This window comes from Pan paniscus, chromosome X (genome assembly GCF_029289425.2).
Source record: "Pan paniscus chromosome X, NHGRI_mPanPan1-v2.0_pri, whole genome shotgun sequence".
NCBI classification, from domain to species: domain Eukaryota; kingdom Metazoa; phylum Chordata; class Mammalia; order Primates; family Hominidae; genus Pan; species Pan paniscus.
The window spans coordinates 51310978-51599335 of NC_073272.2; the positions used below are offsets into that span (position 1 = coordinate 51310978).

Here is a 288358-nt window from a genome sequence, read left to right on the forward strand (position 1 = left end):
CAACTAGCTTATAGGCTTTTTTAGGACAGGAGTTGTGTCTCCTCTTGTACCTTGGGATGCATTCTCATTCCCTTAGCTCGTGTCACATGGTAAGTAGGTATTCAAAACATTTACTGAATGAATGAATGAATGGATGGATGAGTTAATGAACCAATACACCTTCCTTTCATAACCGAGATTTCATTAACACCTAGGGCTCATAATTTTCAAGAGAAAATGTAAAAAGTTGTTATTTTTGGTGTCTTGTAGGATGGGGGAGCTCAAGAGATGGGTGACTTTGGATGGCACTTGGCAACTTCGTGCAGGGTGTCTGACTACCTTTTGGGATGGGTCTGGTATCCCTACCTGGAAGAACACAGCCATGTCCTCATTCTTCATCTCTGCCAGGGGAAGAGTCCAGGCAGGCCTGTGCCACCAGATCCTGACTGCTTGCACAGAAACTGACCTTTAAAAATTTTAAACATTTTTATTTGGAAATCATTTCAAATTTACAGAAAAGTTATAAAAAATAGTATAAAGAGCATCTGTATGCTCTTTACCAGATTTACCTGTTGGGAAATTTTACCTCATTTGTATTATCATTTGCACATGTGCACTCTTTTATAAATGGGGGTGTGTATTTTTGAACGATATGAAGATAAATTAATTACATATATCATGGCCCTCCATGCCTAAATACGTCAGTGTGCATTTCCTAAGAATAGGCATATTCCCCACATCACTACAGTAGAGCTTCAGAAAATTTAACATTGATAGAATACATTAATCTACCATTTGTATTCCAATTTTGTCTGGTGACCCAGTAAGGTCCTTTATAGCATTTTCCCACTCTATTGCAGGATCTGGTTTAGGGTGAAGTATTGCATTTAGTTGTCATCTCTCTTTAGCCTCCTTTAATCTGGAACATTTCCACAACCTTTCTTCATCTTGTATGGCATTCACATTTTTAATAGCACATTCCTCATTTTGGGTTTGTCTGATACAGAAAACCCTTTTAAATACCCTGCACTCAACCATAGTTCTAAGAGGAACTCACTGAGAGCTATGAATGGCAAGAGATGCTGAACCTGACCTCCCTGTCTCGGCTGGTGGAAGGCACAGACCGCCAGGGGGAGCAGCTGTGCTGGGCACTTTCTAATTGAACCTCATGCCTCCTATATCTGGAAAACAGCATTGTCCCTTAGCAACAGGGCAGCCATTCAAGGCCAGTCCTATTCCCCTACAAGTCACTAACCCCCAAATTGAGCAATGGAATGTAACAGCAGCCAGAGCCTGCCTTCAGATCATACCATCGTGGAACCCAAGGCATCATGTATTCAGCAGGTATGTGTTAACCTTGAGCTCAAACTGAGATCCAGGCATGTTTGAGAATGTCTGGCACATGGTCAGGCACCTCCACGATTAGGGCCTTTAGGGGTATCAGGAAGTAGCACCCTTGGCACCTTCACTAACATTCCCACGGTGAGCACAAATACAGCAGTGGCAGGGGTGGGGAGGGAAGGGGTAACTAGTTCTCAAACAGCTTCATGGTCAGAGTACACAAAGATAGGGGCCCAGAATAAGTAAGAAAGAACATGGGAGATGGTGAAAACGGATTGGTTTGTAACCTACTGGGGACTTGCAGACACAATTGGGTTATTTTTCATGTGGGCTGGAGTTCCTAGATGAGCAGATGAGACAAGAACCAGTGAAATTTAAGCTAATTCTTTTTTTTTTTTTTTTTTTTTTGAGACAGAGTCTTGCTCTGTCGCCCAGGCTGGAGTGCAGTGCAATGGCGTGATCTCAGCTCACCGCAACCTCTGCCTCCTAGGTTCAAGCAATTCTCCTGCCTCAGCCTACCGAGTAGCTGGGATTACAGGCACCCACCACCACACCCAGCTAATTTTTTGTATTTTTAGTAGAAACAGGGTTTTGCCATGTTGGCCAGGCTGGTCTCAAACTCCTGACTTCAGGTGATCCACCCGCCTTGGCCTCCCAAAGTGCTGGGATTACAGGTGTGAGCCACTGCGCCCAGCTAAGCTAATTCTTTAGCAGAGACTTCATTTACATCCACATACTGTTAGGACTGGGAGACTTGGTTCATATGTAGGTTTGTGATCTGGACTCAGAGGGGCACAGGTGAAATATGGGTGCTCACAACTGGGGGCATTAACCACCCATAGAGTTCAGAACCATGTACCAAACAATGAGATACTGCCCTGTCACCCATTACACATTTCTTCCCACAATTTCGTGGCATAATTTGATTAGAAATCCAGGACCCTGCCATTTACCATTTCTTGGAGTAGCCAGATGCTAAAACTGACTCTGGCCTGCAGGTCACATTGGTAACTGTCTCACTTATTCACTGTCTACAGGGAATTCTGATCAGGGACGCCATCAACCAAAAGGCCTTTTTCCGATCAAGAAACAGAGTGGCCCCCACGCAACTCTTACTTTCAAATGCAGTAGACCTGGTGCCAGAAACCTGTGTTTCCTCCAAATGTATGTTTCACACCCAGAAACGAAGGCCCAGATCCTCTGAAAGTATGTAGCCCAGCACTCACCACAGTGTGTCATTACACACTTGCTCTGCAGGTGAGACCCAGTGCCATTTTTAAACTCTTATATTGAAGTATATCAAATATACAGGAAAAGTGCACATATCATTTATAACGATGAATTTCTACAAAGTAAACATATCCCTGTAAACAGCATCCAGATCAAGAAACAAAACATTCCCCAGAACTCAAAGACACCTATCTTAACTTCTTTTCACTGTAGATTAGTGTTGTCTGTCTTTAGACCTTCTCTAAATGCAGTTGTTCAGCATGTACTCTTTTATGTCTGGCTTCTTTTGTTCGATAGTCATTTTATGAACTTCAGACCTCGAGTCTTTTTTTTTTAAAGTAATACCCTCTCAGAGAGGAGAGAGTGGGCTGGCCTCTGTGAAATGAGATCAGCCTGAAGTCTTTTTGTCAAGAAAAATTAGGAGGAACTTCATTATTTCTGTCTAATGAACTAAGAGTAGGAATCCCTACTCGTCCCTGTGATTTATTTGTTTGTTTGTTTTATTTATTTATTTTCTTTTGAGATGGGGTCTCACTCTGTCACCCAGGCTGGAGTGCAATGGTGCAATCATGCAGTGTCGACCTCCTGGGCTCAAACAATCCTCCCACCTCAGCCTCCTGATATTGAATCAATTCGGAGGGACTCAGGCCATTGCAAAGTTGTGTCTTTGCCTTGAGAATGTCTATAATCTCACTCAGGTACAAGAAAGTGTCTCAAGAGTGTCTGTAATATCACTCCGGTAAAAGAAAATGGTGGATGGAAAATAACCTTCCAAAGAAGCTTGGGTTAATTTAAGCACCCAAGAAATGTTAATCTTGGGCAACACTTCAGCCTTGTTCCAGTAGCTCCTGAATGCAATATTCTGGTAATTTCTCAAACTTTAATATGCATCAGAGGTCCTCATGTACCAAGAGGGCTCATTAACACACAGATTGCTGGGTCCCACCCCCAGAGTTTCTGGTTCAGTAGATCTGGGATGGGGGCTTGAGAATTTGCATTTCTAACACATCCCCAGGTGATGCCCATACTCCTAGTTCTGGGACCACACTTTGAGAACCACTGATCTATTCGTTATCTCACCTTCCTGGAGTCCAAGGAGTCTATGAAGATGGCCCAGGGAGCACCTTGGAGAGCACTGCAGGGAGCAAGGAAAATAAGTTGGTGAGATCAGAACTCTCAACCCTACTTCAACCAGAGAAGCTCTCCTCTTATTTGTTTGGTATTTGGGGGTTCCAGGTAATACTTGCAGAAAGGATTCTGCTACTAAAATATTTTAAAGTTGAAACTTACTGTGGTAAGAAATTTTAGACCCCAGGGGAATGATATACTTAAACGACATGGTGGTGTGTCTGGAAAGTAATCCAGCCTGCTACAGAGGCCTGGCCTCATGTGCACTCACAATCTAGATGGTCCTGAGGGGAGACTTAATTTCTTTAGAACTTAAAGAAGTGGATATTTATGAGGATGGAAATGATAAGGAAGAATGCTTAATTATAAAAAGGTGCCAAATTGTGTGTATAAAACATGGTTTCTTCTGGCAACACAGCGCACTAAGATGATATAACTAGTGCCTCGTTCCCACTACAAACATAGATTAACACTAGATCAACTAGAACAAAAATTTACACTTCTAGCTGAGCTTTAAAAAATAAAAATCAGAATCTCTAGGGAAACAAAAGGAAAAACAAAAGGCAGTGTAGTAGTTGTAAACAGACACTGCAGTGTCCTGTGTGGTATTGGTTCCAGATATCAGGCCCTGAGGGCTAGGGACTTGGAGCTGGGAGTCCAATACCCATCCAGGTGCTGACAACACAGCTTCAGGTCCACCACAGGCAGAGGAGCTATAGCTGAAACCTCTGGGTAAAGCCTTTAGTAACTTCTCTTGTCCATTAAAAGGGGGTTGAAGAATAAACAATGAAAGGGCTTATGTTGTCTCTGGAACCACAAGGAGAAATAAAAATCCCAGGCCTATGTTCTATGTGGATGTGGGGTCAAAATTTACTGTGTGGTATGGGAATCACATGCTGAAAAATTAAAAGCTGGGACAGAACCATTGAAACCTATAGAATCTCAGCAAAAGCAAATGCAATACATTTTTATGATCCAGGGTAATGGAACCCCACAGAAAAAGAAAGGATCTGCTGAAGATGGGCTCAGAAATAAGCAACAATAAAAATCAAGTCCTTGCATATAAATGATACGCCATGAAGGAGAGTCACCAGTTGCCATAAGGAGAATTAGTACCCCCAAGAAATACTGCTGAGAAGAACTGCTACTCTTTTTTTGAGAGTGAAATGAGGAAATTTTCAGGGAAAAAAACCAAAACTAAACTAAGAAAATTTAGCAATAATAGCCTCTCACAAGAATAACTACCACAAGAGATACTTCACGAAGGAGGAACTTGAAAGTAGAGAGAAGGGGTGAATAGGAGGCAAGGAGCAGTGAACAAAAATTGTAAACGTGGGGAAATCTAAATGAGCATTAATTATATAAGGCAATAATAATGCTAAAGAGTATGGGAGTATAAAAACAAGCTGGCACTAAAAACACAGAAGCACACAAAAACATGTAGGACACACCCCATAAATATGTGCAACTATTATGTATTCATAAAAAGAAAAATAAATAAACATGTAAGACAGCAGGGCACTATTCATATTTAAAGCATTCTAAGGTGGTTGTATTGTTTGGAAAGACAGTAGGGATATTGCCTGAATTTAGACCTTGTTAAGTCAAGTATGAATGTTTAACCATTTAAGAGTATGGACTTCTAGGTTCTGGCAACGGCAGAATTAGTTATTTGATTTGACTTCATTATTGAATTAATGAAGAAATGCTGAATAAAATATTTCAAAACTACTTTAAAAGCACTGAAGAGCTGAGAGGACAAAGGAAAACTTCCAGGCCAACTTTTGGATGACAGCTGCAACCAAACAGGTAAACAGAATATAGAGGCATCAAAGCCAATTTGATTTAAGGGCATTTGCCTACACTGCCCACCTGAGCTTTGATTCAATGGCCACACAGGATTGGGGGAAAGAAGGCAAGGCTCAGGATCAACCCAAGGTAGGAGTTTAATAGGGAACCCTCTCCACATTAACCTGAGACCCCAAGGGACTATCTCTGCAGCCTGAGGGCCATCCAGAACTAAGCCTATTATAGATTTAGTTATAGTAGGAGCTTCTGTTCCCAATACTCCCTGAGAACTATACAGAAGTCTGCCTTGGTGCTAAGTAGAGCTCTCTTGCTAAAAAAGAAAGGGTTAAAAAGAAGGCTACAAAATCTATTCCTGAGAAGATGAGGCCACACTCCAGCCCTCAGACAGATTGACTCCCCTATTATCCATGGCCTGGGTCAGCTACAGAACTTCAAACCATGAACTTAGTTGTGGGTGGCTGCCAGACAGGTAGCACTCCAAGGTGCTCAGTAGAAACAAATACAAAATCTCTGGAGGAGAATAAATCCATCTCAGGCCTCAGGGAACCGCCACAAATAAATTGTCACAGGCAATGATCAGAAAGCAGGCTAAAATAGTCAGTTGCATAATGAAACAAGGTAACTTGACTTAGAACCAGCAGGGAAAGGAAACAATAGAAACAAACTTGCGCAGGCTTCATATCACAGAGTTATTAGACACATTTTAAAATGACCATGTGTTCTATGTTTAAAGAAATAGATTATTAATCTGAAAATATCTGCAGAGAAGAGGAACCCATAAAAAGTGACATGGCATATTGTGGGGAAAAGAGGGGGAAAAACTTCTAAAAGTGAAGAAATGAAAATATGGGATAGAGAGGAGAGATGTGGAGGATGTAATTAGGAAATCTAGCATACATTGATTACAATATGAGAGGAAGATAATATGACTACGAAATACTGTTACTATTCATATACTTAATATTCAATAATTCAAAAGTTGACAATGTTAATATTAAATAATAATAATGGTTGAGAATTTTAATAGACCCAATGAAAGAAATCAATCCACACATTTAAGAAGCCCAACAAATCCCAAGTGGGATAAATAAAAAGAAATCTACACCCAGATACTGCAGAAAAACAAAGAGAAAGAGAAAATGGAGCCAGGGGAAATATGACAGCTCATTTCATGGGAATAGCAATTAGACTGACAGCTGACTTCTCAACAATCAGAAAATAATGAAATGATCTTCAATTTGATTATTGTTAACTTAGCATTCTATACTCGGCAAAAATATTTATAAAGGATGAGAGTAAAATAGAGACATTTTCAGGCAAACATTGAGATAATTCTTCATCAGCAGGTCCTCACTAAGGGAAATTCAGTAAAAAGCAGAAGGAAAATTATCCCAAGTAGAAGGTCTGTGATGGGTGAAAGAATGAAAAGTAAAGATGATAGTAAACATGTGGACAAATGCAAATAAACACTGAAGTATAAAACAATCACAATCATTGCTAGTGGGATTTGAAAAAGCAATGGAGACTTGAAATACAAGACAACATTAGCATATGAGTTTTAAGTTATTGAGTTATCTAAAAGAAGGGTAAAGGAAGTTTTTTTTCAAATTTTAGACTTTTGTAAGTAAATTATGCATATTGTTATTTCTGAAGTAGCCATTAAAAAATAGAAACAGAGGGCACAATGTCCTAACTTACACACTAGCAGAGGGGGGCAACGGAATGATAAAAAGAGATATATAACTTCCAAGCCACCAAAGGATACAATGGGGTTAAACTCCATCAATCAAATTGAAGGCAGGAAAGAAGAGGAAAAATAAAGAAGCATTGAAAAATTGGAGTAACTCAAGGGTTGAAGAAAAGTCATAATGTAAATTAGAAAATACTTAGAACTGAATGATAGTAATATAGCTATAAAAGTTGTGAGATAGAACTAAAGCAGAACTTAAAGGGAGCAGTATGGCCTTGAATTTTTTTTTTATTAAAAAGCAAGTTAAAATTTAATGATTTAAACATCTAATTAAAGAAGTTAGAAAACCAACAACAAATTAAGCCTAATGAAAGTAGGTATAATCTACATAAGATCATAAATTGATAAAATAGAAAACAGAAGGTGAGGCCCAGCACTTTGAGAGGCTGACGCCTCACTCGAGGTCAGGAGTTTGAGACCAGCCTGGCCAACATGGCAAAACCTCATCTCTACTAAAAATACACATACAAAAAAAATTAGCCAGGTATGGTGGTGGGCACCTGTAATCCCAGCTCGGGAGGCTGAGGCAGGAGAATTGCTTGAAACTGGGAGGTGGAGGTAGCAGTGAGCCGAGATCGCACCACTGCACTCCAGCCTGGATGACAGAGGGAGACTCTGTTTAATAATAAAAAAAGAAGGAAAGAAAGAAAAGGAAAGAAAGAAAGAAAGAAAGAAAGAAGGAAAGAAAGAAAGAAAGAAAGAAAAAAACAGAGAATATCAATACAACTAAAACTTGGTTTTTTGAAGACAAAATTCTGTGAGAACTGAAGAAGAAAATTTTTTTAAAAGGCTCAAGTGAATAATATTAAGAATGAATAGAGGGGACCATGCGCAGTGGCTCACACCTGTAATCCCAGCACTTTGGGAGGCCGAGGCGTGCAGATCACTTGATGTCAGGTGTTCAAGACCAGCCTGGCCAACATGTTGAAACCCTGTCTCTACTAAAAATACAAAATTAGCTGGACGTGGTGGTGTGCACCTGTAATCTCAGCTACTCAGGAGGCGGAGGTGGGAGAATTGCTTGAACCTGGAAGGCAGAGGTTGCAGTGAGCTGACATCATGCCATTGCACTCCGGCCTGGGCGACAGAGTAAGACTCCATCTCAAAAAAAAAAAAAAAAAAAAAATATATATATATATATATATATTGCAAAACTTATTTAAGAAAAATTAGAAAGACTGAGAGATGTATATTTTTAAAAATTGAATCAATAGCTAAAAATCTACTCTCCCCCAGAAAAATTTTAAAAAGGTTTCTAAGGTGAGATCTACCAAAGCTACCTGATACAAACTGTTCTAGGAAATGTAAAACAAGGAAATACTTCCACATCATTTTATGCAATTAGTATATAATCTTTACATCAAAACTGGTGAGAATAGTACAAGACAAGAATATTTTCAACCAGTCTCACAAACCTGGATACAAAAACCCTAAAAATACTTGCAAACTGAATTACCAATGTATATGAAAAAGCTATATCATGACCAAATTATATTTATCTCAGGGATACAAGGATGGCTTAATGTTAGAAAGTTTATTAAAACTTTTGGTTAAAGATGGAGGGCTGAATCTCACATTAGCTTTTTCTCTCTCTCAATACCTCACTAATTTGCTAGTAAAGGGACTTTAAAATGGAACAAATCCACAGAGACAGGAAGAATGAGTTCGTATACAGCAACAATAAAATTAGGGGGTCTAGAACCAACTCTGGTTTCAGCTCCAACATGTAAAAAACTTGGAAATCATCATGCCTGTCCTTACAGTAAGAAGGTAGTGTAAACTAAAAATAGATTATTTTTCCTAGACCCATCAGAGAATTGAAGTCACAGGGCAAATTACTACCCTGAAATCTGGAGAGACAGGGAGATCCAAAGAGATTCAGCACTTGAGATGTGCTTACCTAGAATAAAAGCTGGTGACAGCCATAAGTGGTAGGACCACTTACTTGACTAGTGGTTTTGACAAGTTGCTGGAAACTGAGTGAGGACTAGCATGAGACTGAGAAATACCTGAAGGCCACACTTATAGGAGAAGTTCACACTTTTGAGGGCTTTCCCTCCAATAACTTCACCAAGTTCTCATGATAAGGATCTGAGAAAAATCCCCCTGAGGATCTGGCTGATGTAGGGGGAAGTGTAGCTATTGCATAACCCCTAGATACTTCTTCATAACAAAAGTCTATCCTTGGGTTCCGGGATCCTTCATCATAAGGTAGTACTGAAACTTTATCCCACCTGGAGAAGGGATTTCCACTCCGCTCCAGGCTTTCCGTATCACCTAAAGGGAAAAAAACAGTAAATAGGGAACAGGCTTAAGGGAAATAGATTGGAAATGCTGCAATCAGGAAGGGGAGTAGGGAGAGGAGTTAGGCTCCTGAAGGAAGGATGGAACCATTTGTGTAGGCTACAACCCCCGAGACCCAGGCACACTCAAAGACTGTTAATTAATCAGAAGATTATAGACTGATTCCCTTCCCCCACACCCTACCCAATCTCTCATATCCTGGCACTAAGATATTAAGATTGTGGCACCATCTTTGTGGAAGACTGGGTTAGGTCTGAAATACTATTACTGGTGAAATGAATTATTTCACACAGTTTGTGGACAGAGTATTTGATACAAGAAACTTTTTTTTGAGACAGGGTCTCACTTTATTACCCAGGCTGAAGTGCAGTGGTGCCATCACAGCTCACTGCAGCTTCGAACTCCTGGGCTTAAGCGATCCTCCTGCTTCAGCCTCCCAAGTAGCTAGAGCTACAGGCATGCGCCACCATGCTCGGCTGATTTTTGTACTTTTTGTAGAGGTAGGGTTTTGGCATTTTGCCCAGGCTAGTCTCAAACTCCTGGGCTCAAGTGATCTGCCCACCTTGGCCTCCCAAAGTGCTGGGATTATAGGCACAAGCCACTGTGCCCAGCCTTGATATAAGAAACTTATGTTGAGGATGTGGACCAGTTTATAGTATTTTTTTTTATTTATTTTATTATTTTTTTTATTATACTTTAAGTTTTAGGGTACATGTGCACATTGTGCAGGTATGTTTATTGCGGCATTATTCACAATAGCAAAGACTTGGAACCAACCCAAATGTCCAACAATGACAGTTTATAGTATTTTTCAACAGGTAGCCAGCCCATCAAATTATGAGTGGGAATTGGAAAAGGACCAGTTCAATACCTATGCGTAGAAACTGGGAGAAAATGACGAAAAGAGAAAGGAACATAATCAAAGAGCAAATGACAAAGTTTACCCAAGGAAACACTGGAAGTATTATAAATATCATGATGGTGTATAGATATCATACTATCATAATGGGTCAGAGGGCATAATGAAGAAATATAAGAGCTCAAAGAAGACAATTAAGATAATATTTTAACCAAGTTTGTAAATCTCAGAACAAAATAGAAAAGAAAAATAAATTACAAAGCCACATGAGAAGCAAACAAACAAACAAACCTCACAGCTAAAAAAATAGATACACTGTGAAAAAGCTGAAGAAAATCACACCAAACAAAATGGAAGAGAGCAAATAGCACCGTAATTATAGAGAGAACTACAGCCTATAAGGTAGGTAAAGCTGGTGTGAGAAATCCTTCATCTCACCCCAAATAAAGAAATCCTTCATCTCACCCCAAATAGAAACCCTTCATCTCACCCCAAATAAATAAATTCTGTATAAAATGTAACAGAAATAAGATAGGTATAGCAACATTCAGTCAAGAAAGGAGATCATGAGTACCAGGGACAAAAAGGGAAGGCAAATTTAGATCAATGACCCTGAGCTGAAGCTGAACCACCTAAGGAGGGTATGGCACTTCGGTATATACTAGCAGTAATAATGAAAGGGAGGTCTGGGGACCCCGGGGGGGAATCTTTTGGGGGTTCACAAAGTCAAAACTATTTTCACAATAATACCGAGATTTTATTTGAATTTATTGATTTCTTTATTAAGTACATAGTGCAGTTTTCCTGGGGCTATGATATTACAACACGTTGAATATAGAAGGAGATATGAGAATCCAGCCAGATTTGTAAAAATGTAAAACAATGCAATTAAATGTTTTGCATATTTGAATATATACTTATTTTTCACTAAAAGTATGTTATTTTTGTAACATGTAACATGTTTTCAGTATTATTTTAAATGAATTAACAAATTAATATTTAAAAATTTTATCACTTTTAAGTTCTATTATGGCAAATATTGATAGATATAACCCACCTAAACAAAAGTTCTTTAGGATGTTCAAAATAATTTATTTTTATGTTAAAATTAACATATAGTAAAACTGAGTTTGTTGGCATGCAGTTTGAAGAATTTTAGCACTTGCATATGTTCATGTAACCACCACCACAAACAGAATAAAGAACAGTTCTATTACACTCAAAATCCTTTGTGCTGTTCCATTGTCACACCTTACCCCAACCCTAAGCCCTGACAACTGATTTGCTCTCCATCACTATAGTTACAACTTTTTGAGAATGTCATATAAATGGAATTATACAATATGTCACCTTTTGAGACTTTCTTCTTTCCCTTAGCATGATGCCTTTGAGATCCAATCAAGTTGTAGGGTGAATCCATAGTTCCTTTTTATTTCTGAGTGCTACTACAGTTTATTTATCCATTCACCCATTGAAGAATATTTGGGTTATTTCCACTTTGGGGCTATTACAAATAAAACTACTATGAACATTCATGTACAGGTTTCATTTGAACATTTTTCCAAGGTGAATACACAGGAGTGGGATTGCCAGATCATATGGTAAGTGTATGTTTAATTTCCTAAGAAACTCCAAATTTCTTTCCAAAGTGGCTGTGCCATTTTGCATTCTGAAGAGCATTGTAAGAGTTCCAGCTGCTCTGCATCCCTGCTAACAATGGTTTTGTCTTTCTTTCTTTCTTTCTCTTTCTTTCTTTCTTTCCTTCCTTCCTTCTTCTTTCTTTCTTTCTTTCTTTCTTTCTTTCTTTCTTTTTCTTTCTTTCTTTCTTCCTTTCTTTCCTGCTTTCCTGCTTTCCTCCCTTCCTTCCTTCCTTCCTTTTCTTTTCTTTTTTCTTTTCTTTTCTTTTTTTTTTGAGACAGAGTCTTGCTCTGTCACCCAGGCTGGAGTGCAGTGGCATGATCTTGGCTCACTGCAACCTCTGCCTCCTGGGTTCAAGTGATCCTCCTGCCTCAGCCTCCTGAGTAGCTGGGACTAGAGGCGTCTGCCACCACACCTGGCTAATTTTTGTATTTTTGTTTGTTTGTTTGTTTTACAGAGATGGGGTTTCACCGCGTTGGCCAGGCTGATCTCAAACTCCTGGCCTCAAGTGATCCACCCACCTCAGCCTGCCAAAGTGCTGGGATTACAGGCACACCTGGCCTGGTTTTGTCAGTATTTCTAATTTAGGCATTTAAATAGGTGTGTAGTAGTATCTCATCATGGTTTTAATATGTATTTTCTTAATGGCTATTGATATTGATAATCATTTTGTGTGCTTTTCTTTTTTTCTTTTTCTTTTCTTTCTTTCTTTTTTTTTTTTTTTTTGAGACAGGGTCTCAGTCTGTCATTCAAGCTGGAGTGCAGCGGTGCCATCTTGGCTCACTGAAATCTCTGCCTCCTGGGATTTGGTGATTCTCCTGCCTCAGCCTTCTGAGTAGCTGGGACTACAGGCATGTGCCACCATGCCCAGCTAATTTTTGTATATTTTTATTGGAGGGATGATGTTTCATCATGTTGCCCAGACTGGTCTCAAACTCCTGAGTTCAAGCGATCCTCCTGCCTCAGCCTCCCAAAGTGTTGGGATTACAGGCGTGAGCCATTGTGTCCGGCCTCATGTGCTTATTTTCATCCATATACACTCTTTGTTGATGTGATTGTTGAAGTCTTTTGGCCATTTTTAAATGGTGCTTAAATTTTCTAACTGCTGAGTTGTAAGAGTTCTTTATACATGCTGGATAGAAGTCCTCTGTCAGATATGTGATTTGAAAGTATATTCTCCTGATCTGTAGCTTCTCATATCCTTCTCTGAACAGTGTCTTTCACAGAACAAAAGGTTTTGGTTTTGATGAAGTCCAAATTATAAGCTTTTTTCTTTTATAGATCATGCTTTTCGCGTCATGTCAAAAAATTTTACCTAATCCCAGATTATAGAGATATTTCTCCTGTTTTCTGCTAAAAGTTTCACACTATTATATTTTACATTTATATATGTTGTTGATTTTGAATTAATGTTTGCATAAGGTGTAAAGTTAAGGTTGAGGTTCTTTTTTTTGTTTATGAAAGTGCAGTTGTTCCAATACCATTCATTCATTTGTTGAAAATATAATCCTCTCTTCATTGAATTGCCTTTGCACTTTTATCAAAAATCAAATGGCCATACTGGTGTGGGGCTATTTCTGAACTCTCTGTTCTGCATTGATCTACATGTGTGTGCCTTCACTAACACCACACTCTCTGGACTCTATAACTTCATAGTAAGTTACAGTCAGGTAGTCTCATTACTTCAGCTTTATTCTTTTAAAAATTGTTTTAGCTATTCTCATTCTTTTGTCTTTTCATATAAATTTTGGTATCACCTTGTGATATGGTTTGGGTTTGCGTCCCCACCCAAATATCATCTCAAATTTAATTCTCACATGTCAAGGGAGCAACCTGTAATACCCACGTGTCAAGGGAGGGAGGTGACTGGATCATGGGGGCGGTTTCCCCCATGCTGTTCTCATGATAGTGAGTGAGTTCTCACAAGATCTGATGGTTTTACAAGTGTTTGACAGCTCTTCCTTCACACTCTCACACTCTATCCTACCGTCTTGTGAAGAAGGGCTTGCTTCCCCTTCCACCATGATTGTAAGCTTCCTGAGGCTTCCCCAGCTATATGGAACTGTGAGTCAATGAAACCTCTTTCCTTTATAAATTACCCAGTCTAAGGGAAGTTCTTTATAGCAAGGTGAAAACAGACTAATACAGTACATTGATACCACAGAGAGTGGGGTACTGCATAAAGATACTTTAAATTGTGGAAGCAACTTTGGAACTGGGTAACAGGCAGAGGTTGGAACAGTTTGGAGGGCTTAGAAGAGGACAGGAAGATGTGGGAAAATTTGGAGCTTCCTAGAGACTTGTTGAATGGTTTTGACCAAAATGCTGATAGTGATGAAGACAATGACGTCCAGGCTGAGGTGGTCTTAGATGGAAATGGGGAACTTATTGGGAACAGGGGTAAAGGTCACTCATGCTATGCTTTAGCAAAGAGGCTGGCGGCATTTTGCCCCTGCCCTAGAGATCTGTGGAACTTTGAACTTGAGAGAGATTATTTAAGGTATCTGACAGCAGAAATTTCTAAGCAGCAGAGCATTCAAGATGTGACTTGGAGTATTCTGAAAGCATTCAGTCTTATGTGTTCACAAAGAGGTAATTTGAAATTGGAACTTATGTTTAAAAGGGAAGCAGAGTATAAAAGTTTGGAAAACTTGCAGCCCGATGATGTAGTAGAAAAGTGAAACCCATTTTCCGGGAAGAAATTCAAGCCAGCTGCAGAAATTTGCATAAGTAATGAGGAACCAAATGTTAATCACCAAGGCAATGGGGAAAATGTTTCCAGGGCATGTCAGAGACCTTCGTGGCAGCTCCTTCCATCACAGACCCAGAGGCCTGGGAGGGAAAAATGGTTTCCTGGGCAGGGCCCAGGGCCCAGGGCCCCTGCTGCTCTGTGCAGCCTTGGGACTTCGTAGCCTGCATCCCAGATGCTCAGATCTAGCTAAAAGGGGCCAAGGTACAGCTTGAGCCATTGCTTCAGAGGGTGCAAGCCCCAAGACTTGGCACCTTCTGCTCGGATGTCCAGGCAGAAGTCTGCTGCAGGGGTGGAGTGCTCATGGAGAACCTCTGCTAGGGCAGTGTGGAAAGGAAATATGGGGTTGGAGCCCACACACAGAGTCCCCACTGGGGCACTACCTAGTGGAGCTGTGAGAAGAGGGTCACCATCCTCCTGACCCCAGAATGGTAGATCCACCAACAGCTTGTAATGTGTGTCTGGAAAAGACACAGGCACTCAACACCAGCTGGTGAAGGAGCTGCCCAAGGCCATGGGAGCCCCCCCCTTGCACCAGCATGCCCTGGATGTGAGACATGGAGTCAAAGGGGATTATCCTGGAGTTTTAAGATTTAATGACTGCCCACCTGGATTTCAGACTTGCATGGGGCCCCTTTGTTTTGGCCGATTTCTCCCATTTGGAATGGGAGCATTTATCCAATGCCTGTACCCCCATTGTATCTTGGAAGTAACTATTTTGCTTTTGATTTTACAGGATCCTAGGTGGAAGGGGCTTGTCTCAGATGAGACTTTGAACTTGGACTTTTGGGTTAGTGCGGAAATGAGTTAAGACTTTGGAGGACTGTTGGGAAGGCATGATTGGTTTTGAAATGTGAGGACATGAGATTTGGGAGGAGCCAGGGCTGGAATTATATGGTTTGGCTCTGAGTTCCTACCAAAATCTCATCTCAAATTGTAATCCCCATGTGTGGAGGGAAGGACCTGTAATACCCATGCATTGAGGAAGGGAAGTGATTGGATCATGAGGGCGGTTTCCCTCATGCTGTTCTCATGGTAGTGAGTGAGTTCTCACAAGATCTGATGGTTTTATAAGTGTTTGACAGTTACTCCTTCACATGTTCACACTCTCTCCTGCTGCTTTTTGAAGAAGATGCCTACTTCCCCATCTGCCATGATTGTAAGTTTCCTGAGGTGTCCCCAGCCATGCGGACCTGTATGTCACTTAAACCTCTTTTCTTGATAAATTACCCAGTCTCAGGGAAGTTCTTTATAGCAATGTGAAAACAGACTAATATACCTTGTTAATAGTGACCAAAATATTGCTTGGATTTTGACAGGAATTGCATTAAGTATATACATTAACTTGGGGGAGAATTGACATCTTTACTATGTTAAATTTACCAGTTCATGAACCTGATATGTCCCTCCATTTATTTAGGTATTCACTGATTTCTTCCATCAGCATTTTGTAGTTTTTATTATACACTTTTGGATTTGGGACTGCCATGAGTTCAAAAGAACTCATGAAAAAATAAAGTGGTAAACTCACTGATAATTTAGAGTATTATGAAATCTAGTCTTCTCCAAATCCAGTCTTCTCCAAATAAATTAAGTCTTCTTTATTTATTTTCAAAGTACTCAAATAGCTGCTCCATGTGTTCTGTCTATGTTTTATAGCTGTATTTAGTGAGGGAGACACTGTGCAGTTTGCTCACTTCATTTTACCCAGAACAAAACCCAGTAATTTTTAAGTTTGAGAACGATTACATTTTAGGGGCTGAAGTTTTAATATGCTCGCAGAGACAAACAATGAGGCCATAAAGCAGGAACTGAGTTCCATCCATTAAGCCATGAGCCGCCCTTTTATACAAAGAAAACTGGTAAAGTTTCACCCACAGGGCCAGAAATATAGCAAGAAAGCTCACCATTTGTTTAGGACAATAAATGGAAAAATAGTCATGTCTAAAAGAAAGGGCATATAATTAATCATTTCAAAATCATTAGGGAAATAGGCAGGGATTTTGAAAATGTGATTAAACCAAGAGAGTCAAGAAAGGGTGGTGGGAGAATAAAATATGGTTAAAATAAAACACAAGAACATTCTCCTCTGCTCATGATGAAGCAAAAGGAACTGAGTTTATCTTTTTGTCTTAAACAACTAAAAACGATGGATGAAATATATAAAACAATGGTTATCAGGCATTGGACATCAGGCAGCAAAGGACACTGATCCTTGAAAGAATGGAAACAAAGTAAGCCCTATGATCATCTCAGCTCACTTTCAGGTCACAGCACAGGCATGGGGAATCTAACTAGAATCTGGCGGACTCCCTGAGTCAAGGAGACACAAGTGACCAAGTACTGGAGACTTCACGTACAGCATAGTGACAATAGTTAGTAATGTTTACTTGAAATTTACTAAGAGAGTGGATCTTAAGTGTTCTAAACACACACACACACACACACACACACACACACACACACACGGTGAGGTGATGAATATGTTAACCGACTTTATTACAGCAATCATTTTATAACATACACGCATATCAAAACATCATGTTGTTCCCATGGTGTGACCACTCTCCCACTCCCTCCCTGCCCGCAGCGAGGAGGTGCATGGGAGGGGGCAGGGAAAAATTAAAACACAAATTTAAAAAAAGAATAACAACAACAGCAACAAAAACCAAAACATCATGTTGTACATGCTAAATATATACAATTTTTATTTGTCAGTCATATTTCAATAAAGCTGGGGGAAAAGCAAGAAAAAAAGCAAATTCAAGAAAGTGGACAAAGTGATGAGATTCACAGGATAGGATGTGGGTGGTGAAGAGAAAGAAAGGGGGTGAAGGAGAGCACTCTGGAAATATGCACAGAGTCCCCTTGAGTCGTTAGCTGATTGCCAGTCAGCACATGCATGTGGGAAAATTACCCAAGGCCAGGGAACGGATCACAAAAGACGAGCATGGAGGACACGTTTTGGAGCTCAAATAGGGCTGGGGCTTTGGGTTGAGTACTCAAAGAAGTACTGCTTCAGTGGATGGCAATATTAGCCTTAAACTGCTGCTTTAATCTGTTACGGAAAAATTAAAAGTAAAATTTCCTGCCAACCCATGAAATTCTCTCCATGAATGGTAGAAAAGAAAGAAAACAGTTTTGTTATATTGAATGAGCATTAAACCAGACTCTTTTGCATCACAGGCAATCTGCTAATGAGATTGCAAAAACAAAAATAACCCCATTCTTATGTATGCAATGTATCCATTATAAACATGTTCTTAAGATAAATGATAAATTGTTCTTATGTAAGAGAACTTGACAGCACTGTTTGCTATACATTCTTTTATAGTTCATCCTAAGTTCACCTGGTAATTGGAGTAGCCATCTGTGGTAGTTAATTGCCTTTATCTGAAGGAAATATGAAACTTCTCATATCTCTATGACAAGCAGGTGCTTACAGCTTAGAGCAAGGCACCTAGGCTAAACTCCCAGGATGAGAGGGAGATATAGGGCTGCTATCTTCCTTGATGTTTACATTTCAAAGAGATGGCTTCCAGTCCCTTAAGAAAAACATTCCTGAGTTATAAGGCTGGCAAGAGGCTTATTTAGTCTTTAAAGAGATTTACATACATATCAAAGGGACAGAAGAAGGATTCACAAATGAGAAGTTTCTCAAGGAAATATTACCGAAAAGGGAGAGAGAAAAGGTCTCTTTCTCTTTTGGCAACAAGAAAAGTTCAATTTTATTTTTGTTTACTCTTCCAGATTTCATCTTACAAAGATCAAAAGCAAGCTTCAAAAGGATCAAATTCTTTCCAAGTAACTTAACTGCTTCTCAGAAAAAGCTAATAATTATTAAAAGAAATATAAAAAATTTAGTACCAAACAATATAAAATTCACAATATCTACTATCCAACAAAAAATGATCAGGTATGCAAAGACACAGGAAAATGACCCATAATAAGGAAAAAATAATCAATAGCAGCAGACCCCGAAATTGCACAGATGATATAATTCATAGACAAGGACATTAAAACAACTTGTAAATATATTTCAGATATGTAGAGGAAAGCATAAGCATGTTAAGAAGAGAAATGGAAGATATAAAAAAGATCCACATTGAATTTGTAAAGATGAAAATATGTCTATGATATAAAATACACTGGATGGGATTAACAGCAGATTAGACACTGCAATAAAAAAAGATTAGTGAGCTTGAGGACATGGCAATAAAAATCATCCAAAAAAGAACATTAACAGGAAAAAGTCTGAAAATAAATGAACAGGACATTAGTGAGCTGTAAGATGACTGCAAATAGCCTTATATGTGTGTAATTCCCAGGAGAGGAGAAAGAGGAGGGCGAAGAAAAATTACTAGGATAAGTGATGGCCAAAATTTCCCCAAATATGATAAATATATAAACCCACAAATATAAGAAACTCAACAGACTCTGAGCACAAGAAATATAAAGATGTCAAAATCAAGTTGCTCAAAAAATAGTAATAATGAAAAAATCCTAAAAGGCGTCAGAAAAAAATATACATTATGTACAGAGGAACAAAGATAAAAATGATAGTATATTTTTCATCAGAAACCATGTAAGCTAGAAAACAATGAAGTGGTATATTTAAAAGAATGAAAGAAAGTACTGTCCGCCTAGAATTATCTACCTAGCCAAAATACTTTCAAAAAGAAGGAAAAATGGAGACCTTTGCAGGCACACAGAGGCTGAAACAATCATCACCAGTGGACCAGCACAAGAAATGCTAAAGGAAGTCTTTCAGGTAGAAGGAAAATACCAGGTCTACAAAAAAAAAATAGATAAATACCTACTTAAAGCAATGAATCTACCTAAAGAAATAAAGGGACAGAAAAAGGTAATTACTTAGATAAATATATATTTTTTCTTATTTAAAAAATCTTGATTTCTTTTAGAACTCACATTAATTTAGCTTTTTTGTTTTTTTTTTTTTTTTGAGATGAGTCTCGCACTGTCCCCCAGGCTGGAGAGCAATGGCGTGATCTCGGCTCACTGCAACCTTAAGTGATTCTCCTGCCTCAGCCTCCCGAGTAGCTGGGATTACAGGCGCCTGCCACCATGCCCAGCTAATTTTTTGTATTTTTAGTAGAGACGGGGTTTCACTATGTTGGCCAGGCTGGTCTCGAACTCCTGACCTTGTGATCCACCTGCCTCGGCCTCCCAAAGTGCTGGGATTACAGGCGTGAGCCATCGTGCCTGGTCAGCATGTTTATTAAATAATAAAAACGAGGGGGAAAGTCATTAGTCATTTAAACTCATGCAAAATTTAGGAGTGGAGTTTAATATGTAAAGCATAAACACATTTCTATTTTAAAGTTTTAATTCATTAAACATAAATATTTGCCACATGCCATAATCTATGCTAGATACCAAGAGTACAAATATGAAAATATATGAATCTTGATATCTATGAACTTATATTTCAGATACTAATTATCTTCAGTGAAAATAAGATTATTTCATATTTTTCCTTTATATTTCCTGTTGTATCTTAATTAAAAAAATCCTCTTGATTTTAAAATAAAGAAATCATAAAGGAGATTAGAAAGCATTTTGGGCTGAATTATTATACTTTAAGTTCTAGGGTACATGTGCACAACGTGCAGATTTGTTACACAGGTATACATGTGCCATTTTGGTTTGCTACACCAATCAACTGGTCATTTACATTAGGTATATCTCCTAATGCTATTCCTCCCCCAACCCCCCACCCCACGACAAGCCCCAGTGTGTGATGTTCCCTGCCCTGTGTCCAAGTGTTCTCATTGTTCAATTCCCACCTAAGAGTGAGAACATGCGGTGTTTGGTTTTCTGTCCTTGTGATAGTTTGCTGACAATGATGGTTTCCAGCTTCATCCATGTCCCTGCAAAGGACATGAACTCATCCTTTTTTATGGCTGCATAGTATTCCATGGTGTATATGTGCCACATTTTCTTTATCCAGTCTATCACTGATGGACAATTTGGTTGGTTCCAAGTCTTTGCTATTGTGAATAGTGCCACAATAAACATACGTGTGCATGTGTCTTTATAGCAGCATGATTTATAATCCTTTGGGTATATACCCAGTTATGGGATGGCTGGGTCAAATGGTATTTCTAGTTCTAGATCCTTGAGGAATCGCCACACTATCTTCCACAATGGTTGAACTAATTTACACTCCCACCAACAGTGTAAAAGCATTCCTATTTCTTCACATCCCTTAGAGGAAATCTTATAGCATTAAACACTTACATCAGAAAAGAAGAAAGGTCTCAAATAAATGACCTAAGCTTCCATCTTAGGAAACCAGAAAAAAAGAAGCAAGTCAAACATACATTAAACGGAAGGATAGAAACAAACAGTAGGGCAGAAATCACTATAATATGAAATAGAAAAACAACAAGGAAAAAAAATCATTGAAACCCAAAGTAGATTCTTTGAAAAATTCAATACAATTCATATATATCTATTCAGACTAATCAGAAAAAAAGAGTAAAGTGCAATTTACTGGTATTCAGTAATGAAATAGGGGAACATCACTATAGATCCTAGAGATGCTAAAAGGAAAATGAAGGCATATTATGAATAACATGCTGTCAATAAATCCAGCAACATGGATAAAATGAACAAATAATCTGAAAGATCTAAACTACAAAAGCTCACTCTGAGGAAACAGATAATCTGAACAGCCCCAATACTAAAAAAGAAATTGAATTTTTATTTACAAACCTTCTCAAACTCATGTCACAGATGGCTTCACTAATAAATTCTACCAAACATTTATGAAAAAACCCCACAAATTCTACATAAATGCTTCCAGAACATAAAAGAGGATGGAATGAAGTGAGCACTTCCTAACTAATGGTATGTGGCCAGCATTACTCTAATACCCAAATGAGACAAAAAATTTAAAAACAAAAACTATGGATCACTATCCTTCATGAACATAGATGCAAAAATTCTTAACAAAATTTGAGTAAATCATCAAATACATTATGAACAAATGATTTAATCCAAGCATACCAGGAGGGTGTGACATTAAAAAACCAATCAACATAATTCACCATATTAAAAGATTAAAAAAAAACAAGCCATATGGCATTTCAACAGATTCAGGAAAAGCATTTCACGACATCCAACATCCTTCATAATAAAAAACATCTCAGCAAACTAGGAAACAAAAATGAGAACTTCTTCAACCCATTATAGAACATCCAGGAAAAATCTACACGTAGTATCATATTTATGGTGAAAGCATATTTTTGCTCTGCTCCCAAGATCAGGAACAAAGGAAGAATATGGGCTCTCCACTTATATTCATTATTCTACTAGAGGCTCTAGCTAGTGCAATAAAGCAAGACAAAGAATTAAAAGGTATACAGAGTGGAAAGGAAGAAGTAAAACTCTCTTTATAGTCACATGACATGACAGTGTATGTAAAGAATCCTAAGGAATTCACAAAAGAAGCTGCTAGGACTCTTAAAGGAGTTTAGCAATATTGTAGTAAACAAGATCAATACACAAAGATCAATTGCATTTTTATATACTAGTTATGAATTATCAGATTCCATTAAAAAATCTATGCCATTTACTATAGCTTAAAATATATAAAAACCTATAGATAAAAATCTAACAAAATGTGTGTAATATCTATGCACTGAAAACTACAAAACATTGCTGAAAGAAATTACAGAAGACCTAAATAAATTGAGAGGTGTACCATGATCATGGAGCTGAAGACTGAATATTGTTAGCATGTCAATTGTCCCCAGATAGGTCTATAGATTCAATGCAATTCTAACCAAAATCCCATCAAATTTGTTTGTAGAAATTGACAAGCTGATTTTAGAATCCATACACCAATTCCAGGAACTTAGAATAGTCAAATATAATTTTGAAAAAGGAGAATAACACTGGAATACTTCTAATTGACTTCAAGACTTGTTATAAAGCTACAGTGATCAAGACAGTGTGGTACTGGCATGAATATAGGTAAATAGATCAATGGAATAGAATAGAGAGTTCAAATATAGGCCCACAGAATTGATTTTTTACAAGAATGGAAAGGCAATTTATTAGATAAGTGATAATGTTTTCAACAAATGGTGCTCAACTGATTAAATATTCATATGGAAAAAAGTAAATTTTGATGCATGCCTTTTTCCATATTAAAAAATTAACTCAGGCCAGGCATGGTGGCTCATGCCTGTAATACCAGCACTTTGGGAGGCTGAGGCAGGCGGATCACCTGAGGTTGGGAGTTCGAGACCAGCCTGACCAACATGGAGAAACCCTGTCTCTAGTAAAAATACAAAATTAGCTGAGCATGGTGGTGCATGCCTGTAGTCCTAGCTACTGGGCAGGCTGAGGCAGGAGAATCGCTTGAACCTGGGGGGCGGAGGTTGCGGTGAGCCGAGATTGTGCCATTGCACTCCAGCCTGGGCAACAAGAGTGAAATTCTGTCTCAATAAATAAATAAATAAATAAATAAATAACAAAATTAAAAAAATAAAAAAAAAACCTCAAAATGGTCATAGGCTTAAATGAAAAAAACAAAAGCTATAAAACCGCTGGAAGAAAACATAGTAGAAGATTTTTTTTAACTTTGGGTTAGGCACATATTTCTTATATGTAACACCAAAAGCAGAGTCCATAAAAGAATAAACTAATAAATTAGATTAAATCTTCCGTTTTTAGAAAGACACAGTTAAGAGAATGAAAATACAAGCCACTGGCTAGTATAAAATATTTAAAAATCTATACTCAATATAAAGGATTTGTATCCAAACTATATAAAGAACTTTCAAATTTGAATAGACTAGTAACCATTAAATAAGTCAGATTGTTAGAAAATAAAAATCCCCTCGAAGAAGGCCGAAACGACTTCATCATAGTTTTTTGTTTGTTTGTTTTGTTATTTATTTATTTATTTATTTATTTATTTTTAGCAAATCTTCAAAAAATATCTAACCTCAACTTTCTTGGTGAATAGGAAAATGTTACATATTTTTGAGGCTAAAATGATCTTGATGCCCAAACCTGACTGAGACAGCACATGAAAAGTTTATGGGCCAATCTTGATTGTAAGCATAAGTGAAAAATCCTAGCTAAAATACAAGCAGATTTATTCCCTAATGAATGTTTTTTAAAATATATAAGCAAGTAAGGTTTATTTCAAGAGTGGCTTAATTAGAGAATCTGCTAATGTAATTCACCACATTAATAGATAAAAAGGAGAGAAACCATATGATTATGTTAGCTGTAGAAAAGCAACTACAATTCAACATTCATTCATAATTTAAAAACAAACAACAAAACAGACACAAAAGTGAAAAAGGATAGCTACTGCAAACCCACAGCAAACAGTGCCATTATTTTCCAACATGATACTGAAAGTTCTAACGAATGCACTAAAATGACAAAAAGAAAACAAAAAGAAAAAGAATATAAAAATATAATTCACAGATGATATGTTTATGTATAAAATCTATGAGAATCTATAAACAAACTATTAGAATAAGAGAATTCAACAAGGTTGCTAGATACAAGAATTTCATATAGTATCATTAGAATTCCTACATAGTAGCAATTAGCACATAAAATGTAATTGTTAAAGAAGGATCTCATTTGCAGTAGAATAAAACTCTATAAGGTATCTAGGAATAAGTCTAAAAGTAATATTTTACTTAATATATTAAAATGATCTCATCTAAAATGTATTTGATCTATTTAATTATTTATACTTTAATCTCCATTCAATCAAGATTTTGAGTTCACACCAGGTGCCAAGTACTGTTGTTAGGAGATGTAGTGATAAATGAGACAAAGTTCCCACCCTCATGAAACTTATATTCTAGTGAGAGAAGGGGATAAGAAATAAAATGAGAAAAATATACAGCATTGTAGAAAAATAAATCAAGTTTAAAAATGGAGGACAAAGGGGGGTGGTATTTTAGAATAAGTGGTAGAAGGAAAGGAGAAGACATATAATAGAGACCCAAGTGAAGTGGGGGAGCTTGCAAAGGTGGGGGTAAGGGGGGGATAGCTTTTCAGGCAGAGAAAGCAGCAAGGGCAAAGGCCCTGAGGTGGAGAGAGCATGGCAGGTCTAAAAACAGCAACATGAAGTCACTGTGGCTAGAGGAGTGAGTGAGGTGGAGAATGGTGGAAGATGAGGTTACAGAGTTATGCATGGAACAGATTATAGGGCCTTCTTTGTAAGCTATCATAAGGACATAAGGAGTATAGATTTTCATTTGAGTAAGATGGGAATGCCACTGGAGGGTTCTGAACAGAGGAGTAACACAATTTGATTTGTGTTACAAAAGGATCATTTTGACTTTTGTGTTGTGAATAGAATATAGGGTGGTAAGGCTACGTAGACTCAGGGAGGCCAGTTAGGACAATATTGCAGCAACAAAGTGAGAGATCATGGTGTCTGGGAACAGTGTGGCAATGGTAGAGAAGGTGAGAAGTGGTTCAGTTCTGAATATGTTCCGAGGAGAAAGCAAAGGGATTTGCTGATACAGTCGTCCCTCTATATCTGCTATGGGGGATTCGTTCCAGCTCTCCCCTCATCAAAATCTGTGGAAGCTCCAGTCTTAATGGCGTAGTATTTGTATGTAACATACACACGTCCTCCCGTATACTTTAAATCATCTCTAGACTATAATATCTAATACTATGTAAATGCCATGTAATAGTTGTTGTACTGTGTTTTTTATTTTATTTGTATTTTAATTGTTCTTTTCCCCCTTGAATATTTTCAATCTGAGGTTGGTTAATTTGCGGATAAGGGCTGACTGTAGTTTCAAGGTATTCTGGCTTGAGTGATTGCAAGGATAGTTTTCCATCAACTGAGATGGAGCATGCTAGGGGTGGAACAAGTTTTTAAGGAAAAGTTAGGGATTCAGTTTTCAACATGTTAAGTTTGAGGCATCTGTTAGACATCCAAGTTGAGATGTCAAGAAAGCAGTTAGATATATGATCTAGAATTTAGGGGAGAAATTAGGTCTAAACAGGTAAATTTAGAAGCCATCAGCTTCTTGATGGTAATTAAAACCAGGAGACTGGATAAAGTAATCTTAGGAATGAACATAGAAAAGAAAAGACAAATAAGGACTGAGCACCCTGAGTAGTTAGTTAAACAGCATGTGAACCATTTTGTTCTTGATCACTTAGTTTTTTTGGATCTAAGTGATGGATCCTGTTCTTTCTCCTCTTAAGCTTGGTATTTTCTACATTTGCCAATGTCAGTGTGTTTTCCTATAGTTTATGTGGGAAACACCACTAAGTCTCTTGTTTCTGCCATCCTTAGCTTCTCACAACTAGGTCAGTTAATTTCCTCACCTGTAGTCAGTCCAGTCCCAGTTTTTAAAACAATTCATATTGGAAGCATGAAGAATTTCATAAATATCTAGATCTTCTTCAGCAGGGCTTAGGATCACATTGCTGTCTTTATTGGCTAGGAATAGAGCTCCCCTCTCCAGGACTCTGCATTTCCATTAACAGAAGTGAAGAGCAAGCCTTGATCACCCACCCATTTCCTCCCCATCAACAATCACAGAGGTGCCATGACTATCTGCCTTAAGATCACAGAACTAAGTCCTTTATACCTTTCAACTTTGTTTATGTCAGTCATGACAAGAACCCTGGAACTCCTTGGCCACTACCTGTGTGTCTCATGTTCTAATCCTCATACAACTTTGTATATTTTCCTATTATTACCTCTTAGCCCTCTCCAGATCCTGAAATCCTTCTATTGTGTCCTCTAAAACCACAGTCCTGGTTTGCCCAGGACAATTTCAGTTTACACATGATGTACCACTGTCCTGCATCTGTCATTCTCTAGAGTGTCCCAGATTGGATGATAAATTATACAGTCCCCTCATCTAGAACCCAAAGTCATCAGCAAAATCCCCTGTATCCATTCCCTGTTTGCTGAATGCTCCCCTCACCTTCTTGAGTTAACTGAAATCTGGATCCCCCCAAGGACTTTACAGCCCTTTCAAGCAGTGTTTTTTTTTCTCCCATATCCTGAGGCCCCTCATTGCTGCTTCCAGATCATTCTCCCTTTCTCCTCCCTAAAAATCCCCAATCTTTGAATTCCCTGTCACGGAGTATATTACCCACCATCCTACCTTGCTGTTATTTATAGAACATCAGTGCCCCTCCAGTTTCTCAAAAGTTTTGGCTTCTGTCTCACTGTCACTCTCTCCAATTAATCTTGTCTTAATTCTTTATGATCCTAATATCTCAATACCTGATCCTTCCAACATCTCATCCTCTCAATTCCTTGAAACTCCCTGCTTCCAGTTTCATCCTCCACCTAGTCGCAGCTCCTTGCCTCTCTCTTGTCCTTATTAATAACTCCTTCTCCTCTCCTCCAACCCCAGAGCTGAATATGGCTGGGGAAAAACACAAAATGATACTCTCACTTTAAATTCAAGCCCACAAACCTCAAGTGGGCACTTAATGTTGCCAGGAAATCACATAATATTATCCTAGTCCATTTACTCTGCTGGTTTCCTAGACAACTATTTTATACCTGCTCCTCTCCCTTCAAGCCTCTAATGCCTCAGCACACATCCTCATTCTCAGCCCATGACCTTGCTTCTGGTTTCACTGAGAAAACAGAGGCAATCAGAAAACAAAGCCCACAAATTTCTACCACCATATCTTTTCACCTACCTAAATCTGTGTGTGTACTCTACCCTTTCTCCCATTATGATGGATGAACCGTCTCTGCTCCTAGCTAGGTCAACCCCACTACTTGTTCACTAGATCCTATCCCCTTCTGGCAGTCCCCTCCTCTCTTGCCCTTGTAGTATAAATCCCACCCCCACCCCTCCAACCCTGGCCACGAACAGATTTAACCATGCTATTATTGCTCCCATTCAAAAATTTAAAACATCTTTTGAGCTACCATCCCTTGCTCACTATTTAGCCCCTATCTCCGCTCCCCTTTACAGCAAAATTACTCGCTAGAATTTTCTATATTCAATCTCTGCCATTTCTCTTTGCCCATTTTTTGAACGTTTTATTTTGAAATAATTATAAACCACATGAAGTTGCAAAAATAGTACAGAGAGGCCCTTTGTAAACTTTACCCAGATTTCCCCAATAGTCACATCCTACAAACTACAGTATTTCAAATCCAGGAAATTGATATTGGTACAATGTGTGTGAATAATTCTATGCCATTTTATCATATATGTGGGTTTGTGTAACAACCATAGCAATCAAGATACAGAACTGATCCATTACCACAAAGAACTCCTTCCTGCTACCCCTTTATAGCCACACCTACTCCCCTCTCACCCACCTTCCCTATTCCCTGGCAACCACTAATCTGCTCTCCATCTCTGTAATTTTCTCAAATAGAAAATATGATATAAATGGAATCCTATAATATGTGACCTTTCGAGATTGCCTTTTTGCACTCACTGTAATATCCTTGACATCCATTTGTTAATGTATGTGTCTATCATTTGTTTTCTTTCTCCCACTTTCCTTGTGTTTTGTACAATAAGGGGTTGGGAAGCAGTGTACAGGGGCAGCAGCGGCATCCATGGGCTAGAAGAGGCAGTGACACTGTATGCCTCCTACAGTCATTCAGGACAATGTCAGGCGTGGCGTGGATTTTTTCCGTCAGCTAATCACACACACCCCATGGTGCTGAGGCAAAGGCAAAGGTTGAGCAGTTCTTGGTTGAGGACACTCTACTTGGTATTCTCTAGGATGCAATGGTCCATGTGCAGCACCCGAAAGGCATAGGAGGTTGAGGCCCGCAAGGTGGGGCAGCATGGTGGTTGGAGCATTCAGCAGCCCCTGGGAGGTTTTCTTCACCAGCAGCAGACGCCCAATACCACCAACCAGTGTGTTCTCCCCACCCCCGCACCGACTGTTTGCTGGGCCTCTGGGGGACTACCTGGCATAGGGTCCTCCAGAATGTGTACACGCAGGTGGCTACATGGAAGTCTGCCCAGCTTAGCAGTTTCTGATGGGTACATGTACACCATAAGGTTGCGGTCTCTGCTGGACCCCAGGATACTGGCTAGGCACTGCCTGCCATGAAGTCCATGGTGTACACCTCGAGGAACTTGGCGTCCTGGGACATGTGGCTCAGTATCTTGCTCTCCTCTTGGTAGTGACATCTGCAGCCAGATGAAGTTCTTCACGCTACTCATCTGGTGGATGTATAGCTGGTGCCCACCAAGGCCATGCCTGTCGGCTCACTGGCCCTCAGGATCCACAGGAAGCTCTTCCGGCTGATGACTGACACCAGGTGGCCATTGCAGGGCACAGGACAGTCATGGGTCCCCTCAATTTCTTCCCATACAGAATCTGGAACTTGTTCCTGACCATATAGTAAATGTATGTTTAGTTTATTAAGAAACTGCAACACTACTTTCCATAACAGTTCAGTACCAGCCTGGCCAAAAGGTGAAACCCCATCTCTAATAAAAATACAAAACTTAGCCAGGTGTGGTGGCGCATGCCTGTAATCCCAGCTGCTCTGGAGGCTGAGGTAGGAGAATTGCCTGAACCTGGGAGGTGGAGGTTGCAGTGAGCCAAGATTGCAGCACTGTACTCCAGCCTGGGCAACAGAGTGAGACTCCATCATCAAAAAAAAAAAAAAAAAAAAAGAAAAAAGAAAAGTAAATTCATCAGTAAACAAAAAGACAAAAGTTCAGGCCCTCACCAAGCTTACACTAGGGAAGGGTGGAAGTACAGACAGATGAGAAATAAGATAAATAAGAATATTACATGGTATATGTAGGAGGTACATGCTATGAAAAAAATAAGCTGTGAAGATGTATATAAGGAGATCTGGAGAGTTATAAATTAAAATAGTGTATTCAGAGAAGGCCTTGAGGGAAAGTGACACTTGAAAATGTGACCTATGAGAAAGCACTTGCAGGAAGTGAAAGTTCCTGGAGGTACCTGGAGGAAGAGGATTCCAGGTCAAGGGAAAGCAAGTGGGAGAGCTCTTGGATGGAAGCATGCTGGCGTGACTGGAAACAGCTGGTGTGGTGGAAACAGTATGAGCGAGGAAGCTAGCAGTTGATGATGAGGTCAGGGAACTAACAGGGGCCCGATCATGTACAGCCAGTGGAAGGACTTTGACTTTTGCTCCTGCTTGAGCCATGGCTTGAGAGCCATGGGAGGGTTTCATAAAAAGGGTGGTAGAATCTGACTCCTCTTGTAAAAGGATTGCCCAGGTTACTATGTTAAGCAGGAAGGCAAAGATGGAAGGAGAAACAGCAGTTAGGAGGTGATTTCAGCAATGCAGGCAGATGAGAGCATGGTAGCTTGGACCAAGGTGATAACAATGACAGTGATCAGAAGGAGTCATATTGTGCATTTATTTTCAAAGTAGCACATCGGGATTTGCTGATGGATTGGAAAAAGGTGTTAGAAAAGTCAAGAATGACCTCTCTTGTGGCCTTAGAAACTGGGAATAATGAAGGACAAGCGAGTCTGGGGAGGGTAGAGATAAGAAGTGTCATTTTTAACATATTAAAATTTGAAATATGTACTAGGTATACAAGTGTAGAGATATTAAATAGGCAACTAGATGTACAAGTTGTAATTTAGAGAAGAGGTTTGGCCAGAGATATAAATTTGAGAGTTGATAGCAGATGGTGTTTAAAGCCATCAGATCAGATGAAATGACCAAGGGAGAGAGGAGAGAGGAAGACAAGACTGATTCCTCGAGCACTCCCACCTTAGGAGATCAGGAATCCACGGAGGAACTCATAAGAAAACTAAGAAAGTAGCCATGAGATAGGAGAAAATCCAGAACAGTGTCCTGGAAACAAGTGAAGAAAAATGTTTCAAGAAGAAGAGAGAGATCAGCTGAGTTAAATTCTACTGATGGGTTAAATAAAATGAGAACAATATTACATTTGGCAATGTGGAAGTCACTGGTGTCTTTGACGAGATCCATTTTGGTAGAGTCATGGAAGATGAAAGCTTGATAAGAGTGCATTTAAAAGAAAATGGAAAAGAGGGAACTTCTGATTGTGTACAAGATGGAATGAATGCACTCATCCCTATTCCTCCTGCTAAGAAAAACCCTGGAGATTATATGTAAAACAAACAAGATGATTCTGAATGATGAAGAGAAGGCAGACCAACCAGGGACCTTGGAACCTGAGGAATGGCACAGTGCTTGAGTGCTATCAGTGGAGGCCTAATGGAGAGTTTGGATTTTCACCCTTTCCCAATAGGAATGAGGTGCCTCTCCTGTCCCATGGTAAATACATGGTCTTCCATCTCCAAGTGGAAATAACATGATGGTCCCCTTCCTGGCAGGGTATCTGAGAAGGCCAGTTAAAACAGAAGATTTAAATAAGATCCAGAGTCTCATTGCATAACACCTAATATGTCCAGGATACAAACAAAAATCACTTGTCATAACAAGAACCAGAAGAATCTCAAATTTAAAAAAATCAACAGCCATCAAAACCTATGTGACACAGATGTTGGGATTATATTACAAGGATTTTAAAGCATCCAACATAAAAACGCTTCAAAGAGCAATTATGACCAGACTTGAGTGAAAAAATAGAATGATGAGTGAAATAAATAGAAAAATGAGTGAAAAAATAGAAAATTTCAGCAAAGAAGTGATATAAAGGAGAACCAATCGGAAAGTTTATAACCAAAACATGCAATAACTAAACTTTGAAAACTCATTGGATGGGCTCAACAGCAGAATGGAGAATATGGAGGAAACAATGATAGAACTAGATGATAAGACAGTAGAAATGACCTAGTTTGAACAACAGACAGAAATAGACTGGGAAAAAAAAAAAGATGAACAGAGCCTGTGGAACTATAACAACAGATATAGCATTCATGTTACAGGAGACCCAGAAGGAGAGAAGAAAAAAAGTGTGGTGCTGAAAATGTATTTGAAGAAATCATGACAAAAATTTTCCAAAATTTGAGAAAAGACAACTTACAGATTCAATAACTGACCAAACCCCTAGCAGAATAAACCCCAAGAAACCCAGGCCAAGATACAGAGTTTTCTGTACCTGGAACAGTGAATGGCACACAGTAAGTGTTCAGCACATAAATAAATGCATATATCACTTAACTCAGGTTATGGTGTCCCAGTACTATTGGCAGTGGCCACTTAAATCTACATAGGCTTGGAGTCATAAAGATTTATTTTAAATTTTAATTATTTTATCTGCATTATATTTTAGAGTTAACTTATCTACTCTTGTATCTATTGTTAGATTACAGAGGTTGCCAGGATAACAGACCAACAATAACAAAAAATAGAATATATTCTTGTCAAACTTTATCCAGTTTAGTAAATCACTATTCTACATAATCTAAAAGGTATTCAAAGTGACTACAAAATAGATTTAAAAATGAGATAATCTGGTCAAGAAAAAAATAAAATGGAACAGTATGAGCAAGGAAGAGAGTAGTTGGTGATGAGGTCAGAGAACTAACAGGGGGCCCGATCATGCATAGCTGTGTACATGGAAGTCTTAAGGTAAGGACTTTGACTTTTGCTCTTGCTTGAGCCATGGCTTGGGAGCCACGGGAGGGTTTCAGATAGGAAAAATAAAATGAAACTAGAGGTGAGTTTAATATAAAATGCAATCTGTAAAATCCTGTTCACTTGCCGGGGGTGGGGAATACCAAATATTTGGCTCCAAGCTTTCTAGCAGCCAATGCAAAAAAAAGAAATAAAGGGCATGATTCCTACGGAGAGCAAAGCCTCTTCCTAGAGCCATGTTCCCTGCTCTACCAGTAGATGGCGCACATTCCATGTGATGAGGATTAAGGAGCAAACTCTTCAAGGCAGGGCTTCTAAACTGAGCCTAAAATTAATATCAATCATTCTTTCTGAACTACGTGCCTGGCTATTTAATTCACCATATAGTTCTTAGTGCAGCTTTGGGAGAATTTGCTATTATCTCCTTTAAAGATAAGGAGACAGGATTACAGGTAAAACTGGCTCAAGCCCAGATTTGAGTCTCTACTCTTTCTATTGCACCAGGCAGGCAACTTGCTATTATTTGGAAAACCTAAGGCAGGTTTTACTCTAATTGGTGGGACTCTTTGACTGGGAGGCTTTCTTAGTGCCACTGCCACAAGATGCAGTAAGAGTCGGAGGCGAATTTGGGGTTCTGACATAAAGTAGCTGTTTCAGATCAGGGAAATCGTTTAATCCGCGTGACTCAACTTCCTCTTCTGCCAAATGGGAATGACAAAATCTGCTCCACTTAACTCTGGAAGTGGTGTGAGGATAGCAGAGGGAAATAGATGTGAAAACACAAAGTAGAAAACATTCTATAGGAATGCTGTATTAAACCCAAGATTTATCGAATTCCTACAATGAGCTGGGTGCTGAGGTAGTCCTGTCAGGTGGTATTATTCAAAGTGTGGTCCATGGCCCACTGCTGGTCCACAAACTGTTTGTTGTTGGTTTGAATCGAATGGGATAAAATGGAAAGAAAGTGTTCCAAAACCTTAACAATTTGTCAGAGTAATTTTATGTCTGTTGAATATAATCATGAAAGAGTTGCACTTGTATTTTGTGTTTTTGTTTTTATTTCATTTTTCTAGTAATTTATTGGTATTGTATTTTATAAAAGTATTGATACACGATATATTTTAGGGAAAATGAGTTTTTCCTATGAATAGTTTGAAAAGCACTGCTGTAAGGAATATAAAGTAAAATATAGGACATGGGCCTGCCATCAAGGAGCTTGCAGGCTAGTTGGTGAACAGGTAGCAGAGTGGTTCAGAGACGCCACTACCACTATTCCACTGTGCTTTAACTCCTCTATGGAACAGAAGTCTATACAGAGCTGAGGAACTTACAAGTGAAAGATCTTCAAATCCTCAAAAACATTCCCTAAACAAACCCTCATATCTGCTGCCATAGAATAGTAGCAACTCTAGCTAGACTTGGACTTCTCTCACATGGAGGGCAGCCTGACATGGGATTTTTTTTTTTTTTTTTGAGACAGAGTCTCACTCTACTGCCCAGGCTGGAGTGCAGTGGTGTGATCTCGGCTCACTGCAACCTCCGACTCCCGGGTTCAAGCGGTTCTTCTGCCTCAGCCTCCCAAGTAGCTGGGACTACAGGCATGCACCACCATGCCTGGCTAATTTTTTTGTATTTTTAGTAGAGACGGGGGTTTCACCATGTTGGCCTGGCTGGTCTCGAACTCCTGACTTCAAATGATCCACCTGCCTCGGCCTCCCTAAATGCTGGGATTATAGGCATGAGCCATCACACCTGGCCTGACGTGGAATTTTTAAAAAGTAAAATTTCTCATGAAGGTCACTTGTCAAAAATTATCCTTCAATCAAACACTATTCTTGTTTTTCTATATTACTTTTAAAGATATATAATTGAATGGGTAACACACATCCATGGCACAAAATTGAGAAGGTGCATAGCTCTACATCCACATACTGTATTGTAGAGAATTTTGCATATAAGTACATAAAAAAGTTTTCTCATTTTTTTTTTTTGAGATGAGGTCTCACTTTGTTGCTCAGGAAGGAGTGCAGTGGTGCAATCAAGGCTCACTGCAGCTTTGAACTCCCAGATTCAAGTGATCCTCCCATCTCAGCTTCCTGAGTAACTGGGACCACAGGTGTGATGCCACACCTGACTAATGTTTGTATTATTTCTAGAGACAAGTTCTCACTACGTTGCCCAGGCTGGTCTTGAACACCTGGGCTCAAGCGATCCTCCCACCTTGGCCTCCCAAAGTGCTGTGACTATTGGTGTGAGCCACTGCACCCGGCCTTTCATTCTTTTTCTTTTTTTTTTTTCCACTGGAGAGATGCACCATTATTTATTTGATCAGTGCCCTATTGAGGGACATCTGGTTGCTTCCCAGTTTTTATTATTACAAACAATGCTACAGTGAATAACCTCGTTCATATAACATTTTACACCCATGCAAACATAACTGAAGGAGATATTTCTGGAAATTAAATTTTGGGATCAAAGTCTCATATATTCTTAATTTTTATAGTTATTGCAAAATTGCCCTCAATTGACTAATTGCACTCCCACCAACAATTTATGAGAGGACTTACCCTCCCACCCCTGCTTTGTCAACACAGTGTATTATTATTACTACTATCATTATTATTATTATTTGAAGCAGTCTCATTCTGTCGCCCAGGCTGGAGTGCAGTGGTGCGATCTTGGCTCACTGCAACCTCCGCCTCCTGGGTTCAGGTGATTCTCCTGCCTCAGCCACCGGAGTAGCTAGGATTATAGGCATGCACCACCACACCCACCTAATTTTTGTATTTTCAGTAGAGATAGGGTTTCTTCATGTTGGCCAGGCTGGCTTCAAACTCCTGGGCTCAAGTGATCTGCCCACCTTGGCCTCTCAAAGTGCTGGGATTACAGGCATGAGCCACTGTGCCCGGCCAACACAATCTATTATAAATATTTAAAACTTTGCCAGTGGTATCTCATGGTAGCTTTCATTAGCATTTCTCCAGTTATGAGGTTGGCTACCCATTTTTGGTATAGAAGCCATTTGTTAATTTTGATACCCTGCTCTCCAGGCACAGGGCAATTACAAATGACTTCAGATCACTTTATTATCAGGATTTCCTAACCTACTGTTTTGATAGATCCCCTGAGCTAGAGAACTTTGTTCATTTTCTTTTATTCTGCCCCATTTTTTGTTCTAGAACTATCCCAGGCATTTCTTAGGCACTCGGGAAATTTTACTTTAAAATCAGTATTTCTAGCGGCTAGCACAATGGCTAGCATAATAGTAAGGGCTCAAAAAATGTGAAACAAATAAATAAGAACCATACAAGAAACATTCACTTACTACTCTACATGGCTACGTACTCATCTAACTGTCTCTATTTGCAATGCCAATTTAAAAATGAAAGTTAAAGCTGCATTTAGACATGATAGTTTAGATGTCACTGTGGTCTATTGTTCTAAAGCTTTTTCTTTTGCAATATTAAGTCCGAAGTGCTACCTTTTATTATACAGAGAAATTCCCTGTTTTTTTTTAAATAAGCTTTAAGATCACAATGTATTTACTCTTTGCTCTGTAAGACCTGAAATGGCTCTTGACCTGTTAACAGTTTGTTGACCATCATGGGAGGTGGGGTGGGAACATCTTTTCAATTTTGTCCAGGGTAGGGGGAGGAGAGCAGAGGACTCATTATGTTGATCTATCTTCACTCTCTTGGCCAAACCCACTCACGACCATGGGCACAAACACATGGGACACCTGGTTGGATTTCTGTAGAGAGTGGTCTGAGCCATGGGAAAGAAAACAAGTTAACAGTCAGAATCTGTACCTCTTGATTGAACTGTTAATTTTGCCACATTAGCACCACACTCTCACCACTTCGCTTGGGAAGGTATTGTACAGGCATTTATACTCACCACACAAATAGCTTCTGAAAAACTTGGGGATCCGAAGGCTGAAGGAGCCTTGTTCATTATCATCATTATCATTATCAATAGTAATACAAGCTAGCATTTATTGAGTGCTTAATCTGTTCTAATTGTTCTACACCTGTTAATACATTTACTCCTATTATCCCATTTTATAGGTAAGAAACCTGAAACAGTGAAGTTAGATAACTTGAACAAGGTGACACAGCTAGTAAGCGTCTGAGTATGGTTGGCTTTGAGCCCAGGCAGTCTGGCTCTGGAGCTCACTCTGTTTTGTTTTGCAATTCGCAAAAGATAAAATGTTCTTTTTTTGAAATGCACATTTTTTGGGGGGAGGGGGAGATTTCGTCCCCCAACTGGAGCCCTCCAAGCTGTCATCGGTCAGTGGCGACACCAAGTGGTAACCTGGGTGTACTGCAGCCCTTTTATAACTCCCAATTCCCCCCAATTCCTTGCTCCCTCCCACCCCCTCCTACTCGCTCCCCAGCTCTCCCAAATAAACCTGTATGTACTTTAAGTAGAGCCAATATGTTTGCTCTGCAGAGGCAGTTTCGTGACATGTCTCCTTCCAACCAGACTGCCATCCTTCAAACCGTTTTTTCCTGTATCAGAGGAAGAGGTGTCCGAGGTTAGTTTGTGTTTTGAATCTCATTTCTCGCCTCTCAATTATTTTACTCCATTAGTTATCCCCTCCTTTTCTTGACTCTTTTGTGTGTGTATGTGAGACAGAGTTTCGCTCTTGTTTCCCAGGCTGGAGTGCCGTGGTGCGATCTCGGCTCACTGCAAATTCTGCCTCCTGGGTTCAAGTTATTCTCCTGCCTCAGCCTCCTGAGTAGCTGGGATTACAGGCGCCAGCCACCATGCCTAGCCATGTATTTTTAGTAGAGATGGGGTTTCATCATGTTGGCCAGGCTGGTCTCGAACTCCTGACCTCAAGTGATCCACCTGCCTTGGCCTCCCAAAGTGCTGGGATTACAGGCGTGAGCCACTGCACCCGGCCTCTTGCCTCTTTATTATTGATTTCACCAGTAGTTTTTCTGCTCGACCTACATATAAGCTCCAGTTTCTTCTACTTCAATGACAGAAAAAAAATCAAGCAAACAATCAAACCTTTCTTTGAACAATTACTCTAGATTCACCTTTTAAAAGATGAATTCCAAAAGAGGATTGCCTTGCTCAGAAACCTCAATTCTTTCTCAGTCACTTTTTGAATTAGGTATAAGTCTTAGTCCAATATTCAGGATGCTCCAAAATTGGGCCCCAATTTACCTTCTGGGTGTTATCTTCCACAATTCCCCTGTACTTCCTTACCCTAAACTTCAACCACATAGGACTACTCACGGGTCCTCACATATAACTTCCTGCCTGCTCACCTTTGCCAACGGTGTTACCTCCACTTGGATTTACCTTTATTAGAGGCCTGTACCGATATTTTCTAGCTATTTGTGGCTATCCCATACACCATGAGTGCCTGAAGGAAGGGACTGAATGTTACCAGCTCAGAAAGCAAAAAAATTTTGGACTGAAAAAATAAAAATCCGGCCATTCATCAGGCCGGAATAACACACAGATAAAACCAGATGCAAATTTAACAGAGAACAATATTTCTTTGGCGGACATATTGCAGCTGTAAAGTGGTAATGATGTTTTTATTTCAGTGACCACCACTTTTTTATTCACTGAGAGACTTTGTTCTCTAAAATCGTAGATTATCAGAAACTTTTCTGCTTGAAATCATATAAGAATGAAACATCCCACATGCATCTGGAGGACATAAGTTTCTTTGACACAGAGAAGCAGCCTCAATTTCCAACCCAGGTGCAGAGCTTCAGATAAGGGGTATCTGGACACAACATTCCACATCTATCTTTATTTTGTGGTTCCCAAGGAAACACAACTCTGGGTTCACTTTGCAGTTCAGACTTGATGGTGACCCCAAATGACAGTACTGCTTTGCTTTGAGCTTACCAAAAACACTGCTTTGTTTAAAATTCACCTAAACTCCACTCTTCTCTCCAATCCTATAATGACTCCATGTTTTTCTGTTTGATGAAATGCCTACCGTGTGCAGTCTCTCATATTGCAATGGGTCAAAGCCTGACTATGTCGGATTACAAATTTGTCCCTGGTAGCCTTATGCTGATTGGGCTAGGATAGGGGTTTTTAAATCCCTGACCACTTAGCTTGTCCAAAGTAGGCATTCCAAATTGTTCACTGCAGTAGAGTACCCGGGTTCTAGTTAGATTACTTGGATTATATGGATTCCAGTCTCAGGTCTGCCAAGAACTAATTAGCTGGATCATCTTAAGTGAGTCAGTGCACCCCATTTGGCCTAAGTTTTCTCTTCTGCAAAACGGTGTGCTGTTTCTTTCAAACCTAGGGTAAGGGCTTTGGAGTAAGTTAGACCTAGGTTGGATTCCCAGTTCTACCACATACTAGTCCTGTGACTTCAGCTTTTCTGAGCCTCTGTTTTGTAATGATTAATATGGAGATAATACAGTACTAACAACTGCAGTATAGTTTTTGCAGCGTTGCTGGAAACATCAAGTTGGCTGTTAAAAGTATCACTACGTTTGATCACTATTCCTATTCCTACTATTATATGAGTTTAGACAAGTTACTTAACCTTTCTGTGCCTGTGTATTTTATGAGTAAAAATGGAGAAATAACCCTCGGGGTTATTGTGAACACCAAATGAGACGAAAAAAGTAAAGGGGTTAGGAGAGTGCCTGGCACATAAGAAGCAGCTCAAATTATGTGATCTAATGTTATTAGTATTAGATTTCTACTACTAATTACTCTGTGGGCCGAAAGCTCAGGATAGACAGTTTCATTCTAAGGACAAACCTTCTCCGCAGCAAAAAAAGGCACTGCAAGCTGGAAATAGTGAAACACAATGGGGCATTGCGTTTTCAAAGGCAACTGACACGCCCAGCACTGGGATAGGACCCGCCCGCCCAGTCCTCATTAAATATGGCAGCGAGCGGGGCCGACGTACTGCGGCTGCGCAAGTTGAAACTCCTCCTGGCAGCTCCTCCCCGGCGGGCCTCCCCTCACCTCGGCTGGGTAGAGGTGCCGGGTGTGAGCTCGGCGTGGCGCGCACGCGCAGACGCTGGCTGGTCTGAGCCGATACTCGCGAGGCGCCCTGTCACATGAGCCGCGCGCCCGCTTCGCTCCCCCTCCTCCCCGGCTGGGCTGTGTGAATGAAGCTCTGCCGGCTACGTGGGGCGCTCACTCAACTTGGTGCCCTGGACGCCAGAGCCGACCGAGCGCGCTGCCCACCGGCGGCGGACACGGGCTCCGCCGCTCCGGACCTCGGCCACAGGTAAAGGCAAACGGGCTGTCCCTTCCCCAACAGGTCCTTGGCGGGCCGCTGGCCCCCGGCCCACCCCCGGGGCACCCACTAAGCGCAGCGACACAGGGGAAGCGCAATCCCGCTGGCTTGGACCCCCGGAGATGGGGCTTCCCCGCGCCCGGCGGCGGCAGCCCGGCGCTTAGAGGAGGTAGACAGGCTAGTTCCAGCCAGTGCTGAGCGGCGTCTTCCCGGGAGCCCAGCCCTGTTCTCCGAGTTATGGTCCCTGGGCTGCCCGAGCGAAGTTTCCTTGCGGAGCGGCGCCAAGCCCGCCCCGCTTTTGAATCGGAGTGTTTAGCCGCCTGCGTCCCCTTTCCCGGACTGGGGTAGGGTGACTTAGGCTGGCAAAGCTCAGCCAAGGCCCGGCTCTTCTCCCTCCGGCTCTGGACTTGCCGCTGGTTTTGTATGGGTCTTAGCAAAGTGGAGAAACTCTCGGAAAAGTAGTTGCTGCGCTGTTTTCCTTTTGCCACTTAACGCGCGTAGCTGGTTCTCTCCAGACTTTCGAGCCTTGCTCTTGAGCGCCTTGATCCACACGAGAAAAGCTTTGCCTTTACATTGACGCACGTTTCCTTTGATTAACATTTCAGAGCAAATCAGTTGCCTGGAGTTCCCAGTGAAGTTGTACCTGTGCCCGTGCGATAACGTCAGTGGAAGCTGCCCCGAGTAAGTGAGGGAAATCTAGAAGTTTGGAGCATAAAAAACCAGCACGAATCAACTTTACATAAACTTCATACATTTATTAGCAACTGCTCGGGTTTAACTTCAGAGATGTTAAATTTCGCCTAGTCCCACGGGACGATGATCATTACTTCTTAACTGCACGCGAAATAGGAGAAGAAAAAAGGCAAATCAAAACAGACTGTCCCAGGTCTCAGAGAAGTCATCGGAGCGCTTTTTCCTGCTGAATTCACCCTAGGAGTTTGTGAGTTCCTAGTTTTCTTGGACTTCGCGAACTTTTCCTTGTCCAAAGCACTGTCTTTTCTCTGTTGGTGTTTTGGGACTGGTGTACACATTAACCCTTTTGTCATTAAAGAAGGCCAACACGATTCTCAAGTTAGTATTAGCCTTCAGTGTTTGTGCTTTAGCACTTTCACTTAGGAGGTGGAGGTGTTGGTTGTATAAAAGATATGGAAATAACAATCTACTTTGATGTTCACCAGGTCAAAAAGGTGAAGACTTTTAGAAAAAACAGATTGGCTTGTATGCTAAGTAGGGAAGACCAGTTTATTAACTGAGATCTTGTTTAAATGGGCAAGCAGAGTGTTAAGCCTCTAAGTCAAACTAAGTCGTCAGACCTCTCATTTTTTCTTCCATTCCTAGCTCCTATTTTTTTTTTTTTTTTTTTTTTTTTTTTGGTTTGAGCCGGCTCTCGTTCTGTCGCCCAGGCTGGAGTGCAGTGGCACAATCTTGGCTCACTGCAACCTCCGCCTCCCTCCCGGGTTCAAGCGATTCTCCTGCCTCAGCCTCCCGAGTAGCTGGGATTACAGGCGTCACTTGTAATTATAGTGCACCGCCATACCTGGCTAATTTTTGTATTTTTAGTAGAGACGGGGTTTCACCATGTTGGCCAGGCTGGTCTCGAACTCCTGACCTCAGGTGATCCGCCTGCTTCGGCCTCCCAAAGTGCTGGGATTACACCGCACCCGGCCCCTAACTCCTTTAATATCTTTGCAAATATTATTGTCCTAGGACTGGATTTGAAGTTTTAACAACAGGAATTAGCTGAATTAATTTGGTTTTCTTTAAACTGGTATTCCATTTTTACATTTTTCTTCTTCTTTGGTTCATTTTCCCCCTGATTATAAAAGCAATATACGCTCACTATAGGAAATTTGCAAAGGGTGGGAAAGTATAATGACACAAGGAGAGAGAACTACCACTCAAAGGGTATCATCACTCTTCACTTTTTATTCCGCTTCCTTTTTTTTCCCCTATACAAGATCTGTTTCCAAACTTTATTCATAAACTTTCCGCTCCTTCTACTGATTTTTAAATGTAAAGTTGGGTATTTTGGGGGTTGGTTAGGGCACTGGATATTAATGTTGCTCTTCAGTCTCCAAAGCATGAAACTTCAAGGTAGGAAAGGTGCTTAACGGTGATTTCATCCAGCAACTCATCAACTGAGACTCAGACCTCATTTACTGAAGCTCTAATGATTCATGCAGAAATGTATAGCACTGAGTGGCAACATTAACTCACTCCAGATCTCTCTCTCTTCAGAGATACCTTGCTGCTTAGAGGGAAACTTGACACTACCCATGCCTGCATATCTTTGAAAGAGAGGTTCAGAGAGGAGCAGGAGATAATTTTCAAGCATTTGAAGTGTATAGTTTCTTTTAGGTATTCATTTTTCTGTTCACATTTTCAGGTTTGGGGCTTTAGCACCTTGGAGAAAACAGGGCCACATAGCTGCCTTTCTATCAAGTTTCCCTACAAAACTGAGAGGCTCTGGGAAACTCAGCCTGTGACCCCAGCGTGGGTGAAGATAGGATCAAGATGGCCATGTGGCAGGGTAAGAAATTAGCACTTATTCTTCTAACTGGTTTTTCCTCCTACTCTATTCTCTACCCTCACCCAACCGTTCCCCACCCAGCCAATGGCAGGCAGCCAGCTGTTCTTTAATTTAACCCTTTGTCTTTGCAGGGAAAAAACACATTAGTTTAAAAAGAAGCTGCTGCTAGCTGTAAGTTTAAATTATTTAAAAGTGGGGTTGTAGGAGAAGTAGGAAAATGCCATGCCAGCAGCATTTAAAAGAACTCCCTTCATTTAAGTAAGTGATCATTGGGGGTTATATGCCAGGAGACAGGATATTTTTTCCCATTTGTGTTTTTCATTTGTTTCTGGCAAATTTCTATGATAAGATTCCCCACCATAAGGTTGGGGAGACAGATGTCACTGCCTCTCCAGCTTCATCTTCCCAATAAAAACTTTGTGATGTATGCAGTTTGAAAGAGCATATTTAATGTTACAGTGTTTATATTTGATACAATATAAACATTGAGAAGGAAAACGCCTGTTTTAATAATATGAACTACCTGAGAGCAAAGCTCAGTAGTATCTTAGCTGATGTATTACATCTCTCATGAACTTATGAATTCCTACCACATACAAAGTTATGTTTTATTTTGAGCGGAGTTGCGGTTTGTGCCCTTTGGAGGGTTTAGGAATCTCCATGGGTATGTGGGATTTTTATTGTTATCAAAAGTGAGTGTGGGTTTAAGAAATGATAGACAAACACTACCAAAATTGGTCTGTGACCCACAAAAAGTTAAAGACCACTTAAATGGAGTAGAATGAAATGGCTTGAATATCTAGAAATATTCAGCAGGTTGGTTAGTTGGTGGTCTAATGTATCTTTTAAAAATGTTTCATTGTGTTGGTTGTGACTTTATGTAGGCACACAAATGTAACAAGTAGTTTCCATGTATAAAGATTATCAATGAGAAGACATTTATGGAAACGGGATTTGGCCTGTATGCTTCCTTTGACTCACACAATGGGCATTTATCAAGAGCAGTTTGGATATTCTTGCTTAAATCCTGAGACATTATTTCATTCAACAAACGAAATACAGAGATGAATAAGTTGCAGGATGCTAGAAGATTCCTTGTCATCTAAAGACAGACATACAAACAAATAATTTTGCCATGTTGAATAAGTGTTAGAATAGAGAGGTACAAAAAGCAAGGGAAGCCCCGAGAAAAGCTTGATGAAGTCTGAGTTTTGAGCTGGTCTAAAAAAATGAGTAGGAGCAAATGAGAGAATTGCATTCTGGGCAGACAGAGCAGCACTGTTTGGGAAGTTCCAAGTTGCTCTGTTTGCCTCATGTGAGATGTGTAGGGGCGCGACCTCAGACGAAGCAGGGAAGGTAGTTGGAGGCCAGATAATAAAGAGCCTTGTATGTTCTAGGAAGGATTTTACACTTTATCCTGAAGACAAAGATTCTAAACAGGGAAGTAACATAATCAGATTTTGTTTTAGAAAGATTACTTTGGCAGCAGTGCTGAGCTGGAAATGATGAAAACTGGGAGTCAGTCAGGAGGTTTCTGGAATAGTTTAGGGGAGAGATGGTAAGTGTCTGAGCAGAAGCAGGGGCAGTAAGGTTAGAGAGAATGGGATTCTAGAATGTTCTGTGACTGGATGTGGCAAGAAATGGGCCTGGATTAACTACCAGCTTGGGTGCCTGGGGGCCACTGGTGCCATTCTCTGAGATGGGGAGCATGGGAGGCAGCTGATGGGCATGGGGGTGGTGCACTGGATTTGGATGACCTGTTTGGGTTGAGACACCTATGTACTGTCAGGTCAATGTTTCAAAGACAGTTTTGAAAGTACAGAACTGATATTGGCACAGATGGGGATCTAAAGTTTTGTTCCTAATGATGCATAAAGAGCTTGTATTTTTTTCTCTGTAGTTAATGGAAATGTCATTACTAGTTAATGATTTATTTTACAATAAAACATTTTAATGTTTAACAACTCTTAATCAAAATGTCATATTTTCATAGTAAATAATGTATTTTGCAAGCCCAGGCCCTGAAATCAGATGTGCTTAAAATTACATTGAAGTGAAACCTCATTTTTCCAGCATTAGTGAAGAGGGGAGTGTTCTATATAAGTAAGCTCTTTGGATAACTGCAGCTTATCCTTTGTTTTGGCTATCCTCTGAAGTAACCAGCAAAGTACGATGATAGTTTGGAAGCAGTGTGGTATGATAGTTAAATGTGTGGGTCTGAGTTCTACTCCATTGGTTCTGTCACTTGGTAGCTACGAGGCCTTGGGCAAGTCACTTAATCTCTCTGTGTGGAAGTTTTCTCCTTTACAAAATGGAGATAGTAATATAACTCATCCCATTGCTGAGTATATAGCCAAAAGAAAGGAAATCAGTATTGAAGAGAGAGCTGCACTCCCATGTATATTGCAGCACTACTCACAATAGCCAAGATAGGAAATCAACTTAAGTGTCCATCACTGGATGAATGGATAAAAAACATGTGTTACATATATTCAACAAAATATTATTCAGCCATAAAAAGAATGAAATCCTGTCATTTGCAGCAACATGGATGGAACTGGAAGTCATTATGTTAAGTAAAATAAGCCAGGCACAGAAAGATAAATACTGCATATTCTCACTCATATGTGGGAGCTAAAAAATGTGGATCTCATGAAGGTAGAAAGTCGAATGGTGGTTTCCAGAGGCTGGGAAGGGAAGGAGTTTGGGGAATGAAGAGAAGTGGGTTAATGGGTATAAACATACAGCTAGAGAGAAGGAAAAAGTTTTAGTATTCAATAGTACAGTAGGGAGACTACAGTTAATAATTATATATTTCAAAATGGCTTGAAGTAAAAAATTGGAATGTTTCTAACACAAAGAAAAGATAAATGTTATAGGTGATGAATATCCCAGTTACCCTGATTTGATCGTTACACATTGTATACGTGTATCAAAATATCACATATACCCCCCAAATATGTACAGCTATTATATATCAATTTTTGAAAAGGGAGAAAAGTAGAACACCTGATAGGCTTGGTGTGAAGAGAAATTAAGCTAATATATGCAGAGCACTTGGAACATAGTAAATGCCATATAAGTGTGTGCCATTATTATAATAGTAAGACATTTAGAATATTGTGTAGCTTATAATAAGTGCTCAGTAAAATTTAGCAATAGCCGTTATTACTACTATCACTATTATTTTCTTATAACCTGGGGTGGGACTGGGACCTTGTTCTGTGGAGGTAATTTTAGTTTGTCCTTGGAAGCCCTGTCCTGTGGTTGTCTGTTTGGGTCTTTAAGTAGAAGTTTAGACTTGAAAAGATTCTTAGAAAACATCTAGCAGCCGGGCGCGGTGCCTCACGCCTGTAATCCCAGCACTTTGTGAGGCCGAGGCGGGCGGATCACGAGGTCAGGAGATCGAGACCATCCTGGCTAACACGGTGAAACCCCGCCTCTACTAAATATACAAAAAGTTAGCCGGGCATGGTGGCGGGTGCCTGTAGTCCCAGCTACTCGGGAGGCTGAGGCAGGAGAATGGCGTGAACCCAGGAGGCGGAGCTTGCAGTGAGCCGAGATCGTGCCACTGCCCTCCAGCCTGGGCGACAGAGCCAGACTCCATCTCAAAAAACAACAACAAACATCTAGCTCAATTCCTAGAGGTTAAGTGATATGCCCAACGTCAAACAGGTAGTAGTTGATCCTAGAGCTAGTATTAAAATCCAGGTCACCTAATTCCCTATTCCAGTATTCTTTCCGTGGGCTCATGGAAGAGGCAATGTGTGAGTCTGTTCTCAGCTCAAGGAAGCTTCTGAGTCAGTCTCCAGAGCTTGTTGAGGAACCCTAAGGGCTACAGGAGCCCAAATCTCCTTAGGTTCTTGGCTCATTGCTGTCTGGTTCCTCCATGGAGAATTTGATCTGAATTCCCATACCTCTTCAATGGGGCCAACATTATTTTGACTTCACTTAATGGAGCCCTCTAATATATTTTCTGGCCACTTTAAACAGTGTACTGAGCATAATTTAATATTTTTGATAACTCAGGGTTATCATTAATAACCTCCAGCCAGTTTGAGGTTGGAGACTTGTGTTGTCAGGTGTTGTTTATTTATTCCATTAACATTTATTGAACACTACTTGTGCAGCAGGCACTCTGCTGGGCCCTAGAGATGCAATGGTCAGTGGAAACAGGTATGGTCTCTACTGTAATCGAACTTATGAACCAGGATAAAGGTAGCACTTCAAATTAATGAAATGATTTATTTAACACATGTGCTGAAGTAATTTGGAAAAAATGACAGCATAAATTTAGAAGGGTTAATATAATGTTTCTTAATAAAGGAGGGGGCATCAGAATTACCTGTAGTGCTTTAAAAAATATTCCTACTCAGGTCCCCATTCCCCCAAATTGTGATTCAGTCTTAAGACCTGAGCATTACAATCCTGTTTTGGAACTGCTGCAATAAATATAGGTTTTTTTTTTTGTTTGTTTTTTTTTTTTTTTTTAGAGAAGGCAATGATAAAGGAACTCAAAAAATATGGAAGACTATGTATATAATCTTGGGGATAGGGAAGATATTTGTGTGCATAATATCAAAGGTAGAATAATAAGGAAAAAGATTAATATAATCAGTTATATGAAAATTTAAAATTTCTGCACAAACCATAAATAAAGTTAATGAGAAAACTAGAAACAATTGCAGCAAGATTTATTATCTGTAACACAAAGACTTAACAGGGGGATAAGAAAAAAACAAGTATTTTACTAGAAAAATGTACAAAGGACGAGGGAAAATGTGCAAAGGAAAATACATCAAAGAAGAAATGCAAATGGCCAGTAAACATGTATCTCAGTAGTAGTCAAATAAAGGGGAATTAGAATGGCATACCATTTTCTCCAGTATAATTTGCAAAGATTAAAAAGGAATGACAGAACTCACTGTTGGCAAGGACTCAAGGAAGCAGATGTTCTCATACACTTGTGGTGGGAATGTCAGTTTGGCAATATTTATTAAAAGCTTTAAAAAATATGTTTACCTTCTGACCCAGCAATTCATTTTCTTGGAATTTATCCTAAGGAAGTAATTAAGGGTATGCACAAAGATGTATCAATAAGGATATTAATTGCAGCATTTTCTATAATGGGAAAAATTGAAAACACTTGCATTTTGATGCATCCATACAATGGAATATGGTAATTACCAAAAATGATAATGTAGAGTTCTATTTAGTAACATAGAAATAGGTTCATGACATAATGTTAAACCCAGGGGTCAGGGAGTGGGGGAGCAGGGAAAAGCAGATTCCAAACTGTTGATACAGTCATCCCTCCATGTGCTCGGGGGATTTGAAGACCCCAAGTATACTAAAATCCTAGCATACTCAAGTCCTGCAGTTGGCCTTACAGAACCTGCATATAGGAAAATTTGGCCTTCCATATTCATGGGTGTCATATTCTGAGATTACCGTATTTTCCATCTGTGCATTTGGTTGAAAAACATCTGCGTGTAAGTGAACCTGTGCAGTTCAAACCCGTATTGTTCAAGGGTCAACTGTCATTAAAAGTATGGACTCTGGGCTTAAACCTGAATTCAAATCCCAGCTACATCTTTATCAGCTGTGTGCTGTTGGGTATATTACTTGTCTTAGTGTTCCTTGATTTCCCCATCAGTAAAATAGGGATAAAATAGTAGCTAACCTAATAGTTCCTAGCTAGTGTGCCCAAAGATCACCTGGTAATCTTTCCAAACTTCCCAAGCCTAGGCCTCACTCAGCCAATTAAATCTGAATCTCTGGGGACGGGACAGAGAACAGTATTTTTGAAGTTCGCCAGGTGATTCTAATGTGCAAACAAGTTTGAGAAAGCCGAGCAGTTGTTGAGGTGATTGTTGAAGGGATTAAATGAGAAAATCACAGTGCCTGTCATGTGGTAAGTACTCAATACATGGTAAATATTATTATTATTGTTGCTATTTAAAAATTATTAATAGTATGATCCCATTTTAATTTATGTGTTTGTGTCCATGTATGGATAGTATAAAAAAAAGTCTGAGAGGATATATGCAAAAGTATTTTTAAAAAGAAATTATAGTTGACTTTATTTTTGCTTACGTGTATCTTTCCACTTTTCTGTAAATATCATGGATTGTTAATTTTAAAAAGTATAATTTCTGAAGGAAATATCAGATATATGTACCCAGCTTTATATGCTAAGGTATTTATAGTGAAAAAACTGAAGACATAGTTTTCATACTAGGGGAATGTAAGTATATTATGATAGTTCCAAACAGTATAATATCTGGCTATTAAAAATAAAGACTAGCTGGGTGTGGTGGCTTACACCTGTAATCCCAGGACTTTCGGAGGCCAAGGCAGGAGGATTGCTTGAGTTCAGGAGTTCAAGACTAGCCTGGGCAACATAGATTCCATCTCTACTAAAAGAAAAATTTTTTTTTTTTTTGAGACAGAGTTTTGCTAACTAGCCAGGCATGGTGGTGCACACCTGTCGTCCCAGCTACTCGGGTGGCTGACATGGGATCACTGGACCCCAGGAGACTGAGGCTGTAGTGAGCTATGATCTCGCCACTGCACCCCAGCCTGGGCAACAGATTGAGACCCTGTCTCAAAAAAAAAAAAAAAAAGACTGATGCTGTGGGGACTCCCTCTGTCACCCAGCCTGGAGTGCAGTGGTAGGATCTTGGCTCACTGTAACCTCAAACTCCCAGGCTCAAGCAGTCCTCCCACCTCAGCCTCCTGAGTAGTCGGGTCTACAGGCACGCACCACTATACTTGGCTAATTTTTGTAGTGTTTGTAGAGACAGGGTTTTGCCTTGTTGCCCAGGCTGGTCTCGAACTCCTAAGCTCAAGTGATCCACCTGCCTTGGCCTCCCAAAGTGCAGGGATTACAGGCATGAGCCATCATGCCTGGACCCATCTCTCTCTTTTTAACTCAAGTGTGGGTTTATGTATCTCTCTGTGTTTACATGTTACATATACACCTATGAAGTGAAGATAAGTACAGAAAGAAAGGAAATGATCCAAAGTTGTTGCACTGGCTGTCTCCAGATGATAGGATACAGTTACTTTTATCTTCCTTTTTTTATACTTTTATTTACTTTCAACTTTTATGCAATAATGTGTATAACTTTTATAACCAGAAAACAAGTGATTTGAAAATGAGATATACGAGTCAGTAGACTCTCAACAAGTACCTGGCAGCAAGGAGCGCAGCATGTGTGGCCCCCTGGACAACTGCTTAGCCACTCTGTGTCCCCTTCTACGTTCCAGCAAAAGAGCAAAAGAGAAGAAACCAGGCCCCTGAGGGTTTGGTTAGAACAGGTTTTTTGCTATTAATACTTCCTCAAGTACTCTTGTAATTTTTGGCTGTCTCTCCCATTGACTACAAAAAACTCTTGGAAGATGTGCAAAAGATGGCAAATTACACTGTATCTAATGTAGAGGTTGCAGAATAAGGTGAGGTGGCAAAATATACGTCAGGCTAAGTGTGAAAATAAGGCAGAGGAAAATCACAATAAAATAGTTGCAATGAGAAACTGTTCTTCAAATTGAAAGGAAGTATATGTTTTGACTGTGCAGATTTTTTTTTGGCACATTGCAGTGTATTTGTAAACACTCTGGTGATTTAGCCAACACATGGGGGGTGGGGAGCAAGAGGGAGCCTCACAAAGCAGTCGGTGAATTGACGAGAAAGCTTTAGTGTGAAATCTGGGTAGCCATGTGGCTTGCTAATTGGACCACTATCACCTAAGAGAAGCCATCTGGTCCTGCCTGTTGACCGAAACAAAAGTAGGTAACTCTTGAAAGAAAGTCAGATTGTTAGAGCAGGAATAAAGAAGCAGGCAGCCCCTACCCCCAGCCCCTTTTCCTCTATCTGGCACAGTGCCTCACCTACAGCAGGTACTCAAGAAGCGAATTCTTTGTCAATTAAAATAATAAATAAATAAATTTTAAAAATTTAAAAAGAAATGAGTTCCTTGTCTCTCTTCGCCTTTTGCCTTTCCATAACTCTTCAGTGGGGAGAAATTGGTGGGGAATGGATTCTGATGGAAGTCATTGCATAGAGGGTAAACGAAAACAACCTTTCAAAAAATTATTCTCTAAGAGTCAGTTATTCTTTCCCAAGCACACAGTTGTGGAGGGAGCACAGGTCTTGGAGTGCGATAACCTGAATCTGAACCCAGGTCTGCCATTTGGTAGCCAAGGTTATTTAAACTCCAGAAGCCTCTATTGTCACATCCGGGGTCAAGTGTCATGTCTGGAGACAGACTCCCTGGATTTGTATCCTGGCTCTGTCACTATTAGCCATGTGACTTTGGGCAGGTTATTTAATCTCTTTGTGCCTTACCTTCTTCATCTGTAAAATGGGGTTAATACTAATACCTACTCAGGATTCTTGGGAGGATGTAGTGTAGTGAGTGAATACAAATGCAGCAAAGCACTTGCACATGCTGGCCTTTATAATATGTGAAAGGTTATGATAATATTTACTGCACGTGCTTCTAGATGAGAGTCAGTCATCAAAATGCCTGGTCCATTATAGCTGTTCTGATTGGATTATAAGTTTTGGCATGAAAAATAAAATTAGGTATATTATTAAAGAGATTTTTAAACTGGAAGGGGTCTTCAGAGGTGATCTGTTTCAGATGTATAATCTTGCAAAGGAAGAAACTGAGGCCCAGTGAGACTTATTTTAGGCCACACAGCTGTCACATCGTACCCAAAGCCAGGACTAGACCCTGGGGCTCCTGATAATCAGTGCTGCCCAGCCCGCTCTTTCTCTGTCAGTCTGTCTACCTATTTGGTCCTACTGCATTGCACTGCCTTCCCCAGGCTTGGGTATCTTACAGTTTTCTGTTGAATCTTAGTCTTTTCCTACTATGCTTTACTGCTACCGTGAAACGTTTAGTTTTTTTTCTCCCCTCAAAAATAGGTTTTCCATTGAGGCTTCCAGGATGTTTTTTTCCCCCTTCTTCTCACTATGTTAGCTTATGAAATAAACTATAAATTCTTATTATTTAACCAGAATTATGATTCAGCTTCCTGTTTCATGTAATGCTGTTCTGTGTGTCAAGGGTTGGGGGAGGCGGGACTAGAAAGTTTCATTATTGGTGGCTACGAATGCCAGATTCTTCTTCTTCTCCTTCCTACCTTCTGTTAACTACCCAGTATTTATAGACCCATGGTCAGGCCAAAGAAGCTGTTGAGGAGTTAATAGTATGAAGTGTCTCCCTTAGTAATGTCATATTTTGATGATTTTCAACCCAATACCATTCTGGCATTAGGTGGCAATTTATTATATTTATTTAGGATTTCTGCCCTGACTACATCCAGGAGGAACATAGAACAACACAGAAATTAAAACATAGAGCAATTAGAAATAAATGCAGGACAGGGACCATCCAGTGGAAATGAAATCGATATTACTAGGCATGTGAGATACTAGACACTAAGTTTTCTCTTTCTTTTCTTCTGTGTCCCTCCTTCCCAAAGACAAGCACAATAAGTTACATCGTTGACATCTTCTGGCCAAAAAACGTGTTCAGATGCAAAAGAAAACCCTGGCTCTGTCTATGCTAAATCTTCTGGTCCTTCCACTGCCCTCCCTTTGGTCTGGCCTTACCTGTGGCCACCTGTGACTCAGCACTGAATATTCCCAGGTTGAAATCATGATCTTTCCTGTTTAGCTTTGAGAATGGTGAGAGACAGGTAGGCAAGAGAGTTCCTGCCATCCAAATTCTCAACTCTGTCAAGCTATTCTTTTCCTTGGGTCCTGTACCCCAGTAATATACAATAATAACAGAGTTTCCTTATCTTACATTCCTCTGTATTGAATAATTGTACCACCATGGACCCAGATGTCAAAGCCCAAATTCTAAGAGACACCATGCATTTCTTGCTCCCCCTTACCTGCAGTCCACCCCTGCTGGCCTAGATCATTTCAGTTGGTAACATTCCTAGCAACTACCTGCTTATCTTTCAGCCATGAGCTTTTCCTGAAGCCTCCCCGATCCTCTGGTAAAATTGGCTTCTGGCTCTATTGTATGGTCCTTGAGGGCATTGACTGCACTTGTTCAATATTTTTGTTCTCACATCTGCTGTGTGCCAGGCAGGCACTGTGTTGGGTGGATGCTGGGGTTATAGCAGTGAATACAAAAGTCATGATCCCTGCCCTCTTAAGCCTTGCAGTCTCATGGGGGAGTTGGAGTGCAAATAAATACACAGATATTTTCTTATAAAGTGTTGTGAGTACTAGAAAAGTCAAGTCCTATGAAAAAGAATAGTAGAGACTGAATTTATAGAGAGAAGAAGGGAATGGGAGGAAGTGACAAGTTCATCTGAGACCTGAAAGATGAGGAGGAGTTATCCACGCAAAGAGTTGGGGGAACAGCATCCCAGGCAGAGGAGACAAGGTAGAAATCCCTGAGGTGGGAAGAATCCCTGGGTCCTTTCCCAGCATGGTCCATTGCAGCTGGACCATAGTGAATGAGGCATAAAGGGACACATGATAAAATTGGAAAGGTGGGCAGGGGACAGGTCACACAGGGTTTTATAGGCCATGTTACCAAGTACCCTAACTTGGTAACATGAAGGCCTTGGAGATAGATTGGATATGGCAGAGTGACCAGTGAATGAATGGGGAGTGTCTCATTCATCTTCTCATACCAAATACCTGGCAGAGAGTGCCCAGCACATAGTATGTGCTCATTGAATCTTTGTTTAATGAGTAATAACTGCCTTGCCTTCCTATCAGGATTGCCATGGAGATTAAATGAGATAAAGTATGCTAAGGTGCTTTGCAAAATAATTCACTAGATTCTATGTAGTGATGCTTATAGGTCTTCACTGTCACTAGGAACCACATCCCCCCAACCCCATTCTCTGTTAAACTAGCAAAATCTTTCAATTAGTTCATCCCATGCCATGAACATGCTGATGTACTGTGTTCTTACATATTCAATGTGTCTCTTTGATCAATGCCTTTAACTAATTATGGGTGAGTGGAAACTACCTTATATCACACCATTTTGTGGCACTCCTGGTGTTAGAGATAATTATGGGTAGTGGTGCCAGGAGCAGTATAGCTTTCTCTTCTATGCTAAATCTACTTCTAAATCTCTCAACCTATAATAATTCATTATTTAGGAGCTGGGTTAATACTGAGGAATAGCATTCTTTGAATTTGCGTTTGGATAGGGGCAAGGCTAATCATATCAGGATGTGGTTGCTACCAATTATGGCACTTGGTTTTCTAGACTGTTAAAAGACATAACAAAATGATCAGTGTTTTGCTATTTTTATGTTAAATATCTGTTCCCTATTTAAACTGCAAGAACTTCAGATGATTGACTGAAAAGTCCAGCTCCGTGCACTGTTGGTAGGCATATAAGTTGGTAGAATCCATTAGAGCGCACTTTGAAAGACTTTTTCAAAATGTAACTTGTACAACTTTTGTCCCAATGAATCTATTCTCAAAAGGAACTGCATAAAGGTCACTTGTTACAAGGATCTTGGTTGCCTTCTAGTTGCCATCTTTTTACTATCAACAGTCTTATTAATGTACAGCATGAGAGACCAGTCATGTTAATTATGATATTTACATACTATGGAATGCTGTTCATTTCATTTAAAAGAGTAAAGTAGCCTGGACGTGGTGGTTCACGCCTGTAATCCCAGCAATTTAGGAGGCTTAGGTGGAAAGATCACTTGGGATCAGGAGTTTGAGGCTGCAGTGATTGTGCCACTGCACTCCAGCCTGGGTGATAGAGTAAGACAGTAAAGTAGATGTACATATAGTGACAGGGAATGGTGTCCAAGATAAATTTTTAAGTGAAAAAAGGGGTGCAGAATGGTATATATTATAGGATCCCACTTGTTCAACACAAAGAAGGGAGGTATTATTTAAGAATTCGTGTGTATGTGTTCTTGCATATGCTTAGAAAATTTCTAGGATGACGCACAAGAAACAGTTGTCAGTTACCTTGGAGATTAGAGGTGGCAAGGCTAGGGATTTTAGTTTTCACTTGACACCTTTCTGTACACTGCTCGACTTGTTTACAACAACCTGTAAAACCTTTAAATACTAAAATTTAAATAAAAACTTTACCTCACTAGATTATTTCCTCGACAATTTATACTAAGAAATAAAAGGAATATTAGTGGTTGAGGTGAGAGATCAGGTCTGAAGCAAAGGAGGCTGACTCTGATAAAACCAAGGGCCTCTAAAAGCTACCTCTGTGGCCAGAGGGCTTAGGAGAGATGTTGCTTTGTTAAAGCGTAATGCTAAGAAAACAAGTAAGATTAAATTGGGTAAAAATTGCTTTATTAGTTTTTTGATGAACCAGTTGTAATCATATCATTAGTTTTGATCTCTGGGTATATTAATACCTAAACAGCATAGTAATTGTATTCCAGACTACAATTTAAAAATTAAATGTTTCAATGTGTAGAATAATAGCTGTTTTTCTTGTTTGATTTGTTTAAATGTTGCAAGTGAATGCTAAGCTACAATTTCTTGAGCTTTTTACTTAAGGACCTGAGGAAAAATGCAAGTATAATCTTATGCTTGAAGTAGAGAAGATATAAATTACCTAATATTTACCTGATAATGTTTGGATTAAGTTAAATCTTCAAATTCTTAAGGCCCCTTCTAGCTCAGGCTCCCCCAAAAAGAGGGTTTTTGTCTGAGATACAAGAAGTCAAAGGGTTGTCTGTCAGAATGTCCTCTTGGTTTGGCATAATGAAGAGAGTTCCTTCACCCAGTTGTGGATGTTCAGAGACAAGAGTCACTATCCTGTGTTAAGTGACCCTGCTTCTCTAATATTTGGGGTTTTAGCCAGGAGATAGGTGGTAGAACACAAGACAGGTTTTACTTTAAGATATTGATTGAGTATCGTGAAAATGGCCATACTGCCCAAGGTAATTTACAGATTCAATGCCATCCCCATCAAGCTACCAATGACTTTCTTCACAGAATTGGAAAAAACTACTTTAAAGTTCATATGGAACAAAAAAGAGCCCACATTGCCAAGTCATTCCTAAGCCAAAAGAACAAAGCTGGAGACATCACGCTACCTGACTTCAAACTATACTACAAGGCTACAGTAACCAAAACAGCATGGTACTGGTACCAAAACAGAGATATAGATCAATGGAACAGAACAGAGCCCTCAGAAATAATGCCGCATATCTATAACCATCTGATCTTTGACAAACCTGACAAAAACAAGCAATGGGGAAAGGATTCCCTAGTTAATAAATGGTGCTGGGAAAACTGGCTAGCCATATGTAGAAAGCTGAAACTGGATCCCTTCCTTACACCTTATACAAAAATTAATTCAAGATGGATTAAAGACTTACATGTTAGACCTAAAACCATAAAAACCCTAGAAGAAAACCTAGGCAATACCATTCAGGACATAGGCATGGGCAAGGACTTCATGTCTAAAACACCAAAAGCAATGGCAACAAAAGCCAAAATTGACAAATGGGATCTAATTAAACTGAAGAGCTTCTGCACAGCAAAAGAAACCCCCATCAGAGTGAACAGGCAACCTACAGAATGGGAGAAAATTTTTGCAACCTACTCATCTGACAAAGGGCTAATATCCAGAATCTACAATGAACTCAAACAAATTTACAAGAAAACAAGCAACCCCATCAAAAAGTGAGCGAAGGATATGAACAGACACTTCTCAAAAGAAAACATTTATGCAGCCAAGAAACACATGAAAAAATGCTCATCATCACTGGCCATCAGAGAAATGCAAATCAAAACCACAATGAGATACCACCTCACACCAGTTAGAATGGCAATCATTAAAAAGTCAGGAAACAACAGGTGCTGGAAAGGATGTGGAGAAATAGGAACACTTTTACACTGTTGGTGGGACTGTAAACTAGTTCAACCCTTGTGGAAGTCAGTGTGGCGATTCCTCAGGGATCTAGAACTAGAAATACCATTTGACCCAGCCATCCCATTACTGGGTATATACCCAAAGGATTATAAATCATGCTGCTATAAAGACACATGTACACGTATGTTTATTGCGGCACTATTCACAATAGCAAAGACTTGGAACCAACCCAAGTGTCCAACAATGATAGACCGGATTAAGAAAATGTGACACATATACACCATGGGATACTATGCAGCCATAAAAAAGGATGAGTTCATATCCTTTGTAGGGACATGGATGAAGCTGGAAACCATCATTCTCAGCAAACTATCGCAAGGACAAAAAACCAAACACCACAAGTTCTCACTCATAGGTGGGAATTGAACAATGAGAACACTTGGACGCAGGAAGGGGAACATCACACACCGGGGCCTGTCGTGGGGTAGGGGGTAGGGGGGAGGGATAGCATTAGGAGGTATACCTAATGTAAATGATGAGTTAATAGGTGCAGCACACCAACATGGCACATGTATACATATGTAACAAACCTGCACGTTGTGCACATGTACCCTAAAACTTAAATAAAAAAAAAGTTGCCCAGTAGTCTAACTTTGTCATTTATTCCTTTGTGCTTTGTGGTATCTCTTACATTTGTCACTTCCTTTAAATTCCAAAGTTAGCATCTTATATACAGGTACTTAGAATGTTCTACATGAATCTTATTCAGCAGTCTCTTAACTCATCACCCCAATTCCAGTCTCTTTTTTCCATCTGTCCTGCATAGTTCTGACCATGACAGCTCTCTGCCCAAAGCCCTTCAATTGCATCCCACTGTATATGGAATGAAGTATGAATCTTTTAGTTTTGAAGCCAGAATTGGATTCAAATCCTAGCTCCACCAACTCCTAGCTATGTGATGTGAGGCGTCATTTTGTAACGTGTTAAATGGGAATAATAACAACTGCCTCATAGGTCCTGGTTTTCCTGGGCCCCTGTTTATTCCTATTCCATCTGATTCATACTCCACTCTCCAAAGTGTCCTGGTTTTGACAATTAAATCATTTGGTCAATAAAGGGTTGTTACGAAGAGTTAATGAGACAATGTATATAAATATAACAGGCCTAGCATGACACTTTCATGTTCCCTCAAATGTACCTGGTACTTTGCTGACTGAAATCATATCTCTGACATCTCCAGCTGCAGAAGAACCTACCCATACTGCATGGTCTTCCTCAGATGCTACCTCCTCACCTTTGTCTAACTTCTGTGGTAGTCCACAACTCTCTAACCATGTCTCTAACATAAGTTTGGGTTATGGTTATTAGTGCACATGTTTTAACTTCCTCAGAGACTAGCTTTTGGAAGGACGGTATCTGCTTCTGAATCTTCTTAGTCCCACCCATAATACCTAATAGTGTCTTCCACACAGAGGATACAAAATCACTTATTTAAATTTAGAAAGAATACAGCATTTTGGCTACAGGATTGTATTTCACTTACCCAGGGGCTTTATTCAAGCTTCTGCTTTCTCACTCCCTTGAAATGATTTCACTTGCTCGTTAGGGCCACAGCAAGAGTACTCTAATAGGAAATTTCTTTCACAGCTGGCCATTACCTTGATTGATTGGGGGTGGCAGTGAAGAAGGGATTCTGGGAGCTATGGTCCTAGAAATACAGAATAACTAAAAGCACAGGTTCTAGAGCCAGACTGCCTCAGACTCAGGCTCTACCAGTTACAATTTCAGAATACTACCCAACCACTTTATGCCTCAGTTCCTATCTGCTATACCGTTACTGGAAAGATTAAATGAGATAATCCATGTAAAGCACTTTTAAAAGCACATGGTAGGCTGGGTGTGGTGGCTCACACCTGTAATCCCGGCACTTTGGGAGGTCAAGGCGGGTGATCACTTGAGACCAGTTTGAGACCAGCCTGGCCAACATGGTGAAACTCCATCTGTATAAAAATACAAAAACTAGCCAGGCGTGGTGGTGCATGCCTGTAGTCCCAGCTGCTTGGGAAGCTGAGGCGTGAGAATTGCTTGAACCCAGGAGGCAGAAGTTGCAGTAGCCCAGATCATGCCACTGCACTCCAGCCTAGGTGACAGAGCAAGACTCTGTCTCAAAAAAAAGCACATGGTGAGTACTCATAAATGATAGCTATTATTATTGGTTCTTTTCTCTTTCTTGACCTCAGTCAACTCAGAATACTTTATTATGGAATGAGAAATGTAAGCAACATCCTCCATGCCGGGCAGTCAAGTACAGGCTTTGATCACATACAAAGTCCAGCCCAATCAGAGCTCAGCATCTTCTCTGTCTGTCTTTCTAGGATGTCTGGTTTCTTCTCCCAATTCTTCCCTCCTTCATGCCCAGTCCAAGCTGAGGCCAGTTCTAACAGCTTCTGTGATCACCAGCAAAGATAAGAATCTTTCTGCCTCGTTCTCTAGACATAACCTCCAGTTCCAGGTTCAACTGCAAACCAAACTCCAGGCAGCTCCTCATATTCTGGTTCCCACAACCAGAAAAAATATCTCAAAAGTTGCATTATTTATGATTCCAGTCTTTCTACCCGATTCCAGTCTTTCTACAGCCTGAAATTACATAGCCTTTTCCTTTCTCACAATTGTTCCCATTACTCCAGTCTCTACCACCTGCCCTATTATGTCTTTCTCAATCAATATCTTTTTTTTTACCTGCCCGATGATATATCTTTCTCAATCAGTATCTTTTTTTTTTTTTTTTTTTTTTTTTTTGCAGGAGAATGGGGCTGTGTGTTTCCCTGCCCCACCCAATACACACATTCACAACCACTGCCACCTGCACTTCTCTGGGCACTCAAGGTGGCACAGTAGTCAGGGCATTTCTGGAGTCTCTCTGCCTCTGTATCCCCCACCCCAGTTTTGAACTCAATAAATTGAACACCATTTATTCTTTTTTTTTTAATCTTGATTAATGTTTAATTCAACAAGAATGCCACTCGAATTCATTCTAATTTATCTGGAATACTTGTTTGAATTAAAATGTCCTTTCAAATTCATATCTAGTACTCCAGGAAGTAAAGCAAAGAAATTTTGATGGATAATGTAGGGCAATGAGTATAGACTCTTCCCCACATCAATTGATATCCACTTAATACTGTGAACTCTTCCAGCTAATAAAGGCTTGTCCTGACTTTCTGAGTATGTTTTCCTTTGATGGTCTTATCTAGGCAAATTTTTAAAAATTATTATTATACTTTAAGTTTTAGGGTACATGTGCACAACGTGCAGGTTTGTTACATATGTATACATGTGCCATGTTGGTGTGCTGCACCTATTAACTCATCATTTACATTAGGTATACCTCCTAATGCTATCCCTCCCCCCTACCCCCTACCCCACGACAGGCCCCGGTGTGTGATGTTCCCCTTCCTGCGTCCAAGTGTTCTCATTGTTCAATTCCCACCTATGAGTGAGAACTTGTGGTGTTTGGTTTTTTGTCCTTGCGATAGTTTGCTGAGAATGATGGTTTCCAGCTTCATCCATGTCCCTACAAAGGACATGAACTCATCCTTTTTCATGGCTGCATAGTATTCCATGGTGTATATGTGCCACATTTTCTTAATCCGGTCTATCATTGTTGGACACTTGGGTTGGTTCCAAGTCTTTGCTATTGTGAATAGTGCCGCAATAAACATACGTGTACATGTGTCTTTATAGCAGCATGATTTATAATCCTTTGGGTATATACCCAGTAATGGGATGGCTGGGTCAAATGGTATTTCTAGTTCTAGATCCCTGAGGAATCGCCACACTGACTTCCACAAGGGTTGAACTAGTTTACAGTCCCACCAACAGTGTAAAAGTGTTCCTATTTCTCCACATCCTTTCCAGCACCTGTTGTTTCCTGACTTTTTAATGATTGCCATTCTAACTGGTGTGAGGTGGTATCTCATTGTGGTTTTGATTTGCATTTCTCTGATGGCCAGTGATGATGAGCATTTTTTCATGTGTTTCTTGGCTGCATAAATGTTTTCTTTTGAGAAGTGTCTGTTCATATCCTTCGCTCACTTTTTGATGGGGTTGCTTGTTTTCTTGTAAATTTGTTTGAGTTCATTGTAGATTCTGGATATTAGCCCTTTGTCAGATGAGTAGGTTGCAAAAATTTTCTCCCATTCTGTAGGTTGCCTGTTCACTCTGATGGGGGTTTCTTTTGCTGTGCAGAAGCTCTTCAGTTTAATTAGATCCCATTTGTCAATTTTGGCTTTTGTTGCCATTGCTTTTGGTGTTTTAGACATGAAGTCCTTGCCCATGCCTATGTCCTGAATGGTATTGCCTAGGTTTTCTTCTAGGGTTTTTATGGTTTTAGGTCTAACATGTAAGTCTTTAATCCATCTTGAATTAATTTTTGTATAAGGTGTAAGGAAGGGATCCAGTTTCAGCTTTCTACATATGGCTAGCCAGTTTTCCCAGCACCATTTATTAACTAGGGAATCCTTTCCCCATTGCTTGTTTTTGTCAGGTTTGTCAAAGATCAGATAGTTGTAGATATGTGGCATTATTTCTGAGGGCTCTGTTCTGTTCCATTGGTCTATATCTCTGTTTTGGTACCAGTACCATACTGTTTTGGTTACTGTAGCCTTGTAGTATAGTTTGAAGTCAGGTAGCGTGATGTCTCCAGCTTTGTTCTTTTGGCTTAGGATTGACTTGGCAATGTGGGCTCTTTTTTGGTTCCATATGAACTTTAAAGTAGTTTTTTCCAATTCTGTGAAGAAAGTCATTGGTAGCTGGATGGGGATGGCATTGAATCTATAAATTAACCTTGGGCAGTATGGCCATTTTCACATTATTGATTCTTCCTATCCATGAGCATGGAATGTTCTTCCATTTGTTTGTATCCTCTTTTATTTCCTTGAGCATTAGTTTGTAGTTCTCCTTGAAGAGGTCATTCACATCCCTTGTAAGTTGGATTACTAGGTATTTTATTCTCTTTGTAGCAATTGTGAATGGAAATTCACTCATGATTTGGCTCTCTGTTGGTCTGTTATTGGTGTGTAAGAATGCTTGTGATTTTTGCACATTGATTTTGTATCCTGAGACTTTGCTGAAGTTGCCTATCAGCTTAAGGAGATTTTGGGCTGAGATGATGGGGTTTTCTAGATATACAATCATATCATCTGCAAACAGGGACAATATGACTTCCTCTTTTCCTAATTGAATACCCTTTATTTCCTTCTCCTCCCTGATTGCCCTGGCCAGAACTTCCAACACTATGTTGAATAGGAGTGGTGAGAGAGGGCATCCCTGTCTTGTGGCAGTTTTCAAAGGGAATGCTTCCAGTTTTTGCCCATTCAGTATGATATTGGCTGTGGGTTTCTCATAAATAGCTCTTATTATTTTGAGATACGTCCCGTCAATACCGAATTTATTGAGAGTTTTTAGCATGAAGGGTTGTTGAATTTTGTCAAAGGCCTTTTCTGCATCTATTGAGATAATCATGTGGTTTTTGTCTTTGGTTCTGTTTATATGCTGGATTACATTTATTGATTTGCATATGTTGAACCAGCCTTGCATCCCAGGGATGAAGCCAACTTGATCGTGGTGGATAAGCTTTTTGATGTGCTGCTGGATTCAGTTTGCCAGTATTTTATTGAGGAGTTTTGCATCGATGTTCATCAGGGATATTGGTCTAAAATACACCCACTTTTATATCATATTGCAAAGTAGTCATAATATTTATCATGTGATATGTTATCACCCTCTTCTGAACTCCTGCGTCTGTTATTACCTTTAACTAGTTGCTAGATAAATTGTAATGCCAGCTTTACATCTTTTCTGCCATTGTCTTAAACTGTTATTTAACTTCTTTATTATGGTTTAACTTTCTTATATGTTTATGTTAGCTCCCCAGTAGAGTGGAAGATACTTTAGGGATAGGAACATAGTTTATACATCCCTCTATTCCTCCTAATTCCTTAAGTAGAGTCACCCAGGAAGTATTTATTGATCTGATTTAACCAGTTCATGTGGCACAATAAGACTTTTTGTTTTGTACATTATACCCTGTTAATATGGTCGCAAATAGTATTGGGTTTTGGATAATTATTTCTTACTATGAACTCATAATGAGCCCAGAACCCACTTTTTCCTCCAAGTTTCTGTCTGTCCTTTTCTCTTCTAATTTTTTCAAAAATGTGCATGTCATCCCTGTGCAGGGACCATGCTAATCTTCTCTGTATCATTCTAATTTTAGTATATGTGCTGCTGAAATAAGCGCCCTTTCGATTTTTTTTTTTAAGATGGAGTCTTACTCTGTCACCAGGCTGGAGTGCAGTGGCGTGATCTAAGCTTGCTGCAACCTCTGACTCCCTGGTTCAAGCGATTCTCCTGCCTCTCCAGTAGCTGCATTTATGGGCTCGCGCCACCACGCCCAGCTAGTTTTTTTTTTTTTTTTTTTTTGTATTTTTAGTAGAGACGGGGTTTCACCATGTTGGCCAGGATGGTCTCGATCTCCTGACCTCATGATCTGCCCGCCCTGGCCTCCCAAGGTGCTGGCATTACAGGCATGAGCCACCGTGCCCGGCCGCCCTTTCAATTTTTTTTTTTGGAGACAGAGTCTTGCTCTGTCTCCCAGGCTGGAGTGCAGTGGCACGATCTCCACTTACTGCAACCTCCGCCTCCTGGGTTCAAGCAATTCTCCTGCCTCAGCCTCCTGAGTAGCTGGGACTACGGGCACACGCTGCCACGCCTGGCTAATTTTTTGTATTTTAGTAGAGACGGGGTTTCACTGTGTTGCCCAGGCTGGTCTTGAACTCCTGAGCTCAAGCAATCCACCCACCTCGGCCTCCCAAAGTGCTAGGACTACAGGCATGAACCACTGTGCTCAGCCTAGTTTTTTAAACAAGAACCCTTCTATGCCTTTACTTAAATATTAATGTAATTAAATTTTTATTTATTGTTCCTCTTGTTAGTTTTAGCTTTATTATCACATATTTTTCAGAAATATCTTTATCCAAGTAATTAATAAAACATTGTTTGCTATATTTGTTTTCCATTGCTGCATAATGAATTACCACAAACTTAATTGCTCAGAACAACAACCATTTATTATCTTGCAGTTTCCATGGGTCAGGAGATGGTCGTGGTTCAACTTGGTCCTCTGCTCAGGGTCTCACAGGCTGCAATCAAGGTGTTGGCAGAGCCGGTGGTCTCATCTCAGGCTCGGGGTTCTCTTCCAAGCTCATGTGATTGTTGGCAGAATTTAGTTCTTTGTGGTTGTGGGATTGAGGCCCTCAGATCCTAGGGGCTGCCTGCAATTCCCTGTCACATGGTCTTTCCATAGGCAGTTCATATAACAGCACCTTGCTTTTTCAAGGCCAGCGAGGGATAAAGTCTCAGTTTGTCTCTCACAGTGGCGAGAAGGAATCAATAATATACACATATATACCTAGTCATGGGAGTGGCTTCTCATTACCCTTGCCATATTCTATTGGTTAGAACCTACTCACATGTCCCACTCATACTCAGGGAAAGGTGATTAAACAAGGACATGAATACCAGGAGGTGGGCGTCATTGGGGGTCACCTTATGGTCTGTCTGCTATATTTGGCATAGCTCTGAATCAGGCTAATTGAAGACTTTCTTTTTTTCTTTTTCTTTTTTTTATTTTTATTTTTTGAGATGGAGTTTCGCTCTTGTTACCCAGGCTGGAGTGCAATGGCGTGATCTCGGCTCACCACAACCTCCGCTTCCTGGGTTCAAGCGATTCTCCTGCCTCAGCCTCCCGAGTAGCTGGGATTAGAGTCATGTGCCACCATGTGATTTTGTATTTTTAGTAGAGATGGGGTTTCTCTGTGTTGGTCAGGCTGGTCTTGAACTCCTGACCTCAGGTGATCTGCCCGTCTTGGCCTCCCAAAATGCTGGGATTAGAGGCATGAGCCACCGCGCCTGGCCAAGACTTTTTAACTTACTGTTATCCATCAACAAACACTCACTTGGGTAAGGCTGCTCTAGCAGCTGTGACTCTAACTTTACTGTCATCCACCAAATGTTTTTTCATCTACTTACAAAGATAAAATGAGAGATGATGTTCAGTAGTTTGCCTGAAGTCATTCATTGTGTGGGGCCTTCCACTGAGACAGAGTGCTGGAGTGGGAGCAAAGTTGAGATGATTTGAATTTGGGTGCCTATCAGATATCCACCTAGAGATGTTCATTTCCCCATGGCCTGGGGTATAGAGAGGGTCTGGGCTCGAGTAGAGATTTGGGGATCCTTCATGTATAGATGATATATGAAGCCTAGGATATGAGTATACTTTGAGAGGGAAAAGGTGCCAAGGGTAGAATTCTGGGGGAAATCCACGTACTCAGTTTGAGGGATTTCCCTTACCTCCTTATATAGCAACCCAAACAAAAAGGAAACAAGTTATCCAGCCTCAGAGGAAAAGCTGTATTATTTTGTCTACTTCTGCTTCAGTCCCTTCTCTGTTTATTGTAGATACTACTTATTCAATTATACCTCTTTTCTTCTGGTTTCTTCTTCTCTTCCTTTCCACTGGACCCATTCGCTGTCGTCCATAAACATGTTCTGGTCTTCGTTTGCTGTATCTTCTAGCTACCAATACCTATGTAGTCAGCCACTTAATTTTTCTGGGCCTCAATTTCCTCAGAGATTGAGGGACATGATGTAGGGAGGAGGTTATGATTTTTAAGAAGCCTCTTTCTGACCTAAATTCTGTTCTGCCATCTTATTTCTCTACCTTTTCCCGTTTTGGGTTGTGTTGACTGTTCAGTTCCTTTTTGAAACTTCCCTCCCTTGGCCACAGAGTTGTACTCCTCTAGTTCCCTTTCTGCCTGCCTCTGTCACTGCTTCTCCATTACTTTTGTTTCCTCCTGCCTCCTAATTATGTCCATATTCAGGGGTGTAAAGTTCTTTACCTTTTCTCTCTTTATACTCACTGCCTCAGAGATTTCATCTACACTCCTGGCTTTACCTTTTTTTTTTTTTTGGTTTTTAATTATAGAAGTAACACACAATTACATGTTCCTATTAAAAAATAATATAGATGCATCTAGAGTAAAAAGTGAAAATGCCCCTTCAACCTCATCCTCAGACGTAACCACCATTATCGGATTGGTGTTCTTTCTCCAGGTGTTGAGTCCCAAATCTATAAAGGTAGCTCTAAACTCTAGATAGCTGCAATCAGGATACCCTTACTTGGATGCTCCACTATCAGCATATAAAATCAGCTAGCTGAATGACTTTGGGCATATGGTTGATGTGTTTTTTTTTTTTAATTCTGTGGTTCTTTCATGTCTTATATTTATTTCTTTTTGTGTCTCCATAGCATTAAACGGTAGATATTCCTTACATGTTTGGTTGATTCTGTTATTTTGCAGCTGATAACCTCTCATTAGTACTCCTTCCCAATTTGCTTATATGCATAGACCCAAGGAAATAGAATAACCCTCTGTCAGTACTTTAGATGAAAAGGTGGGTGGCTGAGTATAGGGCTTAATCACTGGGAACCAGAAAACATGAGCAATTCAGTGGGTAACAGTAAGTATGGGGGCTTAAGAAGAATGGGGTGGTAGATGGGTAGTATATTGAAAACTTTTGTCAGTAAATTAAAGCCAGGGTGCTAACATTAAATATATCATGGGTTGTAAAATATAAATATCTTAATCTAAAATATTTGCTACCAAAATCACTGTTCATGTGAAAACATTGTTTTGGCTCTGAAAAAGATACATGGATAATCTCTGCAGTGTAATGGGTCATTTTGCAAAAGTATATTCTACTATATGTGTATTAAATGCAAATTAATTGGAAAGATTGCCAATGAGAGTGTATCATTGCATGTTGTATTAATGAGGCTGTGTTGCATAAGCAGTTACACACTGAAAATTGCCAGTCTCTGTAAAAGCTTAATTCCAAAGAAATTTAGGATAATCATGGACAGGATCCATAGTAGTGGTTCTCAACTAGGGGCAATTTTACCCCCTGGGGACATTTAGCAATGTCTGGAGACATTTTTGTTTGTCACAATTGTGGGGAGGCGTTACTGGCATCTAGTGGGAACAGGCCAGGTAAGCTGATAAACATCCTACAATGCACAGGCCAACTCCCTACCATGAAGAATTATCTGACCCAAGATATCAGTAATGCTGAAGTTGAGGAACCTTGATGAAGGGAATTTTGGGTAGGGCAGGAGATCCATGGCAGTGACCATTGATGCCCCTTTGTATTAATGCTGATGTCCTGTAATTCTTAACCTTGCTACCTAGTTGAAAGCTAGAGGATATGACAATTGTTTGGCTTTTAATAACAGCATACATATCAGATAGATGGACCATTTATTTTCTTTTCTAGGTGTTCTGGTTATTTGACTATTAAAGTAAATTATCCCCAGACTTTTTCAGTGCTGATTTTTTTTCAAGGGGAACTTACCGCCAGAACATTTAAAGAGCGACAGACAAAAATGTTGAGACTTGATAAATTTTATGTTGAGTTATTGCATATTAATACTTAGTCCTAAATACTGTATGTGAATGTATCTTAAACTGTGATATAGCTCAGGGGTGTAAATGAGTTGCCTTAGGTAATGTAGTGATTTATTCATAGACCCAAGGCCAGAAATCAGATTCCTTGATTCCCAGACCATTATTCCTTCGATTTGGCTATGGCTTCTGTATAACATCTTTTCTGCTTTGAGTCTCCTGAAGAGCAGAATCAAGTATGTCGAAAATTGAATGATCTTAGGTGCTGGATGTTTTGCACATTTATGCAAGAATATTCAATGTTACCAGTCATCTTAAAAAAGCAACAAAATAACCCAAAATAATGCTGAGTAAAACACAAGAAGTTATGTTACTTTTTCACTTGGTGACATGGATGAAATATTACAGCAAATGGGGACAGAGCTTAAAGGAAGTGGTAGGGTGAAAGGACCGTTAGTATAACACAGCTGGATGGCATTTCTCTAAGCTACCATTTTGAAGAATGTTGCTCTTTGGACTGACTCCCAAACTCCATCTGGCTAGCACTTTGGAATTTTAAATGGTTAAAAAATATGATTTTCCATTGCTCCCAGCTGCCCTGCATGGTTTAATAGACAACTATGTAAAAGACAGGGAGTAGAACCAGCATTTGATTTGCTTTATGAAATTGGGAAATACACTTGGTTTTTTAAGCTCAAGTTTTTTCATAGGTAGATGATATGGTGGAGGATTATGGTAGTTAATATTTATTGAATCCTTACAATTTATCAGGTACTAAGCCCTTCCACATATTATTAAACCTCAATATAGTTCTATAAGGTAAATACCATTATTAGCCCCCTTTTAAAGTTGAGAAACTGAGGCAAAGAGAAATTAAGTAACTAGCTTTCACAGCTAATAAGTAGTTCCTGGTATGAATTGAGATATACTGTAAGTGTAAAATACACACCAGATTTCAAAGACAGCATGATAAAAAAATGTAGAATATCTCAACAATGTTCTGTATTGATTACATGTTAAAATGATAATATTTTGCTTTTTTTAATTCTTAGTTTTTGTGGGTACATAGTAAGTGTATATATTTATATACACTTGAAATATTTTGATACATGAAATATTTTGGTACATGAAATATTTTGATACAGGCATGTAATGCATAGTAATCACATCATGGAGAATGGGGTATCTGTCCCTTCAAGCATTTATCCTTTGTGTTACAAACAATCCAATTATACTCTTTTAGTTCTTTAAAAATGTATAGTTAAATTATTATTGACTATAGTCACCCTGTTGTGCTATCAAATAGTAGGCCTTATTCATTCTAGTTATTTTTGGTACCTATTAACCATCCCTACCTTTCCCATAGTCCCCCACTACCCTTCCCATTCTCTGGTAACCACCCTTTTACTCTCTATGTCCATTGAAGTAATATTTTGGATATATTGGGTCAAATAAATTAGAGCGTTAAAGTTAATTTGACCCATTTCTTTGTGCTTTTCTTAAGGTGGCATCCAGAAAATTTCAAATTACATATGTGGCTCACATTTTTATATTTCTGTTAGACAGCACTGCTCTAGAGGTGGGTGATATATCATCCTTATATCATGTACATGAGACTAAAGGCTGAGGAAGCCAAAAAATTAAATACATTGGATTAAAGTTTGCTGTTGTAGCCATTAAGTCTCTAAGGTGACATTAGGCCTATTCTCTAATGTTTGCATTATTAAGGGGTAAGGAACAAGGAAGCTTTTAAACTTAGGTACATTCTAGAGTTTTAGTCCCATACACATCTATTGAATAACTGTGTAAGGCATGGTGTTGATACTGTGGCTCATATAAAAATCATGACTTAGACTTTGCCATCAAGGAGCTTATAATGTGGTAAAAGAACATGTACACACACAACTGTACATAAAATCATATATAATGGAGTGGTAGAAACAAAGGGCTTAGAATCTTAAGAGTACAAGAGGTTATTTGCAGCTAGCATGAGGGTGGAAGGTTTAGGAAGGAGGTGACATTTGAGCTGGTTGGAGAAAGATGGATAGGATTTCAGTAGAGGTCCCCTCTATACTCAAAGGAACATGCAGAACTAGGTGACAGGTCACTGAGCTGACATGCTTTTCTCTTCACCAAACGGAAACTCTGTGTGGCACAAAATGGAGAGAGTTCAGATACCTTGCCATGTGGGTTTTTTAAGGGCCCATTTGTGTTGATATGCCTTCCTCATCAGACCCCTGTCTTGCATATACATAGAAATTTCCAATCATAGAATACACTGCTTATCTAAGTCTTTTGGTTTCTGACATCCTGGATCAGCCAGGCAGCAAGTGATGAAACACACATATGCCTGTGCATATGTTTCTAGTTATGCATAGATGAATGGGCAGGCAGATAAATTGTTTTTAAACTGTAGTTAAAATGGCCCCATCTTGAAATTTAGATTTAACTTGAATTTCTCTTGTCTAATCTCTTGGGCAAATAATTGTAGCTCCTACCATGGGGAAGAATAAAGAAAGGGGCAGAAAGAGGCTGGGAATGTTACTCTAACAGAAGTATCTCTACCTTGAAGTGGGAACAGTGGGGGAAAAAATACTGTCCTCACTCCACCAGTACCACTATGTTCAAGTCTGGCCTTTCCTTTCAGCTACCAATTATTTGTCAAATGGATTGGTTTGGTTTTGTATGGAGGTCATTTGGCTTTACAAAAAAAAAAGGGAAATAAAAGACTATTATTTTCAAGATAAAACCTGGAAAGAAAAGAACCTATACCCTTAAGTAGGAAGGACTCTCCAGTCTATATTTGCAGACGGGCTGACTTTGTCTTCCAGGTGGGTTTTTTTTTTCCAGTTGTTTGTTTTATGCTAATAGAGTTTTGCCCCATTAACATAGAATATGATTCAGTGACTCCTTCCTGCTCTCCAGAGGACACCTGTACAGTTAATTGGCTTTTCCTTTTATAGAATTCTAAAATGTTAAAGCTACAAATGGATACTCTTATAGAATGTTACAGTAGCCAAATCCCTTAGTTAAAAATGGTAATGTAGCTCTTCTCTTTAAAAAATTAAAAATAAATGTAATATGTTATTGTAATATGTATTTAACCAGTTTTAAAAATTAGAAAACATAAATAAGAAACAACAAATTTTAACATCCCAGATTTAAAAAGAGAGAGAACCATTGTTAACACCCATGCATATAGACTTCTAGATGTGTGCGTGTAACTTTTTTTTTTTTTTGAGACGGAGTTTCACTCTCGCCCAGGCTGGAGTGCAATGGCACAATCTCGGCTCACTGCAACCTCCGCCTCCTGGGTTCAAGCGATTCTCCTGCCTCAGCCTCCCGAGTAGCTGGGATTACAGGCATGCACCACCACGCCCAGCTAATTTTGTATTTGTAGTAGAGACAGGGTTTCTCCATGTTGGTCAGGCTGGTCTTGAACTCCCAGATCACAGGTGATCAGCCTGCCTCGGCCTCCCAAAGTACTGGGATTACAGGCGTGAGCCACTGTGCCCGGCCATGTGTGTGTAACTTTAATAAAAAATGGATCACATCATTTTGTAAAGTATCTTTTTCATCTTTACATTGTAGATATGTTTCTATATTGACACCTCTTCATCTACAATAACTTTTTTGTGTTTTTGTTTTGTTTTGTTTGAGACGAGGTCTCACTCTGTCGCCCAAGCTGGAGTGTAGTGGCGTGATCACAGCTCATTGCAATCTTGACCACCTGGGCTCAGGCCATCCTCTTACCTCAGACTCCCAAATAGCTGAGACCATAGGTGCAGGCCACCATGGCCAGCTAATTTTTTAATTATTTGTAGATATGGTTTCTCACTATGTTGCCCAGGCTGGTCTTGAACTCCTGAACTTAAGCCATCTTCCTGCCTCGGCCTCTCAAAGCATTGGGGTTATAAGTGTGAGCCACCGTGCCCAGCCTACAATAACACTTGACTACTCCATTTTATTGATGTACCACGAGTTATTTAATTAATCCACTGTTATTGGATATTTAAGTTGTTTCCAGTGTTCCCTGTCATTACATGTGCTACAGTGAATGTCCTCATACTTAAATCTTTCTGTATATACTTAATGTTTCTTTAGTATAAATTCTAAAAAGTAGAATTGGATAGGTAGGAGGGTGAAGATTGATCAATGTATACTATCCCCAGTAGTCAACTGAACTCTTGCCAATCCTGTGTATTCTCGTTCAGAAAATGCTTGTCAATTTGGTAAGTCAAAAAGGGCTTTTTGTTGTAGTGTATTCCTTTAATTACGACGATGTTGGACTTTCTTCATATGCTTATATTATTGACAGTTCTTTATTGGGCACTTTTAAATTTATTTATAAGTTATTTTTAAGGATAGTGACTCTCATAATGTTGCACAGGTTGCTTCTCAGTTTTGATATTTGCTTTGTAATAGATTTATTTTTAATGTCCATGAGTTTTCCACTTTTATACAGTCAAATGTATCAGCCTTTTCCTCTATGGTTTGTACTTTACACATATCTCACCACAGAGCAAGGAATTCTAAGGGCCAAGGAGATGTGCCTACCCATAACTCCTGCCTGTTTCTTCTAGACCAAGCTTGTGCAACCCGCGGCCTGTGGGTCACATGCAGTCCAGTACAGCTTTGAATGTGGCCCAACACAAATTCATAAACTTTCTTGAAACATTATGAGATTTTAAGATTTTTTTTTTTTGGTCGTCAGCTATCGCTAATATATTTTATGTCTGGCCCAAGATAATTCTTCTTCCAGTGTGGCCCAGGGAAGCCAAAAGATTGGACACCCCTGTTCTAGACCATACTCTAGGTACTTGGAAGCTGAGGAATCTCTATTCAATGTGCTTCCAGGGCTTGCGAGGGCCTCTGCCCTGGATCTGTCCTCTCAAGGAGAGACTGTGCCATATGTGTGAGCTCTTCTAGGTCTAAGGGGTCTAAGGGGGTGCTTGTTTGGTGGGAGAAGTGTATGGATGGAGCTTGGCTGTGTGGACTGAGTGGTCTACACACAGGTGGCCAAGGCTCCTAGCTGTGTAGGAAGGAGTGGGGTAGTGGAGAGAAGGAAGGAGAATTAAGAGCCTATACTTACATTCTTGCCCCTGGCCTTGTAAATGTTAGGGATGGACCTATTTCTCATAGTAATAGTTATAATTTTAGTTACAGTTAAAGATTGAATCTTTGTGGCATTTCCTTTGGGATAAGATGAGATCAAAAAACTAACTTTTCCCCCAAATGCCACCCCTTTCTTTTGTAGATGGGGAAACTGAGCCTTAGGCTGTAATTGGTCCAGAGTCACTGGGCTGGTTAGTGGCAGAGCTGTTTCTTATGACTGATAGACTAGTGCTGATTTTTTTTTAGACAGATAGACCTGGGTTTAACTCTGGGATCTGTTACTAACTCACCTTTCATGTGTTATGCAGGACAGGTCACTTAACCTCTCAGAGTCTCTAATTAAGTAAATAAGAGAATCCTACCCACCACCTATCCCTGTGCCACCACCATTCCACCCAACTAGCTGCATTTTCTAGGTTATGCCCCTTGTAGGCAGTGTCGACCTCAGCCTCTTGCCTCGTCTTGTGGACTGACTGTTGCCTCTGTTTCTAAAACAGTCAAAGCTCTATGGCCCTTAGTTGAAACCTGTACCCTTTAAGCTCCAACCAGAACCCTGAGGATGGGAATACACATATCTGTAGACACCCAACAAAGTATTTGGTTTTACAGAGTTGGCATGTTTTTTTTTTTAACAGCTTCCGATTAGCTGTTTAGTCACCCCCCAGCCCATGAGTCCCCCATGAGGTACCATAAGCATAGCCACTGTAAAAGTCTCAGATAATTTGACTGCTTTTGAATACTCCTTGTTTATTATAATGACTTTCGTGTGCTTTCCACTGTTCAATTTATTTTTCAGACATTCATCTAGATTTGACTCAGTATCTTTACATTCTGTCTTTACTTTTAATGATGTACTTACTGTGTACTCCAAAGACAGTTCAACCTAGCAACTATTAAACTGACTTTCAACATGGCAGGTTTCTTTCTTTTTTTAATATTTAATGAAGGAAAACCCTACTGCTCTATTTCCCCAGAGGTAGAAATCTCAATTTATGTTGTTTGAGCTGGGAGAACTTGTTAATTAAAACTGTCAAACTGTAGTGAATTTTGCTATTTTAATATATGTTTCATCAGTTGATGGGGGCAGGGGTTGGAATAGTAAATAGTACACAGATACTTTTGTGATTTGGTTATGATGAGACTGATCTTCTAATGGATCTTCAAATTGACAAATTCTGGGAAAGCCAAAAACCAATCCCAATCTGTATAGAACTGTACCACTATTCCAAAGGTCTGTCTTAATTCTTTGAGCCTGATTCTCTTGCCTTCACTCTGCTTTAGGACCAATCTGCTTTAGGACATTAGAGCTAATATTAGCCTTAGACTGGAGCCATGCCACTTCCAGAAGGGTTCCACACTGGGTTTTGAATCCAAACAGGCCTAATCTTCCAAGATTCTTAAAATCCTATTGTCTTACCTTTGATCTAGTGCAGCCTCTGACTAAGGCTGGCATGCCACTCACCCTGCAGTGGCCTTAGCAGGTGATTGTTCCAGCTACCCCACAAGCAGTGACTCTGGAGTGGGTCTGCCTGGATTTGAATTCTAGCTCTGACACTTGACTAGCTGTGGTTATAGCCACATTTTACTCCTCTGTGCTTTAGTTTTCTCATCTGTAAGATGGGGATAATAGTATCTGCCTCACAGGAGTGTTGGGATCATTAAATCAGCTAATAAATGTATAGTACTAATGTCTACTAGCCTATTGTTGTTGCTTTTGCTGTTGTTATTCCGTTGTCATGGAGATTGAAATGCTTGAAAAATCCTTCCTTATATTCAGCTGAAACCTATCTCTGTTATCTCTAACCACTGTGGCTGCACAGAGGAAAGTATAACCCTTTCCTCATTTGCTAGCCTTTCAGATACGGGACAGGTAAGGACACATGTATGAAAGCACATTGTAAGCTGTAAAGTGATGTGTTACCTACAACAAGGTATTTAATATTATCATTATATTTTAACCTACATTATAATTATTATCTAACTTGTCCTTTCTATCTGCCACATCTTATCTTTTAAAAACTGCATACTTTGCGTTCCTTCTAGCGTTCTTTATATGACATGATTTCCAGATATTTAACCATCTTAGTTGCCTTATTTGGGATATACTCAGGTTCATTCATGTCTCCATTAAAATTTGGCCCTCAGGAATTGACTTGGTCCTGTATAGGCAATTGAGCTAGTACAGAGCACAACAATAATATAATATTTACCTCTCCCCTCTCTTAAAAAATACATACCTTGTGGCCGGGCGTGGTGGCTCATGCCTGTAATCCCAGCACTTTGGGAGGCCGAGGCGGGTGGATCACTTGAGGTCAGGAGTTCAAGACTAGCCTGGCTAACATGGGGAAACCCCATCTCTACTAAAAATACAAAAAATTAGCTGGGTGTGGTGGCATGCTCCTGTAATCCCAGCTACTCGGGAGGCTGAGGTATGAGAATTGCTTGAACCCCGGAGGTGGAGGCTGCAGTGAGCCAAAATTGCACCACTGCACTCCAGCCTGGGCGACAGAGTGAGACTCTGTCTCTATAAAAGAAAAAAAAATACATACCTTGTTAATGAAGTGGAATATTCTGCCAGTTTGAGGGAATATTATCATTCTGTTGACTGAAGAGCTTTTTAGATGAAGTCCCATTAAACTGTTTTAACCATTTTAAAACTTGCATCCACTTATTTTTTCACTAGATAATTTTTGAGTCTTCTTTGTGCCAGGCACTATGTTGCATTCTGGGGATACAATGGTGAGTTCTACCTTTATCTCCATTACCTTTCAGTTCCTAGCCTCGCCTGTTGGTATTTTTGGATTCTAGCTCTATTTGAAACACATTGGCTGTGTCTCCATGTTTTATATCATTCATGAATTTTATGATCATGTTTCCGTTGTCTTTTCTAACTTGGTGGTATTTCAGTAGTGCCAAGTACAGAGCCCTGAAGCATTCAAGTTGATCTTCTGTGAGGCTGACATTGATCCATTAATTGGTATTCTTTAAAAACTCTTTTTATTTTAAAAACAATTATTGATTCAGATAATTATGGTTACTGCAAACAAATGTACAGGGAAGTCTCATGTACCCTACCCTTCCTCCAGATTCCTCCAGTGATAGCATGTTACAAACTATAGTACAATATTGAAACCAAGAAACTGACATTGATACAATCCGCAGGGCTTATTGATAGAGAGGTGGAGAGGGAGAGAGAAAGGGAATGGGGGGAGGGAGGGAGAGAGAAAGAAATGAGAGAGGCTCCATGCAACTTTATCACATGCAGCTTTGTGTAACCATCCCCACTATGATCAAGAGACTTTACTATCACTACAAGACTTCCTTTTGCTGTCCCTTTATATAGCCACATCCCTTCCTCCTCCTTGTTTCTAATCCCTGGCAAACACTAATCTGTTCTCCATCTCTATAATTATATTATTTTACAAATGTCACATAAATGGAATTGTGCAGTATATATCCTTTTGAGATTAGTTTTTTTTTCACTCAGCATAATTTATTTGAGATTCATCCCAGTTGTTGCATTTAGCAATAGTTTGTTCCAGTGACATTCTTGTTGAGTAAGGTTATTTGATCAATCATAAATCATCCTACTTGTTCAGGACATACCTGTCTCATATGAACATATTCTATAGGGAAAAAATGTCTTCAGTGACTTACTGAAACTCAAAAACACGTCGTTCCATTACCTCAGTCTATGATTCTCATGACCTGATCATTGTTCATAACCATCTGTTTACTAGTTCATTATAAACTGATTTTTTTCCCATCAAGATTAGCAGTCTTTGTTTTCAGAGCCATTTCAGAAATACCCCAGCTTTTTAGTTTTACAAGTAACAGCCAAATTTTTCTAGTCTGCTATGATTTTTTTCAGAGATTACCAGCAGTGGCCTCTCAATCAGGAAAGTAGGTTATCTCAATACTATAAGATACACTTTATCTGGGCCTACAGGTCCAAGTTCATTTGAAACTGCTTGCTACTCTCACTATCTCTACATCAGTTGGGCTGTGATGAACTCTTATTCACATTTGTGCTACTGTTTCCAGTTTGAAAAATTATTCTTATCATTTAAGATGAAATAGAAATAGGAACTGAGTCATTCTACTTGCTTGCTCGCTCGCTCTCTCTCTGTCACCTGTTCACATATATCTTCTACTTAGGGTAGATGATCTTACTTTGAAAAATCTGCACCTGCTATAGCTACAGTAGTTCCTGTAGCCTAAAAGCTTGTTTTCTGTGCAGCTTATGTTGTGTTCTTTAGTCACTTCTCCTTTTTTTTTTCTTCAAGATCATGGGGGATTGATAATATTTTGAGACCTATCCTCCCAAATATTTTATTCCTCTTACACATTAGTCCACTTAAGGGTCACTGTGGTCTCTTGTAGAAATTCTCATTCTCAGTATCTGGGGAATACCTTCATTCCCTGTTGTTTTTGTTTGTTTGTTTGTGGTTATTACCCAACAATACTTAAAATGACATGGCCATATTTCCTAAAGTTTCTTTCACTTCTACTTTTACCAATCAGTTCTTCTTTCTTGGTCAAACTTAGTTACAAAGTTTGTAGTTCCTCTCATTGCTTTCTCGGCATCCTAAAGGATGGAATTTTCCTTTTATAAGTGCAACACAGACCTTCCCCTTTCATAAGCATGTTATTTCCTGGCTGACATTCCCTTCTCAGATCTCCTGTGCCCTCCCAGAACTCTTGTTCCTTGGTCAAGCATGTCCATATATTCGCAGCCATTTTTTTTCCCAGAACTCTTTCCCTTGATGACACTGTTTTCTCCACAGTCATCTTAAATGGAGCCTGCTCATTTGCCGATAATTCCTCAATCTTAAGCTAGCTTCTGGTGCCAGAATGTTGTTCAACAACTTTCCTTTTCCCTTATTCTTTGACGTGCATGCTATCAGTTATTATGTCTATTCTTTTCATTGGCACAGACCTATCTTTAGGTTACTTGCTCTCATTCTATGAGACCTCTGGAACCTAGCTTAGTCTTCTATGCTCCTCTGACTCCTTGCATCATCCCAGACCATGCCAGTAGCCTCCCTGATGCATCATCAGATGTCCCAGCATGATATTTCCTTGCCCTACGATAATATGACCTCCATTTTCACTCTGCTTCAGCAACCTCTTCATGTGGGGGGCACACTTATTAATCATGTCACCATCTGGAACTGTTCTACTTCTGATACTTAAACTCTGAAATTCAGCTTTTTGACTAAAACCTCCAGCCTTTCACATCTCCTGTTCCCTGACTTTCACAGAACCTCTTTGACATCATCATCACTTCTAGTTCCTTCCCCTTTCTCCCAGGAAGTTTTCTAGCCTTCTCCTGCTTCTATGTTCTTTCCCACCCAGCAAGCATTTCTAACCCCCACTTGACCCTGCCAACCATTTGATATTAATTCCCACAGTATCCTCAATTCCCTCATGTCCCTCTTGTTCCACTGCACCTGCCCTGCCAATCTCCAGACCTAGATGGACTTCAGCATCTGTTTTTTTCTGTTCTGTTCCCAGGCTGCTGAGTAAGTACTAGGGAAAATTGTCTCACCATGCTGATTATATCCATGACCAAACTGTGATTTCTAACCACAGCTGGATCCTCAACGGCTGTTCACTAATCCTTTTTTACACATTCCTGGTTGGTTTATTTTCCAAATTCCCACAGCAACTGTTCCATTTTCTTACCACACCCCTCAGGCCTCCTAACTTAGTCCTCTCTATCCCCAGCTTCCCCTCAGCAGGTAATCTAGTTATAGATTACCTGCTGAGGGGAGCTGGAGAAAAGAGAGAGCCCATTGGTCACAAACTTTCTCTTTCCCATCCAAACATTTATTTCCATGGGTACTTTCATCTTCATTCTTTTAATATCATCTTTTCCAAGGCTAACCTCATTTTTCTTTTTACCTATCCCCTGATGCATCTTTTAAGATATTCTGTTCCATTAATCATCTCCCTTCTCTCTCTTGTATCTTCAGTGTTTTTCTTAAAGAGCTTTTTATTCTGCCTGCAGACATATCCAAGAATCCCCCTTTCATTTCCTACCCCAAAATCTTCTTTTTAATCATACTATCCCCATAGGCTAATGGGATATCTTTTTCTCATACTTTATTTCAAAGTATGTTTAAAGAGCCATCTATACTTCCTTATCTTTCAGTCTTCAGCTCATGAAATCTGGCTTCTGTACCCTTCCCTCTACTAAAAACTGACCTCTCACAGGTCAGCATGACTTCCAGATTCAGATTAGGTGGGATTATGTGTCCCAAGACACGCAAAACAGAGGAGGGAAGACGTGTGTGTCCACGCACACCAGGTTGCCCATGCCTGTTTAGATGAGAAAAGAAGTATGAAGCAGGAGGAACAGAGTTCGATGCTACATCTTTCTTCTATTCCAGGGTAGTTCATAGTGTGATCCAGTAACACATTACTTCTTTCTCTGCTTTTATTATTGACAAATGTTTTTACCTTCTGGTTTGTTAAATTCCATAAGGAAGTGCTACCTTTTTATTACAGATGAGATGATGATGATGATGATAGTGGCCACCTACTGTGTGACATACACTGTGATAGATATTTAAATACATTCTAAACTTTAATCTTCATTAACAGCTTAGTGAAATAAGTATTCTAATACCCAATTGATCCATGGGCCACTTAAGGTTCAGAGAGGGCAAATGTCTTGACCAAGATCACATGACAAGTAAGAGGCAACACAGAGGGTTGAACCCTGGTCAGCCTGGCTTGAAAGCACCTTCCTTAACTATTACACTATTGCCTTCTATAATCGAGTGCCAGATGCCATCTCACCAGCTCTTGATGATCATAACTGTGAGATTATTTTTGCTTTTTGCTGTTTCAAGCATCCTAATAACTTTGTTACCAGTCCTACTAAATCTGTATGTAGACTCCTCTAGCCCTAGGTATGATTTCTGGCTTTTTTGCCTTGTTTTCTCTTGAGAAGCAGTGAATATCCCTTCCAATATGGTTTTTCTTTGTCACAGTTGGTGGTATTTTTTCCTTCTCTTGACATTTCCCTTTCAGTCCATATTTATCATGTTAGTGAATCTCCAGCGAAATCATTTCTTCCTGCTCTTTGTGAAATTTTCTCCATCCCTGGCCAGAAGTCCATCATTCTGAGATTTTAAGTGATTCTCCAGAAAAACTACATCCTATTATTTGACATCATCTAAGTAGCAAGATATTCATTTCTCATATCTTCTCTCCTAGTGAAAAGTCATGACCTTCAACAGGAAGAAGCAGTGAAAAGCTTCCATGTGCCCTTTAAGTCTTCAGTTTTCTACCTAAGCTTTCAAAGTCAGTAGAGATATAGTACAGGTCCCTCTTGGTTATATAATTTGTTCCCAGATCTAAACATTTGCATGAATAAAAATAAACTAAAAGATGCATAACATCCATGTCTATTTTATTGAAAGAGTCAAAAAGGTACGTGACATAAGGATCCAACTGGGACTGATAAATAAAAAGGCAGCTTCTGCTGTTAATGGGGCTGAGACAATTGCAAGGTTAACAGGAAACACCGCTTCTCCCAACGTCACGCAGCAGCTGGAAAATGCCATGAAGACACCCTCTTTCAATGGCTACTGCTTTCTTATCAATGATGCTTCAAGACCCACTTGGCTCTTCCCATATATTACTGGAGATTCCCAATTGCTGAGCTGCAATTGCCCATAGCAGCGGCGAATCCCTAATTTATTCCTGCTTCTCCTGTTCCTGCCTCATAAATCATAACCAGTCCAGAACTGATCCCTGCTTTTCTTAGGCCTTCCTCAGAATCCTTCACCAGGAACCCACAAGAAGCTTTTTCCCCCTTCTTGTTGAGCGCATTCCATGAATCCTCTGGAGTGTTGTCCTTATGAAAGAGTGAACAGATCGGACTTTATCAGACTACAGGCTTGTCCTTGGTGGTCTTTAGTTGATTAGGCTTTAAATGTCATTCTCACCTTGAGCTTCCCTCAAATGAAAATTTGAACTATTTAATTTCAAGCCTGGCCCGGTCCCATCTTTTCTGCCATGAAAATGAAAGCCCCCACACTCTTCTTGGCTCAGTCCAGGTATAGTGCTAATAACAGACTGATCTGGTGCCATCTTAAGCCTAGGGGCCGTAGCATGAGCTAACAATCCAGTATTAGAATGATAATAGGGAATTGACATACCTGGGTCAGTCCTATACATGGTGGTAAAAGGGGTACAGACTTAATGAGCAGCCAGTGACTCCAGAAGGAGCTGAGAGGTGAAAGAAGTGAGAGACATAAATTGGCTTGAAACATATTTTTAAGGAAGTGCTTGAATTGAGGTAGGGTAGAGAGGTAAGAACAAGTGACTCTGGGCAGATTAGGATGACTTGTGTAAAAGGATGGGTGCGAGAATGAACAAGTCATGTTAAAACAAGAGCCCTTCCTTTGAGACTGGAGAGGCGAAGAGGAAGAAATTTTACATTTGTTCTCTCTTTTTTGGGAAGTATGTGGTTTAAGGGCCAGGGAGAAGCTGATTAGGATTTCAGAAGATACTATTAAAACAGGTGGCCATCATAGTAATGGAAAACCAGTCTAGTCTAGCAAAGAGGAGGAACAGATATATCTAGCAGTATCCAGGACAGGGTGGTAACCATATATAACTTATAGCATGCTCTGTGCTGAAAAACCCCAATCCATATGTGTGTACATATGTGTACATAAACCAGGCAGCTTCTTTTGAAGGTACTTTACTTGTTATCTGGAGAGAAGATGTTTTTAACTTCTGCTCACCTTGACCACTCAGAGCAAGAAGATATTTCCTCCTTCTTAATTCTGGCCTTACATTTGGAAAAAGGGAATTTGATTTCCATCCTTAGAAGGCCATCTCAGGACAAATATTACAAATCAGCCTTCCCTGCAAAAGAGGGACAACCAGTGAATTCCGTGTCAGAGTTATTCTGAAGACCTGTGCTGTTTTCTAGTGAGGCCATTTAGGATATAGTAAGTATATGTTCTTCCTGTTTGTGGACCAGGTTTAAGTCTGTCTTTTTTTCTTGTTATCACTAAGAAGAGCTAAGGAATGCCTGCATCATCATTTTGACAGAAACCAAAACTTTAATTCTGCTGTTTTTGAAGTAAACTAGCACCTTTCTTATCTTGGGCAAATTCACTGAAGCTTGTTAACCAGTTAGGTGGTAACTCTACCTCTTTATTCCCTATTTGGATGTAATGCATGTTGCATTTTTAACTCTGACTATATAAATAACAATATTAAGTATGGTACAGTTGCTTTGGCCTGGAAGGATGTTTGTCCAGCAACCATTTATTGAGCACCAACAATGTGCCAGAAAATGTCAAACGATGTCGAGAAAAATTGAGCTGCTTTTGTTCAAATCAAAGCAGTAAACTACTTCTAAGATATGTTCTTCAGAAATAGTTGTCACAGGAGCAGTAGGTAAGAGATTACTTTTTGTAAAGAAACTTCATGAATTCTATCCAATTGTAAGTAAAGTCACTGCATGTTAGTGAAAAGTGTAGCTTGAAATAGATTTTTGTCAGTTACAGCTGTAATGAACAAGTAGCAATTTAATTATTTATATTTTACTTAAATAGGATGAACTGTGTGCCAGGCTTTATTCTACGCACCTTACAAATATTAACTCATAAATCCTCGCAACCACCTTATGAGGTGGATACTGTTTTCACCCCATTGTATAGATGAAGAAACTGAGTCACACAGAGATTTAGTGTCTTGCCCAGGATTATGTGGCTATTAAGTTGTGATGTTAGGATTTGAATGGACTCTATTTCCACAATCTGTGGGATCTATACTAAGCTGCAAATAGGTTCTTACTGAGTGGCCCATGAAGTTAATTAAGTGGATTTATCATGCCCTCTGAAGTCTTGTTTATGCTATTAATCTGTTTATCAAACTCATTTATCCCTATATAAAGATCTTTTTCTACCCAGCTATAATCAAGATTATGACAAATTCTGAATTCTATGTATTTTTTTTTTTTTTTTTTGAGACGGAGTCTCGCTCCTGACCTCGTGATCCGCCCGCCTCGGCCTCCCAAGTATTTTTTTATATATTATTTTAAGCTAATTTTTTAGAGCACTTACTATGTACCAGGCACTTGTCTCCAAGGCTCATTCTTTCGGCCATCACACTGTTCAGTTCCACAAGCCCTCTCTTTTCCATTGCTCCCTCAACAGCAGAATCCTACAGACCGCACATAGGATACCTTTATTCTGCCTCAATTTGTTAGTGACCAAGTCTCCAAAGTTCAGGGGAAAACCTTTCTTGAACTATATCAGTATGTACAATGACTGAAAATTGTGTCATGTACAACAAAATATATGTACTCTCTAGGGCACCCAGCAGGATTGAAATAAGTCAGTCAACAGTTTTGTATAGCTCATTCCATTTGGAAGGTGAACAGATGGTGTCACTTCAGCTTACTCCTCCTCAGCTTAAAATCAGGAGCATCAGAGTAACAAAGGGGCTGAAGGTGGGTCTGATGATTTGTGAGATTCTGTTCCACCTTGAGAACATGTGATTTTTATCAATTTTTTCAGCTCTATTGAGATATAATTATATACAATATACCAAGATATCTTTATGTAGGTTGTATTCCATTTATCTCAGCAATATTTTGTAGTTTTCAGTGTACATACAGGTCTTGCATATCTTCTCTGAGATTTATCCCTAAGTATTTCATGGTTTTGATGCTATTTAAAATGGTATTTTTTATTTCAATTTTTGATTGTTGCTAGTATATAGAAATAGAATTCATTTTTTACATTAACCTTATATTTTGCAATGTGCTAAACTCACTTATCAATTTTAGTAATGGTTTTTGCAGGTTTAATACATAGATGAGCATGTCTCCTGTTAATACGAGATTTAGGTGCTCCTTTCCAATCTGGATGCTTTTATTTCTTTGTCTTGCCTAATCCCACTGGCTAGAACCTCCGATATAATGTTGAAAAGAAGTTGTGAGAACCTTGCCTTGTTCCTGATTTTAGAGGGAAAGCATCCAGTCTTTCATCTTCAAGAATGATATTTGCTGAAGGTTTTTTTTGTAGTTGCCCTTTATCCGCTGGAGGAAGTTCCCTTCAATTCCTAGTTTACTGAGAGGTATTTTAAAATTAGAAACAAATGTTAGATTTTCTCAAATGGTTTTTCTGTATCTATTGCGGTGATCATATGGTTTAATAGTCTTTTAATATGGCTAATTACATTGGTTTTCAAATGTTAAATCAACCTTGCCTTCCTGAGATGAACCCCACTGGGTCTTGATTATCGGCTTTATATATTGTTGGATTTGCTAAAATTCTGTTAAAAATGTTTACATGTATGTTTATTAGTGATATTGGACTTCAGTTTTTTTTTCTCAAGACATCTTTGCCTGGTTTTGGTATCAGAATAATATTGGTCTCATAGAATGGGTGGAGAACAACTCTGTCACTAGAACTAGTATTATTTCTTCCTTCAATGTTTGGTAGAATTCTAGTGAAGCCATCTGGACTTGGAGTTTTATTTAGGGGAATGTTTTTAACTACAAATTCAATTTTTTAATAGATGTAGTATATTCAGGATATCTACTTCTTCAGTTTACTTTGGTAATTTGTGTGTTTCACATAATTTGTCCCTTTCATCTATGTTTTAAAATTTGTGATAAAATTCTTCATGGTATTTTCTTACATGTTTAAAATTTGTAGAATCTGTAGAGATGTCCCCTCTCATTCCTGATAGTGATAACTTGTGTTGTCTCTCTTTTCAGTCTGTTCTGTCTGGTTAGGGGTTGATCAATTTTATGGATCTTCTCAAAGAACTAGCTAAGCATTTCCTTGATTTTTCTTTCATTTTTATGTTTCCTTTTTAAATGTTTTCTATCTCATTGATTTTTATATCTCTGATCTTTAATATTTTATTTTTTTTTCTTACTTTGGGTTTATTTTGCTTTTCATCTCTTAAATTTCTTCAGGTGCAAGCTGAGGCATTGATTTGAAACCTTTCTTTCTTTCTTTCTTTCTCTTTTTTTTGAGACAGAGTCTTGCTCTGTTGCCCAGGTTGGAGTGCAGTGGCATGATCTCAGCTCACTGCAACCTCCGCCTCCCAGGTTCAAGCAATTCTCGTGCTTCAGCCTCCCAAGTAGCTGGGATTACAGGTGCATGCCACCACATCCAACTAATTTTTGTACTTTTAGTAGAGACAGGGTTTTGCCATGTTGGCCAGGCTGGTCTCGAACTCCTGACCGCAGGTGATCTGCCTGCCTCAGCCTCCCAAAGTGCTAGGATTACAGGCATGAGCCCCTGCACTTGGCCTGAGACCTTTCTTCTTTTCAATAATGGTGTAAATTTCCCTTCAAGTCCTGCTTAAGTAGCATCCCTATTTTTGATATGGTATGTTTTCATTTTCTTTCAATGCAAAATAGTTTCTAATTTTCCTTTTGATTACTTCTTTGATTCATGGGTTATTAAGAAGCATGTTAATGGCTTCCAAATATTTAGTGGCTTTTGCAGCTATCTTTCTGTTACTGGTTTATTTAATTTCATTGAGTTTCACCTGAGAACAGACTATGTATAGTTTGGGTTCTTTTAAATTCGTTCAGACTTGTTTTATGGCCCAGAATATGGTATATCTTAGTAAACTGTTCTGTGTGCACTTGAAAGTAATGTGGCTTCTGCTGTTGTTGGGTGGTGTGTTCTAGAAATGTCAGTAGGGTCAAATTTTTTGCCAGTATTTTTTAAAGTCTTCTATATCCTGATTTTCTTCTATCAATTATTGAGAGAGTGGTGTTGAAATCTGTCTGTGATTATGGATTTATCTATTTCTGCTTGTAGTTCTGTTTTTGCTTCACATATTTGAAGCTTGGTTGTTAGGTGCATGCATGTTTAGGATTACTATGTACTTTTGATGAATTGCTCCTTCTAATATCATGAAATGACCTTTTTTATTCATGGTAACAGTCTTTGGTCTAAAATCTTCTTTCTCTGATGTTATAAAGACATTTCAGCTTTCTTTTGATTGGTGTTAGTGTGCTATATCCTTTCCTAGCTTTTTACTTTTAACCTATTTATATCATTATATTTAAATCAGGTGTTTTGTAGGCAACATGTAGTTAGTAGGTTCTTGCTTTCTAAATCTAGTCTACAAATTTCTGCCATTAATTGGTTTTTTACACCATTTATACTTCAAAGCAGCTTTATTTAGATATAATTTGCATACCATACAATTCACCCATTTAAAGTGTACAATTTAATGGTTTTTATTATATTTAGAATTGGGCAACCATCACCACAATCTAATTTTAAAACATTTCTATCACCTCGAAACACTATACCCATTAGTAGTCAATCCCTACTCCCCCTACCCGCACCTGAGCACTCTACCACCACTAATCTACTTCTTATCTCTGTGGATTTGCCTGTTCTGGAAATTTCTTATAAATGAAATCATACAGTATGTGGTCTCTGCATAATTTTTTTCAAAGTTCATCTATGTTGTAGCAGGTAGCAAACAGTACTTCATTACTTCATTTGTTTTATAGCTGAATAATATTCCTCTGTGTGGATATATGCTACATTTAAAAAAATCCATTCATCAGTTGATGGATATCTGGGTTGCTTCCACTTTTTGGCTATTACAAATAATGCTACTATGAACATTCACACATATGTTTTTGGGTGGACATATATTTTCATTTCTCTTGGCTATATACCTAGGACTGGAATTTCTGGGTCATATGATAACTCTGTGTTTAGTATTTTGAGAAACTGCCAAACTGCTTTCTAAAGCAGCTGCAGCATTTTACATTTCCACCAGCAATGCGTGAAGGTTCCAATTTCTCTGTGTCCTTGCCAACACTTGTTATTGTCTGTCATGAGATATCTTTCCATTGATTTAGGTCTTTAATTTCTTTTAACAGTGTTCTGGAGTTTTTGCAGTACATATTTTGTACTTCTGTTAAATTTATTGCTAAGTATGATACTATTTTGGTGGTATTATTTATAAACACAATTGTTTTCTTAACATAATTTTAGATTATTCATTCCTAGTATATAAAAATGCATGGATTTTTTGGTATACTGACCTTGTATCCTCCAACCTTGCTGAACTTATTTATTAGTTCTGGTAGTTTTTTGGTGAATGCCTTAGGAATATATATATATATATATAAATATATATTTATTTACATATATATTTATATATATTTATATATTTTTATATATATAAATAATCATGTTATATGTATTTAGAAATAGTTTCACTTACTTTCCAATCTGGATGCCTTTTCTTTCTTTTTCCTGCCTAATTACCCTGGCTGGAACAATATTGAATAGAAGGTGTGAGATTGTACACTTTGTCTTTTTCCTGATTTTAGGTGGAAAGCATTCAATTTTTCACCATTAATTATTATGTTAGCTCTGGGTTTTTCAGAGACGGTCTTTAATCAGTTTGAAGAAGTTCTCTTCTATTCCTACTTTACTGAGTGATTTTATCATGAAAGGATATTGCAGCCTCTGCCCTGGGAGTGAACTGGGATGAGGGTGATCAGGACCCAGTGTCCTTGGCCTGCTGCACCTGGAGTGGAGACTGGGGGGAGGAGCTCCCATTTTCTTGGCTACCCATGGAGGAGCCTCTGTAACCCAGAGCTGGGGAAAGTGGTAAGGAAGTAGTTCAATGCTCAGATACCACCTGCTCTACTGTTCGTGCTAAGATTTAGTAGATTTTGTTGAATGTATGTTTGCTGTATGCCCTTAGGATAATTTCCAGAAACTTTAAATGATTGCTTTAACAAGTATTTTTTGCCAGTTAAATTGTTGCTTTACGAGGGAGAGAATCTGCCAGGTTCCTTACTCTTCCATTCTGGAACTCTCAGTCAATTATTAGGACTAATTTTTAAAAATGTATTTGGAAATAATTTCAAACTTATAAAAAATTTGCCCAAAAAAGTACAAAGAACACTCTTACACCCTTTACTCAGATTTCAGATTTACCTGTTTTTAGCATTTTACCCTATTTGCTTTATCATATGCATTCTCTGGTGTGTGTCTGTGTGTGTGTGTGTGTACATATTTCTGAGACACTTGGGGATAAAGGTACATACCTCATGGCCCTTTACCCCCAAATAATTGAGTATGTATTTATTGGGAATAGAGACATTCTCTTACACAACTATAGTACAGTTATCAATTTCAGTAAATTTAACATTGATTATTTATCTCCTCTACCATAGAAATTCTAATCTTCAAATTATTTTTATCCTTCCTCCCTCTGTTTTTGTGTAAGTTTTATATTGTACGTAATATTAGTACAATGGTACATACATGGGAGTAAATGTTGAAATGTTTTTCTACTGACAGACATGTGCGATAAAAAGTTATGAAGCAACCAGTCCAGAGGTTGACAAAATGCTTTCGCTGTATCAGCTCAGCTGATCCTGCCATCACCTCATGACACAGGCAAGAGTTATTTTCCATACTCCTATCACATATGAAGAAACACTAAGGAATTTACTAAAGATATAAAGCTTTGATTAACAAGTGTTGGATATGGGCCTCAACCCCAGGATTTTTGACCCCAGAGTCTGTACTCTTTCCATACCAAATTACCTTGCTGAGTAAGCTCTCAGCTGTCTACATGTGACTTTTCTACTTTATGAGTTTTAAGGCAATTTAAGATCATATAATTCTAAAAACTGTGCCAGATGCTTCCAACATACAGAGTTGAAGACATCTTGGTTCAGTGAGGTTAAGTGATCATCATTCTTAAACCCTCCCTTAAGCAAAGTAGGAAAAAGGAAACCTTACTGTCATTTCTCTTCCTTCACTCAAAATCATACCCCCCATACATCCTCAGAAATGTTTGACTTGTCTGCTTAGCAACCTTTATATGGTGCTTTACTGATTACAGTGCATTGTAATTCATTCTTTCATTTTAGAGCCACAATAACCTGGTGAAAACAAGACCCCAAGGTAATGAATATGCACTAAAGTTGGCGAAGCACTCCTCTAGAGCACCTCCTCTTCACTTCTGCACAAACCTGGCTCTGATTGTCCCCTCACCCATCTCTCTGGCAATGCTCATGAATTCTTGTCATGGCTAGTGTCAGAGAGACTTTATACCAGATGATTTTTCTGTGGTTGAAATCAGCAGTCTTCAGGGTGGAATATACAAGATAATGGAATATAGGAAGAAAATAATTAGTATTTTTTGCCATTTCTCTGTTTTTTATTCTCTGTATCTTTTTTTTAGTTTTAATGTATTTTTTAAAAATTTTATTATTATTATACTTTAAGTTTTACGGTACATGTGCACAACGTGCAGGTTTGTTACATATGTATACATGTGCCATGTTGGTGTGCTGCACCCATTAACTCGTCATTTAGCATATCTCCTAATGCTATCCCTCCCCCCTCCCCCCACCCCACAACAGTCCCTGGTATCTTTCTTTCTTAACAGCTTTATTGAGATATAATTCACGTATTATACAACCCACCCATTTAAAGTGTACAATTCAATGATCTTAAGTATACAGATGGTCCCTGACCTATGATGGCTCAACTTACTTTTTTTTTTTTTGACTTTATGATGGTGCGAAAGCAATAGCAATCAGTAGAAACAGTACTCTTCTTGCAGTGCTGGCTGGTGGCAGCCAGGTGCAGCTTCTAGTCAGCCATGCATTTTTAACTTACGATATTGTCAGCTTACTATGGGTTTGTTGGGATGTAACCCCATCATAAGTTGAGGAGCATCTGATTCACACTAATTTCAGAACATTTGTATCTTACCAAAAATAAACTCCCTTCCCATCAGTAGTCACCCCCCAGCCCTCCCAACCATCAGTTTACTTTCTCTTTCTATAGATTTGACTATTTTGGATATTTCATACAAATGGAATCATAAACCATGTGTTCTTTTGTGTCTCACTTCTTTCACTGAGCATAGCATCTTCATGGTTCATCTATGTCATAGCATGTATCAGTACTTCATTCCTTTTTATTGCCTAATAATATTCCATTGTATGGATAGACAGCATTTTGTTTATCCATTCACCAGTTGATGGACATTTGTGTTTCCACTCTTTTGCTATTATTTGGTATGAACATTTGTGTACGAGTCTTTTGGTGGACATATGCTTTCATTTCTCTTGGGTAGAACTATGTTCCTAGATTAGTATAAATGCCATGTGTTAAATTTTGAGAGAAAAACAATAGAAAAGTAAGTGTGGCTCTTGGAGGGGATGGAATTCTTCACCTTCCATGTTATTCCTCTCACTCTGCTCCATTTTATTGACCTTCCTATTTAGCTCTTTACTGGCCTTTTTTTTTTTTGCCTATTTTCCTGTCCACTTCTTACTCCTGCCAGGGATGCTCTGGGGAAAGGAAACATTTATTGACTAATATTGAAGTGCACATTTAGCTCTGTAACAACCGTATGAGGTTGGTGCTATGAAACCCATTTAAAGATGAGGAAAATAAGGCTCTGAGAGTGTAACTAACTTATTCAAAGTCACCCAGCCCTTAAGAGGCAGAAGTGAGATAAGCCCATCTCTACCTGATTCCAAAGCTCTTTCCATAGGCTGTCTCCCAGATGAAGTGCTTATTGAAGTTCAGAGGACATACCTTGCTTCTCACTTGAGACATCAAAGATGGAGGTGTGAAGGGAGAAAACGAAGTGAAAGATGATGCCAAGATTTTGATGAGCCTGTAGGAGTGGGTTGTGCAAGAGGTGGAAGGATGGTAGGTACCATAACTGAGATACTGAATACAAAGTTAGAACCTGGTTTGGGGAAGGAAGGAGTTGGTGAGTTTCAGTTTTGGACAAATGGAATTTGAGGACATAATTCATTCAGCTGATATTTCATTGGCTTCTTTATACAAGGCACAGTACAGGATGCTGGAGATACACTGAAGAACAAGATAGCCATGGTCACTACCCTAATGGAACCTGTGGTCTTAGTAAGGCAGAGAGACAAAACAATGGTAATCAAGTGTAATGGGTGCCATGATAGGAGAGGAGGAGGATTTAACCCATTACCAGAGTTTGCAATTTTTTTAAATTTTTGCATGGGTGAAAAATCAGACCTTGGCAATGACCTTGAGTAGTAGGATATAAATAACTCCTACATCCTTAGCGTTCCAATAATGGAACACTAGGCATAAATGGGTTAATTGAAGCATCTAGTGAAAGTGATTCTTTAAGGGTCTGAGGCTAGTAGAAAGAAAATCAAAGTAGCCATAGCTTACAGTACAAATGGGACATAGAATTACCAGAGATGGATATAGGAGATAAAAAGATTTAAAAGTCATTCATAGGAAAGTAAAGAGTTGATAATATTTTTTTCCTCCATTTACCCTCTTCCTATAAGGGAGGAAAATAGGATTGCCTGCAGCCACATGGAACAGCTGGCAGTTTTCTGACTCTCATCCTCTTATCATCTTTGCATATGCCCTGCCCTCTTCCTGGAGTTCTGATCTCCCATCCCTTTTGTCTAGCCAACTCCTTCCTATCTTTATTATCATTTTTCAGAAAGCTTACCATGACCCCCTGTTCCATGTCCCCATAGTCTCTTGGGCCTACTTGATCACACGGTCTCATCTATTAATTGTGAGTATTCTAAGAGTTGGGACGTGTTCATCAATCCAAGTATCCCCACAGTGCCTGACACATAGTGAGATGGATGTATGAATGATTAAACAAAAAGGACCAAATAATGAGAAAGACCTGCATCCTTTGAACAAGTGGAAGAGGCTTCATCGCTTCATGGAAAGAGAGCTTGGTCATTAGTCTAACTTGGTGGTTCTTAACCAGTGGTGATTTTGCTTTTCCAAAGAACACTTGATAATGTCTGGAGATGTTTTTCATTGTCAAAATTGGCTAGGGTATCTACTGGCATCTAGTGGGTGGAGGCCCAAGGATGACACTAACCATCCTACAGTGCACAGGACAGCCCCCCACAACAAAGTTAGTAGTGTCGAGGTCCTAGAAATCCTGGCCTAATCTTGTTTAGCTCTCTCTTACCTAAAGCAGTTATTCTCAAAGTGTGGCCCCCAGCCGTGGCAGCATTACCTGGGAATTGTTAGGAAAATTCTAGGGTCCTACCCCCAAATCCCTGAAGGAGAAACTCTGGGAATGGGGCCCAACACTTTATTTTAACAAACCCTCCAGGGGATTATGATGCAGGTTAAAGTTTGAGAACTGCTCCTAAAGTGAAAAATCTGGTTCGTAACAAGGCCAGCACCAGAACTCTGAGAGGAGCCAGCACAGAAATGGTTGAGGGATAATGTCAGAAAAAATCCACAGGAGGTGATGGTTTCCAGGGTGAAGTGATCATTGGTATCAAATACTGCTAGATATGAGAACAGGCAAAGATGGGGGAGACTGCCACTAATAGTTAAGACTCCTGAAATGGAAGGAGGTAAGGATGATGTTGTTACAAAGTGATGGGTTTGTGCAAGGAGGGGGTGCTGAAAACTTTTAATTTGTACTCATCTATGCAAAAGAACTGCTTTTAAAATTTCTATTTAATGTCAGGCATGTGGGAATAGCATGCCAGGACTATCATCCCTCTAAAACAGCAGCTCTCATTATTTTTGTGTTTTCTTCCAGGCTTTGTCTATGTACATAACTATTTTTACAGTGGAGTGTTCTGCTGTCACAATAAATACCAAGGCGTTTTCAAAGGTTACGACAGCAGGAGACAGCATTTTGACATGGCAGCAAAGATAAACTTGATCCCATTGTAAGTTTGTTCTGCTTGAGGGGAGGGTTGTTTGGTGGAATTTCTAGGAAAAGCAAGGCAGATGCACTTAGGCTAATTTTGGTTACTTGAGAAGAAAGCAATAAAAACCCCTCCGGTACAGAAATGTTTCTTAAGCCTCATTAAGGAAGCAAGGACACAGATAAGACAATGTGGAAGAAAAGGTCTCTTTTAGCGAAATAAGCTTGCATCATAAATAGCAGATATCCAAAGTGGTATCTCAGAGCCACCCTGTGGTTCCCTAGATTTTATCTGGATTGTTCCTTTGGGTTGGATTATTTGCTAAAGAAGCTGTTTATTGAGTGGAGTTGAAGAGCAGGGAGGGATTTTAGAGTCTATCTATTTTGAGGGAGGGGGAATTGAAACAGGCGCTGAGGTTAGGGATTTGTTTCCCTTATAAAATGAATATATTAGGGCAGTGCTCCCTAACATTGAATATACCCTTTAAAAAAAGTTATTGTGCATAGGGGACTTTTTCTCAGTCTTTTCAAAATTTGTGAATATATATGTGTCAAGCACAGTGCAGTGAATATAGTGCACACTTCACAGCCCAGGGAAATCGATGGTGTATATGCAATTTATAAATGAGGAAATTGAGGCTCAAAGAAGTGAAACAATGTGGCCAAAGTCTGACATCAAATAAGTGTCTGGAGGGGAATTCTAAACCCTGGTATGTTTCCCTCCAAATCTAGTGTAATTTCCACAGTGACACAGTTGCCATATGTTGTCACATTCTTAGAGGTATCTGAGACTCCTTCATTTCTCTTATCAGAATAATATGTAGTCATTACCCAAGGTTGTATATGAGGACCATAAGGGGACTTTTTCGAAATATCTGTGTTCAGACTCCTCCCATAGAGGACCTCTGGAGTGAGAAAAAGAATAAAAGAGCACTCACCCTCTCATCTCCTAGTGTCTTTTCTTTCCCCCCTCCAGAAGCCCAGGCTGTACACAGGCCGATTTTAGAGTTGTAGAGCAGGTGGTGGGCAGGGCTGGGCTAGCCAGCAGCAGCAAGCCGATTCAGCTGTGATGGTGACAGCTGCTCCTCCCCAGCTGCCCATAACTAGCTGATCTCAATCACCTGGGAGAGAGACAGGGCGCAAAAGGGTCTTTTGTGGCCACAGGCAAACTGGAGTCAAGCTGCCTGCGTTCAGATTTTATCTCTGTTGCAAACCAACGGTATGACCTTGGGTAAGCGGATCCCTTAAATTCCCCAGGAGGCAGAATAAAGTAGTGAGTACAGGTAAGGACGCTGAGATCTGAGGGAAGTAGGTTTAAGCTCCAGCTCTACCACATTTACTAATGATATACCCAGGGTGGACTTCATGGACATGCAACCTGTGCAGTCTCACAGGGCCGGGCACTTGGAAGGGCCTGTGTGTGCAGGGTTTAATCCTCTGCTCTCGCTGTCTTGAAATTCTTAATAGTTTTTGAGTAAGGGACCTTACAGTTTCATTTTGCACTGGGCCCCACAGATTATGTAGCTTGTCCCATACTGCCTTTGGGAAATTACTTAACTGCTCTGAGTCAGTTTCCTCAACCATTGAATGGCGATTGTCCTGAGACTTATATGAGAGGATGCATGTAAAGCACTTGCTTGGCACAGAGCATGGGCTCAGTAGCCAGCATTAACACAGCCCTGGGCATCAGTGTCTTCATCTATAAAAATAAAAGTGTTATATTAGAGCATGTCTAAGATTTCTTCTACAAATACAACGTACTTACAAGATTTCCTTGACCCTAACCAATAGGAAAACACTTTGGAAAACATAATGTAAGGCTTCATTTCCTTTCTTATACAGTTTTGATTTTTTTAAAAAACATGTCCATGTTAATTGTCTCTCTTGTAGCTGCTGCCTGCTAGTCTTAAAATCTCTTTTTGAAAATTCTTACAGAATGATTTTAACCTCTATTTAACCTATTTTAAGTATGCCTTTTATTTAGTGAATGTAATGTTGAGAGAGGGTAGGTTTGGCCTGTAGACTCTCCCAAGAGGGTGGACTTTTTAAAAACCAATGTGGAAGATAAAGGTAGGAACAAAGTATGTGTGGAAGGGTGGGGGATTGCCGGAGGGGATAGCATGATTAAAGGGGTGTTGTGGTCTTGTTTTAAATACATCACTGGACATGTGGAGGTCTGGTGGGGACAGTTGAAGCACAACCTCCACAAAGGTGAGGAAGAAGATAATCAAAACACAGGATGGGGGCCAACTTTGGAGAGGATAAAGGGAATGTCATCCTCTGAAATAAGCAAAAATAGCTTGAAGATACCATGATTTTTTAATTGTATGCTGAAATACCTTAAAAGAAAGAAGGGAATACCTTCCCTACAAAGTACCTACTATTTATACAACTCTGTAATCTCTTTGTATCCTTGTTGTTTTTACCAAAAAAGATGTTTCTTTTCTCCCTTTATTTTAGTAAAGTCTTGCTTACAGCCCACCTCTCCCACACTCCCCACCATATGCCACACATTGATCATTTTTCACTTTTGATGGCTAGAGTTTAGTCCTTCACAAATACACCAGAGTTTATTTGATCACTGATCAATGAGAAAACATTTGAGAAAAAGATGATTTGTTTGAAAGAATGAACTTGTCTATAAGTCTCGTATATTGCTCATTTCTGTGTATCACAGGGTAGTTCTGAAGCTTTTTACCTGCTTTGAATAATTTCTTTCCATTCTTCCTACTTAACAAAATATAATTCATTTTCTGACAGCCAACTCAATTTGTTTGTCAGTGTCTTCCCGGAATTTAAAATTTTCCTCCAATATTAGGTAAACTTTCAGGTGATTCATTTTAAATGAGAAATAAAAATTATATATATTTATCATGTATTACATGATGCTTTGAAAGGTATACATCATGGAATGGCTAAATCAAGCTAACTAACATATGTATCACTTCACATGTATTACATGATGCTTTGAAAGGTGTACATTATGGAATGGCTAAATCAAGCTAACTAACATATGTATCACTTCACATATGCTTTTTTGTGATGAGAACATTCACCATTATTGTACAATAGATTCTTGAACCTGTTTCCCCTATCTAACTGAAATTTTGTATCCTTTGACCAACATGATTTAAAAAAAAAATTCTGCTGCCTTGCTGGCTTTACCTTAAGCTCTGCTTTCTCTGCTTTATTTTTTCTATAATTCCTGCATATTGAAGCAACTTTACTTTTATAAATACTAACTAGTCATATTAAAAGTCTAGTACTGTCTAATGTATTTAGGGTTAAAGATATAAATATACCTATGATTATTGGAATGCTGAATTATATGTCTATATATGTCTCCCTTAATTTTACGCTACAGTGTTAAAATAGTATCTAAATCTAATGCTACTTTTAGGAATACCTAACAAAAAATTCAGCCATTCCCTCAACTCTGTTGAAAGCTCTGTTTCTCACTAAAGCCTATATTGGCTTTAGTGAAGCAAAATAATTTAAAACAGCCCAAAATGCTTTTTTAAAAGTATATTTTAAATACTGTAAAATAACAAGGAAGTATACAAAAACTATTTATGGATAAATGGACTTGTGATTGGAAACATTAATATCAGCCAAATTTCCAAAAGCAGTTTCACTTAATGGCTGAAATAAAATGGAGAAAAATGTATGAAAGATTGCCTAACAAATAGATTAGGCATAAATGACTAAAAATGAATCTGAAATTTTAAAAAAATCTGAAAGAAACTGAACTGCTGAAAATATGCATTGAAAGTTACAAAGCAGTCCTAGTGGTGCATGGAAATGACCAGTGTATAAAATGCCAATGACTGAAAATACGGAGTTTTCTCTCCAGTATTTGTTTCTTTGACCAATTCATCTAGAGCCAATAGAGTACTGTATCCTTAATAACTGGTATTGCTTTTCAGGAAAATAAAATATGATATACCATTTAGTTTTATTAGGAAGCTAATAGGTGTACAGGGTTTTCATTGCTGATAAGGCTGAACATTTTCTAGTGTTCCTTTCTTGTTGGTGTAATGTTTTTATATCTTTAACCACTTATCTAGGGGAAAGTAGTATTAACCATAAGGGTGTATCAGAACTTTATTATTTTCTATATTAAGTTATTTCTCCATCAAAATCATGGCTACTTCTATCTATATTGCTTTCCTTTTAAACTTTTTAATTTTTAAATGTACTTTTATTGTACTGCCTCTATAATTGCAGAATGTACTTTATGTAGTCATATTCATCACGCATAGGTGACCATTTCATTTTTTGCTTTGGTATTAATGAATTTCTCTCACACATTGAGTGTAAATGCAACATTGCATTTTCTTACAGTTTTTCATAATTAAAAAAAGCTTGAATCCTTGACTCATCTGGAATGAATTTTAATTGTTTCCCCAATAACATTTATTAAAAGTTTTTTTCCCCAATGAGCCGTTATTTCTCTACACTATAATCCAAAAAGGTTATGTGAATTCTTTTTCCAGTGTCCATTCTCCCACACAGCTGAAGTTGCTTGAATCTTATTCTAATTTCTGATTTCATGGTTAATGCATTCCCCTGTCTCTGAGCCTTACACATGTCTTTCTTTACTTTTTAATCTGGAAATCCAACCCTTATGCTACACCCCAACCACAAAATGATGATCAAACAAACAAAACTACATGTTGAAATTGCATCAGAAAATACTATGGATATTTTCTTTCATTTTTCCATGCCTCAGCTTTAGCATCTCAGTCTTAGCAGGTTTTTAATTATATTTATTTACTTATTTTTAAGTGAAGTTTTAAAGTATTAAAGTCAAGTCTTTCAAGATTCAGCCTTTAAATCTAAATATTACTAAATTTATTCCTTTCTACTACTAGCAGCCAGGCTCAGCAGCCATTGAACCTTTTTTTTTTTTTGAGAGAGAGAAAAGCAAAAGAACTCAGAATAATGTATTTGGACTACAATTAATTGTGTATAAGCTAAATATGAAGCTGAAACCAATATAATAAAGGTTCTCAAGATTCAATTCATCAGACTCTTAGTGGCATCATTAAGGAAATCAGTTTAAGTCTTCACACCCAGTGTACTTTTGCCTCTGAGTCTTAGGACTTTGTAATGCTTCTGACTACAGCCAGTCAGTCTGTATTGGAGGGGATCTGGGGGCGATTATCCTGGCTTTAGTGGCAGTTACTCTTTTCCCTTTTACTGCCATTATCAACCCTGCTCATTTTGTCCTCTGTTTTGCCCTGCTAATTTTATGCTGTTTTGCAAAGCAGCAACAGAGACAAAACATTGCTTTTAATGCAGGTGGCATTTAGGGGAAAAAAAAAAACAGTTGGAAGTTTTAAGAATAAACATTATAAAATCCCTTTGAATGACTTGAAGGGCCCAGGGTAGCATAAATGTAGAGGAGCCTTCTGCCCCTGATGGGAGACTTGTAATGTCTTCTTTCAGGATTTCTTTTTATATTCCAACAAATAGCATCATATAAAACCAGACTGAAGAACTCTTTTTTTTTTTTTTTAAATTCAATCAAGGGCCACTGACCCGCTGAAAAAAATTCAATTAAGGGTGCTGAGGGGGAAAAAAGCAACTGTTACAAAGTAAAGAAATAGAACTTGTTCAATTCATCTGGTTTTAAAATTAGGAAAAGAGAACATAAACCCCCCTTTTCAGTAAATGCAGCAAGTAATTTACAAGAAGTACTTCAGTTTTATGTTATTGGCAATTAAAAGAGAAACACAGGAGAGAGAAAAAGAGGAGTATACTGAGTTACATACACATAAAGGCTAGCCCCCTCTTAAGAGGTACGGCTCTAGAATAGAAGCAACTAAATAATGCCAAACGTTGCTATTGAAAGCATTCTAAAAGATGCAGTGCAAGCTTGTGTGCGTGTATGGAAAACTATTTTACACGTTTAAAATGGCAACTATATATATTATTGTCCATCTCTTACAAATTCTTGTCTTTCTCCTTGGTTTCTGTTTGTGTGTGTGTCGAGAGAAAATATTTTCACATTGCTTTAATCACTGGGATACGGTTTTTTGTTATTATAGACTTTTCCAACTAATGTTATTTTGTACATTCATTTCCATGTATTAGTGTGCTACAAATACTTATTTTAATAGCTAAATTAAATAATATCACATAGATTCCTTGAGATCAGAGACTGGATGTTTTTCCCCCAGCTTTATTGTAGTATAACTGGTATACAAAAGACTGCACGTAATTAACATTACAATTTGGTGCAGAGACTGCATGTTTTGTTCACGTGCATATCACTCAAAACAAATGATCAGTGAGTGAGGAGAATAAATGCTGCATCAGAGTTGGTTCAATCACATCTCTGGGATTTTAAAAATAAATCATGAATACAGCTGTGAGGAACATCTTTTGTACAAGATGGAAGATGAGAGGTCTATTTGGGGGGACAACTGTTCTCTGAACTGGGAGTATTGGCTCAGAACAATACAGTTGGTATATGCTGTAGTATAAACAGTTTGAGTGTCTTCATTATCCACATAGCCCCACAGTTATTTGGTTTTCTCTTTATTTTTTTACTAACACGATGAGTGAATATGGTACTTCATACTCATTTACTTGTGCTTCATTTTATTCATTCCTTTTATACAAACCATCTGCTTCTAACCTCTTGTTCTGAGGAACTGGCATTAACTTTGTATTTAGATGGGAAGCTTTTTGTGTGTCATATTGTCATACTACAGAGGTAACATTGACAGGATTCAGCAAGTGTCCAGGTGGAAAGGAAGGCCTAACCTGTTGTCCTCTTTGCCATGCTTAGTCTCCACAGTGTATATGTATACAGGGTAAAATATATATGAGATATATTAAAATATATTAATATACATAATGTATTATAAAATAATATAAAATATATTAATATACATAATATAATATATATTAAAAATATAAAACTTTGGTGGTTGCTGCTGTGGTAAAAGGGATTTCTGCCCTTCTAATTGTATTCAGTAGATATTTATTGTTGGAGTGGGAATGCAATAGATTTTTGTGGTTTTATAATTTGCGCCTTTGTTGAACTCATTATTTTTAACTTTGTTTATCAAACATCTTGGCCTTTTAGGTTATGTAATTACTTATATGTTGTGCAAATGGTGTTGTTTTTATTTTATCTTCTTACATTACTCATTTATTTTTCCTACTTGCTTACAATGGTCAACATTTTCTAACACAGTTAATTAGGAATGATGATTGGATATCTTTTTGGGGTTTTTCTTCTTTATTTTAGATGACTACTTCTAATGTGTCTCTCTTAATAACGTTGACTTCTTTCAGACATATCATATTTGTGATAATAAAAAATCCTACTTTTAAAATTAGAAACAAATGTTGAATTTTTAGATTTTTTACCCTATTTATTCACTTAATTGTTTTTACTATTTTTCTTATGAATTGTTGTCTTTATTTAAAATCAGCCATGCAACCTCAGACTAAAATCCAACTGATCATGACAAACAATTCTTTTAAAGTGTTGATGTATAGCTTGCTAATATTGTATTTAGAATTTTGCATCAATGTCCAGAAATAGGAACAATCTATAATTTTCCTTGTGAGATTTTAGCCATAGATCAGGTTTAGTAATCAAGCTGACCTTAGTTTCATGAAAATAAGTTTGATAGAACACTTTTAGGAACCATTTGTACTGTAAGATTATTATTTATTTAATATTTGAACTGCTTGTGTCTTTTTTGTTTCTTTTGAAGTTTGTTGATAATATTGCTTATTTCTTTTCTTTCTTTCTCTCTCTTTCTCTTTCGTTCCTTCTCTTCTTTTCTTTTTTGTTTTTTTTCTTTTATTTCTACAGGGTCTCACTCTGTTGCCCAGACTGGAGTGTGGTGGGCAGTGACATAATCATAACTCGCTGTAGTCTCAAACGTTGGGGCTCAAGTGATCCTCCTACCTCAGCCTCCTGAGCAGCTAGGACAATAGGCATGCACCACCACACTCAACTATTTAAAAAAATTTTTTTTGTAGAGACGGGATCTCACTATGTTGCCCAGCTGGTTTCAAACTCTTGGGCTCGAATATCCTCACACCTTGACTTCCCAAAGTGCTGGGATTAGAGGGGTGAGCCACCGTGCCTCGCAATATTGCTTATTTCTTTGGTATATTTAGATTCTTTCTCTCATTTTGAGTACTTGGGCTGTTTTTTTTGCTGTTGTTGTTTGAGAAACTTACTCCTTTTTGTGATTTGTGGCATATTTACATATGGAATTCCCTAATTTAAATAGTTTTTTAGTAAGTATAACTAAAATACATCTTTAAGGTGAATAATTTGTCTACTTTTCTCCTTTGTTTAATTGTACTGGCAGTTTATCAATTTTATTCGTTTTTTCAAACTTCTTAATACAGGCGTGTAGAGCTATGGATACATTTTGATTCCTTGATTGTATTTTAATTAGTTCTTTATTCAGTTGCCATTTAAGAAAGATATTTTTATGATTTCTATGTGGTTGGATTGTGTTCTTATATCCCATTTCCTATCTTACTGCCTTGTGCTGTGTAGAAATCCTGCCATTTCATATTGAGAATGTCTTTGTGTTTGACTATATGACAAATTATTGTGAGAAAGAACATTTTCCCAAATATTTTTACATGAATCAAATCATATAAACCTGATGATTATATTGTATTGTCTGGTTTAGATATACTGAATTCTTTCATTGTTGTTTTTGTTGCTAATTTGATTCCTCATTCAGCTAATGGAATAATCTCTAGGATTGTGTTTGTCTCTGTCGTATTGAATTGATCAGTTTTTTGTTTTATAAAAAATCATTAGATCTTTAACAATTTACTGGATATTTAAAAAATCATTTCCTGTTTCCTTTATCATTTTATAGTGTCCTTGTGCTTTGGTTTAAGATGTACTTTTTTTCAGATTCTGTGACTAATATCTTGCTCTTTTTATTTGCATTAACAAACTTAAAGGGAGTAACCATTTAATTAATTAATTTGTTTACTTTTCAAATACCTAGAGTTCAAGGAGAGAGTAACCATTTTAAACATGTATTTTTATAACTAGAGTCAGATTTTATTAATCCAATTTCTAATTAATATTTAATACATAAAATTTAGCATTATAATTATCTTACATTTTTAACTTAGCAGTGAACTTTTCTTTTTAAATTCATACTCTAGTAAATTTGAGGAATGATTTAATGATATGAAAAGATAACCTTAATTTCTTAATTTATCTTGTGGCTTTGATTCCTTTTAGTGCTGTGTGCAACACTTTCTTTTATTTGTAATAATGTATTGGTTATTTGCCATAGAACTGTAGTCTTTCTTAGGTAGTTGTTAGGCCGTCCATCTTATTCTATTTGTTTTTCTTGTGGTCTTTCCTATGTTATCTTAATTGATGCTCTCTTCACCCTATCATGGTGACTTTGCTTATCTACTTCTAGTATTGTAAAGCTTTTAAAATTGGACCTGGCTTACTTCTTAAACAATTACAGTAATTGAGTCCTATCGTGATTATTTTTTATTAATAATCCTTGTTATTCTTCCAGATTTTAAAAAATGGTGTATTTAATTTCAAAGGTGCTGTTGGTTTGCCATCTGCCCAGATGTCTGGCTTCTTGTACTACTTTTTTAAGTCATTTTCTTTATTTAGTAACAATTAACATGTTTTAAAAACGCCTACATGAAATTTTCTTTCAGTGACATGAAAATAAATTGTTTTTTCCTTAGCTGAACATATATAAAGATTTATTTGTCTAAGTTTCTAAAATCTTTTGGGTCTTTCAATCTTTATGTTAGCAGATATGATATTTAGCACATTCATATGCTGTATAACTTTCAGATGATTAAGAGTTTCCTTTGTATGTATGGCTTAATTTTCCATCATTTCTCATTTTTAATTTACAAAAAATGTCAGTTATTGAAGAAAATTCTTAGGAATCTACCTTCCTCTTTCCACTAGCAGATTATTTCCAAAATGATGAGTTAAATGAAAAATTTAATGTTTCTTTACTGTGGGACTTCTCATGGCTTTTAATCCATTTGTATGTTTCCCCAATTTTTTCTTGATCATGGGACAATCATACTTCATTTTTTAAGGAACATATAGAAACCTCTTATAGAACCAAGTGTTACATAATTCACAGTTTAGAAAATGCTGGTGTAAGGTATATATACTTGCTTTTATTTAGAAGAGGCTGCTGAACTTGATAATCTTCAAAAACAGAAGATTATGTAATAAGGAAAAATGCATGGCATGTTCAGGAACAGTTAACGCAGGTGTAGAATAAGCCAAAAGCCCAAAGCATCAGAATGCTGATGAGGGAATTAGCTTATATTGCCCAACACATTTTTTGAAATGACATATTCTTATTCTCATAGGTACTCCCATCCCACCTTATATTCCTAAAATATTTCATTGGCCAAAGTCCATTGACATCGCCTGTTTATTGAAATTTCTAGAAGTATGACCTCTTTTTAGGAGACTGCAGCCACATAGTTTTTTGCTATCTTCTAAACTTGTCCAAAGTTGTTGGTAGTCCCCCCACCTTTAGGTCAAGATAACCCCTTTGGAGAGTAAACAGTACATTTCTCATAGAAGGTGGATGGTATCTTATCCAGTAAGACCGTCTCTCAATCAGATTTGGGGAGAAGTTTATCTGTATGTTCTTTTAGAAAATTACTAATAGCAACACACTTGTATAAAAAGTCTATTAAATACTGCTTATTAAATCCCTAAGAATCAACCTCTGACAGGTACAAGTATGGCAAGGGGGAAAAACCATATTCCTTCCTATAAGATACCCTTGGAAGTACTTATGTGCCACAAACTGAATGTTCACAGACCACTGGTGTTGTAATTGTAAACTTTATATGATGGTGTTTTCAAGGCATAATAAAACATTCTTCCTGGAAGTCCCCTAAACAGAGGGGGCATCTTAATTAGGCTCTATTAAATCTTGGGTAACATTTCTGTTGCCTGTGCCTGTGAAAGGGAAGCCCAGGGAAGCATTGCTGTTTAGACCTTTACAGAATGGCCCTCCCCTCAACCATGGTCCTGTGCAAGCGGCTATTTTAATATGCTCACTACAGTGCAAAGGAATCCCAGGGTAGAAATGTGATAGATTCATTTGCAGATTATACAGACTTGAGTTTTGGCATTTAAAGTGATGCTTTTACACCCTTTCCTGCTTTCTATGGTTATACCCCTAGGCCCCCTGACACTGCCGAAAAACTCCTCCATCCTCCAAATAATTCAGTGTTTTGAGTCCCCTGCATTCCTCAGTAGTCTGTCTTTTCTTGTCATTCTCTGTCAAGGCTTAAGTTTCTCTTTTAGAGAAGCAAGGCCTTTTTATGTCTGGCCTCCAGCAAGAAACCTCAGAGTCCTGTTTTTCCTTTTTTACCCCCAGAAAGTTAGCATATCTAAGCTTTGCCCCTTGTTCTCCAGTGCTATATTGTCCATCACCCAGGCCAGGGGTGGTTCTGGTTCAGCCTCCTCACCACTATTTCCAAGTTACTCTAATCCCTTTAGTTCCTGAGAGATTGTTCTCCCTTCCAATCAAACCCAAGAAACTGCTGCCAGACTCTGCCCTATAAAATAACTGCATTCTTTATGTGACTTCCTTATTTATGAACCTAGGGTGACTTTCCAGTGCTTATTGGCTCCAGTATAAATTCTTCTGTGTGCTTGGATTTCAAGTCCTTGGTAATCTTGCCTCACCTCATTTATCCATCCTTACCTCCCCCAGCTCTCTATACACACCCTAGCCCCTCGAATGACAGTACCACCACTCTTTCTCAAGGCAGCTGTGCTGAAAGACCTGCTCTTTTAATTTTTTTTAACTTGTAAACTGTCATAGACAGATACTTTTGCAAAGTACAATAAAAATCATTAGAAGAAGAAAATTATAAAGCCATATAAAATATAAGCTTCATTTTTATTAGATTAATGAACATAAAATTACTCTGTCAAATTGGTATAAAAGTCCCTAAATGCTTATTAGTTTCCTTTCTTATCTCTGTAAACACTGATAATACGGAGTGTGGGGGCTGGCACCTGTCCTTGTGCCATACTAGGAGTAGCACAGCTTTGCCGCCTGTTCGTTCACACTGCCTTACCTTTTGCTTGGACTCTCCCTGTCCTAGCTTGGAATGCCCTGTCTTTTTTAGCAACCTCACCTGCCCATGCTAGAGAGCCCCAGGTGGGTTCACGCTGCAACTATACAAGGCTATACTTAATAGACCCCTTCCTTGAACTCCTGCTGCTCTACTTACACTTAATATCATACCTCTTAGTGCCTGATTATACATGGTTTTTTTTTTTTTTTTTTTGGAGACAGGTTCTCTCTCTGTCGCCCAGGCTGGAGTGCAGTGGCATGATTGTGGCTCACTACAGCCTGGAACTCCTGGGCTCAAGCAGTCCTCCTGCCTTGGCCTCCTGAGAAGCTGGGACCACAGGTGTGCACCACCACATGTGGCTAATTTTTTTAAAAACATGTTCGTAGGGACGGGGCCTCCCTATGTTGCCCAGGCTCATATTTTTATTTTTCTATAATTGTTCCATCTCTGTTAGTCCTACCCACTCAATGCCTTTGCAAGTAGCCTGAGATACTAAAGGGTATAAAGTGTGTGTCCTTCCCACAAAAAACGTATTATATCCTAGCACCTAGCCTTTTAAGTCCCTTGATACATATTGGTTAAATGAATAAACGAATCTTCTATCCAAATAAAAATATTTTTCTCTCCTCCAAAAGATGTGTCTTCTATAATACATAGTAGGCACTTCATTAAAACATTTATTTAAAAAGTATATTAAGTTGATTGGTTATAGTCTGGGAACATACAGAGCACCTACTTTCCAACATTGCCCTGTGACATATCCTTTTGGCTACTGTATGGTGCTGACTATGGCACAGGTTTTGGTTTAGTGCCTTTCATAGTCATTTTTCTGCTTATTCAGACCACTTATTGCCGGATCTGATTTTATGGTTCCATGGAGTGTCACATGTTGAGAATGTGAAACTTTAAAAATTGTTTTCTGTTTACCCAATTTCCATTAACATTCATATTCACATGCCATGCAATGTTTTTTTCTCTTTAGAGGTTAGAGGAACCTTTAAGAGAGTATTACAGTTGCCCAAAATTTGGAAATTGCTGAATTAACCTGTTTCAGGTTAAGTGGTTCAGTCTGCACACTCCTTGATCAATGAATCATTTCTCCGTTATGTACTTAGTTTCAGGGTCGGTAATTAATAAGCAGTGGCATTTCCATCTCAACCAGTGAGTTTATTCCAAATTCCTGGAATAAGCATTTGTATGGCAAGGTGGGTATTTTCCCCTTTCATTTATTTATTTATTTATAATTGTTTTTCAATAGTTTTGGGGGAACAGGTGGCATTTGGTAATATGGATAATTTTTTTTTTTTTAACAGAGTCTCGCTCTGTCGCCCAGGCTGGAGTGCAGTGGCACGATCTTGGCTCACTGCAACCTCCGCCTCCCGGGTCCAAGCAATTCTCCTGGTTTAGCCTCCCAAGTAGCTGGGCTTGATAAGTTCTTTAATGGTGATTTCTGAGATTTTGGTATACCCATCACCTGAGCAGTGTACACTGTACCCAATGTGTAGTCTTTTATCCCTCACTCCCCTCCCACCCTTCCCCACAAGTCACCAAAGTCCATTGTATCCTTCTTCTTCATCTTAGTCTTCGTCTTGGCTCTGTCACCCAGGCCAGAGTGCAGTGATGCATTCTTGGCTCACTGCAACCTCCACCTCCCAGGTTCAAGCAATTCTCCTGGCTTGGCCTCCCAAGTAGCTGGGCTTACAGGCACCCGCCACCACACACAGCTAATTTTTGTATTTTTAGTAGACATGAGATTTCACCATTTTGGCCAGGCTGGTCTCAAACTCCTGACCTTAAGTGTTCTGCCTGCCTCGGCCTCTCAAAATGCTGGGATTACAGGCATGAGCCACCACACCCAGCCATTATATCATTCTTATGCCTTTGTATCCTCATTGCTTAGCTCTCATTTATAAGTGAGACTATATGATGTTTGGCTTTCCATTCCTAGTAACTTTACTTAGAATAATGGTCTCCAACTCCATCCAAGTTGCTGCAAATGCCATTATTTCGTTCCTTTTTATGGCTGAGTAATATTCCATGGCATATATGTATATGCCACATTTTCTTTATCCACTTGTTGATGGATGGGCATTTGGGCTGGTTCCATATTTTTGCAATTGCAAATTGTACTGCTATAAACGTGTGTGCAAGTGTCTTTTTCATATAATGACTTCTTTTCCTCTGGGTAGATACTCAGTAGTGGGATTGCTGGATCAAATGGTAGATCTACTTTTAGTTCTTTAAGGAATCTCCATACTGTTTTCCATAGTGGTTGTACTAGTCTACATTCCCACCAGCAGTGTAGAAGTGTTCCCTTGTCACCATATCCATGCCAACATCTATTATTTTTTGATTTTTTAATTATGGCCATTCTTGCTGAGGTAAGATGTATCACATTGTGGTTTTGATTTGCATTTTCCTGATAATTAGTGGTGAGCATTTTTTCATATGTTTGTTGGCCATTTGTATATCTTCTTTTGAGAATTGTCTATTCATGTCCTTAGCCCACTTTTTGAGGGGATTATTATTTTTTCTTGATTTGTTCGAGTTCTATGCAGATTTTGTATATTAGTTCTTTGTCAGATGCATAGTTAGTGAAAATTTTCTCCCATTCTGTGGGTTGTCTGTTTACTCTGCTGATTATTTCTTTTGCTGTGCAGAAGCTTTTTAGTTTAATTAAGTCCCATCTATTTATCTTTGTTCTTCTTGCATTTGCTTTTGGGTTCTTGGTCATGAACTCTTTGCCTAAGCCAATGTCTAGAAGAGTTTTTCTGGCAAGGTGTTTAATAATGCTACAAGTTTAGCCAAAGGATGTCAGGGGTTTTTAAAACTTCCCTGTTAACATATAACACACCTACAAAACAGTGTGCAAATCCAGTTACAGCTCCATGATTTACCAGAAAGTGAAGACACCCGTGTATCCAAGGGTGGTGAGAATTTCACTGGGAACTTTCTTTCCTTTCTTTCACAGCCCCAGCGATGTCTTCTTAAACATATGGCGTTAGTGGGTGTGTATGTTATGAAGTGTAAATAGTAATCCATGTGCAGAGGTGCTGCTCAGTTGAATGAATTAAGCCTTTGACTTGTCTCATTGTCCTGAGAGCATTGACGCCATCTGTCTGGCAGCACAAATTCTGACAACAGCCCAAATCTATAGGGTCTTTCAGTTCATTTATTTTTTTAAAAAGCTTTCCAGGTGTTTTGAATTATATTTAGTTGTGGTTAGTGGTAAATTTATGAGCTGGCTGGCTACATCTTCTTGAGTTGTGCCATAGAATCTGCAAAACGGTCCCGGGGTCTCTCTCTTGGGGTCTCTCTCTCTCTTTTTTTCTTTTTTTTTTTTTTGCCTTCCAAATTTCAGCTTGGAAAAATAACAAAAATGTTCCCAGCTCCCCATTTTCCCACCATTACTGCTTTCTTTCAGCTTTCAAGGGATGAATTCTGACATGCAGTTTCATGTCCTACCCTAGGATTATACACAACTCTCATAAAGTACCCATGGCTAGAAAATCTGCCTATTTTCTCCTTAAAAGCCCTATGTGGTTTGTAGGGCTGACATTTTAATCATTACCCCTGTTAAAATTCCCAGTGACTGTCCAGGTGCATCACTGGCAGAATCTCCAAACCAAAGTTTAGGAATAAAAAGGAAGAAGAGAAGAAATACTTAAATATTGTACTTACAGTTTGTGTTGAGGAGAAAAATGCTTACACTGCTAAAGTCTATTGCAGCTTAACTAACACTTCGCTAGGACAATATGCTGAGTGTTCGGCATGTTGTTTTCTTTATTTTTTCCCCCTAGCAATAATTTCTTAACTCAGTGTTCCATTAACCTTGAGGCAAGCCAAGAACTTTTTTAGGATGCTTTTAATGCAAGTAATTTACTTACCCATATGATTAATTAAGGGATATACTGCCATTATAAAGGTTTGCATATATGTAGAGCTATAATTTTTCCTTGGTTTATAAAGTAGTTTATAAAGTTCTGCTGACCCACAAAAATCTAACTGTTGCAGTTACTGTTAGGCAGAGTACAGTAGGGTGTGTAACTGGTGTGCTGTCATTTCCTTGAGCTAACTAGGGAGAACTTGTTATTTGGTGGCTGGGTGATGGGTTAAGCAATACAATAGTTTAAGCAGATTTAAGAATCCAGCAGGACAAGTTAGGAAGTGAGACTCCTGTGAACTTCTGGCATTAGAGGGAGATGTGCTGGCCCCAGTGGATTTGGGTCTCTTCCTTCCTTGGCTTGAGCTGTGGATTCTAGGCATTTAAGGTTTCCTCCCCACACCCACCTTCTCCACCACCAAGGTCAACCTCAGAGCAGCATCTCCTAAGAGACCTGGAGAGGAAGGGTTTCCGGTTGTCCTTGCTTTTTAATTTAAGGGCTTTGTTTAAACCTGAATTCAAGGGGGAAAAAGCAGTTTTTCCACATATAAGGGAAGTATCTAGCTGGATTTTGTAGTCTTTTGTTACTAAAGTTCTAAAATTGTGGACTTTTAGTATCCTGTGATATGTGTTTTTCATGTGCTAAATTCCAAAGCCAGGACAGGAGTAGGGAGGGGGTCCAGAGTGTCCTTTCGTTGGCTCTTCCAGATTCAATATGTAATCACTAGGGAGAGAAATAAGAGCAGAGGTTTTACAGTAAATAATATAGTTTGAATGGTAATCATCATATAATCCAAAAGCATTTCTTGAGCAACTATTTTGTATCTAGCATTGTGAAGGAGGGTCTGAGTAAATTTGCCTGAATCCTGGTTCTGTTGTGCTTATTATTCAATGAGAACACAATAAAGTAGTGAGTGGCATTGTCCTAAGGGAGTTTAGGAAAGGGAAAATATCATGAAAGAAGTGAGATTTGAGCTAGCCTTTAAAGACAGTTAATATTTGGGCCAGTCTGGCCCAGTAACACAAGTCTGGTTAGAGGTGGGTGTGGGGGCTGACCATGAGGAAATTGGCTTGACTTGAGAAGAGATCTGTGGGGCAGCTGGGAAGCAGGGCAGGGGAGTTACAGATGGAATGTGGCCAACCACAGGGAATGGCCTTGGAGAGTAATAACCTAAGGAAAAGGCCAGGACATCAGTGAGAAAAATAGGGATAGAAAGTAAAGGAATAAATACAAAATACTGCAAACAAGAAAGTTTGGACTTGGTACCAAATTAAATACCGGGGTTAAAAGAGGAGGGAGCAAAAGAGAATCAACATTGTAAGTAGGTGACATCAAAATAGCAATTGTGATAGCAGAGAATTTGGGGAGAAAGAAATCTGCTTTGGGGAGCAGTAATGAGTTTAGCTTTAGGTATGTTTTTCAAGTGTCAAACTTTTTATTTGGTGGTAATTTAAAATATGCTGTGGCTTGAATGGGAGAGCAGGAATAGATTTTTAGAATTTGGAAGTTATTTGAGAATAATGATGTCTGTAACCCATAATAGAATTCAGAGAAAGGTGATTAGACAGATGTATGGTGGGGCAAGGTGGAGTGGTGGTGGGGGGCTAGCCACAGTGGGAACCTTGAGGAAGGAAGAAGTGGCAACAAATATTGAAGGAAGGATCAGAGAGGTAGTAGGAGAACCAGAATACTGTACCATATAATATAAGCTAAAAAGGGCATTTCAGGAATTAGGGAGTCATCTTATGTCAGATGCCAAAAGAAGAAATTGAGGAGAGTAGGAAGTTAAAAATCCTTTTAGCTGTTTTAAAGTCTAGTATATATTAAGCCCATTTGCCATGCAAAGTTAAAATCTCATTATAACACAACCTGCAATAGTACAGAATTTGATACACTCCTATTCAGTTTTGTGCTCTATTCCAAGAGGATAGATATCCCTGGAAGCATCTTATCCATGACTCTTCTGCTGCATAAACCCTAGGGACAGCATAAGATAGAAGTTTATGCATATTCTCTTAACAGATATACAGCAGGTCACAGCAGTTAAACACGATTGGGTGAATTCTTCCACCAAGTTTCAGCAGGCTTTTTACCCCTCCAAACAAATATTCATATCAACTTTGGTATGATGCAACTAAGATGCAGAAACATTAGCCTCTCGCTCTTGAGGCTCAACTCAAGTCAGTGAAATGGGGTTGGAACTATAATCCAGTTCCCCAGATTGTCTAATTTGTTTTTTTCTTCTCTAACCCATTGAGAAAATAAAGATTAACCTTCAACTCAATATATCTTGCCTCCTGGACCTAAATTCAGATCAAGACATATTCCTAAGCTTACATTTTAGAATTACAGAGTAAGGTGTAGGTGGCATTTGTCATTCTAGTAGTCACCACACCTTAGGTGGGTGGTTGGGCAGAACAGTGACTGAAGGATGGAGTGTGTGTCCCTAAACCCGACATGCCCTGAAATCTTCCTGAATTAGTAAGTCACTTTATCCATATATTCTTGCACAATAATGGCGAAGGGGAAGTAATTTGGATAGCTGCTGATAAGACATTTTTGGGCCCGTGAAATGGCAATACTTCAAACAGAATGGGAGTAGCTGTACTAAACCAAGCAAACAGAATTCTTTCGAAAATAGTTACGGAGTTTCTACCTTGTAGCTGAGGCTTCCGAGCAAGGGTAAAGTCAGTCCCTTCCCTCTGGGAGAGATAAAGCACAGTGCAAGTAACTGGAATGCAAGGCAGGATGTGTCTAAGTGCTATGTGAGCGAGTCATAGCAGAGACATTCTTAGAGTGGGTTCTTGGAGGAAATGTAGAGTGTAAAGGCTTGACAGCTCCTAAGAAAAGCATCAATGAAGAGATAATGAACCTATTCATTCTGCCAATCTACCAAATGGTAAGACGTAATAAGTTTATGTAGCAAATGAATAGTGTAACTGTGTCTATTTTTACAGGGGACTTGAGCTCATAAGTAAAGTCCTTCCAAGTTGTCATTTTTGTTTAAATTTCCCTTGAGCAATAAAGTAAAATTCATTCAACTGCCAGTTTTATCATGTGTTATGTACTGGCTTTAGAGCTGGAGGGGTTGGGAAATATGAGAGTTTCATATTAGGAGCACCAGCACAGGATAGGTAGCTTGCCCAGGATGAAGAGTAGCATAATAAATGCCTTGTTATCCACGTGGCATATGGCATTCTGTTGTTTAGTGCTTTGCAATACAGTGTGGCCATTTCAATGAAGGGTGCTAAGACTCCAGATACCTAAGTCTTGGCCTAAGCCATTATCTATCTCTGTGTTAATGCTGGAATCCTTGGCATTTTCTGACATAATCATGCCCAAGCTTGATTACCCAAGTTCTGTAGATTGTTCAAAGTGTCCCTTGTGCTTATCTCATCTATCAGCTCAGCTGTCATACTCATTCAACCCTTGTGCCGAAGACTGTGTAAGATTCATCTTCATAAAACACCACATAGGATGAATTACCAGTTTCTGCTCTTGAAATCTATTGAATCACTCCTCACTCCACACCCCATCACTTCCTTTCTGTTCTCACCTCTACTCAGCCTAGTTCAGGCCCTCCTGAACTCTCTCATCTGTCAATTGTGAGAGCTGAGCTTTTAAATTGATTTCCCTGGTGCAAATCCATATTTCCACTTGCTGCTAGACTAAACTTCCTGAAGAAGCATTTTACTTTCCAACTTATAAAACTTTGGTAACTGCCCATTGCCTGTAGCTCTGTTTTGCAGCATCGAACCCCATGATATGCGTTACTGTCTTCACAGTCTTCATGTCCATCTGGACTTGTTATCTTCTTTTAAATCAGCTCATTTTAAATATTAAAACATGTATTTTAAAACATGTAGCCTCACTGCAAGCAATAAACTCCATGCAAACATGAGTCAGGGTTAGTTTTAATGTATTCCTCTTCACAGTCAAATGGACACATTAAGTAAGAGGAACAACATTGGTGGGCCACCTAAAATTCCCTCTCCTAAGAGGTTGCTCACCACACTGATAGTCCACCTCATTATTATTATTGCAGCATTTAAGGACCAAAGCATGGCCTTGACCTTATTCACCCTCTTCTCTCTGTCAGAACTCTCCACTCCAGCCAAACTGGTTTCTTTGTGGCCTCCTTAGGTAGTAACTTTACATATTCTCCTTAGCTTCTGAAATACCTTTCTCTACCTCCTCCTCCTCCTGATCTGTGTTTGTCTTTTCCATCCCCTTTGGTCACTCTTCACTCCAACCCATCTTATCTATAGCAGTGCCTCCCCCTCTCTAAATTCTTGCATTTTGCATCACTGCCTTGTATCAGTAGTTCAGCATTTTCATTTTATCTGGCTTAATTCTGTCCTCATTGTATCATACAGTGTCAGAGTTAAGATGTATCTCAGAGAACTTTTCATAGGACTCTTACTTGATGTAGACCCTTGAAGCTCCTTGAGGACAGCAATCACATTATTCCTATCAAGCCCCAAATGTGTGTCTCTCTTTTAGGGTTTTTCTGACTCCAGAAGTCATTGAATACACCATTATTTCAGGATTTTTCAGGAGTTATTTATCTAGCTCATTCTGCTGATCAGCAGTGTTTCCACCAGAGATGTCAAAGTCATACCTTTATTATCTTGCCCCCCACTTGTCCCTGTTGTAAGTTCCCACCCTTCACACCTTACCTCAATACCTCCTCACCTCCTGACCTCATACATTCAGTCTTCCCAGTTTTCAATCCATTTTGTTACCTTCTTCTTTACTTCCAAATAATAATAAACTCTTGTTTTTTTGAGACAGGGTCTCACTCCATTGCCCAGGCTGGAGTGCAGTGGTGCAGTCATAGCTCACTGCAGTCTTGATCTCCTGGGCCCAAGCAATCCTCCTACCTCAGCCTCCTGAGTAGCTGACACTACAGATGTGTGCTACTATGCCCGGCCTTTTTTTTTTTTTGTAGAGATGAGGTCTCACTATGTTACCCAGACTGGGCTCAAACTCCTGGCTCAAGTGATCATCTTGCCTCAGCCTCCCAAAGTGCTGGGATTACAGGCATGAGCCACCATGCCTGGCCAATAATAAACATTTTTTTTTTGAAGATCCCATCTGTGTCTACCTCCCTAGTTCTCTCTTTCTTTTACCCTTAGCCCCAAGTTGTTGAACATAAAGTCTGGAACTCACTACTCTTTAGCAGTTCCTTTCTGGCCCCAGACAAGGGAGAAGCTAAACAGTTGGGGTCAGGGGCATTCATGAGGATCTTTGAGTGATATTTCCCTAGAGAGGCCCATTTTGCTGTTGCTGATGCTAACAAAGATAGTAAACATTTGGCACTGGCAGTGTCCAGACACTGAGCTCAGCACTGGTCATAGTGTCCTGGTTAATCCTTGCAACAACCCTAAGAATCAGGGACTCCCGCCCTCCCCATTTTACAGATGATGAAATGCAGGCATAGGGAGATTAGGCACAGCTGTTAATGGCAGAACCAGGCATTCCAAAGCTGAGACTATACTGTACTGCTCAAACGACACAGGTGTAGAAGGTGTATGGCAGCCTGAGCCCCATTTCCTGTTTGCATATTCCTGCTCATACATGCACAGGAATATATACTTAATGGGGTACGGTCACTGGACCCTTCTCACTTACTCTCTCACCACCCCCTCTGCTCCTGCCATTTTGTAGGCACCCACATAGACGTAGTGCTGCAAAGTGAGCCTCCTTTTGAGCAGATCCACACAAAATGTGCAGATAAACAAGCCTTCTACCTCAGGCCTGCAGCACGCCTGCTTTCTGACCTGCTTGGTACGTTTCGGGCCCAAAGTGTCAGAGTGTGGATTTTCACAATCCCCCTCCCACATTTTAAGTTTGCAGGCAAATGAACCTTAATGTGCCTTCTCTACTTCTCTCCCTCCCTCCTTCCCTCTCACACTCAGAGTGCCAGAAAGAAGAACCTGCTGACTCCACCACTCGTCTATATGTCTTGACTGTAGGAGAGAGAGCTTTCCTGATCCCATTCCTATTTGTGGGGTCTGTGGGAGAGCAAGCTGTCTTGCCTTCTTGTTATTTCTCTCCTTCACCCATGCATGACACTGCAAAGGGTTTGCTGGCTTGAGTCTTTTACACACACACACACACACACACACAGACACACACACACACACAGTCTGAGACATCTGATGTGTTCACCCTCCCATTTGCCTTGAATGGTAGTGTGTGTGTTTTTTAATTCCACTCTTATATACACAACTTACAGGAGAGTGAATTTTCTAGTGCCACCCCCCCGCCATAGGCTATGTGCCCCCTTGCTTTTTTTCACCCAGCATCCAGAGTCGAGATTGTTTACTGCCCTTCTTACAGGCCTTGTTGGCAAGAGTGAGCATTATTATGGGACACCCTCCCCACCCCCGACACAGATGATGCACACAGGAGTACAAGAGGATGAGGCTCCTGATCACCCCACGCCTCCTTAGACCTACGTCTGTGTACATCCTCTGTCTGTGAGGGAGAGAGGAGGTGACTCCTTACCTGTTTGTCTCACATGCCTCACACATTGGGGTGTGAGCTGTCTCAGTTCCCTCCCACACATGAGGTTTACAGATGTGCAAGCTTTCTGAACTGTGCCCTGCCTCTTAAACCCAGCATGCCTTCTTAGTGCTCTTCCCACAAGCATGCATTATTGGAGAGTGGACTTTGCTTTTTTTTTTTTTTTTTAACTTGCTGAGTTGAAGTATTTGAAGGATAGTGGGCCTAAAAAAACTGGCTCTGGCACAGGCACATGTGCCTTCACATGTGTACACACATGTACACCACGAGGGAGATGAATCCTTCGGCCTGTTAGTGTTTGCTTTGTATGGTAGATGTGTTGAGGAATAAAAAAAATAATCTGCCCCTTTTAGCTGAGGGGAAAAATAAGTTCAGAAATGGCAGTTGATCCATTAAGGATGGTGGGCAGTTTCTAAGCTATACTCTGTTGGCCAGCAAGTTTAAAGACTAAAGAAAAAGTGTCAATGTGAACACATATTTGGCTCTTTTCACTATAGTTGGTGTTGTCAAGCAGCTGATACCTGCGGAATAGAATATGAGAATTGTGCTACAACGAATACATTTGCTTTTTTAGTCTGTACATTAAAAGCCCCCCCCTTTTTTTTTTACTTGTTTTAAAGGTTGTGGAGCATTGTTTGAATGACAATTATTTACATTGTAAAAATAGTATGAAATTTATGATATTTTACAAATTTGCTAGGATTCATCAGTGAGCATTCTTCCTATATCTGCCCTGTCTCTGCTCTCCACTCCCCCAGCTCTCCTGCCCCATGCAGGGGTGCAAGCCTCTCAAGCTATCCCATCCCACCTTGACCACACAGAACTACAGTGAGCTTTTTATTTTAAATATGCTTCCCCAAACCTGTTGGACTGTGGGTTTCCCCATCCGCCTCCTGCTTGCAGCCTCTCTCTCTAATCCTGCTTTTCTCTTTCTTTCTCTCATGTGCACACACTCATGGTATGCATGTAAGGGAGACACCTGAGTTGCCCCATTGCATCCAGCATCGCAGGACTGTGAGCCTTCTATTGCTGCCACTCTCCTACCCCACGCATGGCTTAACCTAAAATAAAACTGACCTCCCAATTGGGAGGTTATTACAACCTCCCAATGCACACACTGGCTGGGCCACAGTGGCGTGTGAACCACTGTGTCAGCTACCTTATTACTCCTTTTCTGTGCATGCCCCCACACACATTTATGATAGGAGCTTGAGCCTCCTTATTCTCCATCCTTGCTCTTTCTCTCTTCCTTTTCCTCCCTCATCTCACATGTGTGTGCCAAGGATGTGCCAGAAAGTGGGTCCTTATCATTTTCAGTTCTCATACACATGTGGGTACACACAGCTTTAGGGTTCAGTGGTTAGGCCCACTGTCTTGGTAGTCAGATTACCTGTGGTAGAATCCTGGCGTGATCTGTAATGAGCTTTGTGATCCTAGACAAGTGACTTATCTTGTGTCTCAATTTCCACAACATGAAAATGAGATAACTAATTGTGCCAACCATATAGGTTTGTAATAAGCACTGAAGGAGGCGACGCATGTATTGGGATTAACATGTAATAAACTTCCTTAATCCATATGCTTTGCCTGGAGCAACTGATTCTCCATAGAAGAAAACTCACACCTAAGCTGCTTGGTCCCATTATTTGAAAATGTTTGGGAAGTACTGCCTTGGATGACTGTTTGATAATTCTTTCCTTTCCTCAAATCTGCAGTGTCACCTCCCTTCCTTCCTCCTCACTCTCAGCTGCTGACTTTGCTTTCTTCTTCCTTGAGAAAATGGAAGCCATCAGAAGGGACCCTCCGAAGTTCCTCTGACCTCTCCTCCATTACCTGCACATGTCCCTAAGTGTCAGCTCCTCCCCATTATAGTAGATGAATTACTGGCACATGTAGCCAGGACCAGTTCCTCCACTTGTATACTAGATTTCAACCCCTGTCACCTATTCAGTGACACTGCTCCTGCAATTGATCCCCCTCTCCTTACTGCATCATCAACTGTTCTTTGTATACTGGAGTGTTTGTACCAATATCTAGATGTGCTGCCACATATCCTGTCTAAAAATAATTTTAAAAATTAAAAAGCACTACCTTCTCTACCCAAAAAGCTCCTCCAGTTTCTACTCATTTCTCTGTTCCTCTTTACAGAAAAAAAAAATTTTTTTTGAAGGAGCTGATTGTACTCCATCTCTACTTCTATTTCTCCCATTTACTCTTTTTTAAAAATGTATACTTTAAGTTCTAGGGTACATGTGCACAACATGCAGGTTTGTTACATATGCATACATGTGCCATGTTGGTGTGCTGCACCCGTTAACTCGTCATTTACATTAGGTATATCTCCTAATGCTATCCCTCCCCCCTCCCCCCACCCCATGACAGGCCCCGATGTGTGATGTTTCCCTTCCTGTGTCCAAGTGTTCTCATTGTTCAATTCCCACCTATGAGTGAGAACATGCGGTGTTTGGTTTTCTGTCCTTGGATCCCTTCCTTACACCTTATACAAAAATTAATTCAAGATGGATTAAAGACTTAAATGTTAGTCCCATTTACTCTTGAAAACCCTCCATGTAAAACTGTAACCTGCAGCACTTAAATGACCCTGGTCAAGGTCCCCAGTGTCCTTCACATTTCCCAATTTACTGGGCAATGTTGTCATCTTACTTGACAGATCAACACACAGTTGATCACTCCCTCTGCCTTGAGACTCTACCTGCTTTCCAGGATTCCACACTCATGAGGTTGTCTTCTTACCTCACAAGCCTCTCTTTCTCAGTCTCTTGATGGTTTCTCCTCCTCTTCCTGAATTCTAAGTATTAAAGAGATATAGGGCTTAGTCTTCAGACTTCTTTTTTTTTTTAACTTCTCATTAGTCCTCAGCTGTTCTCATCTTGTCTTGCAACTCTAAGTACCATTTTATGTGGATGATTTCTGTGTTTGTATTTCCAGCCTGGACTTCTCTCCTGAATTCCAGATGCCTATGTCCAACTATGTACTGGACATCTGCCCCGGATGTCTAATAAATATCTCAAAACTTTAACACATCCAAAGCTGAGGTCCTGGTTTTCCTCCCCCTCTCTCAAAAGGCCTACTCCTCCCTCTGTGTTCTCCAACTCAGCAAACAGCATTTCCCAATTGCATATGCCAAGGATATGGAGAATTTTAATAGGCTAAAGGTTTTGGATTCATCTTTGACACTTTTTCCCCTCCATTCTCCAAATACAAACTGCTGTCAAATCTTGTTGGCTCTACTTTCAAAATACATGTCTAATCTGACCACACAGCCACTTCTCATACTTCTCACTTCCTCTATTATTTCCACACTAATCCAGCTTTTCCCTGGGCTGACAAGTGCAAGTTCTCTTGCGTCTGTCTGTCTGTCTGTCTCTCTGTCTCTGTCTCTGTCTCTCTCTCTCTGTGTGTGTGTGTGTGTGTGTGTGTGTGTGTGTGTGTGTGTGGTGTGTGTGTGGACACAAAGTGGTTGGTGGCTGAGAGCTTGAGCCTTCTTTTTTGAGTCCTCTTTCTAATGACCTGCATGCCAGATTCTAAGCTTTCTTACCATCTGTTCTTGTATGTGTGTTATTTCATCTGTAAAATAGGGATAATGATCACCTCATGGATATTTTATGAGAATAAATGAGCTATGTGTGAAAAGCACTTAAAACAGTGCTCTGCAAATGTAAATACTATACTGGTGTTAGGAATAAAAATAAAGGAAAAGAAAGAAGGAAGGAAAACAAATATGTTGTAGATAGTGAACATTTCTGAAGGTACATATGTGAATGTACACAAGCACACCTTCTCATTACAGCATGTCTGGGGCACAGTCATAGAAGTCCAAGGCATCTGGGATACGCATGCACACAGTATACAGGAGAGCAGACCTCCCGACTTGCTTTCTCTCCTCCATGCCTTGAGTGTAGGACCGTTGGCATCTTAATTACCCTCCCACACCCAAGGCTTGCAGAAGAGCGAGCCTTCTCTTCCCTCTCCAGTGCATAGGCATGAGCACATGGACAGGTACACCAAAGGGAGGTAGACCCTCTCTTACGTGCTCTGTATGTGGGGTACACTGTTACCAACCATCCCATCTGGATGACTGTCCTGCTTCCATGGCCACTGCTCCTAGTTTACCCATCAGCACTCCTGTGGCTATCTTGCTGCCCACTTGCACCCTCCAGGCCAGTGTCTCTTGCCTCCTAGAGCATACCCATATGTCGTGCCAAGAGAGCAAGCCCTTCCCTGCTCCCTCTCTCACATCCCTTGCATGGTGGAGGGTGAGCTTTCTGAAAACCCCTCCCACATGCAGGGTTTGCAGGATGGCGAGCCTCAGCTTTCCTTGCTCTCTTGTGCATGTGTACATACACATACGCACTCCTTCACCAAAAGAAAAACACACACCCAGGTGGTGGGAAGGAGAATGACTCTCAGCCGTGTCCTTTCTCCCATCTCAGTCTTACATGGATCCTGCAGGAGAGGGAGACTTCTCTTAGCTTTCTCTTGTACATGGTGCAGCCCCTCATACTCAGGGATAGGCACAGCCTAGAAGGAAGGGGGGTCTTTTGACCTGGTTCTGTCTTAGCGGCACCTAGAGGAGGAGAGAGAACCTTCTCAGGACTCCTGTACATGGGGCATGATGAAAAGGGAGTCTTCTAGCTAATTCTCACAAACCCAGTTTGTGAGGAAAATTGTGTCTATATCATAACCATATGCAAAGATGTAATATGCACACACATTTTGGGTTCAGAAAGTAGAATCCACTCACTGTGCCATGCCTTTCCATATGCACACTTGTTTGCTCAAGAGGGTGTGTGAAGATCTGTCTTCTTAGACACTCATGTAGATATGAGTCAGAGTGTGAGTTTTCTCTGTTATCTCCCCAGACCCAGGATTTGCAGCCGATTCATTTGGTGAGCCACTCATTCATTCAGCAAATATTTATCGAGCAGCTACTGTGTGTTGGGTACTCCCCTATGCACCAGGGATACACCAGTGACCAAAAGACAAGAATCCCTGCCCTAGTGAGGGGAGGCAGGTAGTGAACAAAATAAGTAAGTAATACATAGTGTGCCAATTGGTGATAAGTGCTCTGGAGAATAATAAGGCAGGAAAAGGGGACAAGGAGTGGGTGGGGGTAGTTACAGCATAGATGGTGGTGGAGAAGTTTCGATATCAAATAGGGTAGTCAGGAAAGGCCTACTGTGTTCTAGGAACAACAAAGAGCCATTGTGGCAGAAGCATAGGGCTGGGAAGTAGTACGTTACAATGGAAAAAGGGGAAAGCTGATAATTACTATGTATCTCTAAAATCTAAGGCCTCTTTAAAAAAAAATCATACCATTATCACACTTAAAAATAATTACCATCCAGGCACAGGGGCTCATGCCTGTAATCTCAGCACTTTGTGGGAGGCTAAGGTAGGCAGATCACCTGAGGTTAGGAATTCAAGACCAGCCTGGCCAACATGGTGAAACCCCGTCTCTACTAAAAATACAAAAATTAGTCAGGCCTGGTGGCAGGTGCCTGTAATCCCAGCTACTCGGGAGGCTGAGGCAGGAGAATCGCTTGAACCTGGGAGGCGGAGGTTGCAGTGAGCCAAGATCGCGCCACTGCACTCCAGCCTGGGTGACAAGAGCGAGGCTTCATCTCAAAAAGAAAAAAAATTGCCAACAATTTTTTAATATCATCACATATCTGTTGTTCCCATTTCCACTTGTCTCAGAAATATCATAAATTAGGATCCAGATAAGGTCCATGCATTGCATTTGGTTGATATGTATCTTAAGTCCCTTTGAATTATATCTTTCCCTTCCATCTATATTTTTTCTTTCCTTATAATTTATTTGTTGGAAGAAAGTGGGCCATTCATCCTATACAGTTTTGCATAGTCTGGATTTTTGTGATCACATCCCTGTGATGTAGTTTACATGTTCCTTCTCCTTGTTTGTATTTCCTGTAAACTGATAGTTGCATCTGGAAGCCTGATCAAATTCAGGCTTAATTTTGAGGAAGGGGGAGCAGAACTACTTCCATTAAGAGGCACAAAATAACTGATGATCATCTTTCTGTGATGTTAGTTGCCACCGATGCTCAATTCTTAGAGCCGTTATTTCATTAGGGGTTGCAAAATGATTTTATTCTAATCCCATTATTCTCTTGATTTATTAGCTGGAATACTTCTATAAAGAAAAACTTCCCTTCATCTGCTATTTGATCACCCACTGTTGCCGTCTTTATAGGCAAGATAGGATAAATGTTTGGTTCTCTTTATTTATCAGTACTCAGAATAATGAGTTGGTTCACTAGCTTACTCTAAAGAGGATTTTTTAAAAAAACTATTATAATAAACTCATAGATTTAAATATATTTGGACTTTTAATCCATTGCAGTTCTTGCCTTCAGTGAAGCTCCAGTGCCCCATCTTTAGCCAGTAGGAGCTTCTTCAAATTGGTTCCTCAGTCCTTTTGACATGCCTCTGTAGTTATCTGATAGCTTCTCCGCTTTCAGAGATGAAAAAAATGTACAAAGCTCATCGCAGATACCTTCCCCAGGCCTGGAATCTGCCATGTCTTCAAGAAGCCCTGGTTTCTTTTAGTCAGACATGATATTTAAAGACCATATTTGCCTCTGGATTGGTCATTGTATTTAGGCTTCTACAATGATCAGAACAGAAAAATGTTTTGTTTTTGTGTTTTCTTGTTTCTAGATAAATACATCATGATTCCATTATACTTCTGATTCAAAATCAGGATTACAGTTTTCTGTGTCTTTGCTTCACGAGTATGGTTCTGACTGTTGTATGGCAAATAGGAGGAGAAAGTGCAGAAACTGGGAGACCAGTTAGGAGGCCATTGAAATAATTCAGTTGAGAGATGGATGGAGGCCTACATCAGGGTGATCGTGGTGAAGGTAGTAAAAAGTGGTTAGATATGGATATATTTTAAAGTTACAGCCAGTTGAGTTTACTGATACATTGCATGTGAAGTGTGAGAGAAAGAGGAGTAGGAGACTGAGCCCTCTCTTCCCTCTTTGTCACATATGAGTTGGGTACATATGCTGACACTGCCTCTTTAATCTGTAGCATCCGCATGCAAGTGCTGTCCCAGTGCAGTACACCTGGGCTAGGACTCACAGATGGTATGTTATGCACAGAGCAGAGAGTGCCTGTCACCTCTCCTAGTTCCTTTCAGAGAGCTTTTTGAATGCCTGTTGGATTTGGGGATCCAATAGTGGCAAGAGCATCAGGGACCCTGGTTTTACTGTGGGGTGAGCTTGTGCCAGAGAACACAGTTCATCATTCCCATTCAGCCTGCCTTCATGTGTTCAAGGGGCTGGAAGAGGGGAGCTTTTTCTTTCCTAACTCCCATGCTATCCTTGGGGTACAGGTGCCTGAGCCTTCTCATTTGCTCCTTCTCTTTAATCCTTGATACTGGTACTAGTGCTCTCCACGTGCAATGCACCTTGGCAGGGATTCAGATGGGGTGAGCCTTAGCTGCAGATGGAAGGACAGAGCCCTTGTATATCGCCTACCTCTCCTGCTGCCTGCCAGTATTATTTACTCCTGTAGGGAGCCAGAAGAGAACAGGACAGCCACGGTCCCCTGAGTGTACTGCCTAGCTAGCACATATAGGAGGATAAAGCTCATTTGTACTCACTGTGCAGGTTTGCACACATGCTGGGGATACTGGAGAATGAATTTACTTTAGTTCCCACCCCCCAAGCACCCCACCTTGTCCCCCAGGATGGTCAGGCATCTAGGGATGTAGACCTGTATACACGGAGTCCCACTGATCAGGTAAGCAGTGGGTGGTTCCTTCCTGCCCTAACTCTACTCTCTTTGCCCTCCCAGAAAGGGCAGTGAGCTGTCTCGGCATTCTTCCCTTAGGTAGCTGTTGAATGAAGATGCACTTCCTTGTTAATGTTCTCTCTCACAATCACAGATACACAAATACTCGTATATGCACATGTGCACAAGCAAGGCATACAGGAGAATGAGCATGCAAGGGAGGCCCACATGTGGCTGGGTGCCCAGCATATGCAGACATGTGAGCATACAGGGACAGGAGAGAAAGGAGCCTTTTTGATTTATACTCACAGGGCCAGATGCCCCCATCTTTACTCATTTTCTGTCTCTCTCTCTCTCTCTTTCTCTCTCTCTCTCTCTCTCTCTCTCTTTCTCTCTCTCTCTGTCACACACACACACACACACACACACACACACATACACAGAGTGGAACTTCTGATGTTTTCCTTCATATCCCTTATGTGAAGGGGCGTGAACTTTGTTGACCTAGGGAGATTGAAGGAGAACCTCATCAACTCACACGTGAGGAATTTAAGAGGATGAATCTGTGTATCCCCTTGTGCAGGCACTCACACTCACAGATACTCGGACATCTTCTCTCTCACCTGTCCCTTGCATGCAGGAGTTTCACCATCCCCCTTAAAAATGCACATTCATTCAAACACATATATACATAAAAATAGAGAGTAAGAGGTAAAAATATTGACAGCTGTGTGCCAGGTACTATACTTTATTTCATTTTCTTGACACCATTTAAGAGGTAGGCTTTAAATTGTCCTCATTCTTCAAAAGTGTTTAACTTGACCTTGGGAAAATCAGGTCGATTCTCTAGGCTAATATGTGGTAGAGCGTGCATTTGAACCAAGGTTCGTAGATACCAAAGTGCCTGGTTTTTCCACTACATTAGTGATTCTCCCAGTGTAGTCCCTGGACCAGTAGCATCAGTATCACCTGAGAACTTGTTAGAAATGCAAATTCTTGGGTCTCACCCCAGACTCACCAAGTCAGAAACCTCTGTAACCTGTATATTACCCAGGTCTTCAGATGATTCTGGTGCATGTTAGAGAACAACTGTGCTAAACCGTACTGCCTTCTTGTTGCATAGCCACACAAAGCATTTGCGGGATCATGAGCTTTGGCGTTATATTCATTCTCTCTTTCCTCCCTTTCACACTCCTCTCTCCTCCCAGTCTCTTTATCTTTATAGGTTTATACTTTTTTGTTGTTACTATCTGAGAGAACAGACAAAATGTGTGTTTAACTAGACATCTTTAATGCAAAGCTCAAGAACCGTTCTCTTTACTTCTATATCATCACAAGTAAGTACCTTGTGTGAAGAAGAATGAGCCCTCTCACTGAACACTCACAGGGCTTTGTGTTCTGCTCCCCCTCTCTAATCCTTGCTACCTGGGTGAGAGTGCTGTCTGAATGCAATGCACCTGGGCAAGGATTCTGAGCGCGAGAGCTTCATCTTCGTGTAGGACAGAGCGTCTTTCTGTCCTCCTATCATCCATTCCACAAGTATTTATTGACCACCTTTTCTGTATATGATACTAAGTTGAGTAATGAGCATACAGTTGCTAACAAGACATGCTTGGTCCCTACCCTCATGGAGCTACAGTTGAGGAAGAAGAATGGAATTCCTCATCAGCCATTACACCTACATGCCCTGAGAGTGGGTGGGCCACAGAGTGGACTTCTCATTACCACTGTCACCCACAAACATACACAAAAGCATGAATCTTCTCTGATCTCACATGGAACTCTGCAGGAGAAAAGATTATCTGCCTTTCTGTAAAGTCCCTAGTAAATGACACTATATATACATGAGAGTGAGACTTGGTTATAGCTACACATGCACACATACAAACACACAAAAAGGGCAGGTGTCAGAGCCTTCTTGTCTGCTCCCCCTCTTGAATCCTTGGAACCTAGGTGTGAGTGCTATTTCAGTGCAACACACCTATTCAAGGATTCAAAGAGGCTGAGCCTTGTCTGCATGTAGAAGGACCAACAACCTGTCCCCTTCTTTCACATGTTTGTGTTTGCTATGTGGTGCCAGATCCTGCACTGGGTGGTGGAGATACAATGGTAAATAAGACAGCTAAGGTCCCTGGGCTCTGTAGAGGGCACCTGTGGGAGAATGAACTTCATCATTGCCCTGGACAAGCTTACACCTCTTTGAGAGCATGAGCTTTCTGTTTACTCCCAGCTTACTATGTGTCAGATACTGTAATGGGGAAACACACATTGGGTGATGAGACTTGCACAGCCAGTCTTTGCTCTCAGTGAGCTTATAGTTTACCAGAGAAACAGAAGAGAATAAAGTATCCCAATTTTCTGTACCATCTTCCAACATGTGCATGTACATGTGTGCCCACATACACAGTTTGTCCCAACCTCCTTGCTAGGCCCCAAATACATCCAGCACCTGCAGACCCTCAAGTGTGATCTGAAAAAGATGCCACTCATATCTTTCATTCTAGTCTGAGGTTTTGTCTGAGAGGGCATGTCCATGTGGCCTTGTGCAGGGGGATGAATACATATGCTATCCCTGAGGAGAGGCATCTGTCTTAGCAAATGCACACAGAGATACTTTGCAGGAATGGGACCATGAAAGTCAAATATATATGGAGATATACATGCAGGGTGCAGGTGCCTGAGTCTTCTGCTCTGCTCTTCCTCTCTAATCCTTTGTCCCTGGGTGAGAGTGCTTTCTGAATGCAATGCACCCGGGCAAGGATTCTGAGAGGGTGAGCCCCCTCTGCGTGGAGAACAGAAGATCTGTATGTCACCTCTCAGCTGCTTGCTGCTTGCCTGCCTGCTCTCTGACCCTCATTCATTCTTTCCTTCCACAAATAATATGTATTGGGCACCATGATGGGCATTGGACACAGAGAAATGAACAAGGCAGACTTCGCCCCTGCCTTCCTGGATATTATAGCCTGAGAGGAGAATGGACTTTGTCACCACTCATTGCCCCTGCATATACTGAGGGTGAGTGGGCCACATAGGGAACTTCTTATCTACCCTCTTCCCACCTTAACCCACCCATAAGTGTGAGTCTTCTCATTCCTGCTGTCACATTGATACTTGTTTCTTGTTTTTTCCTTCTTTCCTTCCTTCCTTCTTTTCTTTCTTTTTCTTTTCTTTCTTTCCTTTCTTTCCTTCCTTTCCTTTCCTTTCTTTTCTTCTCTCTTTTCTTTTCTTTCTTTTTTGATGGAGTATTGCTCTGTTGCTCAGGCTGGAGTGCACTGGCACCATCACAGTTCACTGCAGCCTCAACCACCTGGGCTCAAGCGATCCTCCCACCTCAGCCTCTCAAGTAGCTGGGACCACAGGCTTGTGCCACCATGCCTGGCTAATTTGTGTTTATTTTTTGTAGAGATGGGGTCTCACTATGTTGCCCAAGCTGGTCTCAAACTCCTAGGCTCAAGCAGTCCACCAGCCTTAGCCTCCCAAAGTGTTGGGATTATAGGTGTGAGCCACTGCACCCAGCCTGATACTTGTCGAAGCAACTTCTCTCTACTTTAGTTCAATGCAAGGTTAATGCACTAGGCAAGAACAGCAAGCCTTCTTGTTAGATGCACATGTGAGGTGTACAGGTACTGGAATCTTCTGTCCTGGTTCCCCCTCTCTAATCCTTGCTACCTGGGTGAGAGTGCTTTCTGAATGCAGTGCACCCAGGCAAGGATTCTGCAAGGGGGAGTGACATCTTCGCATAGGACAGAACACTTCTACCTCCTCCTTCCATCCTTTCTATGACTATTTGTTGAGTACCTACCTACTCTATTGCAGATGCTGTCCTGGGCAGTTGGCCCACAGGAGAATGAGCCATATCTGGTTCCCTACCTTCATGGAGTGTACAGTTCAGGGAGGAGAATGGACTCCTTCTCATTCATTATATCTGCATGTCCTGAGGGTGGGTGGGGTACAGGGTGGGTGGGGTACAGATACATGTTGGAGAATCTACTAAACCTCAGTACAATCACACATAAATACGCTGTGTGCAAGAGAAAGGGCCTGACTTGGTTACATCCACAGAGACATGTCCTCACAGAGTGGTCCCTCTGACCTGGTGCATCACTCACATTCTTTCAGCCTGTGTGCCAGTACTGCCTTGACTCACTGTCCCTTTTCAAGAATTCCAAGGGAAGAAGCCTTGTCTACACTTAAAGGGACAGAGCTTTTGCACATCAACTCTCCCTCCTCTTCCTTCCACAGATATTCAAGTGTCTATTAGACAACAGGTATTATGTTCATCACCAAGGATATAGCAGGGATCAAAATAGACAGGTTGCTACCCTACATTCTGGTAGGGACTCATAAACACACTGTACATAAATGTTGTGGATGAATAGGCCACTGTTCAAAAGAACGAAGTAGATCTATATGTTCCTTGTTACCCAGTCTGCATGCACGAGCATGTGCAGGTTCTGCTCAAGTGAAATTCTCAAATGTCCCCAATCCTTGTACACCAGACACACTCAGAGACATGGCCCTGCATGCAGAGAACCCCACCTACTGAAAGGGTAGGAGATGGAGCCTGTTGTGCTCTCCTCTCTCCCATTCTCAGCATGCAAGCCAGTGAGCTTCCTTAACTCCCTTATAGATGGGGATTAAATGAGGGAAGTCTTCTTACTGCTACTTTCCTTCTTGCTGCTCTGTATAGGAGAGATCCTTTTCATTACTTTTCTGTACAGTCACAGATGAACACACTATATGCTGTGAGCCTTCCCTGTAAACCCATGTGAGCACATGTGCACACATGCACACGTGCACACACACATACTCTGTATGGCTGCTTGGGCCTTCAGTCCTGTTCCCCCTCTTGAATCCTGGTACCTGGATGCAAGTGCTGTGTCAATGCGGTGCACCCAGGCAAGCATTCCATGGCTGAGCCTTTTCTGCATACAGCGAAGAACACCTGTTTATAATCCCCATCCTTCATTCATTCCCACCTTTAACAAGCAGGGGTGGAGCTCCTGTCATGCACCAGACATGGAGAGACAGGGTGGTCAAGAAAGACACAGAACTCATACTCACATGCCTAGTGAGTATGTTTAAGAGAAGGAACTTCCGTTGCCCACATTGTTCATGCATACGTATGTAGCAGAGAGTGAGTCTTCCCATCATCCCCTCTCCAACCCCCCAACGGTGCTCAGCTAGAGAACTACAAAAGGTGTGTCCCCCCTTACACAGAGCTGCAGCCACAGTGTGCATAGGATAATGAGTGTCATTAGCAGCATCTTCTCACTCATGTCTGGTGTGCAAGGCAGTAGGCTTTCTACTTGCTGCTTATGCCGCCAGAGCTTGAAGGAAAGTGGCCCTACTTGTCAGTCATCTCACACATGCATATGAAGAAAAGACACTTCACCTTTGTATGGTCATAGGAAAATCACCTGTGAGCCAGAGAGTGCTGTTTCTTTTGTACATACACACAAACACAATGGATTTGAAGATGCTCGAGCCTTCTATTCAGGTTGTCCCTCTCTTTCATTCTTGTTAGTTGGGTACAAATGCTATTCCAGTCCATTGCCTTGTACAAAAATTCAGAGAGGGAATCTCATCCATGTTTAAAAGTGTAGAGTCTTTGCATCACCCCTCTATGTCCCATTATTTCATTTCTTTAAGTTATGTATAGAGCAGTGGTTCTCAGTGTGGTCCCTGGGCCAGCAGCATGTGTATCACCTAGGAGCTTGTTAAAAATGCCAATTCTTGGGCTCATCCCTGACCTACTACACCATAAACCATGGAAATCTGTACTATACCAAGGCTCTCAACTGATTCTGATGCTCACTTAAGTTTGAGAATCACTGATTTAGTGTAAGTGCTAGCTAGGGGCAGTGATAAGCTAGTCAGGTGAAGGGTGGAAGAGAATGAGCTCCTGCATTGCTCATGTACGTTCCCAATGCCGAGTCCATGCAGACTGTGGCAGGGAAGCCATCATTTCATTACTGTCTCCACCTCCTCCATAACCACACAGTGAGCACATGAGGCTAAGTGAACACACAACAAGTACTTTATTAGGGAATAGCCTTGGCACTGCTTCTCCAGGCGTGCACCTGACACTTTAATCTCAATCTGTCTCTCTCTCAATCAATCAATCTCTCTCCTCTCTCTCTCTTTCTCTCTGTCTTTCTTTCTCTCTCCTCCCCCACCCCCCTCCCATGTGCAGAAGAATGAACTGCTCCTTCTCCCATACCCATTGCATATCGGAGTTGTGAATTCTCAAAACACCTCCTGTGTGCATGGATTACAGGAGGGTGAGCCTTGTCATCGTGAATCTTCTGCTGAACAATTCAAGCAGCCCGTGTTTATTGCGCACTTTTGATGTGCCATGAGCTGTGCTGGGAGTACCCTGCTAAATAATGGACAGTGTCTCTCTCCAGGACTTCCTATCTAGTGGAGGTATTAGGTGCCTAGACTTCCCCAGGCCTAGGCAACAGACACAAGTGTGTCAGGAATTGAGCCTTCTCATTCTCTTATGAATACACATGCTCACATTGTGCATGCATGTGCACACACACATGTGTAAGTGTAGAAACATTTCTGTACAAAGCTGAAAGGAAGGAGCCTTATTATCTAAACTTGCCTGCAAGTTTCCTTGCCACACACACTCAGATGCATGCCTGGTGTGCAGGTGCCTGGACTTTGATTTTTGCTTGCCCTCTCCTAGCCTTGCAGCCTAGGCACAAGTGCTGTCTTAGCAGTGCAATGGGCTTGTGCAAGGATACCAGCTTGTGAGCCTTGCCTATGTGTAGGACAGAGCCTGTCCATCCCTTCTCTTTCCTTTGTTCATTCTTTCAGTCAGTCATTTGTGTGTGCATGTTTTTGGTCCATTCATTTATTCATCCCTTTAACAAATTTACTGAATTCCTGCTGTTTGGGAATGCCACAGTAAACTAACCTGTCAGAGATGCCGACCTTACTGTCTAGCAGGCTCATGGAGAATAAGCATCCTCATGTCATCCAACTTCCTGTGAATACATGGGCTCAGGGTGCCAGAAATCAGGCTTTTCTTTATTCCCTCCCACAGACATGGATACCTGTGCAAATATATGTGGTGTGCACATCCTGAGCCTGCTGCTCTGCTTCCCCTTGTATCCTTGCCACCTAAATGTGCATGCTGTCTCAGTGCAGCACCTATTCCAGGACTCTCAGAGGGGCCTTTTTCTGCCCATAGACAGACAAAGTGCCTGTGAGTCACACTTCCTCCTCCCTCTCCTTCCCCTCTACCTCCCTTTCACAAGTATTGAGCACTTAGTACATGCTAACACTGTGCTGCCAGGGCAGTGGGCATATGGTATCACACAAGATGGACTTGGTTCTTGCCTCAAAGAATATGTGTAGGAGACTTGACTTTTTGTCACCTAATATTCCTGCACGTGCTGAGTTAGTGTGGGCCACAAAATGGGACTTCTTATTGACACCCTCTCCCAACATATACACAATGCAAGACTCTCATTCCTGTTCTCACACAGACCTGTGTAACAGAGAACCTTCTCTGCTTCGAGCATGGCAGGTGCCCAAGCCTTCTGCCCTGCTCCCCCTCTCTAATCCTTGCTATCTGGGTGCTAGTGCTGGCTCAATGCAATGCACCTGGGCAAGGATTCAGAGAGGGGGAGCTCAACTGTACCAAGAAGGACAGAGAGCCTAGACATCACCCCTCCCACCCTCCCCTGTCATAGTTTTTGAGTGATGGGTGTGTGTTGGGGAAGCACAGAACAGAATAGTTAGGGACTTCAGGTGCTCTGGTGGGCTTGACTGTGTATTAGAATAAATGTCCTTATTAAATAATGTCCATGTATGCAGGTATCCAGAGTGAGACAGTGAGCTTTCTCTGTGTTCCCCACCTGCTGTCCACACACAGGGTGGTGGGCGGGAACCAGAGCCTTCTGATTTGCTCCCTCACTTCCTTCCAACCTAGATGTGAGTGCTGTCTCAAGTATTAAGCCAAGGATTCAATGAGATGGAGCCTTGCCTACCTATATGTATATATATGGACTGAGTGCATATATGTCTCTTTTCTTGCCTTCCTATGTCTTGAGTTTCTAGAGTGTGACAGATACTCTTTTTAGTGTTAAGGATGCAGTGACAAACGAGAGTCAAAATCACTGGATGTGCTCTCTGATGGGCAGCTTTAGAAGAATGACATTCAGACAGGTGGGCACAAATGATGGGGGCCAAAGAGAGAGTCTTCCTATTCCCCCCACTCTGTCCCCTCTGAGGACAGGGAGATGCACACATTCATGAAGATTTACACTTACAGAATGTATAGGAGTTTGAGCTTATAAGCTGCCCTTTATCTTCCAGGACATCCTGAGTAGAACTATGAGCTGCCTTTAGATGTCTATTACAGACTCTTCTTGAATTAGAGGGGGTGAAGAGCAAGGGACCCTTCTTATTGCTGATCTTGTATGCACACCACACAATATGGAAATGAGAACAGCCTATATCTTTATATTACCTTACTTTAGTCAAATAGAGATGGACTATACATGTCTCTGTTTCAGTCTATCGCTCTCTCTGTCCGTCTCTCCATCTCTCTCTCTCTCACCTAGGGAGTACAGGTGCCCATGATCTGATTCACTCCCCTCCTCCCATCCTTAGCGCCTGAGCCTGAGTGCTTTCTACTGTGACCTCAGCAGTATTCTTCAGTTGTTACTCTCTTCTTAGCTAAGCTGATCTATTCATTCCTACCCATCTTATCATTTTTGCTCATTGCCCATTGCAAATTTGTAGCGTTCAGGTCAGCGTAGCAATACAGTATTATAAATAGTGGTGACAGAGACAGAAAGAGACAGACACTCCATTTCAGTCCTCAAGTTCTTAAACATTTGGGACTTATAGATTCTGATCCTTGGTCCTTCTTCTCTGCCAGATTCTCCCGATCTAACCTGCAGTAAAGATTCAGGTTATTTAATATGTGCTCCTTATCTTTTGTATACTCTAAAATCTCATTTTGGTTACTGCTCAGCCTTAGTCTTATTTTATCAGACTTTATATCTCTCTTGATGCCCAAGACTAGCAGCATCAGCATCCTCCAGGAACTTGTTAGAAATAAACTCTCAGGCCTCACCTCAGACCTAGGTAATCAGAAAGTCAGGGGTGGGGCCCAGCAATCTGTGTTTTAACAGCCCTCCAGGTGATTCTGATGCACACTGAAGTTTGAGAACCATTGGTTTAAATGACTTAAAATTTCTATTCTGTCATTACTAGGGGGATTTCTGTGTTACACAGGATGATTTTTAGCATCAAAATTTCCTTATGTGTAAACGGCTCTTTTAGTTTCTTTTCATATTTTAAAAATTCATAGACTTTTTTGAGCAGTTTTAGGTTTACAAAAAGACTGAATGGAAAGTATAGAGTTGTCATATATTCTCGAGACACCCCAGTTTCCGCTATTAACATCTTGCATGAGTGTTGTACACTTGTTAAAATTGATGGGCTAATGTTGAGACATTATTATTAAATAATAGTATAATTATAATGTATTATAACTATTATTAAATAATAGTTTAAATATAATTATTAATGTAAACCATAGTTTACATTAGAGTTCCCTCTTTGTGTTATATACTCTATGGGTTTTGACAAGTGTATAATGACATGCATGACCATTATAGTATCATACAGAATAGTTTCACTGCCCTAAAATTCCTCTGAGTTCTGCCTATTTATCCCCCCTCCCCCACCCTAAACCCCTGGCAACCGCTGATCATTTTACTGTCTCCATAGTTTTGCCTTTTCCAGAATGTCATATAGTTAGAATCATACATTATGCAGCCTTTTCAGAATGGCTTATTTTACTTAGCACTATGCATTTAAGGCTCCTCATATCTTTTCATGACTTGATAGCTCATTTCTTTTCTTTCATTTTTTTCCCCATTTATCCCATACAGTAACCAGCTTATTTCTTTTTATCACTGCATAGTATTCCATTGTCTGGAGGCACAAAGTTTATTTATCCTTTCAACCACTGAAGGGCAGCTTGGTTCCTTCCACATTTTGGCAATTATGAATAAAGCTGCTATAAACGTTTGTGTGCAGGATCTTGTATGGACATAAGTTCTCAACTCACTTAAGTAAAATACCAGGAAGTGTTGCTGGATCATATGGTAAGACTATGTTTAATTTTGTAAGAAACCACCAAACTGTCCTCCAAAGTGGCTGTACCATTTTACATTTCCATCAGCAGTGAACGAGAGTTCCTGTTACTCCATATCCTCATCAACATTTGGTTTTGTTAGTGTTTTGGATTTTAGGCATTCTAATAGGAATGTTTTCTTATCCTTGAGCTTAAAGAGTTTCTTACTTATTTTAGATACAATCCCTTTCTAAGATATGTCTTTTGCAAATATTTTTCCCATGTGTGATTTGCTTTTTCATTCAGTTAACAGTGGCTTTTGCAGAGCAGAAGTTTTAAATTATAATGAAGTCCAGTCTATCAATTTTTTCTTTCATGGATCATGCTTTTGGTGTTGTATCTAAAAGGTCACCACCAAACCTAAGATCACTTAGATTTTAGCCTACATTATTTTCTAGGAGTTTTATAGTTGTGTGTTTTACATTTAGGTCAGTCATCTATTTTGAGTTAATTTTTGTGAAAGTTGAAGACCTACCTCTAGATTCATTTTTTTTTGCATGTTCATGTCCAGTTGTTTCAGTACCATTTATTGAAAAGAATATATTTGTGTCATTGTATTGCCTTTGCTCATTTGTCGAAGATCCATTGACTATATTTTTGTGGGTATATTTCTGGATTTGTTCTGTTCTATTGATCTGTATTCTTATGCCATTATCACACTGTCTTGATTATTGTAGCTTTATAGTAAGCCTTGAAGTTGGATAGTGTCAGTCTTCCACGTTTGTTCTTCTCTTTCAAAATTGTGTTGGCTATTCTCGGTCATTTGTCTCTCTGGCTAAACTTTAGAATCAGTTTGTTGATACCCACAAAATAACTTGCTGGAATTTTGATTGGAACTGCACTGAACCTGTAGATCAAGTTGGGAAAAACTTACTTCTTGACAATATTGAGTCTTCCTATCCAAGTTCATGGAATATCTATTTATTTAGATCTTTGATTTGTTTCATCTGAGTTTTGTAGTTTTCCTCATGTAGGTCTTGTACATATTTTGGTTAGTTTTATACTTAATTATTTGATTTTTAGAACTAATGTAAATAGCATTGTGTTCTGATTTTTCAAATTCCAGTTTGTCATTGCTAGTGTATGAGAAAGCAGTTGATTTTTGTATATTAACCTTATATTCTGCAACCTTGCTATAGTTACTCATTTGTTTCAGGAGTTGTTGACTCTTTGGATTTTCTACATCGACAATCATGTCATCAGTGAAAAAAAAGTTTTTATTTCTTTCTCCCACTCTGTGTATCTTTTACTTCCCTTCCTTGTCTTTTTTGCATTAGCTAGGTCTTTCAGTATGATGTTGAAATGGGTTGGTGAGAAGGGATATCCTTGCTTTTTGCTAATGTTGCTGGAAAAGTCTTGAGTCTTGTACAATTAAATGTTAGCTGTAGGTTTTTGTAGATGTTCTTTATCAAGTTGAAGAAGTTCCCCTCTATTCCTAGTTTAATTAGAGTTTTTATCGTGACTGGGTGTTGTGTATTGTCAAATGTATTTTCTATGTCGATTTATATGATCATGTGATTTTTCTTCTTAAGCCTGTTAATATGCTAGATTACGCTAATTTATTTTTGAATGTTGAACTAGCCTTCCATAACTGGGATAAATCCCACTTGGTCATGATGTACATATAATTCTTTTTATGTATTCTCGTGCTCAATTTGCTAATATGTTCAGGATTTTTGCATCTATGTTCATGGGAGATATTGGTCTGTAGTTTAGCTTTCTTGTAATCTCTCCATTTAGTTTTGGTATTAGGGTAATGAATTAAGAAGTGTTCCCTTTGCTTCTATCTTCTGAAAGAGATTATAGAAAACTGGTACAATTTTGTCTTTAAATGTTTGGTAGAATACACTAGTGAATCCATCTGGGTCTAGGGCTTTCTGTCTTGGAAGTTTATTTATTAGTAGTTTAGTTTATTTAATAGATACATGTCTTTTCACATGATCTGTTTCTCCTTGCATGAGTTTTGGTAGATTGTGTATTTCAAGGAGAATTGATCCATTTCATCTGAATTAATCAAATTTGTGGGCATCAAATTGTTAATATTCCTTTATTATCTTTTTAATGACCATATGATCGATAGTGATGGTCTCTATTTTATTTTTTCCTTAATTATTTTTACATTGACATGTAATTTATACATATTTGTGGGGTACACAGTGACATTTTAATACATACAATGTATCACAATCAGATCACGGTATTATTTTGTAATACCAAAATACAAAAAGTAATTTGTGCCTTCTGTCTTTCATGCTTACTTAACCGGGCTAGAGGTTTATCAATTTTATTGATCTTTTCAACGAACCAGCTTTTGGTTTTGTTGACTTTCTCTGTTGATGTCCTGTTTTCAGTTTCATTGATTTCTGCTCTAAGTTTTATTACTTCTTCTCTTCTGCTTACTTTGGATTCAATTCTTTTAATTTTTTTAGTTACCTAAGGTGGAGGCTTAGATTATTGATTATAGATCTTTCTTCTTTATTAATATATGCATTCAATACTATAAATATCCCTCTAAGCACTGGTTTCACTGCATCCCACAAATTTTGATAAGTGGTTTCTTCATTTTCATTTAGTTCAAAATGTTTTTTAATTTTTCTTTAGACTTCTTTAACCCATGTGATATTTAGAAGAGTGTTTAATCTCCAAGTATTTGAGTTTTCAAGCTTTATCTTACTGATTTCTAGTCCAATTCCATTGTCCTCTAAGAGCATACTTTGCATGATTTCTGTTCTTTTAAATTTGTTAAAGTATGTTTTATGGCCCAAATGTTTTCTGTCTTAGTGAATGTTCTGTGTGAGCTTGAGAAGAATATGTATTCTGCTGTTGTTAAATGAAGTGTTTTATAGACATCAACTTGATCTAGTTGATGGATGATGCTGTTCAGTTTACCTATGTCTTTACTGATCTTCTGTCTGCTGTATCTGTCAATTACTAATAGAGGGGTGGTGAAGTCTCCAACTATAATAGTACATTCATCTATTTCTCCTTGTATCTCTATCAGTTTTTGCCTCATATGTTGACACTGTTGTTAGGTGCTTATTTATTAGAGATTATTATGTGTTTTTAGAGTATTGACCCCTTTATCATTATGCAGTACCCCTCTTTATCGCTGATAATTTTCCCTGCTGTGAAGTCTGCTCTGTCTGAAATTAATATACCTACTCCACATTTGTTTTGACTAGTAGTAGCATGTTATGTCTATCTCTGTATTCTTGAAGAGATTTCTGAAGATGTCTGCTGTAATTCTGTCCTTGCTCCTCCATAGGTAAAAGGTAAGGTATTTGTTTTACCCCGGCAACTTTGAAGATTTTTTTCCTTTGATTTTCTGCAGTTTGGATATGATATGCGTAGGTATAGATTTTTTTGTATTCATCCTCCTTAGTGTTCTGTGAGCTTCCTGCCTGGACCTGTGGTTTGGTATCTGTCATTAATTTGGAACAATTCTTAGTCATTATTACTTTATGTATTTCTTCTATTTCTTTCTTTCTTTCTTTTTTTTTTTTTTTGAGACGAAGTCTTGGCCTGTTGCCCAGGCTGGAGTACAATGGCGTACAATGGCTTAATCTCGGCTCACTGCAACCTCTGCCTCCTGGGTTCAAGTGATTCTCCTGCCTCAGCCTCCTGAGTAGCTGGGAGTACAGGTGCGCACCACCATGCCTGGCTAATTTTTTGTATCTTTAGGAGAGACGGGATTTCACCATATTGGCCAGGCTGGTTTTGAACTCCTGACCTCGTGATCCGCCCACCTAGGCCTCCCAAAGTGCTAGGATTACAGGGGTGAGCAACCAACCACGCCTGGCTTCTTGTATTTCTTTCTTCTCCTTCTGGTATTCCAGTTATATGTCTTTTGTAATTGTTCCACAGTCCTTGGACATTCTGTTCCTTTTCCATTTTCTTTCTCTTTGAATTTCAGTTTCAGAAGTTTCTGTTGCTGTTTCTTCCAGCTTGCTCATTCTTTCTCTGCTGTGTCCAATTTATTGATGAATCAATCAAAGGCATTCTTTATTTCTGTTATGGTGTTTTTGATTTCTAGCATTTCCTTTTGATTCTTTCTTAAGATTTCCATCTCTCTGCTTACATTACTCATCTGCTCTTGCGTGTTGTCCACTTTTTCCATTAGGGCCTTTAGCATATTAAACATATTTTAAATTGCTGTTATAGTAATTCTAACATCCCTTCCATGTCTGACTCTTTATCTTCATGCAGTGTTTTTTTTTTTTTTGTCCTTTAGTATACCTTGTATTTTTTTGTTGAAAGCTAGACATGATATACTAGGTAAAAGTGACTGAGGTAAATAGACCTTTAGTATAAGGTTTATGTTTATCTGGATAGGAGTTAGGCTGTGTTTACATTTGTTGTAACTAAATGTGTCAGAGGCTAAGATTTCCACTAGTGTCTGTTTTTGACTGTTTTGTATTTGGGTTTCCATTTCCCTAGAGACTTCTTAACTAAATTTAAAAGGTACAATTCTTTCAGTCATATTCCCCTGTTATTATACAGGATCTCTATAGAAGTAGTGATAAAATGTTGAGAGAATGGAAGCATTCTGTAGTCATATGATTAGGTTTCAGTTTTTTAGTGAGCCTGTGCCCTCAGTTATGACTTTGAAAAGTGCTTCTCCCTTTCGTTTTGTTTTTTCCCCACTTAGGTAAGATAGAAAGGCTGGTGGGAGATAGAATTAGATACTGACTTTTTCCCAAGTTGATTAGGCCCTGGTAAAATAGTTTTTCATGAAGGTATGCCTTATAAGAAAAACCAAATGCTCTGGTTATAATTGTAAAATGACTGTTTCCCCTCCCCCTGCTGGAAGCAGAAAGAGATTTTTCTCTGATCTTCACTGTAAGAACAAGAATGTTTTAGGACTCCTGGAGGTAAAACTCTTCAAAGTGTGAGGTCCCCCTAAGACTGGGCTCCCTGGAGTTTTTAAGCTTTTGAGCTTATCCACACTCAGCCTCCTCAGTTATAGTTAGGTTTTCCTACCCCAGAGAACCTAAACTGTAAGTTTCTGTTTGTGTTCCTATGGAGGTTTCTGTTCATGTAAGCTATGAGTCTGTATCGGTCTGTCTCTTTCTCTAATTTTGGGGGAAGCAGTTTGCCCTGTGATCTCAGTTCTCTGATGGAGCTGAGAAGAGTTGTTGATTTCCAGTTTGTATTGTGGGGATGGGAGTGATGACTTCCAAGCTTCTTATACAGTGGACTTGAAACTGGAAGTCATACTTTGATTTTTACTTGGATATTTGCATCCACCTTTTCCTTAGCCTTTATCAGTGATGATGCAGATATGTCCTTTTTCTGTTCCTTTCACTTCATTTTATTGCATACATTCCCTGATGCAAGAAGTTATTTCTTTATTTCAGTATATATGAATTAATCAATTTTTTGTCTTTCTGGATCAGAACTAATTTTGTCTGTTCACATCTTGGACAAATATACTATTCTATGTTTTTTAAAAAATCAACTTTTAAAAAACCCATCTGGAATGTTTGCACTGTGGTACATGTTGTAATTCTATATTCCCCATTTCGATACCGAGCGATTCCTCAACTATTTACTAAAAAGTGAGTCTTTCCTTATATTTGTGTTGCTTCTGATTTAGCAACTATTAAGTTCAAATAGTTTGGATCCATTGCTAAACCTTCTATTCTTTTTTTTTTATTTAAGTTTTAGGGTACATGTGCACAACGTGCAGGTTTGTTACATATGTATACATGTGTCATGTTGGTGTGCTGCACCCATTAACTTGTCATTTAGCATTAGGTATATCTCCTAATGCTATCTCTCCCCCCTCCCCCGACCCCACAACAGTCCCCGGTGTGTGATGTTCCCCTTCCTGTGTCCATGTGTTCTCTTTGTTCAATTCCCACCTATGAGTGAGAACATGCGGTGTTTGGTTGTTTGTCCTTGCAATAGTTTGCCGAGAATGATGGTTTCCAGCTTCATCCATGTCCCTACAAAGGACATGAACTCATCATTTTTTATGGCTGCATAGTATTCCATGGTGTATATGTGCCACATTTTCTTAATCCAGTCTGTCATTGTTGGACATTTGGGTTGGTTCCAATGAACAGACACTTCTCAAAAGAAGACATTTATATGCAGCCAAAAAACACATGAAAAAAGCTCACCATCACTGGCCATCAGAGAAATGCAAATCAAAACCACAATGAGATACCATCTCACACCAGTTAGAATGGCAATCATTAAAAAGTCAGGAAACAACAGGTGCTGGAGAGGATGTGGAGAAATAGGAACACTTTTACACTGTTGGTGGGACTGTAAAGTAGTTCAACCGTTGTGGAAGTTGGTGTGGCGATTCCTCAGGGATCTAGAACTAGAAATACCATTTGACCCAGCCATCCCATTACTGGGTATATACCCAAAGGATTATAAATCATGCTGCTATAAAGACACATGCACACGTATGTTTATTGCGGCACTATTCACAATAACTTTCTATTCTTACCCCAGTGCCATAAGGTTTTGATGATTGCTTCTTTGTAGAAGACCAAAATCTACAGATAAATTTGCCATATTTACATTTAAGGAAATACATATACTAGTATCTGTGTCTACTTATTCTTCTAGATGAATATCACTACCAGTCTGTCAAGTTATATAAAGGATGCCATGGGGACTTTAGATTAATATATAGATGTAACATAATTCAAATTAGAGTCTATTTCATTCTTGCTATATTTAGACTTTCCAATCAAGAGCATAATACATCTCTGTTGATTTATATCTTCCTTTTTTCATTCCTATTTGTCTTTTTATAAATTTTAAAGTAATACTGTGTTTCAGTATGTCTCCCTTATATATGAATTCTTTTATCATTATATTTTCTAGTTCTATGGTTATATGTAGCAATGCAGTTTTTAGTAGATTTACCTCCTAATTTATGAGTTCATATATTACTTTTGGCTATTTTTAGTTGGTATTTTTGGAGTTGTATAGGTATGCATTCATGTAATCCAAACTGGAATACCATATATCTTCCTTTTCTATACGCATTCCTCATTTTTGTCCTTTTAAAGCTTTTCTTGTACCGTGTTAAATATAATTGGCAACAAGAAGTATCATGCCTTCCTGTATTAAGGGGAATGGTATTTGCTTCTTGGTTTTTTAATTTAGATATTCTACATCATGTCAAGAAAGAAATCCTCTACATGGAACATTTTAAACTTTTAAATACAGAATGACTGTAAATTTAAAAATCAATTCCTGACATCTGTTGAGATAAGATAATTATGGATTTAAAATTTTTATCTGTTAATCTGATAACTTATGTTGGTAGTTTCCCATGTGATACCGGTCTTGCATTACTGGAATAATTCCTTCTTATATATAGCAGGCAAATCTTTCAAGGTGATGCTATATTTAGTTTGTTAAAGTTTTATTTAGGAGTTTTACATGTATGTTCCAAAGTGAAAGTGATCTTTACATTTCTAGTGTTGTCTTCGTCAGGCCTGGTAGACCCTTGTCCTTGATCCTCCAGGGTGCTTCTCTACACTTCACATTTATGACACTCTTGAAAGCCTGTATAACAGGGTATTTCTTATCATATCTGAAGAATCTCTGAGATAGCACCGAAGAAAAGCTGATTAGCTAAGGGAACATAGCATATTATTGTTTTAATTTTAATTTACCTGAATTTTTAAAGCCATTAAAAAACAAATTATCTACCAATGTATTTTGCCTATTCATCTATTAGAATCCAATTTTAATGATTCAAACAATCTCTCTCTATAGGCTGTTACTCCTCTGGGCGAATTTACAGAAAATATTAGTTTGTTATTTGCTTCACTTTCCCAGCTGTCCACATGGTCTCTTCTGACTGGTTTGTCCTCTTCCTCTTTCTCATCAACTGTGGGTGTTGCCCAAGTACAATTTGTCCATGCTGAGTTCTTTCTTTACTTCAGACATTCTCACAGTATAGTCTGTGAGTTATTGAGACCCTTTTAGGGGGTCTTTAAGGTCAAAACTATTTTCATATTAAGATATTATTTGCCTTTTTTACTCATTTTCTCATGAATATACAGTGGAATTTTCTGCAGACTGTAGTATGGGTGAAGATGTCATTCCTCTGAGAACTAGTAGAATATGTTAAGCAGAATCCAGTAATCCTCTATTAACCCAGACATTTGAGTACTGTGACATTTAAATAAATCATTGTATATTTTAAACATTTTTCCATTTTAATTTCTTTATTATTATTATTATTATACTTTAAGTTTTAGGGTACATGTGCACAATGTGCAGGTTAGTTACATATGTATACATGTGCCATGCTGGTGTGCTGCACCCATTAACTTGTCATTTAGCATTAGGTATATTTCCTAATGCTATCCCTCCCCCCTCCCCCCACCCCACAACAGTCCCCAGAGTGTGATGTTCCCCTTGCTGTGTCCATGTGTTCTCATTGTTCAATTCCCACCTATGAGTGAGAATATGTGGTGTTTGGTTTTTTGTTCTTGCGATAGTTTACTGAGAATGATGATTTCCAATTTCATCCATGTCCCTACAAAGAACATGAACTCATCATTTTTTATGGCTGCATAGTATTCCATGGTGTATATGTGACACATTTTCTTAATCCAGTCTATCATTGTTGGACATCTGGGTTGGTTCCAAGTCTTTGCTATTGTGAATAGTGCCGCAATAAACATACATGTGCATGTGTCTTTATAGCAGCATGATTTATAGTCCTTTGGGTATATACCCAGTAATGGGATGGCTGGGTCAAATGGTATTTCTCGTTCTAGATCCCTGAGGAATCGCCACACTGACTTCCACAAGGGTTGAACTAGTTTACAGTCCCACCAACAGTGAAAAAGTGTTCCTGTTTCTCCACATCCTCTCCAGCACCTGTTGTTTCCTGACTTTTTAATGATTGCCATTCTAACTGGTGTGAGATGGTATCTCATTGTGGTTTTGATTTGCATTTCTCTGATGGCCGGTGATGGTGAGCATTTTTTCATGTGTTTTTTGGCTGCATAAATGTCTTCTTTTGAGAAGTGTCTGTTCATGTCCTTCGCCCACTTTTTGATGGGGTTGTTTGTTTTTTTCTTGTAAATTTGTTTGAGTTCATTGTAGATTCTGGATATTAGCCCTTTGTCAGATGAGTAGGTTGCAAAAATTTTCTCCCATTTTGTAGGTTTCCTGTTCACTCTGATGGTAGTTTCTTTTGCTGTGCAGAAGCTCTTGAGTTTAATTAGATCCCATTTGTCAATTTTGGCTTTTGTTGCCATTGCTTTTGGTGTTTTAGACATGAAGTCCTTGCCCATGCCTATGTCCTGAATGGTATTGCCTAGGTTTTCTTCTAGGGTTTTTATGGTTTTAGGTCTAACGTTTAAGTCTTTAATCCATCTTGAATGAATTTTTGTATAAGGTGTAAGGAAGGGATCCAGTTTCAGCTTTCTACATATGGCTAGCCAGTTTTCCCAGCACCATTTATTAACTAGGGAATCCTTTCCCCATTGCTTGTTTTTGTCAGGTTTGTCAAAGATCAGATAGTTGTAGATATGCGGCGTTATTTCTGAGGGCTCTGTTCTGTTCCATTGATCTATATCTCTGTTTTGGTACCAGTACCATGCTGTTTTGGGGATGCCCTCTCTCACCACTCCTATTCAACATAGTGTTGGAAGTTCTGGCCAGGGCAATTAGGCAGGAGAAGGAAATAAAGGGTATTCAATTAGGAAAAGAGGAAGTCAAATTGTCCCTGTTTGCAGATGACATGATTGTATATCTAGAAAACCCCATTGTCTCAGCCCAAAATCTCAAGCTGATAAGCAACTTCAGCAAAGTCTCAAGATACAAAATCAATGTACAAAAATCACAAGCATTCTTATACACCAATAACAGACAAACAGAGAGCCAAATCATGAGTGAACTCCCATTCACAATTACTTCAAAGAGAATAAAATACCTAGGAATCCAACTTACAAGGGACGTGAAGGACCTCTTCAAGGAGAACTACAAACCACTGCTCAATGAAATAAAAGAGGATACAAAGAAACGGAAGAACATTCCATGCCCATAGGTAGGAAGAATCAATATTGTGAAAATGGCCATACTGCCCAAGGTAATTTATAGATTCAATGCCATCCCCATCAAGCTACCAATGACTTTCTTCACAGAATTGGAAAAAACTACTTTAAAGTTCATATGGAACCAAAAAAGAGCCCACATCGCCAAGTCAATCCTAAGCCAAAAGAACAAAGCTGGAGGCATCACGCTACCTGACTTCAAACATTTTAATTTCAAATACAATATATATCTATAGATGTTATCGATATAAATAAAAGCTCTTTAAGGGTCCTCAGTAATTTTGATGACTAAAGGGATCCTGAGAGCAAAAAGTTTGAGAACTGCTGCTCTGGTATTGTCTGTTCAGAGTCCTCACCTTTTTCTCATAACCCCTACTCATCTGTAGGGATAACTCCCAGATGAAGACTACTCTGTAAAAAGAAGCACTACTATTTCCTCCTGGAATTCTAGCCTGAAATGTCTGAAATTCTAACAGGTGGAGAAAGTGCTATGGGTTAAGAATTAGTCCAAGCCTCTGAAATAAGCACGTTCTATGGCACTCAGAGATTAACATGCAAGATTTGCATTTGATTTCCATTTCTCAAAATAAAGTAACTAAAACTGGAAATGGAGTATAAGCTAGATTATTTTCTGAGCCCTTGCTTTGTGTCAGGCACTTGGGAGCACAGATTTCAGTAACTCTGTCCTTGAGTAGCTCAAAGTATAGTGGGTAGACAGAAGGTGATTTTATGTGTGTGTCAGCTCCTATTGCTTTCACTGCTTTACTTCGGATTGTCTTAATGTTTTATTTTAAATGATATGACAATACTTGTATGTTCGTTAATTGTATAATGCATCTCTAATCCCCTTCTTCCTCTTGCATTCTCCTTTTTCTGTGTTTGCAGTATCCGGCATATATTACTTACCCAGAATGCCATGTATAGGTCAACAGATACTTTTGTGGAGCAAAAATAAGAAAGAAATAGAAAAGTTTATTGTTTCTCTGTGCTTGCTAGCAGTGAAATATGTGACATGCTTTGTATTTTCATTTGTGGGGTCGTGTGTGTCAGCCCACCTGTTGTTTTATACATTTGTTTTTGCCAAATGGGTTAGTTGAGATGGTATTAATTTATTTGAACCAACACATGTCAATGTCACTAGTAAAACAGGATGCCAGTAAGCCATACCACAAACTAGCACCATCCTGTCCACCCCCACCAAGGGCCCTTGCCTTGATCTTAGTACAATTATTGGGAGTGTGTACTCTTCCTTCCCTTTTCCTTCTTTCTCCTCCAACCTAAATCACCTACATTGAAATTGGAAATGGCAAACTGCCTTACCAGCCCTTTCCTCCTCTTCTCTTCCAGACTACTGCTTCCACACTTACCTCCTAAAATGATGTTTTTATCATGTTGCTCCTCAAAAACCTCAGTGACTCCATTGACTTCCCAGGTCCTTCATGACCTGTCTCTATCCATTTGTTCATAGACACCTTCCTTGTCTTCTAGCCAAGCACGAATGCCACCTTCATTCTCATCTTCAAGTCTTTGGCCATTTTGTTTCTTGGTCCTGGAATACCCTCTCTCCTCCCTGAAGTCTCTAGCTTACAATCTCCCATTCCATTTTCTGAATGCCAATTGTAACAATTTAACACCTAGCTGCTGTGTAATTGCATGGTGTGAAGGTTTTCTTCCCAACTAGATCATAAATTCCTTGAGAGTAATGATGAAGTAATAAACTCTTTTTATCTCCCTAATTTCCTTCCCTCATAGGGCAAGGTAAAGATTTATTGAGTGTCAGCCATATAAATATGTTGATTACCTCTTAACCCTTCCTCCCCAACTGGAATACTCCTCAGTAAGCATTTATTGAACACCTACTCTGAGACAACACTGGAGTTGCCAGAACAATGGAAGTGAGAAGGACATGGTGTAGTCACAAGACTCAAGTAGAAGAGATTATGCAGTCAACATAGATATGTGAACAAAGGGAATGTTGAGAGGAAAGCCTATTTGAGCTGGCCCTAGGTATGTTGAATGGGGTTTTACCATACTGAAAAAAGAATGGAGGTGGGGGTGGGTGGGATTCCACATAGGGCGGCTTGCCTGAGCACAGGCGTGGAGGTCTGAAAGTACGTGGCCTAGGTAGGGTATAACAAATTTGTGGCAAGAGATAAGTCTGTTGGTGTAGATGGGATCCAGATTTGATAGGGCACTGAATGCCATACAAAGAAGTTTTAAACTTAACTCTCTACGCATGGGGAACCAGCTTATAATTTTAAGCAAGAAAGTGACAAAGGGCATACAAGCTTTGTAACACAAATATCAGCCAAACAACAATTTCCCCTGTTTGCTGTCCTTCTTAGCTCTCAATTGCATGGCAAGTCCTATCTGTAATCCTCTAGTTGGAAAAATAAATCAAATCCCATTACATTTGTTCCTGGCCTACCCCAAATTCTGGCTGACCTCAGGCTTGTGGCCATCTAGAAGTTTAATTTCTTCCAGATGTGCCATTCTCTAGACTGACATGTCGTTGTGAAGCCCCAGTGTGTTATGGAAAGAGCACTGGGCTTGGAGTTCAACTATATATGGATTCAAATCTCAACTCTAAGGAACATTGAATTGGTTTCTCATTACTCTGCAGCTTTAATTTTTTCTCTTGAACATTCTAAAGACTGTATCAAAATGGGCAATATCACTTGCACCATGGGTAAGTACCACTTTCACTTTTACTGATTATATTCATAACATCTGTTTTGCTTGATTTACTTGCTTCTTCCAATTTTCTTTTGTTGACCCTTTCTTTCTATGCATTTTACTAAAAGGACGCTTTATAACCCAAACAGTGAACCAGATAGCTGCTGCAGGAAATGTTTGAAATGAGGCAGCTCAATTTAGCTGGATTGTTCTGTCAGTGGGTTACAGGAAGAAGTTCGTAAGGTGCCTATGAGGAAACTAAAAAGTTTTCCAGCTTCTCCTTTGTTGGGTCTTCATCTTATAGTGTCATTATTTTGTTTTAATGAATTCCCAGAACAATAGGTACACCCATCTGAAACTATGACTACAGGACACATTCCAAAGCCAGAGATAAGTTATTTTTGGACTCCCTGTACCTTTACTTCCTATGATTTGTTTGGCTAATGTAGAGTTGCTGGAACCATGTATTTTAAATCACTTCCTGAGTGAAACATAACCAGCGAGGGGAGAGAGAGGGAAAGGAATTCTGCATTACTTTGCAAATTTTCTTGCTTTTTCTTTCTGTGCTAGTCACCATATGGGACTCATGGACATTTAATAAATTTACACTAAAAGGAAACTACTGAATTGTGCTACTCTCTTAGCCTCAGTTCTTCTCATCAGCTAAAATGGTTCTTGTTTTTAGCTAAGATTTCTAGAAACCTTGAGTGCCTACTTGCGAGGTTGAGTGCTTTTTGTAGGTTTGTCAAATGTAAATCTCAGAGTGAGACAAACATTAACCATAAATATTGACTCTGATGCTGCCTACATTTATAAAGGAAAGATGATTTGTCTTGTTTGGATTTTATTATTTGTGTTTAGGTTAATATTATTTTCACTGTTTTTTCCCTTGTCCTGCTATTAAGGTTAAAGTAGCAATAAAACTGTCTATTGGAGTTCTTGGTAATTCAGGACTGTAGCTTGAGGGAGAAATGAGAGCTAGAAATAGTAAGTTTCCTTAATAAATCAGATTAAATCTGGGAAATATCTTATCTGAGTTACATAGGAGCTAAGATCCAGAGCAAAGTGGAGGGGCTGTTTGTTTTCTTTTTTCTTTGTATTTATTTTGTTTGTTTAAAGAGGACATCTGTGCATGTAGGTGGCCTTGCTTAGGGAGTCAGAGCCCAAGTGATATGAGAAGGGCACCCACTCAGGTGGTTGGCTTGAATACTAGAACTTAAACACATTGAAGATGACATCTGGACTTCCACATGGATATATGGCTTGCTGTGGGTGTCAGAGGCTGAGCAGGGTAAAGAAGGAATCTACATGGAGTAGTAGTTCAGTTGTGTGAGTCAACCTGACAGGTATGAGGAGATCATCTGTGCAGAGAAGAGTTGAGGAAAAGATAGGAGACTGGTTATATACAGGAGGATTGTTCAAGAAAGTAAAAAAATTAAAAGATTTTTCATTGTTAATGAAGGGGAAGGTACATATATAGGAAGAGAAAAGACTAGATTGAGCCTTGTTATGTTGGATTGGAATCAGATATAAGTGAAAACTTATGTTTTTTACATGTGTAAATATTGATATATGTAAAACATACATGTTGTCAATATATATAGGTGGATGTGAAAATATATGTGAAAGTGTGTGTGTGTTCCCTACCTATGTCCATTGGGGAGCAGCAACCCGAATAACAATGAGCACCCAGATCATGTCTTTTAAATACCACCCCCAACTAAAAGGACTCAGAGTTCCTGGAAGAAATGGCTGATATTGGAGATGGAGCATGAAAATACAAGATGAGTCTGGAATGTCTTTTGTGACAGAAATTAAGTTAATTCTCAAAGCATAATGGGGATATGTCAAAAGAACATAGAAGCCAGCTTGAAAAAGTTCCCACTGGAGAAGTTTGGAAAATTTGAGTATGAAAACAATAGCAATAGATTATAACCCATTGAAAAAATTAGGATTTATTTATATATAAATTGAATATAATTTTATTGAATGAAATGAATTCAATTGATTGAATGAAAATGTTTTTATAAGAAATGGTTTTTTTACTTAGTGTCAAAGTACCTCATCATAAAATAATCACTGTTACAAAGAGACAAATGATATATTAACAATGTAAAGACCTGGAAGATATCACTTTTATCAAGTGATCAAATAAGTATCATCATTAGTGGGGCAAATAAAAAGTATGTGCCCTCTAACAGGATGCAAATAGAAGAACACAATGTCACTTCTCTGATATTATTGTCAAAGATGTATAACCTGAGTCTATTTGTGAGGAAACATCAAACAAACCAAAATTGAGATATTGTCTACAAAATAATTAGCCTGTAATCTTCAAGAGTGTCAAGATCATGAACCTCATAATCCCGGAACAGGATCTGTTCCAAGTAGCAATTACATATGGGTATTCCTTCCAGCACTTTTCAGGAAGTTTATGTTTTTCCAAATTTTGATTCTCCCCAAAAGTCAGTTGAGAAATTTGGAAAGTGGGAGCAAATTAGCAATCAACATAGAAATGTTACTGGTTTGAAGGAATCTGCTGATGTTACATTCAAAGCAAGAACAGAAAACATTGACGCATAGAGTCAAAGGTTGAGGTCAACATTTCCAGGAAGAGGTCCAGGGGCTTATAAGAGAGAAAGTCATGATTTAATTAGTTAACCTTGATTATAGCTGTTACATGTTGTATGTTTATGTCCATGGTCTTGTCTGCTGCTAACAGTGAGTCATTCTACCAATGAGATCAATAGTAGGCAGGGTGCTGTGGCTTACGCTTGTAATCCCAACACTTTGGGAGGCTGAGGTGGGAGGATTGCTTGAGCCCAGGAGTTCAAGACCAGCCTGGCCAAAATAGTGAGACCCTATCTGTACAAAAAACAAAACAAACAAACAAACAAAAAAACATTAACTGGGCACAGTGACGCACGCCTGTAGTCCCAGCTACTTGGGACGCTGAGGTGGCAGGATTGCTTGAGCCTGGGAGGCCAAGGCTGCAGTGAGCAGTAGTGGCACCACCACACTCCAGCCTGGGTGACAGAGCAAGACTCTGTCTCAAAAACAAACAAACAAAAAACCCACGAAAGATAAATAGTAATACGTTTATATGCATAGTATACTTTATATAGATCCTGAGTGGTGTTCCAAGAAATAACAAGCCTCAGAAGTGAAATAGGCCCTTATATTGGCAGTTTTGTCATGTGATTCTGTGTGGTGTTGTTTAACCTTGCTTAGGAGATCCAAATGTTTAAATATTACCCAACAATGTTTCCTGATCTTATACATGTTGTGTGTTGCAATGTTCACTGTAAGGTACAGTTATTTGTAAAGCAGACAAAATAGTTTCATCATTAAAAAACAAAATAAACTTCTATGAGCCAGCATGTGCCCAAAAGCTCAAGTAAAGATGCTTTGGATGCACTCTTAATCTGACCAACGTCAACACAGAATGAATTTTTTTTTCTTTTTTTTTTGGGACGGAGTCTTGCTCTGTCAACCAGGCTGCAGTGCAGTGGCACAATCTCGGCTCACTGCAACCTCCGCCTCCCGGTTTCAAGCGATTCTCCTGCTTCAGCCTCCTGAGTAGCTGGGATTACAGGCACACACCACCACGCCTGGCTAATTTTTGTATTTTTAGTAGAGGCGAGGTTTCACCATGTTAGTCAAGCTGGTCTCGAACTCCTGACCTCAGGTGATCCACCCACCTCGGCCTCCCAAAGTGCTGGGATTACAGGTGTGATCCACCATGCCCGGCTGATTTTCTTTTTTCTTAAATAAAAAGTAAAGGCACTTCTTCCTGAATGACAGGAGGGAAGACAGGCAGAGTCAATTTCTCGTCTGTTGTTGGTAATAGGAAAAACCTGCTAACAATCCTGTATTAGGCCTGGTTCCCTAGAAGCAGAAGCAGAGACAGGATTTTGTGTGAGTCCTTTACTGAGGGAGTCCTCTCCGGAGAAAGGGATTGAAGAAAGCAGGATAATGAACGGCAGAAAAGTCCAGCAAGGTTGGATTGGTGAGCAGCAAGGGAGCTTGGCTGAGGCTATAAAACATGGCTTCTTAGTATCCCAGCACCCATTTGATCCACACATCAAGGTTAACTTTTGTAGCTGAGGAAGTTGTTTTATGGTCAATAATTTTGTACGTTATTAGTACCTTGGGGTAACTTTGTATCCTTCCCTACCTGACCATATATCATCATGTATGCATGGTAGTGTTCCAGAATAACCTATTATTTAGTTCACATTTGCACAGATTTCAAGTTACTTGTGCATGCTAAAGAACATTGAGATTGCATTTCTTTTTAAATTTTATTTTAAATTGACATATAATTGTACATATGTATGCGGTACAGTGTGATGTTTCAATACATGTATACTTTGTGTAATGATCAAATCAAAGTAATTAGCATATCAATTACCTCAAACATTTATATAGGAAATTTGCCTTGGGGTATCTGTTCTCTTAGTTTCAATCATCACCTTGATGTTGTTAACTCCCAAGTCTTTGCCAATCAATCTTCATCTCATCTGGCCTATCCAGCATCATTTTTGTATCTGGCCCACTATGCCACAATGATTCATGCATAGTAGGTGTTCATAAATGTCACTCACACTTCAGTTAAGCTGGTCTCTTTATCACAAATGAGGTATTGTGAAATTGAACACATGATTTGGACCTTAACTTTAAAAACAACAACAACAACAACACTAACTGGGCAAGTTAGCCTTTTGCAGCTTTCAGTTTCCTTATCTACACTAGGAGTGATAATGCCATAGCATAGGAATGTAGGAAAAATTAAAGGAAATAATTCATTTTAAGCACATAGCCCAGTGCCTAGAAATTGACATGTACCTGGTAAATGTTGGTTCTTTCTCCTTTTTGCTGAATATTTAAGGCCTGCTTTTTAGGCCTCTTACTTGATTTATCCTATTTGTTTTTTACCACATTCATCACTCTTAGTTCTGACAACCTAGGACAAGAAGTTTCTTTAAAGAGTTGGAAAGTTTAAAACAAATAATATTTGTGTAATTCAGTAGAACTTTTCTGGGTATGATTTTTGACTAAGATTTTCTTTAAGAAATAGGGAGGGTGGGCCTACATAAAGTTGGCCATAATGCTTTTAAAAACTAAATAAATCAGTATACTAATATTTTTTAAGTAAAATTTACAATCTGAAAAATTACACTTGGGATGAAGAACATTTTTCATCTTTAATATTAAATTCTTAAGAACAGCATTGAATGGCACACTATGTTTCTTTTCCCCATGTCAGTCATCTAGTATTTCTGTGCATATACACTGTATTAAGACGTCTGGGAGAGTCAGAAGAATAAGATAATTTTTTTTCCCCATTCTCAAATGGCCAGCACATTTCTCAATACTGATGTCTAGTTTTTATTTCAGTTGATTACTTGTGAACTACTGTTATGTTTGTACACATGCCCTCATTTGGTTTTATACTCATTTGAAGGGTTCTCAAATATTGCCATCAACTACATGGTAATGCTAGAGGTACATTATATCTAGAGGGTAACTGAATATATTTAGTTTGCATGAATATATTCATGCAAGAGCATGAAAGAAGACATAAGACTAAGTGCCAACCCAAAAGGTGAAGATTACCCAGATGTCCATCAGCTGATGAATAGATAAACAAAATGTGGTCTATCCATACAGTGAAATAATATTCAGCCATAAAAATTGATGAAGTGCTGATACATGCTGTAACATGGATGGATGTTGAAAATATTATGCTAAGTGAAAGAAACCGGACACAAAGTGTCACATATTGTGTGATTTCATTTATATGAAATATCCAGAATCAGCAAATCTATAGAGACAAAAAGTATAATAGAGGTTACCAGGGCCTGGGGGATGGGGAGTTACTGTTTGTTGGGTACAGAGTTTCTGTTTGGGATGATGAAATAGTTCTGGAAATGGATAGTCGTGATAGTTGCACATAGTAAGTGTACTCAATGCTACTGAATTGTATACTTCAAAATGGTTCAAATGGCAAATGTTACATGTAAGGGACTTGAAGATCATTGTTATAAGCCTCCTATTTTTCTTTCTGCACAGGTGCCATGGATAACAGAGGCTTTCAGCAGGGGAGTTTTAGTAGCTTCCAGAACAGCTCCAGTGATGAAGACCTGATGGACATTCCAGCAACCGCTATGGATTTCTCCATGAGAGATGATGTTCCTCCCTTAGACCGAGAAGTAGGAGGTATCATTATTGGTGATGATAATTTATCTTAATTTTTTAAAATTTATGTACAATAAAATTTTATTTTTTTGTAATTTTATTTTCTAGCACACAGTCCTGTGAGTTTTTAACAAATGGCTAGATTCTTGTAACTACCACCACTGACAGGATACAGAACAGTTCAACTCCCTAAAGAATTCCCTCTTGCCACTCCTTTGCAGTCAGACCTCCTTCCTCCCTAACCCCTGGTACCAGTGATCTTTTCTCTGTCCTTATAGTTTCTTTTCTTTTCAATGATGTCATGTACATGGAATCACATAGTATGTCACTCCTTGAGACTGCTTTCACTCAGATTAATGCCTTGGAGATATATCTAAGTTGTTCATTTCTTCTTCTTGCTGAGTAGTATACCCAGGAGTAGGATCACTTAGTCATATGGTAAATGTGTTTAACTTTATAAGAAACTGACAAACCAGAGTGCCGGTACCATTTTGCATCTGAACTAGCTATGTATGAGAGTTCTACTTGCTCTGCACCCTTAACAGCACTTGGTATTTTGGCCATCCTAGTATAATACGTATGTAGTGTTATCTCATCATTGTCTCAATTTAATTTCCTTAATGGCTAATGACGTTGAATAGCATTTCATGTGCATATCTGCCCACCTCATATACTGTTTGATGAAGTGTATGTTGAAATCGTTTCCTCTTTCTATAATTGGATTTTTTATTAACTGGAATGCATTCGTAAAATTAAAATCCCCCTCCTTGGTTATCTGGTTACCTAGCTGCATATTCTTTTCAATGGCTGCATACAATTTCATGGTATGTTTGTGCCATGGCTTATTTAACCAAGCTTCTATTGATGCACATTTCAGTTGTTTCTGATCTTTTGCTGTTACAAACAATGCTGCAACAAACAACCTTGCATCTATGTCTTCTAGGCATATGAGAGTATTTTTGTCGCATAAGTGTATGAGAATGCCTATTTCCCCACAATCTTACCAGTGCTGACATTACATTCTTTTTTCATCTTTACAATATGATAGGATAAATAAATCTCATTTTAATTTTCATTTTTTTAATTAATGAGGTTGAGCATATTTTTATATGTTTACAAACCGTTTCAATTTCTTTCTCTGAAAGTTTCCTGTTCATGTGATGTTCCTATTTTTCTAATAGGCTGATTATTTGTTCTTATTTCTTTACCAGAGCCCTTCATATACTATTATTACTCTTTTGTCTGATGTAGGTTAAATGTATTTTATCCACTTCTAGTTTGTCTCTTTTAACTTTTTTTTAAATTTACAGATATTTAAAATGTTTATATAGCCATGAATATTGCCCCTTTCCTTTATGACTTCTGAATTCCTTATTGTACTTAGAAAGGACAGTATCACTTTAAGATTACATTTGTATAATTACTTTAAAACTCTGTCTGGTTCTTTAACTGGGATTGCCATTGTAAAAGTAGACAGAGGACAAGGAACTGCTGTCAAATTCATTATGCAGCAAATTCATATTAAGTACATAAGACATTGTAGACACTTTGCTGAGTTCTGGGAATTAGCAAGGCTTGAAGATACCATCCCTGCCTTCATGAAGTTGATTATAGCTAGCTAAATAGCCACATAAATACTTATGATAGTTCCTACCCCTTAGAGTTATTTTCAGGATTAAATGAGATAATACATATATAGTGCTTATAACTATACCTGGCATACAGTTAAGTGCTCAATAACATGTTCAGTATCATTATTTTATTATTATTATTGCTACAACCCTGTATTATAAGTTCTATAGCTTTTATAGGAATTTAGCAGAATAAGCATTTCATGTGTGGGTGTGTTTCTGCGAAGGACTGGAGATTTCATAGAAAAGATGTTTTGGAGCGAGGTCTTGAAAGATTAGTTATTTGGTAGGAAGAACACTTCAGGCAGAAAGTATGCTTTTACAGAGATATCAACAGGCAGAATATATGGAGATATAAAAAGGCAGAATGTAAGTCCAGATAGTTGGTGTTATGTGCGTCCGTATAAGAGACCACCTGAGCAGGCTTAGTGTGAGCAACAAGGCTGTTTATTCACTTGGGTGCAAGTGGGCTGAGTCCGAGAAAGGAGTCAGTGAAGGGTGGTGGGATTATCATTGGTTCTTATAGGTTTGGGATAGGCGGTGGAGTCAGGAGCAATTTTTTGCGGGCAGGGGATGGATGTTACAAAGTACATTCTCAAGAGCAGGGAGGATGTTACAAAGTACATTCACAAGGATGGGGAATATCACAAAGTACATTATCACAAGGGTAGGGGAATGTCACAATGGCTTGACCATTGTGCGGCCACCTCAAAGGATCTTACAGTCGGACCTTGAATGCCATGCTAATAAGTTTTAATTAACCTTATTGTCACTGTAAGGATGAAACTCCTTCATCAATTCATTCAACAAATAGTTTTAGAGCACCTGCTGTGAACCAGGCTCTATTGTAGGCACTGGGGATACAGTGGTGGGATTAAGACAAATATTGACCTAGAACTTAGAGCTAGCTGGGGAGGGCAGTAAACGAGTAAAAAGATTACTTAGTTAATTACCCATCATGATAAGTACTAGGATGGAAATAAACTGAATGACAATAGATTATAACTGGGGAATAATACTTTAGTTAGGAAGGTCAGGGGAGGTTTCTCTGAGGAGGTGACTAATTTGGGGTGAACATACCAGTATAAAAGCCACGGGTTAAAAAGAATAACAAGGAATTTGCCTTGGGAAGATATGTCAGGAAAGCGACAGTAGGAGAGGGCCCCTGAATTTAAAGTTCATAAAGGAAGGGTACTCATGGTATAGTATTTAGTGGTCATCTGCCTACTTCTGCCAAAGAGAACTGTGTTAGCATATTGCTTCTGCTTATGTGTAGTTATAACCATACTGAGTCAGTTACACCAATCACTGACTTTAGTGAAGTGGTCAGTTAGGGGGATTCATAAGCTTACATTGGCTACCTCTACTTAAAGTCTTCTGGTTAAACCAGAGTGGTTAATCATTGTTACTTCTAATAGAAAATGGTATCCATCATCTATAACTGCAAAGTACTTTGTGTGTTCATGTTGCTCTCAGTAGATGATTGGGGCAAGTGACTATGTATTATTCTCATTTCATAGACTAGAAAACTGAAGCAGAATGAGATTTTGACATTACCTATGATTGTAGAATGTGTTTTCACATGAATAGTCCTTCATCACTTTTCATTAGCCTTTAGAGGAGAACTACTGCTTCTAGTTTACAAGGTCTAACCATAAAATAATGAGGCTGCTTTTCATGAGACAAACACGAAAATCAGCCCACTTATAGCCCACTCTGTAGTGATATAACTTTCTTGCTTTGCTTTCTAATTGCTCTTACTTTATTTAATGTTTTCACATGGGATTTCCTAATAAAGACAACGACAACAAAAAGGTCACAATGTCCTTGATATTCAGAGGTGAAACTGCATAAAATACTACATTTTGTACCAGGCACAATAGCACGTACTAAAAAGATTAGTGAGAAGGGGCTTGAAAGGCAATAAAAGTGGTTCTTGTTTTCCAGATGGCTAGAGGGCTTGATTTATGAGGAATGAATAAATAAATTATGCATGGCATGGTTAAATGCATCTGAGGTAGTGTTATAGTAGTTTGTAAATTAGAAGAAACATAAACATAGAGATGTGAAAGAAGGTGGAGGGAATAGAAAAAGAGTTTGAGTAACAGAAAAACACGGAGGACTGTTCTCATAGTCCATCTGTTCTCACTTGCCTGCCTCTGCAGCCTGCACCTTATGGTCAGCAGTGCATTCATTCATTCATTCATTCACTTACTCATTTGATACTTATGGAACACCCAGATATGAGCCTAGCACTGTGCTGGTTTAGTAATGCTCTTCGATTCCCCTTTTTTCCTCACCTCCCTGTCTTTCTACCTAGTGTGCCTTGCTACTCCCTAACTGTTGAATGAAGAGACATTCCTGGCAGGGAGAGCAACACAGATAAAGGTCCAGCAGCATGAGAGAGCCTTTTATATTCAAGAAACAGCGTCTGCGTCTGCGGGTTTGAGGTCTGAGGCCCCCTGGGGTGGGAAGGGTGGTGGCAGTTGGAGCAAGAAGGAAGACTGCAGGGGCTAGGGTAGGAGGAGATCTAGTTAGAAATCTAGGTGGGGTCCAGATTGTGTACACTTTTCGACCTCATTTGTAACCAAAGCACCATCAAATGACCTAAAAGCAGAGGAATGATATGATCACATTTGAGTTTTAGAGAATTTTTGGCAGTGTGGAGGGTGGCTTGAGTAGTGTAGGTTGGAGACGAGAAGACCAGTGAGTGAAACTTGTTTTTTTGTAATCTAGGCAAAAGATCAAAAGGCCTGAATGAAGACAGCAGGAATGTAGAGGAAGAAATAAGTTCTGGACAAATTTCAGAGGGGGAACTGATAGGACCAATTAGATATGGGAAATAAAATAGAAAAGAGTCAGGGATGACTTCAGAGCCTAAGCATATTATTGGGTAGGCTGTGTTCCCCCATACCGCCTGCTGAGTTTCAACATAACCTACCAAAATCCAGGAGAAGAAAAAAAATCTTAATACTCAAATGTGATAGAATAAAAAACCTGAGGGTACTTGAAATTTACCAAGTAAATTGCGAAACATTTCTATTTGTTTTGCCACACTGTAAAAATGTGTCATAGTTTTTCTCCAGAGAGAAACTGAAAACAAAGTAAAATATCTTGGGTTCCAGCTCATGGAGAAATCTACTATTATCACTTCAGTTAGGCTTCCCTCAAGCTATCTGACTAGAGCAACTGTGTGGATTGTGTGGGAACGAAAAGAAAAGGTATTTTGAAATTAATCATTCTTATAACACTTGAACGTCCCTAAACACTTAGCCTGGAAGAATGGCAAACATTACTGTTGCCTTTTGAACTTAAAAAAAAAGTGGCCCATATGGAAAGCTCTGCAGGGCTATAAACCACATCAATGTAATATGCTGGATCTTTAAAATGAAACCTATGATGATGTCCACAGGCTTTAAAGGGTTCATTTAGGTTACTTAATTAGGAAAACGGCCAAATTTTAGAATTGATGTCCTCTAATTTTTCCCCCACTTACTTTTTTTTTAATTAGCTAAAGTACATAATTTCTTCAGATTTACTTAGTTTTTACCTAAGTGTCTCATCCAGGATACTATATTACATATTCTTCATGTCTCTAAGGAGCTAAGGGCTCCTCTTGGCTGTGACAGTTTCTCAGACTTTCCTTGTTTTAGATGACCTTAACAGTTTTGAAGAGTACTGGTCAGGTATTTTGTAGAATGTCTCTCAATTGGGATTTATCTGATGTTTTTCTCATGATTACAATGGAATTTTGGAGATGAAGACCGCAGAGGTGGAGTGTCTTTCTCATTATGTCTTATTAAGGAGCACATACCATCAATATGACTTATCACTGTTGATGTTGACCTTGATCACCTGGCTGAGGTGTAATGTTTGCCAGGTTTATCCACTGTAAAACTATTTTTTCTTCTTTCCATACTGTACTCTTCGGAAGGAAGTCACTGCGTAGAACAGCGGTCCACAACATTTTTGGCACCAGGGACAGGGACCAGTTTCATGGAAGACAATTTCATCTTCAACGAAACCAGCGGTGGGGGGTGAGGATGGTTTTGAGATGAAACTGTTCCACCTCAGATCATCAGGCATTAGTTAGATTCTCATAAGGAGTGCACAACCTACATCCCTCGCATGCGCAGTTCACAAATAGGGTTCGTGCTCCTCTGAGAATCTAATGCTGCCACTGATCTGACAGGAGGTGGAGCTCAGGCTGTAATGCTTGCTCGCCCTCTGCTCACCTCCTGCTACGCGGACTGGTTCCTAACAGGCCACTGACTGGTATCAGTCCATGGCCCCGTGGATGGGGACCCCCTGGTTTAGTTCACACGTAGGACTAGGAAGTTAGGTTTCACCTCCATGAGGGTGAAATATCTACAGAAATTATTTGGAATTGTTTTACATGGGAGACTTGTCTTTTTCTTTCCCATTTATTTATCTATTAAATCATTTATATCAGTATGGACTCATTTATTTTGTGCTTTGAGTTATAATCCATTACTACATTTTGTTGGTCAAATTGTTCCAGCTTTGGCTACTGGGAACTCTTTCAATTGGCTCCATTTCCCTTTGACAAACTCCTATCATTGTGGGGTCTTTTTTGAGCATATCCTTATTTTTTGGCACTACAACATGCTCTAGGCTCATATTATATATTTCCTGCCCCAGTGCTAGAATCAGCCATTTCTCCAAGGAACCCTGGTTCCTTTTATTGGAAAATGGTATTAGAAGCCATGATATGGATACATGGATACTAGGTATGCTCCTTTCTACTGAGGCATTTGTTGCTTCTAGGCCCTGTTAGCCAATGCAGTAAGGAAATATGTGTATTCTGACCCATACATATATACACACATATACATATATCTATGAATATATGTATATGTAACCACCTGTATCTACAGTAAGCTAAACATGAGATCATACTCATGTCTCTAATTCTAATCTATTACCACATGGATCACTCTAGCCTCCTCCCTTTGCTTGTCTATAACCTCCTACTCCAACAGTGAGAAACCTGGTTCCTACCACTCACAATCTGTTACTTAACTGTTTACTTCTGGTATATAGTCATATGCTACATAATGACATTTTGGTCAACTACAGACTGCATATATGATACCATGTTTTAATAGTTTGTGGTATAAATAGTACCAAATTTTTACTGTACTTTTCTATGTTTAGACACATACTTACCATTATGTTACAGTTGACTACAGTATTCAGTAGAGTAACATGCTATACAGGTTTGTAGCCTAAGAGCAATAGGCTATACCATACAGTCTAGGTGTGTAGTAGGCTAGACCATCTAGGTTTATGTAAGTACACTCTATGATGTTTGCACGATGATGAAATTACCTAACAACACATTTCTCAGAATGTATCCCCATCATTAAGTAATGCATGACTGTACATGTATAGTGGTTTCAGAATTGTTAACCCATACCCTCCATAAGAGACAACTTTATCAAGAGTGCAGCATCATTCCTTTTGCTTTAATCTTACAAATTTTATTCATTTTCACAGTTACCTGGGTCAGCACTTTTCGCCTTTATCCCTTTCATTGAGGCTGTTTTATAAATTTGTGATGCAGTTAGATTCTTTTTTCACATGCTGCATTCTATCCTGGGATCTTCAGTCTCCTAAATGATTTTTTTAATTTGCATACATTATGTTCATTCTTTGTGCTGTGAAGTTCTATAAGTTTTGACAAATATATAGTGTATCCACTATTACAGTATCATGTAGAATAGTTTCACTGCCTTAACAAGTCCCCTGTGCATTACCTATTCAATCCCTTCTTCTCTTGAGTCCGTGGCAACCACTGACCTGTTTATTGTCTCCATAAATTTGCCTTTACCATAATATCATGTAAAAGGACTCATACAGAATATAACCTTTTTAGATTAGCTTCTTTCACTTACCAATATGCATTTAAGATTCATCCATGTCTTTGTGTGGATTTATTGCTCATTCCTTCTTATTGCTGAATAGTATTCCATTGTCTGTATATACTACTGTTTGTTTATCCATTCACCTACTGAAGGACATCTTGGTTGCTTACTGTTGGGGGCAATTATGAATGAAGTTGCAACAAACACCTGTGTGCAGGTTTTTATGTGGATATAAATTTTCAAATCAAGTAAGTAAGTATTTAGGGGTGCGATTGTTGGATCATATGGTAACACTATGTTTTGTTTTGTATTGTTTCATAAAAAAAAGTGCCACCAAACTGTCTGCCAAAGTGCCAAAGTGGCTATACCATTTTGCATTCCTACCAGCTATGAATGAGAGTTCCTGTTAGTTTGCATCCTTGGTATTGTCAGTGTTTTGGATTTTAGCCATTCTAATAGGTATGTAGTGGTATCTCATTGTTTTAATTTGCATTTCTCTAATGACAAATGATGTTGAGCATCTTTTCACATGCTATTTGCCATATGTACATCTTTCTTTGGTGAGGTTCAGGTTTTTTGCCCATTTTTAAATTGGGATTTTTTTTATTGTTGAGTTTTAGTTCTTTGTATTTTGGATACCAGTCCTTTATCAGATATATGTTTTGTAAATGTCTTATCCTAGTCTGTGGCTTGTCTTCTTGGCTTTTTTTTTTTTTTTTTTGAGATGGAGTCTCGCTCTGTTGACTAGGCTGGAGTGCAGTGGTGCGATCTCGCTTGGCTCACTGCAAGCTCCGCCTCCTGGGTTCACGCCATTCTCCTGCCTCAGCCTCCTGAGTAGCTGGGACTACAGGTGCCTGCCACCACGCCTGGCTAATTTTTTGTATTTTAGTAGAGACGAGGTTTCACCATGTTAGCCAGGATGGTCTCGATCTCCTGACCTCGTGATCCGCCCGCCTCGGCCTCCCAAAGTGCGGGGATTACAGGCGTGAGCCACTGCGCCTGGCCGTGGCTTGTCTTTTTATACTCTTTACAGTAGTTTTTGCAAACCAGAAATTTTTAATTTTAGTGAAGTCTAACTTATTAATTTTTTTTCTTTCCTGGATCATGCTATTTGTATTGTATATAAAAAGTCATCACTGAATCCAAAATCATGTAGATTTTCTCCTATGATATCTTCCAGAAGTTTTATAGTTTTGCATTTTACATTTAGGTCAATGGTACCTTTTGTGTAAATTTTTATAAAAGGAGGAAAGTCTTTGTTTAGATTATCTTTTTAACATACTTATGCCTAGTCATTGCAGCACTGGTTGTTAAAAACACTGTCCTTTCTCCACTGATTTGCCTTTGCGCCTTCTTTAAAGATTAATTGACTGTATTTGTGTGGGTCTATTTTGGGGCTCTCTATTCTGTTCTCTTCGTCTATGCATCTTTTCTTTTGACAATACCATGCTGTCCTGATTACTATGGCTTTATGGTAAATCTTGAAATGAGGTAGTGTGAGCCTTCCAACTGTTCAGCTTCAACATTGTGTTGGATACTCTAGATGTTTTGCTTTTCCACAGAAGCTTTAGAATCAGTTTATTGTAGCTGCAAAATGACTTGCTTGGGTTTCTGTTGGGATTGTGTTGAATCTATAGATCAAGCTGGGAAGAATTGAAATCTCGATAATACTGAGTTTTACATCCCATGAACATTGACTATTTATTCAGATCTTTAGTTTCTTTAATCAGTATTTTGTAGTTTTCTGCATATAGATCTTGTATATATTTTCTTAGATTTCGACCTCTAAGTATTTAATTTGGAGTGGGGTGGGGTGACTATTGTAAATAGTATTGCTTTTTAAAATTTGCAATTCTAGTTCATTACTGGTATAAGGAAAGCAATTGACTTTTGTATATTGACTTTATATGCTGGAGTCTTACTATGTTGTCTTTATTAGTTCTAAGAGGTTGGGTTTTTTCCCCTTCAGGATTTTTTTTAGGATTCTTTGGGATTTTCTACATAGACAGTTATGTCATCTGCAAATAAAGACAGTTTTATTTCTCTCTTTCCAACCTGTATACTTTTTATTACCTTTTGTTGTCTTACTTTACTAGCTAAGATGTTGAATAGATGAATGGTAAGAGAAGACATCCTTGCCTTGTTCCTGCTCTTAGGGGAAAAGAGTCTAGTTTCTCACTATTAACTGTGATATTAGCTGTAGGGCCTTTTTTGGTAGATGTTCTTTATTAAGTTGAGGAAATTATACTTTATTCCTACTTTGCTGAGAGTTAATCATGAATGGATATTAAATTATGAATTATGTCAAATGCTTTTTTGTTGTCAATGGATATCATATGACTTTTCTTCTTTAGCCTATTGTTATGGTAGATTACATTGATTTTTGAAATGTTGCTCCAGCTTTGCATACCTGGAATAAATTCCACTTGGTTGGGATTCCACTTGGTTGGAGATAACTGATATTATGCAATGTTGAATTCAATTTTCTAATATTTTAAAAGGATTTTTACATCTGTGTTCATGAAAGGTATTAATCTGTAGTTTTCCTTTCTTGTAATGTCTCTGTTTGGTTTTCATATCGTTTAATGTTGGCCTCATAGCGTAACTTAGGAAGTGTTCTCTCCGCTACAGTTTTCTGGAAGAGATTGGGGAAAATTGGTATCATTTTATCCTTAAATGTTTGGTAGAACTTACCAGTGAAGCCATGTGGACCTGGTGCTTTCCTTTTGGCAAGGTTATTAATTTTTGATTCAATAATAATAATAGGGAATACATTTAAGTTCTGCAGGTCTATTTTACAACACGATGATAGTTAATAATAAGGTATTGTATGCCTGAAAATTGCTAAGTGAATGTATTTTAAATGTTCTCACCACAAAAAATAAGCATGTGAGATAATGAATGTATTTAGTTTGATTTAATAATTTACAGTGTATACGTATATAAAAACGTGTACACCTTATTTGTCAGTTGTACCTTCATAGAGGTGGAGGAAAAATAGAAGTGGGTTGTTTAAGCTTCGTGTATTTTGGGATTTCTGGCTCTCTTTGTTTAATTAATTAATCTCTAGTTTAATTCCAGTTTGGTAAGAGAGCAAACTTTGTATGATTTTTAATCTTTTTAAAGTGTGTTTTGTGGCCCAGGATGTGGTGTATCTTACAAAATATGTGTAAACTTGAGAAGACTGTGTATTCTGCTGTTGTTGGATGAAGAAGTTGATAAATGTCAATTATATTCAGTTAATCAGTGAAAAAATAATAATAATAGATGTGGGGCTCTTCAGATTTTTCTGTTTCTCCTGTGTACGTTTTGGTAGTTTGTGTCTTTCAAGTAGTTGGTCCATTTCACCTGTTAGTAAATTTGTGTTCATAGTATTTCTTTATTATCCTTTTAATGTCTGAGAGACCGGGAGTCATGACCTCTTCTTCATTTCTGATATGGTAATTTGTGTCTCCGCTCTTTTTTTTCTTGGTTAGCTTGGATAGTAGTCTATCAATTTTGTGGATCCTTCCAAAGAACCTGCTTTTGTTGATTTTTCTCTATTTTTTCAATTTTATTGATTTCTGTTCTAAATTTCTTATTGTCTTTGGTTTGCTTTAGGCTTATATTGTTCTCTTCTTCTCCTAGTTCCCTAAGATGGAAGCTTAGGTTATTGATTTTAGATCTTCTTTCCTAATATATACATTTAATCCTATAAATTTCCCTCTAAGCACTGATTTTGCTGCATCCCTCAATGTTACTTCTCACATATATTATATTTTCATTTATTTCAAAATATTTTAAAATTTGTCTTGAGACATTTTGACTTACAAGTTATTTGGAAATATGTTGTTTAATTTCCAGGTATTTGAGGATTTTCCAGCTATTTTTCTGTTATTGGCTTCTATTAATAGCTCAATTCCATTGTGTTAGGATTTACAGCAAACTGGCTAGGACTTGGGCTGTATTTCATGTTTGGTGTATCTAGGTGCCAGAGGCTTCAAATTCCTCTAGTGTGCTTGTTTTTGTCTCTCCTCTTGATTGTGAGTTTCCCTGAGGACAACTCCTCTAGAGTCTGTGTCTTGCAGCTCTTTCAACTGTGATCCACTATTATTATACTGGAGCCCTGATGAGGTGGTAGTGAAGTATGGGGGAGGTGGTAATTTTATAATCCTCTGATTAAATGTCACTGTTTGATGGAACTGTGTTTTGTGGCTGTGACCTTCATACATTTTTCTCCAGTAGTATAGCTTTTTGTCCTCCCTGCCCTCTACTCTCTTCTTTGACTGCAGCATTCCCAATGTGTTTACTTGAAGCCCTGCACCTTGTTGAGTATGTTCCCCTGCTTTAGGTGAGATAAGAAGGCTAGATGGCATGGGAGTGGGAGGAATGTCCTTCTCCCAAATGGGATAAGGCTCAGGCAAAGTATTTTCCCCTGAGGCCTTTGTTATGGAGAAATATCTGGCAAGTTTCACAATGATTTCTCTTTCCCTCCCCTTGTCAGAGCCAGGAGGGATTCTTAGATCTTCACTGTGAGAACTTGGTGGGGTTCCTGGAGGCAGAGCTTTGGTGTGGGAGCTCCCCTAAGACCGTGGTCCCCACGAGTTTCTTGTACTCACGCTAGTCCGCACTCAGCCTTCAGCAGCTTGTTCAAGTTGCCATTTGTGTTTCTACCAGCTGCAGCCATTTCTACTCCAGGTAAGCAGATCTCAGCTGTGTCTCTTTAAATAAGCTTCTCTCTCAGATTTTGGGGTGGCAGTTTCCTCTGCAACCTCAGTTCTCCAATGAGTCCAAGAAAGATCATTGATTTTTTTTGGTTTATCCAACCTTTTATTGTAAGGGTGAGAGCAATAACTTCTAAGTTCTTTGCTTGCAGGAGCTGAATCCAGAGGTTCCCCATTTTCATTTAATAAAACCACTTTGGTCCTTTCTTGAAGGAAATATATTTTCGGCTCCACTTTGTTCCAATTCATGACACGTGGTAGAGGAAGCAGTTGCTGTAATGCTTCAGGGGGTATGTGCCATATGTTTCTAAGATCTGGGGCTAACAGGTAATCCAGAGATACTGTAGCCGTATGGGTATAGCTCTGTGTAGTTAACCACATGCCAGAAATGTTGGGTCTCAGTGAGATACTAGATTGTCCTGTACCTCACTGATGAGCTTTTCTAAGGATTGGTAGCACCATTTTATGATCTTGCCAGTAGAACATTCTCAGTTAGCTGTGCAATCAAAATATCATTTGGAATTCTTCAAAGATAAGGGCCTCTCAGAGGTCATTCAATCCAATATATGAGTGACCAAACAAAAAATCATCGCTAAAATGATACAGTATGAATTTGGAAGGGACCTTAACATTATATTTACTAATACCCCTTCATGTTACAGATGGAAAACCTGTAAACCCACAGAGATTAAGGCAGTTGCCCAAGGTGACACAACTAGTGAGTTATGGAGCTAGGATTGGAATCCACATCTTCTCACTGCAGGATAATAGGTCTGATCACACTTTGTTCTTATTTAAAAACTGAATAAGCGTTCTTCCTCTCAGGGCTTTCCCTCTTAGTGTTGACCAGAAACTATCACCTACTTTGTCCACAAGTATCCCAGTAATCTGCCTCCCAGAACATAAGTCTGCTCCTTGCAATGTCCTGTCTCTGTTCTTCCAGTTGCATTGCTAGTATTTTTTCTTTTCAAAATCACTTATATAACACATAAATATGTCTCACTATAAAAGATTCAAACAATACACAGGTTTTTAAAATGTGAAAGTCTCCCTTGTTCTTCCCACTCCAGAGACAACCACCAAAAAGAATTCAGTGTGATCCTTCCAGTTCTTTCTCTATCCAGTCACATATACAGACACACATTTAAAAAAAGACATATTCTGCTTATTTTGTGACTTGCTTTTTTCATATAATATGTCTGGAATACATTTCTATTTCAGTACACATCAGTCTACTTCTTTGCTTGCACTATTTCCCTATTACTAGATACTTTCATTGTTTCTGGGTTTTTGCTACTACAAACAGTGCTGCAATGAATAACACACATACACTGGTGTGCACAGGTGCAACTGTGTCTTTAATTCCCACATGAGATATATATATATATATATATATATATATATATATATATGCTTTTTTGAAACTTATTTTTCTGTCCATGACATCACACAATTCCTATGAATCCAAGGAGAATCTCACAATTGGTATTTTCTGTCTTGAAATTTTCCCCCCGCTAAAGAATAATTGCTAGTCTTGTGTGCCCAGTTTCCTTTTGGAAATTAATAGAAACCAATGTAGACTTAGGACAGAAGAACTGGAGAATTGCTGCTTCTAAAACAATAATTACAAGTTATTAGGCAGGATCATGCTACCCAAAGGATTTCCCAACCCTGTGGTATGTAATATGCATTTTAGGGCAGTGTCTCCCTACCCATCACATTCCCCATTCTCTTGTCAGTCCCATAAATGTGTACAATTGAGAAGGAAGGAATGAAGAACAAGTAAGGGAGTGGGGCGCTGTTTACTTTTTGTGGGGAGCCCTCTCAGCAACTTTGTCAAATCTAGCCCCTTTACTTCATTGCTACATTGCTTTCTGTGGCATCTTAGTCCAGTGGGAGCCTGCAGATACCAAGCCAAAGTCCTCATGCTGTTTTGGTTACTTTGATAACTCTGTCAGTTAGCACCCTGGTTCCACTGGTCATGAAAGTGAGTTGAGTCAGGAACTTCCAGATTTGAGCAGATGCTGGGAATAAGAGGACTACAAGAGATACACCCCAAGAAAATAGCCACAACCCAGTAAAGATGGAGCTGTATCCACTGGGAATAAAGAGTCAGAAGGAGGTGTTAGAATCTGAATTCATGCTTGTCTCCACAGCTTTCCCTATGCCTTTCTGCCATGCCCAACCTTCCTGTATTTTTCTCATAACTCTCAAACTTCATTTCAATATCATAGATTTGTTGGGGTTCTTGCAGTTCCATTTCCCACATCCTTCACCACCCCTTTTATTGTCTAGCTCTCAGCAGAGTCGGGATAGAGTTTCTTCTTTGTTGTCCTTCCTGCGTGTTAGACACCTTCAAGTTTTAACCTGCTGTGAACAGGAACCAAAGCAGTGGATCACTAAATGAAATGAGTGCAGGGATGAGATTCAAAACAATGCAGGCACTGCCCAGTGATATTGGCTGTCAGACATAGCACTGGGGCAGTGTCCTGGAGCCTCCTGGTATTCCAGCCGCTGGATCATGGGTAAGTTCAGGAGTTTCTAGGGTAGGGTGAGGTGGGGGAGGAGAGTCCTAAGGAAAAAGTGGTTATTTATCTGTAGCTACTGAAGTATTTCAGTATTTAGCAAACTGGTATGGCATACAGATGCATATCAACAGAATAGCTGCCCTGAATAAGTGTCCCAGGGGTCAAACTAAGAGTATACTAAAGCATAATGTGGTCCTGGATAGATACCATCCCGGACTCTCCTGGGTAGTTTCTATCCCGGACTCTCCTGGATAGTTTCTATCCCGGACTCTCCTGGATAGTTTCTATCCCGGACTCTCCTGGATAGTTTCTATCCCGGACTCTCCTGGATAGTTTCTATCCCGGACTCTCCTGGATAGTTTCTATCCCGGACTCTCCTGGATAGTTTCTATCCCGGACTCTCCTGGTTAGTTTCTATCCCGGACTCTCCTGGATAGTTTCTATCCCGGACTCTCCTGGATAGTTTCTATCCCGGACTCTCCTGGATAGTTTCTATCCCGGACTCTCCTGGATAGTTTCTATCCCGGACTCTCCTGGATAGTTTCTATCCCGGACTCTCCTGGATAGTTTCTATCCCGGACTCTCCTGGATAGTTTCTATCCCGGACTCTCCTGGATAGTTTCTATCCCGGACTCTCCTGGATAGTTTCTATCCCGGACTCTCCTGGATAGTTTCTATCCCGGACTTAGATGGGAGGGCTACTCCAACTACATTTGCTTTTCGGCCACTGGACTTAGTTGAGTGGGAAAACAAAATAGAAGCAAAATGAAGGCACAAGTTGCTGGATAGAAAGTTCCTACAAATGTTGATTAATTATCAGGGCTTCCGCTGTAATGTACTATCAGACAAATAGGTGAAATGGGATGTGAAAGAGTTTATGTGACTTATTGGCAGATCTAGAATGGATGAACCAGTACAAGAAGGGAAGCAGGATGCGGGTATGGAAGTAAGAAGTGGCATATAATAGGGTCTTAGTATTTGCTGTTGAATGCAAGTAAAGTTTAAATGACCACAGGATGAATATCTGCTGATGTGTGTTAGGCATAATGTTGAATTTTTTGTACATTTGGTTCCAGCCTTGCAAAAATACAATATATCCCTGTAAAACTGAAATACATTTTTTAAAGGGACTATTTTCAAGTCCTGTGATATATACCAATAGCCCTGCTCCATTTCTTTGAATGCTTATTTATTTCTTTAGGTTGTTGCCAATTAGTGAGCCCTAATGCAGCTGTGATATTACTAAAGCAGTACTTCAGGGTCTGCGCATGAGATTTCTTCCTATTCTTTTTCCTCTTGTGTTTTTGTTAGTGTTTAACTAGTTCACTTAATCAGTTACTGTTCAGCCCCCTAGGTAAATTTCTAATGGCATATTGGTTAGGGATTTAAATAAACATTATTCTCAACAGATTTTTTTTTCTTGTATTTTAAGGGGTTTTCCAGTTTAAAGCATCATGTGATTTTTAGAAAAAAAAATTAGACAGTGATTTCCATAATGAGAACTGAGTTAAATACATTCATTTATATGCCTCCTCATTCAAGCAGTGTGTTTCTAGAGACCTGTTGTTAAGTCTTTAGATCCGAGTATAACCCTAACGGGAAAGCTGTTTCAATGTTGACTTTTTTCTCTGACTGGTTTACTGTATGTTTTTCCTGGACTCAGGCAATGCAAATTAGCCTTTTGGGGGCTTTTTGTTCTATCATTCAAGTTGAGATCTAATTGTACTTTAACTTGAATAATTTTTGTTAGAACATTAAGTTATTTTATATATAACATTCACTATGCCTTCAAAATTTGAGATAAGTTTTACTTTTTTTTTTCTTATAGAGACAAAAATCTAGACTCACCTAAGTACCCCAACCTGATGTGTAGGCTCATTGTTTAATTTTTCTCTGCCTTCCTTGGCAGCATATTTACATGCCAGAAGCTTAGCTCTTAATGCATTGTTTTTTTGAAAAGCCTTTTGCATTTTGTTACTTTGTGCATCATTAGTTAATGGGTAGATCATTTCTGTTGCCATTCTTGACAGTTAATTTTTAAAAATTTATTTTCTTTCTACTAAGTTTAAAAAATGCTAAGAAAAGAAACCAGCTAGATGTGGAATATGACCAATGACTTAAGCTGTTTGTCATCAAGTCAGCTATAGATATCTTGATGAAAGTGTGTGAACAAGTTAAACCTTTTCACTGATGAAACCTAAAATAGTAGCAATGGCTGTCATCATCATCATTGTTATACATTTTAAAATATATTGTTTTTCTTATTCTAAAAATATGATGAATATTTTTAAATTCACAGTCCGCACTTGTGTCAGTTAACCATTTAGAGGTCTTCATGTGCTAAAAGTTTTCAAAATATTGCTGTAGGGGCCACTGGCATTGTAAAAATTGGGAAATGATCTGGTCAGATCAGTGTTTCAGAAAGAATTCTGCTTATCTCAAAATAGTCTATTATTGTGTTTTTATCATAGGATGCATTAAAAGTTGGTAAGAATTTCTTTATCTTATTTTCACAATAATATCAATTGACCTACACTGGGCAGTCTGTATAATGAACACACACTAAAGATGGTAAGTTTGCCAGAGAAGGAATGGAGAGTAGAAAAGAATAAAAGAAATAAAGCATGTCAAACTCTGATACTGGTGCCTCATTTCTTAATCTAAATTGTAATTAAATCTTGTTTTAGTATGAGGACTGAATCATAGCCACCAGCCCTCTAGTTCTCAAAGGAAGTAACTGTACATGGAATAAAAAAAAAAAGTCCCTTCCTTGGAAGTGCTGATAAAGCATTTGAAAAACACATGAACTTTCATTAAAAGTCAATAACGTGGCACCAGCTATGCAATCCATAGGAACTATATATTTTTATGTACCAAAAAAGATAGTATCTTTGCTAAATCGACTGCTAAATACTATAGCTGCTAAAGTGTGAAATAATCTTATAGATAATATAAATCATACTAGATAATATAAGTGAATTCTTTAGTGGTCTTCAGATACTGTTACAGGTAAAATTGTGTTTACTAACGAACAACTTGGAAGGAGGCTTTAGAGGTTAGGCACATTACCCTCTTTGAATGAGATAGACATACTTTTCTAAAAGTTTAATCGAATAAGACAGTCACAGTTGGGCCACAAATGGCTTTTGCTTTTTACAGCAATGTAGCTCATGGCCACTTAATACAGTCAGTTGCCACTTCATTTTCAATCCTCCTCCTTAATGCTAGATTAGTTCATCAAGTGAGTGAGATAATATAACAATGATGAACTGAAAGCATACAGGTCCCATGCAGTGCCTCACATTTCATAAGGTTTTGTTGTATTAACATTTCAGGGTGTATCGAACCTTAAGAATTGATGCAAGTAATACTATTTCAAAGCTCTACACATAGGGTCCAGTTATTACAGCACACTGTGACTGGGTTAATGTTTAACAGTGGCTGTCCTTTGGGTTCCCTTAGGGAATCCTCCCAATTTAGGGAGTTGGGAGATAGCAATTTTATTTTTCTTTACCGGACTGACCTTATTGCACAATTAATTAAGACCTGCTTTAAAATAGCCTTCACAACCCTTTAAAACCATGGAAACATCATAGTGAATTTATTGTCAGGCTAAAATAGCTACTTTCATCCAGGTTGGATTAATGAGTATCAGAGTTGTTGTTGCTTTCTGCGTAGAGCATTACTACTCAGAAACAACTCATTTTCTTGACTATACTCTGGGTTTTCAAAGTGATGAGGTGCTGTTAAAGAACTGACCTTGTATAGTAAGTTCATATGAAGTTTAGTTTTTCACGTTTTGCTTTAATTATGATTTGTACATAAAGAAGCATAAAACATGTGTACAGTTTAAAGAATAATTATTAAGTGAACACTCAGGTAAACCACCTCCCAGATCAAGAAAAATGACCAGCATTCCAGAAGCCCTGCCCTTGCCATGTGCCCCTCCCACATGGCAGCCCTCTACTCTGGGTAGCTTCTGTCTTTACTTTTGCCATTTCCTTGCTTCTCTTTGAAATGTAATCACTTACATTTGTATTCTAAAATGATATAACTTGCTTGCCTGTTTTTGAACTTAGAGGCATAGAATCGTAATGAATGTTTTGTGCATTTTTGTGTCTGGTATCTTTCACTCAGCATTAGGTTTGTGAGACTACCCACGTTGCTGCTATCTAGTGTATTTTTTAAAAAACCTTTTTTATATTTGCCTTTCTCCCTTTTATACTTAGGACCCCTGTAACTCTAAATTCTTTTGGATATTTCTACTTTGCCTTCTTGGACTTTCTGCTAAATGAAGACTAAGACTTGTCTGGACCCAGGTTTCCTGAGCTGACCCGACTGCCCGCAGTTTGATGGCATTTGTTTAGATGAGACTACATCTTTAAGGCTTCTGTGCCCGGTTAAAAATCTTCCTTTCTCCCAGGCTGGTCCAAAGGTCTGGTCACATGACTCCAACAGTGACATCACATTCTGACCGCCAGGGAACACTGGTAGTTCTTTAGGTGGCGTTTGTTGCTGTGAAAGGCAGAGAATGCAGCAAGTGCCCTTCTAAAGCACTTCAGACTGGGGCTTCTTTTGTAAAAGCTCCCCAACCTGAATGACCAAATGCGGGCTGCCAAGGTTATTTCTTCCTTGAGGCAGAAAAAAAGAAAACTGTGATTGAAGGTAAGCAGACTTGAGCCTGACCAAGGACTGAAGCATGACCCCCGGGAGCAGGGGGTCTGGAGAATTGCAAGCAGTCTGTTGTAGGATTCTAATCACTGCCTGCTCTTTGAGAGGGGCCTGACAATTGCGTTTCTAAGGAAACCGGACTACAAAGGGGGATGATGCGGTGCTCATGTTACCTAGTGATGTAATAGGATTCTTTCTTTCCTGCTAGAAGCTGTTGCAGATCTTCATTTTGCCTTAATATCCTTAAAGGTGGGGGCCTCATTTGATATATAGTGTATCATTAGATAGCTATCAGATGATTTTTAAAATCAGTTTCACAAAATCCTATTTTTCCCCTTCTGAAAGGAGAACTCTTAAACCAGAGCAAATTCAACTGGAGCATTAACCTGCCTTAAAAAGTAAATATCTGGTTGTTTGGTGTCATGTGTTCATGTCAGCATTGGACTTGAGAATTGAAACAGCTTGCCCTCCCCCACCTCCACACACACATACTTTATCCTCTTTCTGCCCTCATTTCCTAGCTGGCTTTTTCCCTCTAAGCTCTCAAGAAACACATCAGCTTTCATCTTTATCAGTATGACACTGACATGATAGGAAATGCTGGGCTGGTGATTCAGCAGCCATCCATTTTACAGTCAGGTACGAATGAAGATATGGAAAGGACTTTGGTTGGGGTTTTAAGATTAACTTGTTCACCTTTTCCACTCCACCCCTACCCCGCCCCCACCCTACAGATGATTTGGACTCTGCAGAGCTTTTTCTTTCAAATGTGCACCTTGCCTGTGAAAGGCATGCTGACTTAGGTATTCAGAAGACTTACAATTGGTAAACCAATTGTAAGTACAGCTTGGGGTGTTCCTTCAAACTTTCCCCATGAGATTGCTAAAGTTGTCTGTTTGGAGTTTACAGTGAAGATGGGGATGCAGATGGGAGGAGAGGGAGTCAGCTCAGGCCCACTTGGGCCTCCTCTGCAGAGGGATTCATTACCAAACAGTCTGGAGGAAGCCTTGTCCCTGCCAAGGTTGGTGCTGCAAATGTGAGCTTTGGCTGGGTGAATTAAATGATGGCATTACTCTGCACTTTTCCCCAGTGTGCATTTGCATAGATTCCTCAGTACTGTTTTGTATTTTGTGTTTAATAGCAAAATCTTATTCCATCAGATGATGTTGCTGAAATATTTTGAATCAAGTTTAAGCCTTGTGTGAGTATAGCTTGTGAGTTTAAAACTTTCTCCCCCATTCCCACCGTTCATCAAACAAATTTTGGTTCAGCTGATATATACTGATTCTTGGATATGTGCTAGACACTGTAGAGAAGGAAACGATGAATCAGACATCAGGCTACCAGCAAAGAGCTTGTAGTCTAGAAAGGAAGATAAAGCATGCACAAAAGTAATTGTAATAGAAGTACCCAAAGCAAAGTAGATAAGGGACGATGATGGGTGGGCAGGTGGATATGTTTCTTGCAGTTGAAGGATCAGGGAGGGACATTTCATCACTGAATCATACACTGTTCTTTAAATCTCTGCTTGTAAATCTTAGACGGTGCTGACATACTTAGAGTTCCTACAAGCCTGTTACATCAGAGATCAAGTCTTATACCTATTGAAGGGAAATTTGTACATTCCAGCCAACTTAACTCGTGAAGAGGCCCACATGCTTTATTTGGAGTCCCCAGTCAGGCAAAAACCACTTCATAGGATTTAATTATTGCCTTATAAATGTAAAATGGTTCTTGATGTGATATGGCTGCAAGTGACTTTGACCCTTTTGTCTCCCTTCCATAAACTGAAATACCTAAGCTGCTCCAACCTCCTTTTTGTCTTTTGTTTCATAAATCCTTTCCCATTGCACACCAACTCCTGTCTCTCTTTGTACTGTCACTCTCATCTGTTGCTTTCCATTCACACTGCCTTTAGCCACTCATCATTTTGTGCCTACACCACAGAAACCTCTGAATGTAATGGATGTTCCTACCAGGTGACTGTATTTCTTTATCAACCCCAACTGTAGTCATCTTATAGTTTAAGGGCCCACCTTTTGGAACCAAAAAGAATGTATTAAAAATGTTAAGAGTTTCTGAAGTACTAATGTCTGTTTCTTGTTCAATACAGAGGACAAGTCGTACAATGGTGGAGGAATAGGTTCTTCAAATAGGATCATGGACTTCTTGGAGGAGCCAATCCCTGGTGTAGGGACCTATGATGATTTCAATACAATTGATTGGGTGAGAGAGAAGTCTCGAGACCGGGATAGGCACCGAGAGGTAAGACAAAAGATGGCACATGGGTAAGTGTTAGGAAATACAGGGGAAGAAATTGAAGATACATATTCTTTCTATTCTTTCCTTTCTTCAGCCCTGGATGTGACTGAATCTGGTTTCTGTTGGCAATATAGAGTTTCATTTTTAAATTTATTTTTGAAGACATCTTGCACATAATTTTTTTATTATACTTTAAGTTCTAGGGTACATGTGCACAACGTGCAGGTTTGTTACATATGTATACATGTGCCATGTTGGTGCTTGCACATAATTTTTATCCTAAATTTAAAAAATTGTATTTAATGATTTATCTTACTATAGTAAATAGTCGAAAAGGATCCTCACAGCTAAAAGGGATATAAATGCCTCTGAAGAGAGGTGAAAACAAACTTGGAGGAAGGTGGCAAAATAAATGTCAAAGATCTTCCTTTCCCATATAATCTCTCTTTTATGGTTTTTTCCTTAATGCAGGATATTCATAACTAAGAAAAGTAAATGGTTTTCTGTTAAAGGAATAAAAGAAAAAAATCTCAGAGCCCTAGTGTTTACTGAAGCATACAAAGTAAACTCCTTGTGATTATTGATCTTGTACAACCATAAAACCAAAGTAAACTTATGCTTTCAACTCCAACAAAACCACAAGACCAGTTAAATTCAAACTGGGGACATTAACTTAATGTGATAGGTAATAGATGGTACTTATGGCTATGGCACAGGTTCTTTTGAATTTAGCAAGAGAATTTCCCCACTTTTCTCTTTTTGAAGTACCATGAAAACTTCTCAGAGAGACTTGCCAAGGTCATTTGCCTTTAACTTGTTGCTGTGTATCATTTAAATTAGGGAATCACAATTTCTGGTTTGTATAAGGGCCACGTGGAGAGCTTATTAAAAAAATAGTTGTCCAACCCCAGAGATTCTCGTAGGTGGTCCTCTGGTGAGTCACTTCTTCAACCCACAATAGGTATTATTTTTTTTTCTTTCTTACTATTTCTGCTTGGACTCCAGATTTGAAATGTGATTTTTTAAGCTGCCCCATTCTCTCCCAAGTTCATGATTTCCTCCTCTTAGAACCAAGCAAATCTCTTGAGTAGTCAGGTCGAGATTGACTTTCGTTCTTAAGCCTTTCCAGCTCCTGACTGGTTTTCTCACGACCACCTGAACCCAGGAGTCAGGTTGTCCCAAGTACAGGTTTTGAGAAATTCCTTCTTAATCCATGGATATTTGGTGATTCCACCGAGTTTTCTTGTCACAACTCGAAAAATTGATCACTATAAAGCATTTCATGTTTTTTCATAAGATTTCTGCCATTTGGGAACATATACACATATTCTTTCTATCGTATGTATCAATTCATCAGGCGGGCTTTAGAATTTCTGCCATCTGTAATTTACCAGTTTGTCATCAGTTGCATATTCAACATGTTATCCAGATTATGAGAGTCACCTGTGATATGACAAGTGCACACTTCCTTTTATATTAATGGTTGCATCTGAGGCAAATTATGCCAATTAGTAATCCAAAACCAGTTAAAGTGTGTTTATCAAATAGCCCAAGGGGGCTTTTTGTTTTATAGCATTAACTGTTCATTATCAGAAGGGAAACACTGTCACAGGGAAAAATGTAACTTTGTTCCTTTTCAGCACTGAAATTGGAAACTTAGAGTCATAGGTCAAAACTATTTAAAAAAATGCTTTTGAAATTCTCAGAATAATTTATTGTTTGTGACTTTACTGTAGATAAGGTGGGGTAACTAAGTTGCCATTTCAAAGATAAGAAATAGAGGTACAGAGAAAGGGGAGGTACCAGTGACAAAACTGTCAGAATGTTGATTTTTAAAATGTAGGCCCTGAAGGGTTAAATTGTCAAGTCTAGGACTTAAAAGATAAAACTTTCTGCACCTCCTGATAGCCTTGATGTTACCAGCAGGTTGTTGAAAATGAAAAGAGATACATCATTGCTATCACTTAGTATCGGTGACCACTGTACAATTAGGGGTTTGTGGGATGAAGTCTGGGAATTTGCCTGACCTGAACCACAGCCCCCAGGTAGTAAGCCTCAATTTGTACTTTTATCACTCAAATAAGCCTGTGTTTATTTATTCTTTGAAAAACATTGAAACTATTTGCTGTGAGTCAAGAGATTGCCCTTGGAATATCTGATGTCCAGGACAGAAAGATACCACTGCAATAAGCAAAACAAGTTGATGCTATAAGAAATGATGGCTTGGGAGGAAGCTCTGAATAAGGGACTTGTGGGCATTACAATACTGTAGATGAAGGTGGGGTTTCGGTAAACCTCAAAGTTGTTAGTGAAACTGGTTCAGCTAAAGATTATGTGAAAAGTAGCTCTAAATTGGTCTCTATTCTCCAGTGATTTGTCTTTGTATTTCTTTGTTGAACAGTTTTTAAGTGAAAAAATGGTGTGTGTAGAGTGTACCAATGTTTTCTCATTTTCCCCTAGATTACCAATAAAAGCAAAGAGTCAACATGGGCCTTAATTCACAGTGTGAGTGATGCTTTTTCTGGCTGGTTGTTGATGCTCCTTATTGGGCTTTTATCAGGTATGGTAAACTGTTAGTTTTCAAAACAAATCTCCTAAAATTGTGGTATGTCTCTCCCGTAAGTCCTGAGCTGAGTCACGTACTGTGTTTTCCTGTTTTTCTACCTTAAATGAATTGCTGTTGAACCTTATAGAAGCTCAATGTCCCCATCTGTAAAGGGTACTAATACCTGCAATTCTTACCTTGAATAAATGAGGAAATGCATTTAAATGCATTTTGTACACTATAAAATACTGTATCCATTTTAAGGTGATGTTAGCCCTTTGGTGCTTGTTTTGAGGAAGAGCCCTTCTGTTGGAGACAGTTTTTTTTTTAATACATACTGCATGGGTTTTAGGAGATAAGATGTGGAAGAGGACTTCCTGAGACATTTTGTGGGTGTTTCTTAAACATCTACTCTCTCATTTGGTGATGCAGAAAAGCATGTAAGATATGGCTCCTACTCCTAAGAAGCTTATGATCTCATTCTTTCATAGTGGCTGGGGGTGGAATGGTGCCACCTTGCCCTATAAACTCCATCAACCTCCCCTGCCACTCCATATAATATACAGTCTCACTAAAAATGGTATACTTACTGTACAAATACAGCTTTCAACCAAGTTCCCAAGAAGGTTTCTCACCCGGTGGGGGGAGGAGAGGGCCAAGGACACTAGGTGGAGATGGTAAGAGGTGTGTCCTTATGGCATTAAAGGATAGGGCCTAGGCAAATCTGTAATCTTGAGCTGAAAGAGAAGTTAGGTGGAAACCTGGAGGTGGAAGGTATACAGTGGTAGTTAACAGCAAGTAGAGGCTCTAGTTTTAGGCTGCCTGGATTTGAATCCAAGCCCCACCACTTGCTAGTTTTGTGGCTTTCAGCAAGTTTCTTAACCCCTGGAAGCCTTAGTTTACTGATCTGTAAAATGGTGATAATCAAAGTCCCTATGTTAGAAGTTTGCTGTGAGGATTAAATGAGATATAGCACATAATAGCACTTATTAAGCACAGCAGACAGTTGTTAATGCTGCTGCTGCTGCCGTTACCAAGAGAGAATAATTCATGAGCCATGGAGTAGAATGTGACTGTAGCAAATGAAGAATGGCTTATCTATAGCTGGGTTTTAAAAAATTGTCTAGGGCAGGGATTGGCAAACTTCTGCTGTAAAGGAGCCAGATAGTAAATATTTTAGGATTTGTGGGCCAAGTGTTCTCTCTAGCACCCACTCCATTCTGCTGATGTGGCACGAAAGCAGCCATAGACAATAGGTAAACAAACAAGCCCAGCTGTGACCAGAAAAACTTTATTTGCAAAAATAGGAGACAGACAGGATTTGGTCCTTGGGCTATAGTTTGCCAACCCATGGCCTAGGGTGTTAACTCTGCCCCTTCTGGCTCTTACAGGAGAGAGAACATGGTCTGGCTCTTTGGAGCTGCCTAATAATAGACTGGGTGGTCTGTAATGCTAAGTATTGCAGAGAGGCTGAGGACAAGGAAGATGGCTGAGAAAAGATTATATGACCTAGCAGTTAGGAACACAGCAATTACCTTGAAAAGCCATCTCAGAAAAATATTAGAAGCTAAATCTATTCGGTTTGTGCAAAAGTAATTGCATTACTTTTAATGGCGAAAACCGCAATTGCTTTTGCACCAACCTAATAGATTTCAAGGGAAGGCAACCACTGTAGAAGTTTTGGTAGTCATAGGAGAGAGAGGAAGGGTAAAGGCTTGAAATGATAACAAGGACAAGGGACAGCATTTTATTCTTCAGGGTAGGAGAAACCTAATACAATTTGTAACCAGAGAAGAAAGAACTGACTCTGGGGAGGAGGAGAGGTAGAAGGAGAAGACAGGATTGAGGGTACCAGTGTTAGGTGAAATAAGACATGCACACGTGAGACAACCAGAGAATAAGCCAAACTGTATAACATCATGGTAATTTTCCGAATCCAGGCAGTAACAGATAGAAGGCCGAGAAGATTGTGGACCGGAGTGGCCAAGAGTAGGTGTCAAACAATGTGTTAGATTTGACTAGATTCTTCAAGTATGTAAGTAACCTATGTTAACACTTTTAGCACCTACCAAAACATACACATGACATGGCTTCCCACCCGTTGGAATGTAGGCATAATATCCTCAACTTTTTAATGTATTTCTTGTCACTAGGTGGTCAGTGAATATTTTTCTTTCCCTTGTACACACAGGGTATTTTGTTTTTAAGCATTGGAGAGCAACAATAGAAGCAGTGTGTCTGAATGCTGGAACAGTCTGGGAATTCAAGGGCTGTGAATTTTGTGATGGCTTTACTATTTCCCTAAAGCATGATTCTGGGCCATTTAATTTCTTTATGCCAGAGTTTCTTCATCTGGATGACAGAAATGATGAGAAGGCCAGAATCTAAATTACTATAACTGTCTTAACCCTATCAGTCTATTAGCCACAGTGCATCCTAAGTCCCCAGTTCACGATTCCATTTCCCATCATTTTCTTTGGTGAATGTTCTGTGTATAATACTGTTTGCTCTTTCTCAGTAAGAAAACTTCAGGATGTTCATGTCCTAGGTTCAGGAGGCCTCAACATGTCTATAGCTTCATCTCACCTTCCATGCACATCACAGTTTGTGCTTTGATAGATTCAGCTCCTTTAGCCCAGAATGCCTTCCTGCCATTGCTCAAATTCCCTTGTCCATGGAGCACAATCCTGCTATTAAGGCTTAGCCCTTCTCCCCATAATCTTCGTCAGCTCTCCTCTCTAAGCAATCTCAAATAAACATCATAGAATGTTCCTCAATGTTGGGCAATTCACATATTCTGAATCTTGTATATATGTATATATGTATATGTATATATATATATATGAGAATAAAAGAATCTTTAATAAACTTGACTCTTTATGGATCAGTATTCATAAAGTTGAAGTCAAAATAGTGTTTTTGCCCTGTTAGTTCAGCTTAAAGACAGGCCCACTAGCCCCTTGCTCCCACTTAACCATTTTGCTTTCCCTAAGTCCCTTCTATGTAGAAATTCCACAGATGGCAGTGTTTAGTGCAGAGATAATAAGTGAAAATCAAGCAAACACACAATGAGAAAGAGGTTACAGGTGGAATGAGGAAGTATGTGCTTATCTGTTACTTTGATTCCTTTCCCCTCATTTTCTCTGACAAAGCTTATTCTGATGACCAAAGAACAGTTTCCGAGATTCAGTTTAACTTTGGCCTTTCCCTCCCTCCCCACAAATCAGGTTCGTTAGCTGGTTTGATAGACATCTCTGCTCATTGGATGACAGACTTAAAAGAAGGTATATGCACAGGGGGATTCTGGTTTAACCATGAACATTGTTGCTGGAACTCTGAGCATGTCACCTTTGAAGAGAGAGACAAATGTCCAGAGTGGAATAGTTGGTCCCAGCTTATCATCAGCACAGATGAGGTAACATGTAGTGATGTTTTATGAGCCATTGACTTTTCTTCTTACATTTATTTTATTTCTTATACTGTGCTCACAGCAATTGCGGAATCTTCCTTTATTTTCCTTTCCACAGAAAGGGGAACCAGTACCAGCTGCCTTTCTCTGTGGTTTAAGTGCAGCTCTATTTCCATCTCTGCTGATGTGTAGAGTCATTTGACGCTTATGTTTAAAATGGTTTTTTGTTTGCTTTACTAAGCCTGGTGTTTCTTCTTAGGTACTAGTACATAGTGTGACTGAATTTCTCTTTTTCTAATCATTTCAAAAGAAGTGTCAGAGGCAGCCAACAGGTGAGCTATAATTTCTAATGAAGGACAGAGTGAGTTAAAAATGTGTTTATGTATATGGATTTGAAAAGTGATTTTCCCTGAGCATTGCATTAGAACATTGAAAAAAGTACAATGCATTCCATGTCAAAATAACAGAAACCCAGGAATAAAATTGCCTATCATCCCATTTTGTAATCAAATCAATATTTTCATTTGTCCTTGTCTTCTAGCATACGTTTTTGTTTTTTTTCTTGAGACAGGGTCTTTCTCTGTCACCCAGGCTGGAGTACAGTGACATGACCATAGCTCACCACTGCAGCCTCAACCTCCTAGCCTCAAGCAGTCCTCCCACCAGTCCTCCTCAGGAGTAGCTGGGACTAAAGGCGTGCACCACCACACCTAGATAATTTATTTATTTATTTATTTTGTAAAAATGGAGTCTTACTATGTTGCCTAGGCTGGTCTCGAACTCTTTGCCTCAAGTGACCCTCCTGCCTTGGCCTTCCAAAATGCTGAGATTACAGGCATGAGCCACTGTGCTTGGCCTACCATATGTTTTTTGATGCCAAGGTAACTTTGCTTATTTTTCAGTTCCTTACCTTTATTTTACCACTCAGTTATATGTTTGATCTCTCCCACTGAAAACAAAAGCACACAAAGCAAAAAACTCTCAACTCCCAATTCCACCCTGGCTTCCACCAACAAAGACAGGTACCATCTTAGTTCACTACTCATCTATTTTGTTAGTGAGGGAAACAAGACTAGGATGTATGTTTGTACTTTTAAACATTTATATTACCCTCCTTGGTCTACAAACAATTTGAGGTGGCATGTGCACACACATACACAAATACAAACAGTCCAGGGAAAAGGAGGATAGAAAAAGAATAAAGATAGAAATAGGAGTGTTTATATACATGTATGACTATGCATATTGGCTTAGGTAAAGGGTTCAATAAAAGGGATAGATACATGCCGTATGTTTGAGAGAGTTTAGGTCTATGCTTCTCAAACTAGGTTAAGGTCAGTGTGCCAGAGGGTAGGTGAAACTATAGGACAAACATTATTTGCCTTCCCGGAGCATTACTTTTTCCTGAATATTTGGAATTTTTTTTCAAAAATTATATGTAAATAATCATTTAAAAATGGAATGCAAAATTTCATACTTGTTAAGAAAAAAAAAAATCTTTCAGCTCTGCTCCCGGGTACCCTGTCCCATACTCTGATGCCTTTGTTTACTCTCTCCTAGATTAGGAGAACTTAGGTAGAAAAGTTTGAGAAGTCCTACAACTTAGGATGGGTGTGAAAGAGAGAGAGAGAGAGAGAGTGTGTGTGTGTGTGTGTGTGTGTGTATTTCCCTTGCTTTTGGGGGGATTCTTTTATTTTAAATGTAATTGGCCAGGCGCGGTGGCCTGTAATCCCAGCACTTTGGGAGGCCAAGGTGGGTGGATCACCTGAGGTCAAGAGTTTGAAACCAGCCTGGCCAACATGGTGAAACCCTGTCTCTACAAAAAAAAAAAAAAAAAAAAAAACATGTATATACACACATATATATATATATAAAATTAGCCAGGCATGGTGGTGAGCACCTGTAATGCCAGCTACTCAGGAGGCTGAGGCAGGAGAATCACTTGTACCTGGGAGGCAGAGGTTGCAGTGAGCCGTGATCGCACCACTGCACTCCAGCCTGGGCGACAGAGCAAGACTCTATCTCAAAAAAAAAAAAAAAAAATCCTCTCCTCCAAGGACTGAGTGAGGTGTGCCTCGTGCCTGTAATCCCAGCACTTTGGGAGGCTGAGGAGGGAGGATCCCCCGGGGCCAGGAGTTTGAGGCCAGCCTGGGCAATATATCGAGACCCCTGTGTCTAAAAATAAAAAAACTGGGCGTGGTAGCAACCACCTATAGTCCCAGCTACTCAGAAGGTGAGGTGGGAGGATTCCCTGAACCCAGGAGATCCAGGCTGTAGTGAGCAATGATAGTGCCACTGCACTCCAACCTGGGCAATGGAGTGAGATCCTGTCACACACACACACACACAAAAGTAATTACAGATTCATAGGAAGTTGCAAAACAATGTACAAGGAGGTCCTCAGTACCCTTCCCCCAGCCTTCCCTCCCTCAATGGCAACAGCTTGCATAAATGTAGTACCGTAGCAAAACCAGGAAATTGACATAGGTACAATCCACAGACTTTAGTTCACCATTTAGTTTACACACATTGATTTATGTATGTATTTGTGTGTGTGTGTGCACGCACGCATGTAGTTCATTGCCATTTTGTCCTATGTGGACATTTGTTTAACCACCACCACAGTCAAGATTTAGAACTGTTCTATCACTGCAGGGCTGCCTCATGCTGCCCCTTTATAGTTGTATGTGTGTAAGCATTCCAACAGTTACTTTCAAACTGGAGCTTGAGATTTGCTCTAGTGACAGATTTCTCTGGCTCTTCTTTTTATGAACGAAATCCTTCCCTGGGGAAAGAGTCCTCTAGGTTTTGGTTTTTGTTTGTTTGTTTGTTTTTTGAGACGGAGTCTCACTCTGTCACCCAGGCTGGAGTGCAGTGGTGCGATCTCGGCTCACTGCAAGCTCCGCCTCCCGGGTTCACGCCATTCTCCTGCCTCAGCCTCCCAAGTAGCTGGGACTACAGGCACCCGCTACCACGCCCGGCTAATTTTTTTGTATTTTTAGTAGAGACGGGGTTTCACCATGTTAGCCAGGATGGTCTTGATCTCCTGACCTCGTGATCCGCCCGCCTCGGCCTCCTCTAGGTTTTAAGAAGCCTTCTCCAAATGCCAGGAAATTGCCCCCCTGGTCTCTGCCTCTGGCCAGTTTGAGTTACTTTTCCTTTCACTCCCTTACCCTCTTCGTTTCCTACCTCTGCAGTCTTCTTCCTCCTTAGCTACATTGGAAAGGCAAAGAAATAGCAATCATGTGTTCCTCTGAGGGCCTAAGATAATGGAAAACCTGTGTCAAATTTACAACTCAGAAAAAACCTGAGCATTCTGGTTCTCTTTGTCTAGGTCAGTGAGTTACTTTAATAGTGTTTTGTGTTATGAAGTCAAAAGTCCATTGGGTTTTGTATTTACTGAGTGAGTTGCAATTCCTAATATTTCTACCAGCAAGCATAACTTCCTAATCAAAATTGCTTTTTTTGTAAGACATGACTGTTTGCAGGCCCTTTAATATGGATGAATCTTTCCTGCTGGTCAAAGCTAGATTTCTTTTGTGGCATGCTTCATTTATCACAGGGGAATAGTCTCAAAAAGTATATTCTTTCTATTTTAAAAAATAGTTGTTTCCATTTTATTTGTTTATATCTGGTACCACCAGGGTCCAAAACTTTCTACTTATATGGTTGTTCCTGAGTCTGTGGTACCAAAATTTTCTTGAAGATGTAGTTATATGTGGACTCTAAAAAAGAAAATTGAGTAAACAGAACCAGAGAGCAGAATGGTGGTTACCTGGGGCATGGAGGAGGAGGAAATGGGGAGAAGTGGACCAAAGGGTACAAATTTGCAGTGAGGTAGGGTGAATAAGTCTAGAGAGGTAATGTACAGTAGAGTTAATAATGCTGTATACTAAAAATTTGCTAAGAGTATATTTTAGATGCTCTTACCACACATACAAAGAAAGGTAACTATGGAAGGTGATATGCATGTAAGTTTACTTCAATGTAGTAACAATTTCGCTATATGTATATATATAAAACATCATGTTGTACACCTTAAATACATACAATAAAAAAATTTTTAAAAGCAAAGAAAAAAGCCAAACACCCAAAATTTTGTTACTATAAACTATGAGAATTTGACACCAAGGTAGGTAGCCAAAGGTGAATTTAGTGGAACTTTAGATCTGCTCTTCACTTCAGATGTGAAGCCAAGGTTCAGCCATTCCAAAGAAGCTGGGGGGTGCTCTTAAGACTCTTGGTAAAATGACATGGAATCATATATATTTGACTACAAAACCCATCAAAGCACTCATATAGAAAGAGAATTTTGTTTCATGGTTTTCCGTTTGCTCTTTTCCTTGTTCATCCTTAGAATCCATGGTAAATTTCCTTTGGGTGTAGCAAAGCATCTCATTTTCAGTACTAAGTGGCCTGACAGTGTTTCAGTAGTTGACAATTCAGAAAGAAAAGTCTTGAACAATTTAATCTCGGTGGTTTTTTTTTTTTGGACTTTTTTTCCTGAAAAAACATTACTCAGAAGAGCTGCATGTCTCACTGAAGCTGTCTAGGCTAAAACAAGCTTCTTTTTCCCCCTGTTCCAGGGAGCCTTTGCCTACATAGTCAATTATTTCATGTACGTCCTCTGGGCTCTCCTATTTGCCTTCCTTGCCGTATCTCTTGTCAAGGTGTTTGCGCCTTATGCCTGTGGCTCTGGAATCCCTGAGGTGAGTCTCTTAAAATGGTTTATAAATGGTTACAGTATGAATACTTTTTGGTTAAAATCTCTTAATATGTATTCCAGCACATACCACAATTTGATGAATGTTAAACAGGATCAGATCCTGAGGCCATCTAAGACCTAGGTCTTTCCACAAGTCCCTCTCAGCCTGGGCTACCAGGAAATTAAAGGGAGTTGATTCTTAGCCTCCTGAGGGTTCCTGTTGAGCCAGGCTCTGGAAAACTTCCCCTGTTCCCTATCCAAAAAGCTTCCAGAGTATATCCCAAGATTCTGACCTGAAAAAGCAGTGTTATTGTCAGCTTTTTCAGGGCAAAAGAAAGAAAATCATTTGGCACCTTTCCCACAATATGATTTTGGCTACATGGGATGGTTAAAACCCTGTTTCTAACTACTTTTGGCTTAGATTGCTTGACAGTGACTAAAGACACTGAGACTTAGGTTACCAGGATGACTTTGCCCTTCCCTGTTTCCTGACCAGGTAATAAGTCACAATTTTTTTTTTTTTTTAAGCCAGGGAATCAAGACTATACCTAACCTTTAAGGTTGTTTCAGGGACATTAGCCTTGTCCTCTCAAAACATGCCTCTTGGGCTACCACGTTGTAACATGAGGAAAACACCTATCCCTCCCTCTCCAGCTCCTCCTTCATATATGCACACTCTCATACTTACAATACATCCTTGCCCAGCTATCACTCCCCTCCCCCTAAAAAGAGGGGGAACATGAAAGCTTAAAGAACAGTTCTTGCTTTCTTGGGCTCCTGGGCTCCCTTCCAAACAGGGATCACTGTAGGTCAAGCATTTATATGTCACTTATTCAAAAGGTGCAGTTTCTATAATGAGGTCCAGATTTTTGCTTCTTAGCCTTGTTGACTTCCTTAGTCTATATTCAATCTTTCTGTGTTTAACCTGCAGATAAAAACTATCTTGAGTGGTTTCATTATTAGGGGCTATTTGGGTAAGTGGACTCTGGTTATCAAAACCATCACCTTGGTGCTGGCAGTGTCGTCTGGCTTGAGCCTGGGCAAAGAGGGCCCTCTAGTGCACGTGGCTTGCTGCTGTGGGAACATCCTGTGCCACTGCTTCAACAAATACAGGAAGAATGAAGCCAAGCGCAGAGAGGTAATAATGAATGGCCTTAATAGTCTCTTTTTGGTTGTGAGCATAAATGATACAATCTTAGGGGGTGAGAATTTGAGAGTTCTACCAATGTTAATGCAAACACCCTTTGACCTAGCAATTCCACTTGTAGGAATTTATCCTACAGATATCCTAGCATGTGTATGCACAAAGGTGTATAAGGATAGTGCAGCGTCTGTCAACATAGTAAAAAACTGAAGCAACAAAAATGTCCATCAATAGGGAACTGATCTAATAAATACTATTCTGTTCATACTGTAGAATACTTTGCAACCATTAAATGAGATAACCTTTTATATATTGACTTGGAATTCTGGCTATGAAACACCATTAGATTTTAAAAGCCAGTTTCTGAGTAATGTATATAATATAGTTCATATTTTTAAAAAGTGTACATGCACTTATTGATAGAAAATGTCTGGAAAGTGGTTTTACCCCAAACTGGTTTTACTTTTTTTTTTTTTTGAGACAGGGTCTCACTCTGTCACCTAGACTGCAGTGCAGTGGCATGATGACGGCTCACTGCAGCCTCGACCTCCCTGGCTCAGATGATCCTCCCACCTCAGCCTCCCAAGTAGCTGAAACTACAGGCACGCACCACCAAACCCAGCTAATTTTTGTATTTTTTGTAGAGACGGGGTTTCACTATGTTGCCCAGGCTAGTCTCGAACTCCTGCGCTCAAGCAATCCTCCTCCCTCAGTCTCCCAAAGTGCTGGGATTACAGGCATGAGACACGATGCCTGGCTCACGCCAAACTGTTAAAAATGTTTATCTATGGTGAGTGGGAGAGTGAGGGGTAGTGAAGGAGAAGTAAGGATTTTAACTTTTTATTGTATGTAATTCTATTCAAGTATATATTGCTTCTCTTACAAAATAAGTTACAGAAAGAATAGATTTTAAAAGAAGTTGTTTATTGCTATGGAATAGTACATATAAGTGCAGTGTATGTTTCAGATGTCGGTTTTTTCACTTTCTATTTCTATCTAACACTATACTTGAATTAGTTTCTCTCTGTATTGGACCTCTCTCTACCTTTTGTTTCAGCCCAGCTAAATTAGTCCCGCCATGGCACCTCTGTAGTGGCTGTCATGTTTATGCAGTTGTTAATGTATGCTGTTTTGAGGAGGAAGGACTTTTTTTAAAAAAAGTTCCAAGTCATTGGTTTACTTTTTTCTTGCTATAATTAAGGGCCTAAGAGAATAATGGCTCTTGCTTTATTTTCTTTGAATTACAAAGAAGTCACATATGGAATGGGTCAAGACTAAGGTCATTTCACTTAAAAGGATTTTTCACAAAACAGGAACCTAATGATTTCTTATGAAAACCAAAAAAAAAAAAAAAAATTAACCACAAGACCCAGAAGGAAACTCAAAGATATTGAGATTTCAAATATAGAATAAATTTTGTTGGTTCAAGGGAGAAAGGTCCTGGCACTGTTAGAAAGGAGAGGAAAGCTAGCAGGAGAGAAGATGGGGAAATATGAGTAGATTGTTTAACTACCTGTCATGCAGTAGAGGGACTTAAAGGTAGTGTTAAATTGGTGAGGTTGTTAAATGGGAATGACATTCAACAGAAGGGAAGAGTTGAGAAAACATTTTTTTTCTAGAAGGGCTTTATTAGAACAGTTATGAAATTTGAATGAGATTTATAGATCAAATAACAGTTATTAGTGTAAATTTCCTATTTTGATCATTGAACTGTGATTATGGAAGAGACTGTCTTTGCTTTTAGGACATAAAAGCATTTATATCCTACATGCACTGAAGCATTTCAGGGTACATGAGCCTTATATGTGCAACTGACTTTTCTGAGTGAAATTCCAATTCTTCAGAAAAAAATAGAATCATAAAACAAATGCAGTAATGGTAGCAATTACAGAAGCTACATGAAGATATATAGGACTTCTTTGTGCTATTCTTTCACCTTTTCTGTGTTTGAAATTTTTTAAAAAAAATATTATAATGGTTAAGAGTGAAGTGGTGACTGTTGCTGGTTTTGCATGGATGAAGGTGAATTTGAAACTACAGATTGCTGGGGACTTTCATTCTAAAAATTGGCATTTTTGTTCAAATAGTTTGTAATAAAATAAGAGGGGAATTTGATTTGGCTGTTTCTCTGTACAGATGCCATATATTTCTCCAGCTAGACTCATATGAATACAGTCATGTCTCAATGACAGGGATATGTTATGAAAAATGCATTGTTAGGAGATTTCGTCACTGTGCAAGCATTATAGATTGAAGTTACACAAACTTAGATGGTCTAGCCTACTACACACCTAGGCTTTATGATATAGCCTATGGCTCCTAGGCTACAAACATGTACAGCATGCGACTATACTGAATACTGTGAGCAATTGTAACACAATGGTAAATATTTGTGCATCTAAACATAGAAAAAGCACAGTAAAAATATAATATAATTTTATGGGGCCACCATGTTGTATGTGGTCCATCAATGACTGAAACGTTGTTACGTGGTGCGTGACAGTATTTGAATTGTTTTTTTTTGTTTTTTTTTTTGGAGACAGGGTCTCAGTCTTTTGGCCAGGCTAGAATGCAGTAGTGTGATCTCAGTTCACTGCAACCTCCATCACCTGGGCTTGAGCAATTCTCCCACCTCAGACTCTCCAGTAGCTAAGACTACAGGCACATGCCATTATACCCAGCTGATTTTGTGAATTTTTTTGTAGAGACTGGGTTTTGCCATGTTGCCCAGGCCAGTATTGAATTCCTGGGCTCAAGTGATCCTCCTGCCTCAGCCTCCCAAAGTGCTGGGATTACAGGCATGAGCCACCACAACCGGCTAGTATTTGAATCTTAAATTTACTTTCTAGCACTTATTTAGACTTTCCAGTTATTTTTTCCTGTTGCTTTCATCATCAGCGGCAACCTTTTTTGTCTTATGGCCTTGTCAAAGTGGGCAGATGGTTGAGAGTAAAACAGACTTGAGAAAGAAGGGTGTAGACAGACTCCACTCTACAATATAAAATTAAAGCAAACTAGCCACCCCGATTCTTTCTGTCTCTTGATTCATCCTAAACATAGTCACTGAAATCCCCTTTCTCAAGTTGCATGTTGGCTGTCCTCATCTTTCTTAAATGAAAGCCATTGTAGCTAGGAATTTCAAAGCCCTTCCAGCTAGCGCCAGAGATTCCATTCTTTCCTCCCCATCATTTTCCTGAGCCATCCTACTCTTCCAGATAATCCTATATGCTTATTTTGCCAAGGACCTTTTTATTCTTCAAAACTCGTAATTTTGTTCAACTTTCTCTAAAATATTTCTTTACTTCTTCAAATCATCTCTCTCCATAGCAACCAGAATCCAATGAAAGGACTTGGTCCATCTATTAATTTTGGTTTGTTTGCCATTATTAGTGTTTGTCATGTACATTTTACATGTACACACACACCTACACAGAGGTGGAGGTCTCTAAGTATCACTATTCTTTCTCTCTTTATCACTTTTTCCCTTTGGCTCCTTCTTCCTCTCCCACTCTCTCCTAGTCCCTTTCCTTGCCATATCTTAAGTCTTCCCTTAAAAATCTAGTCACCTCCCTATTTCTGTGTCCATAGGTTATTGGGCATGGAGTAGGACACAGGGTACGAGAGACTCTAAATACCTATTGCATGAATACTTGCAGCTGCTGAATAACTGTGAACCAATTGTGACTTCAGTTTTATGTCATTAGAGCCTTCTTGAACATCTCATTTAAAAAGCATTCCTTTGCAAAGTTCCATATAAATAAATACATCACTGTAAGTACATCATTTAGATGGTGAACAAATAGGCCTAGAAATTCAAATGCAGTTACTGAATTGGGAGTATGGGAGATGCGGGGGGGTGGGGGCGGTGCATAATTTAGAATAAAACACATGGCTAAATGAATTACAAAGGAAAGGTCCTCTTACCTGGTCAAGCATGTGAACTATGCATGTGTATTCAAAATTCAGCATACAGTGTTTGAATTTTGTTTTTGATGATATGGAACATCTAGAGGTATTTTTAAATGTTCAGTAACTACTAACATTTCTTCTAAAAATGTGATTGAGTGATTGAGGAAAGCAGCATTATTCTGTCACTAATTCTGAGTTTTGGATTGTAGGTCTTGTCGGCTGCAGCAGCAGCTGGTGTATCTGTAGCCTTTGGAGCACCTATAGGTGGAGTATTATTCAGCCTTGAAGAGGTAACACCTTTTCATTGTACAGCATGTACATGCTTTTGTGTCAGGAATTTTGTACATTGCAGCGCAATAATTTTGTACATAATGTACAATATCTGTGTATATCCCAGTCCCTGAGTGCTCTCCCCAACTTGGTGCTTTACCATGTGACTAGAAATCCAGTCAGCAGTTTTCATCCATTAGTTGACTCTCATGCCTGCAGCACAACATTTCACCTGAAATAGTTTCTGCGTATTGACTGAGTTTGCTTTCTCACCTTCTTTCTTCTAGGTCAGCTACTATTTTCCCCTCAAAACATTGTGGCGTTCATTCTTTGCTGCCTTGGTGGCAGCATTCACTCTACGCTCCATCAATCCATTTGGGAACAGCCGCCTGGTACTATTTTATGTGGAGTTTCACACCCCATGGCATCTCTTTGAGCTCGTGCCATTCATTCTGCTGGGCATATTTGGTGGTCTGTGGGGAGCACTGTTTATCCGCACAAACATTGCCTGGTGTCGGAAGCGAAAGACCACCCAGTTGGGCAAGTATCCTGTTATAGAGGTACTCGTCGTGACAGCCATCACTGCCATCCTGGCTTTCCCCAATGAATACACTCGGATGAGCACAAGTGAGCTCATTTCTGAGCTGTTTAATGACTGTGGCCTTCTGGACTCCTCCAAGCTCTGTGATTATGAGAACCGTTTCAACACAAGCAAGGGGGGTGAACTGCCTGACAGACCGGCTGGCGTGGGAGTCTACAGTGCAATGTGGCAGCTGGCTTTAACACTCATACTGAAAATTGTCATTACTATATTCACCTTTGGCATGAAGGTGAGGAATTCTTTTGGGACTCAGTGGCTGCATGCGTAGCTGTGGGTTTTGGAGGGCAGAGCCCAGGTATCATACAATCCTGATAGCTCATATGGTGCTTTCAAATCACCCTCACATTATTCCCCCACCCCCAAAGCCTCTTTTACCCCACACGTTCTCATAATTTGCTAGACACTTGTACCTCTATCTCAAATTGTCCAAGCCTTGAGTTGTCCAAATGCCAGCCTCAGTGATGAAATTTTAGGAAGAATGTTTGCTCCTTTTCTGTGGAAAACATATTTTGCCCCTCAAAAACGATGGTGAAGTATTTATTCCAGTACATTTCATATTAAAATGATATCTGACCAGCACAGTGTTACTCCTTATAGGGTGGCTTTAGAGTTTACCAATAAAGCACAATATTGATTGAACCAAAGAAGTTGCTGGGATTCGACCATTTTGACTGCTAAAATGGCAATTTCCTGTGGTTCAACCCAATATATAGCTAAATATAGTTTTTTACAGTGGTATCAATGTTCAATTGTCAAGAAGTGGGATCCACTTCACAGGTGATCCTTAGTTAATATTTAAGCTATCAAAAGTGGACATCAGGCTGGCACGTTTTACTTTAGGTACCTGTTACCATTTCCACGTTTCAGAAGAAGCCAGAAAAGAAAATTTGTTAAGGTATTTTCCTTCTCCTTTCTAGGTTTTTGTTTGTTTCTTTCTTTTCTTTAGCACCCTAACTACCAAGTTATTTTCCTCTATTCTCTAGAGAAATGGAGATTCAAGCCAGAAGAGATAGCAACTCAGTTTAGGCATTATTGTAATCTCTAAGATGACGCCATCCATCCCCTCAATACAGGGAAGGGATGGAGACCCTGAGAAATTTTGCAGCGCTTCTTGAGTTAATTTTCACCTCATGCCTGCATTCTTTCACTTAAAGGGAATTTGTAAACCATCAGAACACCAGATTCAAATGCATTCCAAAATCAAACACAGGCTATTTTAAAAGAATCTGCTGTTTTGATTATCCTTATCATCATTTCCCTCTCTCAGTACAGAATATTAAGAATTTACTATAGTATCCTAGGAGTCAAGAAAAAGAGTGGGGAGATAGATGAGCTTTCCTTTTTTGGTTAATCTTGTAACCATAGTCATGATCTCATTACAATTTTTTAATTGTTTAATCTTTCTTGATACTGTTACAAAATAGACTGAAACCTCATGTGCTATATCCTTTTTGTGTGAGCAATGGGCTAAGATTCAATATATGAGCATGGTTATGAGCATTCCATTTAAATCCCAGCACCAGTCTTTACTAAATCTTGACCTTGGGTGGGTTACTTAACCTCTCTGAACCTTAGGTTCTTTGGCATTTGGGAATAATAATGCCTGCCTCCTGGGGTTATAAAGAACCCATGAATCTTGCATGTAGAGCGTCCAGCATAGAACATGGTAGGTACTCAATAAAGGGTAGTCATTGTTGATAAGAATTCAAAATTGGTGGAAATGTCTGCATATATGAGAAACTCCATCTATTTTCCTTTTTCTTTGGGAAAGGCCCAATTTCTGCCTCCAGTTCTGTGTTGGTCTGGAGAGTTCAGGCTCTTGCCTGATGGACCCCGAATCAGGGTAAGCTTCTTTGCAGTCGTCCTTGCCTGCACGTCCCAGAGAACCTCTAGTCCCTGTAGTGTTACACAAATCTTTACAGCCACTTGCTAGCATAGTGCATAGTTAAATTGTCATCGGCCTGTTTGCTTTGCAGAGGGTCAGTCCTCCAGCCCTTACCATGTGCCAAGCAATCACATCATTTCTCACTAACCATCTATTGCTTTCTCTTTGCAGATCCCTTCTGGCCTCTTTATCCCTAGCATGGCTGTTGGTGCTATAGCAGGTCGACTTCTAGGAGTAGGAATGGAACAGCTGGCTTATTACCACCAGGAATGGACCGTCTTCAATAGCTGGTGTAGTCAGGGAGCTGATTGCATCACCCCCGGCCTTTATGCAATGGTTGGGGCTGCAGCCTGCTTAGGTGAGTAGTGTTTGCATTAATTTCAAGTTGCTACCCAGGTGACATACAACAGAAGAGTTTATTAAACACAGTTGACTGTAGGAGAATTTAAATGCCCATCCCTTTCCAGTTAGGTTTGCCATTTTCCAAGCACATTAAGAAAGCATCTGGTATACCGATGAGGAAACTAAAAAAATTAAAAATAAAAATCATAATAAAAAAGAAAAGGAATTCTACTCTCTCATACTGGGGAAATAATCAGAAATTTAGACAAAGATATCTGCACAAGAATATGTATCATAGTATAAGAGCAAAAAATTAGAATCAACCTAAATTTGCACTTGAGGGACTGGTTAAATGAATTATGGTACATCCATATGATGTTATACAATGCAGCCTTTAAATGTGATGTTAATATGTTTAACATCTTAAAATATGATGTTATATAAATTTGTAATAATATGCAGAATGTTCCCAACATAAAGTAGAGGGGGAAACATGGCAGAAAATTAAACATATAATGTGAGTTCACTCATTTAAAAACATATGTTTTTGCATAGAAAAAAACTTGAAAAAGTCATTCAGAATTTTTACTCTGCTTATTTATTGGCAGTCAGCTAATAGATAATGACTTTCTTTTATATTTTCTGGATTTTCCACAATGGCATGTATTTTCTAATTAGGGAAAAGAAGCAACAGAAAAATGAAAGAACAAAGAAACAAGAAGGCATCTTGGACTGGACATGGTAGCTCACACCTGTAATCCTAGCTACTTAGGAGGCAGAGGTGGGAGGATCACTTGAGGTTAGGAGTTTGAGACCAGCCTGGGCAACATAGTGAAACCCCAATTCGACAAAAAATAAAAAGTTAGTTAGGTGTGGTGGCACATGCCTGTAGTCTCAGCTACTCAGGAGGTTGAGGTGGGAGGATCACTTAAGCCTGGAAGATGGCAGTTGCAGCTAGTAGTGATAATGCCAGTGCACTCTAGCCTGGGTGACAGAGCACAAAACCCGTCTCCAAAAAGAAAGAGAGAGAAAAAAGAAAAACAGAAGGCTTCTTGTAGATGTTATTTTGAGAACTCTGAATCGTCTCCATTGTGACCTTGCTTTCTTGCAATCTCTGGGGTCTGCACAGTTGTAGGTGAGACCTCATTGTTTTTGGTAGGTCAGCTTTTCCTGGAAACGCCCATAATTGTAAGAATCCTGTATTTTGCCTACCTGAGTAGACTGTGTCTATTTCTTTGCAGGTGGGGTGACTCGGATGACTGTTTCTCTTGTTGTCATAATGTTTGAACTGACTGGTGGCTTAGAATACATCGTGCCTCTGATGGCTGCAGCCATGACAAGCAAGTGGGTGGCAGATGCTCTTGGGCGGGAGGGCATCTATGATGCCCACATCCGTCTCAATGGATACCCCTTTCTTGAAGCCAAAGAAGAGTTTGCTCATAAGACCCTGGCAATGGATGTGATGAAACCCCGGAGAAATGATCCTTTGTTGACTGTCCTTACTCAGGACAGTATGACTGTGGAAGATGTAGAGACCATAATCAGTGAAACCACTTACAGTGGCTTCCCAGTGGTGGTATCCCGGGAGTCCCAAAGACTTGTGGGCTTTGTCCTTCGAAGAGATCTCATTATTTCAATTGGTAAGGATTTCAGAAAGGGGATAGTGGAATCCACTGTGGAACTCAATAAATATGCATGAAATGGGGGAAGACAGGGAAGGGGGGACTGGTTAGGAGCCAGAAGGATAGAGCTAGCACGTCCGTCTTCAATTTGTTTTTTCCTTCTGTTTGAATAGAAAATGCTCGAAAGAAACAGGATGGGGTTGTTAGCACTTCCATCATTTATTTCACGGAGCATTCTCCTCCATTGCCACCATACACTCCACCCACTCTAAAGCTTCGGAACATCCTCGATCTCAGCCCCTTCACTGTGACTGACCTTACACCCATGGAGATCGTAGTGGATATTTTCCGAAAGCTGGGACTGCGGCAGTGCCTGGTTACACACAACGGGTAAGAAGTCTTGAGTGAAGTCAAATTGGATTGTGGGAGAAAGAGAATGCAGAGAGAGAAAGAAGTAGAAAGAAGTAGAACCCAGTTTAAATGAACATTAGCAGCACTTTTAGGACTTCTTGAAGCTCTGAGATGAAAGTGGATAGGTTTTTTTAAATCATAATTAATGTAAAGGGAGTTTGGGAAAGAACATGTGTTTGAGAGATGTGAACTGCTGGTTGCGTATTATAAATAACCCAGTTCCTCCCTGACAAAGGAAACACCTGTGTTTTGTGCATAGGCAGCACTGAAATTACAGTAGCATCAGGTAATAGTGCATTTGCTGGGTGTTTGTTCCCTACAATCTCCTTATTATTACTTGAGGATGAGAAAACCAAGTTTCAGTGAGGTGAGATTTATACAAAGTTCCCCAGCTAATAAATAGTAGAGAAAGGCTTTAAACACAAGTCTTCTGACTCCCAAGCCCATGGCTCTTTCCTTCCTGGGATAGTTCTTATCCAGTAAAGGGAACCCTTCTATTTTTATTGGAAAAGAAAGGAGGTTGAGGAGAGGGGTGGATTTTTTTCCCAAACATGCTATGTTAATCCAGCAATTATATAAGAATTTCACATCTGAAATTTCTAAATGGTGTAACAGATGCCTTGCAGGATTTAAATCAGTAAGGGGAGTTCCCTAACTGGTTCATTCAACATCTACTGAATCCCTGCTCCATGTAAGAAGGTACTCCACTGGATTCCAGGGAGACACAAAAATGAATAAGACCCTTCTGTGCCCTCAAGGAGCAGACAGTGTTTTAAGGAAGGCAAGAACCTAGCAGTGGTTATAGTACAATAGCAAAGAGGACAAGTGCCACTGAGGAGGCCTGCAAAGAATGTGCATGCTGTTGCTGTGAGGAGGGCAGAGTTCCTGCTGGCTCATAGAATCAGGGAAGGTGCTCTGGAATAGGGGCGTTTGAACTGGGCTGCAGTAGATAAGATTCAGGTATGTAGCGAAGAGTATTTAAACCAGAGGAAATCGCAGAGTCTGAGACCTAGAGGTAGAAACACTTGCATACATTTAGGAATCCACACATCATCCTATTTGCCTGGGGCACATGTCCTACTCCTGTGATCTCATACTGAAAGGGCAGCTAGTGATCAAAGACAAAGTTGAAAAGGACTGAGGAGGACAAGTATCACCTTTGGGAATGCTATTTTAACTACAGATTTATTTTTGTTTTTTTGTATTGTGTTTGTCTTTTAGGCGATTGCTTGGAATCATTACCAAAAAGGATGTGTTAAAGCATATAGCACAGATGGCGAACCAAGATCCTGATTCCATTCTCTTCAACTAGAATCATAGAGTTCTGGATGTAAAGCGGGAAGGACATTACAGACCATGGATATGTTTTATTAACTGGGTACCCAAAACACATTTTCCATATTTGGATGGTGAAGTCACATTAGTGTGTTGTCTCTTTCCTACAAGTTAACCAGTTGCACTACATAATCTCTGGAAATTAATTTTCTCTTTAGGAGAAATTATAGTTAGGCTTCCGTGATGTTACATTAGGAAGATATCATGAAAGAATAAATAAGATTGCTATGGTTTAATTATATTTGTTTTTTAAAAGATTTTTTTAACTTAAAAAGTAGTTAGCCAATATGCAATCACTGAAAACTATGCAAGAGAAATTCCCACCGTCCTGACCTATAACCTGTAGGAAACCGACGAAAAAGTCACTCTTTTGGGATCTAACTGTTGTTACTGGAAGACGAAGTGTAAACTAAGGGGCTTTGCTTTTCAAACCAGAGAAAGGAAAGCCAGAAGGAAAAGAGTAATGGTATTTTCTAGACTGTGAAGATTCAGTTCAAATGTTATCCTTGTTCCTGTTACAATATTTAGCATTATTAGTTTGTTATGTGTGTATGTTTATGTTAATTTTAATTTCTGATTATAAGACAATGCTGCTTTGGTTAATCTCTTCTAAATGAATTTAGAGAGATTGACTTTTATAGCTTGCTTGTTGCTGGTACTCTTTTGAAGTGCACAAAGATAAATTATAGAGCTTTCTCCTTGTCTGCAAAAACGGTAATTTTCCAGGTGGCATTTGTTAGCTGGTAGACAAGGACTTTGCCGTGAATTTGTTAGTAGCAAGGAATGATTTCTTCCAGCTTCCTTGAAATGAATAATTAGTAAACTTCTAAGCAAAGTCAATGACTAGGAGTTTCACATGTTTGTGAGGTCCTAACTAATTCTCTTACCCAGATGCCACCTCCATGAATGATGGTGCTTTAGGCTTCTGGAATATGTAAAAACAGCAAAGGGAACCAAGTCTAGACTGCATACTGGTAAACCAGGGAAGACTCAGAACTGCATATGCATCCTCATGCATTCCTTTGTAAAGACCACCAGTACTAAAATAACTGGACACTCATTGTACCTCCCAGCGATAAGTATGTGTAACAGGCCAGTGTATTGTCCCCATGATCATGAATTAGGCTTGGGATGCTTCCAAATATATTCAAGGTGTTGGAACAGGATAGGCAGCTGTGACTCCCTCAAGAGTCCTTAGAATTCTAAATAAAATGCAGAGCCATCCTAAGACACAGGGGTATGGACAAGGCCTGGTGACACCAAAAGTGCTTGTATCCAATTGAAAAGGTGCCTGTCTCAATTTCATACCACCTTTATTGCAGTTAAAAAAAAATCACACTCTGGGGACACTTGGTGGAATTACAGAGCCACCATCATCATTCCAACCACTATTTCATTTTCTGTAGTTTTACCTGTGTGCAATTACTCCCCCTCCATTCTGTTCCACTTCTTACTCCTTAGTACCAAATCCTCTGTTTGGGATTGAGCGCTGCTCCTGGTTAATCATTCCTACTACAAAAAAAAAATAACTCCCAGGGCTAGTTAAATTGTAAACCAAGGCGCAGCAGTCTCACAACACATGGACCAGAGGTGACACACAGCCATTTTGTCTGCCATGTGGCCCAGTTGCTGCTGCTGTGCCTCCATTTCCACACTGGATGCCTACGGCAGTGAGATCTCACTGCCGGGGTAAGAGTTCAGCCTGGATCATTTTATAGCTCTGTTCCTAGCACTTCTCATCATCCTTCCAGCCCAGAATCAGCGGTCATTCTGCATATTCCCACCAACCCTCTACCCCCAAACACTTCAGTGTACCTCATTTTAGGAGTTGCTGATCCCTGATTCTAGGACGTTTTTACCCATAGTTCTTGTCTTTCCAAAATCTGAAATTCTTTTTTTTGCTCAGAACTGGGTAGCCAAGGGTTATTTTATTTTTATCTTTAAAATAATCAAGGCAGTCGCTAGAGTTTCTCCTTGTGAATAGATCACTCTAGCATTTTAATGAAAAAGAAAAAAATCTTTCTGGGGTATGTTGTATCATAGTAATGGCTCAGTAACCACATATTTTGTCCTTTCCATGCCACTGATTCCTTCATATGAGACTATTTGGCTGACTACCCTGTATATTGTGTAGAAATCAAAGTTCTTATCTGTACATTTCTGGTCCAATACCTGTCTTATTAGTTGTCCTTCCCCACTAAAGTTTGCAAAACAGAAAATGTTACTATTTCTGGTATTTAATGACAATGAAAGGTTTGGTCATATTTCATAGTGCAGTAGCGATAAGGAGGGTGTCTCAAGTTTGCTTTTGTGTTTCTTCTAGGCTTTGTTCTTGATTTTAGACAGATGAGCCAGTGTTAAGGTGCTACTTCAGAGAATAAATTAGAGAAATCAGATAACACTGTGCCAAGGTATACTTTGTAGATGCTAAGCACCGATTGGCCCTCCAGAGAATGACAATATCCCTTTGATACCTCACTCCTGATCAATCTCATTCATTAACCTCAGCTTCTCAGGAATCCTTGTAGCTTGTATGCTAGAAGTAGCTATGGTATATGGTATCCACTATATGTCCAATCCTATGGTTTGGCTCAAAGGTTGGCTAATTGCAGCTAGAGCTCTCAACTGCTAGCTCAGCACCTTGACATTTGAAGTTTCTTGTCTTGAGGAGAAGGAAAATGTTCTTTCTGCCATTGCCACTTTAACAGTTGGACATGCTTAAGCAACAAATACAGCCAGTATAGGGAGGACTGTCAGTAGCATCAAATGGCCACATACCTCAATGGCAAAAGACTAGATGGTTTGTGATTTAAAAATTAATGAGTCGAGATGAGACTATTTTGGTATTAAATGAGAAAATTGCCTAACACAAGGGAAGGGTTTACAAAAGAATGCCAATTAGTGTTTCAACGGAGTTAGGATTTTCCAAGTAAGAGTAGCTGGTAGCCATCCAGCCATAAAAGGAACGAGAGTCTATAGATTTGTAAAAGTGAAACTGCTATATTTTGTATCTTCAAATCTTCAATATAAAGAATTTAAAGAACCTGAAACAGTTAATGCATGATTCGTTATATTGGAGGGAAAAAGCAGGGGACTGATAATACAAAATAATGGCAACTTTAAAGATCATTTCTACGTGGATGTTTGGTTAGAAACATATTCCAATGCTCTCCTCTTTCTCTGGCCACAGCATCCTGGCTCAGCCCAGCTGTGGAGTAGAGGTGGTAAGATCCACAGAACAGATATCCTCTGGTAGATAAGCTGACATTGATGATACTTTGAATTTGCCAGCTGGTGAAGCAAACGATTAATTTGTGATTGAACTGAAAAGCAGTTGAATTGTTTTGACACCAGAGGCTGAATCTAAACCCTTTACAGGAAGAGCAGAGCATACTATACATTTCTTAGCAGATCTTCAATTCTGTTTGAACATGATGAAGTAACCAGGGTTTAGTGAGATCTAAGGCCGTGAAGTAATTCACAACCAAGATCTTATGAACGCATTCAGATGTGAGGGGGGCAAATATGTTTTCAAAAACTTAGTGTGCAATAGAGTCCATTATAGAAATTAACCACTGCTATATGTTTTAAGTAGTTCAATCACCTGTTGTGGTTCAGTCTTGATTTTCGTTTATTTTGTTAGGTGATAAGTAGGAAGATGCACTTGTTATCCCACACTATCTCTTGTTTTGTTTTGTTTTGTTTTTAAATAATGAGCAGTGCAATCTTTGAACTTGAGTTTTTAATAATGATAGCAAAGACAATGGTGAGAACCTGAAACAGCCAGCATATTTTATATTGCCAAAGTACTTACTGATGACTGACCACACTGTCTTGTGAGGAACTGGGTCCCCTGCACTGGATCAGAGCCAAATGCAAGCCACCCATCAGTTCAGAGGAAGCAGGAAAACATCTTTTGGGTGGTGCATAGAACATTGAGCTCTTAAAAACCCTGAGAAAAATTAGGAATTTAGAAAGTAAGTGGGAGGTAGAATATTGAGTCCTTTTTTAAAAAAAAGAATTGATGTCTAAATATGTGGTCTGAACTTAAGTGTCCTAAAACCTTGTGTTTTTTTTTTTTTTTTTTTTGAGGAGTCGTCTTGCTCTATCACCAGGCGGGAGTGCAGTGGCACAATCTCGGCTCACTGTAACCTCTGCCTCCTGCCTCCCGGGTCCAAGCAATTCCCCTGCCTCAGTCTCCCAAGTAGGTGGGACTACAGGCGCACACCACCATGCCCAGCTAACTTTTGTATTTTTAGTAGAGACGGGGTTTCACCATGTTGGCCAGGATGGTCTCGATCTCTTGACCTCGTGATCCACCCATCTCGGCCTCCCAAAGTGCTGGGATTATAGGTGTGAGCCACCGCACCCAGCCAAACCTTGATTTTTTTAGCCACCTCTGGGATTGCCTGGGTTCCCTTTGGAGAAGAAACTAAAAGTTATGGCCATAGAAAAAGCCCTGGTAAGAAAATATTTGAATGGTGTAAGATGGTGGAAGGAAAGCCATCCCACACCCCTACAACATATGTTCTGGCATTTATAAACTGCTTGATCGTGTGCCTCAAGGGGAGAAAAAGTCAAGCAATGCTTCAAAGGCCAGGCTTTCTAAGCAAATGAGTGGTTCAAAGCAGTGTTTGGCTCAAGGGCAGTCTGGTTTTATGGATAGGGCCGACCCAAGACATCTGCTCATGAAGAAATGTGGCATCTGTTGCCATTTCCTAAACTATAAGGTTTAGATAGATTGTCTTGAATTTTGATAGCAAATTTTTTTAAATTTATATTTTTGCCTCCTCGTACATCCTTATATATGGGAAAAAAAAGTAAGAGTTCCTCAGATCAGAGCTCAGGAGCTGTGTCAATTTGAAGTTCAATCAGTGTAGTTGTCCTGGGGTGATCGCTGACTCTGCTCTGTTTCATATTTCAGTTGCTTGCTCCAAGGAGAGAATTTCTGAGAACAATGGGTGTTAGCAACTTTAAGTTACTCCCCAAACGTTTGCTGGCCACATTCTCATTTCTAAACATCTGGATCTGGGTAAAGGTTTGAATAGATGTAGGGAACAAAATTGGTTTTTCCATGGTGTAGTCTAATTTTGCCAAATCACCCAAGAAAGAAAGTATATGACGTGTGGAGTTTGCATTTCTTGGATGGGACCTATCGGGTCACCCAGCCCAGTCTTACAGTCATAAATTCCTACCTCTTAGTTCCTGCCAAAGGGCCTTCAGCCTCTGTGTGCACACTTATTGAATGAATGCTTTGCCTAAAGTTTGGCCTTTTGAAGAAAAACAGCATGTGATAATATAAAAATATGAGAGTTTAAAAAAAAAAAAGATCTCTGCCTCTCCTCTCTCTGCCTCGTCCCACCTTGCTGTCTGTCTCATTGTCTTTCTCTCCCCTCACCATGCGCTGAATTCAGATTTCTCTTTCTTTTATTATAGGCATGTTGTTTTGAATGTGGACTTTGTGGGAGGGAGAGGATTGTTCTGAGAACAGAAACTGGAAGATACGTCTGAGTTGATGGGACCAACAGGGCTTTCCTCCTCTGTGAGGGCCAAAGCCATTGATACTTGTCGGGGGTGATGAGGGCTTTAGCATCTCAAGGCAGACATATGAAGTATTTACTGCTAAACTATATTACTTACTAGTACAAATCTGTTGGAATTCAGGGGCAGTCTAAGATTTGGTGAGTGAAATGCCATCTGGCAAAATCGAGAAGAGGGTGTGGCCTGAGAGGGGAATGTTCAGCCTCACTGTCACATTAAGGGTACCTCAAAATACATGGTCCTTCCAGTGTGTTCCTTTTCCTTCCTCCATTTCACTTTGTCCCCTCTTCTTCCTTTCTCTCCCATTGTCCTGGCTTTTTAGCACTCAGCTTTTTTTTATAAGTATGTATTTACTTTTTATTATATATTTGGTCCTTTGGGACTTTGTGATGATTAAGAATTTATTCCATTCAGGATTTTAAAATGATGTGTTTAATATTTTGTTCTCTTAAACTGTCTTTTGAAGCTATGCTGCTAACCAGGTATAGGCCAGAAAGGAGGTGGCCCAGTCAGTACCTTGCTCACGTCAGCTAAGGGGGACAGTGATGTCATGTGGGTGACTCTTCTTCATTTGACCAAGGCCAGCCTCCTGTTCTTACCTCTGCCCATTCATTTCTGGCTATGGGAAAACTACCACCTGTTGAGTGAGCCAATGAGGCCAGGAAGATCAGAGGGGCTGGGTTCCGGCCCATGGGCCACTATTTGAATTTCTCTGTAGTAAGCTCTTTGTAGGGCTGGCTCCAACTGCAGTAGCCAAAGAAAACCTGTCTGACTCGACATTTTAATGCCTGAGAGTTGGTGAAAGTTCAGCTGAAGCTAATGTCTAGACATCAGCAGTAACTAGGCATCCAGAAAGTAGCTTCAACCAAAGCTAATAGAGCCCAAGTTTCCGCAGGAAGTTTGGTGCTGAGCTGTCCAGAGCAGTTGTTTATCTGAGTGTTGCTAGCCCTTAGCCATGCTTTCTTAGCTTTATTCTCGCCTGTTCCTAGGCATAGCCTGAACCAGAGCTATGGCTCACTGCTCGCTTTATTCTACTCCCTAGTCATGCGGAACAACATAGTCTAAAAAGGAAGATGTGGACTGGGGAGTTAGGAGACCTGATTTCTATTCCCTATGCTTCTACTAACTAGCCTCGAGATCTTAACCACTCTGTGCCTCAGTGTTCCCATCTGCAAAATGGGGATAGTGTTAATTGCCCTACCTACCTCACAGGGTTGTTGTGAGGATAAACTGAGACAATGAATTCAAAGCAAGTTGACAAGTAAGTGCTATGCAAATTGTAAGAAATGGAAACAATCATGTTAAAGGCAATGGAATGGACATTGGCAGAAGGGTTAGTGGATTGTCCAGCCCTTTCTCTGTGTGGCTTAAACCCAGGTCGCCATTGCTTTATACATTTTCACTTAGCACAGATTTGTAATTATGCATGTAATAAAGCACAGCCTTATCCACCCTGGTGTCTGGTGTGTTTCTAAAGACCCTAAACTTGGTAGCTATTGATTTCTGATCAGAAAACCACAGGGGCAGAGTGGAAGGCTCAGGGGAGGGTAGCACAAAACACAACTGCAAACCCCTACTGGCAGGCCCACTGCTTAAAAAGATTTATTAAATAGTTATTTTCACATTTACAGACTCAGTAATACTCTTTACCATAAGGAGGCAAATGAGAGGCAGCTTGCGTTTTTGGAGATGTTCCAGATACCCGGATACCTCATTCATTATGGCTACTTAAATGTTCCTGTCTCATACATTGGTGATACTTTTCTGATGATGTGAGAATTGGCTGGGAGCTGTATTTTTCTCTCTCTTTGAGCTCTTAATGATGTAAGGTCGTGGGCTTTGACAGGCCTCTTGCCTACAGCTACTTTGTACAAGGAGGAGGATGGGTAATCAAAACGGTCCTCCCATGAATACTAGGATTCTTAGTACCCTCTTTATGGTGTATTGGGATTAAAATGTCTTCTGTACGAAATCCTCTGAAGTTACCCTGTAGATTAAAGTGGGGTGAGGTATGGGGAGGTTGCTGTATCTGTGGACATTTTCATGCCTTGCTGGAACACGGAAAGCTACACTTTGAAGTACAGCTTTCCTACTTTCTCACTCTATTTTTCCTGTGTCTCACTCCCCCACTCACTCCTGCTCTCTGTTAGCCAGGCAGTACTAGGAAGACAGTGTACCATGTGTCCAAGTTTTACTTTAAGAATTTCCCTAGTTGACATTTGATCACACCTGCACTGGTGTTGACTTGATTTCTTGTTGCTACTGAGAACTTTAATGCTTTTGGCCTAGTTGGTATCATTTCAGGAAGGACACCTCTGTGTGAAAATGACTCCCTCATAAGCCTAAAATCCCACAAGATTTCAGTTATTGATGTTATTTATCATTTTACCGTACCCCTTCCACACTACCGTCATTCCTGCCTCTAATCTCTATACCTTTTAAGAAATAGCATTACATCTGTTACCAGCTATCAACAACTTGCTGTGAATCAGAGTGTCATGTCTAGTCACTGTAGAGCTCAGATAAAAGGTGCTTTGATGGAGTATGAAGTACAGACCTATCCATCATCTCTTACAGGAGTAGCCCAGAGAAAAAGCTGGAAATAACCACCAGATGTCAGTGCAATCATTAAAATACTGATGTGGCTGAGGTCTGGCCGGAGGGGAACTGTGAGGGGTAGGCAGGGCAGGAAGCATTAATTCATACATGTAGCTCGGTGCTGGGAATGCAAAATTCAATCACATGAGTATTTCTTCCTTTATCAGACATTCTCTTAATGTATATAATACACTTTATGCTTTTCTTACTGTTTTTAAAGAAATCAATCACAAGGCAGTCCCTGCCTGTAAGGAGCTTACTGTCCTGGTATCTGAAAGTTGTAGTTTCTTTTTCTAAGCAATGTCCCAGGTGAAAACATTGAGGAAAGAAGGGCTCTAATTCCTCCCTCAGTAGGGGTGGCCATATCATTTGCTGTATGACTGGGGCACTTTTGACAGCGGGAGGGACAACAGGCATAAACTAGGACTCTCCCAGGGCAACCAAGAAGTGCGGTGGTTCTGTTCCTCAGGGATCTTCAGCTCCTGTCCTTTGGAGTCTAGCTCCAGGCCTCCCAAGCTCTTTTCCTAGCATCTCAGGCTCTGCCCTCCCCTTGAGCTCCCAAGGCCCCTCCCCTGGACTCTCTTTCCTCCCTCATAATAAGCACTCTCAACTGCCACTGGGTTGTGGGATAAGAGAAATGCTCAAACAACCTCAAGTAAAAAATTCATATATCAAAAACAAAAATAGAGCTCTGAGAAGAGAGCAACATTCAGGGTAAGAGGTTCACTGGGGCCTCCTCAAGCTGCCAGGTTGAGGATTTTCTATACCTATATGTTGCCCACTGCTAGTGTCTCTAAATCGACCATTTGAGCATCTTCATTCCAGAGGTTGCAGATAGAAGAGAAGGTAGAGAAGAGGGAATAAGCATAGGATTTGATGCCAGAGGACCTGGACTCAAGGTTTACTACCTTGAGGAATTGGCTACCTTTCTTTTATTATTTTTTTTGAAGACAGAGTCTCACTGTGTTGCCCAGGTTGATCTATAAAGTCCTGGGCTCAAGCGATCCTCCCACCTCAGCCTCCCAAAGTGCTGGGATTACAGGCATGAACCACTGTGACCAGCTACCTTCCTTGATGAAACAAAACTCAGGATCTCTATGTTTGGCCTTGGATGAACAGTCTCCTCTTGAAAAGGGGCTTCTGCATCTCACAGTATGGCTTTGTGTTCCACAAGATTCTCCTTGCCTTGGAGGCAGTTTTCCTAGTTAACTCACTGGCCTAGGGGTGTGGTGGAGATCATCCCCTTTTTAATATTCTGGCTCAAGTGTGCCTCCAGAGCCCAGCTGAGCTGAAAGTAGAACTTTTCATCTAAAAGTTTGGGAAAAATGGGAGAGAGCCATCGTGATGTACCATGAAATCAGCCTAGCTCACCCATATTGGTGGCTCCCAAACCTAGCTGTACATCAGAATCATCTGGGTATTAAAAAAGAGATTCCTGGACAGTTTGGCTCCAGACCTTGAGCTAGTATTTGGAAAACCCTGGAAGAGCATTCCAGGCTTCATCTCACCCTAAAGTCATATCAGCCTCCTGTGTGTGGGCACCATCTTAACACCTGCCACCACCTGAGAGAACTCCTTGTCCTTCTGCTTGTTCACTATTGTATCCCAAGCATCAAGTGTAGTGCCTAGCACAGAGCAGGACCTCAGAGAATACAGTGCTTGCTGAACACTGGCTGGTGGTGCAAAGCTGGACTGCTTAGTTCCTGTTTCCTGCCTGGAGATATGTCTCTTACCTGGTTGTATACCACCTTCTGGGCACACTACACTTACCCGGCCACAGGGGGTTCTGGCTCTTACATTACAAGTCACAACCTGATCATCACCATTGAAGTACAACCCTGTGTGAGTGATGGAGGGCATGCTTATTTCAGGCTCTTTTACTTCTTCACCAAGTGATTTTAGGCACATGACTTGACCTTTCTGGACCTCAGTAACCTCATCTGCAAATTAAGAATGATGATAAAACCTGCCTCATTGGACCATCAAGATGATAAATTGAAAGTAAGTACTCACTGGGCTTTACAAATTGGCTATATGAACATCATTGTTATTCATTTGGTCCTGTGAGCTAAAAGAGCTAATGTATGAGGAATAGTCACTTCATTCAACCAATATTTAATGAGCTCCTACTCGGTGCCATGTACTATACTAAGTACTAGGGATACAATAAAAGGAAAAAACAGATCCATTCCCTGCATGACAATCCAAAATAGTCCATTTTGAATGGCATAAACCAGCAGTCTTTTTGTTGTTGAGACAGGGTCTTGCTCTGTTGCCCAGGCTGGAATGCAGTGGCTGATCATAGCTTGCTGAAACCTCAACCTCCTGGGCTCAAGCAATCCTCCCACCTCAGCCTCCTGAGTAGCTGGCACTACAGGCATGCCCCACCACACCCAGCTAAGTTTTGTATTTTTTGTAGAGATGGGGTTTCACCATGTTGCCCAGGCTGGTCTCAGACTTCTGAGCTCGAGAGCTCCACCTGACTTGGTCTCCCAAAGTGATGGCCAGCAGTCTTTTCTAGTGATAAGATATTTTTACCCCTTCAAGTCCAATGTTTGCGGGCTTGGCAGCCTCTCCTTTATATTAACAGAATCTTGGAACCTCTCCCACCACAATGTTTCCTGACTATTTTTCCCTTTGAGACTCTGAATATGTCACTAAATCAGGGCATCCCAGGTACACTCAAACCAGTCTTGTCATTTATGGTTTTCAAGAGGGACACACTCACTTTATTCCTCCCTGTTCCAACTCCCATTTGGCCACATCTGAGCCTGCAAAGACACTCAGAAAACCCTTGCCCCAGAGATCACCCAGCCTGACAAAGTTCCTCGTACCCCATCCGCCCTCACGTTGTCCTCAAGCATGATGCCTCTTGCTAGTTCTAGTTACAAAATAAAAACTCCCTTGTCTATAAGTGGATACCAACAGATATGACTGTATGTATGTGGAAATGAGGGTTGTCTTCATTAGCAATAATATACCAGAAGTGCTTTATTACACAAACATCCTTGAACTTTACTACAACCCTGTGATATAGGCAAAATATGAAGAACCCAAGACTTGGTTGTGATTTGCTCAGTAACTCAGAGGCAGGAAGTGATGTAACAGAAACTGGAACTCAATGTCTTTGACCCCAAGCCCAATGATCTACTACTAATTTTGTGGCTCAGTGCTCCTGTTCATCCTGAACATTTTCAGGCCAATTTATGGGAAGAAGGTAACAGAAGCTTGCCTGGTGAAGTTGGGCAGTTGGCCTGGTGTTAAAAATTTACTGTGGGTAAGAATCTGTATAGAGACATATAGATGATTAGAAACAATTCTAGGAAGGGGATCTCCAAAGAGATTTCTTTTAAAATGTGAATGTGAAGAAATTGAGAAGTGGAAATGGGTGGGGGTTGAGGAGCAGTGTGTGGAGTCCTGTATTTATTAATTTGCCTCCCTTAGTATTATTTGGAGTTTTACCAAGAGCTTGTATTACTTTTATTATTTTTTTAGAAGTAAAGATCCAGGAAAGAAAATAATATTTTTATATGTGATTATAAGGATGTGTTCATCTCATCAATTGGAAGCTAAATTTGTTTTTCCTATGAACTAATGATGAACAATGAAAACTAAAGCCTCAGGTCCGGTAAGTGGATGTTATGACGAGAATTTCCATCCCTAGCAGGGGGGCCATATGACTCATGCTGGCATCGGGGGCTGTTTTCTCTCATAATCTAACACAGCAGCCAGAATTATCCTTTTAAAACATTAATCAGATCATGTCACTTGCTGGATTTGAAACCTTTTGGTGACTTCCCATTATATCCAAGGCAAATCCAACCCCTTCCCCTGGTCTCTCAGGTTTTCCACGTCCTTCATGTGGTATGGCTTGCTAACTTGACGTGTTGAAGTGTGTCCTCCAAAAATTCATGTTGAAGTCCTCATTATCTCTAAATGTGACCTTATTTGGAAACAAGGTTGTTGCAGATGTAATTAAGTTAGAATGAGGTCATACTGGCATAGGGTGGGCCCCTAATTCAATATGACTGTTGTCCTGATAAGAAGGGGAAATTTGGATGCACGGAGAACATCATGTGAAGATGAAGGCAGAGATGGGGTGATGCTTCTACAAGCCAAAGAACAGCAAAGATCACCAAAAATCCACCAGATGCTGGGGGAGAGGCGTGAGACAGATTCTCCCTCCTAGCCCCCCAGAAGGAACCGACTCTGCTGACACCTTGATCTTGGACTTGTAGCCTCCAGAACTGTGAGACAGTACATTTCTCTTGTTGAAGCCCCCAGTTTATGGTACTTTGTTATAGCAGCCCCAGCAAACTAACACGCCTCCTCTCTTACCACTCACCCTCTTCTCTCACTTGCCCCCAGCACAGTATCTTTTTTTTTTTTTCAGTTACACACACACACCAAATGTATTCCACCCCAGGATCTTTGCACTGTATGTTTTAGCTTTCTCAAATGTACTTCCCCCAGACCTTCACATGACTGGCTCCTTCTTGTCCATCAATTTAAATGTCTTTTCTTACAGAGGGCTTCCCTGACCCCCCAGCCATTTTTAATTGCATCATGCTCATTTTTTTCTTTGGAGAAGTCATCATTATCTGATATTTTCTTGTTTGTTTATAGTATATCTTCCCCCAATTACAATGTAAGTTCCATAGGCTTTTTGTTTGTTTGTTTGTTTTAGAAATGGGGTCTTACTCTGCCACCAAGCTGGAGTACAGTGGTGTCATAGCTCACTGCAGCCTCCAACTCCTGGGCTCAAGCGATCCTCCCACCTCAACCTCCAAGTAGCTGGGACTGGACTGTAGGAGTGAGCCACCACACCCTGCTAGTTCCATAGGTTTTTTCCACCCTTGTATCCCCAGATTCTACTTAGACTTACCAGACACACTATAAACATTATAAATATGTATTGAGTGAATGGGAAGAATTCTTCACTGATGGGCTCATTCATTAAACATTTATTGAGTCTCTGCTATTTGAACAGCTACTGTGATAGAAATTGACACACAAAGTCTAATAAGATAGGCTTCCTGCCCTTTGACTTCCTAAAAGGCTGTGGCTCCTGCTAGGTTCCAATACTGGTGTAGTAGAAAGAGCATGGGCTTTGGAGTCTGACAGACCTAAGTTCATATCCTAGCTCTGCCACTTACTTGCTGTGTGGTCTGGGCAAAGCACCCAACCTCTCTGTCTCTCAATTATCTCTTCTGCCAAATGGAGATACTAATACCTAACCCACAGAACTGTGGTAAGAAATAAATAAGACACGTAATGTGTGTGAAAAGCTTAGCAGTGCCTGGTTGGTACCCAGTAGGTTCTCAAAAAAGGGAATTTCCCTTTCTACTTCACTCTAGTGAGATAACCAAAGCCCCTCTTCTCACAGCTGTCTGCCTCTCTTTGGGGGAAATTAGCAGTTCTCCAGGACAGCAGTAGAAATAATTTGGCCTGAGGGGAGCCCCCCGCTTACTGCAGTGCTCTCTTATCAAGGATCTCTGAGGAGCCATTCAGGTGGAGGTGCCCCTTGTTGGAAATAAACATCCAGTGTACTTCTCTTCATGCTCCATATATGAGGTAGCCATTCATTCATTCATTTGTTCACTTATTCAGCAGCTATTTATTGAACGTATATTATGTTCTAGGCACTGTGCTGAGTGCTGGGAATATAGCAGCAAATAACAACACAGACACGGGCCTTGTCTTCACAGTACTTGCAGTCTAGTGAAGTTTTTGTTGATTTGTTTTCCCTGTATGCCTCCAGCAAATATTTATTGGGCCTGGCGATTCTAGGCTTTCTCTAGCTTGAGAAAATGGTGACTATGGCAACCAGACTTTTATCATACCACTACCAGCCGTTGCCCCAGATGACCAAGTGGCCCTGGATCTGGCGCAGGCAGAGAGAACAATGTTTGTCCTTGGAGTTTTACAGGCTTAGGAATCCTCTGCAAGTTATTCTTAAAAGTTCTGTGTGTTGGGTGCTCTGTTTCAAGCACTAGACTTCATGCTTCACTTCCATGGTTTTGCTTAATCCCCCACAACAACCTTGAGAAGTAGATACTGTTATTAAACCCGTTTATGTTAGATAAAGAAAGGGAAGTGTATGCCAGTGGGTAGGTGAAGTGACTTGCTCTGGGTCACACAGATAGTAAGCGGTGAGATGGCATTCAAGTCCAGAGCTGTATGACTCCTGAGTTGTTTTCTACAATACCACAATGTTTCAAATATTGCCACAGGATATTTCTGCAAAGGAAGCATTACACAGGGCTGACTTGCTGGAACCTAGGAGAGCCCTTGAAAGAAAAAGTAAAGGCCAATCAAACTCAGTTTATAGACAGGAATCCTCAAGTTTCCATATCTTCTTGTATTAGTTATTTGTTACTGGGTAACACTATTACCAGAAACTTAGCAGCTTTAAACAACACATAATTATTACTTCACAGTTGCTGTGGGTCAGGAGTCTTGGCATGGCTTAGCTGGGTCCTCCACAAGGCTGCAGTCAAGGTGTTGGTCAGGGCCGGTCTCTCATCAGAGGCTCAACTGGGCAAGAATCCACTTCTAAGCTCATACGATTGTTGGTGGCATTAAATTCCTTGTGGGCTATCAGACCAAAGGCCTCAGTTCCTAGCTTGCTGTTGACCTGTTGCCACTCAGTTTCTTGCTGTATTAGTCGGAGTTTTCCAGAGAAAAAGAACCCCTAGGATGTGTGTGTGTGTGTGTGTGTGTGTGTGTGTGTGTATGCATATGCATGTGTATATTGAGAGATTTATTTTAAGGAATTGGCTCATGTAATTATGGAAGTTGGCAAGTTCAAAATCTTCATGGTGGTCTGGCAGGCTGAAGACCCAGAGAAGAACTGGTGTTGCAGTTCAAGTTCAAAGGCCATGAACTGGCAGAATTCACTCTTGCTCTGGGGAAGTCAGGATTTTGTTCTATTCAGGATTTCAACTGTTTGGAGGAAGTCCACCCTCATTAAGAAATCTGCTTTACTCAAAGCACATTGATTTAAATGTTAGTCTCATCTAAAACCACCCTCACAGAAACATCCAGAATAAACTTTGATCAAATATCTGGGTACCAAAACATAGCCACATTGACATAAAATTAACCATCATTACATCAGTGTAATGTGGGAAACTAAAAAAAAAAATTTACCAACATGCTTGTCATAGTGAACCTCCCCAACATGACCACTTGCTTCATCAAAGGAAGATGAAGCAAGGAAGTGAGTCTCCTAACAAGAGACACCTTGCAAGATTATGTAACATAATCACAGCATCTTGCCCACACTCAAGGGGAGGAGGATTACACAAGAACATGAATTCCAGGAGGCAGAAATCACACAGGCCATGTTAGAGTCTTTCTGCCACAGTCTACTCCTTGACTTCCAATGATTCATGTCTCTCTCACACGCAAAATACATTCATTTCTTTCTCAATATTCCTCAAAATCTCATCCCATTGTAGCATCTGCTTAAAGTCTAGAATCTCATGATCTAAATCAGGTCCAGGTGAAGATGCAATGTTTTAGGCAAAATTCTTCTCAATTTGTTGATCTGTAAAATGAAAGAGACATGTAATCTACCTCCCATAAAACCAACATAAAATGTTGGGAAGGCTTAAGATAACTGCTATAGACATTTCCATTTGAAAAGGAGGGGGGAAATGGGAGGCATGCACTGGTCCATGACAATTCTGAAATCCAGCTGGGCAAATGTTGGATGTTCCTTCATTAGTTCTTAAGTCCTGTTTGGTCTCTTGGTTCTGCCTTCTGAATTGTCCTTCCTTTTCCACGAAAGGTAGCACATGTGTGCAGCTAAGTAGTTTATCAGACTGCTCCCTGCCAGTAGAATTTTAGGGGTCCAGCAGCTATCTTTAATTTTGTATGCTGTCTGTCTCCATCCAAGCTAACAGTGTTTCTGCTTAAATAACTTCCTCCAAAACTTTCGAATCTTCAGTGGATTTAACTGGAGTTTGCTCCATTAGAAAAAGACATACCCACAGATCTGTTTGAGATAAGCCCTTCTTTACCTTGGACTCCTTCTGTGATGGCTTAGGTACACAACTCTTATGTTTCCTAAGAGGCCCTATTGTTTGAGAGGTTCTTGGAGCCACACCTTTAATCTCTTGAAAGGGCCCTTTGTGTGACTGAATACCACTCTGATCCTTTGATCTTTCTGAGATTTTAACAACAGATTGTCCAGTTGCTGTTGGCTTTTTCTCTATGCCATGCTTTCCTAGCAGTGCTTGGAAGCCATTTCTTAATTTTAGCATCTTTTGCCATCTGGAGAGACTAAGAATCAAGTACTGATTTCTTTTGGGTTTAAAAGTGCTTCCCTCAATTTATGTCTCTCCTCTCACATTTTACTATAAGCATCAAGAAAAAACCAGCCCACAGCTTCAACACTTTGCTTGGAAATCTTGTTAACTAAATAACCACATTCATCACCTACACTCTACTTTCCACATAATCGCAGGCAACAGTTTCAGTAAGTGTTTTTCCACTACTTAACAAGGATCCCCCATAGCCCTGTGCCTGCCACATGGTACGTGCTTAATAAATTTTACTATTGCTATTACAACATACACAATGGGAAACAGTAACACCTATCTTATGAGATGGCTGTGAGAATTTCATGAGATTATGTGTGAAGCTGCCTGAAATATAATAGGTACTGTAAACCAAAAATAAAATTCTAAGCCCCCCCAACCATTTGAATGGACCCCTTCTCTCAGCCAAGGGCATTCCAAAATTAACCTGAAAAACTACTTCAGGCCATGATGGGAAGGGGAAGTTGGATATGCCTTATTATTCCCTCCTTCCTTTTGGAATTCAGGCACAGCTGACCAGCACTAACATCAACACAGAGACCTTAAGTCTGATAGAACAGACTCTTTAAGTCTGATAAGAAACATTTACAATCTATTCTCTCTGAAGCCTGCTACCTGGAAGCTTCATCTGCAAGACAAAACCTTGATCTCTTCAACCCCCTATCATAACCTAGACATTCCTTTCTATTGATTCCAGGTCTTTAGATAATAACCAATTACCAATCAGAAAATCTTTGAATTCACCTATTACCTGGAAGCTCCTGCTTCCAGTTGTCCTACCTTTCTGGACTGAACCAATGTACATCTTACATGTATTGATTGATGTCTTATGTCTCCATAAATATATAGAACCAAGTTGTAGCCCTACCACCTTGAGCACATGTTGTCAGGATCTCCTGAGGGTGTGTCATGGATATGTCCTTAACTTTGGCAAAATAAACTTCTAAGTTGATTGAGACTTGTCTCAGGTGTAAACTTTTTGGTTTACAGTATGCATATCCCTTCCCTTTCCTTCTGTCATGAGCTGAATGTTTGTGCCTCACCAAAATTTATATGACGAAGCCCTAACCTCCAGTGTGGCTGTATTTGGAGTAAAGAAAGAATTAAGGTTAAATGGGATCATAGGATGGGGTCATTGATGTAATAGGATTAGTGTTCCTATAAGAAGAGACATCAGAGTACATGCTCACTCCTCACTCTTGTGTTCTCTCTCTCTCTCTCTCCCTCCCCCTCCCCACCCCCATGGAGGCACTGAGAAAGGCCACATGAGGACGTGGTGCAACTGCCCAGTGGGTTCTTCTTGCCTGCTACTCAGATAGAAGATAGAGTCAATTTATCAAGACAGGGGAATTACAATAGAGAAAGCATTTAATACAAGTAGAGCCAGCTAAATGGAAGACCAGAGTTTTATTATTACTCAAATAAGCCTCCTCAAAAATTTGGAGGCTACGGTTTTTCAAAGGCAGTTTGGAGGGCAGGGGTGTGAAAAATGGTCCTTGTGTGTAGAGTCTGCTTCTGGGTGAGGGCCACAGGCCTGGTTGAGGGTCAGGGTGGGGCCATCCAGTTATCAGAAATGCAAAAGCCTGAAGAGACATTTCAAAAGGCCAGTCTTAGGTTCCACAATAGTAATGTTAATTACAGGAGTAATTGAGGAAGTTGCAAATCTTGTGACCTCCAGAAATCTGGTTGTCTTTCATTTGTTTTACAAAAGTGGTTTGGTTTGTGGGAAGGGCTGTTATCATTTAAACTATAAATTTCTTCCAAAGTTAGATTGGCCCATGCCTAGGAATAACCAAGGGCAGTTTGGAGGTTAGAGGTAAGATGGAGTTGGTTAGATCGGATCTCTTTCACCGTCATAATTTTCTTACTGTTATAATTTTTGCAAAGGTGGTTTCTATAGTGAGAAGATAGCCATCTGTAAGCCAAGAAGAGAGCCCTCATCAGAAATAAACTTTGCTGGCACCTTGGTCTCAGACTTCAAGCCTCCAGGACTCTAAGAAAATAAATTCCAGTGATTTAGGTCACCTAGCCTATGATATTTGGTTTTGGCAGCATGAACAGGCTAAGAAATCTTTCTTGGGTGAAGCCATTATAATCTACAGATCAAAACCCACTCTTCTCAGTTTGCAGCTGCTCAACAGGTAACATTGGGACACGTGGAAAGAACCTGAATTTAAAAACAATTGTGTTCATTTTTCTCTGATTATAAAATAAACATATTGGGCCAGGCATGGTGGCTCATGCCTATAATCCCAGCACTTTTTTTTACGGGCGGAGGGTGTCCATGTTCTTGGCGTCTTGAGCAAAGAATTGGAAAAAACGCACAAACAAAGCAAGGAAAAAATGAAGCAACAAAAGCAGAGATTTATCGAAAATGAAAGTACATTCCATAGGGTGGGAGCGGGTCTGAGCATAGAGACTCAAGAGCCCCGGTACAGAATTTTCTGGGGTTTAGATACCCTTTAGAGGTTTCCATTGGTTACTTGGTGTACGCCCTGTGTAAATGAAGAGGATATTTCCTGTCATAGGTAAAGTGTTTCCATTTAATTTAGTTCTAGGAAGTCCATAGGTTCCTTACCTCCAGGCCCTGTTCTTCTGCCTCTCTTTGGGAGACCAAAGTGGAAGGACTGTTTGAGCTCAGGAGTTTGAGACCAGCCTGGGTAACACAGTGAGACTTTGTCTCTACTAAAAATAAAAAAAATTAGCCGAGTGTGGTGGTGCACACTGGTAGTCCCAGCTACTCAGGAGGCTGAGGCAGGAGGATCACTTGAGCCTGGGAGGTCAAGGCTGCAGGGAGCCATGATCACGCCACAGCACTCCAGCCTGGGCAACAAAGTGAGACCCTATCTCAAAAAAAAATAAAAAGTAGGTTTATTATAAGAAAAAATTAGAAATTTTTAAAGAAAAGTTCTAAAAGGTTTCAAAATCATAACGAAGAAAGTAAAATTACCTGCAGTTCCTTCACTCAGAGATACCATGGTTAATATTTGGGTAAATTTATTTTTATTATTTTTCTATATATGACAGTGTATATACACACACAAATAGAATTGGAATAATGCTGAACCATAGTGCCTTATATTCTTTTTTCCTCTCATTTAACATTTCTTGGAGCGAATTGCTTTCCACAGATGTCTTTTCCTTCAGAATGATTTCTCCCCTAGGCTTTTGACTTCCTGATCTCCAGCCTATTTTGAACCAGCTCCAGCCTGTTTCAGGGCCTGGCTCTAAGCCCAAAGGAGCTCTGTCCTTGTAGACGTTCCCCAGGCCATGTGACTTTCTCAGCAACTCTGTTTTCACCTGCAAACTCCCTCAGGAAGGTAAGAGGAAATGATGGCTCTGGGGAGCAGGTAGAAGAAGTGAACTAGAACCTGTGACTGCCACAAATCACAGAGTCAAGTTCTCCTTTACTAAAGCACAGCAATAGAACCCAAACCATAGGCTATATGATTTGCGTGGAAGGAGCAAGGGAATGCAAATGGACTCTGGGATGATGACAAACGTCTGAGATTAATAATGATCCAATGAGAAATGCCAAAAGTGAGGCACCAAATTATACCCTAGCTGTGATTTCAACTTCAGCAAAAATATGCGTGGGTTACACAAAAGTGGGACTGTAGTCCTCTAAACTTCTTGAGGAATGGTTACATTAACATTCCATTGTGTTTTCCATCTCATTAAATATTCTTTGAAAGAATTACTTTTTAAAAAACAGAATAGCTTTTAAGAGACAGCCTGCTTTTCACATTAAGAATGACAGAAAATATATAGAACATCTCAAAGAAATAATGCAATTGGAGCTTCAAGTGGTGGAGGGTGTATTTTAAGCCTGAGCTACATGAAGGGACCTGAGGGTGAGGGCACTTTAAAACACCAATGATAGGGGAGTGGGGCAGGAATTGTAAGGGCATGTAAAGAGGGTGTTTGATCTGATTTTACCAAACTCTCTGAAGATCAGTGAGATCTCAGCTGGCCATACAACATAGTGATTATAGCCTGTGGCCTCTGAAGTCAGATATACTGCACTGACAACATGGCTCCAATACTTAATAGCTTTGTGAACTTGGGCAAGTCAATTAAGCATCCATGCCTCAGTTTCCTCACCTATTAAATGGGGATGATAATAGTACCTGCTTTATAGGCTTGTTGTTAGGCTATAGATATTTCTGAAGGTTGCATGAAATAATATCTGGAAAGCAATTAGTATAGTACCTGAGACAAAGTTAAGTGCTCAATCAATGTTAATGTTAACTATCATCATCATCACTACCTGTGTTACAAAAGTAATAGAATTTTTTTTTTTTTTTTGAGACAGGGTGTCGTCGTGTCACCCAGGCTTGAGTGCAGTGGCGTGATCATGGCGCGCGGTGGCCTCAACCTCCCAGGCTCAAGTGATCCTCCCATCTCAGCCTCCCAAGTAGCTGGGACCATGGGCATGCACCTGTACCACCACACCTGGCTAATTTTTTATTTTATTTTTTGTAGAGACAGGGTGGTCTCAAACTTACAGACACAAGTGATCCTCCTGCCATGGCTCCCAAAGTGCAGTGATTACAGGTGTGAGCCACCATGCCCAGCCTAAAAGTGATAGATTTATTGAATTGATTTATTGAATATATAACTACCATGTTTCCTCAATTCTATGATTTACTATTTTTCTAATTTCTGAAACTGGGACTCATCATACCATCATTTTACATTTACATTTAAAGTTGTTTTTCTTCCTCACTAAAAAAAAAAAAGAAAAAAAAAATTAAAAACTAATTCAAAACCATGCTCTAGGTTGGTATTTCTAGACTTTAATGTGGGGATTTGTTAAAATGCAGATTCTGATTCAGTGGGTCTAGGGTAGAGCCTAAGATTCTGCAGTTCTAATGAGCTCCCAGGTAATGCCAGTGCTGCTGGTCCTTGGACCACACTCTGGGCAGCAAGGGTCTAGCTCTCTGAACTGTAACTAGTCTGAGCCAGAGGCCATAGGTTGGAATAGTAGCCATATTGGAGTCAGGCCCTTGAAGCAGCCTTCTTGATGTAGCAAGCTCCCGTTCCAATAGGCATGGGACTGAGGATTTAGAACAGTGCTGAATCTGTAGGTTAAAAAAAAAATTGTCTGACTCTTTAGGTAAAAAAAAAAAAAAAAAAAAAAAAATGTTGATGAAAAGAGTCAAACTCTGTAAAATATTTGAAAAGATTTATTCTGAGACAAATATGAGTGACCATGGCCCATGACGCAGACCTCAGGAGATCCAGAGAACATGTGCCCAAGGTGGCTAGGGTGCAGTTTGGTTTTACACATTTTAGGGAGACATGAGACTTCAATCGAATACATTTAAGAAATACATTGGTTTGGTCCAGAAAGGCGGGACAACTCAAAGCTGGGGTGGGGGAGGTGGGCTTCTAGGTAGACTTAAAAATTTTCTGGTTGACAATTGGCTGAGTTTATCTAAAGACCTGGGATCAATAGAAAGGAATGTCAGAGTTAAGATAAGAAGTTGTGGAGACCAAAGTTTAATCATGTAAATGAAGTCTCCAGATGGCCTGCTTCAGAGAGAATAGATTGTAAATGCTTCTTATCAGACTTAAAGGTCCCTGTTGATGTTAACGCTGGAGAGGTATAATAAGGCATGTCCAACCCCCTCACTTTCTGTCATGGCCTGAACCAGTCTCTCAGGTTAAATTTTAAAAGAGCGCCCTGGCTGAGGAGAAAGTCCATTCAGATGGTTGGGGGACCTTAGAATTTTATTTGTGGTTTACTGGGAGGTAGTGAGTGTTCCCAAATTAGCATCTGTGATTACTTCATAACAAAAGAGAGTTTAATGGGACGTCTCATGTAACAGCCATGTCAGCCATTCTGAATTGGAACTGTTTTGATTCCAGGAGTTCTGAAAAGGAGATCCAGAGACCTTGGCCTTGTTGGTTTACCTCTAGTCAAGCCTTACTAATTGGAATCTTCTGCAGTCACCCCACACATACTCAATGTGTAGGGGACAGACTTCCAGTTGAGGCAGGAGAATAGGGCCTGGAAGCAGGGAACCTAAGGCCAATTAATGCTGACTTCCTAGAACTAAATCAAAAGGAAAACCCCAACTTTCCGCACCTAAGTAACAAAAGGATGCGAGGCTACTCCTTTTGCAACCTCCCCCTACTCCACGCACCGCCCCACCCTATCCCCCTCTCCGAGTATTCTGCCTGGCAGATGGAAAATTGAAAATATCTCTGATTGGTTGCTTTCTGCAACCAATCAGACGTTTGCATAGGTGTGTAACTTTGTAACTTCATTTCAGCCTCTGATAGTTGCTTTCCACAACCAATCAGACTGATCATGGGCCACTACTTCATTTACATAGGGTGTATATCAAGCAACCAATGGGAAACCTCTAGAGAGTATTTAAATCCCAGAAAAGTCTGTAATGGCCCTATGCTCGGGCCATTCCCACCCTGTGTAGTGTACTTTTGTTTTCAGTAAATCTCTGCTTTTGTTGCTTCATTCTTCCCTTGCTTTGTTTGTGCATTTTGTCCAATTCTTTGTTCAAAACAACAAGAACCTGGACACCCTCCACGGGTAACACAGTCTCAGACCTCCACCTAGAGTAAGAGTAAAACCAGCCCCTCCGACTAACTCTATCCATTCAACAAACAAATACAGGTTTTTCTACTTCCTTCTGTTCTCCTACTTCGTACAGACAGGCATCAAGGCCTGGGGACTGTTAATTCATAACGTTTTTGTGATCTGGTTCCTCCTTTGTTAGTATAGCCTCTAGCTCTCTCCTGTACCGCAACAGCCTCCTACTGCCCCCTACCGCAACAATTTCCCCACCCTACACTGTTCTGCCCAATGTTCACATCAATTTTTGCCTAAAACATCTCCATTTCCCACACTGCTTTAGTATCTTTCCACAATCATTGCATTTGCCATTTACTGCGTGAATGAATCTTCCACTTCTAGTCCCATCTTACTGTTGTCCTTCTAAGTACACCATCCTCATTCTGAAGCTACCCTTGCAGAAATTGTAAGTGAGAAAATGATGACAGTGACAGAGATCTGACCTAACTGACTCCATCTTGCCCGGGCTGGAGTTTAGTGGTGTAATCTTGGCTCACTGCAACCTCCGCCTCCTGGGTTCAAGCAATTCTCATGCCCCAGCCTCCCAAGTAGCTGGGATTACAGGCATGTGCCATCACGCCTGGCTAATTTTTGTATTTTTAGTAGAGATTTATTTATTATAGAGATTTATTTATTATTAGTCGAGATTTATTTATTATTAGTTTCACCATGTTGGCCAGGCTGGTCTGGAACTCTTGACCTCAAGTGATCCACCCGCCAGCCTCCCAAAGTGCTGGTATTACAGGCATGAGCCACTGTGTCTTGCCTAATTTATAGTTTAACTTTGAAACAAAGACAATAACAACCCCTCCCTGAAACAAACCTCTTTCTTGCCTGGGGACCAGACTACCTTTGTAGGACTAACAAATTAGCCACAATATTTGCAACTTCCCCAATTACTCTTGCAGATTACATCACTATTGTAGAATCTAAGATTGGCCTTTTGAGATGTCTTTTCAGGTTTTTGCATTTCTGACAGCTGACCGCTCCACCTGGATTTGGCAACTGGTCCTGTGGCCCCACTCAGGAAACAACTCAGTGCAAGAGGACAACTTCAACTCCCTGTGATTTCATCTTTGACCTGACCAAGCAGCACTCCCCACTCTGTAGCCCCCTGCCTTTGTCCTTGAAAAACCCTAGTCTCCAAATTTTTGATTTGAGTAATAATAAAACTCTAGTCTCCCATTCAGTCAGCTCTGTGTGAATTAAACTCTTTCTCTATTGCAATTCTCCTGTCTTGATAAATCCGCTGTATCTGGGCAGCAGGCAAAATAAACTCATTGGGCCGTTACAATTCACAATTGACACTTGGATTCATTCTGAGCTTCCCACCCACCGTACCTTCTCTCTTCCAGGAAAGAGTTTTAACAATAGCTAAGAGTAACTACTATTTATTGAGTACTTATTCCATGCCTAGCTCTGTGTTAAGCACTTGCATAGATAAGTATTTATTACAGTAGCCCTATAAGCTAGATATCTTATAATTATTCCCATTGATGTGAGGAAACTAAGGCTCAAATAATTTATCCCAGTATGTTTCTAGATATGTGGACTCTGCCCTTGTCTTTTATTACTGATTCCTTCTCCTTCTCCCTATTTAAATACCATCTTACTACTTTCAAAGCATATAGGAAATACATTAACTAAGCTTTGATTCTTTGAAGTGTTTCTGGATTCTGATTTCATAAACACATTATTTATAGTTTGCATGTTGATTGTAGGGAAATGGTACCTTTAAAGCTTTTGAAGGACTTTTAAGCCATTTTGTTCATATAAATTGCTTAGTCATTTTCTTTGCAGTCTTTTTCTTCAATTACTATTTTAGATTTAAAGGTTACATGTGCAGGTTTGTTACATGGGTATATTGCATGATGCTGAGGTTTGGGGCACAATGATCCCATCACCCAGGTAGTGAACATAGTACCCAATAGATAGTTTCAACCCTTACCCCCTCCCTCTCTCCTACCTCTAACAGTCTTCAGTGTCTATTGTTGCCATCTTTATGTCCATGTGTACCCAATGTTTAGCTCCCACTTACAAGTGAGAACATGCAATATTTGGTTTCCTGTTCCTGCGTTAATTTGCTTAGGCTTATGGCCTCCGGCTGCATCCATGTTGCTGCAAAGGACATGATTTCATTTTTTTATGGCTGCAAAGTATTCCATGGTGTGTAGGTACCAGACTTCCTTTATCCATTCCACTGTTGATGGGCACCTAGGTTGATTCCATGTCTTTGCTACTGTAAATAGGTCTTTGCAGTCTTTATTACTGCTGATTTGCTCGGCAAACCCTTCCTTCCTGGATATTGTAAAAGCTGAACCTTAGCCATGCCCCTGTCACAAGCATCCCAATCATGACTCAGAGGAAGCAGAATGAGTGCCTGGTGCTTGTGTTTCTAGCAGAGTGACACTCGGGCACACAGCAGTGTCTCTGCAGCTCTAAGGAGGGAAGTGAGACTGTAGGGTTGGGGAGATAAAGGGCTTTCCCTTTTTGACTTTTTTTTTTTAATTTTTTTTTCTTTTTATTTTTTTATTATACTTCAAGTTTTAGGGTACATGTGCACATTGTGCAGGTTAGTTACATATGTATACATGTGCCATGCTGGTGCGCTGCACCCACTAACTCATCATCTAGCATTAGGTATATCTCCCAATGCTATCCCTCCCCCCTCCCCCCTCCCCACCACAGTCCCCAGAGTATGATATTCCCCTTCCTGTGTCCATGTGATCTCATTGTTCAATTCCCACCTATGAGTGAGAATATGCGGTGTTTGGTTTTTTGTTCTTGCGATAGTTTACTGAGAATGATGGTTTCCAATTTCATCCATGTCCCTACAAAGGATATGAACTCATCATTTTTTATGGCTGCATAGTATTCCATGGTGTATATGTGCCACATTTTCTTAATCCAGTCTATCATTGTTGGACATTTGGGTTGGCTCCAAGTCTTTGCTATTGTGAATAATGCCGCAATAAACATACGTGTGCATGTGTCTTTATAGCAGCATGATTTATAGTCATTTGGGTATATACCCAGTAATGGGATGGCTGGGTCAAATGGTATTTCTAGTTCTAGATCCCTGAGGAATCGCCACACTGACTTCCACAATGGTTGAACTAGTTTACAGTCCCACCAACAGTGTAAAAGTGTTCCTATTTCTCCACATCCTCTCCAGCACCTGTTGTTTCCTGACTTTTGAATGATTGCCATTCTAACTGGTGTGAGATGATATCTCATAGTGGTTTTGATTTGCATTTCTCTGATGGCCAGTGATGATGAGCATTTTTTCATGTGTTTTTTGGCTGCATAAATGTCTTCTTTTGAGAAGTGCCTGTTCATGTCCTTCGCCCACTTTTTGATGGGGTTGTTTGTTTTTTTCTTGTAAATTTGTTTGAGTTCACTGTAGATTCTGGATATTAGCCCTTTGTCAGATGAGTAGGTTGCAAAAATTTTCTCCCATGTTGTAGGTTGCCTATTCACTCTGATGGTAGTTTCTTTTGCTTTGCAGAAGCTCTTTAGTTTAATTAGATCCCATTTGTCAATTTTGGCTTTTGTTGCCATTGCTTTTGGTGTTTTGGACATGAAGTCCTTGACCACGCCTATGTCCTGAATGGTAATGCCTAGGTTTTCTTCTAGGGTTTTTATGGTTTTAGGTCTAACGTTTAAATCTTTAATCCATCTTGAATTGATTTTTGTATAAGGTGTAAGGAAGGGATCCAGTTTCAGCTTTCTACATATGGCTAGCCAGTTTTCCCAGCACCATTTATTAAATAGGGAATCCTTTCCCCATTGCTTGTTTTTCTCAGGTTTGTCAAAGATCAGATAGTTGTAGGTAAGCGGCGTTATTTCTGAGGGCTCTGTTCTGTTCCATTGATCTATATTTCTGTTTTGGTACCAGTACCATGCTGTTTTGGTTACTGTAGCCTTGTAGTATAATTTGAAGTCAGGTAGTGTGATGCCTCCAGCTTTGTTCTTTTGGCTTAGGATTGACTTGGCGATGCGGGCTCTCTTTTGGTTCCATATGAACTTTAAAGTAGTTTTTTCCAATTCTGTGAAGAAAGTCATTGGTAGCTTGATGGGGATGGCATTGAATCTGTAAATTACCTTGGGCAGTATGGCCATTTTCACGATATTGATTCTTCCTACCCATGAGCAAGGAATGTTCTTCCATTTGTTTGTATCCTCTTTTATTTCCTTGAGCAGTGGTTTGTAGTTCTCCTTGAAGAGGTGCTTCACATCCCTTGTAAGTTGGATTCCTAGGTATTTTATTCTCTTTGAAGTAATTGTGAATGGGAGTTCACTCATGATTTGGCTCTCTGTTTGTCTGTTGTTGGTGTATAAGAATGCTTGTGATTTTTGTACATTGATTTTGTATCCTGAGACTTTGCTGAAGTTGCTTATCAGCTTAAGGAGATTTTGGGCTGAGACGATGGGGTTTTCTAGATAAACAATCATGTCGTCTGCAAACAGGGACAATTTGACTTCCTCTTTTCCTAATTGAATACCCTTTATTTCCTTCTCCTGCCTGATTGCCCTGGCCAGAACTTCCAACACTATGTTGAATAGGAGCGGTGAGAGAGGGCATCCCTGTCTTGTGCCAGTTTTCAAAGGGAATGCTTCCAGTTTTTGCCCATTCAGTATGATATTGGCTGTGGGTTTGTCATAGATAGCTCTTATTATTTTGAAATATGTCCCATCAATACCTAATTTATTGAGAGTTTTTAGCATGAAGGGTTGTTGAATTTTGTCAAAGGCTTTTTCTGCATCTATTGAGATAATCATGTGGTTTTTGTCTTTGGCTCTGTTTATATGCTGGATTACATTTATTGATTTGCGTATGTTGAACCAGCCTTGCATCCCAGGGATGAAGCCCACTTGATCATGGTGGATAAGCTTTTTGATGTGCTGCTGGATTCGGTTTGCCAGTATTTTATTGAGGATTTTTGCATCAATGTTCATCAAGGATATTGGTCTAAAATTCTCTTTTTTGGTTGTGTCTCTGCCAGGCTTTGGTATCAGAATGATGCTGGCCTCATAAAATGAGTTAGGGAGGATTCCCTCTTTTTCTATTGATTGGAATAGTTTCAGAAGGAATGGTACCAGTTCCTCCTTGTACCTCTGGTAGAATTCGGCTGTGAATCCATCTGGTCCTGGACTCTTTTTGGTTGGTAAACTATTGATTATTGCCACAATTTCAGCTCCTGTTATTGGTCTATTCAGAGATTCAACTTCTTCCTGGTTTAGTCTTGGGAGAGTGTATGTGTCGAGGAATGTATCCATTTCTTCTAGATTTTCTAGTTTATTTGCATAGAGGTGTTTGTAGTATTCTCTGATGGTAGTTTGTATTTCTGTGGGATCGGTGGTGATATCCCCTTTATCATTTTTTATTGCGTCTATTTGATTCTTCTCTCTTTTTTTCTTTGTTAGTCTTGCTAGCGGTCTATCAATTTTGTTGATCCTTTCAAAAAACCAGCTCCTGGATTCATTAATTTTTTGAAGGGTTTTTTGTGTCTCTATTTCCTTCAGTTCTGCTCTGATTTTAGTTATTTCTTGCCTTCTGCTAGCTTTTGAATGTGTTTGCTCTTGCTTTTCTAGTTCTTTTAATTGTGATGTTAGGGTGTCAATTTTGGATCTTTCCTGCTTTCTCTTGTGGGCATTTAGTGCTATAAATTTCCCTCTACACACTGCTTTGAATGCGTCCCAGAGATTCTGGTATGTTGTGTCTTTGTTCTCGTTGGTTTCAAAGAACATGTTTATTTCTGCCTTCATTTCGTTATGTACCCAGCAGTCATTCAGGAGCAGGTTGTTCAGTTTCCATGTAGTTGAGCGGCTTTGAGTGAGATTCTTAATCCTGAGTTCTAGTTTGATTGCACTGTGGTCTGAGAGATAGTTTGTTATAATTTCTGTTCTTTTACATTTGCTGAGGAGAGCTTTACTTCCAACTATGTGGTCAATTTTGGAATAGGTGTGGTGTGGTGCTGAAAAAAATGTATATTCTGTTGATTTGGGGTGGAGAGTTCTGTAGATGTCTATTAGGTCCGCTTGGTGCAGAGCTGAGTTCAATTCCTGGGTATCCTTGTTGACTTTCTGTCTCGTTGATCTGTCTAATGTTGACAGTGGGGTGTTAAAGTCTCCCATTATTAATGTGTGGGAGTCTAAGTCTCTTTGTAGGTCACTCAGGACTTGCTTTATGAATCTGGGTGCTCCTGTATTGGGTGCATATATATTTAGGATAGTTAGCTCCTCTTGTTGAATTGATCCCTTTACCATTATGTAATGGCCTTCTTTGTCTCTTTTGATCTTTGTTGGTTTAAAGTCTGTTTTATCAGAGACTAGGATTGCAACCCCTGCCTTTTTTTGTTTTCCATTTGCTTGGTAGATCTTCCTCCATCCTTTTATTTTGAGCCTATGTGTGTCTCTGCACGTGAGATGGGTTTCCTGAATACAGCACACTGATGGGTCTTGACTCTTTATCCAACTTGCCAGTCTGTGTCTTTTAATTGGAGAATTTAGTCCATTTACATTTAAAGTTAATATTGTTATGTGTGAATTTGATCCTGTCATTATGATGTAAGCTGGTGATTTTGCTCGTTAGTTGATGCAGTTTCTTCCTAGTCTTGATGGTCTTTACATTTTGGCATGATTTTGCAGCGGCTGGTACCGGTTGTTCCTTTCCATGTTTAGTGCTTCCTTCAGGAGCTCTTGTAGGGCAGGCCTGGTGGTGACAAAATCGGTCAGCATTTGCTTGTCTGTAAAGTATTTTATTTCTCCTTCACTTATGAAGCTTAGTTTGGCTGGATATGAAATTCTGGGTTGAAAATTCTTTTCTTTAAGAATGTTGAATATTGGCCCCCACTCTCTTCTGGCTTGTAGGGTTTCTGCCGAGAGATCCGCTGTTAGTCTGATGGGCTTCCCTTTGAGGGTAACCCGACCTTTCTGTCTGGCTGCCCTTAACATTTTTTCCTTCATTTCAACTTTGGTGAATCTGACAATTATGTGTCTTGGAGTTGCTCTTCTCGAGGAGTATCTTTGTGGCGTTCTCTGTATTTCCTGAATCTGAACGTTGGCCTGCCTTGCTAGATTGGGGAAGTTCTCCTGGATAATATCCTGCAGAGTGTTTTCCAACTTGGTTTCATTCTCCGCATCACTTTCAGGTACACCAATCAGACGTAGATTTGGTCTTTTCACATAGTCCCATATTTCTTGGAGGCTTTGCTCATTTCTTTTTATTCTTTTTTCTCTAGACTTCCCTTCTCGCTTTGTTTCATTCATTTCATCTTCCATTGCTGATACCCTTTCTTCCAGTTGATCGCATCGACTCCTGAGGCTTCTGCATTCTTCACGTAGTTCTCGAGCCTTGGTTTTCAGCTCCATCAGCTCCTTTAAGCACTTCTCTGTATTGGTTATTCTAGTTATACATTCTTCTAAATTTTTTTCAAAGTTTTCAACTTCTTTGCCTTTGGTTTGAATGTCCTCCCGTAGCTCAGAGTAATTTGATCGTCTGAAGCCTTCTTCTCTCAGCTCGTCAAAATCATTCTCCATCCAGCTTTGTTCCGTTGCTGGTGAGGAACTGCGTTCCTTTGGAGGAGGAGAGGCGCTCTGCTTTTTAGAGTTTCCTGTTTTTCTGTTCTGTTTTTTCCCCATCTTTGTGGTTTTATCTACTTTTGGTCTTTGATGATGGTGATGTACAGATGGGTTTTCGGTGTGGATGTCCTTTCTGTTTGTTAGTTTTCCTTCTAACAGACAGGACCCTCAGCTGCAGGTCTGTTGGAATACCCTGCCGTGTGAGGTGTCAGTGTGCCCCTGCTGGGGGGTGCCTCCCAGTTAGGCTGCTCGGGGGTCAGGGGTCAGGGACCCACTTGAGGAGGCAGTCTGCCCGTTCTCAGATCTCCAGCTGCGTGCTGGGAGAACCACTGCTCTCTTCAAAGCTCAGATGGAAATGCAGAAATCACCGTCTTCTGCGTCGCTCACGCTGGGAGCTGTAGACCGGAGCTGTTCCTATTCGGCCATCTTGGCTCCTCCTCCCCTTTTTGACTTTTTATACTTCGATATCACTTTTTTTTTTACAATGAATGTTATTTATTACTTGTGTAAGAAAAAGCAATACAATTATTTCTTTTAAAATAAAAGACAACAAATAGGAAAGATTAGAGAGGAGCTACAGAAGAATCATAATCATGCAAAGCTAGTTATCTCCAGCAATAAGCAAGGAGATGCCATTTGTTACCTACCAGAATGGTAAAAAACAAAAAAGTTGGGTAATGCTTGTGTTTGACAAAGCATGAGGAGGAATAGATGCTATCCTCTACTGTTGGAAGAAGCTCATCTTGGTATAGGTTCTTTGGGGACAATTTTGCAGTGTGCATCAGAACTTACCATGTATTTATCTTTGACTCAACAATACTACTGCTAGGAATTTACTGTATGGATATATGCTCAAAAGCATGTCATGATGTAAGCATGTGAGGATGTTTACTGCAGAATTTTTTCATAATGGCAAAAACTAAATGTCCATCATTAAAGTTTGGTTAAGCCAGGCTTGGTGGCTCATGCCTGTAATCCCAGCACTTTGGGAGGCTGAGGTGGGAGGATCGCTTGAGCCCAGGAGTCTGAGACCAGCCTGGCCAACATGGTGGGACCCTGTCTTTACAAAATATTTTTAAAAATTAGTCCAGCATCATGGTGCATGCCTATAGTCCTAGCTACTTGAGAGGCTGAGGTAGGAGGATCACTTGAGCCTGAGAGATCGAGGCTGCAGTGAGCCATGATTGTGCCACTGCACTCCAGCCTGGGTAACAGAGCAACACCCTGTCTCAAAAAAAATAAAATGTTTGGTTAAATAAAACACAGTTCATCCATTAATATTAAGAACATTAAGGACTATTTAAAAGCAAGAGGCAGAGTGTAGTGCTGAAGTAGAATGATCTCAATGATGCACTGTTAAGTGTAACTGCAAAAAACTGAATATAACATACTACCATTTGTGTCTTTTTTTTTTTTCCTGGAAGAATACACTAAAACTGTCAAAAGTAAAATTATATTTGAGTAGAAGGACTAGAGTTCTGGGACCAGGGAGCTTTTAATTTTAAATTTTAACTTCCCGTACTTTGCAAATATTTTATCATGTGCCTGAATAACTTTTAAATAAACACCAAAACACCGTTCTAAAACATCAAATGAGTCATCGACAGACTTGAAAAGCCTGGTTTATGGACTAAATGTTAAGAACCCTTATCTTAGGGGGAAGAACCTGCCCAAATATTCAATATTCAATTTCTTCAGTCTGGTAGTGCCTCAAGATCAAAGGTTCTCTAGGGACACTGAGACACTGGTGGAAGGTTAATGCCCTTGAACGCCACCCTTGGGCTAATACTCTTTGGGAAACAAGGGCCAAGTGAGTATTAGAACACTAGGAGATAGCTTTAACTAGCCAGCTGTAGATTTCTTCTCTTTTTTTTTAACATTTTTTTCCTGCTTTACTGAGGAATGAATGACAAATAAAAATTGTATATGTTTAGAGTGTAAAACATGACGTTTTGATATATGTATACATTGTGAAATGATTACTACAATCAAGCTAATTGATATATCCATCACCTCACAGAGTTACCTTTTCTTTTTGTGTGGTGAGAACACTTGAGATCTACTCTCTTTGTAACTTTCAAATATATAGTACATTATTATTAAGTATAGTCAACATGCTGTACATTAATTAAGTCTCTAGTACATATTAATCTTGCACCCTTTGACCAGTCTCTCCACCTTCAACCACTTTCAAATCCCTGGTAATCATCATTCTACTCTCTGTTACTATGAGTTTGACTTTTTTTTAGATTCCACATATGAATGAGATCATAACAGCATTTGTCTTTCTGTGTCTGGCTTATTTCACTTAGCATAATGTCCTCAGAGTTCATATATGTTGCCTCAAATGGCAGGATTTCCTTCTTTTTTAAGGCTGAATAATACTCTTGTGTATATATACACACCACGTTATCTTTATCCACTCATCTGTTAATGGACACTTAGGTTGTTTCCATATGTTGGCTGTTACGGATAATGCTGCATGGGAGTGCAGCTACCACTTTGACATACTGATTTCACTTCCTTTGGATATATACCCAGAAGTGGGGTTGCTGGATCACACAGTAATTCTATTTTTAATTTTTTGAGGAACTTCCATACTGTTTTCCATAAAGATTGTACTAATTTACATTCCCACTAACAGTGTACAAAGGTTCTCTGTACTCTATCGTTGCTAACACTTACCTTTTGTTTTGTTTTGTTTTGTTTTGATAATAGCCATCTGAAGAGGTGTCAGGTGATATCTCATTGCAATCCCTATCAAAAATTTAATGGAATTTTTCACAGAAATAGGAAAAACAATTCTAAAATTTGTATGAAACCACAAAGATCCTGAATAGCTAAAGCAGTCTTGAGCAAGAACAAAGCTGGAAGCATCACACTTCTTGATTTCAAATGATATTACAGTGCTATAGTAATCAAAACAGCATGGTACTGGCATAAAAACAGACACATAGACCAAGGGAATAGAACAAAGAGCCCAGAAATAAACCCACATATATATAGTTAGCTAATTTTAGACAAAGGCACCAAGAATACACAATGGGGAAAGGATAGTCTCTTTAATAAATGATGTTGGGAAAACTGGATATCCACATGCAATAAAAATGAAATTGGATCTTAGACCATACACAAAAATCAACTCAAAATTGATTAGATACTTAATTATAAGACCTGAAACTGTAAAACTCTTAGAAGAAAACTTACGGAAAAAGCTCCTTAACATTGGTCTTGGCAATGACTTTTTGGATTTGACACCAAAAGCACAGGCAACAAAAGTAAAAATAAACAAGTGGGATTACATCAAACTAAAAAGCTTCTGCATGGCAAAGAAAAAAATCAACAAAATAAAAGACAACCTACAGTACAGGAGAAAATATTTGTAAGCCATATATCCAATAAGGGGTTAATATCCAAAATATATAAGGAACACATACAACTCAATAGGAAATACAAAGCTAACAAACAAACAAAAAGTGGGCAAAGGATCTGAATGGACATTTTCCCAAAGATGAAATACAAATGGCCAATAGGTATATGGAAAGACGCTCAGCATCACTAATCATCAGAAAAATGTAAATCAAAAACCACAATAAGATAACTTTTTATTTCTTAATTATTATAGACTCATGAGAAATTGCAGAATTAGCATAGAGCTGTGCCCCCTTACCCAGTTTCCCCAATGGGGATATATATACTTTTTGAGACAGGGTCTTGCTCTGTCACCCAGGCTGGAGTGCAGTGGCACAATCACAGCTCACTGCAATCTCAACCTCCCAGGCTCAAGCGATCCTCCCACCTCAGCCTCCCTAGTAGTTGAGACCGGAGGCATGTGCCACCATATCTAGATAATTTTTTTTAAATTTTTTTATAGGGACAGGGTTTTGCCACGATGCCTAGGGTGATCTTGAACTCCTGGGCTCAAGAGATCCCCCTTCGCTGGCCTCCCAAAGTGCTGGGATTATAGGCATGAGCCACCACACCTGGCCCCAAGGGTGATATCTTATGAAATTAAAGTGCATTTCAAAACTAGGAAATGAAGTGACTCAATACAATTATGTACCACAGCCCTTACTCAGATTTTACATTTTTTGCATGCATTCATTTTTATATGTCTTTGTGTATAACTGCATTACATTTTACGACATGTACAGATGGCTCTAGCTCCCATCACAATCAAGACACAGAAGTGTTTTGTCACCACAAAGGAACTCCCTGTGCTGTTTATACACGTACTCCCGCTCCTTCTCTATCTATTTTTAGATGTTCTCCATCTCTTTAATTCTGTCATTTTGAGAATGTTGTATGAATGAATCACAGAGTATGTAATCTTTTCAGATTATCGTTCTTTCACTCAGCGTAATTCTCTGGAGATTCACCCAAGTTGTTGCCTGCATCAACAGTTTGGTCCTTTTTATTGCCGTGTTGTAATTCATTGTATGGATGTACAGTTTGTTTAACCATCCACCCGCTGAAGGACATTGCATTGTTTCTAGTTTTTTGGCTATTACTCATAAAGCTGCTATGAGTATTTGTGTGCAAGTTTTTTTGTGTATGAATACAAGTTTGCATTTCTCTAGGATAAATTTTTCTAGGAGCATAATTGCTGGGTCATATGGTAAGAAATCATCAGACTGTTTTCTACAGTAGCGTTCTCGTTTTTCATTTCCAATGGAAATGTATGAGAATTCCAGTTACTCCATATCCTGGTCAGCACTTAGTATTGTCAGTATATTTCATATTAGCCATTCTAAGTATGTAGTTATATCTCATTGTAGTTTTAATTTGCATTTCACTAATGACTAGTAATGCTGAACATCTTTTCATGTGTTTTTCGAACCTTATCATCTTGTTTGGTGAGATGTCTGTTCAAGCCTTCTGCCAATCTTCTAATTGCATCCTTTGTTTTCTTGTTTAATTTAAAGAGTTCTTTATATATTCTGTAATTATGAATTATTTGTCAGATCTGGGATTTGCAAATATTTTCTCCTAGTCGATGGTTTGTTTGTCATCCACTTAAGATTCTTCACAGAGCAAAAGTTTTTAATTTTAAAAATGTTTATTTGATTCATTTTTGCTTTATGGATTGTGCTTTTGATGTCATGAATAAGAACTCTTCCCCTTGGAGAGAATGTAGAGAATTAATGCACTTCTTCTGTAAATGATTGGTTGGAGTCTCTGGAAAAACCATCTGGGCCTGAATCTTTCTTTTTCTGAAGATTTAAAAATTACTGATTCCATTTCTTTAATAGTTATAGAACTATTAAGATTATCTGTTTTGTCTCAGGTGAGTTTTGGTAGTTTGTGTTTTTCAAGGGACTTGTCCATTATGAAGTCTATGTTATCTGACATTTAGTATATATAGCAATGCCAGCTTTCTTTTGATTGGTGAATCTTTTTCCATATATTTATTTCTAACCTACTCCTATGATTAGATTTGGAATGACTTTTTTTGTAGACAGAAAATAGTATCTTTTTTGTGACACAGGGTCTTGCTCTGTCACCCAGGCTGGAGTGCAGTGGTACCATCAGGGCTCACTGCAACCTCCACCTCCTGGGCTTGAGCGATCCTCCCATCTCAGCCTCCCAAGTAGCTGGGACTTCAGGCACACACCACCACACCTGGCCAATTTTTGTATTTTTTGTAGAGACGAGGTTTCACCATGCTGCCCAGGCTGGTCTGGAACTCCTGACCTCAAGTGATCCACCTGCCTCAGTCTCCCAAAGTGCCAGGACTACAGGCATGAGCCACTGTGTCCAGCCAGCAAATAGTCTTAAAACAAATGACAAAATAGAAAGTCTCAAGCAAAGAAACATGAGATATAAAGAACAAAATGGAAATATTGGAACTGAAAAATACGATAACCAAAATATTTAAAACTCACTGTAATGACTGAATAGCAGAATGGCGACAATAAAGGCAAGAGTCAATATCCTAGATCAATTGAAATCATCCAGTTAAACTAACAGACAGAAGACAGATTTTTTAAAAAATGAACAGAGCCTAGAGAACTGTGGAACAATAATAAAAGATTTAACGTTCACATCATTGGAGTCCCAAAGGAAAAGCTAAAAATCGGGCTCAAAAATATTCAAAGAATGATGGCTGAAATTTTTACAATTTTGGCAAAATTGTAAAGAAGATTCAAGAAGAAGAGAAGATTCAAGAAGCCAAGAGAAAATCAAACAGGTTGAACTCAAATCAATTCCAGACACATCATACTAAAACTTATGAAAATTAAAGACAAAAGAAATCTTGAAAAACAGCCCTACACAAGAACACAGATTCGAATGACAGTGGAGTTCTTATCAGAAATCATGGAAACCAGAAGGATGTGGCGCGAAACTTTTCAAGTGCTGTAAGCAAAGAACTGTCAACCCAGAATTCTTTTTTTAAAAAAATTTCAACTTTTAGGTTCAGGGGGTAAAACGTGCAGGTTTGTAACAAGGGTATATTGCATGATGCTGAGGTTTGGGGTATGAATGATCCTGTCACCCAGGTAGTGAGCACAGTACTCAATAGGTCGTTTTTCTACCCTTGCCCCTGTCTAGTAGTCCCCAGTGTCTATTGTTTCCATCTTTACATCCATAAGTACCCAATGTTTGGCTCCCACTTATAAGTGAGAACCTGCAGTATTTGGTTTTCTGTTCCTGCGTTGATTTGCTTAGGATGATGGCCTCCAGCTGCCTAAAATTCTTTATCTATCAAAAGTTTTCTTCAGGAATGAAAGTGAAATAAAGACATTCTCAGATAAAGGAAAATCAGCAGAATTTTTCACCAGCAGAACTGCCTTAAAAGAATGACCAAAAGAAGTCCTTCATATAGAAAGGATATGACAATGAAAGAAAGCTTGAAACATTGAGAATGAAGAAAGATAAACAGAACGGGCAAAAATACATGTAAATACCATAGACTAGCCATCTCCTCTTGAGCTTTAAAGACTATGTTAGATTATTGAAAGCAAAATTAGGTTGTCTGATGTGGTTCACAATGTAGGAAAAGGAAATATTTAGGATAAGTGAATGATAAAGTAGGAGCAGAAAAGAACCTATATGGACGTATATTTCACTTGAAGAGGTAAAATATCAATACTAGGAGGATGTAACAAGTTACGTATATACTGTGATCCCTAGAGCAATAAGTTAAAACAAACAAAAACAAAACAGTTCAAAACCAAAAACTATACAAAGATACTGTACAGGGGAGGGAGGGAAGATAACACCTACACCTGGTATTACAACTTTCTTTCTCACTTCAGATGACCTTTTTTCTTTTTCCATTTCACAGCTCACAAACTGCACCCCTTCAACAACTGCTTCCACAAGCAAACTTTCGAGGCTACTAGCAATACTTCCTTATTTCTCAAGTATTTAACCTATGTGAAACTGGGCTACCATTTTTATTAGGTTCTTATCTTTTCGTGCATATCATGGATGAAGGCTTTGAGCGCTGTACCCCTAACCCTATTTTCCCCCATAAGCCCTGTGGTTTGTATTGCACAAATCTGCATAGCATTATGATTTTGAGGACTGTATATGTCCCATTATAGTGGGACTTACTGTATCTAAGAGACCTCTTCAGAACTGAGCAACCACTTTCAGAACTATCCCATTATAACTCAAAGATCTCCTTCATCAGTGCCTTTATATTTAATTTAGAGTGGCTGACCGGGCATGGTGTAATCCCAACACTTTGGGAGGCTGAGGTGGGCGGATCGCTTGAGCCCAGGAGTTTGAGACCAGCTTGGGCAACATAGGGAGACCTCGTCTCTAATAATAAAAAATAATAATAATGATTAATAGAGTGGCCAAAACTGCCCTTTAAGTGCTTGTAAAGTAGATTTGTTCCTTATTTACAATAAAAAAGTAAAGCTCAAATATAAAAAAGTCAGGACAAGTTTAAAAAACCAGTATCATTGATATTTATTGAGTGCCCCCTATGTGGCACGTGTTGGGCATACATTACCTCTAGTGCACACCCACAGCAATCCTTTAAGGGAGGGATTTTCAACTTCATTTCACTTATAAGGAAAACGGGCTCACAAAAGGGGCAGGTTCTTGCCAACATCATTCATTGATGCAGGTGCATTCTATACTCCTTTTGCTGCACCACACTGGCTCCCAATGTGTGAGTAACTGAATGGACCCTATAAGTGCAGGTACTAGAATGCTTGTAATTCCCTAGCACCCTGCATGATGTTTCATGCTTCCATGCTTTTGCCTATGTTGTTCCTTTGCCTGGAACACCTTTACAGCCCTTTATTGCCTGGGAAATTCTTGGTCACCCTTCAAGAATTTTGTATTCCTAGTGTTTAAGTATCCAGCCTGGCATAGAGTAGGCACTCAGAAAATATTTGTTGACCTGAAATGAATCAGAATACAGTGTTGTTCATAGGTAGCCCTCATTATTCAGGTGCTTAAGAGGCAGACATTTCCTAGTACAGATCATCTTATTGTTTTTCAAGGGGGAGGATGGTCACTTAATCTGGGACACCCAAGGGCAGCACCCCAATTTTGTTATCAACCAAGGGTCTTGTCTTTTATCTCTCATCACTCCTCCACCCCCAAATATATTTTCAGTACATTCACAGATTCTTATACTTTTGGTGATGGCTTCTGTTAACACTAGACAGGTTATTTAAACCTGAATACCCACTTATTACTCCACAGTTGTGAAGATCCACTTGTAGTTACCACAGTGTTTGTGGCCCTAGCCAGGGCCATTCCCCAAACTAGAATAAAGCTACTTGGGAAGTAAAATCAGAAGTTTGCTTGGTGAATGTGGAGTCAAAACAAGAGAAAAGGAGTCATTTGGAGAGGCTCTGTCACTCAGGCTCTTGAGAAACCAGCACACTGATTGAAACATTTATCTCCTATATCCAGCATCTCTTTTCCCTAGGATAGTACTGGATAAACACCCAATCTATTTTATCTTTTGGAACCCTCATTTTTCTATGCTGGCCCCTCATCTTCTGTTGACACATCCTTTCCTTAGAGTGCTAAAATCGTTTGTTAATTTAGTTGTCATTCCCAGTGGTCTATAGGGATAGTCTGCCTCGTCCTATTATATATGACCAACAGCTCCACACTGTTTCGAATCTGGCAATCAACTAGATTCCCTTTGCTGAAAACTCAATAATAATAATAACTAATATCTATTAAGTACTTACTCATTATCATGTACTGTGCAAAGCACTTTACATGCATTATCTCATTTATTTTTAACAAGAGACACTACTATTATCCCCATTTTACAGATAAGGAAATTGAGGCAAAGTATAGTTAAGTTACTTGCCTGTGGTAAGTAGGCAATTTTTGCTCTTAATAAGTGGCGAAGTCAGGACTTCCTCCCGTGTAACAAAAGATTGGTAAAATTTACTAATCAGTAAATTAGTAAAAGAAACTGGATCCTAGAGGCTGTCTTGATCTAACCAGGAGTATGTTTGTGCATTTGTTTACAAAATCTTAAATTATCTCACTGTTTGGCACATCTCATGTGCATGAAATTCTGTACCAATATGGTTACTCCTCACCTATCCAAGGGTGAGAGGAAACATAGGTCTACTCTGGAAGATAATCCTTACTAAAATCCAACCAAACTTTGCTAAGTGGACTGTGACAAGATTATAAATGATATTTAATAAAAAACATTTGGTCATCAATTTAAGGAAATAATTTGCCTACACAGATTTTTGTCATTTCAAAAAGGTAATATATTCCACTCTCATATGGTCCTTAGAATTAAAGCATAGCAAATAGAAAAGGAGAGGAAAAGAATATAATTGAGTGCTAAGGCAGAATATCTTGCCAGATGTAATGAAGATAGATTATACACTAAATATGTGCATAGAGTTTCATAGAGTTAACCAGATAACTACTTGTATTTTTCACTTACACAGACAAAATAGATTTTGCAGTTACCAGTTGTATTAAATGCATCAAATAAATCTCCTAAAATTGATACTATAAAGTGCCACCTTAAGTTATCTGGGATGCAACTGTGTATCATTTTTAAATGGCTTTCACAAATGTATTTATTTATTTGAGACAGGGTCTTGCTCTGTCACCCAGGCTGGAGTGCAGTGCTGCAATCATGGCTCACTGCCGCCTTGAACTCCTAGGCTAAAGTGATCCTGGCCATTCAGCCTCCCAAAGTGCTGGGACTACAGGATGAGCCACAGATTTATTTATTTAAACATAACATGAGGAAGGTATTAAAACCTTTCAGATTTCGGGAGGTATGAAGAAGGTGATGCTTAGAACCCTTCACAAGGATTCCACTAGAAGTGGATTAAGTGCTGTGCTTTGTGGATGTGACAATTAGTCAATGCCACCAGCTTGATGGATCTTTCTTTCTGTACCAAATCCCAAAAAATTCCATGCTTTCAGTGATCACTAAAAGCTGAGCTCCATCTTCAGCTAGGTGGGTTAAGAATTCAATGCTCTCATTCAATCCCAGAGTGGTCCAGTGACTGCTACAACACCTGGCCCATAGGTGATGCTTATTAAATATTGGTTGAATGAATGGATGAATGAATGAGAAAAGAGATCTGGGAGCCTGACTTGCACTGGGTAAAATCCCAACAGACTGCCCAACAGAGCAAGGTGCAATATTGGGGAACACACCTGCGAAGTCAGTGGAACATACGGATTGAATGTTCAGTGTATTCTCTCCTCAAAAAGAAAGATTACTTCGGAAATCTCAAATGCTGCTTCTGTTCCACAGTAGTAAACAAAGGGAGCTGTGTAACAAGATCTGAGATTATTATCAAGTTCTACAATCCTGATGCAGCCATCTCCACTCTAAGGGTGTTTCTTCCCACAATTTATACATGTCAGCTTTCACCCTTCTCATTGACTAGAATGAAGGTAAGTGGTGAGCCAATCTGACCATGAAGATGAGAGTAATGTCAGAGAGTGGATGGAGCAAGAAGACAGAAGCAGGTTGGATCCCTGACAATTTTAAAGAGTAGAGCCACCGTAATGGCTTAGACCTTTATGTGCGGGAAAAATAAACTCCCATCTTATTGAAGCCACCATTATTTTGGATCTTTCCATTGTAGAAGCTACTAACTAACATTGTACCACTTTCTGAGAAAGAGTTTATTTCTGCAGATTACTGATCTCATGCATTTTGTTTGATTCTTCCAATTCTTACTCATGCAGGGTAACTTTACATTTGAATGAAAGATTAAGTCAACAAATATTTGTTGAGAACTCACCTGTGCCAGGCATTGTGCTAGGAGAACTGTGTTGTACTCTGTATGTGCTATGAACATCTACCGCACAGACCTGTTGCAAAGATTAAAGGTGTGTGATTAAAGCTAATGTGTGTGAAAATGCCTAGAGCAAATGATAAGCACAGAACAAGTACGTATGTGTTTTATTCGGAATCCCACATTGACTTTTGCTGCTTTTGGTTCTCAAAGATAAGCAGGTACCTCTGAAAAGATTGTTAATTTCTGAATTCAGTATCAGTGTCAGTGGGGGAGAATACCTGTAGGTCTGAAAAACAAAATCTCTGGTGAGAGAGGCACTTGTAGTAGAACAAATAAGCATCAGAGCTAATGCTAATTCTAGGCACGATAGATCCATTTCTTTTCTTTTCTTTTCTTTCTTTTCTTTTCTTTTCTTTCCCTTTCTTTCTTTCTTCCCTCCCTCCCTTCCTTCTTCTCTTTCTTTCTTTCTTTCTTTCTTTCTTTTTTCTTTCTTTCTTTCTCTTTTTTTCCCTTTCTCTTTCTTTCTTTCTCTCTCTTTCTTTTTTTCTTTTCTTTTCTTTCTTCCCTTTTGATAGAGTTTCCCTCTGTTGCCCAGGCTGGAGTGCAATGGTGTGATCTCAGCTCACTGCAACCTCCACCACCTGGGCTCAAGTGATTATTGTGCCTCAGCCTCCCAAGTGGATGGGGCTGCAGGTATGTGCCACCACACCCGACTACTTTTTGTATATATGTATTTTTTGTAGATGGGGTTTCGCTATTTTGCCCAGGCTGGTCTCGAACTCCTGGCCTCAAATGATCTACCTGCCTAGGCCTCCCAAAGTACTGGGATTACAGGCATGAGCCACTGCGCCTGGCCAGAAAAGGAGACTATTTTTTATAAGGGATTACAGCCTGCAAAGTGGTCATTACACAGGCTGGGAAACATAGCCTGTGGAAAAGACCAGAGGCAGGCACCTCAAAGGAGAAGGGTTTGTGCAGGAATTTAAGGTGAACAAGTTGGCCAAGTATACATATTTAGCAGGTTACATGAAGAGCTATGAATATTCATGAAGGTGGTCCTGATGCATGTGTATTGAACAAACCATGTATATAACATATAATCCATGGTCACTTTGGAGTGGAGACTTAACATTTAAATGTATTATAATTAGGCCCCATACTTGAAAAGGTGAACCAGGGACATGGAGGTGCTCAAGTGTGCAGCCTCTGTAAACCAGCCAGAACCAGTCTATGGCTAATGGTCTCTTATCAGGAGAAAGTTACTGAAATCAGTCTGTTGTTCAATAAGCTGTAATTATGGTTTGTGGAAGAAGGGGTCAGTCAGTGTCTGGTGGTGGATTAGCTGCAATTGTTTTAATATTGCTTAATTTGAAGCCAGTGCTTGTTTAGTTGCTAGAGAAAAAGAAAAACCTTGCAGCAGTGAGAACAGAGTTTATTCTTTAAGTGTGAGGAGTACATGACTTCACCCTTGCCTGGCATGGCCTTAGGTCCTGTTTATAATTTGGTATCTTATTGTCACAAAGAGCCTGTCCTGTCAGTCTTATGATCTCTATTTTAACATTAATGCTGGTCAGCTGTTGTGTCTAAACCATAAAAGGGAGGGGGTGTAATGCGGCAAGTCTGACCTCCCATCCTATCATGGCCAGGAACTCAGTTTTTGTTTTTCTCTGGGGCTCCCTTGGCCAAGAGGAGGTCTGTTCAGTCAGTTGAGGGGCTTAGGATGTTACTTTTAGTTTACAATAGCACATAACAGAGGGTTCCAAATTGAGGAGTTCAAGGCAATTCATTGAATTGTAGTGAGTAAATATTAGAATTTGTTTAATATTCAGTTTTAACTTGAATCTATAAAGAATAAGAAATAAATAATAAAGTACAAGAAACTATCCAGTTAGAATGGCGATCATTAAAAAGTCAGGAAACAACAGGTGCTGGAGAGGATGTGGAGAAATAGGAACACTTTTACACTGTTGGTGGGACTGGAAACTAGTTCAACCATTGTGGAAGTCAGTGTGGCGATTCCTCAGGGATCTAGAACTAGAAATACCATTTGACCCAGCCATCCCATTACTGGGTATATACCCAAAGGATTATAAATCATGCTGCTATAAAGACACATGCATACATATGTTTATTGCGGCACTATTCACAATAGCAAAGACTTGGAACCAACCCAAATGTCCAATAATGATAGACTGGATTAAGAAAATGTGGCACATATACACGATGGAATATTATGCAGCCATAAAAAAGGATGAGTTCATGTCCTTTGTAGGGACATGGATGAAGCTGGAAACCATCATTCTCAGCAAACTATCACAAGGACAAAAAACCAAACACTGCATGTTCTCACTCATAGGTGGGAATTGAACAATGAGAACACATGGACACAGGAAGGGGAACATCACACACTGGGGCCTGTCGTGGGGTGGGGGGAGGGGGGAGGGATAGCATTAGGAGATATACCTAATGTTAAGTGATGAGTTAATGGGTGCAGCACACCAACATGGCACATGTATACATATGTAACTAACCTGCACGTTGTGCACATGTACCCTAAAACTTAAAATATAGTAAAAAAATAAAAAAGAAACTATACATTATTAATATTTAATATAAGGATTGATAGTAGCACTTTTACTCAGCCCTTATGCAGGATGGTGACCTGTTATGTACTATAGGTGAGGTATCTTCAGAAAAGAGTGGGAGTTCCAACGGGGGTAGGGATTAAGAGTGCCATACTCTCTCTGATTTTTTGGGAACATTTTTCTATTCACATGAGCTCAGGTAAGTGGAATTATGGATTTATTTATTTACTTTGGTTTTTTAAAACTAATGCTCACAAAATGGACAAATTGCTTCAGAAGAGACCTGCAAAGAAACTATGGATTAAAGATAAAATAATGTGGCCGGGCGTGGTGGCTCACGCCTGTAATCCCAGCACTTTGGGAGGCCAAGACAGGCGAATCACCTGAGGTCGGGAGTTCATGACCAGCCTGACCAACATGGAGAAACCGCATCTCTACTAAAAATACAAAAATTAGCCTGGCGTGATGGCGCATGCCCATAATTCCAGCTACTTGGGAGGCTGAGGCAGGAGAATCGCTGGAACCCAGGAGGTGGAAGTTTTGGTGAGCTGAGATCGTGCCATTGCACTCCAGTCTGGGCAAGAAGAGTGAAATTCTATCTCAAAATAATAATATTAATAATAATAACAATAATGATAATAATGTAAACTCATGCAAGACAAAAGAAAACAAAGAAAACCCAAAACAACCAATCAGGTCAAAGAGCTGGCACTTAAACTCCTACTAAGAGAACTTTATCAGTCACACTACAAGTTAAGGGCATTGATAATCTAATGAGATCTGACAAGACGTTGACCCCAACATTCAGCCTTTTTTTTTTTTGTCATTATGAAATCTTGGCATACATTCAGCACTTCTAAGATGTTTTGAAATCTGGATATACACTCATGATCATTAGAAAGAAATCTTGCCCTAAGTACTTGGATTTTGTAACTCAAGATTATCAGTTACTGACAGTAAGAAGCTATCATGATAGTTAAGACCTCTAAAAATAATATTTATTTCATTTTTATCTTATTTTAGAATTTCAAATTGAGATATTCTCAATTTGTTTCTCAATATTGTTTAACTGATTGTGCTTGGAGGTCACTGGTATTGAGAGAAGAGCATGGGTATTGAAGTTAGAGGGATCTGAATTCAACTTCTGTCCCCTACTCTCTATATCCACAGCCAAACAAGGCAAGATCATCTCCTTCCTGGACTAACACAATGACCTCTTAATTGTCCTTCTTGACTTCCCTCTAATTCTCTTACGTCAAGGCTATGATCTTACTAGGGGGTACCATTCACATAGAATACAATGTGTGCTGTCCCGGCAACCCTGCGGCCAGAATCACTTTCCTAAAACAAATCCACTCTTGCCACTCTCTTTTAGAAGCTTTTATTGAATTCCTATAACTCTGAACCAAGGGTTCCCAAAATAGGGTCCAAGAGTCCTTGAGATTCATTAAGCAGGTCCACAAGGTCCTCCTTTTTCTAACCACCTATCTGTGTGAAGCCAGATTCTTTTTCATATACTTTAACGAAAACAACATAATGCAACAGATTGAATTTATTTATTTATTTTCCTTTCTCTTTTTTTTTTTTTTTTTGAGATGGAGTCTTGCTCTATTGCCTAGGCTGGAGTGCAGTGGCACAATCTCGGCTCACTGCAACCTCCGCCTCCCAGATTCAAGCGATTTTCCTGCTTCAGTTTTCCCAGTAGCTTGGATTACAGGCATGTGCCACCAAACCCAGCTAATTTTTGTATTTTTAGTAGAGACAAGGTTTCAACATGTTGGGCCAGGCTGGTGTTGAACTCCTGAACTCAAGTGATCCACCCGTCTCAGTCTCAGCCTCCAAAAGTGCTGAGATTACAGGCATAAGCCACCATACCTGGCCTGAATTTAGAAGCAGATATAGGAATCCAACTGTCATCTATTAAAGAGATCTGGAAATATGTAAAACAATACCACTTTTCTCACTTACTTTTCAGTTTTGGAAAACAGAAAATATTGTTATTTTTCACAAAATGCTATTCATGCTAAAATACAGCTAATATATAGTTTATTGTTGTTATTTTATTTTTGAGATAGTGTCTCACTCTGTTGCCCAGGCTGGAGTGCAGTGGCACAATCTAGGCTCACTGCAACCTCCGCCTCCTGGGTTCAAGCAATTCTCCTGTCTCAGCCTCCCAAGTAGCTGGGATTACAGAGGCATGCCACCACACCCAGCTAATTTTTGTATTTTTAGTACAGACGGGATTTTACCATGTTGGCCAGGCTGGTCTCGAACTCCTAACCTCAAGTGATCTACCCGCCTCGGCCTCCCAAAGTGCTGGGATTACAGGTGTGAGCCTGTAATTCATTCATTTAAAATGAATAAGTAAATACTTAAAAATTTTTTCAGTTTAATTTCTAATGTAGTAAAAATCACTAGATACAGCCCATATAAACAAAAGCTTCTGGGGGTCCTCAATAATTTTTAGGCATTTACTGTGAAAGGGTCCTAAAGACAAAACGTTTGAAAACTGCTGTTCTGAAAAATAAACTCCAAAATCCTTAAGCACCAAGGCTTACTAAGGTTTTTCTGATCTGATGCCTGCCTACTCATTGGCCTTACCACTGCCCTCTAGAAGTTTCCAGTCTAGTTATACAGAACTGCTTACAGTTTCCCTAACTAGTACAACTGTCTCTACCTCTTGGGCCAAACACTGGGGACTTGTAGGGTTATTAATTAATTAATTAATTTATTTATTTATTTATGTAGAGATGGGGTCTTGCTATGTTGCCCAGGCTGGTCTCAAACTCCTGGGCTCAAGCAATCCTCTTGCCTCAGCCTCCCAAAGTGCTGGGATTACAGATGTCAGCCACCATGCCCGGCCTTGTAGGGTCATTTCTGAAGAGAGAGGGCCTAGGAAAAAATCTTAGTGCTAGTAGGAGTCTCAAAGACTCTATTGGTCAGGGTTCTTGGTGACAAACAAACAATAGAACTCACTCTAGCTAGTTTTAGTAGAAAAATAAGAATTTAAGTATATTAAGTAACTCAGAAAATTTGAATTGTCCACAGAACCAAATAAATTTTGTCTCCAAAAACAATAGCTCAGTTGAGCATCTCTGGGAGAGGCACTATTGCTCTCTGTAGGTAGGCTTGGTGTAGCTTCAACACTAATGCAGGCCTGATGTATCACTGCAACACAATTTAGCACCACTGCCTGTGAAAGCTGGCTGTCTCTCCTCCACATCCTCCACAGTGGACTCTGAGCAGTGCCTCTTTCATGGCATGCTCTTCCAAATTGAATTCTCTTCCAAATCTCTATTGGGTTCAGTAGGCTCTAAGTCATATGCTTGTAACCTGTTGGCAAGGGAAGCAGGAATGCAGATGTCTGGTTCCTGCTTTGGGAAATTGTGAGCTCATAAAGTAGCAGAGGGCTCAGACAAAGGAAGAGGGCTCAAGGATGTCACAAAATGATAAATTTCCACTCCAGAGACCATAAAATCCAACCCCCTGGTTTTTCAGATGGGGACTGACTTTCCTAATGTCATACAGCTCTCTCATTTGTGACAGAGCTGACCCTGGAAGCCATGTGTCCCTTCGATGCTCTTTCTACCAACAAGCATTGTTTCCCAAGTGTCCAACTGTGTCATGTGCAATATTCAGACAGGATGTAGTCAGGAAGGAAACCAAACAAAAGCTGTTATTTGTTCTTTTATTCATTCAACATAAATTTCTTGAGCACCTGATTTGTGCCAGGAACAGCTACACAATGATCTCCAGAAATCACTCTCTGGGGGGTGAAACAGACAAGTAAACAGGCAATTTCTATACAATGTTAGAAGTGCTATAATAGAGAAGCATAGGTGGCCCTGGGTACACAGAGTAGGATCCAATGGCGTCAAACTCTTGTTATGGGAGGTTTTCCATCAGACAAAAACCTGAATAGCATATTCCTGAGATTTTACATGGGTTTTTAATTTCAGGTGCTTAAGCAATGTAAAGATTACTCACAGGCATTTTCAGACATAGGTCCGATGACGTTCTGGAAGTTGCCCAATGTTGCACAGCCTCCATGAGGCATACCTCATTGGAAACCATATTCTGTTGTATGGCTGACTTCTGGGGGTCCTCAGTTTCTTCATCTGTACAATGAGGATGATGACTACTTTGATTTCATTTGATCTGAGGACCAAACAATATAGTATCTTCAATCAAGGCTCTTCTGGTTGCTAGCAACAGAAACCTACTTGAGCTAGCTTAGTTAATAGGAAGGCTTATTATAGGATATAAGGAGTTTCATGGAACACAAGGTCAGTAAGTGTAGCCATGTGTCAGGAGGGACTAAAGCCATGAACTGGAAACTCACCAGGAATCAAGGCAGTTCTGTCCCTCTCAGTCTGTGTGTTCTTTTGTCTATCCATATCCACTCCAGTCTCTTCATGATCCTGATTTCTCTGCTTTTCCATGACCTTGACTAAATATAGCTTCTCCACAGCAATTGGATTTATAAGTCTTGGGTTTAAGTGACCAAAAGTGGCTGACTGGCATCTCTGAATCCAATTCTAAATTTTCAGGGTAGAATCTGCTTGTCCCAGTTTAGATCAGGGATGCTGTGTGGTTCAATCAGTTCCACCCAGGAGTCAGGGTTGCGACACAGCTGCCAGGAACCCACCCCTGTGGCTGGTGGCTGGGAGAGATCTGGTTCTTAGAGAAGGGGGATTAGGGGCTTGGCAGACCCCCCCAAAGCAGATAATGTATGAGAAGGCATGACGACAGAAATAGTGGAGGATCCCAATAATGGCCATCTATTTTTCCTGCCTGCCTGCTACCTGTTCTTTTTTTCTGGTAATAGTTTTTATTCTTTGGGCTCTGAGTGGTGGACACATGATCCAAGTTGGATTGATCATAGTACCTCATACCCTGGCTAAGCTCAGTATGCTTGTTCCATTTAGCATCATTTTGGAATCCTTCTCCCTCTCCATAATCTGGCCATTTAACTCCTCCCACCCTTTGAGGCTTTACCTCAGGTTCAGTAGTGTTTATAGTCTGTCTCACACAGTTGCAAGGATTTTATGTTCTCTGCTGACTTTGAGCCTCGTGTCCCTAATGAGATATATAGGAAAGTCTTCTAGGAGTCAACTGGGTCACCAGGTGGGGACATAAACCTTTCCCAGAAGTTCCGTAGCTGACCTCATTTTATACTTCACTGGCCAGAACTGAGACCAATCACTGGTGAGGGGGAAGAGCACTGCTGTAACTGTTGTAAACTGATTATGGCTCATCTAGTGCTGACTCACCTCCTGAGATCAAGAGATCTCTGTCAAACACTTGATCAATGTTGGGCTGCTATTAGCAAGAAGATAGAAGAATAAAATTGGCCAGGCATGGTGCCTCACACCTGTAATCCCAGCACTTTGGGAGGCTGAGGTGGGCAGATCACTTGAGGTCAGGAGTTTGAAACCAGCCTCGCCAACATGGTGAAACCTCATCTCTACTAAAAATACAAAAATTAGCCAAACGTGCTCACTTGAACCCAGGAGGCGAAGATTGCAGTGAACCAAGATTGTGGCACTACACTCCAGCCTGGGCGACCGAGCGAGACTCTCTCTCAAAAAAAAGAAAAAAAAGAGAGAAAGAAGAATGCTTGCCAAAAGTGTCTGTTCCAGACTGTGACATCTAGGAAGATATGGGCTACTTGTGGTTTACTCTGTCTGCTATCAGTTTCCTTCAACTTGCAGGCCTTCTCATGCAGCCCCTAATTTCCTTCCTCTGTCCTCCTCCCATTGCATGCTTGCATGCTTCAGGGCAATTCATGGCTTCTAGCCTATTCTCTAGAAGGGGAACATGTCTGAGACCCTGCGGCTCTGGTGAAAAGGAATGGGTGTAGCAAAGAAGGGTAAATGAATACTTTCAAGTCTCTTTTCTGCATGACCTTCTTACCTTATTGCAAGAAGAACTAGGTAGTATCTGTCTGACACACATGGCCACATAGCATAGGGTAGGAGCAGGGCTCCTGGGGCAGATCTCCTGCATTCCGACTCTAGTGTCAATAGTTGTGGTAACTTAGGTCAAGTAACTTAAACTCTCTGTGCCTCAATTCATCAGTTGTTTTTTTTTTTGAGACAGGGTCTCACTTTTTCACCCAGGCTGGAATGCAGTGTTAAGATCCTGTTTCACTGCAGCATCGACTTCCTGGGCTCAAGCTATCTTCCCACCTCAGTTCCTCAAGTAGCTGGGACTACAACTGTGTGCCACCAAGGCATGCTATTTTTTTTTTTTTTTTGTAGAGACAGGGTTTCACCATGTAACCCAGGCTGGTCTCGAACTCCTGAGATCAAGCAATCCTCCCGCCTTAGCCTCCCAAAATGCTGGGATTACAGGCGTGAGCCACCAAACCTGGCCTAATTCATCAGTTTTAGCAAGGATAATAATACTATGTATGTACCTCATAGGGTTTTTGTAAAGATTAAAATGAGATAATAAATGCAAAACCCTTAGTATAGTGCTGCATATAGTAAGTACTCACTAAATATCACTACTTATTACAGTAACTATTACTCATGCTACTGGAAAAGTCTGGAAAGAAACAATACTTGTGTCCAAATGGTGGATGCTGGGGGATTTAAAAATTTTTCTTCCTTATACTGTTCTGTATGCAAATGTCCTACAATGAGCATGTACTGCTTTAAACAATCAGAATGTAACACAAGATATCTCATTAAAAATCAATATTCAAACCCTCACATAAACATGAAACTCAAGAAAGGTCTTAAGTTGGGACATTTGAAACTATCAGAAAGAATCTACCTGCTACTGCCTGTCAGCACAACTACAGTGTAGACTAGTCACTATACCTCTTAGACTACACTCAAGCAGGGAAAAGCCTCAGCTGGTATTTCACAGCATTCCTAGGAAAAAGTGATGAAATGATGGATGGGAAAATATTTTGCAAAACTGAAAGCATATAGGGATAGAGAATATAATGATAATTAGGTTCAGATTCTTTGAATTTAGCTAAGCCAAAGAGGGCTGAGGATGCTAACCACTGAACTTTTTGAATGGGTAGGACTGGGTCAAGAGTTACCAGACTGCAGGCTGGGCGAGGTGGCTCATGCCTGTAATCCCACAACTTTGGGAGGTTGAGGCAGGCAGATCACTTGAAGTCAGGAGTTTGAGACCAGCCTGGCCAACATGGCGAAACCCTGTCTCTACTAAAACCATAAAAATTAGCCGAGTGTGGTTTTATGCCTGTAGTCCCAGCTACTCTGGAGGCTGAGGCAGGAGAATTGCTTGAACCTGGGAGGCAGAGGTTGCAGTGAGCTGAGATCGCACCACTGCACTCTAGCCTCTAGCCTGTGCAATAGAGCAAGACTCCCTCTCCAAAAAAAAAAAAAAAAGAGTTATTAGGCTACAAGCTGGTTGGGCATTTTGAGACACAGTGTCCTACTGTGCAGAGCAAGGCTGAAGCTAGGATAGATGGTGGAAATAGTGGACCTGACCTGAAGGCATAGGGAAGATAGGAAGAAGGAAGCTAGCATTTGTTAGGCACCTGCGACTGTCAGTTACTTTACGTAAAATCTCAAGGAACTTAATCCTCACCTCCATGACAAATGTCAGAGGGACTTTCTATCACTGGAATATGGCCTTAAGACTTTGTGCCCAAGTCATGAACCATCTTTTCAGTCTTCTTCTCTCAGATGCCTCTTATCATGGTTTTCTTGCATGGAAATCCCATTAAACAACTACCCTGATATTCATTCCATCTCCTTTCTTTCTTTTTTTTTTTTTTGAGGCGGAGTCTCGCTCTGTCACCAGGCTGGAGTGCTGTGGCGCGACCTTGGCTCACGGCAACCTCCAGCTCCCTGGTTCAAGCAATTCTGCTGCTTCAGCCTCTTGAGTAGCTGGGATAACAGGCACGCACCATCACACCTGGCTAATTTTTGTATTTTTAGTACAGATGGAGTTTCACCATGTTGGCCAGGATGGTCTCGATCTCCTGACCTCATGATCCACCCGCCTCAGCCTCCCAAAGTGCTGGGATTACAGGTGTGAGCCACAGCGCCTGACCTCATTCCATCTCCTTTCTAAGGTAAGTAGGTGCTAGACTTGGGGTTTTTAATAATTGGCCCACTCACGGGAGAGCCCTGGAAAAATGGCAGCAGGATTCTCTCCACTTGGGAAGAATTTGGTGAGAGCCAGGCAGAGGATCGGGGATCAACTCAGGGACCGGAGTAAAGTTGCAAGAGGGTCCCAGTTCCAGCATGTTGCTCAAGTATTGAGTGGAAAAACCAAGGCAAAAGACTGGGCCTTTGTAGCAAGTTGATACCTGGGGTCTGAAGAGAATTACAGAAGCAATGAAGGCAATGGGAATGCTTACAATCTGGAGGCCAGTGTCAATTTTACTAGGAAATAGTGAAGTAAGAAGAAGGAGTCAAGGAATGACAAACAGTCTTTTTAGGCAGGGTGCAGTGGCTCATGCCTGTAATCCCAGTACTTTGGAGGCCAAGGCGGGCAGATCGTTTGAGCTCACAAGTTCGAGACCAGCCTGGGCAACATGGAAAACCCAGTCTGTACAAAAAATACAAAAATTAGCCGGACATGGTGGTGTGCACCTCTAATCCCAGCTACTTGAGAGGCTGAGGTGGAAGGATGGCTTGAGCCCAGGAGGCATAGGTTGTAGTGAGCCAAGATCCTGCCACTGCACTCCAGTCGGGGCAACAGAGCCAGACCTTGTCTCAAACAAACAAACAAACAAATAAGACCACCGCCAACAAAAGTCTTTTCAGTAGCCTTACATATTGATTTAATATAAATAATCAAGAGTAACAGATACAAACTGTTGCACAAGTTTGTATCTTGTGCACAAGGGGCTGCACAAGTCTCAAGCTGAGAGCCAGCAAGAACCTACTTGTCCTCTTCCCTCAGCAAACAGCATCTACCTGTTCTACAGAATCTATGTGCTACTGCCTGCTATGAAATAGCTATTTTGCCCTTCACTTTGCCACTTCCATGCCCTTCGTACCCTGGAGAAAAGGACAGGGTACGTAGGCTTGTCATGACATGGGCCAACAGGAGGTACCCAGTGAGGTCTCAGTCTTATAGGCCACTCCCAGAGAATGTAGCTATCAGCTCCCAGCTGTGCTCTGCTGCCCTGGGAGTGGGGATGCAGGTGAGAACTGCTGTCTTCCTCTGGGACAGGCCTCCTGCCTCTCTTCATCCTCATCTCTCTCCTCAGCCTTGTTCCCTCTGGATTTGAAGCTCTACATAGGCAGACCAGACAATGCTGGGCTTTCAGGACCTCATAGATTGGATTCCTGAGGGAGAGGTCTTGAGAAGGGGATCCACAGGCCAGCCCCAGTTGGTGGGCCTGGATGCTGGCATCCAAGCATCTGGACATCTTTTAGTTCTCATGCTGGGGGCTCACAGTGCAGGAAGGGTGTGTGATCCAGTCTGGCTACTCCCCGCCTCCAGGCCATGAGCTTGATCACATGGCCAGATGGAAAGCCCCCAAATGATTGAGTGTCCTGTGCGGGAACTCTAAAGAGGGAGATGAGAAAGACACAAAGAACTCCCCCTAGTCCTGAGCTCAAAGATGTCCGACTGTACTATAGCATGTAGGCCAATCTTGAGTGACAAATACTTTGTGGCCATACCCTTGAGAGGTAGAATGGGATGGAGGTAATCAGTGCGGTGATTGATGCCTTGTATCAGCTGCTGGTCCATCAGGAAGGGCTCCTTGTCCTCATCCCTGCTACTGAAGTAAAGTGGACCTAGGAATACACATAGTACTTGCCACCCTGGCTGGGCAGAAATGCCTCTCCCTGGTAGGTGAGGTTGTGCAGGTGAGACAGCAGGTCTCAGGGCTCCCAGTTATGCAGAAATAATGCTAGGACTGGGGTAGCTCCTCAGGATGGACCAGAGTTTCTGGAGGGGAAGGAAGAGAAGCAGGTGGCTGTTAAGGATGAGGGAGATCATCAACCTAGCATCCCACTGAACCTTCAGATTCAATTAAAGTTTTTGCCTCAGCTTTCCAAAGTCTCAAAGGTTCTTAACCAGGAGAGTGACTCGTTTAAATTATGACAAGAACCAGACAGCCTAGGTTCAAGTCTGGGCTGTACCACTCACTAGCTAGGTAACCTTGAGCAAGGAATTTTAACTTCTCTGGGCCTCAGTTTCCTTAAAATGTAAAACTGGGAAAATAATCTCTACCTTAATATGGAGATTACATGAGAAAGTGCAGGAAAAGGGCCCAGGACGGAGACTGGCACACCGGAGACATTCAACAAGCAGATTACTACTATTATTACTGAAAGGAAGGCCGAATACCTTAGCTAAGCTTTCAGGTCCCTCCATGACATGGCCGTCCCCTCTGTTTCAGCCTTATCTCCCACTTCTCTGTTGGGGCTTTCAGCTCCAATCCTGTGGGATTGTTTCCTCTCCCGGCCCATTCACGGTTCCACTTCTGTGCCTTCGATCATGCTCTTCCCCAGTTTAAATTGCTCTTTCTCCTCTTTACCTAAGCAAATCCATCCCATCCTTCACATTCCCTCCCGCCCAGAGGCAGAGCTGCAGGGCACCAGAGGGAGGTGAGCAGAGAGCAGTGAGGAATGGCAGCCAGCTGCCCCTTGGATGCATTGCAGAGTTCATCCTGGCTCTTGCAAAGGAAGTGGAAAAACAAGCCCTGATGGAGATGGGCATGGAGCAGAGGTGGGATAGTGGTGCAGAAAAACATCACTGGGATTTTTTTCTGAGAACTCTTGGACCTTAGACTAACACAAAGTGGGAAGGGATTGCAGCCTTGTTCAGTTAACGGGCCCATACCCTCCCAACAAGAATGTAAGTTCTCAGAGCCCAACTTGTGACAGCATCAAGGTCCATAGAAATGGAGAGCTTCCGTACCTTAGAGGTGAGGCCAAATGGAGTTAAATTTTACAGAAGCCTGCTTTTAAATACTTCAAGAAAGAGAATTTAATGGGATGCACACACACACACACACACATGTTCTGTCTTATATGTATATATAAACATACCTTTATATTACATAATATATTAAGATTATATTATATAGTATTTAATATATTAAGGTAATATATATTATATAATATATAATGTAATATATAAATATAATATGATATTATAATGTATTATATGTGATATATAATTATAGAAAATTATATTATATATAAATATTATAACATATTATATTAATATAGTCTAGTATAATATGATAGCTTATATTATTTATCATATATAATACATAAATATTACAATATATTGATTATATATTAATTACATAATATATTATAGAATATCTATAATCTATTATAGATAATAGGATATAATATTATACAGAATATATATTATATATACACTAACCACTTATATTTATATCCTTGTTATAGCTAAGCCTTGTTATCCAAGGCTTCTAGGATGTTAATACTAACCAGATATCTGGTTAACATCCAAAAGATCTTAATTAGGAATACACACTCCATGTGTTGTTTCTTTGAAGAAGCCCATACTTCAGTGGGCTGCCACAAATACTTAAGATATTTCCAATTGACACCAGAGGCTGTGAAATAGCATAAGGAAAATCGCAAGTGATTTTTCCTTGGTGAAATGAATGATGTTCAACTGATGATGTTCAAGACATGTGGATTGGCTAGAAATATTATATGGGCACTACACATGTATATGCATAGACTACAAGGATTTAACCAGCCTACTGGACAGATTTCTCTTAGCTTAAGTTTCCCAAGCAGTCCAGTGTTCAGAGGCTACTGCATGATGGTTGCCTTAATCCTACCACTAAAATATGTCACATGCATAGTGCTGTCAGGGCATCTAAAGGGACAGAGATCTGGGATTTTGTGAACTTATAGAACAGGCCATATATTTGTAAGTGCTTGCTCTCTCCTTCACACTCCGTATCTGGTCTGTCAGCGAGTCCTAATGTTCTACCTTCAAAATATTTATCCAGACTCAACCCACTTTGACCATGCCCATGGCCATTGCTCTGCTGCAAGCCACCATGAATCACCTTTAACTGGATGATTGCAAGAGCCTGCCAGCTGCACTCCTTGTTCCACTCTTGACTCCTTTTAGTGTGTCTCTCCATAGAGCAGCCAGAATGTTCCTTTTAAAGCATATGTCACATAAGTTGACAAGTAACATCACTCCTCTACTCAGAACCCTCTGATGGCTTCCTGTTTCATTTATTAGAAAAGCTGAAGTGCTAACTCTGGATTCCAAGATCCTCACTGATCTGGTGACCCTCACTGATCTGGTGACCCTCACTGATCTGGTGCTCTCCCACCTGCTGATCCCCATTGTTAGCCTTGTTTTTTCCATTACTGTTCTTTCCCTCATTCACTTCCCTCCAGCCACACTGGCCTCCTCACTGTCCCTCAAGCATTCATCTTTTCAAATTATATGGATAGGTAGGTTATTTATCCACAAATTTCACTTCAAGGTAACAAAAGGGTGTTACAAATTATTTGCTATAAAAACACATTGAGTTTGGTGGATCACTATCCATCAAAAGTTGGATAGTGTTTAAGGATCACTATCTTAGAGTTTCCTTCCTTTACAATCCTCCCTTCTTCTTCATGAGGCTATGTCCTGGCCTCTATTTCTCTGCATTTCACTGCTGACACTCTCTATTTTATGGCTTACGTTTCCCTAAAAATGTATGGATAGTCTGTGGTAGCCAGTTGTATTAGTTTGTTCTCACATTGCTATAAAGAAGCACCTCAGACTGGGTAACTTATAAAGAAAAGAGATTTAGTTGACTCACAGTTCTGCAGGTTGTTCAGGAAGCACGGCTAGGGAGGCCTCAGGAAACATACAATCATAGAAAGTGAAGGAGAAGCAGGCACATCTTACATGAGACAGAGGAAGAGAGAGTGAAGGGGGAGGTGCTACACACTTTTAAACAACCAGATCTAATGAGAACTCACTATCACAAGAACAGCAAGGAGGAAATCCACCCTCATGATCCAGTCACCTCCCACCAGGCCCCTCCTTCAACACTGGGGATTACAATTCAATATGAGATTTGGGTGGGGACACAAATCCAAACCATGTCACTAGCCTCCAGGATGGCCCCCAATAATTCCTCCCTCCTGGTATTCATACTATTGTGTAGCCCCATTCCACACTGCATAGGATTGACCTGTGTAACCAATAGTATATTGTGGAAGTGATGGAGTGTGACTTCTAAGGCTAGATCATAAAAGACATTATGGCTTCTGTATTTCCCTCTCGGACTACTCTTTCTGCGGAAAGTCTGCTGCTATGTGATGGGGACGCTTAAGCAACCCTGTGGAGAGGTCCATGTTATAAGGAACTGAGGCCTCCTGCCAATGTACAGCACCAATTTGCCAGCTATATGAGGGAGCTACCTTGGTAATATATCCTTCAGCTCCAGACATGCCTTCAGAGGATGGCAAATGCCATTGACATCTTGACTGTAATCTCATAAGAAACAGAGCCAGAATCACCTAGTTAAGCTTTCCCCAGATTTCTGGCCAGCATAAATTGTGTATGATAATAAATATATATATATATATTTTTTATGACAGGGTCTTGCTCTGTTGCCTGGGCTCGAGGGCAGTGGCATGATCACTGCTTCTTGCAGTCTCAAACTCCCGGGCTTAAGTGATCCTCCCACCTCATTGGTGTGCGCCACCACGCACAGGTTAGTTTCGTGGGTTTTTTTTTTTTCTTTTTTTTTTTTTTTAGAGATGAAGTCTGTCTTTGTTGCCCAGGCTGCTCTTGAACTCCTGGTCTCAAGCAATCCTCCTGCCTCCGCCTCCCAAAGTGTTGGGATTATAGACGTGAACCATGGTTCCCAGCCAATAATAAATCCTTGTTGCTATTTTAAGCCACTAAGTTTTGGAATATTTTGCCAAAGGTGATTGACCTTTTTATCTTTTTATACCTTTCCTAGATTGTCAGTTTCTCCTGAATAGAATATAAGCTCTAGAGGGTGGAAAGCTTGTCTGTTTTGTATCCCCAGAGTGTAGAACAATGCCTGGCACACAGCAGCTACCCAATAAATATCAAATGAATGAGTAAATTACCTTTGGCCAAAGAGATATCAATATTAAAAAGAAAAATATGAAATCGTCATTATTTGTTAAAAATATCATTATTTACGTTAAAAATTCAAGGCAATTAACGTAGAAGCCATTAGAACCAATAAATATAATTCAACAAAGTGGCAAAATACAAGAGCAACATACAAAGAAATGTTTTTATATTATACATCAGCAATAATATACCAGAAAAATGTAATAGATGAAAATCTCAGTCACAATAACTTCCAGAACTCTAAAATGCTTAGGGAAAGAACCTAGTAGTAAATGTACAAAATCTAGATGCAGAAAAATATAAAACTTTACTGAAGGTCATAAAAATAGTATCTGAATGAAGTGAAAGCTGTGTTATAATTCAACACGGTAATTTAACTCACTTTTGTAAAAATGTCAACTACCTTAAAAATCTGTAAATTTCATCCCAGTAAAAATTCTAATGATTTTTTAAAATAGAACCCAACAGAGTAATTCTAAAAACCACCTGGAAGAGAAAATATTCAAAAATAGCTGAGATGATTTTGAGAAAAGAACAGTGGGAGGAAACTCACCCTACCAGATTTCAAAACCTAGAATAGAAGGGCAGTAATTAGAATGAGGCTGGGCATGGTGGCTCACCCCTGTAATCCAGCACTTTGGGAGGCTGAGGTGGGCGGATCACCTGAGGTCAGGAGTTCAACACCAGCCTGACCAACATGGTGAAATCCCGTCTCTACTAAAAATACAAAAAAAAAAAAAAAAAAAAAAAAAAAAAATTAGCCAGGTGTTGTGGCATGCACCTGTAATCTCAGCTACTCGGGAGGCTGAGGCAGGAGAATTGCTTGAACCCGGGAGGCAGAGGTTGCAGTGAGCTGAGACCGTGCCATTGCACTCCAGCTTGGGCAACAAGAGTGAAACTCTATCTCAAAAAAAAAAAAAAAAAAAAAAGTTTAGTAATTAAAATGATGTGATAATGGAACAAGCTTTACAAATAAATAAGTGGATCAGAATGGAGTCCGAAATAGATCCAAATATGTACAGGAGTCCAGTTTTCGACAAAGGAAAAAGGATGAAGTATTCAATAAATGGTATTAGGAAAACTGGTTATCCGTTTAGGAAAAGTAAAGTTAGATCTTCATCTCACAATTTTCATAAAAGTAAATTTTAGATAGATTAAAGGCCTGAACATATAATATGAAATTGTATAAGTAAAAAAGAAAATACAGGAGAGGGCTGTAAGCCATGAGGTAGGGTAAGCATAAAACATACAGATACAGATAAATAATATTGACTGCATCCAAAAAACAAGGCATCTATAAGACAAAAACATGAAAACAAAAGTATCTCATGGTGGCCAAGAACCTTCAAATTACCTAATGTTTGTTTTTGTTTTTGTTTTTTGAGACAGGGTTTCACTCTGTTGCCCAGGGTGGAGTGCTAAATAATTTTGACTGCATCAAAAAATCAAGACAGCTAGGCACGGTGGCTCATGCCTGTAATCCTAGCACTTTGGGAGGCCAAGGCAGGTGGATCAACTGAGGTCAAGAGTTTGAGACCCACCTGGCCGACATGGTGAAACCTTGTCTCTACTAAAAATACAAAAAATTAGCCAGTTGTGGTGGCGGGCATGCGTAATCCCAGCTACTCGGGAGGCTGAGGCAGGGGAATCGCTTGAACCCTGGAGGCAGAGGTTGCAATGAGCTGAGATCGTGCCATTGTACTCCAGCCTGGGCAACAGAGCAAAAACTCTGTCTCAAAAAAACAAAAAACAAACAACAACAACAAAAGGCATCTATAAGACAAAAACATGAAAACAAAGGTATCTCACAGTGGCCAAGAACCATCAGATTACCTAATTTGTTTTTGTTTTTGCTTTTGCTTTTGTTTTTTGAGACAGGGTTTCACTCTGTTGACCTGGCTGGAGTGCAGTGGCACGATCTTGGCTCACTGCAACCTCTGCCTCCTGTGCTCGAGAGATCCTCCCACCTCAGCCTCCCAGGTAGCTGGGACTACAGGCACGCGCCACCATACCCAGTGAATTTTTGCATTTTTTTGTAGAGATGGGGTTTTGCCATGTTGCCCCAGCTGGTCTTGAACTCCTGTGCACAAGCAACCGCCTACCTTGGCCTCCCAAACTGCTGCAATTACAGGCGTGAGCCACCGTGCCTGGCCTCCTAATATTTGTCTTTTATAAGTTGAATATTAAAGAATGATTTTGACAGATTTTTTTTTTGTTTTGTGCTTTTAAGAAATGAAGAAACAACCTTTATCTTATTTTTTTTAGCAGACTTTAATTTTTAGAGCAGTTTTAGGTTCACAGCAAAATTGAGTGGAAGGTACAGAGATTTCTCATATTGCCTTATGATTTTAGATAGCAATGCCTCTATTTTTGGGGGCTACTTGAAAATTTCAATATCTGTGTTCATGAAGACAGAATCTTGATCAACAATTCATAAATAATTGTGGGGATTTTCAGAATGGCTTAGTAAGGAGCTTGGAAAATATTTTCCCTCCAAAAAACAACAGTAAAACCAGGGAACATGATCAAGCACAACATTAGAAATGTTACCAAATGCATACAACAAATTGAGAAGCAGTTATTCAAGAAAAACCATGAAGTCTTGATTAGAACAGTGGGAGTCTGGCAAACATCACAGCTGATCTGAGGTTTCTCTACAGGTTGGGGAAAGCAACAGACTAGCAGACTATTCAGAAATTTAACAAGGAGATCTGGGGAACAAGACAGGCATAGCGGGCTTTCACATATCCCTGGTGGTCTGTAAATCTGTGTGCTTGCACAAGGTAGCACACTTGCTCAGGGGAGACAGAGAGGGCTCTAGCATCTACTGATTCCATGCTGAACATGAGGTCTTGCACACAAAGAAAACAAAAGCTTGGGCAGTTTTGTAAACCGCCTGAACTTTGAACACATTTACCAAACCACACACGAAGTAATCGGCAAATGGTGGAAGTCCTAGCAGCTAAAAACGCTTAAGCACAACTTCTGATTAATCCTAGGCTGACCATTAAGCTATGCTGACTCGGTGGTAACCTCTAGAAAGCCAGGCTTAAGAATACAATTTTTTTTAAAAAAATGAGCGGACATCAGTAGCTACATACTGCAGACAAGATAGCCTCTACAAAATGAGTCTAAGCAAGCCACTAAATGAACAAACAGAAATGATAACCACTGGGGACAGAAATCAGAATCCAGAGTTTGTACAAAATATTATCTAAAATATCCAATTTTCAACCAAATGTGAGATTTACAAAGAAATAGGAAAGTGCAGCCAGGCGCGGTGGCTCACGCCTGTAATCCCAGCACTTTGGGAGGCTGAGGTGGGCGGATCACCCGGGGTCAGGAGTTTGAGACCAGCCTGGCCAACATGGTGAAACCCCCTCTCTACTAAAAATACAGACATTAGCTGAGTGTGGTGGCGGGTGTAGTAGCTGTAGTCCCAGCTACTAAGGAGGCTGAGGCAGGAGAATCGCTTGAACCCAGGAGGCAGAGGTTGCAGTGAGCCGAGATCGCGCCATTGCACTCCAGTCTGGGAGAGAAGAGCCAGACTCTATCTCAAAAAAAAAATGAAAGAAATAGTAAAGTGCTAACTGTACACAGGGAAAAAGCAGTAATAGAATCTTTCTTGGGAGGACCCAGATGTTGACTTAGGAGACAGATTTCAAAGCAGCTTTTTAAAATATGTTTTAAAAACTAGTAGAAACTACTTTTAAAGAATTAAAGTATGATGACAATGTTTCATCAAATAGAGAATATCAATAAAGAAGTAGAAATTATAAGGAAATATAAATTTTATATATATTATTATATAATTGAACAATGAAAACACTTGGACACAGGAAGGGGAACATCACACACAGGGGCCTGTTGTGGGGTGGGAGGAGGGGGGAGGGATAGCATTAGGAGATATACCTAATGTAAATGACGAGTTAATGGGTGCAGCACACCAACACGGCACATGTATACATATGTAACAAACCCGCACGTTGTGCACATGTACCCTAGAACTTAAAGTATAAAAAAAAAGAAGTAGAAATTATAAAGAAATAGAAATTTTATATATATTATTATATATAAATATATAAATATATACGTAATTTATTTAGATATAAAATTTCTACTTCTTTATAATTTCTTAAGAAATTATAGAAATTATATATAATTGTAAAGAAATTATAAAGTGAAGAAATTAAAAAGAAGAAATTTTATATATAAAATGTCTACTGTTTTATAATTTATATACATAATTATATTTTATACATAAAATTTCTACTTCTTTATACTGTATAATTATGCTTTTTATATATATAAAATTTCTACTTCTTAATAAACATTGTGGGGATTTTCAGAATGGCTGAGTGAGGAGCATGGAAAATATTATCCTACCCAAAAACAATATTAAAGAATTAAAGAAAAGTATGATGACATAGTGTATAGTTAGCACTCTCCTATTTCTTTGTAAATCTCATATTTTTGTTGAAAATGGGATATTTTAGATAATATATTGTACAAACTCTAGATTCTGATTTCTGTCCCCAGTGGTTGTTATCATTTCTGTTTGTCCTTTTAGTGGCTATGATGGTGAATACTGAGTGGCAACTTGATTGGATTGAAGAAAGCAAAGTATTGATCCTGGGCGTGTCTGTGAGGGTGTTGCCAAAGGAGATAAACATTTGAGTCAGTGGGCTGGGGAAGGCAGACCCACCCTTAATCTGGTGGGCACACTCTAATCAGCTGCCAGTGAATATAAAGCAGGTCAAAAAATGTGAAAGGCGAGACTGGCCTAGCCTCCCAGCCTACATCTTTCTCCTGTGCTGGATGCTTCCTGCCCTTGAACATCAGATTCCAATTTCTTCAGTTTTGAGGCTCAGACTGCCTCTCCTTGCTCCTCAAGCTTGCAGAGAGCCTATTGTGGGAACTTGTGATTGTGTAAATTAATAATAAACTCCCCCCCATATATAATAATCTGTACAATATTACATATATATTAGTTCTGTCCCTCTAGAGAACCCTGACTAATATAGTGGCTTACTTGGACTCATTTTGCAGAGTCTATATATATGTCATAATACTTTAATTCTTTAAACATAGTTTCTACTATTTTAAACGTATTTGAACCCTAGAAATTTAAACATTTTTAAATTGAAGCCAAGGTTTCTAGGAGTTGCCACTGAGTCAGCATAGCTTAATGATCAGCCTATGATTAATTGGAAGTTGTGCTTAATTATATATATAACGAGCTAGTGTTGAAAAGTATAATATTTGGAATGAAATTTCACCAGAGGGGCTCATGAATAGATTTGAGATGGCAGGAGAAAGAATCAGTGAACTCAAAGATAGATCGTTAAAGAGTATGCAACTTGGGCGGGCATGGTGGCTCACGCCTGTAATCCTAGCACTTTGGGAGGCCGAGGTGGGTGGATCACCTGAGGTCAGGAGTTTGAGACCAGCCTGGCCAATATGGCAAAACCCCATCTTTACTAAAAATACAAAAATTAGCTGGGCATAGTGGTGGGCATCTATAACCCCAGCTACTTGGGAGGAATAGCAAAACTGCAGATGTAAATGCATCCATAGCAATAATTCCATAAATTAATGAAATCAGATGTCAGAGCTAGGCCTCTGTGGTTCTCAGAATCCTAAGATGGTCCCCAATATTCCTGTTCCTGGTATACACTTCTTGTAGAGTTTCCTCCTCTTGACTGTAGGCAGAACCTGTGAACATGATGGGAAGTTACTCCCATAATTAGGTTACTCTGTATGGCAAAGGTGAAGGAATTCTGCCACTATAATTAAGATTTCTAATCAATTGACTTTGGGCTAATAAAAGGGAAGATCATCCTGGGCAGGCCTGGCCCAGTCAGGTGAGTCCTTAAAAAAGAGTGTCTCGTGTTGAAGAAGTAAGCTACCATTTGTGAGAGGGCCTATGGAGGGAGCCACATGGCTAGAGCCCCTGTTGGGGATGGCCTCTAAGAGCTGAGCTGAGGGCAGTCCCTGGTAGACAGCTAGTAAGAAAACAGGGCTATCAGTCCTACAACTGCCAGGAAGTAAATTGTGCCAACAACTGGTGAGCACGGAAGAAGATTTCAAGCCTCAGCTGAGATCACAGCTCCAGCCAATGCTTTGACTTCAGCCTGGTGAGACCCTGAGCAGAGACCCAGGTTGATGGACTGGATGTTGTGTTTGTGTCCCCCTGGAAATTCATATGTTGAAACCCTAATCCCAATGTGATGGTATAAGAAGGTGGGATTGTTGGAAGGTAATTGGTCATGAGGGTAGAGCCTTCATGAATGGGATTTGTGCCCTTATAAAAGAAACCCCAGAAAACTCTCTTACCTTCTTTCTGCCATGTGAGAATATACTGAGAAGGCAGCAAGTCTGTAACCTGGAAGAGGGTCCTCCCCAGAAGCTGACCATGCTGGCACCCTGTGGTCAGGCTTCCCAGCCTCCAGAACTGTAAGCAGGAAATTTCTGTTGTTTAAGGCCTCAAATCTATGGTAATTTGTTATAGCAACCTGATCTGACTGAGATACTCAGCTAACCTATACCCAGAGTCTTGGCCACAGAAACTGTGAGATAATAAATGGGTGTTTTTTTAAAAATTATTATTATCATACTTTAAGTTTTAGGGTACATGTGCACAACATGCAGGTTAGTTACATATGTATACATGTGCCATGTTGGTGTGCTGCACCCATTAACTCGTCATTTAGCATTAGGTATATCTGGAATTGAACAAAGAGAACAGATGGACACAGGAATGGGTGTTGTTTTGACCTGCTAAGTTTGTGGTCATTTGTTATGCAGCAATAGAAAACAATACAGCCTTGAACTCTGGTCTTTCTTGTAGTTAATTCATACCCTGAACTACTCTGCTCTATACCACCATTCAGAAATTGGCTGTTCATGTACCACAAAGGCCTAGTAGACATTTTTTGTTTAGCCTGCAAAGTATGTTAAAACATTTTTTAAAAATTAGCTGTCTTGGGAGGCCAAGGTGGGAGGATTGCATGAGCTTAGGAGTTCAAGACCAGCATGGGCAATATAGTGAGAACCAGCTCATACAAAAAACCAAAAAAATTAAATAAAAAATAACAGCCTATATCTAAATATCAGAGGATTTCACATGCATGTCGAAATTCATGGCTTCCCTTGAAAAACTGGCAGACATGGCATCATTGGCCCATATTACCACCTAGGAAGAACTGGCTGGAGGTGAAAAGTCCCTGCCTTGTTGAGACAGGGCCTGAGCCCTGTAGTTCAGCACAAGCCAGCTCCACCCTATAAGCTTCATTTATTTAGGTGACCCACATGGCTGCAGTTAGGCATTTGAGTATGTAAGTCCTGATATCTAACTTCAAAGTTGATCACTGCTTGCCTCAGTTTTGTTTCTAGTTCGGTCACTGTTTCCTTTCGCTCTCTTCCTGACACAATGCTACAAGAATTTAGATCATAAATCCTTTGGGAATGAGTGCCCAGATCAGAGTTGGATATTAATTTGAGAAGAGAAAATGAACTTTGGTACTATGGATTCAATTAAGTTGAGTCTGGGAAACTCTTCCTTTCACTAAATTTCTTATTAGTGTAGGATTTCAGTTTGACAAAAATCCTGCATTCTTTTGTCCTTTGAGGAATAGATGGTGAAACGAGCAGCATGTTTTGTTTTGGTTTTCTTTTCTACCATGGAACATGAGGGGAAAATGCCGTGAAGCCTCAAAAGGAAGGCTCCATTGAGGTCGTGTGGTACAAAGGATGAATGGTTAAGTTTTTAAAATTGATGCAAATTAACATAAAATATAAAACAATTTTTGGAAAACGATATAAATGATGCCAATTGCGTCCACTCATGTAAAAGAAAAAATTTTTCTTTTACTCACAACACTTCTGATGCTGAATATGTGGGAATTTTCCCCACAACAACCAATTCTTCAACTTTCCGCACACCAACTGGGTATCCTACAATTCATTTCTGACACTAATTATCCCCTGTGAGCTCAGACTCCACAGGTTAAGGACTCAATCCCACAAGACTGCCCTCACATTAGGTGCCAGTTACAAGTTCCAGGTTGTCACCTGTACTTTTGACCTATAAATCAGGGGTTTCCACAAGCCACTCCTCATGTTTGATAATTTGCTAGAATGGCTCACAAAATTCAGGGAAGCATTTACTTACATTTATCAGTTTATCCTAGGATATTACAAAGGATACAGATAGTAGCCAGATGAAGAGGTACAGAGGACAAGGTCCAGAAGGATGCTTAGTGCAGAAGCTTCTGTCTCCATGCAGTTAGAGTCCACCACTCTTCTGGCACGTGGATGTGTTCATCAATTCAGAACCTGTCTGAACCTCATTGTTTAAAGTTTTTATGGAGGCTTCATTACCATGTAGTCATGATTAATTAAATCATTGGCCACTGGCAATTAAGTCAATCCCCATTCCCTCTTCCCTCCCCAGAGGTTGGGGATGGGGCTGAAAGTTCCCACCCTCTGATCATATGACTGGTTCCTGTGGCATCCAGCCCCCATCCTCCCAAGAGTCACCTCACTAGCATAAACTCAGGTATGGCTGAAATGAGCTTATTGTGAATAAAAAAAAAAAGATGCTCTTCTCACTCCAAATCACTCAGGAAATTCCAAGGGTTTTAGAAACTCTGTGCCAAGAACCAAGGATAAAGAACCAATATATATTTACAATTCTATCACAATGTCAGAGGCCACTCCCCTTGTCTTTGAATGTGGATCCCTTACAGGAAAACCATTGTATCTCTCACAGAATTTGTAACCTCCTAACGGGTTATCCTTGCCCACTGCCCAGATAGAGCCAATTTATCAAGAGGGGGAATTGCAATAGAGAAAGAACTTAATTTATACAGAACTTGTTAAACAGGAGACCAGAGATATGTTACTCAAATCAGTCTCTGAAAATCTGGGGACTAGGGTTTTTCAAGGGTAGTTTGTGGGAAGGAGGAATGGCTTGGGAATAAGTGCTGCTGATTGGTTGTGGATGTAATCATGAAGATGTGGAAAATGGTTCTCAAGTGCACACTAAGTCTATTGCTGGGTGTGGCCACAGGACCAGTTGGTGGTTCAGGGTGGAGCCATCTGCAGTCAGAAATGCAAAAACCTGAAAAGACATCTCAAAAGGCCAATCTTAGGTTCTACAATAGTGGTGTTGTCTACAGGAGTAATTGGAGAAGTTGAAAATCTTGTGGCTAATTTATTAGTCCTATAATACCAGTCTTGTCACCAGCAAAGAAGGAGGTTTGTTTCAGCAAAGTACTGTTATCATCCTTGTTTCAAAGTTAAACTGTAAACTAAGTTTCTCCCACAGTTAGTTCAGCCTATGCCCAGGACTGAACAAGGGCAGCTTGTTTAGAAGCAGGATGGAGTCAAAGTCCGATCTCTGTCACAGTCATACTTTTCCTACTGTTATCATTTTTGCAAAGACAGTTTCACATTTACATTGGGGGTAGCATTTATAGAACAGATATAGCACTAGTAGGAACACCCATATGACTAGCCCTTGAGGAAGCCAGTTAGTGTGGGGTAGGGATAGATAGAAAGAAATAATTTGCCCTGCTTTTTGTTGTTGTTTTGTTTTCCTTTTTTCCTATGGGACATGAGGGAAGAAAACCTTGTGGGCCACTAGAAAGGAAGGCTCCAATGAGGTTGTGCAGTATGGACAGTGAATGGCTGTTAAGTTTTTAAAATTGGGGCAAATTAACATGAAATATAAAGCATATTTTGGAACATGGTATAAGTAATGCCAATTGTAGCAACTCATGTTTTGTTTTTATTTTTCAAATATTTCTATGCAATAATAGAAATCACTTGTATGAATTTAGTTTACCCATGATCTCTGGACCTCGCTGTAAGGAAGTCTTTCAGAAAATCAAAAATGTGAGCCTATATGAAATATTTGTGTGTGCATGCACATGGCATACCTGACTTAGAAAAGAATTCTATATGTATTCAGTTTTAGAACTTGTCTTTAGTTTTAGAGTTTGTAAAAGGTTGAAAATGTTTCACTGTCCATATTAAATGTTTTACTATGCTAAAAAGAACATCTAAAAATCAATAAGGAAAAGACCAATAACCTCTTTTTTGAAAGAGCTGTATATGCAAAGCAATCCCCAAATGCAGAAGGAGCTGAGAAACCAAAGGAGGCAGACAAGTCCAGCTCGTCATCACAGGGTGATTTTATTGGGTAATATAGTGACAGAAGCGTGGTCTTGGGTGGCCAGAAGACAGGTAGATCTTTGTGCCATTACTCCCCAGACCCAGGGATTATATACCGTAGGGAAGGGTACATGTGCTTCAGAGGGAATCGGTTGGAGTTTGGTCTAAGGGCAGGATTGACAGTAAGTATGAATTTATCAAGGTTGATTTGCTCTAAAGGCAGGATTTTTGGTAAGGATGTGCTCTTTCATACACAAGGAATAATAGATAAACTGGAAATCTCAGAGGCATTCCTGGAACTGGGGCTAATCAAAAGTCAGCATGGCAGATTGGCATCCAAGATGGAGTTACTTTAGCCTGTACACATCCTAATCGAAAAATGAACAAAAGATATGAATAGAAAATTCATAAAATAGAAAATAAAAATGATCACAAGGAATATGAAAAGTTGTTGAATCTCAGTACTAATCAGTGAAAGTCAAATCAAAATAACTAGATTTTCAATACATTTGCTAATATCAAGTATTGGCAAGGGTAAAGGATACTCTCACACACTGATGGGGAGTATGTACATTTGAGCCACTCTGAAGGGCAACTTCGCAGGAAGTATTACATTTTATAAGAATGTATTTATGCAGAGGAGGCTTCAGGTCGACCTGTGGCAGTCCAGCCCTTGGGGGTTCCCTCGCCTTCCACCTCCTGCTCATCTGCTTCACTAGCTATCCCTATGGTGTCGGTGTGCAGGCCGTGGCCTGCTGTGGCCATAGCACTTCTGGCTCTGCTGGTCTGCCTGGGGGCGCTGGTCGACACCTACCCCATCAAACCCGAGGCTCCTGGCGAAGACGAGTCCCTGGAGGAGCTGAGCCACTATTATGCTTCCCTGTGCCACTACCTCAACGTGGTCACCAGACAGTGGTGGGAGGGTGCAGACATGTGGTGAGGACCCCTGAGGTCTCCTTGGGGATCTGCTAACCGCACCCACCTGATTTGCATATCCACTTCCTACCGGGGAAACACGGATTCCCCACCTGGCCATCAGGGTCTGGGCAGGATTCAGGTGGAGACTTCCACCCGCATCTCGGTACCCCCTCCCCCTGGGCTGGAGGGCTGTGTATGGTCCTTCCCTGGTCCCAAAATAAAGAGCAAATTCCACAGGAAAAGAAAATAATGCATTTATGCATTACATGTAGGAACAATATTTAAAATAACGAACCCATTCTTCTCGCTTCCTCCAAACACCCCTTCTGGCCACAGTGATAAGTTCAGGAATATGATCTCAGCCCTGGCCTAAGTCATTCAGCAACTAAAAGTCACTTGGCCACAGTGATTGATTCAGGAGTGGACATATGACATAAACTGGTCCAATTTTAGCACTTTTATTGGAAATGCTGGGTGGGACACAGACTCTCTCTTCTGGCCATGAAGAAGGAAACATGTACTTGGGATCTGCTAACAACTATTTTAGGACCACGAGGGAATAACCTGCCTGAGAATGGGGCCAACACTAAGGAAACACTGACATACCAAGCCTTGTCTGAAGTCAGCCCTGCCTCTGGTCTTGTCAGTCACATGAGCCATTCAAGTTCCTATTTTCTTTAAACCAGTTTGAGTTTTTCTGTTACTTGCAATTGGAAGTATGTTGACTGACACAATAATCCTTCACCAATCTCAGTTATCAAGGCCTGTGACAGATCCTATGAACTGACTCACTCAATACCCTTTCCAATCCCCTTATTGCATGCCTTCCTGTATTTCAGAGTCTGGAAAGCTGAAAACTCTATTTCTCACAATTCCTTGCAGCTGGGATTCTGGATGTGACTTAAGTTCTACTAATCAGAACTAGCTCAAGACTTGAATTTGGATGTGAGTTAAGCAGAGAGAAACAATACTCAAGGCCAAACATTTACTGGTGCAGATCATAGCAAAGATTGTGCAGTCTGGGAATCAGCTGCTATTGATGGTGGCTTTCCAGCTTCCTGATCATAGCAGGAGTAGCAGCTACCTAAGGTAGTTCAGTTCTGTGGTATGGATTTGGAAGCACTCCTGGAAGCTCTACCTAGATCCTTTTTCTTCATCCCTACCCACGATTCTGTAAGCCAGTTAAATACTATAAATTACTTTCTGCTGACATTAGCTAGAAAAGATTCTGCTCTTTGAAAATAAACCCAGATCATACAGGATTCTTTGAGCCTTTGACACTACACTCAGGGCTGTGGGAGCCAGTCTAAATTTTTTCTCTTTTTAAAGACAGGGTCTCACTCTGTTGCCCAGGTTGGAGTGCAGTGGTGTGATCACAGCTCACTGCAGCCTCGACCTGCCAGGCTCAATTGATCCTCTTGCCTCAGCCTCTCAAGCAGCTGGGACTACAGGCATGCACCACGACACCTGGCTATTTTTGTATTTTTTGTAGAGATAGGGTTTCACTGTGTTTCCCAGGCTGGTCTTGGAGCAATCCTCCTGCATTGGCCTCCCAAAGTGCTGGGATTACAGGCGTGACTCACTGCTTGGCCAAGAGCCAGTCTATGTAGCAAAAATAAACCAGAGCTAAATAAAAGCATACTTGTTTCTAGACATTTGCAATTATCTCTATCCTCACCACTTAAAACTAGGATTTTTAAAAATGTCCTGTCTATACAAGTCCTAAGCTGGTCTGGTGACCCAAGAATAGCCTCTGTACAGTTCTAGTGTCACCCTGCTTTTGCTTGTACTTTTCCCTCAACCTCTACCTTCAATGGTATAACAGGCTTTTCTGTGGAAGGTCATCCATTATTATTACCAGCAAAGAGAATTATGGCGGTAAGAGGACCCAGTAAGATGCCTCTGGAATGCGAATGTTCCCAGGCATTGTCCAGACTCTCAAATTTCAGCTATGTTTAACTAGAAAAGATGATGCCAAACAACAATTATCAGGAACAATCAAATGCAGACAGTTTAGTAAATAACTTGCCTAGACCAATTTTCCCTGCCAGAAATTCAGCATTTGATTATGCTTTCAATTTAGATTTTTGCCTCTTTGTACTCCAGGGATAGGTCAGGGCATGCAGTGGACAGTCAATAAATACATCCTAAAGAAATGAATTTTGTACCAGCTCTACATTCTAGGATAACAGGTCTGCTCAGAAAACAAATGGTGTCAGTTGGACCCATTCTGTTGGGCTACCGTAACAGAATACCACAGACTAGGTGGCTTAAACAACAGAAATTTATTTTCTCAGGATTTAGCCAACATAACCAGGCTTAAAATGCAGTTGTAAGAAGGAAGTCGTGAGGGAGTGATGACTTTGATAGATAGCCCCAATAAAAGCCCATCATTCATTCAACAAATGTTTACCAAGTCCCAACCACAAAGTGCTGATGGTGCAGAAAGGAACAAGGTACAATTTTTCTCACAAAAAGTTGTCTGATGTTGGGAGACACACAATAAACATCTAATTCCAATTCATTGTGTTCAGCACTAGGTCACAGTTCAGTGGCAAGGAACCACTAACTCTACCTGGAAGAGTCATAAAAAAGAAGAGGACACATGGGCCTGGCACCAGAAGGACTGCCAATGTTGCATCTGGTAACTCAATGTGTCATTTACCTAGGGCAGTACTGGGTTGCCTAAATAGTCAGATGCCTAGGGCATTAGCAAAGCTGGGGTAAAACAAAAATGTAAATCAACTTTACATTATATATAAAACAAGAGAAAATAAGAAGTTGGTTAAATTTTGTTCCATCTATTTTATGGTGCAGTATCATTTTATTCTGAATTACATATGGTGTAGGAAGAGGTGGGCATAACTTTTTCTAAAGTATACGTATTCTGGCCAGGTGTGGTGGCTCATGTCTGTAATTCCAGCCCTTTGGGAGACTGAGGCAGGAGGATCACTTGAGTCCAGGAGTTACTTGAGCCTGGGCAACATGGTGAGACCCCATTTCTACAAAAGATTTTTAAAAAATGTTTAAAAAGTATCCATATTCTGAAAAACAATACACATACACAAAATTGCATAAAGTATAAATGTACAACTAAAAGTTGTTATAAAGTAAACACTATGTAACCATCACCCAGGCAAGAAATAGAACATTGTCTGCAGCATCCCAGGAGCACCACTGCAGACGGCCAGGTGTCTTGGTTTGCCTTGGACTGTTCCACTTTTAGCACAGAAAGGCTCAAATCCCAAGGAAACTCCTCCCTGGGATGTGAAAAGTCTCAATTTTCTGTGATGGGTACAGAAGATTGGGGGAAAAGCACAAAACCCATATGGTGACCCGCCCCCCCCGCCCAAATAGGGAGTGAAAACAGCAGTTTGTAATGTGAAATGGATATGGCATAGATTCTCTGCCTTCTGTAGTTGCTGTGGCCATTTTTTTTCCCCAACTGCTGATATTGACAACCATGATTTGCAGCTCACAATAATGATCATCCATTGTTGCATCACGGTGACTGATGCCACTTTAGCATGCAACTTAAGTGCATTGAAATTGTGAGCATTAACAAGCTCGCCTTTGTATTTGCCTGTGGATCAACTGTTGTAATTTGTATCAAGGTTGTTTAACCTTTCACATCATGAATATTGTGACCATGTGCATTAGTTTGCTAGGAATACCATAACAGAATACCACAGACTAGGTGGCTTAAACAACAGAAATGTATTTTCTCACAGTTCTGGAAGCTGACAATCCAAGATCAAGGTGCCAGCAGGTTTGGTTTTTTCTGAGGCTTCTCTCCTTGGCTTGCAGATGGCAACCTTCCTTCTGTGTCCTCACAGGTCTTTCCTTTGTGCTTGTGAATCCCTTGTGTCTCTGTGTGTGGAAATTTCCTCTTTGTATAAGGACACTGGACAGATTAAATTAGGGCCCACCCTAATAGCCACATTTTAACGTAATCACCTCTTTAAAGGCCCTATTTCTGAATACTGTCACATTCTGAGATACTTGGGGCTAAGGTTTCAGATATGACTTTTTGGGGGACACAATTCAACCATAACACCATGTTTTGTAAGAATGCAGATAACAGGTGGGAAAATTGCTTGAGCCTAGGAGTTCGAGACCGAGAGTTCGAGTTCGAGATCAGCCTACCCAACACAGTGAGACACTGTCTCAACAAAAAATAGAAAAATTAACCAGGCGTGGTGGCGCATGCCTGTAGTCCCAGCTACAGAGGTGAAAGGGGAAGGATCAATTGAGCCTGGAAGGTAGAAGCTGCAGTGAGCCGAGAATACTCCACTGCACCCCCAGCCTGGGTGACAGGGTGAGACCCTATCTCAAAAAAAAAAGTGAAGTTTCATATTATCTTCTTGATTTCAATGAAGATATTAATAAAACCACAGAAAATATGAAAAAATACAAACGAGACTTTTCTCATTTATCTGTATGTTTAGCAGACAGCATAAATGTCAATTGTGTGGAATTCCATTCAGTCTATAAACTTTTTATTGAAATAAATGAAAAGACCTTACCTGCTAAATGTCATGCACACCTTGTACACAATCCTGCTAAACACAGATACATTCTGCTTATCTATAAAATTAAAGGTTTTATAATGAAAGTTTTTGATGACTTTTTAATTTCTTCAAAATATGCAGAAGTATGTAGTGAGTTTTTTTTACTTTATAGAAATGGGAGGAGATAGCCTCCTTAACAGGTGCCTACAATATCTATCATTGTTGCCAGCCATAGGAAAAAAAATGTTAAAATGTCAGCCTGCCATAAAACCATAATTTCAAAGTGCGGTATGAGAAGAATGTCCTTCTGTAATTTGGAAATACATTGAGAATAAAAATGGAGAAAAGGATGACAATAAAACAGAAATTTATCAGCTGTTCCTCTAAAACTGTTTGAAGACCATTGAAGAGGTCATATGGAGCCTCGGAAAGAATGGACTCATTACAGCTGAGCTGTTCCATGTTATGAGTAGATCTCAACAAAAAACCACATGGCAAAAAATGACTCATTCATGCAGACATCGTAAGACTGCTTCAGAACAACAACAAAAAAAGTTACCAGGAAAAGGCAACAACATGAAATAAGACTTCATCAATTTCTCTAATAAAACTGTAACTTATTTGGAATCCAACTGGATTCCTATAGCAATCAAAAAGTTCAAATTACTTCTGCCCCTTGGGACCATTTTCCCTTTGAAAGAGAAGTTTAGCTTGTGGTAACATCTATTTATTGGGAGTTACGTAAGGAAAAACTCTCCACAAACTGTGTTCTTCCTCTACTCTCACCACCACCAAAATCAACAACACAGAAAACTTCTGTGACCAAATGTAGAGGGAGGTTTCCCCACACACCAACAGTGGACACCAGCTGGGTATCCTCTGATTCTCCAAGAAGATAGTGTCAGATCCTACAGGTTGGGGGATCAGTCCCCAAGACTGCCCTCCCCACACCAGTTGCAAGTCTGGGCCTCCGGAACTTCTGGCCTACCTACCGGCTTCAAGTTGGGGTTCCCATGATCCCCTCTTTCATTTGATTAATTTGCTGGAGTGGCTCATAAAACTTAGGGAAACACATTTACCGGTTTATTATAAAAGATATTGCAAAGGATACAGATGAAGAGAGTACAGGGTGAGCTATGGAGGAAAGGGTGTGGAGCTTCCCTCCCCTCCCTAGACATGCCACCCTCCAGGAACCTCCATGTGTTCAGCCCTCTGGAAGCTCACTGAACACCGTCCTCTTGTGTCCGGAATTGGTGGGTTCTTGGTCTGACTGACTTCAAGAATGAAGCCGTGGACCCTCGCGGTGAGTGTTACAGCTCTTAAGGTGGCACGTCTAGAGTTTGTTCCTTCTGATGTTCGGATGCGTTCGGAGTTTCTTCCTTCTGGTGGGTTTGTGGTCTCGCTGGCTCAGGAGTGAAGCTGCAGACCTTCGCGGTGAGTGTTACAGCTCTTAAGGCAGCGCATCTGGAGTTGTTCGTTCTTCCCGGTGGGCTCGTGGTCTCGCTGGCTTCAGGAGTGAAGCTGCAGACTTTCGCGGTGAGTGTTACAGCTCATAAAAGCAGTGTGGACCCAAAGAGTGAGCAGCAGCCAGATTTACTGCAAAGAGCAAAAGAACAAAGCCTCTACAGTGTGGAAGGGGACCCCAGCGGGTTGCCACTGCTGGCTCCGGCAGCCTGCTTTTATTCTCTTATCTGGCCCCACCCACATCCTGCTGATTGGTAGAGCTGAGTGGCCTGTTTTGACAGGGCGCTGATTGGTGCGTTTACAATCCCTGAGCTAGATACAAAGGTTCTCCACGTCCCCATCAGATTAGTTAGATACAGAGTTTGGACACACAGGTTCTCCAAGGCCCCACCAGAGCAGCTAGATACAGAGTGTCGATTGGTGCATTCACAAACCTTGAGCTAAACACAGGTTGTTGATTGGTATGTTTACAAACCTTGAGCTAGATACAGAGTGCCAATTGGTGTATTTACAATCCCTGAGCTAGACATAAAGGTTCTCCAAGGCCCCACCAGAGTAGCTAGATACAGAGTGTCGATTGGTGCACTCACAAACCTTGAGCTAAACACAGGGTGCTGATTGGTGTGTTTACAAACCTTGAGCTAGATACAGAGTGCCAATTGGTGTATTTACAATCCCTGAGCTAGACATAAAGGTCCTCCAAGGCCCCACCAGACTCAGGAGCCCAGCTGGCTTCACCCAGTGGATCCTGCACCGGGGCTGCAGGTGGAGCTGCCTGCCAGTCCCAGTGCCGTGCGTGCACTCCTCAGCCTTTGGGTGGTCAATGGGACTGGGTGCCGTGGAGCAGGGGGGCAGTGCTCGTTGGGGAGGCTCGGGCTGCACAGGAACCCACGGAGTGGGTGGGAGGCTCAGGCATGGCAGGCTGCAAGTCCTGAGCCCTGCCTCGCGGGAAGGCAGCTAAGGCCCGGCGAGAAATCGAGCACAGCGCGGGTGGGCCGGCACTGCTGGGGGACCCAGTACACCCTCCGCAGCCGCTGGCCCGGGTGCTAAGTCCCTCATTGCCCGGCCGGCTGCATTGCCTCATTGCAGCTGGCCGGCTGCTCCGAGGGCCAGGCCGCCAAGCCCACGCCCACCCGGAACTCCAGCTGGCCAGCAAGCGCCGCACACAGTGCCGGTTCCCGCTCGCACCTCTCCCTCCACACCTCCCTGCAAGCTGAGGGAGTGGGCTCCAGCCTTGGCCAGCCCAGAAAGGGGCTCCCACAGTGCAGTGGTGGGCTGAAGGGCTCCTCAAATGCTGCCAAAGTGGGAGCCCAGGCAGAGGAGGTGCCGAGAGCAAGCGAGGGCTCTGAGGACTGCCAGCACGCTGTCACCTCTCACTCTTGGGTTTTTATGGAAACTTCATGACATTAGCATTTCTTCTCCCAAGGTGTAGGGTAGGACGTTCTCATGGGAGGTCTTAAGACCCACAGTCAGAAAGGTGGGGGAACATTAGAGTAAAAAGAGGACAGGAGGTCAGAGGCCTGTTACTGAAGCCTAACACACCCAACATTTTCACAAAAGACTGTAACAAGGGCTATGGGAGTTACGAGCCAGGAACCGTGGACAAAAACCAATATATATCATAACACCACGAGAGCATTTAAAAATGGTAAGCATATTAAAACATGGATAGCCTCATGTATATGATGTATTTATAGATGTAACAGGCCCGACTGACAAACAGCTGACCTACCAAAACAATCCTGTAGACAGAAAGTGGTGGGACATTTCTATAAATCTAAAAACCTGCTGCTGCTAGTAAGTAAAATTCTAAGTATTCAATGCTCACATTTTTGTTGTTGTTGTTGAAAGGCTATGCAGCCTGGCAAACACCAAAAATCAGTGCAGAACTGCAGGTCAAAATGACTTTTATATTTGATTGTATGAAATTTTACTACTATATGAAAGAAAAAATTTTTTTTAATGTCCTAATGGTCACAGGCAGTTCTGAATTAATTATTATCAGAAAAAAACCAGAAAGAATAAATATATCCTACTATATCATGGACCAAAAGAAACATGTCATTACTATTTTGAAACATCAAATATAGGCAATATCTGTTCAATTAGTCCTCTTGCATTTATATTTTCCTTTTTAATAAGTCTTATATTTAAGTACCTGAAGAATACAGAATATTATAGGCTACAAAATTTAAATATCTAGTAAGAAGCTAAAAAAAGAGTTAAGTAGCTGTATCGGACAGAAACATTATAAAAACATTGGCATATTTTTGTTCCCCATATTATTGGTTTAATTAGTCTTACTATTAATTACTACTAATTGCCACTGTTAACTAGTCCTACTAGTGTTTCATTTAAGTAACAGAATTGATACACAGAAAAGAAAATAATAAATAATGTATAATTCTAAATAAACACCTATTTTAATATTTTTATGTTAAGGTTATAACACATGTATAATTATTTATTACGTATTATATCATTATGGTTTTCTTTTGTCTGATGTGACTGTGTTCTAGTTTGCTTTGTAAAAAGTTGGTCATCCAAACCACACCACAACCACCACTAACTACTCCCACTATAATATTAATATATAGTCTTAACCCATTTATGCCTTAGGTTACAATTTTTTGAATTTTTGCAATCGGACCTTGGCGATGACATTGATATAAATAACTCCCCATGCTTAGCGTTCCAATAATGGAATACTAGGCATAAATAGGCTTAATTTAGCTTTGGTTTAGGGTGTGATAGTGAAGGGTGAAATGCACATTGAAATTTGTCTGGCTTGTCATCTCAGGAGGCATGTCTATTCCTCTCTCTAGGGAATGTCCTAATTGTGAGGGAAAAACCAGAATCTGGGAATCAATACATGTAGCCTTGAGTTCCGCTATTCCCCATTTGAGCTATCTCTGAACTTTTGTGGGCCCCATTCCTGTACTAGTCAAAGGCAGATTCCTACTTCCCTCTGACAGTGGTAAGGGCTCAGAAATGTTTGGGAATATAGGGATGGGGCCACTACCCCTTGCTGTTTATCTCTTTCTCCTCAAATAATATTTCTTCTGCTTTGAGGATCACTAGAATTTTTTATACAACAAGTCTGGAGTGCGGCGAGAGATTTTTACTCCTTGGAAATCAAAGTTCTCATCGTATAAAGGGCCATAAGTTTGTGTAGGTTTGCCTGCAAGGGGCAGTAGGGACAAGGGAGCTGGAGTAGGTGATTAACAAGGTTCTAGTTTCTTCCTGCAGAGGACTCAGGTTAGCTAACAAGAGAGTAGCTTCGTTTCCTCGATTCTGTCTATGGGAAGGAAATACACTCCAACTTCGGAGGAAATTCACAACCCTTTAGAACCAGGAGCCAAAAACACAGCTGCGCATCTAACCAGGAAGCCCTTCCTTGCTGCCAGTGCTTCCCTCCTCGATGTTGTACTTTGACTCCATAGAAAGGTGAAAATGAATACCTTGGATGCCCTCCTGCCCAAGTATTGTTCTTCCCTCAGCCCTCTGTGGCAGACTGTGAAGTGGAAACGGCACTAGCAGGGAAGGCAGGAGGCTGAGCTTTTCCTTCCAACACTCCCCACTTACCGCTGCCCTACCTTTTTGCCTGCTTTGCTAAGAGGTAGATCTGCAAAATGGGGCGATGATGCAGACCTCACCAAGATGTTGAGAGGATTCCCTGCTAGTTTATGAAGTATCCGCACACCAGATGCTCAATGCCTGTCGGCTGTATGGGACTCAACCATTGCCAGGACCAGGCCTTCGAATGCCAAGACCTTTGCCCTCCTTTCCATCCACAATGAAAATACCAGTTGACACGTACCACTTTATATATATTAACACATTTTAACCTTCTCAATAGTCTTATGAATTGGGAAATATTGTCCCCATTTACAGGGAACCCATTTCTACACTAGTCAAAGGCAGATTCCTACTTCCCTATGAGAATGGTAAGGGCTCAGAAATGTTTGGGAATATAGGGATGGGGCCACTCTCCTTTGCTCTTGATCTCTTCCTCCTCAAATAATATTTCTTCTGCTTTGGGAATCACTAGATTTTTATTCAACAAGTCAGAAGTGGAGTGAGAGATTTTTACTCCTTGGAAATCAAAGTTGAGACAGAGAGTTGAAGTAACCTTCCTACAGTCGAACAGCTAGTAAGTGATGGAGTTGCTATGTGAACCCAGGTGGTCTGGCTGAAGTGTTTGTTCTCTGGGATGCTGAATGCATCCTCAGCTCTTGCCCATATGTACAGAGTTTAATCCCAGGATGTGGCAGTATGTAATGTCCCCACCTGCAGGGTGGAAGCATACAGACTGCCCAGAGGCCACACTTTGCTGCACTGGTCCTTTCTGGGCCAAACAAACAACCGTAGTCCCATTCCCACCACAAGCCATCCACTAGGTTACACTTTAGCCCATTTTGAGACCCTGGCCTGCCTGAATTTGCATTTGGGCCATAAGGAGGGAAACTCAGAAACCCAGATCCTTCTGGAGAAAAGTGTGGAGGAAGTGAGGTTATGGCTGGGGCTAATGAGACCCACAAGAATGAGAAGATTAACCCCTGTCAGTGCCAGACCCTCCCTGAAGCACCAGGGGTCCATCCTCCAGGGTTCCAGCTCTCCTCAGCAGGAAATGGGCACTGAAACAGACAAAGAGGCAGGTGGTGCAGGTGACCTGCAGCACCCAAATAGCTTTGGTTGAAGTGGTGAACCCTGAGGAGTTGCTCGACTTAGCTCTCCCTCCCCCAGAAGGCCCCCTAGCTGCCTCTTCCTGGCCCTTGCCAGTATCCAGCCCGCAGGCAGATAAGTCTTTGCTGTGGGACCCGTAATACCACTGACAGCTTGGCCTGAGCTGAGGATTGGGGTGGGGGTAGGAGTGAGGGGTGAGAGAATGAATGGAGTTCCGGGGCCCTCCTCGAAACCCTCAAATCGAACCCTGGTTTAGCAGAGTGTTTATCCTCTCTCTTGGCTTACACACTCTTCTACCCACACGGAAGTTGGCATGGAAAATTAGTCTAGGAGAAGATAAATCTGGAGGGTGGAGGAGGGAGGGCATTGGCACGATTGTTCCAAGATGAGGAGCTGAGACTACTGAGCACTATTAAGAGTGAGGTTTTCCTCATACAGAGCACCACTTAATAAAGTCTGGACATGGCTAAATGATTTTTTTTTTAGATGGAGTCTCGCTCTGTCATCAGGCTGGAGTGCAGTGGGGTGATCTACGCTCACTGCAATCTCTGACTGCCTGGTTCAAGTGATTCTCCTGCCTCAGCCTCCTGAGTAGCTGGGACTACAGGCACGCGCCACCACGCCCAGCTAATTTCTGTATTTTTAGTAGAGACGGGGTTTCACCATGTTGGTCAGGATGGTCTCGATTTCCTGACCTCATGATCTGCCCGCCTCAGCCTCCCAAAGTGCTGGGATTACAGGCGTGAGCGACCGCGCCCGGCAGGTCAAATGATTTTTAACTACGTACAGTAGCATTGCTAGCCAGCTAGTTAGATATAGCCTCCCCTTGGCCTGGGAACCCCTTAATGGGCTGCCAGACTTCTTAAAAATCCTTTCCCCACATCTCCTGCTCTCTGTGTTTGAGGCTGTTTCCTCTCTACACTATCATCTTGAAAGCAAGGTAGGTTTTGTAAGGTTTACCACCAGACATGGATCTCAGCCAAGTGATGGAAAAAAGAATAAGGGACTTGTGCCTAGAATACACAAGGGGCTCTTACAACTCAATAATAAAATAACAAATAACCCAATTCAAAAACAGGCAAAGAATCTGAATGGACAGTTCTCCAAATGAGATGCAAGAATGGTGAATAAGCACATGAAAACATGCTCAGACATCATGAGTCATCAAGGATGCTGCAAATCAAAATCACAAAGACGTACCACTGCATACCGCCTGGGATGGCTAGAATCGAGGCAGATAACAAGTATCGGTGAAGATGTGGAGAAATGGAAGCCCTCATAACCTGTTGATGGAAACACAAAATGGTCCAGCTTCTTTAGAAAACAGTCTGGTGGTTCCCCCAAAATTAAATATACGGTTACTGTATGACTCAGCAATTCTACTCCTAGATATATACCCAAGAATATTGAAAACATAAGCCTGTGCAGACATTTGTTCATGAATATATATAGCAGCATTAGTCACAACAGTGAAAAGGTGGAAATGAACCAAACGTTCATCAACAGAAGAATGGATAAACAAAATGTGATATACCCATACAATGGAATATTATCCAGCTATCAAAGGAATAAAGCACTGATACATACACTCTCAAATGGATGAACCTTGAACACATACTAAGTGAAAAAAGCCAGTCACAAAAGACCACACACTATATGATTCTATTCATATGAAAGCCTAGAATAGGGATATGTATAGAGACAGAGAGTAGATTAGTGATTACTTAGGGCTTGGGGAAGGGGGTGGATGGGTAGGGAAATGATAGCTAAATGGTTTCTTTTTGAGGTAATGAAAATGTTCTAAAATTGACTGTGGCAATTGTTATGCACATATGTGAATACACCAAAACCACTGAACTGTACACTTTTAATGAGCAAATTATATGCTGTGTGAATTATGTCTCAATAAAGCTATACTTAATTTAAAAATCAAGTATAAAATGATGGGGAAATACTTAAAAATTTATTCCAAGTGTATATGAGCAACAGAAAGTCTTTTGTCACCTCCTACACACTTCCTAAACACACACACACACACACACACACACACACACTGTCCTTCCAACTCACCCATGGCAACAGCATATATAGTGGGTGCTTAAGAAATATTTGTTACATTGGTGAATATATTTTATATCTAAGAATGGATATAGAGGGGGTGGGCCAACAGAGTAATAAAATAACTGAAAGTTGTCTGCTGAGGGGAACAGTGGACAGCTAGATGGGCGTGGGCTGTGGTGGGGGGTGGTCACTACAGGTCCTCTCTCTGCATGCATTTTGTCAGCCTGGCAGAGAACTGGTTCCCTGAAATCCTGGGAAACACACCAGTTTTCAGTTGTACCTCTCTAGATTCAGTTGCTGCTTCCTCTTTAGTCAAATCCCTTTTCTTGTCAGCTGCTCCATCACAGTCTGCTCCCTCAAGGCCACCATCTCCCTTTCCCTCTCCCAATCCTACTACCTGGATGCCCACAGTTCCACTAGGAATTGAGCAGACCCTACAGCAAAAAAGCTGCCTTGTGAGCTAATCAGCTTCATGTCACCAGAGGTGTGAAGGAGGACAATGGAAGTCTACTTATTGAGATTTTTGGAGAGACGATTCCTGTATAAGATTCCATCACATCCTGTATAAGCATGCTTGACTCATTTAACATTACCAATTTCAACTTCCTTATCTGTAAAGTGGGTGCATGCATGCACATCCTCCCCAAACTGTCTACCAGAAGGTAATTCAGATAGTTTCTGCTTTAAACAAACCCACAAATAAGGAATTGTGGATTTGCAAGTCGATAACCTTTCAAAAGTGCAGAAAGGACAAAAAGGAAGAAATAACATAGTATTGGATTATAACCCAAAGTATGAAATACATGAGTCCATGATGATATAAATAAATGCTTGAACAAATAAATAAATGGGGGAGAAAGGGCAAATTTTCCTTATAGAATGATTCCAAATAATATATGTAGATAATCCCTTCCTCCAAGAGGTGGAGCTTGATACCCTTCTGCTTGAGTGTGGGCTGGACTTAATAACTCACTTCAAACTAATGCATCCATAAAGTAGAAATATATATAGAAATGGAAACATAGTAACTTTATGGTAGAGAAACCCTACAAACACTACCTTGGCCAGGTGATCAAGGTTAACTTACTAGTGATAAGTCATGTGGATATTATGTACCCACTGACACGATTCGATGAGAAGGGCATTTCACCTCTGTGGTATTCTGCCCTCAAACCCATAACACTGGTCTAATTATGAGGAAAACATCGGACAAACCAAATTTGAGGGACGTTCCCCAAAATACCTGGCCAATATGTTTAAAAACTGTGAAGGTCGTGAGTACCAAGGAAAAACTGACAAACTAACAGACCAGAGGAGAGTAAGAAGACAGTGACTAAATGAAATGTGGTATCCTGGATTGAATTCTCAAGCAGAAAAAGGACATTAGTGGCAAAACAAGTAAAATATGAATAAAGTCTGTAGTTAGTTAAAGTAATCCACAAATGCTGATCTCTAAATTTTGACGAAAGGACCATGGTTATGTAACAGGTTAAGAAAGCAGAAACTGGGTGATGGGTATACGTGAATACTCAGTACTGTCTTTGCAACTTCTATGTAAATCTAAAATTATTTCAAAACAAGAAGTTTATTTAAAGAAACAAACACTGGTCAGTAAGTTGATGAAAAAAAGAAGAAGAAGGAAGACAGAAAAGAAAAGGAATAGTCTCAAGATTCCTTTAATAGGATTTAAAGACCTTAATACAACCATTCATCAAAGGTATTTGTAGAGACAGGCACTATGGTATAACAGTTAAGAATTGACTGTTATACCACTCTACCGCTTGCTACCTGTGTGACCACGAGTAAGTAACTTAACCCCCCATGCCTCAGTTTACCCATCTCTAAAATGAGGATAATAATAGCAACTACCTCATGGCCCAATACAAGGTTCAATTTTTTTTGTTTTTTTGGCTAGTCAAGTGAAGCAGTGGGAGTACAGAAGCAACAAAGAAATCTATCACTGGTTGTGGTCATTAGCTGTAAACACCACTGCACTTGGAGCAGCCTGATTTTTTTTTAATTTTAATTTTTTGTTTTTGAGGCAAGGTCTTGCTTTGTCATCCAGGCTGGAGTACAATGGCGTGACCACAGCTCACTGTAGCCTGGAACACCTGGGCTCAAGCAATCCTCCCACTTCAGCTTCCTGAGTAACTGGGACCACAGGAAGCCGCCACCATGCCTGGCTAATTTGTTTTATTTGTTGTAGAGATGAAGTCTCACAATATTACCCAGGTTGGTCTGAAAGTCTTGGCCTCAAGTGATCCAACCACCTCAGCCTCCCAAGTAGCTGGACATACAGGTGTGCGCCACCACACCTGTCTAATTTTTGTATTTTCTGCAGAGAAGAGGGCTCACTATGTTGCCCAGGCTGGTCTCAAACTCCTGGCCTCAAGTGATCCTCCCACCTCAGCCTCTGAAAGTACTGGGATTACAGGCGTGAGCCACTATGCTTGGCCAAGATTGATATTTGTTAATGAGTTAATATAATACAGTACTTAAAACAATGCCTAGCACTAGTAAATGCCATGTGTTTGTATTTTTATATTATAGATAAATATATAATTGTTTGTTAAATAAAATATCAAGTCATACTGCTACAAACACTCCTGGATAGGCACTGCCTGTGCAGCAGCCCATCATATACCTCAGTACACATCCACTGGACTCATACAACAGATCCAGAATACAATTTAGGGCTACTTATGAAACTAGCGACCTGTGAGCTAGCCTGTAGAATCCCCAAGTGGTGATTAGAGGAGCTACTTTTGAATAACAGGCTGCCTTGGGGACCCCAGGCATAGATCAGCAGTTAATTGTAGATGATGATATATCAGAGAGAAACCTACCAGACACCATTGTGTCCAAGGAAGTATTTCTATTCCTTCCTCCGCATATTTGCTTGAGTTGCTTTTGTCCTCTAATACTCTCCTTATTTACCTGATGATGAATTAAGATCTTCCCTTCCTTTAACACCCAACTTAGATCCCACCTCAGCTCTGAGGCCTCATGGGCCTATCCCAGTCTTTCCTCTGAACTCCAACAGTACTTGGTCCCTTCATGTGGCCCTTAGAATACACTGCCTTGTGCATTTCTCTTCTCTCCTCAATTAATCATAAGTACCTCATGGGCAGGCACTGCTCTTGTGTCCCTCGCAGGAATGAGCTCACCTTCCCCTGCCCCTGTGAGAGGGGAACCAACTAAGAGTATGCAAGGGAAAACAGAAAGTCCACTCTTCCAATCATTCGTCAAATACTGACTGAGCCCTGTGCTTGGGCTGTGGGATGTGGAGGGTGAAAGAGTTGAGTCCTTTTCCTCAGGAAGCCCACAATCTTGAATCAAATCGTTACATCCCAAATGCATAATAATATTTGCCTCTGGTGGGGGTAGGGAAAATGGGACAGGGGAAAGAAGCAAATGAGGCTGTGTTCGTTTTAGCATAATTATCTAGAGAAAAGAAAAAGACTCTCCAGAGGCTGTAAAACTAAAGGCGGGGGTCAGGGGCAATTCTGATGAGAGAGAGAGAGAAGAATTTGGAGCTTGGGGCGGCCAGAGCATATAGCTCAGGAGAGAAACAGTAAGAGAGAGAGGAGAAAGTATGACCCTTCCTTCAGTCTCTCCATCTTCAATAAATTCTACTCCCCACCACCAATTATTATTATTATTATTTTGAGACAGGACTCACTCTGTCTCCCACACTAGAGTGCAGTGGCAGGATCATGGCTCACTGCAGCCTTGACCTCCTAGGCTCAAGCGATCCTCCCACCTCAGCCTCCTGAATAGCTGGGACCGCAGCTGCGTACCACCATGCCTGGCTAATTTTTAAAACAAATTTTTGTAGAGACAGCATCACCTTATGTTGCCCAGGCTGGTGTTGAACTGCTGGCCTTAAGCAATCTCCCACCTTGGCCTCTCAATGTGCAGGGTTTACATGAGTGAGCCACTGTGCCTGGCCCAGTTACTTTAAACAACAACAACAACAAAAACAAACAAACAAACAAACAAAAACCTTTGATGCCATTTGATTGTGGTAATTGCTAGGAAGAAAACACAGAGAGAAAGTAACAGGGTAGAGGGTATACTTTAGACTTGGCATGCAGAGAAGGCCTCTTTGGGGAGAGGATATTTAAATTGAGACCTAAAGACAAAGTTGCTAGAAGTGCAAAGACTGGGAATAGGAGTTGGGGTGAGTGTTTCAGATGAGGGGAACAATGAAATAGAGAAATATTGTTTTCGAGAAAAGAAGAAAGCGTGAGTGGAAATAAGCAGTAGGAGATATTACGTCCACTGAGATTTGGGTTAAGTGACTTGCCCCAGATTACGCAGCTAGTCAGTGACAAATGAGAGAATTCATGAGCTCTATTTTGAGAAATAGAATTGAACAGAAGGCCCCTGGAACTTCAAGATAGCATCTAGCAAGAGCAGCACGGACAAAACAATAGGGACAGAGACTCAGGCAGCTTTCTTGCTTTCTTTTAAAAAAAACATGTGTCTATTTTCCCCTTTTGTTTGCATCCAAACATCCATTATCTGTGCCTATTTTTATTGAATATATTTAAGGTGTACGATGTGATGTTGAGACTTTCTATTATTCTGGAAATTTTGTCAAAATTCCAGTGTTATTGATTTTTTTGAATCCTTCTGTGTTTTCCTGAAGGGGCTGACAGCAAAATCCTTGAATGAAAAGTACTGGATTTGTCAGAATTTCCCATGTGCTAGGCCACAGCTGCTTGTCTTTGGGGACAGCAAGGAAGGGGTGACCTTCAGGCCTGGATCCCACACTTCAGTCAGTCTTGGGAAAGGTGAAGCCTGAGGCTCTTTGAAGGAGAAAAAAGAAGCTGAATGAGGCTGGACATGGTGGCTCATGCCTGTAATCCCAGCACTTTGGGAGGCCAAGGCAGGCGGCTCACGAGGTCAGGAGATCAAGACCATCCTGTCTAACACAGTGAAACCCCATCTCTACTAAAAATACAAAAAATTAGCTGGGCGTGGTGGCACTCGCTTCTAGTGCCAGCTACTCAGGAGGCTGAGGTAGGAGAATCACTTGAACCCAGGAGGTGGAGGTTGCAGTGAGCCGAGATCGCGCCACTGTGCTCCAGCCTTGGTGACAGAGCAAGACTGTCTCAAAAAAAAAAAAAAAAAAAAAAAGCTAAATGAAGACCTGGGTTTGGGGAAGAATCCAAAACAGGAGGGGCTACATGATTGGAGACATGGTGGGGGATTGAAGGGACGATGGGAACTTCACAGTTTAGAAGAGGGCCATATGGGTCCCCTGGAAAATGGCTCAGACAGAGCAGTCATCTTGCTCAAGGTCGCAGAGCTAGTGTGTGGCAAAACCAGGAGTGGAGCCCATGTTTGACGGGTTCCACAGCCTTTCTATTATATCACCCAAGATGATTTTCCCCACAACTCCTGTTTAATGTTGCCATTATGTTGGTTTTAGAATGTTTTTTAGAACATATGAGTGTGTGTGAGAGTGTGTGAGCGTGTGTTGAGGAGAGGCCTTGTTAGCACGGAAGCACTTTTGCTCTTGTATGTGCATATTTCTCCCATGTTTACCTAAGACTTGGTGGGATTATCAGGTGAATGTATTTCTTCCTGTTGAGAAATCTAACTCCAGAGAACACAGGGAAATCCTGAAACCTGAAGAGAGGGGTCTGATTTGCATTTCTCTGATGGCCAGTGATGATGAGCATTTTTTCATGTGTTTTTTGGCTGCATAAATGTCTTCTTTTGAGAAGTGTCTGTTCATGTCCTTCACCCACTTTTTGATGGGGTTGTTTGTTTTTTTCTTGTAAATTTGTCTGAGTTCATTGTAGATTCTGGATATTAGCCCTTTGTCAGATGAGTAGGTTGCAAAAATTTTCTCCCATTTTGTAGGTTACCTGTTCACTCTGATGGTAGTTTCTTTTGCTGTGCAGAAGCTCTTTAGTTTAATTAGATCCCATTTGTCAATTTTGTCTTTTGTTGCCATTGCTTTTGGTGTTTTAGACATGAAGTCCTTGCCCATGCCTATGTCCTGAATGGTAATGCCTAGGTTTTCTTCTAGGGTTTTTATGGTTTTAGGTCGAACGTTTAAGTCTTTAAGCCATCTTGAATTGATTTTTGTATAAGGTGTAAGGAAGGGATCCAGTTTCAGCTTTCTACATATGGCTAGCCAGTTTTCCCAGCACCATTTATTAAATAGGGAATCCTTTCCCCATTGCTTGTTTTTCTCAGGTTTGTTAGAATGGCAATCATTAAAAAGTCAGGAAACAACAGGTGCTAGAGAGGATGTGGAGAAATAGGAACACTTTTACACTGTTGGTGGGACTGTGAACTAGTTCAACCATTGTGGAAGTCAGTGTGGCGACTCCTCAGGGATCTAGAACTGGAAATACCATTTGACCCAGCCATCCCATTACTGGGTATATACCCAAAGGACTATAAATCATGCTGCTATAAAGACACATGCACACGTATGTTTATTGCGGCATTATTCACAATAGCAAAGACTTGGAACCAACCCAAATGTCCAACAACGATAGACTGGATTAAGAAAATGTGGCATATATACACCATGGAATACTATGCAGCCATAAAAAATGATGAGTTCATGTCCTTCGTAGGGACATGGATGAAATTGGAAATCATCATTCTCAGTAAACTATCGCAAGAACAAAAAACCAAACACCGCATATTCTCACTCATAGGTGGGAACTGAACAATGAGATCACATGGACACAGGAAGGGGAATATCACACTCTGGGGACTGTTGTGGGGTGGTGGGAGGGGGGAGGGATAGCATCGGGAGATATACCTAATGCTAGATGACGAGTTAATGGGTGCAGCGCACCAGCATGGCACATGTATACATATGTAACTAACCTGCACAATGTGCACATGTACCCTAAAACTTAAAAGTATCATAAAAAAAAAGAGAGGGGTCTGAGGCACACTGACACTCCCCTTCTTGCCAGATCCTTTGGATTCTTGGGACAGCTGAGCAAGAATGGGGAGAAAGCATCCAAAAGCATCCACCTGGAGTGCAGGCTGAGCCTCTAGATTGAGCTTTTACAGGACTAGAAACATGGAAGGAAGGTCAGACAGTGACAGCCAGAGAGACACCTGTTGGCTAGTGTCTAAGGGAGACCAGATAGTGGGATGTTGAAAGAATAAGGACAGAACAAAGGTCTGGGTAGCTCACCATCTTTTCCTGAGTTATCCTTTCACTGTGTGAATTTTTTCTTTTCTTTTCTTTTTCTTTTTGAGACAGGATCTCGCTCTGTCACCCAGCCTGGAGTGCAGTAGCATGATAGCAGCTCAGTGTAGTCTTCACTTCCCTGACTCAGTTGATCCTCCCACCTCTGCCTCCAGAGAAGCTCAGATTACAGGCATGTGCCACTACGCCTGGCAAATTTTTGTATTTTTTGTAGAGATGTGGTTTCTCCATGTTGCCCAGGCTGGTCCTGAACTCCTGGGCTCACAGGATCCTCCTGTCTTGGCCTCCCAAAGTGCTGGAATTACAGGCGGGAGCCCCATGCCTGGTGTGAATGGAAAGTGCTATCAACTCCCAGCTTCTCAAACACGGTATATGTGATAAGAGTATGAGCTCTGAAGTCTCTACTAACCTTGGCAAATCAGGGAACCGCTCTGATCCTAGGTTTTCTCATTTGTAAAACAGGGTTAATGATAGTACCCATCCCATAGGAATGCTAATGAGATTAAGTGGTATGGAAAGCCACGGGAACAGAGGCTAACACACAGTAGGCCACCAGTGCATAGTATCTATCCTTATTTCCTCCCATTGAATGAAAATGCAAATGCAAATGACCACTGGATTATCCAGGCAACTGTATACTTCTGTAAGACCAAATAATAAAACCACTGGGGTGGAAAGAATGTTACAGATCTGTTGCTCTCTCTTAGTTTGACACATGAGGAACCCAAAACCCAATGGAGACAAGTGCATTAGAGGAAAATGAAAAAGATTGTGCAAAAGCAAACATCATGAAAGGGAATTATAAGATTTTTGAGTGGCTGCAAGACCAGATGAGTTAGTGTGCATATACATGTTTCAAAGCGAGAGGGAAAAAGAGGAAACTGGAGGGGAGATAAGGCTATCAAAGAAGGAAAGACCAGCATACAATGTGCTTTCCTGTGAAAGTCAGGAGTTTGAACTTCACCTAGATCAGCATTGTCCGTTAAGAATATAATGTGATCCACATACGCAATTTTAAATATTCTAGCCGCCACATGAAAAAAGAAATGGGCAAAATCAACTTTAACATTATAATTCATTTAACCCACTATATCAAATATATTATCATTTTAACGTGTAATCAAAATGAATACTGATTAATGACATTTTGCACTCTTTTTTGAATACTAAGTCACATTGAAATCTGGCATGTAGTTTTACAGTGACAGCACATCTTAATCTGAACTAGCCACATTTCAAATGCTCAAGGGCCACATGTAACTCAAGGACCACATGAATCTAGGGACTAGTGTATTTGTCACTGCAGACCTAGGCAATGGGGAGCCACTGAGGCGTTTTAAGCAGTGGAGCGCCATGTCCTGATGTGTGCTTCAGAGCAAGAACAGGAGCCAGCCACTCAAGATTGCTATGTGTATTTGTGCAAGTTGTGTGCGGTACGATGGACTTGGATGTGGGCTGCAATGCAGCCCAATAATTCTATACATCAAGCCAAGCACCCTGGCACAACACTGCCAGCTCAGAGTAAAGTGAACCTTTTCCTGATTGGTCAGCCCAGAGGCAGTGCCTTTCAGAAACAACAACAAGAACAACAAAAACACAACTTTCACGAAGATACTATATGTACTAGCACTAGCCTTGGGGAAAAGCCAGGCCCATGTAGCAGGTACACATATTAGTCCACCACTCAGGTAAGAAGCCGCACATCTTTTTACAAATCATAGTGAATTCTACTTTGAGCTCCCAGGACCCACAGTCTGGAGGGAAACTCAACCTCAATTATTCTTGGGACTCTTCACTCAGAGTTGCGCCTGAGTTCTGATTTTTGTATGTACCAGGACATAGGGGTATGGCCCTCTCTGGTCATCAAGTCGTCTACTCACAGCGGCTAATGCTGAGGTATCTACTGGCCTCTGTGCAGGACCCTTCAGGCCCGACAGCACTCTGATGATTCTGCAAAAATCCTCTGCTTAACATCCCACCCTCCTAGATTCCCCACCTCACCATTCCTCTCTGGGGTCTTGCTGCCTTCCCATGCACACTGCCCAGAAGCCAGCCCAGGCTCTCCTGCTCTGGAACTTTCTCTTCTCCCATTGTATCAGGGAAATCACTTTTTTTGATGTGGAAAAAAGTCGTTTTCCCTTCATGTCTCCTCCAAGATGGTTTTTGTTTTGTTTCTTTACTGGCAAACTTTCCCCACTCTGAGGCTCAAGGCTGTTGTGAACCAAAATTAGAAAGTGCTATAGGGACGCCAGGCCTGGTGGCTTACCCCCGTAATCCCAGCACTTCGGGAGGCCGAGGCAGGTGGGTGGCCAGGAGTTCCAGACCAGCCTGAGTGACATGGTGAAACCCCATCACTATTTTTTTTAGTGCTGTACGAAAAGTCACTTTTCTGCCCTGTTTTCTGCCATGCTACAAACCTCCTGGTAGCCAAGAGGGCCTGAACCAGCTATCTGCTTGATGGAAGGAAAGAAAAGGAGGAATGCACAGGAAGAAAAAAATAAAGAAATATATTAGTCTCCTAAAATATTATCCAGCTATAGAGCAACAGAAAGTCTCCTATACCACTGATGGAAGAGTAAATTTGTACAACCACCGTGACAGGGTTTGTCACGATCTATTAAAGTTGAATATAGTCATATCAGGAATATCACCTGTAGGTATGTATCCAATAAAATGAGTGCTTGTGGCTAGCAAAAGACATGCATAGGTGCATTCATAGCAGCACTATTCCTAATAGGATCAAACTGGAAACAACCCAAATAAATGTCCATCGACTATACAATGGACGATATATAATGGAATATTATACAATATGAGAATAAAACAACAAGCAACAACACGGCTGACTCTCACAAGCATAATGTTGAGCAAAGGAAACTAAACGCACAAAATCATACGGTGTGATTCTATTTAGCTATGAAGTGTTGTAAAAGGCAGAATCCAGCCTGGTCAACATAGTGAAGCCCCATCTCTACAAAAAATACAAATATTAGCCTGGTGTGGTGGCACATGCCTGTGGTTCCAGTTACTTGGGATGCTGAGGTGGAAGGAGCCCACCTCACATGAGCCTTGGAGGTCGAGGCTGCAGTGAGCTGTGATTGCACCACGGCCTTCCAGCCTGAGCAACAGACAGAGACTCTGTCTAAAAAAAAAAAAAAAAAAAAGGCAGACTAAGAGGGGCTTTTGAGTGCTTCGAATGTTCTGTTTCTTGACCATGGGTGGGCTCAGTTTGTGATAATTTATTGATAATGTGTTGAGCTTATAACTTTGTTCAGTTTTCTGTATACAGCCAATACAATGTTTAAAAAGTAGGATGTCAACAAAAGAAAAACAATTACCTAGTCACACCAATTAACTGACAACAAGCAATAATCCAGGCAAGAAAGAATGAAGGCGTGAATAATTTAAAGTAGTGGAAATAAGGAGAGGGAAGCTAGGACTGGATGTATGATTGGATGTAGACATTAGACAGAGAGAGGAGTTCTTGACAATGCCCAGGATTCCAGCTTGGACAACTGGGTAAATGATGATGGTGGGACTGGTTGAGATATGGAACATTGGAAGAGTTAAGGCTGGTGAGTAGATGGTGAATACAATTGGCACATGATGAGTTCATAGTGTCTATGGACATTCATGTGGAGAGGCACAATGGCATGGGGTTTAAAAGTGAGGGCTGATTTTTATTCTGTACATGATGGAATAAATACACACCTCCCTTTATTGCCTACTGAACTTGAGTACAAAGCTTGTACAGAATGCATGCCAAACTATTTGAGAACTCTGAAAAGTAAATATTAGCAGACAGACTAGAGAAGGCTAGAATTAACAGTGCCACCAAACTGGAAGTGAGTTTACTATTTTTGTTCCTGCAGCATCCCCCAGCAGGAACTCAAGACAATCTGAAACTCAGAAGTGAGCACTCTGGTACAGACAGAGATCCAGTAGAAACCCTCTACTTCTGGTTGGAGGGGTGGAAAGGGGAGATCCAAAATGCTCAAAGAGAGTGGAGGAAATACACTGGTGCTGTTTTTATTTTTTCCCCTGTGGTCTGTCACCCCAGTCAGCAGGCGGTCCCACAGTTGAGGTGGTGGCAGTGGGAAAGAGTAGCTGGGGATGGGAAACTGCAGAAGCCAAAAGTGAATGAAAAGGGAGAACCTTACTTTTCTGTTCAATGAAGCTGCAGCTTTAAGGGGGAGGGGCCAAAACCCATTGCTTTTTTTTTGTTTTTTTTTTTGTCTCTGTCTCCCCGCCCC

General features: G+C 40.1%; 1 protein-coding gene and 4 non-coding genes across 8 annotated transcripts; 4 read left to right on the top strand and 1 right to left on the bottom strand.

The window, feature by feature from the left end:
* The first annotated feature begins 39291 nt into the window (after positions 1-39291).
* Positions 39292-201555, top strand: CLCN5 (chloride voltage-gated channel 5). Of its 4 annotated transcripts, none has more exons than XM_003805958.6 (15): positions 39292-39554; positions 40169-40503; positions 41950-42093; positions 150577-150723; positions 172237-172388; positions 174846-174945; positions 178158-178345; positions 182926-183048; positions 183976-184182; positions 188307-188387; positions 188655-189197; positions 191025-191211; positions 192437-192835; positions 192991-193207; positions 194450-201555. In XM_003805958.6, the coding sequence occupies exons 3-15, from the start codon at positions 42078-42080 to the stop codon at positions 194538-194540; spliced, it is 2451 nt and encodes an 816-aa protein (XP_003806006.1). In that variant the 5' UTR covers positions 39292-39554; positions 40169-40503; positions 41950-42077; the 3' UTR covers positions 194541-201555. The 4 variants fall into 4 exon arrangements, with proteins under 4 accessions (XP_003806006.1, XP_063457711.1, XP_003806005.1 ...); XM_003805957.5 differs by having other exon boundaries at positions 39303-39554; positions 40169-40244; XM_003805959.4 differs by lacking the exons at positions 39292-39554; positions 40169-40503; positions 41950-42093; positions 150577-150723 and adding an exon at positions 169934-170117.
* LOC112438532 (U6 spliceosomal RNA) lies at positions 62147-62253 on the bottom strand. The gene has a single exon (XR_003026947.1). It is a non-coding gene; the product is annotated as a U6 spliceosomal RNA (small nuclear RNA).
* On the top strand, positions 117734-117792 carry MIR532 (microRNA mir-532). Its single transcript, NR_163132.1, has one exon. It is a non-coding gene; the product is annotated as a microRNA mir-532 (primary transcript).
* MIR188 (microRNA mir-188) lies at positions 118070-118155 on the top strand. Its single transcript, NR_106539.1, has one exon. It is a non-coding gene; the product is annotated as a microRNA mir-188 (primary transcript).
* MIR660 (microRNA mir-660) lies at positions 127832-127889 on the top strand. The gene has a single exon (NR_163134.1). It is a non-coding gene; the product is annotated as a microRNA mir-660 (primary transcript).
* Positions 201556-288358: the final 86803 nt, after the last annotated feature.

What these genes read in the sequence shown, in the direction of transcription:
- CLCN5 (XM_003805958.6), top strand. An exon ending in CTTAGACCGAGAAGTAGGAG is followed by an intron (nt 150,724 to 172,236) that starts GTATCATTATTG and finishes TGTTCAATACAG; the next exon opens with AGGACAAGTCGTACAATGGT. An exon ending in TTATCATCAGCACAGATGAG is followed by an intron (nt 178,346 to 182,925) that starts GTAACATGTAGT and finishes CCCCTGTTCCAG; the next exon opens with GGAGCCTTTGCCTACATAGT.